The sequence below is a fragment of the Ceratotherium simum genome, chromosome 26, assembly GCF_057802395.1.
Source record: "Ceratotherium simum simum isolate JZ-2026a chromosome 26, ASM5780239v1, whole genome shotgun sequence".
In the NCBI taxonomy this organism is placed as follows: domain Eukaryota; kingdom Metazoa; phylum Chordata; class Mammalia; order Perissodactyla; family Rhinocerotidae; genus Ceratotherium; species Ceratotherium simum.
Window position 1 is genome coordinate 43021988 of NC_141925.1, and position 281886 is coordinate 43303873.

The 281886-nt window shown below is 48.7% G+C and overlaps 10 protein-coding genes, 1 long non-coding RNA gene and 1 other non-coding gene across 32 annotated transcripts; 5 read left to right on the top strand and 7 right to left on the bottom strand.

The window, feature by feature from the left end:
* Window positions 1-40048: 40048 nt before the first annotated feature.
* Window positions 40049-42742, top strand: FZD9 (frizzled class receptor 9). Its single transcript, XM_004442166.2, has one exon. The coding sequence runs from the start codon at window positions 40049-40051 to the stop codon at window positions 41822-41824; it is 1776 nt and encodes a 591-aa protein (XP_004442223.2). The 3' UTR covers window positions 41825-42742.
* A 4060-nt stretch (window positions 42743-46802) lies between these two features.
* On the bottom strand, window positions 46803-113050 carry BAZ1B (bromodomain adjacent to zinc finger domain 1B). 3 transcript variants are annotated; one of them, XM_087417727.1, is made up of 20 exons: window positions 112619-113050; window positions 104262-104378; window positions 100658-100802; window positions 95700-95901; window positions 92329-92450; window positions 89649-89846; window positions 79683-81384; window positions 74595-74733; window positions 73419-73552; window positions 70752-70857; window positions 69137-69235; window positions 66224-66401; window positions 64394-64576; window positions 56894-57041; window positions 55665-55812; window positions 53712-53827; window positions 50670-50815; window positions 49372-49475; window positions 48667-49039; window positions 46803-48139 (listed from the first exon to the last, which is right to left on the bottom strand). In XM_087417727.1, exons 1-19 carry the CDS (start codon window positions 112723-112725, stop codon window positions 48682-48684), a joined length of 4452 nt encoding a protein of 1483 aa, XP_087273853.1. In that variant the 5' UTR covers window positions 112726-113050; the 3' UTR covers window positions 46803-48139; window positions 48667-48681. The 3 variants fall into 3 exon arrangements, with proteins under 3 accessions (XP_087273853.1, XP_087273854.1, XP_087273855.1); XM_087417728.1 differs by lacking the exons at window positions 46803-48139; window positions 89649-89846 and having other exon boundaries at window positions 48626-49039; XM_087417729.1 differs by lacking the exons at window positions 46803-48139; window positions 48667-49039; window positions 49372-49475; ... (1 more) ...; window positions 53712-53827; window positions 55665-55812 and adding an exon at window positions 55830-55955.
* A 9616-nt stretch (window positions 113051-122666) lies between these two features.
* BCL7B (BAF chromatin remodeling complex subunit BCL7B) lies at window positions 122667-144176 on the bottom strand. 2 transcript variants are annotated; one of them, XM_004442120.2, is made up of 6 exons: window positions 143985-144176; window positions 140889-140964; window positions 126988-127084; window positions 124622-124792; window positions 123977-124056; window positions 122667-123716 (listed from the first exon to the last, which is right to left on the bottom strand). In XM_004442120.2, the coding sequence occupies exons 1-6, from the start codon at window positions 144074-144076 to the stop codon at window positions 123624-123626; spliced, it is 609 nt and encodes a 202-aa protein (XP_004442177.1). In that variant the 5' UTR covers window positions 144077-144176; the 3' UTR covers window positions 122667-123623. The 2 variants fall into 2 exon arrangements, with proteins under 2 accessions (XP_004442177.1, XP_087273856.1); XM_087417730.1 differs by lacking the exon at window positions 143985-144176 and adding an exon at window positions 143446-143644.
* Window positions 144177-160278: 16102 nt separating this feature from the next.
* TBL2 (transducin beta like 2) lies at window positions 160279-167659 on the bottom strand. Its single transcript, XM_004442119.3, has 7 exons — window positions 167493-167659; window positions 165884-166014; window positions 165450-165634; window positions 164601-164752; window positions 164131-164257; window positions 163613-163765; window positions 160279-163385 (listed from the first exon to the last, which is right to left on the bottom strand). The coding sequence occupies exons 1-7, from the start codon at window positions 167620-167622 to the stop codon at window positions 162923-162925; spliced, it is 1341 nt and encodes a 446-aa protein (XP_004442176.1). The 5' UTR covers window positions 167623-167659; the 3' UTR covers window positions 160279-162922.
* Window positions 167660-173458: 5799 nt separating this feature from the next.
* On the bottom strand, window positions 173459-191820 carry MLXIPL (MLX interacting protein like). Of its 6 annotated transcripts, XM_004442117.3 has the most exons (17): window positions 191528-191820; window positions 187732-187838; window positions 183360-183442; window positions 183099-183188; window positions 182784-182828; window positions 182075-182276; window positions 181870-181950; window positions 178631-178800; window positions 176708-177248; window positions 176426-176493; window positions 176200-176350; window positions 175930-176045; window positions 175715-175834; window positions 175437-175564; window positions 175238-175361; window positions 174500-174629; window positions 173459-174220 (listed from the first exon to the last, which is right to left on the bottom strand). In XM_004442117.3, exons 1-17 carry the CDS (start codon window positions 191818-191820, stop codon window positions 174102-174104), a joined length of 2568 nt encoding a protein of 855 aa, XP_004442174.2. In that variant the 3' UTR covers window positions 173459-174101. The 6 variants fall into 6 exon arrangements, with proteins under 6 accessions (XP_004442174.2, XP_087273857.1, XP_014652051.2 ...); XM_087417731.1 differs by having other exon boundaries at window positions 175437-175834; XM_014796565.2 differs by having other exon boundaries at window positions 176200-176493.
* Window positions 191821-219580: 27760 nt separating this feature from the next.
* Window positions 219581-223571, top strand: VPS37D (VPS37D subunit of ESCRT-I). Its single transcript, XM_087417740.1, has 4 exons — window positions 219581-219755; window positions 221071-221242; window positions 221743-221825; window positions 222469-223571. The coding sequence occupies exons 1-4, from the start codon at window positions 219618-219620 to the stop codon at window positions 222829-222831; spliced, it is 756 nt and encodes a 251-aa protein (XP_087273866.1). The 5' UTR covers window positions 219581-219617; the 3' UTR covers window positions 222832-223571.
* A 1788-nt stretch (window positions 223572-225359) lies between these two features.
* Window positions 225360-231109, bottom strand: DNAJC30 (DnaJ heat shock protein family (Hsp40) member C30). 2 transcript variants are annotated; one of them, XR_015548633.1, is made up of 2 exons: window positions 229792-231004; window positions 225360-225417 (listed from the first exon to the last, which is right to left on the bottom strand). XR_015548633.1 is itself a non-coding variant. In XM_004442116.3 (1 exon), exon 1 carries the CDS (start codon window positions 230967-230969, stop codon window positions 230289-230291), a length of 681 nt encoding a protein of 226 aa, XP_004442173.1. In that variant the 5' UTR covers window positions 230970-231109; the 3' UTR covers window positions 228380-230288. The 2 variants fall into 2 exon arrangements, 1 of the variants encoding a protein (XP_004442173.1); XM_004442116.3 differs by lacking the exon at window positions 225360-225417 and having other exon boundaries at window positions 228380-231109.
* Window positions 231110-231124: 15 nt separating this feature from the next.
* On the top strand, window positions 231125-242871 carry BUD23 (BUD23 rRNA methyltransferase and ribosome maturation factor). 3 transcript variants are annotated; one of them, XM_004442115.3, is made up of 12 exons: window positions 231125-231225; window positions 231325-231362; window positions 232998-233093; window positions 233184-233266; window positions 233366-233462; window positions 235464-235560; window positions 236643-236693; window positions 237767-237852; window positions 238081-238126; window positions 238277-238335; window positions 242376-242465; window positions 242610-242871. In XM_004442115.3, the coding sequence occupies exons 1-12, from the start codon at window positions 231178-231180 to the stop codon at window positions 242662-242664; spliced, it is 846 nt and encodes a 281-aa protein (XP_004442172.1). In that variant the 5' UTR covers window positions 231125-231177; the 3' UTR covers window positions 242665-242871. The 3 variants fall into 3 exon arrangements, with proteins under 3 accessions (XP_004442172.1, XP_087273862.1, XP_087273863.1); XM_087417736.1 differs by lacking the exon at window positions 242610-242871 and adding an exon at window positions 240154-240211; XM_087417737.1 differs by lacking the exons at window positions 242376-242465; window positions 242610-242871 and adding an exon at window positions 240122-240149.
* LOC147913687 (small Cajal body-specific RNA 20) lies at window positions 241808-241939 on the top strand. The gene has a single exon (XR_015548653.1).
* A 675-nt stretch (window positions 242872-243546) lies between the features above and the next one.
* STX1A (syntaxin 1A) lies at window positions 243547-260309 on the bottom strand. 3 transcript variants are annotated; one of them, XM_087417739.1, is made up of 10 exons: window positions 260262-260309; window positions 252387-252464; window positions 251964-252063; window positions 249106-249180; window positions 248307-248380; window positions 248112-248220; window positions 247915-247988; window positions 246987-247124; window positions 245369-245479; window positions 243547-244980 (listed from the first exon to the last, which is right to left on the bottom strand). In XM_087417739.1, the coding sequence occupies exons 1-10, from the start codon at window positions 260289-260291 to the stop codon at window positions 244903-244905; spliced, it is 867 nt and encodes a 288-aa protein (XP_087273865.1). In that variant the 5' UTR covers window positions 260292-260309; the 3' UTR covers window positions 243547-244902. The 3 variants fall into 3 exon arrangements, 2 of the variants coding, with proteins under 2 accessions (XP_087273865.1, XP_087273864.1); XR_015548634.1 differs by lacking the exon at window positions 260262-260309 and having other exon boundaries at window positions 245369-245562; window positions 252387-253916; XM_087417738.1 differs by lacking the exons at window positions 243547-244980; window positions 245369-245479; window positions 260262-260309 and adding an exon at window positions 246128-246315 and having other exon boundaries at window positions 252387-253931.
* A 9490-nt stretch (window positions 260310-269799) lies between these two features.
* On the bottom strand, window positions 269800-275251 carry ABHD11 (abhydrolase domain containing 11). Of its 8 annotated transcripts, XR_015548635.1 has the most exons (7): window positions 275079-275245; window positions 274778-274913; window positions 273918-274091; window positions 273575-273745; window positions 273285-273466; window positions 272288-272464; window positions 269800-270119 (listed from the first exon to the last, which is right to left on the bottom strand). XR_015548635.1 is itself a non-coding variant. In XM_087417743.1 (6 exons), exons 1-6 carry the CDS (start codon window positions 275201-275203, stop codon window positions 270068-270070), a joined length of 840 nt encoding a protein of 279 aa, XP_087273869.1. In that variant the 5' UTR covers window positions 275204-275245; the 3' UTR covers window positions 269802-270067. The 8 variants fall into 8 exon arrangements, 7 of the variants coding, with proteins under 7 accessions (XP_087273869.1, XP_087273868.1, XP_087273867.1 ...); XM_087417743.1 differs by lacking the exon at window positions 272288-272464 and having other exon boundaries at window positions 269802-270119; XM_087417742.1 differs by lacking the exon at window positions 269800-270119 and having other exon boundaries at window positions 272059-272464.
* LOC106803810 (uncharacterized) lies at window positions 272068-272823 on the top strand. Its single transcript, XR_015548636.1, has 3 exons — window positions 272068-272161; window positions 272389-272487; window positions 272600-272823. It is a non-coding gene; the product is annotated as an uncharacterized LOC106803810 (long non-coding RNA).
* Window positions 275252-281886: the final 6635 nt, after the last annotated feature.

Below are 281886 nucleotides of genomic sequence, written 5' to 3' on the forward strand. Positions count from 1 at the left end.
TCCCACTACAGGGAGTCTTGGGGCTGCTGAACAGTGATTAATCTTCCCGTGAGGGGGTGGGAGGCAACTCCTGAGGGAGGGAGAGGAGGACAGATCCGGGCAGTGGCCGGGAGTGCACGTCTCATAGAGAAAGGCCCAGCCACTCTGCAGATCCCAGGCTGCGCTTACCTCGCCACAGCCTCTTTCCTCGGCCTCACACGAGTCCTCAGATGCAGGGAAGGATGACTTAACTGTGTCCATTTTACAGGTGGGCTTGAATGGGCTTTCCCAACATTAATGGGAGTTAGAATCCCGGGTTACCAAACCATTAGGCTGCCCATCCTCCAGGGGGGGTTTCCATAGGGAGCACTCGGCATCCAGGGCGGTGGCAGGCACGGACCCTGTCTGTGCCCCACCGATACGTCGGGGGTAGGAGAGGTTCACAGTGGGTGAGGGGCTGCAGGAGGGACACAGACCTTGCTGGGGGCTCGGGCCTGACAGGGGCACGAGGAAGGCCCAGGTATGGCCTGTGGGAGTCCAGCGCAGAGATAACCCAGGCGGGCTTCACGGAGGAGGCTGCCTTGAGTCCACTGCGCGCCCACGATGCGCAGGGGCTGGATGAGGACGAGCAGCCCAGGAGCGAGGGACGGTCCCAGCGAGGGGAGGCAGGCAGTGCGGAGACGGGAGGCTCTGGGCCCCGCGCGGCTCGGGTCCCGCCCCGGCGGTCGGGGCGCGTCAGCAGAGCGGAAGCGGGGCGCGGCCCGCAGCGGGCGGCTCCGCAGGTTCTGTTCCGCCGCGTTTGTGTTGGCAGCTGCCGGCGGCGCGCGGCCCGGCGCGATGAAAAGGCCTTCTGTCTGCGCCCCAGCGGCCCCGCTCGGCTTTCATGCTGCATATAATCTTCACTTCATTTTTAACCGAGCAGAGCTTCTCCTGGAATTTTTCCCCTTCTTCCAAAAATACATGTGCGTGTGTGTGTTTGCAAAAGTCCCTTCACGGTGAAGGTCGGGATTGTCCCGGCAAGGGAAGTGCGAAACCCGAGGCGGATTCAGAGCGAGACAGAAATGCCTTTCTTCCCGTGCAGGGGCCTCCCCGGGGGCGCCGCCTCCGCTGGGATGTCCCCCATCCTGGTCCCGGGGTCTGGGGGAGAAGATGGGGGTCCTCCAACCACCGCCACACCCAACCCGGGATGGGCTGTCTGGAAATGGAGATCAGTGGGGAGGGGCGGGATGCCTTCTCGAGGGGTCTCCGCCCAGAGCTGTCGGAGAACACTGGCATCAGGTGTGGCCAGCCTGGCCTGTCCTCCCAGAAATGGATAGGAAAGGACCTCTGGGTCTGGGGTTCCGCTTGGGGAGACCATCTGTCTGTACTGATCCTTGGCCTGTGGCTTAAAACAGCCTGCAACACGGCTGGAAACCTGTCACCAGCCAGTCCTCCATTCACCTGGCTGGGCAGAGGGATGTTACACCTAGGGAAATGTTCCAGATTATACCAAAGACTGCCATTTGGAGAGACCCCCACCTCAAGCATCCAGGGCCAGGGCTTTCCATATGCGTTCCCACACAAATCTCTCTGTGGCCCTGGGAGTTATGTATGATTATCATACAGAAGGGAAAAGGAAGACTCAGAGAAGCAAAGTAACTTCTCCCAAGTCACAGAGCAGAGAGTGCTAGGGCTGGCACTGTGGAAGCAGGCAGCAGGAAGCCTGGGCTCTCCCTTCTGCATCAGTGGTTTTCAAACTGTGCTCTGCAGAGCTTCTACTTGCTTTGAGGGCCTGGAAAATTGATGATTCTGATTCTTAAGGAAAAAAAATTAGCATTTGTTTATATTTGGACTTCTGTTTTGAGCAGTATAGTAGATTGGATAACCTGAAAACCATCCTGCTCTGCACACCTAGGAAAGCTAGGTTAAAACAACAAAAACGAAAAACGTCCAAACAAACACCCACCAACAAACAAAAGGAAATACCTAAGAGCCAGAAGTGAAGAGGGTGGGGAGGGCACAGGCAGACACTGGGGCAGGTTGTCCTCCAGAGATGGTGAGGCCTTGGACCTACCCAAAGTGGGCATTGAAACAGAGACCCCAACCAAAGCTGGAGCTGTTGAGGGCTATACCCTCAGTGAAATAATGTGCTAGGAAAAAAAGAAAAGACCTCTAGGCACAGAAAGACAAAAAGGAAATTTGTCTGTCTCAACCTGGGCTGGTAGAATTTTTTTTAAATCCCTCCTGAGAGTTTGTTACCAAGAGCAAGTGCTTACACAAGTTTTAGATTCAAATTAACTCTACCATGTAACCCTAAAACTTGGAAATTAACATATATATTGGTGCCAAGCTTAGCAATATCTTTGGGGTACTTAGAAACAAACTCAAAACTTGCTCTAAAGGAACAGGTCCTCAACTGAGGCCTTGAAGGACTCCCACAGATAAGCTCTGCTGACGATAAGTTCATTGTGCATAGAAGAAAACTATCAACCATGATCAAAAGTCAGTAGATACACAAACATCAAGATTAAACACTCAAGAACAATCTGATAGAGACTGTAAAATAAGTATGTTTAAAATGGTAAAGGAAGGAGTAAAAAACATGAGAGAAAAATGGCCCTATGAAAAAAATAGGCAGATGTGAGAAAAATCAAATAGAACTCCTAGAAATGGATAATATAGTCATTTAAATTAAAAATTTGGTGGGTGGTTAAACAGAAAATTAGCCATAGTTGAAGAGAGATTTAGTGAACTAGATCATTTCTCCACAGAGAAGTACAGAGTTGAAAAACAACAACAAAAACAAAAACCAGTGACCATGACAGGGAATATTGTAGATTGCTTGCAAAAATGGTCAAAATTATTCCACTCTGATCCCAGTTGGTTCCTTGGGATAGTGGTTTATTCTCTACACCACTATCGTGTATAGGCCACAAATACAGGGGTATAATAAATGTTACTTTCTTAATTTTATAAAATTAAATTTTCCTCAATGTGGTTTTGCAGCTGCAGCTCCTCCCATCAAGAAGTAGAGCCTTTCCCCCAACCTCTTGAATCTAAGCTGCCGTTGCAACTTCGTTTGATCAATAAAATGTGGCAGAAGTGATGTTGGTTCTAAGCTTTGGCCTCAAGAGGTCTTTTGTGTTTCCAGTCACTCTCTTGAAATCCTTAGTTAATAAGCCCAGACTAGTCTGCTGGAGGATGAGAGACTATGTGAAGGAAAGAATAGCCGTAAGAACTGAAGCCATCCTAGACCAGCCAACTCCTAGCTGACCGGATATGCATGAGTAAGCTCAGCCAAGACAGAAGAACCACCCAACTGAGCCTAGCCCAAATTGGTGATATACAGAATCATGAGCTAAATAAATGGTTGTTATTTTAAGCTGTTACATTTTGGGCTGATTTGTTATGCAGCAAAAGCTTACTGATACAGAGAGAAAACATGAATAGAATGAGAAGGTGCAACTTATATCTAAAAGGAGTTCCATGGGGAAGAGAATAAGTAGACGGTGGAGAGGACATATTTAAAGAGATAATGTCTACAAAATTCCAACTTTTGTGAAAAATATAAATCCTCAGTTTCAAAAAGCACTGATTGCAGGTAAGATAAGTAATCCATGCCCATACACATCATTGCAAAACTGCCAAACACCATAAAGAAGATCTTAAAGGCAATCAGAGAGAAAAGACAGATTGCCTTCAAAGGAATGACAATTACACTGCCAATAGACTTGTCAACGGCAACATTAGAAGTCAGAGGACTATCTTGAAGAGTATCTTCAAAATGCTAAGAGAAAATAAGAGTGAACCCAGAATTCTTTATTTAGCTAAATTATTATTGAAAAGCAAGAGTAAAAAAAGGTCATTTTTGACAGACAGAGAGTTTATTACTAACAGACTGTTATAGACTGAATACATATCAATACATATCTATGTATAGATATATAGCCAATATATATTTATTCTGTATATCCTGTGACATGTATTATAACACAGGAGGACATGGTGAGAAGAAGCAATAATAAACAGAACATCCAAAGAAAAATGAGTAAACGTGAGTAAATTTAATAATAATGACAATAACCAATTTTAGAATATACAAAGATGCAAGTAAAGTATTGGACACCAATAGGAGATAAGTTCCTTTTATTAGTCAAGAGAATAGACATGTACTGTAGACACTGTTAGTTCAAGTATACAAGTTAAATTTTTAAGAGTAATCTACAAAGAGAATGAGATAGAATGTATAACCTCCAAAGCAATATATGCAGTGGGGGCTGGAGAGAAGAAAAACCAGAAAACTTAACCAATCTAAAGGAAAACAATAAAGGAGGAAAAGGAAGACACATAAAGAGCACAATCCAAAATATATAATTAATCACAATAAATGTAAATGGACAAAAGTCATAGGTTAAAGGAGAGTGTTAGATTAAATAATTAAAAGCCAAAGATATATAAATATTAGCATACAGAAATATTGGCAGTAATGGAATGGGAATTTATACTAGGCAAATTCTAACCAAGAAAAAAGAGATAGTGTAGCCATATTAATATTAATCAAAATGGACTTTAAGTTTCTGTTTCCAAATAAGATAGAGTAACATACTCTGCCCCATCTCTCCCACAAAATAAAGCTAAAACGTGGACAGATCATATTTGAAGAAATAATGGCTGGAAACTTCCAAAATTTGGCAAAGGATATAAACCTAGAAATTCAATAAGCTCAGTGAACCACAAACAGGATAAACCCAAAGAAATCCATACCCAGACACATTCTAAATAACCTGTCGAAAACAACATACAAGAAAAAAATCATGAAAGCAGCCAGAGAAAAAACATACATTGTTAGAGGAAAACAACAATTGAAATGACTGTAAATTTCTCGTTGGAAACCATGAGGGCTAGAAGGAAGTGGAATATTTTTAGAGTATGAAAAGAAAGTATGTCAACCCATTATTCTCTATCCAGTGAGAATATCCTTCAGGAATTAAGGTGAAATGAAGACATTCTCAGATGAAGGAAAACTAAAAGAATTCATTCCCAGCATACCTACTCAAAAGGAATTACTAAAGGAAGTTCTTCAGACAGAAGGGAAATAATACCAGAAGGAAACTTGGAATATCAGGATTGACGGGAAAGCAATAGAAATGGTAACTTCTGAGAAAATACAATAGACTATTCTCTTAAGTTTTAAAACTATGTTTGATGGTTGAAAGCAAAAAAATATAACATTGTTTGGTGGGATTTTCAACGTATGTTGATGTAATATATAATAACCACAGCATAAAGCAGGGAGAGTAAAGAGACCTATATGGTGATAAGGTTCCTACATTCCACTTGGAGTAGTGAAATATTGATTCTAAGTAGACTTGAAAAGTTATGTATGTATAGAGCAGCCACTAAAAAACTACACAAAGAGATATAGTCAAAAAAACAATAGATAAATTAAAACAAAACACTAAAAAGCATTCAAATAACCCAAAAGGAGACAGGAAAAGGGAAATAGAGAAACAAAAAAAACTCCAGAAAATTAATAAAATGGTAGACCTAAATCAAACAGATCAATAGTGACATTAAACGGAGATGGTCTAAACACATCAATTAAAAGAAATTGTCAGAAAGGATAAAAACAGAAACAAAACAAGACCTAACTATATGCTGTCTACCAGAAACCTACTTCAAATATAATGACATAAATTGGTTAGAAGTAGAAAAGGGAAAAGATACACCATGCGGAAAACATCCAAAAGAAAGCTGGAGTAGCTGTATTAATATCAGAAAAGCAGACTTCAGAGCAAAGAAAATTACAAGGGGCGAAGTCATTTATCAAGAAGACATTGTAATCCTAAATGTGTATGCACCTAAAAACAGAGCTCCAAAATACATAGGGCAAAAGCTGACAGAAATGAAAGGAGAAACAGACAAATTGAGAATCCTAGTTAGAAACTATAGCACTTTTCTTTCAGTTAGTAATAGTACTAGTAGACAGGAAATCAGAAAGGCCATTGTGTAACTGAACAACAGCATCAGCCAAGTGGATCTAATTGACATTTCGAAAACACTCTACCCAACGACAGCAGAATACACGTTCTTTTCAAGGGCCCACGGAACATTCACCAGGATAGACTATATCCAGGGTCATAAAACTAAACTTTACAAATATAAAAGAAGTAAAACCATGAATGTATGACCATACTGGACTTAAACTAGATATCAATAATAAAATGATAACAGGAAAATATTCAAACACTTGGAAATGAAAGAGCATACTTCTAAATAATCCTGGGTCTGAACATCCCTAACTCATTCTATGAGGCCAGTGTTATCCTGATATCAAAGCCAGACAAATACATACAAGAAAAGGAAATTATAGACTAATATCCTTTATGAATATTGGTGCAAAAATTCTCAACGAGGGCCGGCCCTGTGGCTTAGCGGTTAAGTGGTTGCGCTCCGCTACTGGCGGCCCGGGTTCGGATCCCAGGCGCGCACCGACACACTGCTTCTCCGGCCATGCTGAGGCCGCGTCCCACACACAGCAACTAGAAGGATGTGCAACTATGACATACGACTAATCTACTGGGGCTTTGGGGGGCAAAAAAAAAAGGAGGAGGATTGGCAATGGATGTTAGCTCAGAGCCAGTCTTCCTCAGCAAAAAGAGGAGGATTAGCATGGATGTTAGCTCAGGGCTGATCTTCCTCACCAAAAAAAAAAAAAAAAATTCTCAACAAAATACTAGCAAACTGAATCCTGCAGCATATAAAAAGGATCATACACCATGACCAAGTAGAATTTATCTTGGAAATAAGAGAGTGGATCAACAAACAAAAATCAGTCAAAATTAATTCAAAGTGTATCAAAGAACTAAATGTAAGAGCTAAAATGATAAAACTCTCATAAGAAAACATAAGGGTAAATCTTCATGACCTTGGATTTGGCAATGGTTTCTTAGAAATGACAACAAAGCATGGACAAACTGGACCTTGTCAAAATTAAAAACTTTGGTGCTTCAAAGAACACCATCAAGAAAGTGAAAAGACAACCCACAGAATGGGAGAAAAGATTTGCAAATGATATCTCTGGAAAGGGAGCTGTATCCAAAATGTATAAAGAACTCTAAAGACTCAACAACAAAAAGACCAACAACTCAATTAAAAAATGGGCAAAGGATCTAAATAGACATTTCTCCAAGGAAGATGTACAAATGGCCAATAAGCACATGAAAAGATGCTCAACATCATTAGTCTTTAGGGAAATGCAAATCAAAACCACAATGAGATACCACTCCATACCCACTAGGATAGCTATAATAAAAAAAAAAAAAAGAAGAAGAAGAAGAAAGAAAATAACAAACACTTGCAAGCATGTGGAGAAACTGGACCCCTCATACATGACTGATGGGAATGTAAAATGGTGCAGCCTCTGTGGTAACAGTTTGAAGGTTCCTCAAAGAGTTAAACATAGACACCACACGACCCAACAATTCTACTCCTATGTGTATCGCTAAGAGAACTGAAGAGATATGTTCACACAAAAACTTGTACATGAATATTCATAGCCGTATTATTCATAATAGCCAAAAATTGGAAGCAAAATTGATGCCTGAAAAGATAGAAAAGCTCAATAGACCTATAATTATTAAATAATTGGTAGTTTCACACCTTAAAAATAAAACACTAAGTTTAGGTGGCTTTTTAGGTGAGTTCTTCCAGATATTCGAGGAACACAAAATACTAATCTTAAAATACTCTGGTGAAGAAAAAAAAGAGGGAATGTTTACCGACTTACTTTATAAGACTGAGACAGTATTAAACTCAACACCAGGCGAGAATAGTAGGGAAAAAGGAAATTATAAATCAGTCTCTCTTAATAGCACAGAGTATGTCACAAATGCAAAAATCCTAAGTAAACCCAGAAAATTAAACGTAGCAATTACAAAAAATAGGACATTATTACTAAGTTGCAAATTATACCAGGTATGCAAGGATTGTTCAATATTAGAGAAATCTATTAATGTAATTCACCATATTACCAGATTAAGGGAGAAAAACCTTATGATCTCTCAATAAATGCAGAAAAAGCAATTGATAAAATAACATCCATTTGTGTTTTTTAAAAAAACACTCTCAATAAACTACAAACACAAGAGCATTTCCTTATTCTGAGATTGCTATATATCCTCCTAAATGAGTTCATCCCTTCTTGTTTGGTAATAGAATTTTTGGCTGGACACCTGCACCACCAGCATAAGGGCTAACTCTCCCAGCTGCCCTTGCAGGTGTGGCCTCTGTCACAATGGGATATGAGGGCAAATTTCTGGGAGCCTTCCTTAACAGACAGCTGGTCTGCATCTTTTGCCTCTTCTTCATCCCTTCCTTATCCTGTGTAGAACCCAGAGGCTGCCTTGGACCATGAGGACAAGGGCCACACCATAAAGAGAGTGGAGCAGTGAACTGGAAGAAACTGCCAACTTCTTGTAGAAGAGTTGTTATACCAGCCCCGGGCTGCTTGCATTGAACTGTTTTGTCAAAGAGAAATAAGTGTTTAAGTCACTGTTATTTGGGGGATTTCTGTTCCTTATGGCTGAAATTAATCATAAATGGACAAACCTGATAAAGTATGTCTACCAAAAGCCTGAAGAAATTGTTAAACTTGATAGTGGAATATTAGAAACATTACCTTAAAATCAGGAATTCCATTCCAATCAAGAATGATACAGGGCCAGCCCCGTGGCTTAGTGGTTGAGTGCGCGAGCTCCGTTTCTGGCGGCCCGGGTTCCATCCCGGGCGCCCAGCGACGCACCGCTTCTCCGGCCATGCTGAGGCCGCGTCCCAGATACAGCAACTAGCAGGATGTGCAACTATGACGTACAACTATCTACTGGGGCTTTGGGGGCAAAAATAAATAAATAAAATTAAAAAAAGAAAAAAAGATGTCCATTACCACAGCCTCTGTTCAGGATTATGCCGAAATTCCTGACCAGCGCAGTAAGACAAGAAAAATAAATGTGATACTGTTCCAGGACAAAAGGGAATTGTATGATTTTCCTACCTATGACCCAACAATGCCAGTTCCAGGTAAATACCCACACATGCATAAGAAGACATGTACAAGAACATTCATTACATCATTGTTTTTCGTGAAAATGTGGAATCAACCTAAGCATCCATCAATAAGCCAATGGTTAAATAAATCAAAGTATTTTCCCCATGTAATCAAATTTTATGTAACTGTTAAAATGACAGTAGAGCTACACGTACCACGTGGATAGATCTAAAATACAGTGTTGATTTTTTAAGTGTCTTTATCTTTTAGAGATACATCTTGCAATTTTTACAGAGGAAATTGCATGATGTATGTTTTGCTTTAACATAACTCAGAGGAGTAAGAATAAGGGGGTGGGTTTTAATGAAGTACATGTAGCCATAACTGGTCATTGTTAAAGCTGGGATATGGATACATGGGGCTCATATATCTCTTCTTTTGTATACATTTGGGAAAAAAAAATAGCATGAAAAGAAAGCAAGTTGAAGAACAATATATTCCAAATCGTAGTATTTACATAGCTTATAAGCATACAAAACAGTACTCTATATTGTCTAGCGATATATATATATATAGGTGGGAAAAAATAAAAACATTCATGGGAGTAATAAACACTAAATTCAGGGAGAGAGAGGGAAATGGGATGGGGAGAGGAATGCAGGAAACTTCAGCTGGTTCTGTTAGGTTTTATTTCCTTTTTTTTTTTTTTAAATAACCTTTTTTTTTTTTTTTCTGAGGAAGATCAGCCCTGAGCTAACATCCATGCTAATCCTCCTCTTTTTGCTGAGGAAGACCGGCTCTGAGCTAACATCTATTGCCAATCCTCTTCCTTTTTTTCCCCCAAAGCCCCATTAGATAGTTGTATGTCATAGTTGCACATCCTTCTAGTTGCTGTATGTGGGACACGACCTCAGCATGGCCAGAGAAGCGGTGCGTCAGTGCACACCTGGGATCTGAACCCCGGGCCGCCAGCAGCGGAGTGCACGCACTCAACTGCTAAGCCACGGAGCCGGCCAGGTTTTATTTCTTAAAAGAAAGATCTGAAGCAAATAATGCAAAGTGTGCAGATTTGACAAAACTGGATTGTATTAGCTGTTGGTTATATAATTTATTTTCTGAATCCTTTTCTGAATGCTTGACACATTTATTTAAAAAAACATTTTTAGCCATTTACAAAAGAGCAACATGCATACTCAAATGTATTTTACACCAAATGTTTACACATTTGCAATCACTATAGCAAAATTTATGACTAAGGTTAATTCAATAAATGATTGCTATTGTTATAAGTAGATAAATTTGACACTATACAAAATATACGAATAAAATACCACTTCCATCTGTTCTGTGTATTGAGAATTTTATATAAAACAACTTTTTAAAAATCTTACTAGGAATTGTTTCATAAACAACTCTGTTGAGATATAATTCACAAAACATACAATTTAAACTGTGCAATTCAATAGTTTTTAATATGTTCACAGATATGTACAATCATCACCACAGTCAACTATAGAACATTTTTAACACCTCAAAAAAAATCACAGCAACCTTATAACCTTTAGCTATTGTGCCCCAATCCCCTGTCTCTTCCAGATTTAAGCAAAAACTAACCTAATTATGTTTTCTATAGATTGGTCTATACTGGACACTTCATATAAATGGTATTATATAATAAGTGGCTTTTTGTGACTGGTTTCTTTCACTTAACATAATGTTTTCAAGGTTCATCCATGTTGTAACATGTATCTGTACTTCTTTCCTTTTTATGGCTGAATCATATTCCACTATATTCCATTTGTATAACCACATTTTGTTTATCCATTCATCAGTTGATGGACACTACATCAGTTTATGGTTTGTTTCCATCTTTTGTCTATTATGAATAATGCTGCTATAAACAATTATATATAAGTATTTCTGTGTACATACATTTTCGTTTGTCTTACGTGTATACCCAGGAGTGGAATTGTTGGATCATATGGTAACTGAATGTTTAACTGTTTTAAAAACTGCCAGATTGTTTTCCAAAGCAACTGTACCATTTTATATTCCCACCAACAGTTCATGAGGATTCTGATTTCTCCACACCTCACTAACATTAGTTATTATCTGGCTTTTTTATTATAGCCATCCTAGTTGTGTGAAGTGGTATTTAATTGTGGTTTTGATTTGCATTTTCCTGATGACTAATGATGTTGATCATCTTTTCATTAGCCACTTGTATATCTTCTTTGGAGAAATGTCTATTCAGATCCTTTGCCCATTTTTAAATGGGGTTATTTGTACTTTTATTATTAAGCTGTAAGTGTTCTTTACATATTCTAGATACAACTCCCTTTTCAGATAAATGATTTGTAAAAATGTTCTCCTATTCTGTGGGTTGTCTGTTCACTTTCTTGACAGTGACCTTTGAAGCATAAAATTTTAAAATTTTGATGAAGTCCAATTTATCTTTTTTTTCTTTTGTTGCTTGTGCTTTTGGTGTCATATCTAAGAAACTATTGCCTAATCAAGATCGTGAAGATGTATCCTTATGTTTTCTTCCAACAGGTTTATAGTTTTAGCTCTCATATCTTTGGTCCCTTTTGAGTTAATTTTTGTATATAGTGTGATGTAGGGATCCAAGTTCAATCTTTTGCATGTGGCTCTCCAGTTATTCCTGCACCATCTGTTGAAAAGACTATTCTTTCCCTATTGGATGGTGTTGGTACCCTTGTCAAAATCAGTTAACCATAGACGCATAGGTTTATTTCTGGACTCTCAGTTCTATTTTATTGATCTATACAGTTGTGTGCTGCATAATGATATTTCAGTCAATGACGGACCACATATACGACAGTGGTCTCATAAGATCACTACTATATAGCCTGAGTGTGTAGTAGGCTGTATCTAGGTTTGTGTGAGTACACTCTTTGATGTTCACACAACAACAAAACTGCCTAATGACGAATTTCTCAGAACACATCTCCATCGTTAAGTGACGCCTGACTATATGTCTATCCTTATGCTAGTACCACACGATCTTGATTACTTTGCTTTGAAGTAAGTTTTTTAATCAAGAAGTGTGAGTTCTCCAACTTTGTTCTTCTTTTTGGAGATTGTTTTAGCTATCCTGGGTCCCTTGTATTTTCATACAATTTTAGAATCAACTTGTTCATTTCTGAACAAAAAAGACAGTTGAAATTTTTATAGGGATTGCATTGAATCTTCAGATCAATTTAATAATAAGTGTTTCAATCTATGGCTTAACAATATGATTCTGAATCTCTTCATTTGTTCCTGTGGATTCGAGTTACCACCTTGAGTCATTTCCTTAGTCCAATACAGCTTTACTCCCACCCATCTCCTTTGTGCTGTTATTGGCAAAAATATTGCATTTCTGTATGTTATAGGCCCAACAATACATTATATACATATTGTTTTATACTCTTTCTTTTTAAATCATTTAAGAGAAGAAATATGCATTTATACTGTCTTTTATAATTACAAAATTACATTTATGGGTGTTCTTTGTTTTTCATGTGAATTACTGTCATTTGCTTTGGGGTCACTTGCTTTCAGCCTAAAGAACTTCCTTTAGTACTTCTTATGAGGAAGGTTTGCTAGCAACAAATTATCTCAGTTTTTGTTTATTTGGGAATGTCTTTATTTTGCCTTGATTTTTGAAAGATAGCTTTGCTGAATATGGTCTTCTTGGTTGATAGTTTTTTTCTTTGAGCATTTTGAATATGTTATCCCAGCACGTTCTTGCCTCCATCACCTCTGATGAGAAGTCAGCTGTTAATCTTATTGAGGTTTTCTTGTAAGTGATGAGCTGTTTTCCTTTTGCTGTTTTCAAGATTTTCTCTTGTATTTGGCTTTCAGTTTATACTATGAGTATCTGTTTGTGGATCTCTTTGTGTTTACCCTATTTGGAGTTTGTCGAGCTTTCTTGATGTGTACATTAATGTTTCTCAATAAATTTGGGAAGTTTTCGGCCATTGTTTCTTCAAATATTTTTTCTGTTCCTTTCTCTCTCTCCTCTCCTTCTGGTACTCCCATTACACATATGTTGGTGTGTTTAATGATGCCTCATATTTCTCTGAGGCTCTGTTCATTCCTTCATTCTTTTTTATCTGTGTTCTTTAGACTGTGCAGTCTCTATCAATCTATCTTAGAGTTTACTAATTCTTTCTTTTACCAGCTCAAATCTACTATTGTGCCTCTCTAGTGAATTTTTCATTTTGGTTATTGTACTTTTTAACTCCAGAATTCCATTTGGCTCTTTTTATAATTTATGTCTCCCTATTGTTATTCTCTATTTGATGCAACTTTGTCATCATATCTCCCTTTACTTCTTTTATCAGGGTTTCCTTTAGTTCTTTGCACATATTTATAATGGCTATCTTAAAGGCTTTGTCCATTAAATCCAACATCTGGTCACTCTCATAGGAAATTTCTGTTACTTTTTTCCTGGTGTATGAGTCATACTTTCCTATTTCTTTTCATGTCTCATATTTTTTTTGGAAACTGGACATTTTAGATAATATATTGTAGCAACTCAATATGGTTCCCCTCCCCTGGTGCTTGCTATTCTTATTTACTTGTTTATTTGTTTAGTGACTGGATGGATTATTTAGTGAAGTCTATTCCACCCTCTCCCTGTCTCAGTGTGTAGACTCTGATGTTGCTCCTCAGAGGGTGTAGGCTTTGGTATGCCCACAGTCACCCTGGAATGACAGTGATTCTGGCAAGTCTCTCTTTGACTGTCTCTTTCCATGACCACACCCATGGTCATGGAAATTAGCTCTGCTAATTTCTGGCTAATTCCTCTATTGCTTCCAACAATGTCCTATGACATAAACTGTTCTCAGACTGATCCAATCGAATTTGGGCTCATTGAAAGGATAGTTCCCAAGGTCAGTGTTTGAGATTTGTTCTGACCTCACAAGGGCTCCTTCCAGTAGTCTCTTCCCCTGGTTCTCTCTGACAAACTAACCAGCCTACAGTTTAGTCTATATCTCCAATGAACATACCAATCTCCTACCAGTTGCCTTGCACCACAACCTCCACTGTTTTTGAGAGCACCTCTAGGCTTGAACTTCTCCACACTCTGTTGCAAGTGAAGTCAGTTCCTTTGGTAAGACATTGAGAGATCTCTGCTCTACAGCCTGCCTCTTCCTCTGTGCAAAGTCTCTGTGCCATGACTCTGGAGCTGGGGCTAGGGACGACGGTGTTCTTCTCTCTGAATAATGCCTGCTTTAGGAGCTGAGTGCTCATTGGAGGGGAGAGGCAGTAGCCTCAGGTCTTCTCAGCTTGCCTTTCCCAGGATGGAACCTCTGCCTTACAAACTAGAGCAAGGAGACTGGGGCCCAGTATTCTCAGTGGCAGTGTGCCCACCGTAAAGTGGGGACTGGGCAGAAGAAGGGAGCCCCACCTCTCAGCCACACTTGCCAAGGAAAATGCCTCAGCAACAGTAGCTGGGGGCAAGCTGAGAAATGCTGATGTCCTGCCCCTTCTGGGAAGATAGCCCTCTGGCTGGGAGCTAGAGGGAAAGGGACCTCTATGTTCTGGGCTGCACCAGTCTGGAGTGGAGTTTCCATCTCACTGAGCTGGGGGTGGGGGTGGGGGTGGGGGAGGATCTTGTTAAAATACCAGACTCTCTCTGTTCTTACCACGTTTTAGCATATTTTTTTGAGTAAATATTTCTTCATTTGTTATTTGCCTTTAGGACCATTTCTAAAGGGTGCCTGAGAGCTGTGATGAGCAGAGTCCCCCTCCCACACCTGTGGACAAGCAGTGTGAGGGAGCAATGTTCTTTTGCTGCTTTAAGCCACTGAGAGTGGGGAGTGTTTGTTACCACAGCAAATCTAGCTTCACGGTTCTCAAACTTGAGCATGCATTAAAATCACCGAGAAGGGTGGTAAAATACAGATATCTGGGCCTCACCCCCTGAGTTCTAATTCAGCAGATCTGGCTTGCTGCCAGAGATTTCACATTTCTAACAAGTTCCCAGGTAAAGGTGATGCTGCTGATCCAGGGACCACACTTTGAGAACCACTGCTCCAGCCATCCTTTCTGATATTTGGGGATAAGTAATAGTACAATAGTATTTACCTCATTAGAGAGCTGTAAGGATTATTGCATTAACATCTACAAAGCATTTAGAATGCTGTGTGGCACACAAGCAGCCTCAGTATCATTATTAAGATGTCCCAAGGTTTTCTTAACATAATGATTTTCTCAGGTGTTTAAATTTCAATAGTACATGACCTTTTACTGAAATAACCCAGATGACTAAACTTGCCAGCATTTTCAGCTCTCTCTTTTTATTACTTCTAGATCCACTTATAGCTCAGACCAATTGCTAGGAAAGAGTCATCCGGCCAGGATTGTTAACTAGACACCATACTCTTACCCGCTTCCCAGTGTGATCCCCTCTCCAGACCTGCAGCTCTGTTCCTCTCCGTGCAAGAAGGTGCCTGGGCTTTGTGACTACGGTCCCTTATGTCCCCATCAGGGCTGAACTAGGGGCTCTCCTTTTCGGTGAACCAGCAGCATCTTGTACAAGACCCCGACCTGGTGCTGATGGGAAGACAGCAGCAGATAGACAAATGGGAGATTTCTTCCCTGTGAACAGATTGTATGAAGAGGAAAGACAAGACCTCGACCAAGTCAGCGAAGGGGTGTCCATGTTCTCTGCTCCTTCTTCGTGCCCTTCTTCCAGATGCATAAGGAATCAGGCCTTCCACAGTTTAGGAGGCTGTGGTCCAACAGAAAAAGGCAAGGACAGGTCTCTTTGAATCATAAGAGGACAAGAATGCTGGGAGTGGGGGCCGGCCCAGTGGCGTAGCCGTTAAGTGCTCATGCTCTGCTGTGGCGGCCCGGGGTTCCCTGGTTCAGATCCCAGGTGCACACCCATGCACCGCTTGGGAAGCCAGGCTGTGGCAGCGTCCCATATAAAGTGGAGGAAGATGGGCACGGGTGTTAGCCCGGGGCCAGTCTTCCTCAGCAAAAAGAGGAGGATAGGCATGGATGTTAGCTCAGGGCTGATCTTCCTCACAAAAAAACAAAAAAAAAATTCTGGGAGTGCCATAGCATAAATGATGATACTTCACACTTCGATGCCTAATATCTCGTCACAATCCTCCCAGGGCTCCCTGTGACCTCCTCTGGTCAGGCACTGACAGTAAGAGCACCAGCATTCTGTGTCACGGGCCATTACCTCATTCAATTCTCCCAACAGCAAAGCAGATATCCTTATTACCCTCACTTTACAGATGGGGGAACTGAAGCGCAGAGAGGTGAGGTATTTTGTCCAAGGTCACACAGCTAGTGAAGAGTCAGAGTCAGGACCTGAACCCAGATGGTTCTAGAGTCTCAGCTCTTAACCATGTCACTGTGGCACTATGATATTCCGTGGAATGGAAGTGCCATGCGGACAGGGACCTGCCCATCTTGACCCTGCCATACACCCTGCCTTGGAAGAGTGCTTTACCCAGAGGAGATACTCCATAAACACTTGTGGAGTGAATGAAGGAATTCCCAGTTTGGAGCTGGTAAGCAGAGACTGTCTGGTGGACATGTGCTCAGCAAGTACTAGTTGCACAAAGGAGGCTCAGAGAAGAGTACCTCCTCTGAGGTCTCGCAGGGCGTGGTGTGGCCAGAACCACTGCCCTAGTCTAATTAGATGAACTAAGTGCCTGCAGTCTCTGCCAGAGTGAGAGCCTCTCCCCTCAGTGCCCAGAGCATGGCCAGGTTCTGCCAGGCAGAGGCCCCTGCCCGGGAAGAAGGGCTGGGCTCTGGGGAGGCAGTGCCCAGTGAGGGTGGGGGAGGGCACCCTGCCACCCCCCAGTCTGGTTGAGGCCGTGTGCCCACATCCTGGACATCACAAGGGATGGACACTTAAGGCAGCTCTGCAACAATACTGAGCTTGCACACAAGAAAGAATCTGGGGTTTTCCACTGTGACCCAGACCGTGGGTTGTGGTCAGAGACTCAGGTTCAAATCCCAAATCCTGCTTCGTCGAGTGTACAAACAGAGATACTGCCTGCTGGCAGAGTTCATCATGCAGACTGAGGGACGTGGTTGTGAATAGTGCTGCAGGACCTTCCCTCATCGGTGTCCCCCCAGCCCTGAGCCCCGGGCCTCATCCCCAGGAGGGCTGCCTCCCCTACCCGCAGCAGGGAGTGGATTTCCCAGAGAGAGGCTGGAACACTGGTGAGGTTCCATCATGCCTCAAATAGGCCACTTTTCCAGCTGTCACTTTTTCCCGCTGTTGCTGACCCAGAGACTGCTGGAAAACTGGCTTGCCTGAGGAGGAAAAGAGGGAGGGAGGCCCGTGAGGAGAGAGCCTTGACCATTCCGCCTCCCACCTCCTGGGCCTCTGGTCTGGGGGATGTGCACCTGATGGGAAGCCTGGGCTTGCAGCAGCGACAGTGGGCCTCAGAGACTGCGGGGGGCTCGCTTAAATTGCAGTTCTGACCCCACCCTCGAGAGCCTAGGCCCTGGAATCTGCATTGTAAGGAGCTTCCCAAATTACTCTGAGGCAGGCCTCAGACTCCCTTTGGGGTGCACCGGCTGAGGGGTCTCCCGCAGCACCAACCCTGGTTCAGGGTCGCCCTAAGTTCCTCCTTCCCATTCTGCCTCAGCTTCACCTGGTGTCAGGTAATGGGAGGGCCAATGGTGCAGTAGGATGCTACTTTGGGGTTTTCTGCTGAAGTCCCCATGCCCCGACCCTTATTCCTCAGCGCCTGCCCAGGTCTGACTCTTTCCCCAACTTGACTTGGCTGAGGATTTGTCCTGTGTCCTCTGTGGCTGGCCTGAGCCAACCCGAGGTTCAGCAGTTAGTGGACAGAGCTGCAGGGGGCCCACCCAGCTGCTCCATTTGGGGGACACCCCCTCTATGGAGATGAGGGGCAGGCAGCAAGCCCGGTGCCTGGTGTGGAGGAGGAGGTGGAAACTTTGTCCTGATGGTCACAGGAGGTGTGACCAGAGGGCGGGGCGGGGCCAGAGGGGCTGGTGGGGTAGGGCGGCTCTGTTCCACGCACCGGCATGTGCAGGATGCCATGGGGCTATTTTTACTCCTGCCGAGGAAACAGCGTGATTTATGTGAGGCCTGGTCTCCTTCAAGGCTGTGTTATAAATACACCTGGCCCCACACTCTCGTTCGCCTGGAGAGGAAGCCCGGTGCTGTCCTGCGTGGCCTCTCTCCTGCCTCCCTCTCAGCCTCATTCAGCCATGTCGACGCATGTGTGGCCTTCCTGGGGTGTCCCCACACCCTGTGATGGCCCAACTCTCCTTAGTCATCAGGGCCTAGGAGTGAGTGAGTTTATCAGATGCATTCAGGAGTGACAGCTGTCTGGGACTTGCTTTGCTGAGGGGAAGAGAAGGAGAGAGGCTGAATTTGGGGTTCACACTTCCTTCAAGGGCCAGGTCTGGGTAATAGGAAGGGGAGGGGCACAGGCATGAGAGAGGCAGGCCTAAGGAAACTCTACCTCTCTCCCAAGATGCACCCATCTGACCAGAGCCCCCTCCTGGGAAGTCGCAGAGGAGAAGGAGAGGGTGCCTGTAGACCTGTGCTGGGGGGCCTCTCTGGGCCCAGGACTGGTCCCTGCCCTACTCTCCCTTACTTCAGCTGCAGAAAGGCAGGCAGCGCCCTGACATGGAAAGATCCCAGCCTCGGGAGCGTGGGCTGGGCTGTTCCACTTACCAGGTACATGGTCTTAGGCAAGCCCCTCAACTTCTCTGAGCCTCAAGTTGTTCTTCTGAAAATGGGTGCAAAGATGCACACCTTCTGGATTGACGTGTGCGAAATCAGGCTGGGCTGGCCTGACAAGGGAGATATTCAGAGCAGGCAGCCCCTGCCTGACCTCACCTTCTCCTCTGAGGAGCCCTGGTCCCGCATCCGAGAAGCAGGGGCTCAACTGTGATACTGAGCAGAGGTCCCCACTCCTGCTCCACCCGAGGGGAACGTGGGGCTGCTTCTCATGAGCTCCTGGGACGCTCAGGTCCTTTGCTCTTGGGAGGCAGAGATCGTTTATTCAGCATCCAATCCAGAGAAGTGGATGTTCAAACCTGGGTGATCAAGGGCCAAGATTGTCCCCTTGTAGGCGCTAAGAGCCACGAGGGGCTTCAGCGTTCATGTAATGGTCCAGTCAGCTGCTGCCACGATGAAGCTGCGTAAGAAACCACTCAAACACCCGGAAGCTTAAAGCCACAAGCATTTATTTCTTGCTCATGCTTCTGTTGGGCAGCTTGGCTTGGGCCCAGCCCAGTTGGGTCCAGGACTGCCCTACGTGTCTCAGCCTCCTTGGACAGATGGGCTAGCTGGGGTGTGTGTGTCCATGGCTAAGGCAGAAGCTGGGGGCAAGCCGGATGCACAAGCACTTTTCAAATCTCTGCTCACCTCATGTCTGCTTACAGCCCGTTGGCCAAAGCCATTCACATGGCCAAGCCCAACCTAAATGGGGTGGGGACCCACTCCTCTGGTGGAGGTGGGCTGGTGGGAGGGAGTGACTACTGCTGACAGATAATCCAATCACAATGACAGGGCAAGGGGAGGGGGAAGGAGCGGATTGGGCCAACGTCTCCCACCCAGCTCCATCCTTGTCTTGAAGCGGGGTGGGGGGTGGGGAGTGATGCTTAGTTATTCATGTGCTTTCCTCTTTTGCATTTCTGAGCCACATCCTGTGTCTAGTCAGCCTAGGGAAGACCAGGATTAGTTAGGGAAGGCAATGCAAAGAGAAAGAGAAGACACAAGGGGACCTCTGACGTTCAAACATACAATGCTGCCATCTTGAAAAAGAATGAACTAAACACCAGTATATCCCACTGTAACTCGCCAAGGTCCAGGCTTGGCGACCTACACTGGACCACAGACAAGAAGAAGGGAGTCCTCCACTTCCTGGACCTGGGAATTGTGGAGAGGAAGCGACTGGATTGGCTCCCTGATTTGGGCGTTCCCACCTGTGCCCTTCGTGGGGTAGTTGTGAGGGATAAATGGAGAGGGGCACCACGGACAGGGTTCCCCTGCCCCGCTACCCATTGGGACTGTGGAGGAGACCCTCGAAGGCTGCCTGTGCTGTCCTGGGCTCAGCCACATCGAAGTGGACATGTGGCCAGTGTTCAGGCCCGGCAAGCCCTCCACGCACGCTCTCCCATGCCCCTCACGGAGGGTCCTGAGGGAGGAGTCCCTGGGTTCAAGACCGGCAGGCCAGCCGCAGGGACGGCCGTGGTGGGCGAGGTGGTGCCTCGGCAGAGGGCGGGGAGGGAGCCCACGCCAGGCCTGTGTCCTGGAGACTGGCCAGCACCAGCAGGTGCCAGCACAGCACCTGGGCAAGCAGGAAGCTGGACCCCTCACCCCTCGCTCCCTCCCCACATCCTGGCCACCCTCTTTGAGAGAGGCGTGTGGAAGAGGTGGTTCTCAGAGAGACAGGGTTTGATTTAATCTATGAGACACTAAGAGCCACTTCAAAGGAACTTCACAGGTTATCCAAGACTCCCCCTACCCGTCCCCACACTAAGGCGGCCCCACACGCTGCTAATGCCGGCATCATCCTCCCCCAGAATAAGTGTGAGCAGTTCACTCTCTTGCTTCACACTTACGGCCGTCCCCTTGTCCATGGGGCTGACTCTCTAGTCCCGCACTCCCACCCCACAGCAGGCTCCAGCCACACTGAAGGGGCGGAGACCTCTGGTTGTCCCTCAATATCTTTCCTCCCCTTCGTCCATAACATTTGAACCCCTGAGTTTTAGCCGGGCATGTGGCTGCCCAGAATAATCTCTTGGCTGTCCTTGCAGCTAGGGTAATTACAAACAACTTCTGGCCAACAGATTATAAACAGTGTCACCTGCCATCTTCTGAAAGCCTCCCTTCAACACACAGACATGTACCCATTGCCCTCTTCTTCTTCACATCATCCTCCATGCCATTGCCTAGAATGTGGGTGTGATGGCTGGAACTCTGACTGCCATCTTGGGCCAAGAAGCCAAAAACCCCATCCCAGGGGTGTGTGTTGAGCTGGAAAGAGCCTGAGTCCCTGAGGAATTCATGGAGCTGAGCCACCAAGCCAGCCCTGACTGCCTACCTCTGGACTTTTGCATGAGAAAGGGAAGACAAGGGTTGGGAGAGAAGCTTCTACCTTGTTGAAGCCGCTGCTATGTCACATCTTTATAACAAACACATTGAACTTCTCAGTGTTCCCAGAATGAGCCATATTCTTCCACATCTCCAGGTCTTTGCAAATGCTCTTCTCTTTTTCTGGAATGCATTTTCCCCCGTCCCCACTACCACCCAACAGCCAGAAAATCTCCCATTTACCCTTAAAAACTCATGTCAGACGTCATCTTCCCTGTGAAGCCTTCCCAACTTGCACAGAATGAGCTGCTCCTGGTTGTGGGTCCCCGACTCGGGTTCACCCACTGTCGGCACCATTCAGAGGCCTGTCTCTCCCACCCAGCACATGCTCCTCAGCAGAGTTTGTGTCTTCACCCTCTTGGTCCTTCATGAAGTTCGATTCATCCGGGGAGTCTGGTGGGGAAGATGTGGGGTGGCGGGGGAGGGGTGGGGGAGGAGTTGTTCTGAGTCCCAAGCAAGCCTTTTTCCGTCATTCTGTCCCCCTCATGCCCATCCCAGGCTGGCAAGAGAGTGGGAAAATGGTGGGAAAAGAGCCCAGGCCAAGGGCGGGCAACACATCTGGGCTGTGTCAGAAGCAGTGTTGGGCGGTGGGACCCCAGGTGTGGGGGGCCTCCACTCTGTCCTCGGGAGGCCTCTGGGAAGAGGTTCTGGACAGAGAAGACCAAGGGCCTCAGACAAGGGCTGTGGGTGATGGGCGCAGGCGTCAGGGCTGCAGACGGGAGGAAAGGACCGCCAGGAAAGTGTGGGCTCCATTCTCGGAGCCTCCTATTGCCCAGCCCTGGCAGACGGTCCAGGCGTTGTTGCTCCGGCCATGGAAGGGCCTCTGGGCTGGCTCGTCTGCTCCTGGCTCTCCAGGGCATTGACTGACAAGGGAGCCCTCTTTGAAGCCAGTCTCCTTCCTAGCAGTGATGCCGTCAGATGCTGTCAGAGGGCTGGACCGCTCCTGGATGCTCCGCTTCCCTGCCTCTTCCTCTCTCTGTGCCCAGAGAGGAGGTGCCCCTGCTCGGAGGACTGGCACCTGTGAGGAGGGGAGAGGAGGACCTGGTGGTGGGCACCTGGCAGCAGACCTAGGAGCCACACATCTTGAGAACAGACAGAGCCCCAACTTCAGACGGAGCCCTGCTAGTCTGCATGTGTCTGCATGGGGCTGCGTTGAAGTCGATACACCAGAGAGAAAATCCACCTGTCCCTGAAATTTCTTTTCTATTGTCTGATTCTTACAGAGTAACTAGTTGGGCAAATGAACCAGGTCCAATAAGGTTGTGTGGTTGGGACGAACAGAATGGGTTCAGGATGTTCCCTGGGGGGTGGAGCCTGCAGGACTGGCAGTGGAGAGCCAAAGGTGTCCTCTGATTTCTAAACACAAACCACTGGCCAGAGGTGATGTCACCCACTGAGCGAGGACAAGAAGGGAGGTGGAGGGGCAGAGGGGTGAGGGGAGGCAGGGATTCTGCTCCAACCCCGTTACGTGTGAGGCGTCTGCGGGACATGCAGGAGAGACAGATGCAGGCACACACCTGGACGTCAGAGCCCAGGCGGGGTCGGCGGGAGAGGAGAGTTTGGTAGCCCCCCGCAGACAGCGGAGAGGCCGCTGACCAATGGCGCTGCCCTCCCAGCGCCCGGGGAAGGAACGGGGGCTGAGGCGCCCACAGAGGGCAGCAGCGCAGGGCGGACGAGGGGCAGATGTCGGCGCCTGTGGGCGGGGCCTCCCTACTCTCTGGGGAGCCTTCCAGACCCCGGAGGGAGCTGACCAGCCCCCCAAAGTACTCCACCTTGGCGTCTGCCATGCTTTGCTGTAGTGTATACTTCTTAAGGAAAAATGTTACCAGAAACCATGAAAAAACTATGCCCCAAACTCCCATGGCACCGACGTTTGGAGAACACAGACGCTTTGGAGACTTTGGAGATTAAAGCCTTCCTTTACAGAAATGTGTTGTAATTGTGAAGGATTACTGCGAGAGAGATTTTTCATTGTAACTGATAATCTTTAAAAGTTATCATTGAGATGAAAATTAAAAATGTAAATTCTCAAGGAATTTGATCTCTCCAAATACGTCCTCAGACCCCCGTTTTGAGAGACAGCACGGGGAAACATACACCCACACGGCAAGCCCCCAGGGTATATATATGTATGGTCCAGTACCGAGCAAGCTCTCAGCAGATGTTGTCCACTGAGTGAATAAGTGAAGAAAAGGAGGATTTGGGGGTGGAGGCGGTGGAGATAAATGCAAAGTATCGGTTCAGAAAGTGTCCCCCGCTGAAGGTGGTGCAGCGAGTGCAGCCAGATGGCAGGAGGGACCAGGCCTTCTCTACGGGAACGGGGTGGAGGACAGGGGCCAGGGGGTGGGGACAAGCGCCGGGGGTGTTTTGTCTGTCCCTTCACTGCCCCACACCCTTCTCACACCCACAGCCCAGGGCAGGCTCAGTGGGGGCCTGGAGGGTGGAAGGGGCCCTGGCAGAGGTGGGGTGAGGGTCTCAGTCTGAAACCTCAGCCCTGGAGGAGGCCGAGGCTCTGAGCTCGCCCACGTCCCTCACTGCACAGACCGGAGAACCAGGAGAAGAGATGGCTGGGGCAGGCCCCGAGGTTCCGACTCCCAAAGGCAGGGAGCGCACTGCGTGCCTGTGTAAAGGTGATGTCCCCATTTTAAAGTTGTGGAAACTAAGGCCCAGAGAGCTTAAGTGACTTGTGCAGGTCAGGCAGCTGGGGCGAAGGACACGCAGCCCTCCAGGCAGGTAACCCCTCCTGAGCCTTCTCTGCAGCGGGAGGCACGTTTCCTTCCCCAAGGTCACCACCCTCTGAGGTGGCACAGCTGGTATGGAGCCCAGGGAACTGCCATGCACCCCAGAGCCCTTCTGCCCGTCAGCTGTAGTCTCCCCTGCCTGGGAATCTCTGACGAGGGTCCCTGGCTCCTGGGTTTCCTCTCCAGGGGCAGCCTTTAAATGAGGGCAGGGATGGGGAACACGGTGGGGCCCAAGCCCTCAGTGGGGGGGGGCGGGGTGCAGGGGACTCAGCCTCCCTGTCCACCCCTGTGGCCACATATCAACTATGGCTATGGAGCTGGGGTGGAGGGAGGAAAACCCCAACACCCCGCTTTCCAGCCCAGGCCCCAACTTCTCTGTATTTGTTTATTTACCTTGGAAAAGGCCCCACAGCCCAGGCAGGAAATGGGCCAATTCCAGGAGGCTCGGCCGGGCTGGGGAACAAGGAGCCACATTGTGCTGGGGCAGCCGCTCCCCACCCTGGGCCTGCCGCGGGAGCCCGGACAGGAGGATCTGCGTGGGGGCCTAGCAGGAAGGGGGTGTGGGGCAGAGGGCTGCCAGCGCTCCCAGCCAGCAACACCCCCCTAAAAGGGCTTCTGTGTGGAGGCGGGATGGGGGCTGCCGTGTCCCGCCTGCCTGGGAGTGGAGGAGGCAGGGATGCGGGCAGGGGATGGCCCCTTGGCATGACCTAGGGCCCACCTGGCACTAATCTGCCAGCCCAGGGTGAGGGGAGACCCAGGACCCACCTCGCCCTAGCGCCCCCAGCTTCTCCTGAGCAGATGCCACCCCTCGGTGGGGGGACGTCCTGCCTTTGGCCTCTTCTCCACAGTCCCAACTCCTACCAGGCAGCTTGCCCGACCTCAGGCCTCCCTGCCTGGCAGGGGCTGGAGGCTGGAGAGTCCTGTGGTTAGAGCCCTGCCCTGGCTGCAGAGGCCCAGGCTGGCACGGGGCTTGATGTCGTCATGGAGGCACCTGGGGAGGGCTGACCCCTCCCCAGCCCGAGATTCTTCCTTACCGACAGGCTAGTGTGCAGGATCAGTGAGCTGATCTTTCCTTCCTTTATTCATTTATCTTTCAATGATCTTTCACTCATTCATTCATTCAACACGTGGCTCCCTGTCTTGGACTCAGATTCCCTTCCTCTCTATTCCTGTTGCCAGGATTTGTGGCAACAGCCTCCTCCAAGCCCCCCTCCCCTCGTTCCCAGAGTGCTACTTGAGAAATGCAGATCTGATTATGTCACTCCTGTCTCTAAAAGTCTTCGGAGACTTCCTACTACTTTCTGGGTAAAGACTCAGGCCCTGTGGGCTCAGCCCCACCTGCCCCTCAGGCCCCAGAACACCAATGACTGGGTGTGGGGGACATGAGGGGTGTCAGAATTGAGATGGATTTCTCCCACCCAGCACTTGGTGGGGCTTCAGGATGGACATGTCCTTCCAGCTGGAAGAGAGTCCGAGGGACCTCAGAATTGGGATGAAGACCTGGGACAAGAAATGTGCCCAGCAGTCACCTGGCTGGAGCCTCCACGTCCTTCCAGGACAGCCCATCCCAGCTGAATTACCACCTGCCACCCCCACTGGGGGCGTCACTCCTGCTGTCCCCACAGCCCAGCATCCTACTGTGTGTGTATTTATCCGGTGTTCCTCTCCTGACCGCAGGGACGGGGCCTGTCTCCTTCATTGTGTTCCCAGATGTGGCCACAGTAGGCGCTCAGTCAGTGCACAGCGATGAAGGAAGCAGGCAAAGAAGGGAGGCAGGGAAGAAGGAAAAGCCTGGAATAAGGAGAAATGATCTCTTTCCAGACGGGTAGGCTCAATATTGTCAAGATGTCAGTTCTCCCCAAATTAATCTATAACTTCAACAAATTAATCTCTAAATCCAATAGGATTATTTCTGGAACTAGATGACAAAGTTCACCTAGAAGAGAAAATGAAGAAAAAGAGCCAAGATGATGATCAAAATAAAGAACAAAGATGGGGCCGGCCCTTTGGCTTAGCGGTTAAGTGCGTGTGCTCCGCTATTGGCAGCCCGGGTTCGGATCCCAGGTGTGCACCGACGCACCGCTTCTCCAGCCATGCTGAGGCCGCGTCCCACATACAGCAACTGGAAAGATGTGCAGCTATGACATACAACTATCTACTGGGGCTTTGGGGGAAAAAAAGGAGGAGGATTGGCAATGGATGTTAGCTCAGAGCTGGTCTTCCTCACAAAAAAAAAAAAAAGAACAAAGACGGGGCAGGGAGCCTGCCCTTCCAGGTAGTAAAGTGAATCACACATTTACAATACTTAAAACCAGTTGGGGGCCCGCCCTGTAGCATAGCAGTTAAGTTCATGCGCTCTGCTTTGGCACACCTGGGTTCGCGGGTTCGGATCCCAGGCGCACACCTACACAACTATGTGGTGGTGTCCCACATACAAAATAGAGGCAGATGGGCACAGATGTTAGCTCAGGACCAATCTTCCTCATTAAAAACAAAACAAAACAAAAAGAGTGGTTCCTGCACATCTACTGCTGTTACAGCCAATATTGCTGTGCACTGTAGGGACACGCTTTCCCTGCCTTGCCCCATCTGAACCTCACGTGAATCCCATTTTACATTTCCAGAGAAGGAAACTGAGGCACAAGGCTGGCTCGAGGCTAGCTCGTGTGCCCCAGACCCATTCTAAACACTTTGCATCTAGTATCTCATTTAACCCTTGCAACAACCCCATGCAGCAGGTACTATCACTAATTCAGTCCGGCTGGAATACATTAATCCTGTGTGTCATGCTGTGCCACAGTGATCAAGAAGGCAGACTGAGCTTGAAATGGGTCCCAGACCCACCAAATAAAAAAAAGTTACAGAACAATACATATCATTGAAGGGGATCACCAGAACACGCCTATCCTGTCTACATGTGTGTATAGGGATGCACGTGCATGAGAGCCACAGTGTCACCTCTGCAGGGGGAGAGGAGTGTGGACTTTTCACTTTCTGCTTAATATACTTCATGTGTCTTTTCCTTCTTAAATAGTAAAATACACGCCACAGAAAAGTGCACAAAATACAGGTGTTCACATTAAAACTTGTTACCAAATGAACACCTGTGTGACCCCACTCAGTCAAACAGTAGAACAGTGCCCACCCCAGAAGAAGCGCCTGCCCCTCCCAGACCTGCCTCCTGCCCAGACCCTGACCACAAATCCTCCTGAACAATTGCGATGTTCACCTCTTTGCTTTTCTTTAATGTTTATCATAAACATCAAACTAGTTTAGTTTTGCCTGTTTCCAAACTCAATATGAGCAAATGGTATGGACTCTGTTGGGCCTGGCCTCTCTCACTCAACCTTGTGGTTTAAAGACTCCCCACGTTGGTGTACATAGCTTGGTTCATGCTTTTTTTTCTTGCTGAGGAAGATTCACCCTGAGCTAACATCTGTACCAGTCTTCCTCTATTTTGTATGTGGGTCACTGCCACAGCACAGCCACCAACAAGTGGTGTAGGTCCATGCCTGGGAACAGAACCCAGGCCACCAAAGCAGAGCATGCCAAACTTAACCGCTAGGCCATGGGGCCGGCCCCTGTTCATGCATTTTTATTGCTCTATAGATTCTTACTCCATGTGCTTAAAAAATTTTTTGTATAATGAAACAAGAACAGGATGATGTAAAAAAGAAAAAAAAAAATAGAGAACAAGAAAGGGCTCTTGCAGGGCCAGCCCGGTGGCATAGTGGTTAAGTTTGCGCATTCCGATGCCGCAGCCCGGGGTACGCAGGTTCGGATCCTGGGCACAGACCTCCTCACCGTGCATCAAGCCATGCTGAGGTGGTGTCCCACAGAGTGGAGCTACAACTGTACAACTATGATACATAACTATACACTGGGGCTTTAGGGGGGAAAAAGAAAAAGAGGAAGACTGGCAACAGATGTTAGCACAGGGCCAATCTCCCTCAAAAAAAAAAATGCTACTTAAAAAAGAAAAAGAAAGAAAGGACCCTTGCAAATTAAAAACATGGTAATTAAAAGTAAAAAAAGAAGAAGAAGAAGAAGAAATACAAGGTTGGAAGATAAAGACGAGGAAATTTCCCAGAAGTAACTAAAAAGATAAAGTGGTAGACCTGAGAAAGAAAAGAGAAGACTACTAGAGATCAGTCCAGGAGATCCAACATCCACCTAATAGGAGTTCCAGAAAGAGGAAGTAAAGAATCTGGGAGGGAGGGAATTATCAAAGAAACAAATCAAGAAAATCTCCTGGAACTGAAGGGCGAGGGGCCAGATTGAAAGGGCATGATGAGGGCCTGCCCCCTTGGAGGCAGAGACCCATGTCAAAGAGAAACAAAGCCAGACTCTATTTCAAGTGGTGAGGACGGAATGTAATCGGTAACACGTTATTGCAGTAGGGAAAAGAGTCCTGTGTGAACTGAACTCCACTTTGATTTGCACAGAGGAGACTGGGCGTTTTAAAAGGAGAGTGAGGGTGGGGGGGGGGGGGGGTTGGGGGGGCGGGGGGACAAGCAGGGGCTCAGTAGAGTCCGGAAAGTGAAAAATTAGAAAAAGGCGGGGGGAGGGGTGGGGGTTGGTCCATGTGAAACCCATCTGGCTTGCTAAGTGGCTCATCAAGGTTAGGCTCCTTCCCCCACAGCGGCTGGGGGACGGGCCTGTCTTCAGGTACTGGCTGGAACAGACGGTAGGTTCTCTCGGCAGCCAGGAGTTTTCTCAGGCAGGCACTTTAAGGGGGGCCGGGGTCATCCTGGGGATGCAGCCTGAGCTGTTAGAAACTCTGTTATCATTTGCTCAAGTCTTTATAGGGCAAGGTTGAGGCCTGGTTGAGAAGAGGACTCAGGGGAGCCTGGCTAGAGTTTGGTCAAGGGGAGTTTGTTACTGGCCAACTTAGAACACTGAGAACACAGACAAGAACCTGAAAGTTTCCAGAATAGAGGGGTTGAGGGGGCCGTCACATACAAAGGAGCAGGAATAGCAACATTGGAAACTAGAAGCCAGTGGGGGCAAAGCCTTCAAATTCTGAGAGAAAAAGGTTTCCATCCTAGAATTCTATTCTCTGTCAAACTATCAGTCACATGTAAGTGTGGAATGAAAATGTTACTTTCAGAAATTCAAGGACTCAAAAACTTGACCCTCGTCTACTTTCTCAGGAAGCTACTGGAGGATATACTTCTCCAAATTAAGGCAATAACCAAAAGAAAGGGAAGCTGTGGGATGCAGCACAGGAGAGAGGTGGAGGGAACCACCAGAATGGTGAGCAAGGAAAGCCCCAGAACCACAGCTCTGCCCAGGCCTGGAGGAGCAGGACAGAGGGCTTGGGAGAAGAGCCCTAAGGAAAAAGTCAGATAGATCATCGAAGGTGTCCAAGAGGGGCTCTGCTGACTTCTTGGAGCATCTGAGAAGAATTAGCAATAAATTCAAAAAAATTAAGCCAGTGGGTGAGAGGTGGGGGAGAGGAGGACATGACAATTATTTAGTTCAGAAGAAACAAAAGTTATATAGGAAAAGATGTGTAATCCTACACTGTATGCTCAGCTCAACATTGTAAAATACTAAGTATTCATTTAATCCAAGATTGTGATGCAACTACATCGGGAAGTTGGGGAAGGGGAAGCAGATGGGACGGAGCTATGAGACAGCCGCACACTCATCTCCCACCAAAAGACGAAGTCAATAGGCAATGCCCAAAACTGCTAAATCAAGCAATAGCAGTAGAAGCATATTATTTAGAAATAGCAGAAGGGCTGAAAAGTTGAAAGTGGTAACCTCTGAGGTGGGGAAGGATCAAGAACTGTTAGAACTCATAGAACTATTTGAATTGTTAAAACTCCTTGTATGTCCTATGACCCAACAATTCCACTCCTGGGTTTGTCCAACAGAAATGTCTACAAAAAGACAAGTTCAAGAAGGTTCATGGTAGCCTTATTCATGATAGCCCTGTCTCAGTCCATTGGGCTGTTATAACAGAATACCATAGACCAAGTCGCTTATAAGCAACAAACATTTATTTCTCACAGTCCTAGAGACTGGGAAGTCCAAGATCAAGGCACTAGCAGATTCAGTATCCAGTGAGAGCCCACTTCCTAGTTCACAGATGGCCATCTGCTCCCTGTGTTCTCACAAGGTGGAAGGAGCAAGGGAGCTCTCTGGAGTCCTTTTCATAAAAGGCACTAATCCCATTCAGGAGGGCTCCACCCTCATGACCTAATCACCTCCTGAAGGCCCCGCCTCCTAACACTACCACATTGGGGCTTCCATTTCAACATAGGAATATGAGAGGAACACAGACATTCGGGCTGTAAACCTCAAACTGGAAACAACCCAGATGTCCATCAACACTTGAATAAACAAACTGTGCCGTGTCCATGCAGTGGAGCACCACTCAGCCAGGGGAAGAGACAAACCACAGATACACACAGTGACACGGATGAGTCCCACAGATAACGTGTTGAGCAACATAAGCCAGACGTAAAAGAGCAAACACCATGTAATTCCATTTATACAACGGTCCAGGACAGGTGCAGCGAAGCCGAGATGGGGCAGTGAGGACAGCGGAACGTCTGGCTGGAAGGGGACAGAAGGAGCCTTCTAGGGCGATGGGCGGGTTCTAACTCCTCAAGCTGAACACTCGAGACTTGTGCATTTTAACATAAACTAGTTCTCGATAAAAAAGACAAAACTGTATGCACGTGTTACTTTAATTGCAAAATTAATCATAAGTAAATAAAAGCACCCCAATTTTATTCACTTGTAAGCAGGTGGACAAGTCCGAGTCTGTGAAGGGCTGGAGGGATATACCCCCGACTGCCAACAGGGGCCCTTCTGGGGGGTGGGGGGGGTGGCGTGAAGAGTCTGGATTTTCACATTTTATTATTTAAACTCACGTATAGTCTAAAGTTTGCACAGAGCATAATGCTTGTTATTTTAAAATATATGTGATTATAAATTATATATATTATATTTCTTTCTCTTTAAAAAGAGTAAGACATAAAGCAATGGTGGTGAGGGGTCCATAGTCAGCAGAGGGACTGTCCTGAGCAAAGGTGTGGCCCCAGCACAGGGGGGCAGGTGGTGTCTGGGACAGCGAGGGGCGTGAGTATGGGGACCCGGGGCTGCATGAGTGGGAGACGGAGCAGAAAGGCTGCACACCGAGCCCTGGGCAAGGCCTTGATCGCAGGCTGAGCCATTTGGGTCTGACCCTAGAGAAGGTGGGAGCCAGTGAAGGCTTTGGAGCAGAGCAGATGCAGTGCATCAGGAAGATCTGGCCTCTCCTGGAAGGAAGCTGCTTGGGGTCAGGAGACAGGGGAGGGCGCTGCAGCAAGATGGGCTGGAGGTGCCCCAGGGTGGCTCGGCCCATCTGGACAGGAACGAGGCCCTGAGCTGGGAATCATGGAGGTTTCTCATCTGCAGAGGATGGGGGAAGGCCTGCAGGTCTCTCCTGCGCCAACCCTCCCACTTTCACAGGAGAAAGCTTTCTTTGCCCAGGCACAAGAGAGGAGGAAGGGAATTCCAGGCTAGAAAAGAAAGACAGAAGCTCCTGTCAGTGTGCACACCCGGCCGGGGGGAGCACTGCCGTCCCGCAGGAGGAGATGAAGCTGGGCCGGACGGCCGTCGGGGCTGACTTATCCCTCAGGCTCACACACTTTTAGGGACCCACCAAAATGCTTTCCCTTAAAATCAGAGGAAAAAACACCTTTTAGGTCAAGAAGTGTTGCCATGTATAATATCAATATACTCATCTTTATACTAATGTGGTCGAAAGACACAATTTTTAATTTTTTTTTAATTTTTATTTATTTATTTTTTTCCCCCCAAAGCCCCAGTAGATAGTTGTATGTCATAGCTGCACAGCCTTCTAGTTGCTGTATGTGGGACGCGGCTTCAGCATGGCCCGAGAAGCGGTGCGTCGGTGCGCGCCCGGGATCCGAACCCGGGCCACCAGCAGGGCAGCGCGCGCACTCAACCGCTAAGCCACGGGGCCAGCCCTTTAATATTTTTTTAATAGAGGAAGGGGCTCAGGAAGGCGAAAGTACCCAAGGACCATGAAAGACCCTGACGACCACGGGGCTTTGACCAACAGCTGGAGACAAGAGCTTCCTTGGAGCCCTGGAGAGGTGCTGAATGCAGAGTGTGTGAGAGAGAGGGCGTGAGGGGGGTGAGGTGTGTGGAGGAAGGTTTGGGTGTGAACTGACAGTGAGTGTGACCTCCTGCTCGCATGCAGAGTCCTGGCCCCACACCGTGCAGGTCATCAAACCCTCCCAGCCGCCAGGGGACACTGGCACCACCACAGTAGTCCTTTAACTGCTCGGAACATTGCAGCCCAGAGAGGTTCCACAGTTGATCTAAGGTGACAGCTGCGGGGCACGCCTTGAGCCCAGGCAGCGGAATCCAGGAACCGTTCTGAACCGTCCTGTGACATCACCTCCCAGGCCCTGACGCCTCAGCGATATACTTGAGGTGTTCCTTGTGTGGGTGACTGTGGAAACAGTAACACAAACAACAAAAAAGACATGGGGGTGCTTCTGTCCTTCACATGGAATAGCTCCCCCTTGCCTCTCCCCACCACACACCTAGAACAGGCCAGGAACAGACAAGGACCAGGAGTTGCCAAGATGGATGGACCTGCTCTCTGCCCAGGGAGCTCCTGGTCAGAGCCCTCGTCAGAGAGACCAGTGAGGTTTCAGAAGCACTGACCAGGCCGTGGAGGCAGGGAAGCGAGTGGACCGGTCTGGTGGGAAGACCTAAGGTGGTGAAGTCAGGGAGGGCACAGGCCTAGTGTCAGGAGGCCTGGAGTCCAGCTCCACCTCTTGGCCTCAGTTTCCTCATCTGTAAAATGGGGGCAAATAAGGTCATCGGTATGAAAAGGCCTGGCAGGACACAGGGACTGCTGGCCGCACTGTAATCCGAAAAGGTTGACAGAGGGAAGAAGAGCTGATGTGCGGAGGAGACCTGGGAGGCCCTCCCTGGGCTGTGGCCAGGGCTGGGGGCAATGTCCACACCTTTTCCGCCACACCTCCACCCCTGGCTGAGGGAGCACATGGTCTGGAGTGGCTAAAGGTCACGCCTCCAGATCTGCCAGGCCCTGTTGGGCTGCGGCCCTCGCACCTTGCGAGGCCAGCCGGCCTAGAGCCAGGCCCCTGCGTGGGCTGCAGCGCGGGGCTGGGGCAGGCAGGAGAATGGTTCCAGAGCCCACCATGGCCCAGCCCGTCTGCTCTGGAGCCTCCCAGCAGGGGCAGGGCACAGAGATGAGGGGAGGCCCTTGGGGAGGGCCCCTTGCCCAGGAGGCAGGTGACTTTCCCTGGGGGAAGCCACAGAGGGCCCCCACGGCCACAGCCAGCAGGCTCGGAGAAGGTGGGGTCCCCAGTCCTGGGGCTGCGGCAGGCCGCCAGCCCGGCCTCCCTCTGGCGGGCCAGTGTGAGCCCCGCAGCTGCCGGGAGGGCCTGTGCGCCTCCATCGCGGCCCCTGGCTGGCCGGGCAGGGAGGGGGCAGGCGGAGGCCAGGCTGGGGCCTCCTTCCTCCCTGCCCGGCAGCTGAGGTTATTTTCTCCCCGCGGCCGCTGCTGAATTCCCCTTCGAGTTGGATAAATAAGCAGCAGGTTCCAACGTCAACGAAACAGGAGTCGAGCCGCCACACAAACGCGGCTTTCAGCAGCGCAGGCGCCTCCGGAGCCCTGTCCTGGCCGCAGGGTGGCCGCAGAGGCCGGCAGGGTTGGGGCTGGACACAGAGGGGGGTTCCCTGGAGCTGGGGTGCCCTTTCGCCCCCGCACACACAGACGCCACGCCCCTTCCCAGCAGCTCCCCCAGAGCCTGCACTGGAAGAGCCAGCTTCCTGCCACGTCCCCTGCGGTCCCTGTCCCTCTGCCTCAAATGCCGGGCCACCCTCCCTGCAAACACCTCCCTCCCCAGGACTCATGCATTTGTTACCTCTCCTGTCCCTGCCTGCCCCAGCAGAGCCCTCTCGTCCTTTGCCTCCTCAGCACTCTGCACAGACTGTCTCATGCACTCCCTCCCTTAGAACCTTCCCAGGCCCCCTATTGCCCGAGGGTAAATCCTGGCTCTCCAGCCTCCACTATGGGCCCTGGCAGGCTGCCTCCTTTTTCTCAACAATGCTTTTGCCAAGCCTGTTTCCTCTGTCTAGAACACCCTTCCTTCTCTTCTACCTGGCTCCCACCTGGCTTTGAGACTCTGCTCATGTGTCACCTTCTCTGACACCCATCCTGTTTCTGTCTCTAATCACAAGCCTCAGCTGACACCATAGTGGTTACTCTTCTGTCTGTGACTCCAGCTGACCATGAGCTGCCAGAGGGCAAGTGCCCTGTCTTGTTCATCTCGTGTCCCCTGCACCCTGCTGTGTCTGTGTTGCGCCACAGGAGGCGCAAAGGAGGTGCTTGGTTAACACTCGCTGCCAAAAATTTCCGTAAAATCAATTAACATTCCATTTAATACAAATGAAATGCAAACTAATCTATAGTGACAGCAGGTCAGTGGTTGCCTGGGAAGAGAGGGAGGGCACAAGAAAACTTCCAGGGGTGAACAAAATATTCAGTATCTTGTTTTTTAAATCCTGGTGCTATGTCTTGCCCTCAGGTGAGTTGTTTCAACTCTTTCTTAAGCCTGTTTCCTGATCTAAAAATTAGGATAAATAAGAACCACCTCATAAGGTGTAAGAGGATTAAATGAGATGTAAATTAATAATAAATGGTAGTTATTATTAAGCTCATTTCACACTATATTGACCAGTTATTATACATACGAGTTATATATGTACCAGTTATTAACATTTTAATGTGCTACTTCACAGTAAGATAGTTGCATTTTAACTGGAAGGTATTTATTATCTAAATCAAGTGTGGTGATGATTTCACAAGTATATCCATATGCCAAAACTCATCAAATTGTACACTTTAAATATGTGCATGTTTACTGTATATCAATAATGCTATAAAAAATTCACGTACCCATTGACCCAGCAAGTTCTCAGACACTGTGCAGTAGAAATAAAGGCATAAATACATCCAGGAGTCAGCAAACTTTTTCTGTAAAGGGCCCGATAGTAACTATTTTCAGCTTTGCGAGCCATATTTCACAACTACTCAACTCGGCCTTTGAAAGCAACCACAGATTCTACACAAACCGATGAGCATGGCTGTGTTCCAATAAAACTTTATTTACAAAAACAGACAGTGGGCCAGATCTGGCCTGTGGGCCACAATTTGCAAACCCTGAATATAGATACACGTGCCCATGTATCTGCATGGGTAACATAGATCATAACAGAAACAATCTAAATGTCTATCCATACAGGGTCGGCTGACTAATTTATAATAACTCCACACTGTAGAAATCAGAGTGACTATTAAAAAGAATGGGTTGGATCCTGTGTGTTGACATGAAAAGACATTCATGAGAGACTTTAGAAAATATTTTATTATGAAAATTAAAAAATATACAAAAAAATTGAACAAAATTTTAGTGAGCCCCTGAATGCCCACCACCTGGATTCCATTAACATTTTACTACACTTATTTTTATCATATATCTGCCCATCTATTCATCATAGACTTTTAGGGGAGAAAAATGAGGTGTGAAATATACAATATTAATTCCATTTTAGTAAAAGAAAGAAAAGACTGCACTTCATGTGTTGATAAAGTCTAGAAAAAGTGTCAAAGGGATGCCTGAACTCAATATTTATTGCCTGAGGGCTAGGATTGTAAGTGGAGGGAGAAATTATTATTTTATTTCTCTGCTCACCTATAATGTTGAATTAGTTGTGAAAATTGTAAAAGCTCTAATAAGGAATTTTTAAAATGCTTCTTTAGTAAGAACAGAACAGTCTAGTCCAGCCCTTGACATCCCCATAAAGGGAAACTGAGTCAGAACCAGGGCTCAAGCTTTGGGGAGGTGGGCCCATTCTCTCAGCCCCACCGGAGCACCTTACCCAGGCCTGCCCTGTGCACAGGCGCGTGTGTGCACACGCAGGAATAAGCCAGCTCCCGCATGTCCTCGTGTGTGCACACACACCTAACTTGCCCCTGACACACACACACACACACACACACACACACACGTGCCGGCGCCACCTCCATCTGCCTGGGCTGCAGTGACGTCACATCCACCTCTGCCCAGGAGCAGGTGTGTCATTGCACCTGCTGGTCCTCCATGACCACCAACAGCCCCTCCTGAGGGTGTCCCGGGCACCTGGAGGAGGTGCTGGACGGCCCTCTTTCTAGTTCCTATTTACTCACACAGACACCTCTGTCCCCCAAGGTCCAATCAACACCCCTTCCCCAACCCCAGACCCTACTTGCATTCAGCCTCTTCCAGAAGGATCTATGGCCCCCTCCTCATTACAAAATTCTTTTCATTCAACAAACATTTATGGGAAACTACTCCAGGCCAGGCGCCAAGACATCCAGGAGTATGGCCCGGACCCTGACCTCCAGAAGCTCCCAGGCTTGTGGGGAGACAAGTACAGAGGCGAGCAGCAGGGCCGTCGGGTGGGGGGTCGTCCTGGAGGAGGCAATATCAGAGCCAAGCTGGGGAAGGGAGAGGCAGCATGTGTCCAGTGGGGTGAGTGGTGGCTCCAGTCAGGGAGGACGAGATCGGAAGGGCCTCCAGGAGTGCAGGGAGACTAGAGGCACGGGGGGGAGACACAGGTCGGGAGACTGGCCCTTCCCACATGTGCAGGGCAACTCGTTGGCCCACAGCCAAGGGCCCCCAGGAAGGGAGGCATCTCCCCAGGGAGGAGGAGTTGAGAGGGTTCTGTACCCACCTTATCCCTGTCTCTGGCCCCCTCTGCCCAGTGGAGCAGGAATAGGGGTGGGCATTGATGGTAATCTCCCTCCTCCCAGTCCCCTCCGGTCCTTCTCATAGTCTCTCTTTCAATGAGGCCTTGAGCATTGTTCGCCTTTGTAAAGAGGAGGATCGAGTGACAAAGCCGGGTGGGTGGGCAGGCGGCCCAAGAGGCCTCTTCTTTCCCAGGCAGCATCTGCATGGGGGAGGGGCTGTTCCACTCTCCCCCACCTCTGGCTTCCCAGGATCAGCTGTTGCCATGGTGACAGGCCTGGCATCCCACGGCTCCTGAGGCACGCTTCTCACTAGGAATGCCAGAGGAAGGGCCCCTGGACCCCTTTCCACCCTGAAGCGGCCGGGGCCACAAAAAACCTGGCTCCCAAGCCAGTCCCAGCAGCGGGGAGCCTCCACCATTCTCAGCCTCTTAGTTGGGCTGCCAGCAGAGGGGGCAGAGAGCCGCCACCTCCTACAGAATCCGTGATGGTCCACTATCATCCATGTACCTACGCCTCCTTAGAGCAAGATACAGAAAGAAATAAAATGTCCCCATGGTCCATGAGCTGCTGCTGGTACTGGGGCAGAGGGGGGATAAAGGGAGGGATAACAGTACGTGACAGTGGGTGAATGAGGACCCTAGGCACACAGAGCAGAGCCTCCAGCCCCATCCAGGAGAGCAGGCGCCTGGCCCTAGGAAGTAATGCTGGAGGCTGGTGTGCCAAACAGAGCAGAAGAGAAGCGCCTTCTGGGCTGGGAGCTTGGAGGCATGAGGGATGTGGCAGGGTGTTTCCAAGGAGGAGTTGGGGGGTTGGCATTGGTCATGGCAGGAAAGGAAGAAGCAGGTGGGGAGCTCTGCCTAGAAGGGCTTCGGCTGCCAGCCCCAGGAGCATGAGCTTCACCCTGGGCAACGGGAAGCTGCCACTGGCATTTTAGGAACCTCCGTTATCCTTGACAAGGGGGTCAAAGCCACGTCCTTTTTCCAAAAGTACCTTACTCCTGCGCTACCTCCTTGGGAAGTTCAGGATCTCGCAGCCACACCACTTGCAGCTCAGGTGTGCCAAGTGTGTCCTAAGCGCTGGGCACAGGGCTGGCTGCACCTCCACGGATGCTCAATCTCTCGGGTCTTCTTGGAGAGCGAGAGGCTGGGTGCGTGCCCGCAACAGAGCCTTCTCCCTTTCCTTCTCCTTTCCCTGCTCCAGCACAGCTCCAAGGGGAGACGAGCACTAATTACAGCCATTACAGCCACTGCCCCGACTCCTTCCTGGGCTCCACCACGCGCCAGGCTCTACAGCAGGGCGGTGTCAGCTGAGCTGGGCCACCTGGGCAGGTGCCCGTCCTCTGGTGGTGACAGGCAGCCTCATGCAGTGGAAGAGCCTGAGTGCCAACCCTGATCTTTGTGAGCTGTGTAATCTGAGCGAATATCTTGAGTTTTCCGAGCCCCAATTTCTCATCTGTAAAATGGGCACCGAATTCCTTGCAGGACTGTTATGAGGGTTAAAAAGATCCCTGTGTAAAATGCCTGGCCAGGGCCCACCTGACTAACCCGCAGTCAGTTTCCTAGCTCCCCCACAGTGCAGATGACTCCCTCAGTCACGCATCCTCTAAGCTTCCCCAAGCAGTTGCTAGGGTACCTGGACCTGTGCTGAGCACTCAGGGGAATCGGAGTCTGAGTCCTCCAGGTAATCCTAGGCCGAGGAGTGAGGGCAGACAGGGTGGGTAGGGGGCAGGGGTGGGGGGACGGCAGGGCCCCTTGGGTGGCCTGCTGGGTGGCACTTGGGTTTCAGCAGCAGAGCTAGCTGGGAACCATGTTGGGAATCCGGCTGGGCAGAGGCGGGAGGGCTGAGGTGCTCTGGGACTCCAGGAAGCCCCCCACAACCCCAGCCCTACCTGAGTGTGTGAGGGCGGGGTGGGGTGGGCAGCTCAGCGGTCTCAGTCTCAGCCCACACTCACCAATTGTCAGCTCTCACTGGCAGGCTGAGCCGTATCCCCAGGGAGTCATGATTACTGCTCTGTGCAGTGCCTCGGTGGTCCCATCTGTACCACAGGAGGGGCAGTCCTCCCCCCGCCACTCTTTAGGAAGCAGGGGGAGCAATAATCTGGTATCCTCTTGATGGCTCTCAGGTTTACATGAGGAGGGTATGAGGTGCGCTCCGAAGGCATTGCACGGGAGGTCACTGTCCATCGTCCGGGGCTCTGTGGGCACAGGAAGGAGAACGGGGCTCTTGGGGCCCTGGCGAGGTGGGGGTGGTTCAGGCAGTGCCGGACAGCTGCAGGCTCCTGGGACAGAGAGGAATTCACAGGGAATGCTCTGTGCCACGGAGCTCAGAGGACAGGGGGCGGGGTGGGGGTGGGGGTTGAAATAGAGTCCTCCAGCTCTGTGGGAAGCAGTTTCTAAGCGGGTCCCAGAGGTGTCGAGGGGGTGCCCCAGAGAGAGCAGGCCTCCCCGGCTGACAGGGTGACAGCACCTCTCCCGAGGGGAGCTCGGCAGCCTTGTGAAATGGGTACGAGGTCCCGAGTCAGATGTCACAAACGCAACATTTAATAGCGTTATGTCCTTGGATATGTCGCCCCTCTCTGAGCCGCGGTTCCCCGACCTGGGAAAGGGGTAGCGTACCCTTCCTGGATTGCCGGGAAGAGGCAATGAGGTCAAGCGTGCAGAGTGACCAACAAGCAGCACGTGCGCAACAAATGAGTTGTGAATTTTTACCGTAGGATCATCTGCCTGTTCTACAGAAAAGGAAACTCGGGCTCAGAGAGAAGAGCCCAAAGTCACATACAACCAGTCAAGGGGCAGGGGCTGCACTTGAACTGTCACTGAGTACAAGGCCGAGGCTTCCCATGCGCGGAAGCCTTAGAAACAGTCTCCCCGCCTGGGGTAGAGAGGCGAGCCGGTGTGGGGGGACAAGGGGATCTTCCGGCTGACTGTCCTGTTGCGGGGAGAGGTTGGGCAGCAAGGGAAGGGGAAGAACCGAGTGTGAGCGGGCAGACGAGGTGGCACCCACACCAGGCCCCGCTGGACCGCGTCCGGGTGGGTGTCCCCGCGCGGCTGCGAGGCGCGGCGCCTTTAAAGCCCGGCGGGGGCGGGCCCGGCGCGCGGAGGTCCCGCCCCTGGGCGTGTCCTCCCGACGCCCCGCCCCGAGGCTGGTAGCGGCGGCCCCGGGAGGCGGCGCCGGCTCTGGCTCCGCCGCCGCTCGAGTGGCAGCGGCGGGGGCGGCTCGGCGGGCTCGTCGCCTCCTCTCCCTCCGGCGGCTTCCCCGCGCGCTGCCCAGGGCGGCCGGCTCCGCGATGGCCCGCGCCCCGCGACGTGGCGGACGGGCACGGGGGCGCTGGACGGCGCGGCCCGAGTGAGCCGAGGCCGCCCTCCCGCCCTCGGCCGGGGCCGCCCGGGATGGCCGTGCCGCCGCTCCGCCGGGCGCTGCTGCTGTGGCAGCTGCTGGCGGCGGGCGGCGCGGCGCTGGAGATCGGCCGCTTCGACCCGGAGCGCGGGCGCGGGCCAGCGCCGTGCCAGGCGGTGGAGATCCCCATGTGCCGCGGCATCGGCTACAACCTGACCCGCATGCCCAACCTGCTGGGCCACACGTCGCAGGGCGAGGCGGCCGCCGAGCTGGCCGAGTTCGCGCCGCTCGTGCAGTACGGCTGCCACGGCCACCTGCGCTTCTTCCTGTGCTCGCTCTACGCGCCCATGTGCACCGACCAGGTCTCGACGCCCATCCCGGCCTGCCGGCCCATGTGCGAGCAGGCGCGCCTGCGCTGCGCGCCCATCATGGAGCAGTTCAACTTCGGCTGGCCGGACTCGCTGGACTGCGCCAGGCTGCCCACGCGCAACGACCCGCACGCTCTCTGCATGGAGGCGCCCGAGAACGCCACGGCCGGCCCCGCCGAGCCCCACAAGGGCCTGGGCATGCTGCCTGTGGCGCCGCGGCCCGCGCGGCCCCCCGGCGACGGAGCCCCCGGCCCGGGCGGCGGCGGTACCTGCGAGAACCCCGAGAAGTTCCAGTACGTGGAGAGGAGTCGCTCGTGCGCGCCGCGCTGCGGGCCCGGCGTCGAGGTGTTCTGGTCGCGGCGCGACAAGGACTTCGCGCTCGTCTGGATGGCCGTGTGGTCGGCGCTGTGCTTCTTCTCCACCGCCTTCACCGTGCTCACCTTCCTGCTGGAGCCTCACCGCTTCCAGTACCCAGAGCGCCCCATCATCTTCCTCTCCATGTGCTACAACGTCTACTCGCTGGCCTTCCTCATCCGCGCCGTGGCGGGAGCCCAGAGCGTGGCGTGCGACCAGGAGGCGGGGGCGCTCTACGTGATCCAGGAGGGCCTGGAGAACACGGGCTGCACCCTCGTCTTCCTGCTGCTCTACTACTTCGGCATGGCCAGCTCGCTGTGGTGGGTGGTACTGACGCTCACCTGGTTCCTGGCAGCTGGCAAGAAGTGGGGCCACGAGGCCATTGAGGCCCATGGCAGCTACTTCCACATGGCGGCCTGGGGCCTGCCGGCCCTCAAGACCATCGTTATCCTGACACTGCGCAAAGTGGCGGGGGATGAGCTGACTGGGCTCTGCTACGTGGCCAGCATGGATGCGGCTGCGCTCACGGGCTTCGTGCTGGTGCCCCTCTCCTGCTACCTGGTACTGGGCACCAGCTTCCTCCTGACCGGCTTCGTGGCCCTCTTCCACATCCGCAAGATCATGAAGACAGGCGGCACTAACACGGAGAAGCTGGAAAAGCTCATGGTCAAGATTGGCGTCTTTTCTATCCTCTACACCGTGCCTGCCACCTGCGTCATTGTTTGCTATGTCTATGAACGCCTCAACATGGACTTCTGGCGTCTTCGGGCCACAGAACAGCCATGCATAGCACCCACCATGCCCGGAGGCCGGAGGGACTGCTCGCTGCAAGGGGGCTCGGTGCCCACCGTGGCTGTCTTTATGCTCAAAATCTTCATGTCGCTGGTGGTGGGCATCACCAGCGGTGTCTGGGTATGGAGCTCCAAGACTTTCCAGACCTGGCAGAGCCTGTGCCACCGCAAGATGGCAGCTGGCCGGGCCCGGGCAAAGGCCTGCCGGGCCCCCGGGGGCTATGGCCGTGGCACCCACTGCCACTATAAGGCCCCCACTGTGGTCTTGCACATGACTAAGACGGACCCCTCTCTGGAGAACCCCACACACCTCTAGGGACACAGGCCTGCAAGGGGCGGCTGTTGCCCCCTCCTAGCCCCCCCTGGAGGAGACAGCTGTCTAGCAGCTGCCCAGCTGTCAAGGTCAGGCAAGTGAGTGCAAGGGGGCTGAGGACCAGGGCGGGCTGACTCTCCTTGAGCCCTCACTTGTCAGGACCCAGTGAGGCTCAGTCCCCAGTCGCCTAGTGCAGGGAGTGGGCCTGGCTGAGTCCCCACAGGGTCCTGGGGGAGCATGTGGAGAGGAGGAGCAGCAGAGGGGGGCGTGGTCCAGCAGGGAGTTTATTTAATGATGTAATTTATTGTTGAGTTTCTCCGGAAGCTGTAACTGGAATAAACCCCCGTGTGGCACCACTGCGTCCTCTCTGGGCTGGAAAGGGGGGAAGTAGAAGAGGGAGGGCCCTGCAGGAGTCTCCCTTGTGACAGAGCTGGGAGTGGGTGCTGGGCTCATCTCTGGCTCCCCACCAATCAGGAGGACAGCCCCTGTGGAACAGCTGTATTTTGCAGGAGTCCCAGATTCTAGGTGTGTGTTTTGGCCTCTCGCCTGTCTTCGCTCCTTTTGGCAACCTGCTTGCTTATCTCTGAGTCCTGGGTTCCTGCTTCTCAAAGTGAGACTGGGCTGCCTGCCAGGACACTCAGGGAATCCCCTGGGATGACACCCCACCTCTGGCCCTGGGGAGTCTATCCTGTTTTGGGGCTACACAAATGTCCTCATTTGTGTAGAAAATGAGGGCATCAGCCTGTCTCACAGGTTCCCTCAGAGGCTCGGGACCAGCTCCCACTGTCTCCTGTAGACCCATCCTGTTGTCCCCTCCCTGGGACCTGAGGGCTGAGGCTGGAGTCTGACTGTCCTCATCGCCTTCAAAGATTGCTGGTGTGTCCACCTCACTCCTTGGGACCCTAGTCAGGGCCCCACCCCACTCCCTCACCTCTCTGGGTGGAGAGGATTTGGGGCTGGACTGGTCTGTGGGCATCTTGGTAGCACAGACAACATGGGCGTAGAGATGAGGAGCCCTTGAGTATAGTGGGAAAAGGGCCCCAGCTCCTGAAGGGCTGTGGGAAGGTTTGAGGTGCTGAGCAGCAGTGAGAAATGGGACAGGTGCAGGGAGTCTGCTGGCTCCCGAGGCCACTTGCACATTTGTGTACTGGGCGGTAGGAAAAGGTACCGTGTGTATGTGTGCTGGGGAAGCCCAGGGCTGCTGGGACCTGCACTGTCTCTGTCCACTATAACGTGTGTATGTAGCCATCCCGGAGACCCCTATCAGGTTGGGCTCAGACCCCAGAGCCCCATCTTGGCCTCTGCTTTGGCCACTGTGACTCCAGCCAGGTGAGGATCTTGGTTACTGTCCCTGGGTGCATAATACAGAGCCAGCATTCACTGTCACTGCCAGGAGGCCCCAAGGGTCCAGCTCTGCTGCCAGCCTCGCTTTAGAGCCAAGGGGAGGCCCAAGGTCGACTGTTCATAGCAGTAGTGGGGCTGAGCCCCCAAACCCAGGGCCTCTCGGCCAGAGCTCTTTGCCCTGCACCAACCGCCAATCTCACAGGTTGAAGAAAGAAGCCAGATGAAAATCAAACAGGTGGTGTCAAATCCCCAGAAGACAACTCCCTCAGTTGAGGAGGGTTAACGGCTGTCCCTCACCACAAGGAACAGTACAGACCCCAGGGGCATTTTACCATCTTTGCTTGTGCATTTCCTGCACGAGGAACGTCCTCCTCATCTAACTCCCTCCCCTCTAATAGAGCACTCAGTAGGTCCCCGTGCCTTCTTCGACCCACAAAGCTGCGTGACCCTAACACCTTGTAACGCTCCCTATGAGGGTCCTAGACTGCGAGACAGAAGGAGCTTATTTAAGGCGACTGGGGCCCACGTGGGCAGTGGCTGCATTGCCCTGGGCTCACAGGCCAGGTTTGCAGGGAGCAGAGCTGAAGCTGCTAAGGGCCTGCACCAGGACAGGGGCAGCCCCAGCTAAAGGAGAGGATTCCGGAGACTGGGGAAGGGAAGGAAAGTGCTGTGTGTATGGGCAAAGGGGGGACGGGAGGGGAGCATCAAGCGTGGCACCAGTTCACCCCTATTCCTTGCCAGTCAGTGGACGGGGGCGGGGTGGTGCTTGGCTGTGTTCTGCTCAGCGGAAACAAGACTGGCTTCCAGAACAACTGGGATAGGAGGGCGGGGGGGACGGGAAGGGGGGCAGTGTAGTCAGGATGGGCCCCAAGGGGGCTCTGCTTTGAGGCTGGGCTGGTTCACATGGGCCGGGACTTGGGAGGGGGGAGGGCGGGCCTTGCCAGCTAAGGCTTCTCAGCACTGGAAGGCACTACGGAAAAGTCCCATACCCTGGAGGAAAAGGAAAAAGTAAACATTTAGTAAAGACCTTGTACAGAAGTCCTCCATTTGATCCTCCTCTCCCCATTTTACAGACAGGGAAGTGTTTGGAGGGCTTGGCTGGCTCCAGATCACGCTGCCGGGCAGTCCGGGGCCTCCAGAGCCTTGCGACTTCCACCACACCATGGGTTCCCTCCTTGGGGGAATGGCAGGTGTTAGAACCTCTGGCGGTTCTGTCCAGAGAAACCCCTCCCACAGCAGGACCTCCCCACACCCCCAAAAAGGAAATCCCACAGCCCAAGAAAAACGCCTCAGAAACCAATATGTGCTGGCCTGCGCATTGTGCACCCCGGCCCCTGCCCTCAGTGCTCTGGTGGCCCAGCACGTGGCTCTTCGGGGCAGCATGTCTGTGTGCCCATGTCCATCCGGGCTGAGCCTGTCCATGTGGTCTGAGCTTGTGCCTGGGAGGGCCCAGGTTAAGGGAACTTCTTAGCCCTGACCTCAATATTAGTTCCAGGGAAACAATCCCAAGTTCACAGGAGTCAGCAGGCAGGATCCTGACTGAGGTCAGCCTGAGGAGAGGCCCCAGGGGTCAGTAGCTGCTCTCACCCCTGGCTCCTAGTCCCACCCTGGAGGAAGCAGCTCCAGGACTTGGGGTAGGTGGGGGCAGTCCAGGGTGTAAAAAGGCCTGAAGGCCCTAGGCAGGGGTGGTCATGGCAGCAGTAACAGAAGGGCAACCTTTTCTTCCTACCTGGCTTGAGTTTCTCCCTCCATATCCTGCTAAGGAGACCCTGGCTCCCTAGCAAGCGGGAGACATGGTTTCCTAGTGGAAGAGGGACTGCCCCTGAGTGTCCCTGGTTGCTCTGGAATCCAGACACCACCTCACTGCCACCCTGACAGCATCCCCTCCCCAGAGACAGGGTTCCAGGAGAAAGAAGAGTAGGCGGGACGAGGGAGAGACCTCAGTTGATTCCAAAAGTAATGATTCAGAACCCTGTCCTCAGGAAAGTTCTCTTGTCCTCATTTGCAGTAGTCAACCCAAATTAGGTGGCTCACCCCAAGGTCACACCCCTGGTAGGGAGGAAGGGGCTGAGATGGCTGAAAAAGACCAGGATATAGACACTAGATGAGGTGACATGGCCCCATAGGCACTATCCTAGTGTAGCCTAAGAAACCCACTTGAGGAACAGGACTTCACAGATGCGGGCTGGGAGCCCCGAGTCCAAATGTGATTGTGTAGAAACTGCTTAGAGGTAGCCCAGCTCCCTTTTCCAGAACTTAAGGGCCAGTCAAATTTGATTTGACCTTGGGGCAAACCACTTCCTCCCCTGCAGGACTGAAAATCCCCAAGTGCTCAGCACAGGCCTGGCTCGAAGCCCACACTCACCAAGGCCACAGAGCGAGTCAGTGGCAGAACCCACACCCAGGGCTTAGGTTTCTTCCCACTGACCTTCTGCTGTCCCCGATTCAGCTGGTCAGGAACTGGCAGTCTCACATCCCAGTACATGGGATTATGCAGTGGTGCTGAAACATCTTTGAATTTCATAGGCAGGTTGCCAGACAGCAGTGACTTATTCGAATCACCACTCTGACTTTATAAAAAATAAATGAAGCCATAAATAAAACAAGATTGGCTATGTGGTAGAATTGTTGAGACTGAATACCTAGTAATTCATTATAATTTTCACTCTTTTTGTGTATGTTGGAAATTTTCCTTGAAATGGGACGGTTTTTTTTTTTTTAATTTTATTTATTTATTTGCCCCCAAAGCCCCAGTAGATAGTTGTACATCATAGTTGCACATCCTTCTAGTTGTTGTATGTGGGACGCGGCCTCAGCATGGCCGGAGAAGCAGCGCGTCGGTGCGAGCCCGGGATCCAAACCCCGGGCCGCCAGCAGCAGAGCATGCACACTTAACCGCTAAGCCACGGGGCCGGCCCTGGAAGGGTTTTAAAATGTCAAGAGTTCCTCCAAAATTAAGTGCTCAAGGACTACACAAATTACCATAGTGAAGCCTTAAAAAATACTTGCCCCTAATTCCTAAAAGTTTCAAATGAAATTTTGGGGGGGTTTAGACAGAGACAAGGCTAGGAGAGGCTTGAAGGTCATGCTTCGATTACCCAGGGCATCAGAAATCTCTCCCGGAAGCAAAGAAACGCAGTAGATGGATCTGACTTGTGGTTAAAAAGATGAAGGCAGAGGGGCCGGCCCCATGGCAGTGGTTAAGTGCGCGCGCTCCGCTACTGGCTGCCCGGGTTCGGATCCCAGGCGCACACCAGTGCACTGCTTGTCCCACCATGCTGAGGCGGCGTCCCACATACAGCAACTAGAAGGATGTGCAACTATGACATACAGCTATCTACTGGGGCTTTGGGGGGAAAAAGGGGAAAAAAGGAGGAGGATTGGCAATAGATGTTAGCTCAGGGCCGGTCTTCCTCAGCAAAAAGAGGAGGATTGGCATGGATGTTAGCTCAGGGCTGATCTTCCTCACAGACACACACAGACACACAGACACACACACACACACACACACACACACACACGAAGGCAGAGATCCTCTCAAACCTGAAGAAGTGGTTCCAAGAGTCAACGGGAAACCAGCGCTTGGGACTGCCTATCCACTCCCACCACCAAGAGCACAAAGAAAGGTTCACCAGAATCATTTCTTCTTTATAAACACAAGTACATAATGTTTATTTGAAATTCCAATTTATTACAAGTTTACCCTTTAATGGGGCCCTTCCTCCTTCAAGACCATTAAAAAACAACAAACATTTCAGGTGTCACTGAAGTGGGAACACGGGTTTCTCACTGTTAACAAGAACAGACTGGCTCTAGGGTAAAAAACAGAGGAAGGTGTTGGTGGCTGGGATTATGAAATTGTAACGTCAGTGCTAACTCCAAGCCTGTGGGAGAAGGGACGGTAAACCTAGCCAGCAGCACTGGAACAAATCCCCCAAGTCCCTGGGCGAGGAGGACAGGGACCACACCTTGAATTTTGATATTATGAGGGTTTATTCTCAAGTTCTATGAGTTGCAATCCCCTTGGTGGACTTCTTTTCCCTTAATTTAAATAGGTACAGAAGAGCTTAGGTGCTCAAATTTTCCAAATTCAAAGTTGATAGAAAAGAAAATAAACCCTGTTTTGCATTTTTATCAAAATCTGCCATAAAAGGGAAAGATGACTACAAAGTTTTGCCTAAATCTAACTACTAGCGCTAGAGTCACTGTGGGAAGGGGCTATCTGAGCTTCTCCTCCCTTCCCTCCTCCCATCCCCCACTGACACTGACCACTGAAAGATTCACGTTCTCAGGGAGTTCCAAGTTTGTGGCCAGAACAGGCATGGAAGGAGGCGGAAACAGCCACTAGGGGAGGCAGAGGGACACCCCTGTCCCCACCAGGTGCCACTGCTTGCCCTGATAAGCCTCCAACCCAACTTCTCTGAAGGAGAGAAGATGGGCTGAGGGAGGAGATGAGGCAAAGTAAAGCAAACACATTATCATATAAATTGTACTGTACATGTGCCAAAGCAAGATGACAGAAATATTTTACAAGATGTTCTTTATACAATATCACTGCTGAAACAAGCAACTTTTAATAACTAGAAAAGTCAATTTAAAAAAAATTAAACATTGAAATTCTTCCTGCTTTTCTTCTGCTCCCCTAAGAGCTTGTCTGGTATGTGGGTGGGCTGGGCTCCAACACCCCTCTGGCCAGATCCATCAAAGTAAAGGTTATATGCATGATTATAAGCAGGACTCCAGTCTCTAAGTGAAGTGCCTTAGGTTTGGTTTTGTTTTCGTTTTTTTTTTTTTTTGGAGAGGCTGAAGTGGGGGTGGGAGTGGGGAGAGAGCTATCACAAAGAAGGGGAGGGGTAGTCGGGAATGACTCCAGGACATGTCCCTTTACTCTGCCAAGATCAACTCAAAAGACCACGACTGTTTCATGATGCTGGTGAATACAGAATTCTGTATGGCACTCACCGATACCGTCACCTGAGAGGGACAGGGAGGAAGAGACAGAGGGCGGGCTTAAAGAAACAAGACTGTGTATAAATATAGATTAAAAAAATCAAGACTACCTTCCCAATTGGCCTGATTACCCTTGATCCTTCTACGTAATACAATAATCCCTCCCCTGGAGACCAGAGGGCTTGGCACTGCTTGGTGGCCAAAGTGGGAGAGACCTTAGGAAAGAAGAAAGGAAAAGGAATTGGGTTCACAAGAAAAGCGGTACCCTTAGACTCTTCTTGGAAACTCTCAGAAAGAGGGGTTTAGGCCATCTTCCACCCATAACATTTCTGGGCAGAGACCACCAACCCAGTTTTAGGCTCTCCAAAGAGCTCTGCTTGATTAACGCCCTATGGAGAGTTGTGGAAACACAGCACAAGCTTGGGATGACAGGCATTTCTGGACTCCCTGTGATCTCCCTTCCACGTTCTTCTCCATCTACCTACGTCTCTGGCCTCCCTCCCACCCTCCCTTGCTCTCTCCCTCGATTCCCCTAACTTCAGCTCCCTTACCAGGGCCCTGCCTCTCTATTTCTTCTGTCTTCGTCCCCTGGACTGTCCAATGGGTTCTGGCTCACTGTCCCCTTCATCTTCAGCAAGCCGATCGGGAAACTTCTTGCGTTTCCTACGGACATATGGGTGGCCAGGAAGGTGTTTATGCAACAGAGCCACCAGACACTGTTCTGTCTTCACCACGCAGTTTAGCACATGGCTGCCTTGGCAGTTGTAAAGCTCAGCATTGGTAAACACTTGCTTCAGGTCGGTAAGAAACTCCTGCACAGAGTGGTAGCTCCCACAGGAACATTTGTTCTGCATTGTCTGGAAGTCCATGGGGTGGGTGATCACGTCATAGTAGTCCTCAGCCTCATCTCTGGTCACGGGCTCCCTGTGGAGAAGAACCAAATGGAGATATTAGCACAGCAGTTGAACACAACTGACAGAAACCTTGTTATCAAACCACCAGCCACAGAATGCCCACTCCTGCTGGGATCAGCCAAGTAGCACGCATAGAGAAGGTGTGGTCATCTTGTACTAAGAGCTGTCTCTATCAGTTTGGGAAGCTAATTCACCTGCTACTGAGACATGTCCTGAAAGGAAGGATCAGGGTTGTTCCTAGGGGTTCAGCTTACCGCCCCCTTAGCCAGCTGCCTTATTTGAATGCTCTTAGAACCTACAAGGTTGGTCCTACTTCTCTGTGCTTGAGGACACAAAGCTCACCTGAAGGGCCAGCTGAAGCGGTACTTCACAATCTTGTGGAGGATCTCTTCACACTTCTGCAACTCCAAGCTTTGCCTCCGGGAGCTCCGCTTGGTCTGAAGCACCTGGCACCAAAGAATGAAGACATGTTATTATAGGTCCGAGAGAAAAAGAAGAGTAGACAAGGCAGAAAATGTACATATCTACCTAAGAAAAAAAAAGAAAAGAAAAAAAGAGTTGAACCATTTTCTTGGAGCAGAGACGGTCAAACTCATCTGACACTCCAGTCAGGGAGCGCTCTAGGCAAGGGGCAAGCATCTTCCCATCAGCCCCGTGCCTCCTCCCTGGTGGGTGGCGGTCAAAGAAGCAGGGGGCAGGCAGCAGCTGCTGTATTACAGCAGTCCTGCTAGAGGTCAGCTAAAGAGGGCCACTGTCAACAGGGCACTAGCCCTCTGAGAGCACATGGACCTGGGGTTATGGTAACACCGCAGATGAGTAGAAACAAGCAACTGCAGAAAACCAGATGGGTTACGGGGACCACCAGCAGCCAATTTTGTGGGGGTGGGATGTCTGAAGGAAGAAAAGCAAGAGGTAAAATGCCGTTCCTGGGCTCTCTGCCGCAGGCATGTGGGAACTAAGCGGCTACAGAGAAAGGGGTGGGGCCTCCCCTGCAGGTAGCCATGACAGCCCGTGACTCACAGCGGAAGGAGAGCCCCGGAATTGAAGGAGTCAGGGCTGGGCAAGCAGGAGGACCTCTCAAGGCCCTGTGAGCTTCCTAATGGCTTGCTTTATGCCCCCAACCCACCCCTAACCCCAATTTGATTGTGTCAAAACAAGCAAGTTTAAGAGCCTCTTTTGTTCTTTAAAACTCAAGTAAAATCTAAAGCAAAACCATTACAATTACATTGGCTGAGGAGCAGAGGGGAGGGTAACGTCCCTCCCATAACAACTGTCAGCAAAAGACCCAGGAGTAAGTGAGGCTCCAAATTGCTGACATTCCCACAACAGAGACCCAACCCCTCTGAGCCACTGGAGACACATGGATACTATTTTAAAATCCTTAATAAGTCGAGGGCTGCCTGTTAAGCAGAGGAGACAACGCTTGCAGGCTACAGCAGGAGAATGCCGGACATAGCTGTTCCTGGAGGACCTGCTGCCTCCATCTGCCTACAGGCCCACCCATCTGCCTAATCAGCGTCCAAAGTTAGGGAGGAGGGAGGAGAGGGGGAGGCTCCCACCTGTCGCCTGATGAATTCCTAATGCTGGAGTGGGGGATAAGAAACAGAAACACCAGAGAGAGGACAATAAAGAATTCTTACCAGCTCATCAACCTCAGCATCGTCCACAGGTGGTGCCTTCGGCTGAGACCTCCTGGTAGGATGCGGCTTCTTACCTGGTCGTCGGCCTGGCCTTGCCACAGGGGGGATGACACCCTGCTTGCCCCGGACAGTCTTTCGAGGTCTCACTGAAATAAAAAATACGGATTCAGAGCAGAACAACTGAGGATAAAGGGAGCATGTCTATGGAATGAGGAGATCATCTGGACGAGCAAAGCGAGTGCTTCCTTTGCACCTTATCAAGTGCTCTTGCTGTTTATCTCTTGTCCTACCTAACAGCACACTTTAAAAGCAGCAGAAGTAGATGAAGAATAGATACCTTTCCTCAACTGCAAAAACCTTTTAAAAAGAGTCTCTTCAGAAGGCCAGTTCCTTCAATATGTCTATCCTCTGCCCCCACCCTGTTCAGTTACTCCCAGAATGAGGCCCTTGAAGAGTCAGTTGTAAACTGACTCACTCAGGAGAGGCCATTTGCTAATAAGTCTGCCTGGAATTCCGGCAGCCCAAGCTCAGCCTCAGAGAGTGCGTATGAGATAGAACCGTAGAAGAGATCCTGTTTCATGATTCCCAGAGTTATCCTACACTCACCATCACAATCTTTTCAGAGAAAAATCAATACTTATGTGAAGTACTTATGTGAAGTATTCGTCATTGAATCCCACTTAGGATTTAGCCCCAAGTCCTGCTTTCTTACATTTCTGAAAACCCTAGACGGTCGGCCAGGCCACTGCCCAGGATCCCCAAAGAGAATAAAGAATACAAAGGCACTTGGGGCCGGCCCCGTGGCTTAGCAGTTAAGTGCGCGCGCTCCACTACTGGCGGCCCGGGTTCAGATCCTGGGCGCGCACCGACACACTGCTTCTCCGGCCATGCTGAGGCCGCGTCCCACATGCAGCAACTAGAAGGATGTGCAACTATGACATACAACTATCTACTGGGGCTTTGGGCGGGGGCGGGGAGGATTGGCAGTGGATGTTAGCTCAGAGCCGGTCTTCCTCAGCAAAAAGAGGAGGATTAGCATGGATGTTAGCTCAGGGCTGATATTCCTCACAAAAAAAAAAAAGAATACAAAGGCACCAAAGATTACCGTGTCTCAGGTTTAGAACAGGTGCTCAATGTCAGACAAACCAACATTCCTCAATATGTCCTCAGGGAGCAGTGCTCCATAAGGATTAGCTCAAGGCTTCTCCACTAAGCAAATTTTCCTTAGAAAGTAGGGAGGTGACATTTGGACAGAGATAGGGGTATACAGAGGCAATGATATAAAGAATCAATAAACAATGTTTTATACTCTACTTCTGAACCATGATGACCCTTTATTGGCTATTTTAGGGTCTCTAAGCTCAAGACCAGATTAGGAAGAGAAAGTAAGAATCTGATGCCACAGATGAAACTCAGGATGCTAGGGACAGCCACCAACCCAGGGCCTTGAGTTACACTAAAGAACTACATCTTTGGTGGCCTAAAAAAAAGGCAGAGTAGACAAAGGGCTCTGAAGTACCAAATAATTTCTAGATCCTTTTGGCAGACAAGGCCCTAGAAACCCAGAGGGAACAATTCCTCGGAAAGAGAGCAATAACTCAGAAGTATAAAGCAAGTACTTTGAAAACAAACAAAATCAGTACATTGCTATATTTAGAATCTATTCCTAGACAACCGTGCGTCCAAATCATGACTCTCTGGCCAGCAGACAATAGTCTCTGTCATGCAGGGTTAATGGACTACTTGTCTCCTTACCCTGGATACCTGGGAAATCATGCCCAGTGAACAAACAAAAGGAGCCTTATGGGAATAAGAGAAATTAAGGTCTCCCAAATTAAAACACTGCAGGATTGGGGAGATGGGAGCAGGTGTCCAGGCCCAAAGCCCTCAGGTTTTGGCAGCACCACTGCAGTAAGACACTGGTCGTGCCAAACATCCTCTCTCCTTATACCAAGTACGATTGTTCAGAATGCTATGATCTTGGGGACTATACCATCTCTCCAAAAGTTCCCCAAAATCTTTATCTGTGGTCTCTTTTACTAACCTACAAAGACGGGTATATTTTGCAAAGAGGGAGGCTCTTAAAAGGCTAGCCTGTAGGACTTTAGGTTTAACCACCAAAATTTGACAAGACTCTCAAAGACTCACGAAAAATGAACATGAGAGTAAGAGTAAACAAGGTAAGCATAAACGATGAGGCTCTTTTTTCCCTACTGGCATCTAGTAAGAAACAAAGCTGTGGGGCCAGCACAGTGGCATAGCAGTTGAGTTCACACGTTCTGCTTCAGTGGCCCAGGGTTCGCCGGTTCGGATCCTGGGCACGGACCCACTCACGGCTCATCAAGCCATGCTGAGGCAGCGTCCCATATAGAAGAGCTACAACTCTGCAACTATGATACACAACTATGTCCTGGGGCTTTGGGGAGGAAAAAGAAAAAGACGACGACTGGCAACAGATGTTAGTGCAGGGCCAATCTTCCTCAAAAAAAAAAAAAAAAGAAAGAAAGAAAGAAAGAAACAGATCTGTACCTTCCTAGCAACTATCCTAAGCCATGGAAAAACCAGTCTTCTCCTTTCAAAGTAACAAACTGACAATCCTGCACACTACAGGGAAGAGAAAATCACTGTAACCAGAGGAGAAACTACCTACCATGAAAGGACCAGTGCACCAGAGGCCAAGAGAACTGTTAGACATGGCAGTGGGCCTAGACCTTCCTTACCCGTTGTCCCCACACAGCAAGGGGTTCAGAACCAGCAGACTTGTCATAAACATACTTGGAGCCTTGAATGCCACTAAATCTTGGACTAAGTGGATCTGCCATAGGTTGATGTTCTTGACACCAAGACACCCAACCTCCTACTAGGAAGGTGGTTAAATGGCACCTTGAAAACCCATTTAAAACCATGGCAGCGGAGTCACTCCCAGCCACAACATGTGAGAAAAGGAAGATGGCGTGATGGTAACACTGGGTATCTACTGCCAACCCAGTCTTCTCAGTTAGCTTGGAAGATGGTGAGGTCAACTATCAAGGCAATACTTACATCGCAAACCCGCCACCTCATAATCTTCTTCTTCCTCCTCTTCTTCTTCCTCTTCTTCCTCTTCATCGCTCTCATCATTTTCACTGTCCTCAGAGGCAGACTCTTCAGTATAATTCCTGTGGGGAGGAAAGAGCATGTAGGAAACACGGTTCTAGGCCAAAGTAGTCCTAGAAAGGATAAAGTCCCACAGGGGGCCCAGCAACTTTTTCCTCTTCACAGACTAAACAGATCTGATGATGAGGGGAGGGAACCTGAATCTAGGCCAGGACACAGGAAACAGAATGAAAACTTAAGCTTCTACAGCATGCCTCTTCCAGCAGGCCCCAAATGCTTTGGATAAGACACCAATGGCAACAGAAATCAAGACCAAAATGCAATCCCACCCCTCCTCACACAAAACAATACAAAACTCTATTCCTTTTATCTCACAGAAACAGCCAGATAATGTAACATTTCAGGTATTAAAAGCTGTCCCCAACTCTGGGGTGGACTGAAAGGATAAACAGCCCAGACAGGTGTTACTCCACCTTGATGGCCCCCTTCCAGGAGCTGAAACAGCTTGCAGATGACCATAACATCAAAGCAATGGTAATACCAGCTCAGAACAGCTGGTCCAAAGCCCCACCATTTCAGGGTGGCGTGCCTCATCTCTCTAAGTGTAGCTGGAATGAAGTGAGAAATAACCGAGTAATACTGTTAGGTGGGGTCAGGATCAAACAGCTCTGCCCTTTCAAAGAGAGAACAAGCCAGAGTGCCTATAAGCTGCCCTTTTACAACCTTAAATTTCAACGTGGAAAACAACGGTATTAACTTGGCAAAATGGAGGAGTCTCCTCTTTAAGAGGCCATGTGTTTGGCCTTATTCGGATTGGAGTGAAGAACAAAGCACCACCTCCACTTTCAGGGCACTAACAATCTCATGGGAAGACAGTCACGTATAAAACTAACCATAAAGGCAAGAGGCACCAAATACTGTTTTAGAGATCAAAAGCTCACTTGGAACACAGAGGAGGAACAAAAGATCTTAAGGATGTACAGATATTTCAAAAAAGCAGTGAAATTTTAGGTAGGCCATGGGCAGTCTACCCAGGTGGGAGTGCCAGGGAGAGGAAATATTCCCAGCTGGGAAGAAAGCACAAGAGGCAAGGATGCATAATGAACAGTCCGTAACAGGCACACAAATATGGGAACAAAGGCTCATAAAACATAGGCTAGTATTGCATACTAAGAGTCTCAAGAGTTAGGGTAGGGAGTCTGGACTTTATTCTAGAGGCAATGGAAAGATTAAAGTTTTTGAAGATAGTGACATGAGCAGATCTTTGCCTTATGTAAAGCATTCTGGTATCACCACAAAAGCTGGATGGACAAGAGGGGAAAAGACATGAGGTAAGGAGTTGAGAAACCACTGAAGGGATGTAGGAGGTAAGAGATGTAGGAAGGCCAAATGACAGCAGGGACCATGGAGAATGGACAGTACGAGACTGACTCATAAGACTTCTGGACACTGAATTGAAAACATCTGGCAAATCAATGAATATGGAAGATGAGGGAGAGGAAGATGTCCAAGGTGACACCAAAGTTCTAATCACGATAAGGAAAGAAAACAATAGGTATGGGTAATGAAGGTAATGAGTTTCAGGACTTTTAAGCATTGGGTGGTTGCAGAAGTAATCACAAATTAAGAAGTGGGCAAAATGGAAGCAAAAGGCAGAGGGAGATATATTGTTATTTGAGAAGAAGGTATGATCAAGGAGATACAGAACACGGCTGGTAGTAAAAACTAGAAGTGTCAACATTAAGCTAAAATTAAATCAGAGCCCTTTGAACTCCTATTATAATACCTTAAATGATCAGACTCTGTACCCAAAGATGAACTTACAACTCTTTAGAGTTTGAATAACTGAAACTTAATTATAACATTTATTCATTTGCTTTTAAAAGAAGAAATTCTCACCTGCCACGGGAGTTGCGCCTGGCAGTAGCAGGCTGGCAAGCTGGGCATTGCCACTCACCATCTGGTACTTCATAGAGGGCCGGCCTCAGACAAAACAGGTGGAAGGCTTTATTACACTCATCACACAAGATCAGTTTGTCATCCTCACCTGCAAGGAGATCAACTTGTATAGCAGTGTCGGGAGCATGGCAACAGTCAAGGAGTTGTAAGAAAGAGCTGCTCACCCTCAATTAACACCATGGAAGAACAAACATTCTAGTATACCCCTCTTTTGTTAAATGCAGTCATTTTCTGAAAAGAAATACAGCATAAACTAGACTATAAGTAATTTAGGGCTCAGGTCTTCTGACTTACAACCCCAAATCTACCCAAGGCTAGGAGAGGACAGTTAACATTTAACTAAGAGGTAGCAAAAACCAGGTGACAGCAGGAAATTTTGCTGCTCCTCTCCCACTAAGAAACGAATCCCCCATGATGTATTACATTTTCTGCTCTTCTGCCTCCCCGACCCCGCAAACTATTCACAACTCATATCTGATATGGTTCTCTTAAACCGTTCACTTTCCCTACATTTGAAAATACACCGAACCAACTTGACATAGTCATATTTCTCCTCTCCAACCTTCATTCTAAATCAGTTTTTAGAGCAACTGAATGATTTTACATATGTCTTTTCATCCTTGGGAATTAAGTCCTAACAATTCACAAAATAACTTCAGCCACTGAGAAGTCAATCACTGGCAGGACTTTCCCCATGAAGTTTCTTTTACACATATGGGCTCTGAAAGCTCTCAACATTCAACAGTCCCAAATGTCTTGCTCTGTAGGACTCAGTGCTGGAAGGCCCAACCTGAGTGTTCTTCACAATGTACAAATACTGCCCTCTGCTGGTGGCACCAGTCTTACTTCATGGATGACTAAAACTCAGAGATGATAAAAAGAGATTCAAAATTTTAGGTTAACTAATTTTGCTCCCTGTGGAAAATTTAAAGAGTAGAGAGTACAACTGCTCTTATTTCATACTCAAAACTGAGGAACAAAGGGCCTGCTTTGATTTGTTCGAATGTGATTTAAAAGACCAGCATTTTATAGACTTTCAGGAAAAGATAAAATTTGTCCCACCACATTAAAAAATGGTGTACATAGAATTCTTTAGGGGAGAAAAGATCTTAGGAATGAAAGTCCTAGTCACTAATACACTCAGATAAGCAACTTTGATCTAAATATACCTTTCTTTCGACAAACTTTGCATCTAGCATTTTCTGCTGACATATCCCACTTGATACAGGCATCAAGCATCCCAAGTAGAACATGCATTCTGGAAAAGGTCTGAGCTTCACGGATTGCTGTCTTCCATTTTTCCAGAGCAGATGCAACCTAAACAGAAACCAAACCAGGCCAGTATTACTACAATGACCTCAAAGACATGAAATGTGGATTTTTCATGTAATACCGGCAGTATACACAGAGAGGACTAGGAATAGGTAAAGATACAACAGAATTCTGAGTACATTTACCTCCTAGAGCTCCTCCAGTCTAATCCATTTATCTTACAGAAGAAATCAAGGCTCTGAAGGGTGAAAAAAACTTGCCAGAGGTCACACAAAGAATTAAAGGGGAGAAATGACTAAAGATAGGTCTTTTCTAGTGAAATCCACTTAAAGATTCCATATCATTTAAATGTAGGAACACTTGTATTGTGCAAATGCTAGGATGCAACAATGTCATGCAGCTAATAAAACTTCAGTTAATGAGATCATCAGTTTCTACACTAATATGTGCCACAATCCCAGATTACAGGGCCTAGAAATAGTAAATATCATCTATACAGCATTCTACAATCCTTAAAAGTGTTAAGTACTGATAGGAAATATTCCTCTTGACTTTATCACCAACTTCTAACTTAAGTGAAAATGTCAGAGTCCCAAGAGTTAGCCCGACTTCATTCTGGGCAGTTACTCTCAGCATAACCTGCACTGCCTCCTCTCATCATCAGAAAATGCAAATTAATTTAGAATTAGCCAAGCAAAACATAGATAGGATGGAGGAAAATATAATCAGACATTTCAATGGTAAACACAACCCTCTCTCCTATAAAATATACATTCTAAGGAGGAACAGAAATGTCATTTTAAGAAGACACATTTATTTGTATTACTGTTTTATTAGCCAAAAGGTGATTTTTTGGATGTTTTCAGACTGCTTCTTGCCTAAATAATTAGGTGAGCATCCACGTAAACAAATGCCAAAATAGAGGCTATCATTCTCAGACAGTCAGAAAATACGACAGACACGGACAAGGTAAAGCTTAGGCAACACACCAGAAGCTGAAAAGCAAGGTTATCTTATTATCATCTACCTTGTGGAGGCCATATTGCTTAACTCAGTCATGGCGGAACTAACGTTAAGGTAGCAATGACTGCTACTTTTACAACCATTACAACTTGGCTAGCTCTAGCTAACTGACAACACCACTGATGGATGCTCTGGCCTAGGCAAAGAGGTCTATTTCAAGTAATATAGTCTTCCTCCTATAGGAAGTTAGCCTGAAAGGCCACAGGCTTTAAAAGTAGAGCTGCTAAGGGCCCGAGATCATTGAGCTGCTCCTGAAGCTGCGGTGTGAGGGCTGAGGGAGGCAAACAAAGGCTGTCTTCTCTCTTTCTTATAGATAGAGAACCACAGAGAGCCTTGTATGTGTAAATTTATGAATAACAAGGCTAAGCAATAATAAACACACCAAAAAATCTATTTAAACGGCTGCTAAACGTTCTAGTGGAAACTGACTCACTCCTCACTCCAACCTCCACTGTAGGTATTTCAACAACTGCCTTCGAAATTTCCTTCCTTCCTCTTCAGAGCTCCTCTGTAAAACGTGAGGTCCACAATCACAGCTGCCTTGCTGGTCTTCTCCCCTGATGTAATGGAGAGCTGACATACAGATACCACACATTCTCTTATTGTACTAACAACCCAAATCTCTTCAATGGAATATAAATTTTAAAATTTTAGGTTCCATTCTTTAAAAAAGTGCTACTGAGAACAGGCAGCGCATGGCCAAAATGGGCTTTGCTGTCCTCTAGTGGCCAGTCAGATGCACACAAGTATTCAAGAAAAAGTCATAGCATAAAGTACTGCTTTTTACTTATTTCCTACCTATAAATTATAAAATGTGAGCACTCAACAGCTCATCTGGCCTCATTAAAATAAAACAACTGAAAGATATCTTGGAAATAAGGTTATTTAACCTCATTTTTAAAAAAGATTTATTGATATAATTTATACATTAACAAGTTTACCTTGTAAAGTGTACAGTCAACAGTTTTTCATATATTTGCAGAGTTGTGCAACTATCAACATAATCTTAATTTTATAACATTTTCATCACCCCAAAAAGAAACACTGTACCCATTTGCAGTCATTCCCCATTCCCTACCTTAACCCACTCACTTCCACTGCCCTAGGCAATCATTAATCTACTCTTGGTCTATAGATTTGCCTATTCTGGACATTTCATATAACATGTGGCCTTTTGTAACTGGCTTATTTTTTTTTTTTTTTTTAAAGATTTTATTTATTTATTTTTTCCCCCCAAAGCCCCAGTAGATAGTTGTGTGTCATAGCTGCACATCCTTCTAGTTGCTGTATGTGGGACGCGGCCTCAGCATGGCCGGAGAAGCAGTGCGTCGGTGCGAGCCCGGGATCCGAACCCGGGTCGCCAGCAGTGGAGCGCGCTCACTTAACCACCAAGCCACGGGGCCGGCCCTGGCTTCTTTTATTGAGCATAATATTTTCTAGGTTCATCCACCTTGTAGCATGTAACAGTACTTCACTCTATTTTAATTGCTGAACAATATCCATTGTATGGATATATCACATATTGTTTATCCATTCATCAGCTGAGGGACATATGGATTGTTTCCATTTTTGGCCATTTTGAATAATACTGCTATGAACATTTGCGTAACATTTGTTTATTACTTTTTGTGGAAAGAAAGTTTGCCCAAGGTCTCAGAGTAATTTAGGGCCAGGTCTCCTTCAGTTCTCCAGATCCCCAATCCAATGCTCTTGGCATTATACATACTGGATAACCATTAGCATCCTGTTGTTATCCATTGAGTTATCCATCTAGAACAACCTAGACTCCAACCAGCCTCTAATTTTCAGGGCAAAAATATTTAGCACTCAAGATATGAAAAAACATCCTGTTTTCGTCCCATTGTACAAAATTCCAAACAGTTCAGCACGTTAAAAAAAACAAAAACACAAAACCCCCACCATATTCAAGACAGTGTTTTAAAAAAAAGATAATTAGCGGCAAGATAAAGTTTTGATATTCAACACTGGTGGCATCCAGTAAATGCTCTCTGTCTTGCAATGCTGAGGTTAGGCACACTACTCTGATGTAAAGTTCAATTTCTCTAGCATGTTTAAATAAAGTTGTTCCCTAGTTAGAAGTGAAAATAATAGAATCAGCGGGGAGCCAACTTATATGCAAGTAACCATTAACTCCTTTACTTTTACTAACAGTAAAAAGGTAGTATCATATCTTGGCCAGGATATAATGAGGCATCAGACCACATTCTTCCACAAAAGAACATTTAAAACAGAAAAACAGATAATCAGGTTCTCAAAACAAATGCATCCAAAGTAAAGAGAGAGCCTAACAGAACCCAGGATTTTGCCAAATCATACTATACCTTTCTCATTTAATGCAAGAAAATGAAATAAGCATTAAATATTTTAAATCATTGACTATTACAAGATGGGATTTGAGAGATAATTTACTTTTAAAAATAAGGAAACCGAAGCCCAGATTAGAGACTGATACTAGCTCATGCAACAACTTAGCACCTGCTGAAAAACCCCTGGCCTGTGCTAAGTGGAAACCTTCAAAGCAAAGGACAGCAGAAAATTTCAGAGCCACGGCAAAGTTGACCTCTGGTGGGGAACTGCGGGGCATAATGCCATTTTAATGGAGAACACTGTTGAACTACTTAGTAGGCAACCAAATTGATTTTCCAAGAAACTCCTCCATGCTTTCGATTTGTGTACTATGTGTCTGGGCCCCAAGGTTAAACCTTCAAAGTGCTCATATTTTCCTCCCCAATTAAGCTAAGAATCAAGTCTCACATGACAAGCTAAAAAGAGGTTACTTCACTATGGGGTTGAGTTTTACTAAAAAAGAACTTAATGAGAATTCTACAGCTACTAGTTCCTAATAAGAAAATGTTACCAGTAAAGAAATGGCAAGGAAAGATCACATCAAGAGACTCTTCTGTATAGAACTGAGTTAAAAACAAAACCCATGTAGTACTCAGCAAAGCTAAAACTTACGCCTAACAAGAAGACATTTAGACCTCATCTAGAAGGTTACCTGGATGTTAGATGGCTATTTAAAAGGAACACAGAGGAAGGCGAGAACTAAATCCCAGTAAGATAACGACATATGTGCGAAGCCTCTGAGTTTACATCATGAATTAATAGTTAAATCTTTATCTAACTGAATCTTAGTTCTCTGATCTGCTTACCTCTTACCCAAAATGATCTTGCTTGTACCACGTATCACCCTTGACCTCAGGAACAAACTTGGGGGGAACATGACAACTGTGTACAAATATCCGAGGAGCTGTAGAGTATAAACTCACTCTGTAAACTCAGAGGGCAAAACAAGGATCAGCCATCAATGACTAGAAGGCCAATTTCAGCTCAAATTAACAAAGCCTATGCCCCTTTGCCATGACCTGATTAATTTCTACTTACTCTACAAAACCCAGCAGATACATTCTCCCCTCTGGGTAGTTTTCTCTATTTGCGCTAGGTATCCCTCACAGGTGAGCGAGTACTGCTCTCTCTCATCAGTACTTACCACACTATTATAACCATCTCTCACCCTCAAACTAGTTTTTTGAGGGCAAACACTTCTGGCTTCTACTCCTCACTATAACCTCCAGACTAACCACACTGACTGACAGAGGCAAGCCTTTACCAGATGCTTGTAAAAGGAAGAAAAGAGGAAGGGGGAGAGAGAAATAAAAAATACGGGAAAGTATTCCACTGGCTAATGGCTGGGACTTCTCCCTTAATGTAGTGTTTTTAAATTCTTTTCTTCACAAGTAATCTTAAGCAGAAATCTAATATACAAAACAGAAAAAAACAGAGCTGCTAATTATTCCAATAAAGAAAAGCTGGAAACAACATAATGTTCGTTAGTAAGGAATTGAGATGTTAAAAAAACAAACATAGGGGCCGGCCCAGTGGCAAACCAATTTGCACACTCCACTTCGGCGTCCTGGAGTTTGCTGGTTCCGATCCTGGTCGCGGAGTGACACATCGCTCATCAAGCCACGCTGAAGCTGCGTCCCACATAGAGCAACCAGAGCATCTAGAGGGATGTACAACTATGACATACAACTATCTACCGGGCTTTGGGGAGAAAAAAGGAAAAAAAGGAGGAAGATTGGCAACAGCTGTTAGCTCAGGGCCACTCACTCAAAAAAAACCAAACATACATAGTATCAGGTAGATCTATATGGACAGACAGGGAGAGAGGATAAATGCCCAGGATATGTTGATGAGTGAAAAATTGCACAACATTACACAGAGGATTCCATTCTGTAAAACTCCAACAAAATTATCTTCGTATGTACACAGAAAACTATTAAAGAGTGATATCCCTGGGGAGTGAAACTAGGATGGGAGTTGTTTTATATTTTACCTACGTCTCACATTTGATTTACTTACAATGAGCATGCTACTTTTAAAATTTTAAAAACAGACAACTGGATATCTATATGAAAAAAATGAAGCTGGACTCTTACTTTATCTACAAAAATTAACTCAAAATGGATTAAAGATCTAAATGTAAAAGCTAAAACAAAAAACTTGTAGAAGAAAACACAGGGGAAAAGCTTCATGATACTGGATTTGTCAATAATTTCTTGGAGATGACACCAAAAGCAGAGGCAACAAAATAAAAAACAGGTAAGCTGAACGTCATCAAAATTTAAAACTTTTATGCATCAAAAGACACTATTAATAGAATGAAAAGGCAGCTCACAGAATGGGGGAACATATTTGCAAATCATATATCTGATAAAGGATTAGTAACCAGAACATATAAAGAACCCATTCAACTCAACTAAAAAAACAACCCAATTAAAAAATAGCCAAAGGACTCGAATAGACATTTCCCCAAAAAAGATAGACAAATGGACCATTAAGAACACAAAAGGATGCTCAACATCACTAATCATTAGGGAAATGCAAATCAAAACCAAGATACCAATTCACACCCACTAGGATGAGTACTTTCTTTTTTTTTTTTTTAAAGATTTTATTTATTCAGTTTTTCCCCCCAAAGCCCCAGTAGATAGTTGTACGTCATAGGTTCACATCCTTCCAGTTGCTGTACGTGGGACTCGGCCTCGCGTTGGACGGAGAAGCGGCGCCTCGGGGCGCTCCCGGGATCCGAACCCGGGCCGCCAGCATCAGAGCGCGCGCACCTAACCGCCAAGCCACGGGGCCGGCCCTGGGATGAGTACTTTCAAAGAAACAGAACGTAAGTGTTGGCAAGGATGTGGAGAAACTGGAACCCTTGTGCATTGCTGGTGGGAATGTCAAATGGTGTAGCTACTGTGGAAAACACTATGTCAGTTCCTCAAAAAATTAAATAGAATTACTCTATGACCTAGCAATTCTACTTCTGGGTACACAGCCAAAAGAACTGAAAGTAGGGAGTGGAGCTGATATTTGTACACCCATGTTCACAGCAACATTAAATGTGAGCGCAATCTGACTGCAGCATCTGTCACCCCAGTGATCACCACAGTTGACTCGGCTGATCTAGCTGCCTAGGTAGGTATCCCCTTCCTCCCTCACCACTCTATGTGCATCCCTCCCAAAGCTGCCCACTTGGTCAAAGAGGGTAACCTTCCCCTATAGAGGAGGACTATTCTTCAGTCAAGGGTATACAAGTAGCTGTGCTCCCTTGCTAGGACCTCCGAACAAGCTCTCAAGGTCCACAGCAGCATTATGCACAACAGTCAAAAGGTAGAACTGACCCAAGTGTCCATCAACAGACGAATAAACAAAACATGGTCTATACACATAAAGGAGTATTACTCAGTCTTAAAAAGGAAGGAAATTCTGGCACATGCTACAACACAGATGAACTCTGAGGATGTTATGCTGTTAAATAAGCGAGTCACAAAGGACAAGTATTGTATGATTCCACTTATATGAGGTACCTAGAGTAGTCAAATTCACAGACACAAAAGAAAATGCTGGTTGCTGGGGGTTGAGGTGAGAGCAAAATGGGTAGTTTAGTATTTAATGGGCATAGCTCCAGTTTGGGAAGATGAAAATGTTCTGGGGATGGCTGATGGTGATAGCTGAAGAACAGTGTGAATGTACTTATCGACACAGAACTGTACACATAAACATGATTAAAACGTTAAATTGTTCTTTTCATATATCTTACCACTACCTCTTAAAAAAAGGAATCAGCTGTGGTAAAGGGAGAGTGGGCACTCTGACCCATTATCCAGCCCTAGAGGCAGGGCTGTGCTCCGCAGACCAGTCTGAAAACCACCATGTTTGGTCAAAGTGATAATAATGGAACATTGGCTCAGGGAACAGTGCTTATAGCATAAGCATAGGGTTAGACTATTTTAAAAATAGATCACACTCTTCTACACAGTCATAAAACTACATCTTCATTAACTAAATACCTTTGCTTCCTCTGCCATTTTTTTCTCTTCATCCACCTCTTCAGTCTTTGCTGAATCTTCGCTTTGGAGTTTTCTTCTCTTTTGCTTGGGAGCCATGAAGCCTTGAAGAAATTTCTTTATGACACTGCCTTGAAGGGCAATCACACATTCACCAAAATCCTTCAGTTTCTCTAGTGAGATCACCTAGAAAACATGATTTAAAAATCCGATTGAGTGAAAGGCCAAGAGAAAGATGAAAGGAGCCTATTCTCAACTAAATTCAAATCAACCTAGACCCAAATGGATCACATAACATTAATTTAAACTGGGTTCCTCAGTTCAATGCATGGCTTATGCATTTAAAAGTAGCTGACTACTTCCATTTCCCCGGTGAAGGATCCACTGGATGTTGAAACTTGCTCTACTTAAAGAAGTTACGAACTCACTGACTCACTCAATAATTGAGTACCTACTATGTGCAAATAAGACTCTCAAGGCAAAGGAAAACTGAGAAGGAAAATAAAAATTTACTGAGCTACTGGCTTACAAACTATATGCCAGGTAATATGCTTTACACACTTGATCTCATCTAAGCCTCATATTTATTTTATGGATGAGGAAACAGATGCTAAATCACTTTAATCCAAATCATGCTCTCAAATAGTGAACACTACCTTCTCAGTCACATAAAACATACCAATTAAAAGATATCATTTTATAACTACAAAGAGAAACAAAGACAACTGATGATAACCCAGTGTTAGCATGGCGTGAGCCTGGGTTTGGCACAAAGTAGGCAACTGATAAATATCTGCTAAATAAACAAAAAAGTAAATGTAATATTTGAAATTGGCACAATTCCTTGGGTTGAATAATTCTTCAAAAAATCATTATGAACAATAAAGATGTTTAAATCCTTTTTCCCAGGAAATATACCAAGAATTCACAACCAGACTAATTAAAAAGAAAAAAGTTGCATACATAATTTGCTAATTCTAACAGTCAAGAAATAGAAATACAAAAGCCTGACAGTAAAAGATTTATCGTATCAACCCCATGAGTTATGATGTAACCCAAAGTGATATAAAGACTAAAAGGAAAGCATTTCTAAATTAGCAAAAATGGAGGGAAAAGATGCAACTGCTCATAAAAATCACAAAACTACTAAGACATGCTATAATGCATATGAATAATTTGAAAAGACCCACAAATATTAATATGTTTGGAGTTACACGGACTTTGTTATTTAAAATCAGTAAAAAACATTTTACAATAACTGACAGAAAGTATTCTACAATCTTCCCTCTAGCTTTGATATCTAAACCTACCTAATGTGAGAAATGGGGTCTCTTGAATAGTTTCACCTTTATCATTTAAGGGTCCTTCTGAGCAGTAAATGACAAGACTATTAATGGGCCTTGAAATGTACCCACTGAACAGCCTGAGTGTTGCCCAATGTAAGCATAACTACTGAGCTGCTCAGGTGTAAATAAAGAATGGACAAAAGCAGGATACACAAACGTTTCATACCTTAAAGCACAGGCATCATATGAGAATAGGTATGTTAAATAATGTTATGTGACTACGACTCCAGCACCGATTTTCACTCATCTTAATAGAAAAGCTCTTTTTGAACAAAGGTTCTGAGCCAACTATTAGATTTTTCTGGATACCAGAAGATGATAAAGGAAAAATATCATATGTACATAGAGAATTTTTGGTTCCATATGTGTCTTTCAAGACACACCCAAACATGATTTCCACGGTCATCTGGGGAAGTCAAGAACAGTATCAGGGAACAATTCCATGAGTTTTCATGAGTAATAGATTTGTGTTTTCTTATGTTCTTACCCGAGCTTCAAATTCCGAAGTTTCTTCCACATAACCAAGTCCCCCCTTTTGTAACCTTGTTGCAACTTCAATGAGATCACTACGAAGGAAGTTTAAAAGCTCCTGGTTGCCATCACAGCATTTTAGACCCAAATTTGGCTTCCGGGCCAGATGAATGGAATGAATAATGTCCTGGTACCTAAAGAAGTTGGGGCAAAGGGGACGCAACATAAAGGAACTTTTGAGGATGGTCTATAAATTTCAATTACTTGAATGCCATGTTTTATTTCTAGAAGACTGACTTACATCTTTTTCATCTCCCTCTGGTGTTTTTTAATAGACTGTTTCTTGCATAAATTTTCAAATTTCTCTTATGCTTGATTCATTTTAAAAACACACTTATTTTACTCTGTATTTGATAATTCCAGTATCTGAAGCGTGTTGCGTTTCCTAGCTCTCATTCACGTTACCTGGTTTGCATATTTTTTTGACTTTTTTACCATGAATTTCTTGGAATTTTATCTGTGGAAATTCTTTGAGGCCTGGTTTGAAGCTGTGCTCCTCCAGAGAGAATGTGCATATGCTTATGTCAGGTGCCAGAAACTGCTACCAACCAGAAACAACTTTAAATCATCTGCCTGGAATTCTTCACAACACAGAAGAAACAAGAATTTGAGCTGAAAACCTACACAAGGACTTTCAAGTTCACTCTCGCACTAAACATTATTAACCCTTTGAGGTCTCAGCAATAAAGACTCCAGTAAGACTCTCTACCCTGAGTGGGCCATAAGCTACACTGTTGGCTTCTTACACCAAGATGAAAACTAAAGCTCAAGGTCAACTAAGTTGAGTACCAACTTCCCTTTTCGTTCTTAATGCGAGTTTTTAATATTATTTTCCTCTGAATACAACTTCACTGTGTCTCATTGGTTTTCTTATTTATAAAGGATTCTCCTTTTATTGCTTTCTAGATACCACATCATTTTCCTTTCATTTTCTTCTTTAAGCATCATCTAGGAATATACTACCAGTTAAGATCTTTTTGGTCATCTCTAAAGAGTTTATTTCTAATTTTATTGCAATCTGATCAGAGAATGTATCCTGAAACTCTCTACTTTTTAAATCTGTTGCAATTGCTTTTGTGGCTCAGCCTATGATTAATTTTTATAAATGTTCAATGGATATAACAAAAAACTCTGTTTCCAACTGACCTAGTATCTTTTTGCACTGTAAAAAAAATTTTTTATTGAGATACAATTGAGTGCACATCCTTTTATTTATATCCTTCATCACTTTACATATTTTCTTGTAAAGGGTATATGTATTTTTGTTTTATAAATTTGAACCTCAAATGGTTTGTGACACATTATCCTATCCCCTTGGATCCCCAGAGGAAACAACTCAAATAACCAACAAGAAAATAGATAAATAAATTGGGGTACATTCACGAATACCACACAGATTCACAGAATAGTGTATACAAAGAAAAATGATGGAGTTCAGTTATAAAAAACATGGATGTCTCTTTAGTAAAACAATGCTGAGTAAACAGCAGTTTAAATCTCAAAGACTACATACTGCTTGATAGCCTTTAAAAAGTTAAAAAACCAAGCAAAACAAGGTTTTTTAAAAAAATGTTCAACAAAACCAAAGAAAAAACTCTAAGATTTCCTTTTAATCTTGACAATCTCTAACCTTTTAATGGAAGGATTTGATCTGTTCACATTTAGTGAATGGAACAAGTCTTTTCAATTCAACGAATGTGTCTATCAAATATTTTAACCAAACAGAAGGAACATCACAGAATTATATTCCTTTGTGGTTCTGTGTATTGACACTTTCCCTTGTCTTTCTTAATTTGCCTAGTCACATCTGTATTAAGACAGCATGATACTAAATACAATTTTAACAAATTTAAGCATTGAGCAGTGGATGAAAACCAATATGATGTACCCATTATCACTCACAAAAGTTTGGCAAAGTCGCAGAGTAGGTACTGAATGGTATTTTCCTTCTCTCTTCAATCAAACCTAAATTCAACCATGAAAGCATGCAGTCAGATATTCAAGGTGGCCTTAAGCCAAAACTTTGTCCTGGCTTTGATAGAAACAATGAAGGACACTTAGCAAATCTAAATGGAGCTGATGCTAATTCTGCAGGGTTTTGTTTTGGGGTTTGTTTTTTTTTTTGAGATATAATTCACATAACATTAAACTCATCATTTTAAAGCATATACTTTCAGTGGTTTTTATGTTGTGGAACCATCAAAACTACCCAATTCCAAAACATTTTCATCACCTCATAACGAAATCCCATACGCGTTAGCAGTCACTCCCAATTCTCCCCTTCCTCCAGCCCCTGACAACTAATCTACTTTCTGTCTCTATAGATTTGCCTCTTCTGGATGTCTCATACAAATGGAATCACAATACGTGGCTTTGTCTGGCTTCTTCGACTCACCATAATGTTTTCTAGGTTCATCCACATTGTAGCATATATCAGTACTGCATCCCTTTTAATGGCTGAATTTATGGATATACCACATTTTGTTTATCTATCCATCAGTTGATGGACATTTAGGTTGTTTTCATTTTATGACCATTTTGAATACTGACAGGATACTCTTGAATACCAACTGGTGTGGAACTGCATTTGCAAGGCTGCCTGACTACAATGAGGCTTTCGGCTCGATGCATGGCATGCATTACTTAATGAATAATCCTGCTACCCTGTATATACATGATTTAAAAGCATATTTTTCCAAATAAGCATGAGGTGTCCAGAAAATACAAAGCAACAAGAACATAAAAGAGTTACACACACTTTTATAAAAATTTACTTTAATAGCTTTTATGGATAAACAAAAAAACTCTATGATATTTATAATATCTAATGCTAAAGAAGAGATGTAAGAAGCAAGACGAAAATCCTCACCTCTTCTCTAGTCTCTCTTTAAGCTGACTTTCTCTTACTCCCTGAGGGTGAAGGCAATTTAGCAACTCATCCAGTTCCTTCTGACTATCACATAAAAACCTGTAGGGGCAAAACACATCTGATTAAAAATCTGAAAAAAAATCAAAGACTAAGAAAGGGATCTAGGGTTGATGGTGGGAGTTGGGAGAACAGAATTCCAAACTTGTTCATAAGTAGAACAAATAATTTACTGTTTCCATGAGGTCTAATGTTAACTTTAACCTAGGACATTGGAGCCAATGTTTCTTTTTTTTTTTTTTGTGAGATCAGCCCTGTGCTAACATCTGCCAACCCTCCTCTTTTTTTGCTGAGGAAGACTAGCCCTGGGCTAACATCTGTACCCATCTTCCTCTACTTTATATGGGACGCCGCCACAGCACGGCCTGCCAAGCAGTGCATCAGTGCGCACCCGGGATCCGAACCGGCGAACCCCGGGCTGCTGCAGCAAAGCGTGCACACTTAACCTCTTGCGCCACCGGGCCGGCCCCTGGAGCCAATGTTTCTTACTAAAATATAGTTTAAGACAAATTTTATAAAGTTAATAGGCACGCTTGTCCATACACCTTCAAAGAGTAAACTTACATACAAAAAAAAGACAAAAGGTCATTAAACCAAGGGTGATCCCAGCTAGGGCAGTGAACGCAATCTCAAAGTAGAAGGGACCTTCTCCAAACCTAGCTCCCTGCCTAAAAGCAGAATTGAAACCAAGGAAGATTAATGGCTATAGATACAATTTTTTATTCTTAAATTAATAAAGATGAAAATCCTAAACACTTCTATTCCCAAACAGACTGAAAAGCATTTCCAATGCTATGTAAGATCTATCATATAACATACAAAGTAACAATGACAGGGGAGGATAAAGTTTCAAACCTTCAAAAGTTTCAAACCTTCAAATATATTCTTATCAAAAAATCAAGTCTAGGGGCCAGCCCTGTGGCTTAGCGGTTAAGTGCAGGCACTCCGCTACTGGTGGCCCGGGTTCGGATCCCAGGCATGCAGCAACGCACCGCTTGTCAGACCCTGCTGTGGTGGCATCCCATATAAAGTGGAGGAAGATGGGCACAGATGTGAGCCCAGGGCCAGTCTTCCTCAGCAAAAAGAGGAGGATTGGCATGATGTTAGCTCAAGGCTGATCTTCCTCACAAAAAAAAAGAAAAAAATCAAGTCTGGGGGCCAGTGGCGTAGTGGTTACGTTCACACGCTCCACTTTGGCAGCCCGGGATTCGCAGGTTTGGATCCCAGGCGTGGACCTACACGCTGCTTTATCAAGCCATGCTGTGGCAGGCGTCCCACATATAAAGTAGAGGAAGATGGGCACAGATGTTAGCACAGGGCCAGTCTTCCTCAGCAAAAAGAGGAGAATTGGGAACAGATGTTAGCTATGGCTAATCTTCCTCACCAGAAAGAAAAAAAAATCAAGTCTGCTCAGCAACAAGTTTACATATCCAAGAAATCAAAGTCACACAAAATGATCTTAATAGATAATCACTAACTCACTGGTGTTATTACATTAAATATTTTCCTAACCTTGCAAATGAAACAGAAAGAGCAGCCAGATGAATGCTCACATTACCATAGGTTCTGTCCTTGTTTGGGTATGGTGGTCTCTACAGCAATTTCTGTTGCTGGTCCATGTTGTGTGTTCATGCTTGCATTTTTGCCTAGGTTTGGTTTTTTACCTAAGAAAAATTTATACATTAGGCTGAATACAGTAAATATCCAATTCCTCGTTTTAAATCTAAGCAGTACACAGTGCCAAATCCAACAAACAGCACAGATGCTGCCTACTAAATATATCTACATGTACAACAGATGATAATTTCTCTTAAATAAATTACACACAGCACATTATCTGAGATATTTGCTCTCTATACAGTTGAATAATTGTACAGTTCAAAGTTCAAGAGTACTGCAAGTTACTATAGAGAGGGAGGACTAAATAACTCTTTATATCAAAGCAAATAAATAATTTATTCCTTGTACATGATGTTTAGCCAAAGGCATCTGTGGTGAAGTAGAGACAAGTGAAATACATAACGACTACAAACTTACCCCTGGAGGCTTCTAATGTCAAATATGATTAACCTTTTTGTAAACCAGCTCCTATATACTAATGTATGATATTAAAATAGATAGATCTTAAGCCAGTATTTGAGGCCCTACCTAATACAACTGGTTCTCTCCCCTGCTCCCATTCTCTTCCCTTTAACCTACCTACAGCATCTTCCCTGTAATAATAACACACAATCTTGTTTAGTCTCTTCAGTCAGGTAATTTTGAAGAGACCTTGCCATGCTGGAACTAGAAAACGTGAAGCAACAACACCCACCAGGATGCTCTAGAAGTGAAGAGATTTGGATGTCAATCTTCTCTCAGGTCACTGTGTGTACCTGATTTCTAACAACAATCATTAAGCTTTTGAAACACATTATAAAATCACAGTCCCTTATCCCATTGGGCTCTCTCCCAAGTCTGAAGATTTTGACTTCATATTTACTGCTCTCAAACATTAACTGCCCTCACCTGGGTATTTACAAAGTCTACCAAAACAAGATTTTTCTAAGTGCTACAACATAACACTTACTATAATTCAACATGCAAACGCCTTCAATTTGAAGTTTGGGGCTATATATTAATTTCCTTATTTAATATTTTTGTGAGTTTCAAGTTTGAGTTATGAGTTTCTCTAAAATGAAAGAAAACTACTTTTTTTAAAGAAATGGGGAGGGGCCAGCCTGGTGGCATAGTGGTGAAGTCTGCGTGCTCCGCTTTGGCGGCCCGGGGTTCGCCGGTTCGGATCCCGGGCGCACACTGACACACCGCTTATCAAGCCATGCTGTGGCAGGTGTCCTACATATAAAGTAGAGGAAGATGGGCACGGATGTTAGGCCAGGGCCAATCTTCCTCAGCAAAAAGAGGAGAATTGGCAACAGATGTTAGCTCGGGGCTAATCTTTCTCACCAAAAAAAAAAAAAAGAAAGAAAAAAGGATTTCTCAAAGAAATATAATGATCTAATATTTAAGAAGCACTTTTCATTAGGTTATAAAAAGTAGAGCTGGAAGGAAGTTTGTGAACCACCTAACCCCGTGGTTTTCAACACGGAGTCATGTTGTCTCCCAGGGGACACCTGGCAATGTCTGGAGACATATTTGGTTGTCACTAGTGGCATCTAGTGGGTAGAGGCCAGGGATGCTGCTAAATATCCTACAATGTAAAAGACAACCCCCCACTACAAAGAATTATCTGGCCCCAAACGTCTAACACTGAGGTTGAGAAAACCTGATTCAACCTAACCATCTCATTTTTTTAATTAAAAATCTTTTTCAATTTCTTTTTTGAAATATTTTATCTATATATTCAATACAGTCATGTGCCGCTTAACAACAGCGATACGTTCTGAAAACTGCCTTGTCAGGCGATTTCATCGTTGTGCAAATATCACAGGGTACACTTACACAAACCTAGATGGTATAGCTACTACACACCTAGGCTATATGGTAATAATCTTAGGGGACCACCGTTGTATATGTGGTCTGTTGCCGACTGAAACGTCGTTATGTGGCACATGACTACACACATGCTTCAAGAAAGAATATACATATACATTTAGAAAAGCATACTTTTGGATTTATTTCACAAAGTGAATACACCCATGTAACCAGAACCCAGATCAAGAAAAAGAACATTATCAGTGCCCCTTTATGACCTCTCCCATCACTATTTTTAGTCAGATAATTGCCGTGTTTCTCCTCACTAGGATTTTGGTTAAATGACACTCAGGAGACCTTATCTGTCTTGTTTGCTATCTTGTATCACAGCACATGAAAAATTGGTTGCCACATAAGAGATGCTCCATAAATACTGAATAAACGAACTTTAAAAGTGGAAGAAGACACATAACTGCCTTCTTGACCCCCTTACCTCAGTTCCAGCCGTTGAGGTACCTACGAACAGATTTCCAAGGAACAAAGTTTGAAAACTACTTGTATAAAATCTAATACCCAAACATCCTGATATTCAAGCTCTTTAACTTTTTACACTATGCCTGGACGAAGTGGGTGATCAAATGGTTAGTTTCCTTCCTTCTTCTATGCATTTCACATCCTCCTACCCTGCTCAAATACATCTACCTAAAAAGGGAATAAAGAAACTTTGCAAATGGAAAAGGTGACAGAGGAAAGACAGTCCTTAATATTGACCCTATTTGAGCAGCATAAAATAACTCATAGATGTACATACTACGGGGACAGTAATCCTCGTCAGGAGAGTCTGCATGGTCTTTGCGGTGATGGTTGAATCGGTAGTCGATGCTGTCATGAACCCAGCCTTTTTCAATGAACAATCCTGGAACTTCGTCTGAGAAAAGCCAGTATCTACAAATCACAACCACATACTAATAAGATACTGATAGATCATGAGTGCAGGATGACTTTATTGTTGGGGAAGATGATTACAGATGATCACTGAACATTCAGACAGATACAAATTATAAAATAAAGCACAGAACACCAAAATTTTTAGAATTTGAGATTTGCTTAATACCTGTAATCTTTTTTTTTTTTTTTTTTGCTGAGGAAGACTGGCTCTGAGCTAACATCTATTGCCAATCCTCCTCCTTTTTTTCCCCCAAAGCCCCAGTAGATAGTTGTATGTCACAGTTGCACATCCCTCTAGTTGCTGTATGTGGGACGTGGCCTCAGCATGGCCGGAGAAGCGGTGCGTCTGTGCGGGCCCGGGATCCGAACCCGGGCCGCCAGTAGCGGAGGCTGCACACTTAACCGCTAGGCCACGGGGCCAGCCCAATACCTGTAATCTTTATAACATCTAATATTTCTCTCCTGTAGCTTCCACACAAAGTATGCACTTAAAATATACGACCAGGGCCCGGCCCCGTGGCTGAGTGGTTCAAGTCCCATGCACTTTGCTTCAGCAGCCCAGGTTCACAGGTTTGGATCCCAGGCGCAGACCTACTCCACTCACCAGCCATGCTGTGGCAGTATCCCACATATAAAGCAGAGGAAGGTTGGCACAGATGTTAGCTCAGGGCCAATCTTCCTCAAGCAAAAAAAAAAAAAAAAGAGGAAGCTTGGCAATGGATGTTAGCTCAGGGCAAATCTTTCTCAGCAAATAAAATAAAATACCTGACCATTTTTAAAGACCTCTATCTGGATTACGTTTCACCTATCACCATAATTTAAGCTTCATATTTGTGGTATCCGCAAGGACAGGGTCCTCTCCTATTTAACTCTGTAACCCTAGCATTTGGCACAGTAAATATTCAATAAATGTGTAATGAGCAATTCTGTTTCCAAAATCCACAAACAGGGAAGCTTGTCTATTCTTAGTACTTCAGACCGTTTCATAACTATTAAGAATACAATGGCCCTTAAAGATGACAAAAGTTTAATAACTCACCTATTATGGTTTCGATCGGTACCAATAGGAGTCCTACGCATGACTAGTTTTGCCTTGGCAATTCCCTCCTGGAAAGCCTTCTCAGCAGCTGCTTTGTGCTTTCGTACTCGTTCTTCTTCAGCTTCACGTTCCAGTTTCACTATTAAAGATAAGAAGAATCAACTAGACTTTTTTCTAGTAAATTCCACTCTTACAAATTAAATAAGATATGAAGTGAAAAGTGCCTGGTATAAAGTAGATTTTCATCAAACCTTAGTTTCCTTCTCCTAATTCTAATCTATTAAAAGAAATGACATATAAGGCAGCAATTTCTATCTGGTCTTCCTATGTTCTTTGAATTTTGGTGGTGTCTCAGTCATCAACTCAATGCAAAATCTTTTCTCTCCAGAATTTAACTTAGTAATTTTAATACCTAATTTTACTTTATTGATAATTAATTTTTAAATGTAACCTTAAAACGGTCCTTAAATGGAATTAATGGAAACATTTTCTGACAGGACAAATCACATGATCTTCAAAATAATACAGATGAATAAAACCAGAATAGCTATTTCAAAATAAAACATATCTGAGTCCTGAGAAATCTGATAGTAATTCAGCTTATTAGCCTTGGTGACAAGAAAAAAGAACTAAGCAAGCAAGGGCAGGGAAGCACTTGTGGATAATAACAATTATTGCATATTAAATACTATTTTTCAAGTTATTCAGCAAGTTACTATTGTTAATGACACCAAAAAAAAGGTTTTAATCAATTTGTTTCTGATCATTAATTATACGGGTCTATTCCATCTAGATAGAAATTTCCCTCAACAACAAAAGAAGCCCATAATCTTGCCTTTTAAGTTTTTCCATAACTGTCACAAATTTTGATACTCTTAAGTACAGAGCACTGCTATTTACAATGTCAGAATTTTTAATGCTGATCCCCTACTGAGGACAACATCTACACTATCGTGAGAATCTGGAAAATGCATCAGTTTAAAGATGTTACTTTACAAAATTAAGACAAATCTCATTTATTTAAAACCAACATGATATTTGTTATCTTTAATACACAGTTTTCTAGCCTGAATGGAACTGTATGTTTGCAACAATAATTACAGCAGAGATCGTACAAAGGTAAATGATAAAAAGAGCAATGGTTAAACGGCAATAAAAAAAAAAAAAAGCTCCTTCTCCTGAGGCCACAAACAAGCAAAAAACAATCTAGGGCAAGTCATCAGAAGAAGACCAAATTTAGCTCCAGAGGTTACAGCACTGAACTAGATATCAAAAGACCTGAACTCAAACTCAAATACTGGCCTTGGCAAAATATTAATATTCTTTGTCCCCTGTTTCTCTATATCAATAACGGAATATCATACGCCTTTCCTTTCTCCTGTATTAAGATAAATATAACACAAAGAGGAACACTTCAGAAACTCAAGAAGAAAACATTACATTTCAGGTAAAACACAGCTGAAGTGTGATATATATAAAGTTAATCTACACACTGTTTTATTTGGAATGCAATTATACTGTTTTTATTTTTATTTTTTTGTTTGTTTAATTTTATTTATTTATTTTTCCCCCAAAGCCCCAGTAGATAGTTGTATGTCATAGTTGCACATCCTTCTAGTTGCTGTATGTGGGACGCAGCCTCAGCATGGCTGGAGGAGTGGGGCGTCGGTGCGCACCCGGGATCCGAACCCGGGCTGCCAGCAGCAGAGCGCGCGCACTTAACCACTAAGCCACCGGGCCGGCCCAATTATACTGTTTTTAAAATTGAAAAGTACATACATACACATACATACCCACACACACTGTGTATGCACATATATATATATAAACATTTCAATGGCCTTAAGTAGTGTAAACTAAAATGTTTTAAAAGATATATATTTCTAATGAAAGAACTACTAAAGTAACAAAGTTGTTTGACTTAACTTACAATCTCTCACACATAATTTAAGACTGTTTCTAGGTATCTATCTGTCTAATCCATAGCATCCAACTTTGACAAATAAATGGTTTTTACCATCTTCGTTTCATAAGCTGGAAACTTTCATAAGGTTGGAAACTATAACAGTGATCAAAATAGCTTAGTCTCCCCACCCCGCCACCAAGCCCCAGTAGATAGTTGTATGTCACAGCTGCACATCCTTCTAATTGCTGTATGTGGGACTCGGCCTCAGCGTGGCCAGAGAAGTGGTGCGTCGGTGCACAGACGGGATCCGAACCCGGGCCACCAGCAGCGGAGCGCGTGCACTTAACCGCTAAGCCACGGGGCCGGCCCCAAAATAGCTTAGTCTTAAAGACAAAAAAACTTAACAAACTTAGTTGGTTTATTGTGGGTAACAGCACCTCAAACTAACTTTGTGTACACTGTACGGATTCATCAAATAAGTAAATACTGATATTGATGGGTGCCAGGATTCTCAGGATGCCAAGAAGGGAGATACAAATATAGAATGAACCCTTGGGTGTTGACATTTACTTAGGAATAAATTTAATAAAAGAAATACAAAATTTATACTCTAAAAACTACAAAATATTGTTGAGAGAAATTAAAGATCTACATAAATGGAAAACAGTCATGTTCATGGATCAGAAAACAAAACACCATTAAGATGGCAATACTCAAAACTGATCTACAGATTCAACACAATCTGTATCAGAATCCCAGCTGGCTTTTTTGTAGAAGTTAAAAGCTGATTCTAAAATGACTATGGAATTGCAAGGAACCCAGAACAGCCAAAACTATCTTGAAAAAGAACAAGTTAGAGGATTCACATTTCCCCACTTCAAAACTTATTACAAAAGCAACAGCAATCAAGACACTGTGGTATTGGTATAAGGACAGACGTACAGATCACTGGAATAGAATTGAGAGTCCAGAAATAAATCGATGTGTCTATAGTCAAATGATTTTTGATAAGGGTGCCAAGATCATTCAATGGGGGAAAGAATAGTCTTTTCAACAAATGATACTGCGACATCACTGGATAGCCACATGTGAAAGAATGAGGTTGGACCCTTACCTCAGACCATACACAAATATTAACTCAAATTGAATCAAAGACCTAAATATAAGAGCTAAAACTATAAGATTTTTTAGAAGAAAACATAGTGGTAAATCTTCATGACACTGGATTTGACAACAGATTCTTAAATATGACACTAAAACCACAAGCAATCAAAGAAAAAATAGATCAATTGAACTTCATCAACATTTTTAAAATTTGTGCTTCAATGGACACTATCAAGAAAGTGAAAATACAACACACAAAATGGGCGAAAATAGTTGCAGATCGTATATCTGATAAAGGATTTGTATCTAGACTACATCAAGACCCTTTCAGGCCGGCCCCGTGGCTTAGCAGTTAAGTGCGCGTGCTCCGCTACTGGCGGCCCGGGTTCGGATCCCGGGCGCGCACCGATGCACCACTTCTCTGGCCATGCTGAGGCTGCGTCCCACATACAGCAACTAGAAGGATGTGCAACTATGAGGTACAGCTATCTACTGGGGCTTTGGGGGGCAAAAAAAAAAGGAGGAGGACTGTCAATAGATGTTAGCTCAGAGCCGGTCTTCCTCAGCAAAAAGAGGAGGATTAGCATGGATGTTAGCTCAGTGCTGATCTTTCTCACCAAAAAAAAAAGAAAGACTTGCTCACACACATAAAAAAAGGACCCTTTCAACTCAATAATAAAAAGACAAATAACCCAATTTGAAAAAGGGCAAAAGATCTGAAATAACATTCCTCCAAAAAAGATAATACAAATGACCAATGGGCACATGAGAAGATGCTTGACATCATCAGTCACCAAGGAAATGTATATTAAAACCACAATGAGATACTAATTCACAATCACTAGGATGGCTATAATCAGAGAATCATATAATAACAAGTGTTGTAAGGTCACAGATAAGTGGAGAAATCAAAACACTCATACACTACTGGTAGGAAAGTAAATTGTGCAGCCTCTTTGAAAAACAGTCTGGCAGTTCCTTAAACAGTTAAACATAGTTACTATATGACCCAGCAATTCCATTCCTAAGTATATAAGAGAAACGAAAACATACGTCCACACAAAAACTTGTATTCCAATGCTTGTAGCAGCATTGTACACAATAGCCAAAAGGTGGACACAAACCAAATGTCCATCAACTGATGAATGGATCAACAAAATGCGGTATATCCAAATAACGGAATATGATTCAGCCATAAAAAGGAATGAAGTAAGTACTGAAACATGCTACAACATGAATGAACCTTGAAAACATTAGGCTAAGCGAAAGAAGCCAATCACAGATCACATATTTATTATATGATTCCATTTATATATGTCAGAACACGCAAATCTATAGAGAGAGTAGTAGACCAGTGGCTGCTCAGGGCTAGGAAGGATGGGTAGATGGGGTGATGATATGCTAAAGGGTTCAGGGTCTCTTTCTGAGGTAATGAAAATGTTCTAAAATTGACTGTGATTAAGTTCACACAAATCTATAAATATATTTTTAAAACTGAATTATACACTATAAATGGATGAATTGTATGATGTATGAATTATTTCTTGAAGTTGTTTTTTTAAAAAGTTCAGATGTGATAATGTTATCAAAGCTCAAAATTTTTATGTTCTTACATCTTAATAAGAGAGACTAATATCTGAGTTCGCTGTGTGCTGAGGGTTTCAAATACCTTGTCATTTAATTGTTATAACAATCTTAACAAGCATATGAGGAAACTGAGGCATGGATAACTAACTTGCCCAAAGGAATACAGCTAAGTCAGAGGCAGAGTCTGAACTCATGTCAGCAATTCCCAAGTCATATGTTATTTCCACCATGCCTATTTGTGGATTTGGTCCATGACTAAACCCACAAAAGATGCCAACATCACGTTAACCCAAGTCAAACTACCATTAACTGCAGAATGCCAGGCTGAACACTCCTGCTAGAATATTACATACCTAATAGAGTCTGGGCTATTATATACAAAAATAACTAGACAGTTATGACAAAGAGAGACTCTACCCTTACCTTTGCAATTTCCTTCCTTTTACTATCTTCTAAACGCCTTCCCCTTTTCTCTCAACACAAGATTTTACCTTTCATTTCTCTCTCCTGGATTTCCCGCTCCTTCTTAGCCTGAATGGCAAGCAGCCGTCTGCTCTTCACAGCACTAATCATGTCCTCAGCTTCCGTATCTACTTGGGGCTCAAACTTCACAACTTCTTTTCTCCTATCAGTTTTGCCTAACCCATTCTCCTCTTTTCCATTTTCTTTATTTCTGGCTTCCATTTCTTTCCGTTTCTGTTTCTCTGCTCTCTTCTTATCATTTTCTTCCTTCAATACAGCAAGCCGTTCCTTCCACAACTCTGCAGACATCTGCTGTCTGGTTTCCATGTGGTCTTGCACTGAGTATGTCATGAGAATCCGGTGGCAGAGTGCTGTCAAGATCTGTAGCTTCTCTTCTGATGTTAGTTCAAAAAATTCAGAGGTCTCCAGCTTCTCTAGGAACTCATCTTGTACCTCATTGTCCTCAAATGGTGCTGAATCTTTATTATCATCTGTGTCTGAGCCCTCACTTTCTTCCTGAACATCAGATTTGCGCAAGCAGAGCCGCACCAGCTCTGAAACAGAATGCAAAGTCAGAGGGATTTCCGACAGCTTCATTCCCAATTCACCATAGTCTTCTGCTATTTCATCTTGTAATAAGGTCTGTAAGAGGATGACCAATACTCTATTCAGATATAAAAAGCCACCCTTTTCTGCACTCAAGGCTTCCATAAGGGACACAGCAGTAATAGGATACTGAGCATCTGGTAATAGCAGCCCAGAGTAACAGCTCAAGAACTCCACCACCATGGCCACATCCCCAAAGAGTGTGTTGGGCAGCCCTTCAGGAGTATCCACCAATCTAAATGCTGGAAGGTTTTTACCAGTTAACTCTTGGTCCTCGTACCGCTTCTGTTTCTCTAGTCTCTCGAGCATTTCTTTCTCTCTCCGCTCCTTGGCTTTTTCCTTCAACTTTTCTTTTAGCTCTTCTCGTTTCTTTTTCAAATATTCCTTGCGTTGTTCTTCAGACATAGAGGCCCACCTCTTTTTGTGCTCTAGAAGCTCAAAGCGTTTTTGAACAATATTCCGCAATTCTTCTGGGAGACGAGCTCTATCTTCACTAGAGAGGAGACGAGCTGTTTTGGAGATAACACAGGACAGGGCACTCTTCTTGTCCTCCCTGTCTTTGTTTTCTTTGTAGTAGGCAATAAGGTGTAGGGCAGCAGGAGGCAGATGTTTATGAGGTTTACTAGATGACCTAGGTGTACCTCCAGAATTCCGTGGGGCTCGTGTCATCTTCTGAGTGCCTTTGGCCATATCCAACAAAGTCATCTGCTTCATTTTGGTTTTAGGAGTCTTCAACCCCTTTTTGGGAGATTTGGAATTCCCTGTGGATTTCTGTCCATTCAGGATGCCTTTGCTTCTGCCCTTTGCTTTCAAAGGTTTGTCACTGTGCTTTCCTGATTTCTTGGCAGGTGGGCCTTTCTTAGGAATGTGAAAGTTAGCATGTAGTTTGTTGGGTGACATGATCTTCATCACTTCTTCCAGATGCTCTTCTGGAGACTTGGAATTCTTTGAGTTCTTCACTTTGAGTGGTGAGCCATTCAAGGATTTCTTCAAGTGGACATGACACCATAATTTAGGATTTAGTGGTGAACTCAGAGAAGAGTTGTCTGTCTTAGATTTCTTTGAGGGCTTCCTGTCTGGGGATCCAGTATTCTTCCTCTTAGTAGAAGGGTTGAGAGTCATGTACTAGAATTTAAGAACAGGAGCAAAATTAATTTTAAAAACTAATTTAAAGAAGCACTAGTTAAGCATCCTAACTTTTCCCCAGCTATTCAAGCAAAGCTATATGTTCGTTTCTCCTCATAGACACTATGTCCCTGAAAAAACAAATATGTGAATGTTAGCTAATGTTTTAGCCATATCAACACAAAATTCTCTTGATACCCAGACTTAAAAATCTATACTCTGGGGCAGGCCTGGTAGCATATAAGCTCACGCACTCCGCTTTGGCAGCCCCGGGTTCAGAGATTCAGATCCCAGGCACGGACCTATGCACCACTCATCAAACCATGCTGTGGCGGCATCCCACAGAGAAAATAGAGGAAGACTGGCAACAGATGTTAGCTCAGGGCCAATCTTCCTCACCAAAAAACAAACAAACAAGGAAAATCTAAAACTGTCACAACCAAGAGGAGGCTAAAGAAATATGATGAGTAATAAAATGCAATACATTAAAAAAAATTCTAGGGGGCCAGCCCCATCACGTAGCAGTTAAGTGTGCACGCTCCGCTGCTGGCAGCCCAGGTTCGGATCCTGGGCACGCACAGATGCACCACTTGTCAGGCCACGTTGTGGCGGCGTCCGACATAAAGTGGAGGAAGATGGGCACAGATGTTAGCCCAGGGCTAGTCTTCCTCAGCAAAAAGAGGAGGATTGGCATGGATGTTAGCTTAGGGCTGATCTTCCTCACATACACACACACAAAAAAATTCTATACTCTAATATTAGATATTTTTGCTATGCAACTAGTTTTCTCTATATATAGATTAGCAGTTCTTAAATACTTTAATGAAATCTGTGAAGCCTTTCCCCAGAAACAACATACAAAATTATGCATACAATTTCAGAGTCCATCCATGGATCCCAGATTAAGGATATCAGATCTAGACAACGGCAACATCTGAAGAATTTTAAAAAATATTGCTCGAGACAGGACTGGATTTTTATTCTTTAAACCTTTGTTTCAACTGGGGGTATTCTATGCTTTTAAGTAGAAAGTAAATTACTTATGTATTTTTGTCTAAATTCAGAAGCATATTTTCTTATTAAAAGTATCAGTGAGGGGCCGGCCCCGTGGCTTAGCGGTTAAGTGCCCGTGCTCTGCTGCTGGCGGCCCGGGGTTCGGATCCCGGGCGCCCACCGACGCACCACTTCTCCGGCCATGCTGAGGCCGCGTCCCACATACAGCAACTAGAAGGATGTGCAGCTGTGACCTACAACTATCTACTGAGGCTTTGGGGGAAAAAAATAAATAATAAAAAATTAAAAAATAATTAAAAAAAAAAAAAAAAGTATCAGTGAGTACGCTAACGACAACAAAACCGTTGCTCACAAATAAGGAGCCCTCCTGACCCTAACTCCTGGGTTCCTCAGACTCCTCTTTGTCCTTTCCCCACATCTCAAGAATTCATTCCTATGAATACATGACTAACTATAAGCCCTCTAAATTCTCAATTTCATACAATTCTCTCTTTGACCATCCCCTCACATCTTTCAAATTCACTCCCTCTAGTACCCCAACTCTGCAATCCTTCAATCCCACCAGGACTTTAAATCCATTAATTCTATCACATTTGCACCAAACTCACTTTCTTATCTTTCTTTACCCAGATTAAATTCCACAGTCCATCATTATAATCAATCCTGCATAAACCTATGGTCCCCTTGTCTCTTCTATTCTATCTAGTTACTCCTGGCCTACACATGCTCAGCTTAAGCATGACTAGAACAGAAGATACAATAACAGTGTGTGGTCTTGCTGGGAATTCATAACCAGGTCCCTCAAATGGGTCTTGAATGCCATCCAGCAATCACAGTATATTCCCTTACACCATTCACTTGCCCACTGTCCTAGACATACATCTTCTCCTCAAACCTCCACTTTATCCCCATCACGTAGAATTAGAAAATAGGTTATAACTCAGTCAACTTGTCATAATGCCACTGTTTCTATTTAAATGTGTATTTAAAAAAAAAAAAACACACTGTTGCTTTTGATGCTTTAAAGAATATAATTACAATGAAAACAGCCTGGCAGCTAAAATGCAAACTAAATGAAATAATAACCAAGCAAGGCAAAAGTATAACCAATTTCAAAAAAATTTCTTGTTTCAAGTATTAGGAGAAAGCCTAGACAACCTCTAGAATACTTGATTTCTATTACCAAAAGCAGCTTAAGCACATAGAGGGCACTCAGAGACTTGCTGAACTTAATTTCAGGTTTCTGAGTGGAAAGGGACTAACTTGATAAAAGCAACATGTAAAGAAGCAGTCTGCAGGCGGTGGGTAAGACAGGTTAGTGTGAGATGAGACTGTAGACAAGGAAACAGCTAAAGACTATCGAATACGAAATTATGAGCCCCTTTAAAAAGACCATATCGGGAAACGGCTATGGTGAAATAAATCCCAGAGATGATACAGAAGAACACCTATGCTCTTGTTAGGAGTAAACAAACAAGTACAGTATAATTTAATAAGCTGTACTTAAAATGCCAAATAAGATTTAAACAGTAAGGACGTAATCATCAGAGAAACAAATTCACAGAACCAAGGCAGCACAAGAGGTAGAAATATGATCTGCAACGAATGAGTGGGCTATACTTAACAAATTTTTTCTCTGGCTAAGTTCTCTAACTTTAAAGGCCAATCTTCCTTTTAAGAATTACAGACAACTGCAGGTTACTGTTCCTCTAGCTGGCTGTTTTTATTGCCTGACTAAAACTGGATATTCTGTTCCCCAATTAGCATCCTCTGTATGGGCTGAGAAAGAGGTTTCATGGATTACAGAACATAAACACTATCTGTGACTCAGGGGATACTTTCCCCAGAAGGAGAATATCCCAGTTCTAGTTCCCCAGAACTAAATTTTAAAATGTTAAAAAGAATAAGCAAAGATAACTTATGTAAGATTCCATTCTCTTCATGGACAGTAATAGTACCAATACTCCAAAGAGAACAATATTTCAAAGACCATACTGCAAATCATAGAGTAAGACCCAACACTACTCTGGCAGGAATTAATATCTTCCAAAAGTTAACCACCTCCCTCTTCAGATAGCTTGGAAAATCTTCAGAGTACAGACATAACTTAGAAGCACTGTATTATGCAGAAATGATGCAAGAAAGAGCTGGGATGGCTTAGCCATGAGAGGGTCCAGCAACCCACTTTTATTTATAAGGTGTGTTTTTTGCCAAGCCACACCATATAATTTTTTTTCCTTAAAAATGAAAGAAATTAACTCACCCAACCCCCTCCCAACAGGCCGGCTCCCCGCGTGAGCAGTCCTTCAGTAACTGGATCATCTCAGCAAAGGGCATACAGGGCAGTCACAGCCAAATGGGAGCCGGCATGGCTGGATTCAGGGGGATCTGAAAAAGTATAAAACCACTTATATGCTAAGGGTGTCCCCTATCCCCAATTCAGCATAAGTAATCTACTAGAGTAGTGCATAGGGAGGGAGAAAAGAATGGACATCTGGATTAATAAGATTATACAGATTTTCGGCAAAGGCCCTTCCTAACCGCTAAACAGGAAAAAAATGTTTATGAATGTCTCAGCAACATAAGAGGGTATAAGTAAAATAGTGTATACAATTCTGTACTTGTTCCCTGTCACCTGGAACAAACCACCACCAAAAACAGAGAAATCTAATAAATAAGAGAAAAATGAAGAAACTTTATTTATAGCAGCTCATTCAGATGCTAAATTTAACTTAACAGTAAACAGCAAGAACCCTAAATTAGAAAACTATGGCAATTCCGATTCTTATTTCACTCTTCTCATTCACCCAAAAAACCACGTTAGGACTTTCAGGCAACATTCACATAGTGGGGCTTGTCTCAATCTCTAGATGCCTTTATCAGCAAATTTTTGAAATGTGTTACTATAAAATATTTTTAAGTGCTTTGAAAATTAATATAATTTATTTTTCAAGTACTTCTGCTCTAGTCTCTAACTCATAAACAAACTTCAAGAGCCAAAATTTATTTAAAGAAAAATCTTAGAGCTATGAGCACTAACTTGAAACATCAGTTATTAGGAGGGATAAGAAACATCTTTTAAAATATCTAACAATTAATATCACTAGTAATGAGCCAAAATTACATCATGTGCCTTCTGATATGACTGAGAATACATTAATTCTGTGGTGTTTCCACCAAAAATTCATAGCCTGAAATTAATCACAAGGAAATAAACCCAAATTGAGGAGCATTATACAAAATAATTGGCTTATAGAGCCAATGGCCTAGTGGTTCAAGTTTGGCACTCTCACCCCTTCAACAGCCCGGGTTCGGTTCCCAGGTGCAGAACCACACCACTTGTCTATCAGTTGCCATGCTGTGACAGCAGCTCACAAAGAAGAACTAGAAGGACTTACAACTAGGATATACAACTATGCACTGAGGCTTTGGGGAGGAGAGAAAAAAAAAAAGATTGGCAACAGATGTTAGCACAGGTCGAATCTTCCCAGCAAAAATAATAATAATTGGCTTGTATTCTTAAGAAATGTTAAGGTTTTTGAAAGACAAAGAAAAGCAGAGTGACTGTTTCAGATTAGAGGAAACTAAAGAGACATAACAAGTAACTGTAATATATGATACTACATAGGATCCTATTAAAACCAAAACAAATTTTTTTTGGCTAAAAGGACATTATTGGGACAACTGGCCAAATTTCAGTAAGAACTGTAGATCAGATAATAGTATTGTTTCAATGTTAATTTCCTGATTTTAATAACTATATGCTAGAAAACATCCTTGTGTTTAGGAAACAAAATATTCAAGTATTTTGTAAAAGGGCATCCTGTCTTACAGCCAACCCTCAAATGGCTCAGAAAAAAATAATTTGTGTGTTTGTAAAGAGAGAAAATAATAAAACAAATGTGTTAAATAGTAACATTTGAGGAATCTACTTGAAGAGTACACGGAAATTCTTTAAAGTATTTTTTCAACTTTTCTGTATGAAATTATTTCAAAATAAAATGTCTTTATTTATTTATTTATTTATTTATTTATTTATTTTTGTGAGGAAGATCAGGCCTGAGCTAACATTCAATGCCAATCCTCTTTTTACCGAAGAAGATTGGCCCTGGGCTAACATCTGTGCCCATCTTCCTCACCGCCACAGCATGGCTTGACAAGCCATGTCAGTGTCGGTGCATGCCCGGGATCCGAACCTGTAAGCCCTTGGGCCGCCGAAGCGGAGTGCCCACACTTAACCACTATGTCACCGGGCCGGCCCCTAAAATGTCTTTAAAATGTAGTAAGAACTATATTAAATCAGTCCAAATTATTTCAGGATTCCAAATATCTTAAGAAGTTTTATTTTCTTGTTATGCCTCTATCCAAAAGCTTCCCTACTAGGATATACCAATCCAAAGCAAGAGTTCAAACATTACAGATGGACCAACAAAACACTAGAGCTGCAATGTATTACAAGAGGGAAATGAGCTAAGATGGCTGATTTCATTTTAGATGACGGTTATCACCCAACTGCCCTGTAAACCATTCCTCCAAGTCATTAAGGCCTACAAAAAATTGTTATCCTCAACGAACAGAACTCCTAAATGAATTTAAAAAAAAAAAAAAAAAGGAAATGAATTCCCTAGCCATGTACCTATTATACTCATGCTAAACAGCACAGGATATAAGAATAAGATAGTTCTTATTCTCAAGTAATTTATTTTCTAGAGTTTACAAGACCACAAACACCCCCTCATCATCCCACTAGGCTGTACTCAGATAACACTCCAAATTTCTATTATCTCTAAATAATTTTCCTCTCTCCCATCTAAGCTCTCCCCATTGGTCCTTTCCTAAAACTATTACTCAGACCTTGCTTCCTCTTTCCAGGCCTCATCTCTCTCTACAGCAGTTGTATTCAACAGTCTAGTAGAACATTTATTTCTATAAAAACCAAAGAGAAGACAAAGAGAAAAGGATTTTTTTTAACTCATTGCCTTCGGGACAGGCGGATCATATGTGATCAATTCTAATCCTCAATGCATTATTTAAAATTTCCTTTAGATGAGGAAAGAATCCAAAGCCATGTTTTATGGTCTACTTCTCTGTGCCTTTACTATATCCTGTCCTGGCTGAGATGCCAAAAGTTCTTTAAGAAAACTAATTTAAAAAAAAAAAGAAAGAAAAAAGAAAACTAATTTTACAAAAAGGAAAAATACAATTTTTATGCAAAACTCAGGAGACAAAAATCAGTAAAATGTCAAATAGCTAGTATTAGGGAATAAGAAATTATTGTTTAAGGTTGGGAAATTACATAAAAAGATAAGTATATGCCCTTAATTTTGTAGACTGGTATTCTACATGAGTTTCAATTTCTCTAAGTAGAATCACTGCCTTCTTACAGCAGTTGAGTCTAAAGAAGCTTGCAGTTCCTAGCCTCAATCTGAATTACAGACAAATTTCATTAATATTTTCAGCCCTCATTAGAAAATCTGAGAGAAGCCGATTTCTTCAGCAACTTCAAGATATAAGTTCCTGGAATTCTAGACTCTGACTCCTATAAAAAGTGTGGATCAGCTTTTTGTTCTAATAAACTCCAAAGACCTTTTACCCATAAATAATACTCAGTTTTTTCTTTCATATACTTGAATCACTAAACTGAAATACAAAAAAGATACATGTCAAATTTAAAAATAGGAAAATATTTAAGGACTCAAATGATCCAAGAGTCTAAAACCCATTCAGAGACGATTTTATATAGGATTCTCATACAGTAAAGATAGTGATCTCATGTTATAACCACCAAAAGCTATAATCACAGTTCCGAAACTCTACAGCAATGAAATGACAATGAATTAAAATTTCCCCTTGGTAAACAAAAATATTTAAGAAAAAATTTTGGTTTATTAGAGTTCCATGGAAAATTTAGTTCTGATTTAGAAAAAGCCAATTAATTCCTAAATTTTTCTTTTCAAGCAAATAATAAAAATCTGAAGAGCATAATGGAAGATAATGCTTAATTGTGCTGGTCTAGACTAAGAAAACATGCTAGATGCTAAACTATGGTTGGAGGGCTTTACCAATGTTTGGAAAAATAAAATTATTTCTTAATATACTTTTTCAGCAAAACGAACGTAAGACAATTGTGGTAATTTAGTGGTATGACTCAAGATATCCTTAGTTTTTCACAATTAAAAGGAAAGAGGAGAAAAAAGAAATCCTGGAACTCTGACTTGGTTTCAATAAATCAGCAACCTCTCCTGGTCCCATTCTGGCCCAGAGACCAAGAGAAAAGTATCAGTATGCAAATAAGCAAATTTACCAACAAAAGAAGCATAAATACTCTCAAAACCTACATTAAAAATCTTATTGGAGGGCCGGCCCCAGGGCGTAGTGGTTAAGTTCGGCGCACTCCGCTTTGGTGGCCCAGGTTCACGGGTTCGGATCCCGGGCACAGATCTACAGCACTGTCAGCTGTGGCAGCAACCCACATATAAAGTGGAGGAAGATTGGGACAGATGTTAACTCAGGGCTAATCTTCCTCAAGCAAAAAAAAGAGGAAAACTGGCAACATATGTCAGCTCAGGGCTAATCTTCCTCAGAAAAAAGAGAAATCTTATTGGAGAAACCCTGAGATGCAAAAGACAGTCAGAAATCCAAGGCCAACGCCTTGGCTTTGGTCATTCACTTTCCATTGGTTCTAATTAGACTAGCCTCAGTTTCCCCACCTGGAAAATAAGATACAACTTTATAAGAATGTTTTGAAGATCAAATGAGATGATTAAAGGAAAAAAAACACGTTCTCAAGAGTGAAATGCTAGATTTTCTACTAACCTGTGATAAAAACTAATACTTATTCCAAGTCTTTTTCAAGGCTGCCAGTATATTTGATCATCTTATCTGATATACAAAACCAGTTTTCATTTTTTAGAAAGCAATTTGCAAAATATTTCTTGTATTTATACCATACCTCATTCCAAGAAAGATCTGAGGCAAAAAAGCACATATATGTAGTTTGTTTGTTTTTTAATCATGCAACCATAGTAAAAAATAAATTGAACTAGGAGAGATATTCAATGCAGCCTCTCCCCTACCAACACCACATTACAACCTAGATGAAATAGCTGTATCTGAAAATTTTCTAATTCATTACCTAATGTTAGTGTTAAAAATGTGCTATAAATCTAATACTATTGGAGCCATCTGAGAAAATAAACTCATCTAATAGCGTTCTATCCTGCTGTTCAAAAAAATAACAGTGACCTTACCTTGTACGGATCAAGTAAAAAGTCACTGAACTTGCTAGGCAGGGAATATTTCTTCACCAATTCATCTTCTACCACCCAAGGTGCATTTTCACCAGTACCAGCCCGTAATGCGTTATGCCGTATAAAGTACCGAAGTATCTCCTTATTTGGTGGGCGTTCTGTACGAATCAAGCTGTCTGCTGGCACATTACTGATGATCTAGGTTAACAAATATAAATAACTCACCACTAGGATAAAAAGCAATTAACCAATGAGAACAAACATTTATGTTCTCCCCAGAAAAATCATAATTCAATCTATAAAGTTAGGCTATAAACTAGATGGAAGAAAAAGCAGAATAACTTTCAGAGACAGAATGTTAAAGATATCGCTAGGCAATTTGTCATATGTCTCAGAGTCCTAAAAATGTGTATACCTGTTGAACCAGCAATTCCTCTTGTTAAGAATTTAGAAGTAAATGCATAGTCATCAACTGCTTAGAAAAGGAAAAAAAAAAAGAAAAAAAACGGGAAAACTACATAAAGGTACATCAATAAGGGATTCATTTTTTTATTAAAACAAATCCATATAATGAACACTAAGCAGACATGAAGGGAAAATGTTTCTCAATCAGGACAAATTTATCAGAATCTAGGGTGCTATTAAAATGCAGGTGCCTGGGCATCACCACAAACTTACTGAAACAGAATCCCTGGAGGTAGAGCATGGGAATCTACATTTTTAATAAATTTCCTTGGTGACCATCATACATGCTACAACCTGAGAATATTGTTTGGAAGAAAATTTAATGACGTTACAGATGCTTACATCTGTACCATACATCTGAAATGTAAATGAAAAAAGCAAGTTACAAAATAGTATGTATAGAATATTCCTACTTTTAAAAGTCACTTTAAAGCTAACCACCATTAGGGGCCGGCCCAGTGGCGCAAGCAGTTAAGTGCGCGCGCTCCGCTGCAGCGGCCCGAGGTTCGCCAGTTCGGATCCCAGGCACACACCGACGCACTGCTTGTCAAGCCATGCTGCGGCAGCATCCCATATAAAGTGGCGGAAGATGGGCACGGACGTTAGCCCACGGCCAGTCTTCCTCAGGAAAAAAAGAGGAGGATTGGCAGATGTTAGCACAGGGCTGATCTCCTCACACAAAAAAACAAATAATAAATAAATTTTTAAAAAGCTTTTAAAAAAAAAAAAAAAAGAGCTAACCACCATTGGGGCCGGCTCAGTGGCGTAGCAGTTAAGTTCACATCTGCTGCTGCGGCGGCCCGGGGTTAGCCGGTTCAGATCCTTGGTGCGGACCTACTCACTGCTCATCAAGCCATGCTGAGGTGCGTCCCATATAGAAGAGCTACAACTCTACAACTATGATACACAACTATGTACTGGGGCTTTGGGGAGAAAAAAGAAAAAAGAGGAAGACTGGCAACAGACATTAGCACAGGGTCAATCTTCCTCAAAAAAAAAAAAAAAAAAAAAAGCTAACCACCATTAACCACATCTATAGTCACCAATTATAATCTCTGAGTAAGGGATTAAAGTTATCTTTTTTCTTATTTGTATTTCCTATCTTCCTATAAACAATATTCACTACACCTGAACAAAACAACTTCCACTCATCAATAAGAACGCACATTCCCATAATTCGGGAAGTGGTGGAGACTCCGGAGCAATAATGTTTTAATTAGCTACCTTGCTGAATGGGAAGTAAGAAACTCAGTGAAAACCTGTATTTAACATCCTACTTAACATTTGAAAATATAAAGAAATCCTAACAATCCAGCCATGTCTTCAGATCACTAACTGTAAAACAAATGAGTCAACATGGAATAAGACTTGTCAACATTCTGAGGTGGGAAAAAACCAACACTCTAAAGAGGCAAAAGATCTGGGTTATAATCCTTCCCAATCTCATTCACTAAATTAGGAACTTGGAGAGAATTATTAAATTTCTCAGGCCTTAGTTGTTTTTTCTATAAAACAGTTAAACATGAAGACAAATATGCAGCTGCCTTCCAGACCCAGACACCCATCCCGATTCTTTCTAATTATAAGATTTTACACATACAGGTATACGAGTACCTGAAAGTTAATATGCCTTATTTCATGGAATCAAAGACACTATTAACGAAAGACATTATTTAATGCACCACTAAGAAAAAAGTCCTTGCCAATTGACTTTAAGATATATCCTGATTCTGGACATGTTAAAAAATATGAAAGATGAACATCTTAGAATCAATAAAACATAGCACTAAGTTATTTTAAGGCTATTTACTGTTTTAGATTATTAGCTCCACAGATTCCTTGTAAAAGCACTGATTAGAGGTGACTCAGTTTGCGTTTAATTATATTATAAACTGCTCTACTTTTAAGTGAGAAGAGCTATTTCCTTGGGAAGTCCATAACGACTGGGAACAGATTCTTATTTTTCAAAAACCAGTCTGAAGCTCAAATGCAAATTATTCACACTCTAATAATTCCTATTAAAAATAAAAAAGCATGCTATCTCCCAGGAAAGAAAATACAATTTAACTTAAAGTCATAATTACTAAGACTCAGAATTTGTTGTAAAAACACATTTACTTACATTTTTCTTTAGCACATTTTCTCTGAGCCCAATGATATTTTCTTAAACAACATCTACTACATGTAAGAGGTTTAATATAAAGTGCCAACTAACCTTGTCTTCATTTTGTAGTTTCACATCATATTTGTGAGGCAGAAATTTTGGAGGAGCCCATTTCCTTTCTCCTTTTTTTAATGAAGTAGGGAGCTTTCGCGGGGATCTACGTGCTCTGTCATCTAGTCAAATCAATAGAAAATGAGTGGAATAAAATAATTCTTTTAATTCTATCCATTCATTCATTAACATTAATCTTACTGAACATCTATTCTGCACTAGGCACTGCGTGATGGGGCACCAAGATGAATCATAAAGTTCTTACCTGAAATAGCTAAAGTCTGTGGGAGGAGTCAACAATAATTACAATACAATGTGATAAATACTATAATATAAGTTGGTACAGAAAAATACTATGCGAGGAGAGAGAAGCAATGTCTAACTTAATCTGGAAGATAGGCAGGAAAGGCCTAGAAAGAATATGACTTGTTCAGACACTGCAAGTAATGAGGTATGGGTGAACATGATCTAGAGTACAGTCTAAAAAAAAAAAAAAAAAAATCAGACTGAAGAAGTAAGTAGGGGCCAAATTATAAACAACCTTGTATACTGTTTAAAGAGATTGGAATATGTCTTGTGGGCACTAGAGAAACAAAGGATGTTTGGTCTGATTAGATGTACATTTTAGAAAGATCATTAGTGTGAAAAAATTAAGAAAAAGAGAAGAACACTTGCAGCAGTTAGAAAATGAATAAAATGGGAAGGTGAGACTGAAGATAATGAAACCAGAAGATATGACGCTAAACATCTGAATTAATGTAACTGGAATGGAGAAGAGGTGAGGTATTTAGAAGACAGTAACCAATTAGATGTGGGAATGGTAAAGGCTTCCAAGTTTTCTGCCTTAGGGACTGAGTAAACGATGGTGTCATTAACTGAGTAAGAGAATGTTGAAAGAATAGCAGGGTTCTTGTTTACCTGCTTTGGGGAGACAACATAAAAAGTGAGATGATCAGTTTAGCTTTACATATGTTAAATTTGAATTGCCTGGGACATACAAGTGAGAATTTGGTCTAGAGTTAAGAAATTAAACTGATCTAGGCTTGGGAATCATCAGCCTATATACAGATTAAGAGTTTAAACTATGGGCATGAATGAAATACAACAGTACGTTTGTATCTAAAAAAAAAAAGAACAAAACCCTATGAAAAAAATCTAAGGAATGGCAGGAGAAAAAAGGTAAAAAAGCACCAAAGTAGTTGGAGAACTAGGAGACTGCAGTATCAAATAAGCTAAAAAGACATGAGAGCGACAGTGTTAAATGTTAAGAGAAAAGTAAAACATACACTAAAAAGAAATCAGTGGATATGGAGATTAGGGAATCACCTATAACCCTGTTAGGAACAGTTTCAGGAGTAAAGAGGCAGAAGTTAAGACTAATAGCATAAGGAATAAACTGATGGTCAGAAAGTGAAGACAATATTTTTAAGAATCTTGGTTTGAATGAATAAGACAGAAATAGAACAACTAGATCAAGAGAGGATGTTTTTGTTTATAGAAAATGGGATTTTTCGGGCCGGCCCCGTGGCTTAGCGGTTAAGCGCGCGTGCTCTGCTACTGGCGGCCCGGGTTCGGATCCCGGGCACGCACCGACGCACCGCTTCTCTGGCCATGCTGAGGCCGTGTCCCACATACAGCAACTAGAAGGATGTGCAACTATGACATACAACTATCTACTGGGGCTTTGGAGGAAAATAAATAAATAAATAAATAAATAAATTTATTTAAAAAAAAAAAGAAAATGGGATTTTGTTTATAAGCTGAGAAGAACCATTAGAGAGAGGGTTAAAAACACTGTAGAGTGGAATAATAAAACTTAATACAACCCTTGAGAAAGCAGGAGGCAATGGAATTCAAAGCACAAGTGTCTTGGCCAAGAGGAAACACAGCTCCCTTCTAAGATGGAAGAAGAATATATAAATTCATAACAGGGAGGTTAAGAACACAAAGCTGAAAAGTTCCTGTCTGACACATAATTTTTTCTTCCATAAAGTAGAAAGCAAGTCACCTGGTAAGAAAATATTTTGTATACAGTACTAGAACTTGTCGATCATATTTCTATGGAAATTGTAATCAAGTCTTCCCCTGAAAACATTCATAGTACATCATAACCACTGATTCTTTAGCCTGCCTACCACTCTTTCTACATACTCACAATAACATTGTATCCCAGTAATTAAAACCTAAACTATGGCACACAACACACTAAATACGCCCAAGTCTATAACTAGGGGTTCCTGGTACACAATGCTTAAGGCATAAAAGTAACATCTCTAACACATCTCTGGTATTCCAGTGATCTCATTTTAGAAGAAACGAAGTGTCAGACGACGTCATCAGCCAACATCTAACCAAAACATTTACTAACCTCAGGCCTTGGGAATTGTAAGCAATGCACATATAGAAAATTTCAGTATCAAAAAGAAGGAAGAGAGAAACTGAAAAACAGACATTAGCATTCATAATACAGAGTGGAAAACAAAACTGGAGTATCAACAACTGGGGTGGGCTACCCACAACAAAGTCTCAGAAGTTTCCTTGGGACTAGATAAGGACGTCCCTCTAAAACCATCTGCACATATCCAAAACATTTGGTGAAACACAAAATAAAATAAAGACAGCATAACATTCCAATTTAAACTCTAACAGTTAAATAATGAAGTAAAATTATCTGATCATCTAACAGTAATGAGGAGGGGGATCAATGTAGACAAACCCTTTGAGCATTCCCATTTTGAGACAGAAGGAACCTATTCCATTCCTTATTAATACAGGTTTTTTTTTTAAATGAAGGCCTCAGAGGCTGAATAATTTTCCCAATGGGCAATGTCTCAGTTCTTCAACTTTAAAAACATTATTGTTAGAGTCTCCATGTCCCTAAAAATTACTTTTAGACATCACAATGTTTCAGAATTCTGGCAGCTCCCATCCAAGAGGGACTTGAGTTACAGAATGCAGATAAAAGTAAGTATCTTAACATGACCACATGGCTTGCATTGTGGAGGGAAACAGAAATCAGAATTTGCCCTCCAACTCTGATCACCCCCTCTACACACATACACATATTTCCAACTTAAAGAGAAAAGGAAAGGAAACTTTGTTTGCCGTCCTGAGTAGCTAGGTATGTGCACACAGATTTCTAACTAGAGGAAATGACTTCCCAATGGTCTTAATTGTGTAGGGAGATTTAAGTCTTGATTCACTTTGCAGATGTTTTAGTTGTTTTCTGAATCATAAATGAACAAAAGCATGTCTATCTATCTACAAAATTCAATCACAAATTTAATCGCTAGAGAACCCCAAAAGATTTGTCTATAACAAAATAAACAAGAGTTGCATAACTCACTAAGGAAAGCTAGCATCATACATACTAATACTCTCTCTCCTTCCTTCATCCTCTTTTACAATGGCTTCCTTCTTCTGATGGTCCTGAGCAATGTGACTAGAATTCTCTTTGTCACTTGAGGGAGAATCACAGGCACCATCAGATTTCTTCTCAGTGGCCTCTTCATCCACTTTCTCCAAAGGATGAATCTTCACAATCCTCACCTTGAGCATTTTTTCTTTCCCAACCTATAAAGGAGATAGGAGAGAGAATCAAAGATAATAAATAAGAACTAGAAACCTAAAGATAATGTTTATTTATTTTTTTTTTTTTTAAAGATTTTATTTATTTATTTTTCCCCCAAAGCCCCAGCAGATAGTTGTCTGTCATAGCTGCACATCCCTCTAGTTGCCGCATGTGGGACGCGGCCTCAGCATGGCCAGAGGAGCGGTGCGTCGGTGCGCACCCGGGATCCGAACCCGGGCCGCCGGCAGCACAGTGCGCGCACTCAACCGCCAAGCCACGGGGCCGGCCCAAGATAATGTTTAGACTATATTATCCAATATACATTCCACCTCACCTGACAAAAACTCACTAAAACTCTAAAGTAGACAAGTACAGTGATTTTTTCCAACTTTATTTCTCAGACTTCTAGGTTGAAATGTGAATCCCAAAAAATAAAATGATCACAATCTAGCTCATAATTCATGTACAAATACACTAAGGCCAAAGGGCAATCACTGCACAAACCTGAGATGTTCAAGAATTTCCATTTTTAAATAAATCAACTATACATATGTATATCCAATTACTCTAGAACCATCTGTGGAAAAGACTATCTTTTCTTCACTTAATTACTTTTCCACCTCTATCAAAAATCAGTAGAGTGTGTGTGTGTATACATATGTAGGTGGGTCTACTCATGGATGCTATTCTGTTCCACTGATCTATTTATCTTTACACCAATTTCATGCCATCTTAACACTTTAACATAAGGCTCAAGACCAGATGGTATCAGACCTCTAACTTTGTTGTCCTTTTCCACGTTGTTTTGACTAGATTCTTTGCATTTCCAAATGAATTTTACAATCAGCTTAGCAGTTCCTACAAAAAAGCTGCCGAGATGTTATCGTAATTGTGTTGAATCTATCTATACAACTACTTGGGAAGAACTGACATATTAACCATATTTTTTCTGTCCCACAAACAAGGTATATTTCTTGATTATTTAAGGTCTTTAATTTCTCTCAGCAATGTTTTATAATTTTTAGTGTATAGGTCTTGCATATCTTTTGTCAGATTTACTACATTATTTATGGCCCAGAGTATTGTCTATCTTGGTAAACTACGCACTTGAAAGGAATGTGTACTCTCCAGTTATTAGGTGGAATGTTTTATAAATGACAATTAGGTGAAGTTGGTTGATAATGTCATTCCAGTTTTCTATATTCTTGCTGACTTTCTGTCTACTTTTTCTCTCAGTTATTCAGAAGGGGGGTGTTGGAATCTCCAACTATAATTGTGATTTGGATACTTCTTCTTGTAGTTCTGTCCATTTTTGTTTCATGTATTTTGAAGCTCTCATTACTAAATGCATAAACATTAAGAACTGCTATGTCCTCTGAATAAACTGACCCCTTTGTCATCATGAAATGCTTCATCCATGGTAATATCCTTTGCCCTGAAATCTACTTTGTCTGATACTTACATGGCCACTCCAAAATTAGTTCTTTTGACTAATGTTAGGATGGTATCTCTCTTTCTCCATCCTTTTACTATTATCCTATTTGTATCTTTCGTGTAGGTAGCAGTTTTGCTTTTTTATCCAATCTGACAATCTCTACCTTTTAACTAAAATGTTTAGACGATCTATATTAAATGTAATTATAGATGATGGTTAGGTGTATTTGCTTTCTACTCAGCTTCATCAAAACTAAAAAATTCTGCACTTCAAAAAACACTGTTAAGAGAATGAAAACACATGTCTTATATTGGGAGAAAAAGCAAAAGCATGTATTGAATAAAGGATTTGTATCCAGAATATACAAAGAACTCTCAAAACTCAAAAACAAGAACACAAACAATCCAACTTAAAAATGGACAAAGAGAGCCAGCCCTGATGGTCTAGTGGTTCAAGTTCTGTGTGCTCCAATTTGGTGGCCCAGGTTCAGTTCCCAAGAACGGAACCACACTACTCGTCTGTCAGTAGCCATGTGGCAGCAGCTCATACAGAAGAACCAGAAGAACATACAACTACACACAACTATGTAGTGGGGCTTTTGGGGAGGGGAGGAAGAAAAAAAAGGAGGAAAATTGGCAACAGATATTAGCTTAGGGCGAATCTTCCCCTGCAAAAAAAAAAAAAAAAACAAACAAGATAAAGATTTGAACACACACTTCAAAGAAAATATAAATAAAAGCACAGCAACAAGCACATGAGAAGATGCTCAACATTACAGTTATTAAAAGAGTAAATACTCAAAAATAAAATCCTTAGTCAAAGAGTATGTGCATATTCAATAGTATTCAATAATGCAAAATGTTTACCAAAATAGCAGTGAATGAGCAGTTCTACATCTGTCAAAACGTAGCATTATTCTGACTTTCTTATTTACTAATCTGACATATACAAAATGATCTCACTATGGTTTTGATTTGATTTCCTGGATTACTAATCAATTTAAACATCTTTTTATATGTTTATGGGCATACATATCTCCCTAATCTCCCCCTCCCTCAAACTCTTCCTCTTCCACCTTGCAAACGTGTACAGAGTATTTTCCTTTTGCTCCAAATCTATCTCTATTCTTCTCTACCTTGCTCTGTGCTTAAACAGGCTGACCTTTATGGACTACATCAAAGGGCTCCCTTGCCCTCGAGATTTGGGCGAGTTCAGCCCATAGGAAGTATCAGCAGAAAAGCCGATGGTAAAAGAAAAGTGACGTTGGGGTATTTATTCCCCTGACTGACTCTCCTAGCAGGTTGGTTATATGTTACTACCAAAGTATTCTTCTACAACTACATTACTCCCTCCTAGTTCCAGTATCTACACCCTCCCCTTGTTTCCTTGGGGTTTAGAAGTAGTAGAGTCTCTCCACTGTTGATAGCCATGGAGTATTTAACCTTTGCTTGTTAGTTTTCCTTGACCTAGGTCAGACTTGTCTGTTGTCTAGAGTCCCTTTATTAAACTCAATTTAATTACACCATTTGAATATGCCATCTGTTTCCTGCCAGGACAATGACTGATATAAAGTGTGTGATTAAAACCCATTGGTGACCCCACAGACGTTATGAATACAAAAAGAAGTAGCTAGGAGATACAAGGAGTCAAAGTAAATTAAGAAAAGAACAAAGACTTTGGAACCAGATAGACATAGAGACAAAAGTTTGAATCCTCATCCCATCACTTACTGGCTATTGTTGGGCTACCTCAGCCGTTCCCCTCCCTCTTTTCTCTTGTGAGCCTGCCTCTTTCGAGGCTTCAAAAAAAAAAGGCAGTATTCACTTTCTCAGCCTGCTTGCTGCTAAGGGTGGTTATATAAGCCACAGTCTAGCCAATAACACAAAGGAGGGTGGGGAGGAATATGCTTCTGGAAAAGATTTTCTCACTAGGCTCAGATAACCATTTCCTCACTCTGAATACAGTCACAATTTCACAACCAAGAGGCAACAAAGCTAAGGACAAAACCCAACACACTGAGAAGAGCAGAGCAGGATGGCAAGAAGACACAAAGTCTAGGTCCTTGACAGTACTATTCAGCCTCTATACCAAACTCGGAATTGCTTGCCTCTAAGGCTTATTATCTAAGATAATCAGATGCCTTAAAAGTGTTGTCTCCAGAGTGTTAGCGTCATCACACCCTGGAGCTTGTTAGAACCGCAAACTTCTAGGTCCTACCCTAGACCTTCTGAACCAATATGGGCCCCAAGAATGTGTATCAGTTTAAGTCCTCTACATGATTTTATTCAGGCTAAAGTCTAAGAAGTACTGGCCACTGTTAATCAGATATTTCATTACACATAGCTGAAATCCCTCAAAACTAACAAGCTATCTAAATATCTTATTCTGTTTACTACCTCAATTTTTCTGTGCAGATTCTTCAAGACATTATGTAAAGCGACTAGCCCAATACCCAATACACACAGATATTTAACAAATGTTGGTTCTCTCCCTCCTGAATCTTACTTTAAGCTTTCAAAGGATTATATAGGGATTGCTTTACTGTTAGGTATCACTTTATTTAACAGTTATCCTTGAGCTATCTGGGCTGGAAAATTAAAAAACAAATTTAAGTAGAGAGGCCAGCCCCGTGGCTTAGCGGTTGAGTGCGCGTGCTCCGCTACTGGCGACCGGGGTTCAGATCTGGGCGTGCACCGACGCACCGCTTGTCAGGCCATGCTGAGGCCGCGTCCCACATACAGCAACTAGCAGGATGTGCAACTATGACATACAACTATCTACTGGGGCTTTGGGGAAAAAAGGAGGAGGACTGGCAATAGATGTTAGCTCAGGGCTGGTCTTCCTCAGCAAAAAGAGGAGGATTGGCACGGATGTTAGCTCAGGGCTGATCTTCCTCACAAAAAAAAAACTTTAAGTAGAAAAAGAAAGAAGTCAACTCGCTCACTATTATAGTGAAACTTTTGCTTGCTGGTACCACAGATTTGGATTAAACATATCTGAAAGTCTTTTAAACAAAGTATGAAAAAAATTACCAAACAAAAAAAAAGCCAAGATAGCAGTTATCAAAAAGGGATAAAACAGGGAAAACAAGGGTACAACAGCACACAGTGTAGCAATTATCATCATATTAAACACTCACAATAACGAATATGGTTCTAAAATTTGGTCCTTATAATATGTGATATTAAATAAAGCCGTCTTCAAATACAACACCATTTCACACATGCAGAAATACATTCTGTAATCTAGGTTGGAACCTCCAATCCTGACATATGGTTAGTGAGGCAAATAACATTAAAAAGAAAAAAAAAAAAGGCGTTTACCTCAAAGTCACACTCTTCTCCTACAGCATATTTGGTCATGATCTCCAACCAAGCCGTATCTACCAACTTCTCTAGGGAAGCTGTGTTATGGTGAACCATTTCCAGAACAAGTTTCTCATACCAGGCAGGGAACTCCTCCTTCAAACTAAACAAATATGCTATTAGTTACCAAGAAAATGCAGAAAAACCTACCCAGAGATTTAACCCAAGTCAATTCAAACATTTCTCTAGTAAACATATGCAAAGTACTGAGGAATGCAAAGATTAAAAATCATGTGGTACACAGGAAAAAGAAAGAACTTTTAAATAGCTTTGTCAAACTGACCTATCCAGGTTAATTTTCTCATCTATAAAATGAAAATAACAGGCACACCATTAGTAAGGTTGAACATTTTCCCATTAGTTTGTTTTTGCAGTAGACTTCCCTTTTTAGGTATGAATTATTTATTCACATCCTTTGCCCATTTTTTGGTTAGGAGACCATAACTTGATTATACTTCTGTTATGTCTCAATCAATAATATGCTTTCATATGCATTCGTTCAATTAGTTCTCACAATACCTTGTGAGGTGTCTAGAATTTTCATTTTGTGGGTAAGGAAAATAAATTAGGAAGGGTTAACATGTTGGAACCATGACTTGAACTCCAAAGCCCTTGCAAAGTAAAAGAATGATGTACTACTTTCCACTTATTAAACTAGCAAAAAAGAATTTTAATTATCATAACCAACAGGAGCAAGTCATTAGTGCAAAGTAGCACTCACACACTGCTGGGTAGCCTGTTTCAAGTCTTTTGGAAAGCAGTCTGACAACAATTATCAAACCCGTCATATGTGCACAAAGATATTCACTGCTGGATTCTAGATGGTAGCAGAAAATGGGAAGGAACCTAAATGGAGAGTTGTTAGATATCCAATTCTAACCAGACAGTTTAATATTTGTGTTGCAGGGCAAAGGAGAGGATCAGGCACGAAAACATTCATCGAATGCAAGTATTAGGTTTATTATCATATTATAACGTTCTCAATCACTCTCTGTGGTGTTCATAACTACAAATGTTCCTCTAACTGACTGCTAGACTTACAGGCTCTTATCATACTCCCTTACAATTAATTAACCTACCGAGTTATCTGGTATTTCCCAGTCACCATCAATAAGCTTCTAGTCTCCCTGCCTTTATTAAGGCTGTTACCTTTGTCCTCTCCCCACTGTCCTCCCTCCCAGCTTAATCATTCCTCCAAGATGCCCTCAGACTTCCTTAATTCCATGAGGTCTTTCCTGGCCCCTATAAATTCACTCTCTCTTTCCATTAAGCCTCCCAGTCACTCAGGCTTAAAACTCCATTGTCTGTGGTTATTTCTGGGGAGTGAGGTTGGACAATGATGTTCGCATTCTTTTACTAACTCTGTATTGTTTACATTTTTATAACAACTATGCATTACTTTTATAATCAGAAAAAAAGATTTCTATTTTGAATAAAAATTGTAAAATTCCAGTCTTTTTCAATAATTCCTCCCATCATCTCCTATATTGTTAGCTATCAAATCACATAAAGCACTCCCCATGTGTGTTCTTCAGAACTTGCCTCCGATGTAATGGATTCTAAAGTCAAACAAGTTTGAAGGGTTTCAAGACTAAACCACGCTAAAGTTTCTTTATTACAGGTCTTCTGAAATCTTTAATATGCTAACGTGTATCATGACTTTTCAAGAAGAAAGTCTGTAGTGGTCTTCCAAAGTTATGGCCAAACATCCTCTTTTCAGGAAGGACTAGAGAATTCATCTCATTCTTTCTATTCCTAATGATGCCATGATTCCCTACCTGAATACTTTCCTAGCTAGCCTACATAGACTTCCCAGCTGCCTCTTTCCTCTCTAACTCATCCTACACACTGCTTCCAGATTAATCTTCTCAAAGTCCAACTCCAATCACCAAAACTGTCCTATGTGCCTCTCCTGTTCAAAAATTATTGCTGTCCTCACATCATTCACTGAGTTAAATACAAACGTCTCATCTTTTCTTCTACAATTTGCCACAAACTATCTTCAAGTGTCACCTTCTTCATGAAATCCCACGAAGTTTTCCCTAACAACTCCAGGTTCGTCTCTCTAGCCTCTAATTCCCACTGTACTTTACCTCTTTGTGTGCAGGAAAGCAATTTATTTTCACTTTGAAACTGAATTCTCTTATTTGTTCCTAACAGTTTTCACTTGATTCTTTCTGGGTTTTTCAGGTATATAATCATATTACATGCAACAATAACTGACCTCCTCCTTATTACTCTTTATACTCTTTATTTGTTATAGGTTAATGGTTATTATCTTTTATTTGCACAGACTTTTCACACACATAACTTTGTCCCAAAAAGACATCCAGAGAGGGTAGTATAATCTCTATTTACAAAGAACAGTTAATGCTTATATAGTGCAGAGGACTGTGCCTATGCACTGTAACCAATTCAAGAATAAGTCAAATATGAGACCTGCCCTCAAGAAGTTTATAGGCTACTATAGGGATCAGCAACAGCCCATGCACCAAATCCAGCTTGCTACCAATTTTTATAAATAAAATTTTATTGGAACACAGCCACTCCCATTCATTCATGTATTATCTAAGGCTGTTTTCACTGTACAACCTCAGAATTAAATAGTTGAGACAGAGACCACATGGCCCACAAACTGTAAAACATTTACTAACTAGCACGTTACAGAAAAGGTTGGCCAACCCCTGGTCTAGTACACTAAACAAGGCATATACATAAATAACACTAATCTAAAATGGAACAACGTAAGTGACCCAAGCAAAGAAGAAACAGACACCAGGTTAACAGTCGTGACTAATTATTAGTCAGTGATGGAGCCATTACTAGAACTTAGGTCTTAACTGAACCTAGTGCTCTGTTACACTAGTCAAAGAGCAGAATAGTAATACATTACTAAATTGTATGCTCTCTGCTTATCTGCTATCAAGAGAAGTCAATGAGAAGTCCACAGAAAAAGGTTCTATTCCAAATTCCCAAAAGAGTACTGTTTTATCATCCTTAGTTTCTATTTATCTTTTGCATGCTCCTACTGCCCAAATTCTGAATGTTTTCTTCGAGAGAATACCCAGACAAGTAAGCACTTTGAACATACACAGGATTTTTTAAGACACCTCATTCAACCACTCCACTTAGATAAACTGTCCTCAAACTGTGTATTTATTTTTGACAGCTGCTGTAAATACTGTCTTAAATTTCAAATCACCACAAAATAAAGAAAACTTTCTGCTAATTTGCTACCTCCATATTACTTCTAGATTATACCAGTTTCCTTTGCTTATAACCGCACTTCCAGAGTATTTACAAGGTAAAAGTACAGAGCAAGAACACTCAAAAGCCTGGTAAATACCTAAATAAGTGTACACACAACCATATATTCCACACACCCTGTTACTAGCAAAATACCACTAGGCAAGGGCACTCAGACACCAATACATTATACTAATATAATGTATTCCAATTTATGGCCCATAAATTTAAATACAAATTTTGCTTTATGGTTAATATTCCCCCTGTCCTAATAATGTGAAGACAGTGCTAGAAGGGTAACGCTTCTATTACTTACAGTTCAGCAACTTCCTGTTCCTCCTCCCAGGCCTCCTTGTGTGTTAGTTGACTGCTTCCGGTACTCTTACACGTCCAAATACGTTCACTGTACCTTTCCAAGCGGGCTTCATACTCTCTGTTAGCAATGGCTCAGGAAAACAATGTTCAAACAACAGAGACAACTAATCCATATCCACAAAATATTTACATATACATAAAAAAAAACCCATAGTATCCTTTCATAATGTACAGCATAAGAAGATAAAATTGAAATCAGAGTTTTCAATTGGCAAATCCAAACAAAATGATTAAGACTAAAGTACGATTAGAATGGTTCGTTATGTTTTACAAATAAAATATTACTATTTTAGTACAAATGGGATTTCTTCAATTCACTCAAGTTTCATTTCACCAGACTCACATAGTACTAAAAATCTGTAAGGAAAAATAAAGTCAAAATATAATACAAGTCATAAGGAATAAGAATTTAAGGTATGGGAAATTGTTACACAAGTCAGATGCTCAGCAAGTTTAAGAATCAGTTCCACAGTAAGATGAGATGACTAGACCACAGTCTCACAGGCAGTTTGGAATAATCTTGTGCATACGCTAGTGATCCATTTAACAGTCTTCCACTCTACCTTGGAAACATCTGTTGATTCTTAAGGTTTAAAAAACAAATTCCATAAAGTCCTAAAAATAATTTTGATATAATAATATTTATCCAGTCTTCATTATTGTCTCCAATAATACCACATTCACAAGTCATTTACTAGTCACTGTTCAGTCTTCATGAGGGAGATGGCAGAGATTACATAAGTTAGTGCCATATATATGGTAACTTTCCACACCATCTCAACTGGAATTATCTATCAGCTAGCCACATTCCAATTCAAAGGACAAGTAACTAATTTACTTTTATGCACAGTAACCGATGCTACACAAGAAAATAAACTGACACCACAACTAGAGAATTAGCTACCAATCTCTGTCCTTTCCAAGTGATACTTGTGTGTGTGTGTGTGTGTGTGAGGAAGATCGGCCCTGAGCTAACATCTGCCAATCCTCCTCTTTTTTTGCTGAGGAAGACTGGCCCTGGGCTAACGTCCATGCCCATCTTCCTCCACTTTATATGGGACACCGCCACAGCATGGCTTGACAAGTGGTATGTCGGTGCGCGCCCGGGCTCTGAACTGGCGAACCCTGGGCCACCACAGCGGAACGTGCACACTTAACCGCTTGGGCCACCAGGCCGGCCCCCCAAGTGATACTTTTTATAGTGGTTTAACTAAAAGTATCTAAACAGCTCCCTCTATAATACTACCTCACAACTAAACAAGTGATTCATTTTTAATATATGGAGATTCTGGGTCTTCCAGGGTTACCATCAGTGAAAAGACAAACGACAGGGGCAAATCCACAGGTAATCCAAAATAGCAGTTTTAGCCAATAGTATAAGTACCTTCCCCTACTATATCATTCTCCAGATCTGCCAAAAAGAAAGCAATGAGCCTATTTTCCTCATCAGGGGTGATGCTAATATAAATGATGCAACAAAATAGAGTACCAGTAAAAACCAGGAGTCAGACTTCCATATAAAGCTATGTAAATCCAATCACTGAAAATTTATAAAAATCTATAGAGAGAGAAAAGGAAATAGTATGGCTTCTATAGGGTCATTATCACAACTAACTAATCAACAACATGGATGTGTTTTCTGCTTTTGTCTATCTGCCTGCACTGGCGGAGGGGATGTAAAATAAAGACAGAAAGAATCAGTACGTGGATTTATTTAAACATTCAAAAAGCTTGATAACGTTCTAATACGTTATTTAGCTACACTAAAGAAATTCACTATGTAATCAGAGAGAATATGATATTAGCAAATACGTCCTAAAGAGAGAACATTAAGCTTTTATTATTAGTTGTTATTTTACATACCAGGAATAATGTGCCCAGTCCATTTTCCTTAGATCTAGACCCATACAGCCAACAACACACAAGATTGGAATCGCCTAGATGCCTCAGTGATACCTCAAATCCAACTTTTTCTAAACTAAGCTCTTATTATGCCTCCCCCCTCCCAAACTTGCTCCGTAACAGATATTCCCAATCTCACCGAACAGCCCCCGTGTCCCAAATCAGAAATCAGAGAATCATGCTCATCTCTTCAGTCCCTAACTGCAACCACCTATATTTTTCTCAATTCAGTTCTTTCTCTCCAATAACAGAGCCTAAATCTAGCCTCTGATCTTCATTTCTCACCTAGCCATTACATTTTAAAACATGTTAATTGGGGCCGGCCCTGTGGTTTAGCGGTTAAGTGCGCATGCTCCACTACTGGAGCCCGGGTTTGGATCCCAGGCGCACACCGAGGCACTGCTTCTCCGGCCATGCTGAGGCCGCGTCCCACATACAGCAACTAGAAGGATGTGCAGCTATGACATACAACTATCTACTGGGGCTTTGGGGGAAAAAAAAGGGAGGAGGATTGGCAATAGATGTTAGCTCAGAGCCGGTATTCATTAGCAAAAAGAGGAGGATTAGCACGGATGTTAGCTCAGGGCTGATCTTATTTACCAAAAAAAAAAAAAAAAAAAAAAATTTTAATTGGCCTCACTGGTAATCCCCTTCTTCTCTAGTCCCTTGTGCTACTCACCCTCACATCCTTTTTCCTCAATTTTGTTTGTTTTTAAACCTATTTCTCTTTCTGAGTCCGTGAAAATCTCATTTTCCCTCAGGCCCCCTGAAATGCAAATATGTTCGCACTGATAAGCAGTCCTCTGGCTCCTACAGTACTGAAAATCACCCCACCAACCAAGATTTTGTTGAGCTTCATTTTCTGTGATTTTATTATTTTAAGAAGAAAAAAGGGGGAGACATTTTTTTCCAAACCAAATATATTTAAATACCAAATTACGGTTTTTCACACAATGAAATTCCCTTCTACCCTGATACATATCTTTCCCACCCTCCTTTGAAAATCACTGCTATCAGTACAGCATTATCATTCTGGGTGACCTCATCCATTCCCACTTCAATTACTATCTATACGCTAATAATTTCTACCACCAGCTCAGTCTCTCTCTGAAGTACACTAGTAATATTGACATCTCTATTTGAATATCCACAGCAACTCAATATAAGAACGTCCAAACTAAACACTTCACTTCCCATTCCCCCCATTCCCAGTCAAACAAAAAGAAATAAACTCTTGTCCCTCTTCCAGGATTCTCTAAATCCAAGAATGACACCACTAACACCAAGTGACAACCAAAATATTATCCTTGACTTCTCCCCCAATCAATCACCAAATCCTGTCAAATCTATCTAATTTATTTCTGAAATCCATCTAAACACTGTAGCCACAACGACCTTCCTGACCTAAAAGCCTGCTTCTTTCCCATTCAAGTTTTTCAACGGCCTCCACTAAATTTAAGGCAAAGGCCACACTCCTCAGCCTATCTCACAAGGACCTACATGATGCAGCCCTTTTCTGCATCTCTCACCACAAGGCAACTCCATCTCCATTCCCACTTCTTCACTCCAGCCATTTGAAACTTCTTTCAATTTTTTAAAATCAAGAACCTTCAGGGGCCGGCCCGGTGGCGCAAGCGGTTAAGTGCGCGCGCTCCGCTGCGGCGGCCCGGGGTTCGCTGGTTCGGATCCCGGGCGCGCACCGATGCACTGCTTGGCAAGCCATGCTGTGGCGGCGTCCCATATAAAGTGGAGGAAGATGGGCACAGACGTTAGCCCAGGGCTGTCTTCCTCAGCAAAAAAAGAGGAGGATTGGCGGATGTTAGCACAGGGCTGATCTCCTCACAAAAAAAAAAAAGAACCTTCACATTTAGAAACTCTTCAAAAAACATAGCCCCCTATTCTTCATCTAACTAAATTCTAATCATCCTTTAGATCTCAACTTAAAAGTAACTTTCCCCAGGACACATTCCCTGAACTCTGAAATATGGCAGATTGTATTATTCTTTCCAAATACTCACCTCCCTTCTATAAGAGGATTCCACACCTCTACCCACTGCCATGTGGCCTGCAATGCCTCCTGTGAAGAGGAACGTACATACCCTCCCAGTGATGCTGGGCTCGGCCACATGACTTACTTTGACCAACAGATGTGAGCAGATATGATAGATGCCACCTCCAGGAAGAAGCTGAAAAAGCAATCATGGTTTCCTTCAGCTCTTGCTGTCACTAGAAAAGCACATTGCACACAGGGACTGCTCCTTCAGCCTGGGTCTTGGAATAAGAAAAATGTGTCTTTCCTTTTTTACTTTTCCTGTTTTTTCAAATGTGGACACTAGAAAAATTTTACTTACATGTGGCTCACATTATACTTCTATTGGACAGCACTATAAACCTAAGGTTTACATCTAGGAATGAATGTTTTCTGACAATAACACAAAGTGTTTGACTATTCATCTAAATTAGATTAATTTCAAAAGTCTAAAACTGAAATTCCTACAACCCCTAACATTGGTTATTTTTAAGTTTATGTAACTATGTTCTGGTTATTACTTTGACTTATCTTAAAAGAAAGCAAGAGAAAAAAATGAAAATCAAAGGAGAAAAAAAAGCCCACTAGAAGGATATTGAGTCAGCTGCCTCTAAATCCTATTTCAGATTTTAGGTTACCAAAATAAGTCACTCACTCTCAAATAACCACTCAGAGCAAACGCCAATTGAGGTTTTTATGTTCCAGCGACTGCTGCACATATAATTGCAGGCAAAATGTCAAAGTAATTCTCCAAAGGCTGTGTAAGCTATAAATGATAAGATATTTTCAAATCCTAGACTATCTCATTATGCATCTACTTTTTCATGAGTTCAAGAGCCACCTCCTTACCACAATATGCTGCTTTGTTTTCTTTAGCCTTGTTAAGGATTGTTTCTTTCAATAAAGTACTTGATAGCCTGAAAGGAAGTGGCCCAGAAAAGTATGGAGGTTTTAAATAAGTATAACTATAGCCCTAAGAGTTCTAAGTGAGGTGACAAAGTGCCAACTCAAGATTTGCTTTTAATCCTATTTTCTTCTTTGGACCAGTTATTAACTTAAAAATAACTCTAATCTGGTTTGTTACTTTAAAGAAATTAAATTATAAAAATCAACATAAGAGCTCAGTATTCCAATTGTCCAATAAAATCCTGTCTTGCAACTACAACTTAACTCCAACTCTTAAGTCACGCTCTAGCCATGTTTTTCTAGGCAAGTCAAATTATTCTTGCCTAGAGGGGTCGGTCTCGTGGCGTAGTGGTTAAGTGCGAGTGCTCTGCTGCTGTGGCCCGGGGTCCGGATCCCAGGCGCGCACTGCTTGTCAGGCCATACTGTGGCAGCGTCCCGTATAAAGTAGAGGAAGATGGGCACGGATGTTAGCCCAGGACCAATCTTCCTCAGCAGAAAGAGGAGGATTGGCAGATGTTAGCTCAGGGCCAATCATTCTCACAAAAAAGAAAAAAATTTTTCTTGCCTAGAGCCAGAATAACTGCATATTCTAACAGCCCCTCCTCATTACACCTCTAAAAGTTCTCATATATTGATGCTACAAAGGTTATGAACCAGTTGTTTCTAGGCTTTAGAAACTAGGATAATTAAAGCAATACAACAAAAATATTAATCTACAGCAGGCTACATATAGGTTCAGTTCCTCCTTAAAACCCATTTTGACTTAAAATACAATCAGTGTATCATCCTATTATCAAATAATCACATCAAGAATTCATTTTGATATAGTTAATTTTTCCGACTAAGATCTAGTGTCTTGCCTGTAGTACTACCCTAGGAAGTAATGTACCATAGAGTCAAAGCCACAGTACAATAAACATAATCATCAACGTATAACACCCAATCATTAAATGTGTGCATCATTCACAACCACCACTGTAAGCTTAATAAAGATGTATAATAATACCTTAAAGAACATACCAACGCTCACAGCTTTAAGTCAATAAAATATCATACAAATTTGCTATAGAATATACACGCAATCAAAAGGCAGGTATTAGGAGGAAATTAAAGTATCAAATCCTATTAAAAACATAATTATAAATATAAATTAAGAACTGGAGGGCCGGCCCCGTGGCTTGGTGGTTAAGTGCGCGCGCTCTGATGCTGGTGGCCCGGGTTCAGATCCCGGGCGCGCACCGAGGCACCACTTCTCCGTCCATCCTGAGGCCGAGTCCCACATACAGCAACTAGAAGGATGTGCAGCTATGACATACAACTATCTACTGGGGCTTTGGGGGGAAAAAATAAATAAATAAAATCTTTAAAAAAAAAAAAAAAAAAGAACTGGAAATAACAATACCTCAAACGCAGCCGTTACCCAACCACATACTTGTTCTCCTCTATAAAATCACTAATAGCCTAATAAAGAAATATGTCAACCTGTCAACCACACAGCACAACTGTTTAAAAACCATCCTCAAAGTGCTTCCACTTGTGGAAATTCCCAAGGGAGCAATTTCCCCCCAATATGTAATCCATTTAAGAACTCCTTTGTTAAAAGGGTTCTAAATACTGGTACGGGAAATTTTTAAAAAATGAAGGTTTTTATTAAATACATACCAGTTAAAAAGTTTCAGATTCCACTTGTCATCAAGAGAAACTGCTCATATATATCATATTTCAATGATTTTGGTAAATGATATGAAAAAGCCTGTGCTGCCAGTTCTAAATTAGCTCTCTACAGCCATTTTTTACATGGCTTAGTACCTATTACAGACTTAGAACTTGTCTCTTCTCTACCCCATGTTTCTCATACTCCACTAGAACCAGACCTGAAAAATTAACATCTGACAATATTAGCATGTGAATAACCGTCACCTGCTCAAAAGATGACATTTGAAAAGGACATGGCAGATTCCCACAACTAAGTTTTTACTCCACTGATGTTTTGGAATGCTATAAAAAATTTTTACAAGTCGGGCATCTTTAGAATAATGCTGGATTTTTTAGTAGAGCTAGAGTTCTTCTCCGGAGCAATCCAAAAGTCTCAACAAGACGAGAAAAAGAACCAGATTACGACCCCCACCCCTCCCTTTTATTTTATACCACAAACTGACACGAAAAGTGGACTAACATCATTAAAAGTGAAGGAGTAGCATTCCATGTTCCTTTTTGATTTACTTACAGGGAGAAAGGACGAAGAGCACTGGATTCTCCCCCAGACTCGCATCATTTACAGGGTCTCCTCCAGACTCGCATCATTTACAGGGTGTGACCTTTAACAAGTCAACCTCAACTTTCTGGGCCCACCTGGAAAACCAGGCAGGAGAACCTGACCATCTCCAAGATCCATTTCACCTCTGAGATGCTATAGTTCTATTTCTTCAAAAGCCTTCCCACAGCATGGACTCACTTTCCAGGTCTCTTCGTATGTAAACACCCAATATTCACAAACTGCACTCAAACAAGAATGATGTTATCCTATAAAGTATTGCATTAAAAGGAGGATCCAAGAGAAATGGAATAATATCGCTCACATGGGCACTTCTTCCTATACAGAAGCAAGTAGAAACTACTAAGAAGTCAAGTCTTTCCAAAGGGAAAAAGCTGATAAAACGAAATACTAATACATTAGCCGTCACTCTTGAAGCTTTCTGTACACTAAAGCAAGCTCGATTCAGAAAGCTACTTTTTACACTTAAGCTTCACAAAGGACTCATCTGGCATCCACAAACAAAGTAAATCAAGTCGTACCACTTTTAAGTAAAAGACTAAGCTTGTGCAAGAAATCTTAAACATTAGAAAAGAGAATGCTTATTTAAGAAAAGATGCTCCTTCCTTAAAACATCGTGCATAATTTTACTTAAAACCAAATACCAATCTCCTAAATCGTCAAAATTTCAAACCTGTGCATGCCCAGAGAAGCAAGCATCAGCTCCTCCAAGGGAACTCTTCTTCTTCCCTTTCTCTAAGCCTGGGAATTCATTCTCGGTTTTCTACCTCCCGATCCTGTCAGATCATCACCAGCCTGAAGTCCATCCGGGAGGAGAAAACACGAATGCCCCCCAGAGATCGGGGTAAACGCAGTCGAGACTGTACAAGCAGGACCACGAGGCCGCGCGGGCGCAATTTCAGCAACTTCAGGTAAAGAGGAAAGAGCGAAGGAACGCCGCTCCCCCGGCACCGAAGGCCTGAAGCCCTGAAGGCGGGGGAAGCGGGGTTCGCTCCCGGCCAGCGAGGCCCGGGGACAAAGTGCCGAGCCGCGGAAGGAGGGCGGGTGGGCCCAACCCGGGAACGGCGGGCTCGGGCTCGGGCGCAGGCCCGGCGGCGCCGGGCGCGGTGACAGCTGCCGCCGCGCGGGGCTGCCCGGACCCCCCACCCCCCGCGGGCGGTCTGGCCGGCGCGGCCGGAAAGGATACTCCCGGGTGCGGAAGGCCTCCTGGGTGTGCGCGATGGTGAAGAGCGGCTCCTCGCCGGGAAGCGGCTTCACCAGCGGGAAGGGCTTGCGGCCCAGGAGCGGCGCCATCGCGGCGGCGGCGGCCCCGATGAGCCCGCGGGCGGCACTAGGCCCCGCGGCCCGGAGCGAGCGCAGGCTCCCGGGGTGGTGGGGGAGGGGAGGGGTGAGAGGGCGGCGCGAACTCGGCTCCCTCACCGCCGGCGCGGCCGCGCGAGGGCCGTGCAACGGGACGCCAGGGCACGGAACTCCGACGCACGCCGCTGCGCCGCCGGGCAGCCTCCAGCCAACCTTCGCTCCAGGTCCCCGCGGTCTGCAATCACGACTCCTCCTCAGCTGCACCGGAGGAAATTATTGAAAAATGGCGGGAGATTCCCCTCCTCCCCCTCGCCCGGCCAGCGCACACACTAACTTGCTCCCCTGTGGCGCCGGTAGCGAATGCTCCAATAGGTGGAGAGCTGGTCACCGTTCACACTGTATTGGCTCAGAGGCGCTGCCGCTCTGCTCATGGGTCCCGCCCCCTTCCCCAGCCGCGTAGTTGGGTTGCAGCGCACTAGAGGGCAGTATGAAGAGGTGAAAGGTCACGTTATGTAAGCGCTGGTGACAGGAGTGCGGGCCTCCAGCGGCGGAGTTGAAAGTGGAGGACAGCGGGGGACCGAAAGGCCGAGAATTCAAGGAGGTCAAGCCAGAGAAGCCCCCTAACATATAGACTCTGCGCCATCTGTCACCCACGGCGACACCGACATCCGGGCACCACTGTCCGTGTGGTGCGCCGGCGGGGGAGGGGGAGCGCGCGGCCAGGGGCTTTGTCTTTCCACTTGTGCTCCGCCCCTTTCTTAAAGGCGCCGCGCTCGGCCACGCCCGGGGATGCGCGGGTGGGGCGGCTGAGAGGAGGGGTTGGCGGGAAACAACTCCAAGACCTTGCCCAAGCAAAGGTCCTACTGAAGGACAGCTGGAGCCCCAGCCTTGCTCACGCCAAAGTTAACTTCTGGACGAGAAAGTGGCTGAGATCTGGATATTAATATGATACTTGTTTCTAGGGGCTTGCTGGAAAGGATAATATAGAAGCTTCTTTGGAAAAATATATTAAAGCACTTAGTTGTTGAAGATACACCCATTCATTCTAATATGCAATGTTCAAGGCCCTGTGCTGGGTGCTATAGGGGAAAAAAATAAAACAGAGACTGCCCTGAAAAAATAAGAGACACAGATAATCACAATTCTACATGATGTGTGCTGTACAAAATGCACAGTAAGAAGTCAGCAATAACTGTGCCTGGAGAGTGGGGACACCTGAGTTGTTTCTCCAAGCAGACTACGACCCACATAGTCCAAAATCTGTTTGGCTATCCAGTACAATCAGAAACACACTCATCAATAATTCTCTACCTATTTTAATTGTCTCCCTTGGTTCAAAGATCTTCAGTGGCCCCAGAACATACCTTCCCAGCCTGTTCAACAGGGCTAGACTGCTAGGTGCCCCTGAATGCAGCATGCCAGTGCCAGATCCTTTTCTCCTTTTCTTCTCATCTTGCAGTGGAAAGTACACTCCCAGTAAAAGGTAAGTTCTAGATCAGACACCACCTCTACAGAGCCTCCTCTGATCACCTAGCAGAGAAGGCAGCTCATCTTCCTTCAGTAGCCATTTCTTCTAAGAGGATTAGAAGCAACCTTCTCAGAGGATATGGCATTTGAGTTGATTGTGAAAAGGTAAGTAGCACTTCACTAGGCAGAGAAATGAGGAACGAAATATTCTAGGCACAGGGAGCAGCAGCAGACTTGGTAAATTCAAGACAATGTACCTAAAACATAAGGGATTTGAGGCAGCAAGTATCCAGAGATGAGAGTGGCAAAGGAAGTGATCATCGTGACCACAGCATGTGATGTTTGAACTGGAGTGAGCACTTAGAAGGAATGGCAGTAGTTTGTGGCAGTGATACCAAAGGCCTCAAATAGAACAAGATCAGTGGAGAGAGGCAAACAGATTTGAGAGGCACAGACTGGGTAACTAATGGGATGGACATTTGCAGGACTAGATACCTAACAGCAGACGACACACAGTAGGAACTCCAAAAACATTGAGAAACAATTTTTTGGAAAAATCTGATATTTCCCAAAAAAGCATCTAATTGTACATGAGAATGGGCAACCATTATCATTTCAGCACTTGGGGTGGCTGTGGGCTGGAATCCAGCCTGGTGTTGGTGAAGCAGAGATCTAAAATGGGAGAATCAGTGATGAGCTGTTTCAGCCACAAGAACCATAGGTACCCTGGAGAGCCATCCAGAACACAGTTGGAAATTCTGAAGACAGAACTGGAAGCTGGATGTGGAGCTTTTCAAACACAGCCTATCAGCTGGGGCCCCACAAATAGGAGCTGATAAGGGCCTCCTCACATTCAGAGCAGGGCTCACCTAGGAGAGATGGAATTATGGTTGGTTTTATTTTATTCCTTTTTTTTTTTTTTTTGCTGAGGAAGATTAGCCCTGTACTAACATCTGTGCCACTCTTCCTCTACTTTATATGTGGGTTGCTGCTACAGTGTGACTGATGAGTGGTGTAGGTCCACGCCCAGTATCTGAACCTGTGAACTGGGGCCACCAAAGCAGATCATGCCGAACTTAACCACTACGCCATGGTACCGGCCCTATTTTATTCTTTATATTTTTCTTTCTTTCTTTTTTTTTTTTTGGTGAGGAAGATTAGTCCTGAGCTAACATCTGTTGCCAATCTTCCTCTTTTTTTTTTGGTTGAGGTAGATTGGCCCTGAGCTAACATCTGTGCCCATCTTCTTCTATTTTATATGTGGGATGAAGGCACAGTGTGGCTTGATGAGTGGTGGCTAGGTCCGTGCCCAGGATCCGAACCCTGGTCCGCCGAAGCGGAGCATGCAAACAGCCAGTATGCCACCAGGCCAGCCCCTCTATATTTTTCGATTCATTTTTCTTTTTTTTTTTTAATCTATTGCCAATCTTCCTCCTTTTTTTTTTTTCCCCTTCTTCTCCCCAAAGCCCCAGTAGATAGTTGTATGTCATAGTTGCACATCCTTCTAGTTGCTGTATGTGGGACGTGGCCTCAGCATGGCCGGACAAGCGGTGTGACGGTGCGCGCCCGGGATCTGAACCCAGGCCGCCAGTAGCGGAGCACGCACCCAACCGCCCCAACCGCCAAGCCACGGGGCCGGCCCCCTCGATTCTTTTTTCTATAGTGATTATATGTTAGTTTTACAATACAAACAAAAATAAAAACTTTAATGTGACTCTTGCTTGGTAGATTTCCTCCATTTCTATAGCTCAAATTTACAAACAATGGAACTGATTAACACAAGATTTTAACATCTTGTCCTAAAGAGGTAAAAAAAAAAAAAAGGGGAGACTAAGTTAATGCAACTCTCAGTTTCCCACTTAATACTTTCATTGACTCCTGTTGCAGGAAAAACCCTTCTGAGTTCACTCTTCCTGTCCAGTCTTCCATCTCCTAACTCCCAGCTAGCCCCAAGTGGACCACTTCTTCCTAATTCCCAGAATTCGCTATACTTATTCCTATTGACTGCCAGAAATGCACTTCTTTCTCCTCTGTGCACCTGAATCCCACACTTTCTTCCTAATGCCTTTTCCTGATTGTTCCAGCCCACATCCACTTTCACTGAACTCTCAAGTTTTTTAAATCATAATTTTAGCAAAATTCGTTGTTCAATGTGTTTTCTCTCCCAACATTTGAATAAACAAATTAATAATAAAGGGCAGAGATTAAAATGTGTAGTTTCCAGGTATCTGCACCAGACCTTCCACTGCTCAGGTCAGCTGTGGCTGCTTAGCTGCAGGAATAGCACTGTCTAGAGAAGTACAGCACATTTCCCTATGCAGAGCTCCACCAGGTAGCTTTATGACACGAGCTCGGCCAGCAGGGCCTGTTTCTGTGGTCTGTGTCATGTGGCGCCGTGCCCTGCCACACACTCATCTTTCACTGACGCAGACACAAACCCTTGCTTAGACAGTTCCAGCTTCTGGCTGTTCTTTTCCTGCCTGTCCTGTTGGTTCCTCAAAGTCAACACATCCCAAGCCCATAGTCTGTCATCTTCCTTCCCTCCATCACCTGCTCTAGCTGGGTGTTTTCACTTCTTTTGATGGCACTAGCTTCGTCACAACCTCACAGACTCAGCCTGGGGCTCTCCTGAGCTCCACAGCCCTAGGGCTGATGGGATACCATCAATTCTTCAATTCTGCCTGCCTAAACCTCGAACTTGCCCCTTCCCGCCATCCCCACAGCATCCTACTTCAGGACGTGATTTCTCGCCAAAACTACTATCATGACTTTCTTCTTTTAAAATGTTTTAAACTACATTAAAATTATGTATTTTTCGTAGTAAAATGAACACAGTTCTGAAAAGGACACATTTAAACAGCTCAAAGAACACCTCAAATAGCCCTACAAAAAGCAGCCCTGCAGCACTCACCCCTCGCCCTCCGCCTGCCCCGGCATCCGCTTCCCATTTGCCAAGCTGATTCCTCTGCTATTCACCTCCATACTGCTAAATAACATGCACACTGCTATTTTTCATTTTTTCAGTTTTAAAATTAGCTGTTGACTTTCTTCCATGGAAGATGAGGCCTTAGCCATCCTATATCCCCCGACAAACACCTGTCAACCTGCAAAAACAGAAACCAGTTTAAGAGGCAAAGCATTTATTTGGGATCAAAGAATTGCAATTCAGGGAGCATGGATTCAGGTAGAAACCCAAATAGAGTCCCACTAGGGAGTGAAAGTCAGGGGCTTTTAAAGGCCAAGAAGGGAGGTTGTATTCCAAAGAATTTTTTTTTTTTTTTGTGCTGAGGAAGATTAGCCCTGGGCTAACATCTATGCCAGTCTTCCTCTATTTTGTGTCTGGGTCGCCATCACAGCATGGCCGCCAACAAGTGGTGTAGGTCTGTGCCTGGGAACCAAACCTGGGCTGCCAAAGCAGAGTGCACGGAACTTAACACTAGGCCCCAGGGCCGGCCCCCAAAGAATTTTCATTGGCGTTGGAGGCAGAGAGCTAGTCTTGGCTAAACATTGATTGACTATTGATTCTATCTTCAGAAACTCCACAATCCTCAGTGTTTGTGATTCGGAAGTCCATTTTCCTGCTGACGTCTCAAACAGTTGCTTGTAAAACAATGGCCATTTTGGCCCAGTCCAAAGGTTTAGGACAGCAAAGCAGTTTCTTTGGAAAGGCGGCTCCAACTCCATTTTATTTTATTTCTCCAACTCCATTTTATTTTATTTATTTATTTATTTTTAAAGATTTTATTTATTTTCCCCCCAAAGCCCCAGTAGATAGTTGTATGTCTTAGCTGCACATCCTTCTAGTTGCTGTATGTGGGACGCGGCCTCAGTGTGGCCGGAGAAACGGTGCATCGGTGCGGGATCCGAACCCGGGCCGCCAGCAGCGGAGCACGCGCACTTAACCACTAAGCCACGGGGCCGGCCCTCCAACTCCATTTTAAAATGGCTCCGCTGTAGTCAATTTTGATGTACCACATACATATACAAACATATTCTCTAAATAATTATATTGTAATTGGTTAAATCAATATTCTTTGTATAACTTATGATTATATATTATTCACAAATAAGCCACATGGTGAACTGATCACATTTCCTTTCTTCTAATGTTTTCCGTGGTTTGCATCAGTCTATTTTTACTTCATTTTCTATGGACCTATCACTGCTCTGTCCCCAAACTGATAGAACTGTATCAGTTCTATCTGTCTCCCCTCCAAACATATCAGGTGGGCAATGCCCTTCCAATTTGTCCCCTGCCTCCCACCTTCCTCTCCATGGCCTCTCGCACACTGTGTCATTCCCCTGTTCTCAGCTTCCAACGGTTGGCTCCCTAAAGCCAACAGAGTAAAACCAAACTCTGGCCTGATCTTCAAGGCACTCCACAATTTGTCCTCAATCTTTCTACTACTTCCCTCAAACTCCTTACTCTTCAGCAAAACTAGTTTATCTAGATTTCCAAATATCATTCCCCACTAAAATGACCCAGGGCTCCTTGGAACAATGACTGGGGCTGGCAAAGTTCAAGGTGAATCAGGAACATCTTGTGCCTGAAAGTAAGGAAAATCATGATGGGGGCATGTCAAAAGGACACAGGAGACAGCATAAAGGGATTCTAACTGACTGAATCCAGGATAATTTGAACATTACAAAAATGACAGTGATGGATTGTAACACATTGAATATAAAGGGAATCCAAGAGGCTGGAGTAATACTCAAAGAGAAAAGAAAGTAAATGCAACTGGAGAGACAAGGGAAATCTGGCCTTTACAGACAGCTGCCAGTGAATGTAAAAAGAATGACAGATTTAGAAAAATCACTATTTTGCAACTCCAGTGAAGTAATTGATTCAGAAAGAGATCATCAACAGATGCCAAAATCACTAGGTGAAAGGTTGGGGAGTGGTCTAAAATTATCACCACCATCCCCACCCCGATTACTTATGTAAAAGCACCCTAAAGGTGGAAAAGTCGGGCAGACACCACCTTAGATCAAACTCGGCATCACCAATAATGGGACAAAATGACAATATCTGCCTCTTGACATAAGGCAATGAGATGTACACATTTCCTCTGTAGTATTCTAACCAAAACCATTTAACCTGAAACCCCTACAGGAAGAGAGACAAATCCAGATTGTGGGACATTCTACAAACAACTGACTGGACACTTCAAAAATATCAATGACACAAAAGACACCTATCTACTCACCTCCCAAAAAAGGTTCTAAAAGGAGACTAAAGAGACATGAGAACTAAATGCAATGTGTGACCCCCGATTAGATCCTGGATCTGGAGGGTGAGGGAAACTACTGTAGTAGTTACTTAGTAATTCAAATGTGCATATGCATTGGCCTACCACTACCCAAAGGGAATTTACAACTTATTTGTGAATCACCTGTGGTCATTCCTTGACTTCTCTTCTTCTTCTCATGCTCCTAAACGCTATCCCATCAAGATTCTGGGATGGCGGTGGAGATTGCTAGCCTGAATTTCTTAGAATATCAATGAAGTGGTGTTAAAGTCAATGAAAAGAAGAAAATGGTTTCTTTTTTTGTTTGTTTGTGTTTTTCTGAAGAAGATCAGCCCTGAGCTAACATCCATGCTAATCCTCCTCTTTTTGCTGAGGAAGACTGGCTCTGAGCTAACATCTACTGCCAAGCCTCCTTTTTTTTTTTCCCAAAGCCCCAGTAGATAGTTGTATGTCACAGTTGCACATCCTTCTAGTTGCTGTATGTGGGACGCGGCCTCAGCATGGCCGGAGAAGCGGTGCGTCGGTGCGCGCCCAGGATCCAAACTGGGGCTGCCAGTAGCAGAGTGCGTGCACTTAACCGCTAAGCCATGGGGCCGGCCCAAGAAAATGGTTTCTATTACACCTTTTTCATCATCCTCTATGTTCTTTCGTGCTCTCTACTCCAGCTCTTACTACTCTATGCTCTATGTAGTTCCACGTAGCGGTCTAGCTCTCTAGCCAGCCTACCGACCTCCTGAGGGATGGGATTCCTGGCCTCCCAGTCCTAGCACCTGGTCATGAAGTAATCACAAATGCCAACCGCTATCCCCCCTTGTTAGTTTTCTCTCCTGCTCACCTTTTGTAACACTTGATTTCAATAATTCTGTTTTTCATTTATAGAAACTCTATTTGGTCCTTTTCCAAATCTGCCTGGTCATTTTTGTGTGTGTGTGTGAGGAAGATCAGCCCCGAGCTAACATCCATGCTAATCCTCCTCTTTTTGCTGAGGAAGACCGGCTCTGAGCTAACATCTATTGCCAATCCTCCCCCTTTTTTCTCCCCAAAGCCCCAGTAGATACTTGTATGTCGTAGTTGCACATCCTTCTAGTTGCTGTATGTGGAACGCGGCCTCCACATGGCCGGAGAAGCGGTGCGCCGGTGCGCGCCCAGGATCTGAGATCCGAACCCAGGCCGCCAGTATCGGAGCATGCGCACTTAACCACTAAGCCACGGGGCAGGCCCCTGCCTGATCATTTTTATGGTCTCTTAGTCATTATACATTGAATAATGTTTAAAGACATTAAAACATACTTATTTTATGCACTACATACAATTGTAGTATCTGTGAAAATAATTTGACAACTTGATAGTACATGTTAAAATTTTTAAGAAAAAACAAAACGGGATGATGAAACAGGGCAGCAGAACTTGGATTCTAGCCTTATCCATGATACCTGGAGCCTCTAATAGAAATGAGAGGAATCACTTTAGGGAATACTGAAATGAAATTCTTGAATATACAGAATGTAGAATTCTTTTCAATCATGACTTGATTGTTCTCCTTAGGAATCAGGAGCCAAAAGGAACTCAGGGACAGAAAGCAGATTTGTGATTGCCAGGGCCAGGGTGTGTGTGTGTGGCGGGGGGGAATGGGGACTGACTACTTAATGGGTATGGGGTTTCTGTTTGAGGTAATAAAAAAGTTTGGAGCTGGACAGTGGTGATGATAGCACAATATCGTGAATGTACTTAGTGCCACGGAACTGTACACTTTGAAGTAGTTAAAACAGTAAATTTTATGTTGTGTGTATTTTACCACAATAAAAAAAAGTAAAAAATAAAAATGAAAAAAGAAAAGACAACTCACCAGCTGGGAGAAAATATCTGCAAATCATAAATCCAACAAGGGGTTAATCTCCATACTATATAAAGAACTCACACAACTGAACAACAAAAAAACAAACAACGTGATCAAAAAATGGGCAGATGATACGAACAGACATTTTTCCAAGGAAGATATACACATGGCCAATAGGCAGATGAAAAGAGTTCAACATCACTAATCATCACGGAAATGCAAATCAAAACTACACTAAGATATCACCTTACACCCATTAGAATGGCTATAATCACCAAGACAGAAAACAACAAATGTTGGAGAGGTTATGGAGAAAAGGGAACCCTCATACACAGCTGGTGGGAATGCAAACTGGTGCAGCCTCTATGGAAAACAGTATGGAAATTCCTCAAAAAATTAAAAATAGAAATACCTTATGATGCAGCTATCCCACTACTGGGTATCTACCCAACGAACCTGAAATCAACAATCCAGAGAGGCTCATGCACCCCTATGTTCATTGCAGCATTATTCACTATAGCCAAGAAGTGGAAGCAACCCAGTGTCCATTGACTGATGACTGGATAAAGAAGATGTGGTGTGCAGGGCCAGGCCCGTGGCGTAGCGGTTAAGTGCGTGTGCTGTGCTGCGGCAGCCCGGGTTTCGCCGGTTCTGATCCCGGGCGCACACTGACGCACTGCTTGTCAGGCCGCGCTGTGGCAGCGTCCCACATAAAGTGGAGGAAGATGGGCACGGATGTTAGCTCAGGGCCAGTCTTCCTCACACACACACAAAAAGATGTGGTGTTATATACAATGGAATAGTACTCAGCTATAAAAAGACAAAATCATCCCATTCACAACAACATGGATGGACCTGGAGGATAGTATTCTGTTAAGCGAGATACACAAGACAGAGAAAGACAAACACCATATGATTTCACTCATACGTGGAAGATAAACCAACACACAGAGAACAGTTTAGTGGTTACCAGAGGGGAAGGTGGTTGGGGGTTGGGCACAACGGGTGAAGGGACACATTTACATGGTGACTGACAAACAATAATGTACAACTAAAATCTCACAATGTTATAAACTATTATGATATCAATAAAAGATTAAATAAAGAAAGAAAGAAAGAACTCATGAATGCCTCCTAAGGACCTGGAGCTGTGGAAAACACATCCATTGGTTGCATTCAGAGTACACAGCAACAGAAGTATAGTTTGAACTACATGACAACTTCCAAGGGAGTCTCCAAATCATTTTCATCACAGTCACTCTGTGGTAGTAAGACAACTGGCAGGGCCCAGACCCCAGCGACCTCATAAACACTCAGCCACCACCACCCCCAGCCCCTGCCTCCACAACCTTCAAGAATGAAGCACTCAGATACCAACAAGACATATTTCAAATAGTTTAATTTTAAAAATATTCTATTCAGTGCTAAAATATGTCTCCACTCACTGTTGCCCATTTCCATTTTCTTAAAATTTTGAAACAAAAAATAAAATCACAAAGTTCAATTAAACATGCAGATTTCAAAGAAAAGAGAACTTTCTAGAAAGTCTGAGCTGAAGGAGTACTGTGGGAGATGGGTACTGTTGTCAGAACCTCAAATTCTTGCTGGGGCAGAGTTTGTGGCAGGAGGCAGGGGAGGCTGGAATGAAATGTGTGGGTAAAAACAGGGAAGGTTGCATGTGTGCGTGTGTGTGTGTTGGGGAAGGGGATGGTTACAGCAGGGGACAAAGAACTGTCAGCAGCTAGAGAGCCCACGAGAGGCAGGATAACCTCAGGAATGGGCAGAAGTGCCAGGACAGCAAGAAACTGATACGGACTTTTCTGCCCTCTTGTACAGAAAAGCCCTTCCCTTCCCTCCAAAGTCTCTACCCAGGAATTCTCCAACAGCAGCCTACAGGGCCCCTAGCCCTATGGGTAAGTCCATGACTCTACAATCTCCATTCAAGTTCAAGTAACCCTAGGCACTCTCTTCTCTAGAGGGTGCCTTCCACATCTCTTTCCTCTTGTAGAAGCGCCAGCAGCTCCATCCAGAGGTTCTGGAGCAGAGACTGCTACCTGGAGGTGACAGTTGAACCTTGGGATGGCTGAATCTCCAGCCTGCTTGGGGTGCAAAAAGGACATTGAGTGCTCCTCTTCCCAAGAGCAAGCAGACACAGGTGCCAGGGACGGGAAGATGATGCTACCACCCAAGTCATATGTCAGCCTTCCAGCCCAGAAGGCTCTTAACGTGCAGGCTCTGGACCACAATGCTTGCCCTTACCCCAGCAACACAGCACGGCCAGAACCAGAATGCAATAAATAGATGCAGGGGGCCGGGAGGTGAAGGGCACCAGGATGGTGCTAGCTTTCTGACACTGTCTGCGGCACTGCGGGTTGGTCCACACAGAAGCGTTTCAGGGGTGGGGCGCCTGAGTCTTCCTCGTCCTCACCGATCTAGAAGCAGCCAGAGCATGGAATTATAGGGCCATCCCTCTGAACCAAAACCTCCCCATCCACCCTAATTACAACCTAGAAGCCTAGCCCCAACCTCTCACAGATAACCAAACTTCTTTCCCTACCTTATAACCTGGAGACACCAGTTTCCCTTGCTGCCTCCCCACCCTACTATAGCATATTTGATGCCACAGATCCAATCCACATCAACAGTCCTCACTTTTTTCTTAGAAACTGGGAGACCCAAAGTGCTTCCTTACCTGTGTCTCTAGTGGAACTGGTTCTTCCTTCGTGAGGGTGGGAGGTTCATCGGCAACTTCTGAGGCAGGCAGGGAGGGCTCTGAAAAAGCAGCAAGGTCAGCAGAACTGCGGGGCCTCCTGAGGCGGGAGACTCCTGTGGAATCTCTGCCTCAGGCTGGGGAGCTTTCCTAAGAGCTATGTGGAGGCGCTTTGGGGAAGAGGCAACATTGGCCAGAGAATCAATACATATTATAAGAAGAAATTCGTAGGATCTAACGCAAAGAGCATGAACTCTGAAGTTAAAAGGAATGAAACTGGAGACAGCCAGTTCTACCAGTTACTAGCTATGTGATCCTGGACAAGCGATTTAACCTTTCTAACACTGACCCCACCTCCTCATCTGTAAAACGAGATAACAGCTGCCACTTCACAGGGTTTTTGAGAGACATATACCAGGCATCAAATATGAAGACTGCCTTATTCCTTTATTCTGTCAAAGAGGAAAATACAACCATTCCTCAAAATAGCCCAAACTGTTAACGATTGGCTTGAGGCTGCCAGACTCTGAGGAACCTTCTCTAACCTCTTACTCTAAAGAACAGAAGCATCAAGAGCAAAAGGCAAGGCCCCCCCAAGATGCTCATCCTGGGTCAACTGAGACTCACCCTCGAGGATCTCTTGGCCCAGAGTAGGGGGTTGGGAGTCATCTGTGCGGAAGTCAGAGGTGTGTGCTGGGCTCAGGGACTCGCTCTGCTGGGGGCTGGGGCTCGAGTTGGTGCTGCTGTCCACTTTGAGTTGATAGACGTCAGACACAGAACTCTGGTTGCTGTTTTCATCTGAAAACCAAACATGACAAAGGCAACAGCTGAGGTGGTCATTTTCCTTGAGGGTAACTCAGTACAGAGCCATGGGCCTGGTGTCTCCTGAGGCCACCATAGACACAACAGAGTACAATGAGCACTGAAGACGCCCCCCGAACCGAAGGCACGCACTCACGGGGCTTCTACACACTGCAAATATCAACAGACTCTCAAGTTGATTAATTTCAGCATCTTCTATTTCACGACATATCTTCTAAGCACAAGATGCAGCCAGAATCTTTAAGTTTATACAACATCTATATTTCAGGAACGCCAGGATACGCTTATTAATCCCTTCTTTATTACCTACCAATTATAGCTTGGCCCTGGTATTTTCTCACTATCCAGTGGAAGGGAGGGACATAGCTGTGCCTCCCAACCTTTCCCACAACACAAGATGCGTAGAAAATGGTAAAATCTGTCTGGTACTCTTGGCCATCTGAAGAAGCATGGTGTCTGATGGTGGCCACCCTTCAGCTGCCCAGGCTCCACCTGACTGCCTCAAGGATCAAGGGATTCCCACCTGGGAAGCTCTATCTGAAGGCTTAAAGTCACCACCTAAGTCAAAAACACAGGAGTCAACAACTCCTTCCTCTCCCTCACTTCCAGCAGCCAGTCACCAAATCTGATCCATCCTACTGCTCTGACATCACTTGTGTTCATTCCTTCCTCTCCTACTGCCTTGGTTCAGGCCTCACTATCTCCGGCCTGGCCTCCTGCAACAGCCACTAACTGCCCTTCCTCAGTCTCATGTACTCCCAACTGTACTTCACACCACTGCCAGTGATCTTTCTAAATACTTTGATGGTTCCCTGCTGCCTAAAGGATAAATTTTAAACTCCAGTGCTTCTCTGGGCAGGCATGAAATGGCCCTATCACGACCTACAAAGCCCTTTCTGATCTCCAGCCTCTGCCTGCTGTTCTTCCACACGCACCCCTGGCTCGAGCCAAGCTGGATCCCAACCTAAAAGGTGCTGCATGCACAGGTGTCTGTTACGACATGCTCTTTCCAGGCTTCCTAAAAAGCCCCTACACATGCCAACATTCAGCTCAAGCATCACTTCCTCTGCAGAGCCCTGTGTCCCAGGCTCCCTTGGGTGGAAATGACCACCCTCTCTTCTATGCTCCTGTTGTTTCCTGTGCACACCTGCATTTATTAATTTACACACCAGTTTCCTTCCATTATACTCTGCACAGGCAGGCTCTGTGGCTTACTGGTCCTTGAATCTCCCATGCAGTACACAGCACCTGGCACACAATAGGGGTTCATTAAATGTTCACTGATGAAAAGGATGAGATGGTGGCCAGACTGAGGAAATGAAGCCCCATACCTCTCCCAGAGCCTTATGATTTTGAACACTCCCCACACAGCCGGAGAATCTTTCCCTTGTATTCTCCTTCCTACATCACTCTGAGCTGAGGGTGCTGGGGGAGGTGGAGAGGAGACACCTGCATGCTCCCAGGCTAGTTCTGAAGAGAAAACTGTAAGCCCTTTCCTACAAAGACTACTACCTCCTACACTAAAGTGGAAGTAGCATTTTATTACAAAAGGAATAAAGCTCCGCCACTCACGAGCTCAGGCAAACACTTTTCTTCTCCAAGCATCACTTTCCTTAAATAGGGATGATGATAACTGCCTGGTTTATATCACAGGCTGATGTAAGGATACAAATGAGAAACTGAAGTGCAAGTGCTTCCAAAACCGCCGTGTCGGTGTGCAAGGCAGTATAAGGACTGCAGCACTGACACAGGCAGGACGTTCACCGTGGACTGGTTTAGGAGCGGAAAACTGGTGCTAAGAGTGGACAGGCAGACGTCCTAGCTTTGGGTGGCCTCCTCTAAGGCACTATATAAAATATACAGTCTAAAGAAAAGAGCTTCTGATCCAGAAAATCAGGACCTAATATAAGGTCTGTCACTCACTAGTTACACGACTTTAGATCCACAACTTCACCTCTCTGAATCTTAGTTTCCTTAGTGGAAAATGAGGATACCATCATCTATCTTGCAGGGTTATTGTGAGGGTTAAATGAAGACTTATCTGAAGTGCCTAGCAAGGTAACAGCAAAACAGGAGGCACTAAAATGATACATAGAACTATTCTTCTTATTATTAATGGGTTCTTCTAAGTTTTCATTTTCCTGCAAGGAAGACATATGGATGCAACTCACCCTGGAATTCAAGAAGGAGAGAGGAATTGGCTGAGGCATCAGAGGGAAAGCCATTAGGTTCCCGGGCTGCTGAACTGTTCGATTTTGACTTTTCTTTCTAGAAAAGGAAAAAAAGAGGAATATGACCGAGCCAAGCAGGAGACTCACAGAGAGGGAGAAGGGTGCTATCTGACACACCACAGAGGTCTGGGTTAGGACTAACGGGAATAACACTAGCAGTTTGAGAATCCAGGACCCAAGGAACAACAGAATCCTGGAAAAGGTGTCCCCAAGCCTCAGTGTCTCTATCTGTCAACCGGACCCCTCCAGCACTAATATCATGCATCAAAAGTGAGAGGCAGATACATAGCTTCCACTAGAGCTCCCTGTAGTACTCTTCTGCTTTCTGCCCTGATCAGAATGCTCTATCCAACCCTTCACTATGTCAACAGGTGAGAAACACAAAATACTCATTTGAGAAAGATTTCTGTTTCAGTGCCGCAGCAGGAAGAAAACAGTGAAAGAAGAGTGGACCTCCGATGGACAAAGGAAGGAGTCACTGTCTATGTAATGCAAGCAGTGACAGGACGAAGGGGTCCCCATCAGCTCCATGCCTGACCAATCAACCCCATCCATTCAAAATGATCACCCCATGTCCACCTTTGTCTCTAACCTTATCTCCTTCAAGCAGGATGCAGGTTACACATGTGGGGAACCAGAGTGGGAAGGTAAGCACTAGCTTGCAGCAAACAACTCCACGGGAAAGGAAATAATCTAAGCATTTGCAAATGAGAGCAACCCAACAGCCAAAAAGTTTAAATCTGGGTAATCTCAAATTTACTAATTCATACTTTAAATACATGTCTATTTATTGTACATGCATTAAACTAGTATTACAATTTAGTTTTTGTTAATAATGCTCAATCCTACCTCCGCAAAAAAAACTGTACACATTTATGCAGGTTCTTCCTTTCATTTTTTCATAAGCAGACATAATTTTAATGTAATTACACTTTACCATTTTACTACATAAACTACACCAACATGATTTTTTTTTTTGCTGAGGAAGACTCACCCTGAGCTAACATCCGTTGCCTATCTTCCTCTTTTTTCTTTTTTTTTTCACTTGAGGAGGATTCGCCCTGAGCTAACATCTGTGCCAATCTTCCTCTATTTAGTATGTGGGTCACCGCCACAGCATGGCTGATGAGAGGTGTAGGTCCCCACCCGGGATCCAAACCCATGAACCCAGCATGCTGAGCTCACATTACGCTATGGGGCAAGCCCCTAAACATGATTTTTAACAGCTGCAAAACATTCCATACACCATAAGTTAGTCAATCACTTATCAACTATTGGACATTTAGCTTTAACTTATTTAGGATTGTGCTTATTTATTGTTAATAGGAATAAAGCCACAATGCTCAACTTCCGCTTTTTCCTGGATTATTTTATTTGGATAAATTCACAAAAAAATATTCCTTCTAGATCAAAAAGTATAAACATTTCTCTTGAAATACACTGTACCTCACTACTCTCTAAAAGGATCATGGCAATATATTTGATGTACTAGTTTCACCAACATTTGGCTTTATCATTATTTTTTTTTGCTCTCTCCTTTATCTTTATTTTAATGATTCTGTGTTCATGTAAAATAGGAATGCACTACAGGAAATTGCAAAAATACAGAAAAAGAAATGAAAATCACCTACACAACCAGAGACAACCTATACAGATATTTGTATGAAAATGGATCATGATGTAGTATTATAACGTGCTACCCCTTCCCCCGTCACCACATTAAAAACATTTTCCTATGCCACTGAGTAACCTTCTACAATCTTTTATAATGGTTACAAAGCTTCACAAGATACAGATACACGATAACTTAATCAATTCTCTACAATAAGATCTTTATTTTGCTTGCAATTTATAAATACAACGAACAATACTGTAAAGTTCAACACCATAGATGTACCTTGCACACATCATGATTCTCTCCTGAAGGAAAGTCCTAGAGATAAAACTTCTAGATCAAAGGGATAAATATTTTGAAAGCTTTCCTTTCCCTCTCAGCTTTATTAAGGTATACTTGACAAATAAAACTGTAAGATACTTAAAGTGTATTAAAGTGTATATCATGGTGATTTGATATATGAATACATTGTGAAAGGATTCCCACTAGTCAATCAACACCTCTATCACTGAAAGCTTTTAAATATACATATACGATCCACTTGACTTGTATAAAGTTCGTGCCAATTTACTCTCCCATCAGCAGCGTTCCACTCTCTTGTATCCTTCACATTTTTTTCCTTATCAATTTGATTATCATTTTCCGTTTTTCCTTATCTAACAAGTCTATGCTGGTACCTTAGAAGATGGCACACTACCATAGACCACTGCAAGGTAGATAAACTGATGGACCTCAGGGCCCAGCTCAGAAATCAACACAAACATTGTGAGAAGCCCTTGGAAGAGACAAAGGGAGCTGAGTCCTGGGCAGGGAGAACTTGAAATAGGAAAGGGCCAGGAGGTTATTATATGAGAAGTAGGTTGAGGGAGACTTTCAAGCAGTGTCCTTCCCCCACATATACACACTACCCAAGAGATTTAACTGCCCGACCTTTGGCCCTTATGGGTAATGGCATCAGGGCTGCATGAAAAATAAGGGGTGCCTCTAGAGCCCCCCTAACTTTCACCTATCAGCTCCTTGGGCTTGGCAACGACAAGGAAGGGTGGCTGCTCCCAGATAAAGGTAGCACATGTAAGATTGGTACTAGGGAATTCCCTGGGAGGCAAGGGAGGATGGGAGAGGGTAAAAGGGAAAAGCTGAACCTTGAGGCTAACCTCATCCCCTAAATCATTTAAAGGAGGGAAAACCAGAGTTTAGGCTTACATCCTCCCTTCAGTTATCTATTACTAGCCAAGGCAGCTCAGAGTCCCAAGGCAATAAAAGATGAGTGCACAGAAAAAACTAACCAGACACTGGAGGAAAACTAACACCATGAAAGACAATAAACAGAACAAGCTAAATGAGAAGTAGACTAATGAGACAGAAGAATTTAAATAAGACATGCTAAGTATTCTCAGAAAGATAAAGATGATAGTGGAAAGATGTTTTGAAAGAAGAACCAAATAAGGAAATTTGGTATGAATAATATAGTTGTTCAAAACAAAAACTGAGTGAGTTTAGTAGTAGAAATAGATACAGCTGAAGAAACGATTAATGAGCAAAAACTAGGTTGAGAAATCAGAATACATGAGGAAAGGATAGAGATGAAACAAATGAGAAAAAAGTTAAGAAATAAAGAAGCTAGATGTGAACATCACAGGATACTCTTACAGAAGTTCTAGGAGATCAAAGATAGAGAAGAAATTCTAAAAGTTTCCAGGAATACAAGAGGATCACCTATAAAGAATCAAGAATTAGACTGACAGCAGATTTCTCAACAGCAACACCAGAAGTGCAACAGTTGAGTAATAGTTTCAAAATGCTGAAAGAAAATAATTTTGAACCTAGAATTTCATATACAGGTAAAATGACTAAACATGAAAGTAAAACAAAGATATTTTCAGAAATAAAAAGATATTTTCAGAAAGTTTTCTCCACAAAAGCCCTCTTTTATTTATTTATTTATTTATTTTTTCCCCCAAAGCCCCAGTAAATAGTTGTATGTCATAGCTGCACGTCCTTCTAGTTGCTGTGTGTGGGACGCGGCCTCAGCATGGCCGGAGAAGCAGTGAGTCAGTACGCGCCCGGGATCCGAACCCGGGCCGTCAGCAGCGGAGCGCGCACACTTAACCGCTAAGCCACGGGGCCAGCCCCACAAAAGCCCTCTTTGACAAAACTGTTTTTTTTTTTTTTTAAAGATTTTATTTATTCAGTTTTTTTTTCCCCCCAAAGCCCCAGCAGACAGTTGTATGTCATAGGTTCACATCCTTTTAGTTGCTGTACGTGGGACTCGGCCTCACGTTGGACGGAGAAGTGGTGCCTCGGGGCGCTCCCGGGATCCGAACCCAGGCCGCCAGCATCAGAGCGCGCGCACTTAACCGCTAAGCCACGGAGCCGGCCCTTTGACAAAACTCTTGAGGGATGTATTCAAACAAGAAGAGAAATGAATCAAAGAGAAAGCAATAATAAATAGGTACAAAGGATTAGTAAATGATTAGTAATGTTTACTTTGTCTAATTAAGCAATGACTAAAACACAATATATCTGTAACTAGCGAAACTCTTATCTAAAACTCCAGTCAAAAGTAAGGACAGTGTAAGGATGGAAGAGGGGAGGGGTGGAGACCAGAGGTAGTTAAAATGTGTTATGGGTGTTGTCAGGTTCAGAGGGAAAACACACAGATTTGGATAAGCTTTATACATTGACAGGTAAAAATAATATGTGTAAGTTTTATTAAGTTAGAGGTAGCCAATAGAAAAATAAAAATAGAATGTAGAACTTGCAAATCAACAGAAGAAAATCTGTCTAGTCATCATGAGGTGAAGAGAGAGAAAAAAAGAAAGTGTATTATGGCAGAAATCCTTGTCTACACTAATAAAATTTTTAGGTGGTCACATTTTCCCAACCTTCCTGGCCACTAGATACATGCCACAAGCTACTATAAGCACACATAGTGAGTGTGTATGTCCTGAGGTGACTTCTGGGAAACTCCTTAAATTCATGAAAATACCATTTGCCCGTCCTTCCACTCCTCCTGCTGCCTGGAACCTGAATGCGTTGAATGAATAGCTCGATCTTGGAATACAAGGTTAAAACGAAGCAGAGGGGATGGGATTCAGAAAAAAGAAAAAACGGAGCAGAAGAATGAGGACCTGTTATTTAATGAGCATAGAGTTTTAGTTTTGCAAGATGAAGAGTTCTAGAGATCGGTTGCACAACTATGTCAATGTATCTAAAACCACTGCACCGTACACTTAAAAAATGGTTAAGATGGTAAATTTTATGGTGTATTTTACCACAATTAAAAATAAAGTAAAATGGGGGCCATCCTGGTGGCACAGTGGTTAAATTCAGTGGCCGAGGGTTTGTGGTTTCGGATCCCAGGCGCGGACATAGGCACTGCTTACCAAGCCACGCTGTGGCGGCGTCCAATATAAAGTGGAGGAAGATGGGAACAGATGTTAGCCCAGGGCCAATATCCCTCAGCAAAAAGGAGGATTGGCAATGGATGTTTGCTCAGAGCTAATCTTCCTCGCTAAAAAAAAAAAGAAAGAAAAATAAAGTAAAATGAATAGAGTCATTACTCTCTAAAAAATTTTTAAAAAAGGAGCAGACAGTTGGAAGAAACCTGGGTCTCTTGGAGCAGACCCACCACACCGGCCCTGGACTGTATATTTGTGCTCCTCTAAGAAAAACAACAAAATAAACTTCTTTCTTAAACCACTGCTATTTTGAGTTTTCTGTCACCCACAGCTAAACCTAATCCTAATATGCCCAATCAGCAGAGAATGTGAAAAAAGGGGCCAAATAGAATTATAAGACATATCAGTCAAATATAAATCAAAAGACAACAAGGTAGAAATTCTAAGACCAGAAAACAGAATTTGAAGTGGAAAAGGGTTAGACATAAGGGACAAAGAGAGACATCATATACTGGTAAAAGGAATGACAGGTCAAGATGATCTAACAATCACGACAGGAACATACACACATCAAAAACAGAGTCAACGACATAAAGTGACAACTGACTCACCAGCCAGGAAGGAGCAAACAAACCAACAATTTCACACACCCCTCTCAGAAATATATAGAACAAACATACAAAAAATAAGCCAAGACATAGAAGATTTGGATAACATAATAAATGCTTCAATTGTTCCATTTCACACCTAGAGAGTACATACGTATATTTTATTTGTGAGGAAGATCAGCCCTGAGCTAACATCCATGCCAATCCTTCTCTTTTTGCTGAGGAAGACTGGCCCTGGGCTAACATCTGTGACTATCTTCCTCCACTTTATATGGGACGCCGCCACAGCATGGCCTGACAAGTGGTGCATCAGTGCCCGCCCGGGATCTGAACCCAGGCCGCCAGCAGCAGAGCGTGTGCACTTAACTTAACCGCTATGCCACGGGGCCAGCCCCGAGAGTATATTTGTTTTAATCACAAGTGAATGTTCCAAAAATCAATCATGTATCAGGTCACAAGAAAAGTCCCAATAATCCCAAAGAACTAACATCCTACCAATTCAATGAAATCAGAACACCTATTTTATAAGGATAGCTAAAAAAACCTCACATATCTAGAAACTAAAAATCATTCTATTAAATAACCTTTGGGTAAAACAGGAAACCAAAGAGGAACTTATGAAAAACTTAGAGCTGATGACATTGTCAATGACATTTTGACACTCATACTTCTCAAAATTTATGGGAGACTACTAAAGAAGTGAAAAGTATTTAAAAAAAAGAAAAACTAGAAAAAAAAGAGCTAACTGTTCAATACAAGAAGCTAGGGGGGCCCAGCCCCGTGGCTTAGCGGTTAAGTGCGCGCGCTCCGCTACTGGTGGCCCAGGTTCAGATCCCGGGCGTGCACCGACGCACCGCTTCTCTGGCCATGCTGAGGCCACATCCCACATACAGCAACTAGAAGGATGTGCAGCTATGACATACAGCTATCTACTAGGGCTCTGGGGAAAAAAAAAAAAGGAGGAGGATTGGCAATAGATGTTAGCTCAGAGCCGGTCTTCCTCAGCAAAAAGAGGAGGAGTAGCGTGGATGTTAGCTCAGGGCTGATCTTCCTCACAAAAAAAAAAAAAAAAAAAAAAAGAAGCTAGGAAAACAACAGAGTAAACCCAATAAAACAAAAAAAAAAAGGAAATAATGGTAAACACTAATGAAACAGAGAACAAACAAAAGATTAACAAAATTACAAGATGATTTTAGGAGAGGCAACAAGACGGATCATATTATGGAAAAAAACTGCAAATAACAAAGGTGAAAAAGGCAAAATAACTACCAATATAATGGGGACTTTAAAGTACAAAAGAATCTGATAAGTATCTCTACACCAGCACATGTGGAAACTCTGATCAGTGCTCTTCAGCAGGGGTGCTGCTGGCCTTTTGGACAGGCCAATTAACTCTTCACTGCACAGGCCTGAATCACGCACTAACAAAAGTTTAGCATCACTGGCCAACCAAAAAATGCCCTGCCTCACTTCTAAACACTCTTCGGGAGGTGGGGAAAGGGGCAAGACCCAGCACTGCCCTCTATTAAAGAACAAATGGCCTATTTGAAATGGATAAATTTCTGGAAAATATATAAAACAGCAAAGTAAGTACCAAAAAAGAGAAAACCTAAATACATCAATCACCATTAAAGCAACTATACCCCGGCCCCACAAAGGCCCAGAAAGTACTAAAAGTGAGTTCTATTAAACTGTCTCATTTTATTTTTTTTAAATTTTTTGTTTATTGCAGTAACACTGGTTTACAACAGTGTATAAATTTCAGGTGTACATCATTATACTTCTATTTCTGCATAGATTACATCATGTTCACCACCCAAATACTAATTACAACCCATCACCACACACGTGCCAAATTATCCCTTTTGCCCTCCTCCCTCTCCCCCACCCCTCTGGTAACCAGCAATCCAATCTCTGTCTCTATGTGTTTGTTTATTGTTGTTATTATCTACTACTTAATGAAGGAAATCATACGGTATTTGACCTTCTCCCTCTGACTTATTTCACTTGGCATTATACCCTCAATGTCCATCCATGTTGTCACAAATGCCTGGATTTCATTGTTTCTTATGGCTGAGTAGTATTCCATTGTGTATATATACCACATCTTCTTTATCCATTCGTCCCTCGATGGGCACTTAGGTTGCTTCCAAGTCTTGGCTATTGTGAATAACGCTGCAATGAACACAGGGGTGCATGTATCTTTACACATCGGTGTTTTCAAGTTCTTTGGATAAATACCCAGCAGTGGAATAGCTGGATCATATGGTAGTTCTATCCTTGATTTTTTGAGGAATCTCCATACTGTTTTCCATAGTGGCTGCACCAGTTTGCACTCCCACCAGCAGCGTATGAGAGTTCCCTTCTCTCCACACTCTCTCCAACACATTGTTTCCTGTCTTGTTAATTAGCCATTCTGACGGGCATGAGGTGATATCTCATTGTAGTTTTGATTTGCATTTCCCTCATAGTTAATGATTTTGAACATCTTTTCATGTGTCTGTTGGCCATCTGTATATCTTCTTTGGAGAAATGTCTGTTCAGGTCTTTTGCCCATTTTTTAATTGGGTTGTTAGTTTTTTTGTTGTTGAGATGCATGAGTTCTTTATATATTTTAGAGATTAACCCCTTATCAGATGTATGGTTTGCAAATATCTTCTCCCAATTGTTAGGTTGTCTTTTCGTTTTGTTGATGGTTTCCTTTGCTGTGCAGAAGCTTTTTAGTTTGATGTAGTCCCATTTGTTTATTTTTTCTATTGTTTCTCTTGCCCGGTCAGACATGGTGCTTGAAAATATGTTGCTAAGACCAATATCGAAGAGCGCACTGCCTATGTTTTCTTCTAGAAGTTTCATAGTTTCAGGTCTTACATTCAAGTCTTTAATCCATTTGGAGTTAATTTTTGTGTATGGTGTAAGGTAAGGGTCTACTTTCATTTTTTTGCCAATGACTATCCAGTTTTCCCAACACCATTTGTTGAAGAGACTTTCTTTTCTCCCTTGTATGTTCTTGGCTCCTTTGTCAAAGATTAGCTGTCCATAGATGTGTGGGTTTATTTCTGGGCTTTCGATTCTATTCCACTGATCTGTGTGTCTGTTTTTGTACCAGTACCATGCTGTTTTGGTTACTATAGCTTTGTAGTATATTTTGAAATCAGGGAGTGTGATACCTCTAGCTTTGTTCTTTTTTCTCAGGATTCCTTTAGCTATTCGGGGTCTTTTGTTGTTCCATATAAATTTTAGGATTCTTTGTTCTATTTCTGTGAAAAACGTTGTTGGAACTTTGATAGGGATTGCATTGAATCTACAGATTGCTTTAGGAAGTATGGACATCTTAACTATGTTAATTCTTCCAATCCAAGAGCATGGAATATCCTTCCATTTCTTTGTGTCTTCTTCAATTTCTTTTAGCATTCTGGTGGATTCTTTAGGGTTTTCTATATATAAAATCATGTCATCTGCAAATAGTGACAGTTTCACTTCTTCCTTTCCAATTTGGATCCCTTTTATTTCTTTCTCTTGCCTGATTGCTCTGGCTAGGACTTCCAGTACTATGTTAAAGAGGAGTGGGGACAGTGGGCATCCTTGTCTGGTTCCTGTTCTTAGAGGGATAGCTTTCAGTTTTTCACCATTGAGGATGATATTAGCTGTGGGTTTGTCATATATAAACTGTCTCATTTTAAACAAGTTGTTCTAGAAATCAAAAAAGAAGGGAAATTGTCTAATTTGTTTTAGGAGGCTGGTGTAATCTTAATACCAAAACAAGGTCAAGATAGCAGAAGAAAAGAAAATGACAGAGGCCAGCCCAGTGGCGTAGCCATTAAGTTCGAGCGTTCCGCTTCGGTGGCCCGGGGTTTGCTCATTTGGATCCTGGGTGCGGACCTACTCACCGCTCATCAAGCCAAGCTGAGGCAGCATCCCATATAGAAGAGCTACAACTCTACAACTATGATACACAACTATGTACTGGGGCTTTGGGGAAGGGAAAAAAAAAAAAAAAGAGGAAGACTGGCAACAGACGTTAGCGCAGGGCCAATCTTCCTCAAAAAAAAAAAAAAAAAGAAAAAAAGAAAATTACAGAGCAATTTTACTTAAGAACCAGATGCAAATATCTTAAATGAAATATTTGTGAATTGAATGCAACATTGTATAAAAAAGAAACCCCCCAAACCCAAGCATATCCAAGTAGAATTTGTCTTAGGAAAGAAAGAACGGTTCAACATCAGAAACTTTATTAATATAATTCACTATATTAATAAATAATAGATTAGAGGAGGAAAATCACATGAACATTTCAGTAAACACAGGAAAAACAGCTGGATAAAGTCCAACATCTATTCATAAAATTTAATAAATCTTAGAAAATAAAAAAAAGGGAACTTTTCATTTTGATAAAGGCTATCTTCCCAAAAGCCTACAGCAAGAGAGAAAACTCACCCTACTTAACATTAAGCCATACTAAGAACTGATAGTAAATAAAAGTCACTCCAGTGCAAGTACCGATAAAATAATAACAAAACAGAATAGAGAGCTCAAAAACAGATATAGATAGGAATACCAGCATATAATAGAGATGACATCACAAGTCAGTGGAGAAAGGACAGATTACATTTAATAAACAATATTAGGGGAAATGGCTCACTGTATGAAGGAAGATTAAAATTAGATCCATATTTCCACTATTGAAAAAAAAAAACAAGAAATCTAAATGGATTAAAGATCTAAATGTGAAAGTTAAAACTGAAAAGCTAACAGAAGATACAGAAGTTCTTTATGACCATGGAACGGAGAATAATTTAGAAATGAGACTCAAAAAGTAAAAACTGTAAGGAAAAAATTGATTAATCTGACACAAAAAATGAAAAGACACTATTATGACAACTTCAGATAGGTGACATGTCAGACAAAGACATCTGCCATGTACAAAACTGACCTGCCTTTTATATATCTACAACATCAATCAAAGCATCCATGCAAATCAGAAAGGTAAAGACAGGAAACACACTACAAAAATGAGCAAAATATGAGAAATCAGAGAAGAGGAAATAGGAAAAGAAATCTGAAGAGAGAAAATTATCAAGCTCACTAGTAATCAGAGAAATGCACGATAAACGAGATACCACTTCACATCCATCAGACCGGCAGGAGTTAGGAATTAGACATTAGGTAATATCAACACTGGTGAAGATGTGGGAGATGAACTCTCCAGCACTACTGGAGAAGTGTACTAACTACACGGGTGCAGCCGTCCTGGAGAGAGATCTGGCAGCATTTAGTAAAAACAATTATGTATGTATACCCTATAACAGAGCAATCCCACTCCTGGCCATCCAACTCAGAGAAAACCTCCCACAAGTCCTCAAGGAGAATGGTTTAAGGGATGTCTGTAGCAGTCACTGGTGCTAGCAAAAGCTGGAGGCAACACATAGAAACAGACCCATATATGGACACCTGAAATGTGACAAAGGTGGTTCTACAGAGCAGGGGAAAAAGAACAGTCTTTTCAATAAATGATGCTGGCACAAATGCATGTCCACGTGGAAAAAAATGAAATAGGGCCCCTTAGTTCAAAATACACAAAAATCAACTCCAGGTGTGTTATAAATAGGAAAAGAATACAAAGCTTGTAGAATATTATATGGAAGAATATCTTTGAGGCCTCAAAGAAGGAAAAGATTTCTCAAGACATTTAAAAGTACTAATTATAAAGAGGGCCGGCCCCATGGCTTAACGGTTAAGTGCTCACGCTCCGCTGCTGGCGGGCCGGGTTCGGATCCTGGGCGCGCACCGACGCACCGCTTCTCCGGCCATGCTGAGGCCGTGTCCCACATACAGCAACTAGAAGGATGTGCAACGATGACGTACAACTATCTTCTGGAGCTTTGGGGAAAAAAAGGAGGAGGATTGGCAATAGATGTTAGCTCAGAGCCGGTCTTCCTCAGCAAAAAGAGGAGGATTAGCATGGATGTTAGCTCAGGGCTGATCTTCCTCACAAAAATAAATACATAAATAAAAGTACTAATTATAAAGAAAAAGATTAATTATTTTGCCTACATTAAAATTTAAAACTTCTGTTACTCAAGGTAGCATAAAGAGAGTGCAAAGCCAAGCCACAGAATGGCAAAAGATACGGACAGTATATAATCAATACAGGATTTGTGTCCAGAACAGAGAGAATTCCTACAAGTCATAAGAAAAAGACTACAACCAAATAGACTTAAACAAGCACTTCCTAAAAGAGGAAATCCAAAAGGCTAATAAATATTGAAAACGTGCTCAATCTCATTAGTAATTATGTAATTAGCCATCAAATTAAAACCACAGTGAGGTATCTTTACAGGTAAGTCTAACAATGCCAACTGCTGATGAGGACTTGGAGCAATGAGAACTCATATTTCTGGTGGAAATATAAATTGGTACAATCACTCTTGCAAATAGTTTAGCATTAGCTAGGATAGGGCAAAATACACATACCCTAAGACCCAACAATTCCACTCCTAGGAATACATCCTGGGAAAACTCAAGCACATATTGACCTATATACTGAATAAGAATGTTCACAGGACCACTGGTCCTATTACCTCAAACTGGAAACCCCAACATCCATCTGTGCGAGAATCAGAAAGATCAATTACGGTATAGTCCTGTAATAAAATTCCATACAGCAATGAAAAGGCACAAATAGCTCCAAAGACAATCTGGATGAATTTTACAAACGTAATGTTGAGCGAAAGAAGCAAGACACACAAACATAGATACTTCATGACACTGTTTACATAAAGTTACAAGTGTTTACAAATGACCAGAGAAGTGGTAAGGAAAGCAAAAGCAGGACAGTGATTTCCTCCAGAGGGGAGGCAGGGGATGCTGAGAAGAGTTCAACAGAGGCCTCTGGGAGAGTTGGCAACGCTCAATTTTTTCACCTGGGTGGTTTCTACAAGGGTATTAGCTTTATAATTATTCATTATACTGTACCCTTATGTTTTACATACTTTTCTGTGTTTTATATTTGAGATTTTTTTAAACTGTTAAGGGAAAAAAATGGAGACAATCTGGGTGTTTATCACCCAGGGAATGTGTAGATAAATGTGGTCACTGCAGATAAAAGAATACAATGCAAGAGTCAAAGGTTAACAATTCTATTTACAATTACAGAAACATGGAGAGTTCTCAAAAACAATGTGGAACAAAAGAGAAGAAATGGAGGTTTATAGGACAAGCTATAGATAGATGTAAATTTTTTTAAAATACAATTATGAAACAATGCTACGTATTTTTCAGGAATACACAGGTGTCCAAATAAACCGACGGAAGACGAATTAGAAAGGAATATATAGGGCCGGCCCCGTGGCTTAGTGGTTAAGTGCGTGCGCTCCGCTGCTGGCGGCCCGGGTTCGGATCCCGGGCGCGCACCGACGCACCGCTTCTCCGGCCATGCTGAGGCCGCGTCCCACATACAGCAACTAGAAGGATGTGCAGCTGACATACAACTATCTACTGGGGCTTTGGTGGAAAAATAAATAAATAAATAAAATTATTAGAAAGGAATATATACTTATAAAACATATAACACACTACAGCGGGTAGCTAATTGGATAAGGGCAGGAGTCAGCAAACTTTTTCTTACAGGGCCAGATAATAAATATTTTAGGCTTTGCCGGCCATTAGATCTTACGGCAACTACTCAACTCTGCCATTATAACTCAAAAGCAGCCACAGACAATAAGGAAACCCAAGGGCATAGCTGTGTTTCATAAAACCATACTGACAATTGCAGGGAGCAGGGAGGCCTGGGCTGTAGTTTGCCAAGCCCTAGAAAAGGGGAATGGGTGAAGGAAAGGGAATAAAGGGGAAAATAATAAAGTAAGAGAGGCTTTGCGTGGGCCAATGACAGAGGGTGCCTTCAAGTAGCTTCAACTCAATTCTGGGGAAATAAATTCCGTTATAATTAAGAGGCAATGAGGGCCAGCCCCGTGGCTTAGCAGTTAAGTGCTCGCGCTCCGATGCTGGCAGCCCGGGTTCGCACTGAGGCACCGCTTCTCCGGCCATGCTGAGGCCGTGTCCCACATACAGCAACTAGAAGGATGTGTAGCTATGACATACAACTATCTACTGGGGCTTTGGGGGAAAAAATAAATAAATAAAATTATAATTAAAAGGCAATGAAAGAAAGAAAGGAAACGGTACCTTTTTGTTGTTTTGATTTTCTTCCACACTTACCTCCTTGCTGTCTGTCACAGGAACCCACTTAAATATCCTAAGGGATGTGTCACCCACAGTCACCCACTTTTTCTCCCTAAAAGAGAGACACTTCTTAGAACTGACAAACAATAAAATCGATTTTCTGTTCATAACTTGTGCTTTTCTACTTCTTAGCAGATCACTCAATCTTAAATGCCTTCTAAACTTACTCTCCATCAAATTATACCTTACCTTTCAGTACAAAATCACCCCTTCAAGAAAGACTTCTCTATCAAGTTCCTCTGGCTCTGAGCCCTCTTCTCGCCACCTTTCCTCATGGACAGTGTACCAAAGCCTTTTCCTCATAGACCACACCAAGACAGAGTAGCAGCAGTTTCAAACTCAGGTATCTACCTGGCCAGCATTTATTTCCTAAAAATTAATTCAATTCCATTGATACTTATAAAGCCCTATAATACAGGGCCCTGCAGGAGATAAAGGATGTATAAGACATGGTCCCTACCTTGGGAGTCATAAGAATGAAAAAGGTAGGTAAGGAAACCATTGTAACACACGAAGGTGGCAAGGAAGTTGAGAAGGCTGCAAGACAGAGTAAGACTAGGATATCCCATGGAAAGGAGAACTCCTATGACTCCCGTGAACTCTGGGTTGAAACACGATTCCATTTAAAAATAATCAAATTCTATTTAAAAATAATCACAGGAGCAGGACAAGACGCTTGCAGCTAACAGAACCGAGCCTTACACTGGCTTCAGGAAGAGGTGAAGGCTGGGCCATGGAAAGACTGGTTTAAGGTTTTACTTCACAGAGAAAGTTACTTTTGAGATAAGCCTTAAAAAAATGAGTAGTTTTTTCCCCCAGGCACATAACCGGGAAAAGACAAGGGAAGTAGATTATGGACAAGCAGAGTTGGGGAGCCTGAAATATGATTTCTGAAAGTTTCATGTCCAAATTTGAGGTTATAAAAAAGCAAAAAAAAAGTAACCGCTGGTACTGTTGCTATTGATGATGCTGTTCAGCAAATGATGACTTCACGGAAATGCAGAGACTGTGATGTAACACAAAGAAAAATGAACTAAAGACTCAGGAAACTGGAATTAATTCCTGGACAAGCCACCCCATTTCCCCATTTATTCAACAAATATTTAATATACAAGACCCTATGCTAGGCCCTGGGCACACAGAGAACAAGATGCGCAGTCCCTACCCTCACAGAGCCTGCATTCCAGTTGGAATCAGACATCAAACTCCTCACTTCACAGTCAGACACAGATCAAAGTGCGATTTTTGCAGGTTAAAAAGTCAAATATAGGGGCCGGCCCCGTGCCTTAGCAGTTAAGTGCGTGCGCTCCGCTACTGGTGGCCCGGGTTCGGATCCCAGGCGCGCACCAACGCACCCCTCGTCTGGCCATGCTGAGGCCGTGTCCCACATACAGCAACTAGAAGGATGTGCAACTATGACATACAACTATCTACTGGGGCTTTGGGGAGAAAAAGGGAAAACAAGGAGGAGGACTGGCAACAGATGTTAGCTCAGGGCCCATCTTCCCCAGCAAAAAGAGGAGAATTAGCATGGATGTTAGCTCAGGGCTGATCTTCCTCACAAAAAACAAACAAACAAACAGAAGTCAAATATAGGAAATGTCTTGATTCAACCTAATACAATTGTGTAAAGTTCTATGAAGGGGATCTGATTTAGACTGGGGATCTTGAAAGGTGTCCTTGAGGAAGCAACTTTTGAACAGAACTACGAGTTAACTATGCAAGGGGGAGGTGAGGGTAGAGGAAGGATGCTAGGCAGCAGAACAGTAGTGTGGCTCCCACTGAAAGATGGGAGCATCATGGCCAGCATCCTGGGAAAGAGGGCAGTTTGAGCCAGGTCAGTGAGGCAGGAAGGATTGTCTTTGGTCTTTATCCTAAGAGCAAGAAGAGGTCACTGAAGCATTATTTCCTAAGCAGAGGAGTGCTATAAGATTTACACTTGAGAAAAATGAAGTCACTCTGAGTGTGACAAGATGAATGGACTGGGGAATGAGCAAGAGCTGAAGCAGGGAGATCATCGGGAGGCTGGTACAGAGTCCCGGTGAGAGAGGATGCTCATCTGGCCTAGGCTGCTGCTGGGGGCAGAGCCGGCCAGAAGAGACAGCTGTGCTGAGTCTAAGGTTTCACAAAAAACCCAGGAGGATTAGATTTGGAGGGGAAAATCATTAATTATTTAACTAATATTTGAGTCCCAACTATAGGAAGCCCTTAGAGAGATAAGGAAGTTGGTCTTGTGGGGAAACGCACATCAAGCCTAAGGTAACGATGCCCCTAAAAGGGGTGGAGGGCTTGGGGCGGGAGGGCTTGGGGAAGGCTTCCTGGAGGGTGGTAACATCTACCCAAGGCTTTAAAATCAGTAGTAGTAATCGGCTAGACAAAGGCAGCGAAGAAGTTGGCGCAAACAGTCGGCTGTGCAAGTCTAATGTGATAACGCATCGGAGTTCCTGGTACAAAACAGGCGGACAACCGGCGCCGGCAATGAACGTTACAGGAGCCGTTTCCGAACGAAGTAGGGGTCCACTCCTCCACTCACAGCTCCATGACACCAAGAGAAGATGACTCCCAGCGCTCCGGGTGCGGGCCAGCGCCAGGGGAAGACAGGGTTGATTCCTACGACCACGCCTGCTCCGGTGGCAGGTAGGTTTACCGAAAACCTCTCCCCAAACTCAGCCCAGTTACTACGTAGAGCGCTCGGCACGGCCGACGGGAGACACTCAGAGACCATCAGCTACTACGTGGGACAGCTCAGAACGCAGACAGCTCCGGAGGCCGGCGGGCGGGCGCGCGGACGCAGCCGGCGCCGCGGCGCGCACGAGAGCCCGGAAGCCCGCAGCTCCCCCCAGCGACGCGAGCCCGCGGGCAGGTGGGCGGGCCCGAGCCGGGCGGCCCACCGATTGGTCGCGGCCAGCACGCCCTCTGACCTCACGCCGACGCGAGCTGCGCCCTCCTGCCGCCCTCTCCGGCTCCCCCTCCCCCAGCGCCGGCCGGCTGGCTCCCACCCCGCCCGCCAGGCCGGCGCTCCTCTGGGCCTGGCCTGCGCCTCCCGCAGCACCTCCGGCCCCGGCCCCTCACCATTTCCGCACTTTCTCGATGGCCGCCATCACCTTCTTGATGTCGTCCTTGGCCCGGCTGCGGGTCTCGGCCCGGACCGACCGGCCCGACATGGCGGCGGCGGAGCAGCGGGGGCCGGGGCACTGCTCCCCAGACGTGAAATCGCCCGCCTCACGCGCCGCCGCCCGCCCGCCGCAGCAGCGTCACCGCGGCCGTCGCCCCCTCCGTGCGCGCGTGCGCGAGGAAGCGCGCGCACCCTCCCGCCCCTTGGGGCTCGAGGCCTCAGCGCGCCTGCGCGCCCCGCCCGGGGCGGCCCTCCTTTGGCGCCACCGGAGTCCCCTCGGCCGGCATGCTGGCCCCGGTGCGGCGAGAGCGGGCGGCACGTGCTGTAGGCAGGGCGAGGTGCGAGGCGCTGCACGGTCCCTGGCCCTTTCCCAGGGCATTTGTAGGTCGGCACCTTCCCCCCCACCCCAGGGCAGCTGCCATAACATAGTTTATGGACTTGACCCTAATGGGACCACGGTTCTGCGCCATCCTGCCCTGCTGCCTGTCCTGTCCAACACCCTAGCTCCCCGGACAATACCGCGGTGCTCCAACCACAGGATTTCACACGTTTCTTCAATACACCTCTGGGCCTTTGCACACACCTGTTCCCCACCTGGAATTTTCTCTCTTTGCCTGATGGACTGACCACTTACTCTTCCAACATCCATTCCAACTCGGAGAAGCCTTCCCCAGATATCCTGGGGTTCTGTTTGTTCATACTTAGCACGCTACATTACTGTCTCATTTAATTCAGCAGTTGCTGCTTAAATGATGCCTGCGTTGTGCAAGGTTCCATGCTAAGTAATGAGGACAAAATCTGAGCTTTTGCTTTCAGAGAGCTTCCAGTTGAGTAGAACATGCAGACCAGAAAACAGGCATTTAAATGCCATGGTATAGATGCTAGGCTAAGGGAGGTACAAGGTGCTGTGACAGCCCTGATCTAGATGAGGGGTGTCCAGAGGCTTCTGGGAAAAAATGACCTTGACTCTGACCTCTGAAAATGAGGTAGATGCATTTGCTCCAAGGCCTGACTGTGTCCACAGACATTGAAGACGCTCAATAAGTGTCCTGGTGAATGTTGCATCTTTCAGTGCAGCTCCCTGGCTCTTTGCCCCCCCGATCCCCACAGGCATTTATTGATGCCTGCAAGATGCATGGGTCCTGTAGCAGGTGCTTCAGGAGACATAAAGGAAACAGGTGACAGTTTGCATCAGTTGGTAGTGGCTACTTCTCTCACCTCCAGAGAAACTTCCTTCTGTGTGTCCTAGAGAAATGCCTAGCTAACCCTGAACTTGACAGAGCCACTGACTATGACTGTTCAGCCTTTCGTGATCCACCAACATCATGGCTTGATAGCATATGTCATCTTGCTGGTGAGAGGCCCAGAAATAGCATCTGCCTGAGGAGTGGAAGAGCTGAACCAGCACATGGAAGGAAGGGATGATTCTAGAAATAACAGGATCAAGGACGGCACATCTGTTTCTCAAACCCAAGTGATCCAAACTAACAAGGCAAGCACTGCCTGAGCACCTGCTGTATGCCTTACAGCAGTGGCCACTGTGGGTGATGGGAAGATGACTAAGACACACTCCCTGCCCTCGAGGTGGGGATAAGGGAAGCAGTAGGAAAATAAAATGCAAGGCAGAACATGGGAAGTGTCGTGAGAGAGGCCAGCTCTCTAGACTTCTCCAGTTCTGTTCATAGGTCTAGGCACACAGCCCAAGACCTGGCAGTTATGTCTAACTTCTCTCTTACCCTTGTCCAAGTCCTGGCCAGCCTCCCCGCTGAGGTTTCTCACCTGTAGCTTCTCTCTACTCCACAGCCCACTGCTCCTCCCAGCTGCACTAGCCTCCTGCACCATCTCTCCCCCAGCCCACCCTGCCACTCAGTCACCTTCCTCAGGCTATCCCCTCCTCTGAAGACCCAGTGATTCACCTGTTTCCGGCCCACATCTGTCCACCTGGCCCTCCATTCCCCACCTTATCTCCAGTGGAGCTCTCTCTGGGTAAGAGAGGCCCAAGAAACAGTCCTGAGGAGTAAAGGAAACCTGTAGGAGGTTGTGAAGGTTGTGCCTTCTTAAGCAACAGTGAACCTTCTGGAATTCATTAAGAGAGAGGTTGTATGGCCTAAAAATGAAAATAGTTCAAGGAGGCCTTCAAAACATTCACAGGTGGGTCCCTGATGCATTGCTAATAAGAAGTGCTGGGAAGTAAGAAGCGAGAATACAGCCAGTGAGGGCCAGAGGCAGAGAGCCCAGTGCTGCCCCCAACTGTGAGGAGCTTGTTAAAATGCAGGCTTCTGGGCCCTGTGCCCAAGGTTTTGTCTCCATAGTTCTGTGGTACAGCTTGGGCATGTGTATTATATTTTCATAATTTTTATTTATTTATTTTGTGTGTGTGTGTGTGTGTGAGGAAGATCAGGCCTGAGCTAATATCTGATGCCAATCCTCTTTTTGCTGAGGAAGATTGGCCCTGGGCTAGCATCCATGCCTATCTTCCTCTACTTTATATGGGATGCCACCACAGCATGGCTTGACAAGCAGTGCGTTGGTGTGCGTCCAGGATCCGAACCTGTGAACCCGAGCTGCCGAAGCAGAGCTCACAAACTTACTGCTACACCACTGGGCCGGCCCCAGTTTTCATAATTTTTAAAATTTATCTTAGTATATAATGCATACAAGTGGTAGAAAATTAAAAGAGTACACAAATGTTAGTAATTGTTGAAGCTGAGTGATGGATATGTGGGGGTTCATTCTACTGTTCTCTCTACTTTCATACACTACTCTGAAATGTTCCATAATAAAAAGGTTTTTTTAAAGGTGAAAAAAATAAAGCAAGTCTCTCCATCTTTCCCTCCCTGGTCCTGCACTTGCCCTGTTCTCCACTGCGTAGCATTCCAGAGATGGTCTACGCCAATGGTCTCAACCTGGCTGTACCTGGGAAGGTTCAAAAGCTACTAATACCTGGGTTCTTCTCTCCCCCAACCCCACCTCCACCCCTTCCCAGAGGGTCTGATTTAAGGGTTTGCAACCTGGACATTGGGATTTGTTTTTTAAGCTTTCCAGATCCCTCTAATATATAGCCAAGGTTGAGAACTACTGGTCCATACATTTACAAACACACATACAAAAGTACACATTCTTTTGTTTTTCCACACAAATTGTAGCACACTCTATGCATTATTCTGTACTTTGATATTTTATGTAATGTATCATTTTATTCATTTTTTGTTGCTGCTGTGACAAATTAGAACAAACCTAGTGGCTTAAACAGCAGAGTGTATTACCTTGTAGATCAGAAGTCTGATGTGGATCTCACTGGGCTAAGATCAAGGTGCATTCCTTCCTAGAGGTTCTAGGGGAAAATCTATTAACTTTCCTTTTCTGGCCTCTAGAATCTGCCCACTTTCCTTGGTTCATGGCTCCTTCCTCCATCTTCAGAGCCAGCAGCGTCAGGTTGACTCCTCCTCACGCTGTCCTCTCTCTGATTCTCGCTTTTGCCTTCTTCTTCCACTTTTAAGGACGTTGTATCCCTGTGATTACATTGGGCCCACCCAGATAATCCAGGATAATCACCCTATTTTATTTTATTTAATTTATTTTTTTGGTGGGGAAGATTAACCCTGAGCTAACATCTGTTGCCAATCCTCCTCTTTTTGCTGAGGAAGATTGGCGCTGGGCTAACATCGTGCCCATCCTCCTCTACTTTATATGTGGGACGCCTGCCACAGCATGGCTTGAGAAGCGGTATTTAGGTCCATGCTGGGGATCCGAACCTATGAACCCCAGGAGCGCGCTAACTTAACCACTATGACACCGGGCTGGCCCCAATCTCCCTATTTTAAAGCCAGTTGATTACCAGCCTTAATTCCATCTGCTATCTTAATTCCTCTTTGGTATGTGCAATGGACTGAATGTTTGTGTCCTCACAAAGTTCATGTGTTGAAATCCTAACCCCTAATGTGATGGTATTACGAGGTGGGCCTTTGGGAGGTGATTAGGTCATGAGGATGGAGCCCTCATGAGTGGTATTTGTGCCCTTATAAAAGGGACCCCAGAGAGCTCTCTTGCCCTCTTTTTGCCATGTGAAGACACAACAAGATGATGACCATCTATGAACCAGCAAGCAGGCTCTCACCAGACACCAAATCTGCCAGTGCCTTGATCTTGGACTTCCCATCCTCCAGAACCGTGAGAAATAAATTTCTGTTGTTTAAACCACCCAGATATGATACTTTGTTATAGCAGCCCAAACTAAGACAGCATGTAACCTAACAAATTCACAGGTTCCAGGGATTAGGATGTGGACATCTTTTGGTGGGGGTAGGGGACATTATTCTGCTACCACGTCATAGAGATTTGTCCATACCAGGGGATAATGTGTTTAATGTATTTTTTAAAAGATGACCCTATGTGTAGCCCAGTTTAGGAGCCAATGCTGGGGCCCTGCTAGAAAGAATATGCAATGCTGAGTAGGTTTCACTATTTGTTTAAATATTCTCCTTACACAAAAAAACAAACAGGGGCCGGCCCCGTGGCATAGTGGTTAAGTGCGCGTGCCCGGGTTTGGATCCCGGGCGTGCACCGATGTACCGCTTGTCAGGCCATGCTGTGCCAGCGTCCCATATAAAGTTGGAGGAGGATGGGCACGGATGTTAGCCCAGGGCCAGTCTTCCTCAGCAAAAAAAAAAAAAAAAAAAAAAAGAGGAGGAGGGCCGGCCCCGTGGCTTGGTGGTTAAGTGAGCGCGCTCCACTGCTGGCGGCCCGGGTTCGGATCCCGGGCTCGCACCGTCGCGCTGCTTCTCCGGCCATGCTGAGGCCGCGTCCCACATACAGCAACTAGAAGGATGTGCAGCTATGACACACAACTATCTACTGGGGCTTTGGGGGGAAAAAATAAATAAATAAAATCTTTAAAAAAAAAAAAAAAAAAAAAAAAAAAGAGGAGGATTGGCATGGATGTTAGCTCAGGCTGATCTTCCTCACACACACAAAATATATATCTATTTCTTATTTGGGATTCGTAGACATGTACAGCCAGGCCTGCCTTCTCCCCACAGCCACAGGGAGGAAATTCCTTGTATACTCCACCCAGCCCATGGAAGGTGCTCAGCAACTCTTTCTGGAAGGAAGGAAGGAAAGAAAGAAAAAAGGGAGTGAGGGAGCTCTCCTTACCCACCCACCTGATACTGGGTCTGCCGGCTTTCCCATCTGCCTCTGACTGAGGCTCTTCTCTCTTCTTCCCCAGCCCTGTTGCTACTTGAAGCCCCTCTACCGGAGTGTTCTGTAGTGCTCTGTAATACCCCGGAGGCCCTCATTCCATCATTTCTGAGTGCCTGGGACCATAGCAGGCACAGGGCTGTGCCTCGCTGACGGCAGGTAACCACTTTCTGGCCCATGTTCTGGGTACAGGCATGGCTGGGAGGCTGCGTAGCAGAGCGGGTTAAGAGCTCAAGTGCTGGAGCTAAGTTCGTCTCCTAACTCTGCCACTTGGGGAAGTTCCTTACCTTTTTGTTTCTCAGTTTCACCATCTGTAAAATGAGAACAGCAACATCCACGCAACAGGGTGTGGTGAAGTTTAAGAAGCCTAATGTGTATCAACACTTAGAACCTTGCCTTCCCCAAAATCAGTATTCACAATGTTACTATTATTGTTGTATTTCCTTTTCTTTCTTTCTTCTTCTTCTTCTTCTTTTTTTTTTTTTGGTGAGGAAGATTGGCCCTGAGCTAACATCTGTTGCCAATCTTCCCCTTTTTGCATGAGGAAGATTGTCCCTGAGCTAACATCTGTGCCCATCTTCCTCTGTTTTGTATGTGGGACGCCACCACAGCATGGCTTGATGAGCAGTGCATTAAGTCTGCACCGGGGATCCGAACCTGCGAACCCCGGGCCACCAAAGCGGAGTGTGCAAACTTAACCACTATGCCACCAGGTCGGCCCCTATTGTTATATTTTCTGATGCTAGATCAGGCTCCTTCTGGATGGAAAGAATGTTATCCATCCATCTTTGCTTCCCAGTGACAAGCACTGAGTATTGGATGCAGAAACTATGCAAAAGATGGCTTTTGAATTAACATGTGTGGTGAGCCACATACTACGGGAGCATACTTCTTAAATACAGTCCACAAACTAAGTCTCTGATAATGATTATCAAGAGTCCCTATTTGTCATTTGCATGTAGGTAGCTAGGAGTTGTGGTCATCTGATGCTTTTCACTGCCCAGCATCTCTATTTCTGTACTCAAACTTCTCCCTTCTTTGTTGGAAACCCCCCCACCCCCCACCCTCAGTCCATGGGCTTCAGTGAGACTAACTCACCAAGATGGGCTCATGACCCAGGTCTGGCCAGTGAGAGCACTGAGTATCATTAGTCACAGCGTTGGCTCAGGGATGGATATGTGAACTAAGGAGGGTCCTCCTCAGGACTTTTTCTGGAAGTCTCTGGAAAGAGTCACTCTCTTTCCACCAGTGGCTAAGCTGGATGATCGTAAGACTGGAGCCTCTGAAGCCATATTGATCACCATCGGAGGAGAGCCTTTCTGACAGTGAAGTCAGCACACAGGAAAACAAGCTAACAGATAGAGATGGTCAGGTTCCTAATGGTCTCTGTTGGGCACCTAGATATAGCCATGCCTGAACTCCTAACATTTTCATTACATGAACCAGCAAACTCCATTTTTTTTGCTTAATACAAGATGAGTCAGGTATCTGACACTTGAAACTGAAGGAATCTCGATATGGTTCTGATTAATTTATCAAATCAAAACAATACTTATTGAGTGCCTCTTAGATATAAAGAACTGTGCAGGGCCAGCCCAGTGGCGTAGCAGTAAGATGTGTGCACTCCGCTGTGGCAGCCCGGGGTTTGGATCCTGGGCGCGCACAAATGCACCACTTGTCAAGCCATGCTGTGGCGGCGTCCCATATAAAGTGGAGGAAGATGGGCACAGATGTTAGTCCAGGGCCAGTCTTCCGCAGCAAAAAAAAAAGGAGGATTGGCCACAGATGTTAGCTCAGGGCTAATCTTCCTCACACACAAAAAAAATAATAAAAAAATAAAGAAAGAAAGAATTGTGCAAAGTCCTATAAGGGATGCAAGCAAGACCAATTTTTAAAAATGGAATTAATTTTTCCCCACTTTGCTTACATTATGATTCTAGAAATGCACTATGTCCTATTTTTCTGACTCCTCTAAGGACTATGGGCAAGGCTCTGTGACAGGCACTGGGGCAGGAGGGAATCCAGAAAAAATAAGACCTTGCTTATAAGGAGTAAATAAGACAGAGGGGATGTAATTTGGGCAACATCTTGGAGGGCAGTGTATTAGTTTTTTTATGTTGCATAACAAACTGCTACAAACTTAGTGGCTCAAAACAACACACGTTTATTATGTCAGTTTCCTTAGGTCAGGAGTCCAGGTGTGGCTTCCCTGTGTCCTGTGCAAGGCTACAATTGATACATCGGCTGGGGCTCAGTTCTTGTCTGCAGGCTCGATTGGTGAGGGACCCACTTCCAGGCTCACTCAGGTTGTTCGCAGAATTAACGTCCTTGCACTTGTAAGACCAAGGCGTCAGCCCTCAACTCCTAGAGGATGCCCACACGGCCCTCCACAGCCCTCTCACAATGGGCCAGCACGAGAGAAAGTGAGTCTGCTAGCAAGAAGGAATCTTATATAAGATGATGTAGTCATGAGTGACATCCCATCCTCTTTGCCATATTCTAGTGGTCATGGGTCCTGCCCACACTTAAAGGGAGGGGATTACACAAAGGCATGAACATGGGAGGTGGGGATCATGGAGACCAGCTTACAGCCATGTCTACCGCAGCAGGAGGGAGGCAGTGCGGCTGAGTTGTTGGAAGTCCCGGGCATTAGTCTCCATTCTGCGACAACTTGCTGGATGACTCTGGGTGAACAGTTCCAGCAGTCTGAGCATCTATTCTGTAAGATGAGGCCTTTGGACCCCTTGGTCCCCAAGTTCCCTTCTAGCCTAGAGAGATAGAGGGAGACACATAGATGTGCGGGGCAGGGCGGGCGTGTGTATGTGTAAGTGCCCAAAAAGCAGAAAGCAGAAGAGGCTGAGGAGTTAATAGAACTGTGGGGCACCCTTGAGAGCAAAGCAGGAGGCCCCTGGCACCCCAAGTTCCCAGGCCAGGGATTAGGGGGAGGATCTTTTACCTCAGTTACAGGCTTGGGTGGGGAGAAAATTCCTGAGGGCATATTTTCCCCCAAGTAGTGGAGGAAAGGGAGAAGGGAGAGATTCCTGTAGGCAGGTCTGATTCCAGAGGGTACCATCCAAAGCCTGGGTAAGACCCCTGGTTCATGCCTCCCATTTCTCCCCATATGGGCAGCCAGCGTTGTGCAGAGAAGTAATGGGTTTTTAATACGTTGTACGGAGTTGGCTTTCACTTCCATTTATACAATTCTGGGGAGCAACGTAGGCATGATTATAATTTCCACTTTTCAGATGAAGAAGTTGAGGCCAGAAAGGTTAAATGAGTTGTAGAAGGCTGCATATAACCTGTGCGAGGCAGAGCCAGGATAGAAGCCAAGTCTTTCCCCTACTGTAGCTGCCTGTAGAACCACAAAGGTAAGGACCCTTGAATTGGAAGAGAAGGTATAACACCACCACAATTGGGGTGGGATGGAATAAGGTGTTTAGGGGTCACGGTTCAGATTTACAGAAAGCTGGCTGCCACACTAGTTCCAGGGCCCCCAAACTCAGAGGTTGTTTAGGAAAAACACTCCTGTTTCTTCTTTTAGTACTCTCAATTCTAGTCACCAAATGTGTGGGTTTTCCCCACACCAACCAATTTTCCAACACCAGCCAGGTGTCCTACAATTCAATTCAGTTGTGACACTGTCTACCTAGAGTTAGCGTCAGACCCCACAGGTTAAGGGCTCAGTCCCACAAGCCGTCCCCCCTTCCCCCGCCTCAAAGACCAATGGAAAGTCTAGGTCATCACCTGTACTTCTAACCAACTGGCTATAAATCAGAGGTTCCCATGACTTCCTCCTTGAGTTTGACTAATTTGCTAGAGCAGCTCACAGAACTCAGGAAAACAGTTTACTTACTAGATTATTGGTTTATTATAAAAGGATGCAACTCAGGAACAGCCAGATGGAAGAGATGCACAGGGCAAGGGACGGGGGGAGGGCATGAAGCTCCCATGCCCTCTCTGGGTGTACCACCCTCCCGCCACCTCCACGTGTTCACCAAGCCAGAAGCACTCCAAACTCCTTCTTGGATTTTTATGGAGGCTTCATTAGGTAGGCATGATTAATTAAATCATTGGCCACTGGGGATTACTTGAATCTCCAGCCCCTCCCCCCTCCACCTGAGGTGGGCTAGGGTGGAGCTGAAAGGTGCAACCCTCTAATCAGGTGTGTGGTTCCCTTGGCAACCATCCCCCATCATACGGTTACCTAGAGGCTTTCCAAAAATCACCTCATTAACATGAACTCAGGTGTGGTTGAAAGTGGCTTCTTATGAATACCAAAAAACACCCATTTCACCTTTATTTTACCTCTGGAGCTATTTCTGGAGCTGCAAACAAAAACCAAATTTATAACAAAAGCTGCCCCTATTGCTCTAATCACTTAGGAAATTACAAAGAAATATGTATGGGAGCTGTGAGCCAGGAACCATGGAGGAAGAGCAAAATCTGTCCTTATAAATCACAGCACAGGGAAGGTGAAGAGATGTTCTCCACTAGTGTGTTAGTCAGGACAGGCTGGCTGCTGCAACAGCTAACTCCCTTGCAGTCCAGGGCTCTAACACAACACGGATTTACTTCTTGTTCACCGTCACAACACGATGTTGGGGGCGGGGAGGACTGCTCCACACAGCCATTCAGGGGCCCAGGTTCCCTCTACCTGGTGGCTTGTCTGTCTAGAGCCTTAGCAGTCTCTACTGACTCCTCTGCTCCCAGCTGGCAGAAAAGAGAAGCAAGCGCGTGGAGAACCACAGGAGGGTTTCTACATGCAGTCCCAGATGAAAACAGACCACTTCTGCACACAGGCCACAACTCAGCACCTGGCCTCACCTAATGGCAAGTCTAGCCTTGTGTCCAGGAGAAAGAGAAGCATGGATGTTGGGGAGCACTAGCAATCTCTGCCACGTGGGCAAGTCCCTGGCAGTCCTAGCACTCTCAATGAATGAACATGGGGTAGGGGCACTTGGGGAGCAGCACATCAAAAAGGCCACATTTGCCCTGGGCTCCAGATCACAAGAGGCTTCGAGGTATGCCGGGGAGAGGCCACCTGGTTAGGGTGAAAGCAGCACTCATGGACCCGAGGCCACCACAGTCATCAACATCGCCCCCACCATCATCAACAGCTCTTTCATTTTGGGTGTGTTGTATGGTTGCTACTCTTCCTGCCTCTGGGCTCCCAAAGCCCCTGAAACATACGTGGCTGTCAAACCTACTGGCTGCAGGGGGATGGCTTGTGTGCATGCCTGCATCTGGGCCAAAGATCATTTTACAACCTGTAAGTGCTGAGGCAGAGGACTTAGCAGTCATTTAAGACCTGATTAGCTGGATCAAAAAGACTTGAGAGGTGAGAAGGGGGACCTCTTATTGGACAGAGGGAAAAGGGATGATACTGTCGGCGAACACCAGGGTGTGGTGCTGAATCCTGCAACATCACAATGGCCTCTGGACGCTTTGTCCTGGATGAGGAACAGCCCCCCCACCACTTGCTCCCATCAGCTGACTCCCCAGCATCACCGCAGGGGTCAATGGTTCTGGGCTCCAGGGATCCCAGCGAGAGACCCAGAGAGCAAGCAGCTTGGAGGGGTCTGGGACTGCAGATACCCCAGCCCACCCCTCCTGCCCCGGCATGAAGGCTTCTTTGTAGCTGCTGCCTTTCCTTGCCCATGTGGACAGTTCAAATTGTCTGGTTGTGCTGAAGTCCTGGAAGGTGCTCCAGGGTTTGGCCTTCCAGTTCTGGAGCCTTAACGACCTCACTCAGAGCCACTAGTCCCTGGGAGGATCATGCGCCAGTGTGTAAACCCACAGGAGGTAGTGAACCCTGAGAGCGAGGGAGTGATGTCTATTGGCGGCACAACTGCACAGCGGATGGGGTAAGTGGTGGCCATAGGGAGCTCACTTACTGTCAAGCAATAAGTATATGCGTCCATCGTGTTAACAACAAATGTGCAGTGCCTGCTGTGCGCTCACTTGCGTGGGTGCACTGAGGATGAGGGAGGGGCAAGACAGACTCCTGAGACCGTCAAGTCCCTGCTCTCAAGGAACTTACCTCCGGATGCAAGGTCAGAGGCAGTGTGGGGTAAGCCACGAACAAGCTTGAACTCTAGGCTCCGTCCTAGGGTTTAATTCTTGCTTGCTACTTACCTCAACAAACCTCAGTTTTTCCAACTGCAGTATGGGGATAATAATTGCTACTTTACAAGAGCTGCTATGAAGTGAGAAAATATATGTAATGAGAGGTTATTATTAGTACTTGCAATACATCATGTGATGATCTTACAAATTTTTTGTGTGTGTGTGTGAGGAAGATTGGCCCTGAGCTAACATCTGTGCCCATCTTCCTCTATGTTGTATGTTGGACGCCTGCCATAGCATGGCTTGAGGAGTGGTGAGTAGGTCCACGCCCGGGATCCAAACCCGTGAACCCCGGGCCAAAGGGGTTCAAGAGCACAAAATTGGAGCATGCGAACTTAACCACTACACCACTGGGCAAGCCCCTCTTACTAATTTTATAAAAGAAGTATGTGTTCATTGTAGAAAACGTGGACAACACAGAAACACAACTTTCTGCACCTTTGCCCAAGATATTAGTCTCTGAAACATGACTTTACTGGAGTCATGTAAATTATAATTTATTATAATTATAAAAATATGTCCATCTGCAAGATACTATCCAGGGCTTCAAGAATTACAGCAAGATCAGCAAACGAATGAGCTAGTTTCCCTGACGCTCCTGTGGGGCTGGGTGCAGGCAGTGCGAAGATCCCACAGCCCCTGTCAAAGTGGTCAGAATGAGGCGGGGAGAAGGAAGGGAGGAGTCCCTGGGACGTAACAGCCCACTGTTAGGATGAGAAGGCCATCTTATGCTCTCCGTGTATTGTGTAGCTTACAAACCTACAAGCCAAGTCTGTTCCTGACCCTCATCTGAAAGCAGCCTCAGGTTCTGGGAGTTTAAAGGACATGCCCCAAACCACATGCGGGTTAAAGGCCGCAGTACCCTGGGGTCAGGTGATGGAAATGGGCACTTCAGAAGGGAGAGGTGCAGAATGAGCACCCAAGTGGGCGCTCAGGGATCATGAGGCCTGGGGCAATTGGGGAAGGTTCCAGGGAGGTGGAAGAACTTTTATTCGACTGACTGGCCCTGTTAGGCTGTAAGGATACTGAACTTAATCAGACATGTCACCTGCCCTCCAGACAACCAATCACAGCACAAATAAATGACAATACAATGTGGGGTAGAGATGGAGGAATGTTAAGGCTTGTGAAAGTGCTGAGGAGCCATTAAGTTAGTCTGAGGTAATAGGGGAAAGGCAGTTTCCAAAGAGGGACTCCTAAGAGAGCTGAGGTGATGGCTCATGTGACCAGCGACAAGAGCTGGGGGATTTCTTGGTGCCAAGCACAGTGTGTGCCAAGCTCCCCTGCAGTCTCTCCTCCCCTGGGTACAAGCAAGAAAACGCTCACTGTAGGAACAGGAACACACCCTCAGGCAGGGCAGCAGCGTATGCATAACATTCAAAATCAAGGCAGAATAGCTCAGTGCGGTGGTTCTCAGACTTCGGTATCAGAATCACCTGAGAGCTAATGAAGACCACAGAGGTCCGGGCCTGTAGATGCAGAACAGGACCTGGGCCCTTGTAGCAATATCCAGGTCCCAGGTGATTGTGACACCTGCCACAGCTTGAGAACCATTAAGATCATGAGCTGTGGACCCAGACTTCGTGGGTTGGAATCTCAGCTCAGCCACGCACCTCCTAAGTGACCTGGGCAAAGCTGTCGCTTCCCCATCTGTAACATGGAAATTTTAACAGTACCTGTCTCACAGAACTGTTGGGAGGATGAAATGAGTTATCTGGACAGCACTGAGAACAGTTATCTGGACAATAATGAGTGCTCCATGAATGTTAGCCATTATTATCAAATCTGTTTCAGCTGTGGGAGAAATGTGCCATTAAAGAAGAAAGTAAAGGAGATTAGAGGATAAAACAGGCTATTCAATAAGAAGTTTAACTAAGATTTTTACAAAAACAAATGCCTGCCTACTCGATTAGCTGGCATACACTACTAGCCAGTAAGCAGTTTGAGGTTGAAGTGTGAAAAAGCTGAGCTCACTTGCTGCAGGGAGAACATGTACAAGCAAAGCAGGAGGAGAAGCTCTATCGGTGTCTGAGAAAGCTGGGTGCTCAGCTCCCCACGGCTTCCTTCCTAACTTGTCAGATGCAGCCTGGGATGTGATGCAGAAATGATCAAGGTGCAAATAGTTTCTGTCCTGGTACCCTGGCTGCAGCTGGTCTGTGGGATACTTAGAGAAAGTTACAGGTAAGAACGCAGAGCCAGTAATCAGGCCAGATACCGGTTAAGAAGATATACCAGGCTGCTCCCATATATCCAGAACTTTTAGAAGAACTCGGAGACCACCTGGCTGACCTCCCAGGAACTCACAATCAAATACTCACTGTATTGAATTTCTGATGTGTTAAGAAGACCTTAGTGTACCGAACTCGAAACTGCAGGGAAAAATGAAGTGTGGTTAACAGTGCTAGACGTGGGAAGAGGACTCCTGGTGGGGACCGTCCTGGCCTCCTTCCCACAAGGCACAGTTTGCAGGACCAGGGAAACGTGACACCCAGAGCTTGTGTCCCCACCTTACTCATGAGACCACAGTCCAGGTACCTACGACCCTGGAATCCCTGTCCAGCAGACTCAGATCTGCTTCCAGGGCCTGTCGGAGCCTCTCCCATGGGTCTACTCTCACACAAGTGGAGCTGCCATGGTGTACACCCTAAGGCCCGAGTGGCGGGTGGCCAAGGGGTGGTGGTTTGCAGGGATGTGACGGCACTTGGAGGTGTGGGCTGGGGTGTCCCTCACAATGTGGGAAAGAATGAGGTGGGACGAGAAGGGGAGCCACGGGATGGCCTGCTTTGACACCATATTATGGCACAGACCCGAGTCAGAATGCTAAATTCGAACTTGGCCTTCCCGGGTGTCATATCTATCATGGTAGGAGGATAGAACATATTTGAGCTCAGCTTGATTTATAACTTTTGAATATTAAGACATGGCATGTGGGCCTCCATTTGTAGTCTTGCCTCTGGCTTTACAAATGTTGGAGCTGGGCCTGGTGGTTCAACACATGTACTTTAGTACCAGATAGGCCTAAACTTAAATATCTGGGCATGCCATTTATTAGTTATATGCCTTGGGCAATTTACTTGGACTCTCTAATAATACTGATGTTAAGGTTCTTTAGGTTGCAAGAGTATCCCAACTCAAACTGACTTCATCATAATCAGGAATTTATTGGCTCTTATAACGGACATGTCCAATAGTGGAAACCTCAGGAGTGTCTGGATCTGACAGTCTAAACAGCATCCTTAGCACGTAGTCTCTCTACATCTTTGGCCCTGCTTTCCTACGTTGGCTTCATTTTCAGGCAGGACTACACATAGTAACAAGCTTACATCCTACTTACTAAGCAATCCCAGCAGAAAACTAAAGATATTTTCACTTTTCTAAAGTTCTGGCAAAGTCCAGGGATCTGCTGGTTGGTTGAATGCCCCCCTTGGAGGGTCTGGGTCTATCCTCTATAAATCATACGGAGTAAGAGTTGGGGAAGTGGCAGTTCACCAAAGGAAAACAAAGATGTGGTTACTGGGAGAGTAGCTAAGGCAAAAACACGAGTGAGTTTGTAGGGATTAAATAAATGCTTAGCACTCAATGTTGGCTGCTTTTAATGTGATCAAGAAAATGCAAATGGACTCAAACCGGGTATGGATACTGAATAGAAAGCAAGTGAAAAGTGAACTCATTTTCCAATCACCCTGAATTCCGGAATCAGAGTTGGAAGCTCAAAGAAATGAAGACTTGGAAATGCAGTCACAATCTCAGACGACATTCACAGGTTTGTGTGTATGAATCATGCTTTCAGCTGCTGTGGCTGATTCTGCAATGCCAACCAGTGCCCATCAGTAAACCTTGGCCTTAAGAGCTATGTGCTGAAACCAAGCCACGCTCACTGGAAGGCTTACATTTCTGGAATTTTGTAGAGGAGTACATGAATCCCTAAATTATTTTCTAGATATGTGGCCAGTCTGGGGCAATGCTGGGTCTATCTAATGCTGTATGAAATAACCTACCATCACTGATAACTCATCACAGTAGTATGTGCTTCCTGCTTACCCCCTATAATCTCCCATTACAGAACAATCTTTTAGACGTGAGTATTCTTATTACCTAGACGGAACTAAACCAAGACTATCAATAGGACTTTATTTATTTATTTTTTGTGAGGAAGATCAGCCCTGAGCTAACATCCATGCCTATCTTCCTCTTTTTCCTGAGGAAGACTGGCCCTGGGCTAACATCCGTGCCCATCTTCCTCCACTTTATATGGGACGCCGCCACAGCATGGCCTGACAAGCGGTGCCTCAGTGTGTGCCCGGGATCTGAATCCAGGCCGCCAGCAGCGGAGCGTGCACACTTAACCGCTACGCCACGGGGCCGGCCCCATCAAGAGGACTTTGTGCACTTTTGTGGCTTAAGTATTTTTTCTGTTTTTGATGAGTGATAAAAATGGGCTATATACCACCATTTTTAATATTTTCCCAACTTTTATTTTGGAAAATTTCAAACCCACAGAAGTTGAAATAGTAATATTAAAATATTAACGCTGCCTTCACTGACGAGGATTTTTGATCAAAAACACACGGTGGCCTCAGCTCTACGTTAACAACCAGGTACATTCTCCATGCTGACAAGAGCGGCAGCACCGTCTTGAGCGAGAGGAACTCTGTCCTCAGCAAGTTCGTGTACTGACTTCTCTACAGTGCTTTCACTTATCTCATTAGAAACTCATAGCCCCTCAGGGCACGCAGGACAGGATTTATTCCCATTTTACAGAGGAGGACACAAACTCAGAGAGATCAAGTGATCTATCTGCTCAAGGTCTCAAGTCAGTAAGTACTCCAGCTCAAACTGAAACCGAAGACTTCTGACTCCAGTAACTCAACATTCTGTGGGGATTTCCTCTCCTGCATCTACAATGAGAGTAAAGCCAGAGCCAAGTAGGTATGCAAGGAAGTGTTTTAGTCTCATTCTCTGACAACCAGAAAGCAAATATTCACCAGGACACACGTACAGAGCACTATCAAGCAGAAGTCTGTTATTAGGAACACAAAACCCCAGTGGAAACCGGGAGTGGGAGGATACATAGGGGGTACTGAAGCTTCTGTCGGCAGTCCCTGGTTTGAGTTCACCCTTTATTGAGGGCTTACTCTGTCCCAGGTAATGTGCTTGGGATACAGAGCAAATAAGACAAGACAAGGATCCTGCCCTTACAGAGCTCACATTCCAGTGGGTTAATGAACAATCCAGAAGCCGCCAATGAGAGATGGATGGGCTACATCTGGCCCACACTAGTGTTTTGTTTGGCCCATAGAGTGTTTAATTTTTTATTTTATAACTGCCAACTTCTAGCTTCTCTGAACTGGCTACTTGTGCTGGATTCCTTAACAGTAAGTAGCAGCCAGCCCTGCCCCTCACCTAGGACGCATGCCCCCCAGAGATTGCTTCAGTCCCATTTCCTACTGTCTTACACTGGACAGCTGTGGCCCAATTCATGGATTTACATTATTCACTTGATATCTATAAGCATTTAAGCTGAAACCCCTGAAGCAAACAAATATCCAAATGATAATTTCAGATAGCATTAAGTAAACAAAATAAATAAAACAAGCTAATGTGGTGGGTGTGATATGATTGGTGGAAAGGGCTACTTCAGACTGGGTGGTCACGGAGGGCATCTGTGAAGTGTAATCGAAACTGAGAACTGAATTATGACAAGCGTGAAAAGTCTGCCAACAGAAAAGAAAAATGCTTCGAAGCAGAGGGAACAGCATGGGCACAAGTGCCCCTTGAGGCCAGAAATAACTTGGCTTGGTCAAGGAATAGCAAGGTTGGGGTGCCTGGGAGAGTGGTAACAAGATCACAGAGGAAGGAAGAAACCAGATCACAGGGCCCTTGTAGGCCATGGTGAGAATTCTGGATTTTATTCCAAGTGTGATAGGAAGCCTTTAGAGGGTTTTAATTTGGGAACACTGTGATCTGGTTTACATTTTCAAAAGATCACTCTGCTATGTAGAAAAGGGATTTAATTAGGCAAGAAAGGAAGCAGGGAGACCGATGAACAAGCTATGTTATAACAGTCCAGTAGGTGACAGTGAGTAGGACCAGGATGGTAACAGAAAAGATGGAGAGAAGTAGCAGATTCAGGATATAATCTGGAGCATAACTGAAAGAATTTTCTGACGGAGTGGATGGTAGTAGTGGCAGTGGGGGGGGGTGGGAGTAATGAAAAGGGAGTAACTAAGGAGAACTCCGAGGTTGTTGCTTGTTCAAACCACAATTTACATGAGTTGGGGCTTCCCAGGGGAGGTCCCAGTTCTAGGGAGAGGGAATAAGAATTTGATTTTGGACGAATACATTTTGCCTATACTCAATCAAATCTTCTTAGATTCCTCACTTCCTTTACCTCCTACATCCAAGTAGCCCTCAAATCCAAAAATTCAGACTTCTAAATAACTAATCTCTTATCAAACCTCTCTCTTCAACTTCAAACCCATCGCATCTGTCCTGATGCAGTCCTCTCTCTTGCCCTTTTACAACAGCCCTCCACAGCCACGAATAAACCAACAGAAAGCACTTAGCAGACACGTGTACCTCTCGTCCACCAGCCACCTGTAATGGCCAAGATCATGTCCTACTCATGTTGATCTCCTGTGCCTAGTGCACTCATGGGCACAGAACAGGCACGCAAATGTCTGATGAACTGGAAACAGAATACAACTCCCACAAGAAAGGAGTCCCATCCTGAGGTGCTACGACTGCTCCACACAACTTAAAGCAGAACCAGATAGGAAATGTATGACCAAGTTCTAGAAACCTCACCTTCTCAAGGCACGTGTTTCTTTCTTTCTAATTTAGTTTCAAACTATGCTGTTTGAGACCCACTTTCACCCATCATTAATAAATGATATTGGACAACAGATAACATATATTACTACTCTTGTCCACTTTTTTGTTTCCAAATCTGGGACTTTATACTCTCACACCCTGACAACATCTTTGTAAGGAGGTCAGGAGAGGACTATTCTCCATTTTACACGTAAGAAAACCGAGGCACAGAATGAAATCCCTTATTACTTTTTGATGGAGTTAGCAGCTCGACCTGGATTAAGTCTAGCCTTTCCCTGACGCCATCCCACAGTTGTGTAATTGGAAGATATCCCATCTCTCACCCCTGCAAAACTGCTGTCTAATACTCAGGTGTTTCCTGGCTTTTGCCTCCACAATTACAAACTTCTTTGGGTACCAGAGTGTGTTGCCACAAGGTCAAAGACCACGTTCTCTCTCTTCTATTTACCACTCTTCTCAGTGCCTGGTGAAGACCAATTCCACCTCTTGGGCCCAGGAAACAGAGAAGCACCTTGGTCATTAGCCTGGGAGGTCAAGTAAGGCCAGGAGTCACAACCAGCAAGAAGACAGATCTAAGCAGGTAAGAACAGTTTCAATGGGAAAAAGAAGAGAGGGGCCACCATTAAGAAAATCAGGATATTCCTTTCAAATGATTTCCAGCTGGGGAGCACCTGGGAAGAAAAGTGGCAGCAGTGGTGGCAGCAGACCAGACCCTTCCTGCCACACCCTCCAGAAGTCATTTCTTCAAGACACCCAGGCTCTTCAGGGCCTCTTGGGCCTGAGTCAGCTGCTGCTGCAGCCTCTGACGGGTACTCTCGTTGGACGCACGCTTCAGGAGGCCCTGCATTTCCTCCACCACTGCCCGGTGGCCAGGGGTGTTGTGGAAGAGCCGCACTGCCCGGTCCCCACAGGAGGCCAGAAGCCGACCAGTGATGTCAAAGGACAAGTCAGTGATACACTCCCCATGGACCTGCTCAAAGGACTCCTCCTTCTCACCCCGCCGGGTATTGTAGAGATGAATACTGCTGCCACTGGCCAGGGCCAAGACCTGGGCATCAGGGGAGAGTGCCAGGCGGCACGGCACAGTGCTTGCCTCTTCAAAGCAGCCTGTCCTCAGCAAGTAGGGATCCTGCTGTTTCTTGTATTCCACATCTGTGTCCCACAGTTTCCACGTGCCATCCTTGGAGACAGAGGCCATCCTGTAGCATGGAAAATCACGGCCCTAGCCCCAAAACACCCTGGAGGGGAGGGCACTGGGACAGCACTAGGGGCTCCAGCTAGGAAGCTAACTCCACTGCTGTGTCTACTTTCTGCTGAGGGCCAGCCACCCCACCCACTTCAGAGCTGCTGCCAAGACAGGCAGGACGACCCAGTTACCAAGAGGGACTCAGAGCCACTGGTAAGAAATCAGAGAGGATTCACTCACCTCCGGGAGTCATTGGAGAAAGCGAAGAAGTGGACGGCTGCAGAGTGGCCCTTTAGTTCAAAAGCTCGCACAACCTCCTGGAAGTCCCCCTTTTTCCCAAAGCAGACTTCCCAAACTTTTACATCCGGAGTGAAGCCACATGAGGCCACAAACCTGCCATACAACCCAACTTCCTTTGAAACTTAATTGTAATGGCATCTTGTTTCTGAAAACCCACTAAACCTCTTTCCTGAGAAAGTTAATCATCTTCTAACTAAATGACACTGTATCTTGTGCTTTTATACACGTGACTCAGTTCATCCTCACAGCCATGCTATAAGATATGCAGTACCCCTAAATCCCCACCCCAACCTTCTAAAAATAACAGATGAGGAAATAAAGACTAAGGACTTGAACCTAGGAGTCCTGATTCCACACTGGATGCTCTTTCCACTATTTGAAGCTGGCTCTCTGCTCTGTCCCTGGCCCCCAGCCCCAACCTCTGCCCATCCCAGATGCCAAAGTCCCCTCTTTCTCACCTGCTACAAGGGGATATAGCAGCATGTATATTGTTCATCTGATTGGTGTTGATGGTTGACAGCACCTGACCTTTCAGATTCCAGATGAGGATAGTGGTGTCACTGGAAGCAGTCATGATGAACTTCCCTGAGGGGTGAGGAGAGTGACAGGAGTTGAGGTCAATGACCTGAGCAACTGTCATTCTCCAAGGAGACACTTATGAAGGTTTTTGCTGTCCAAAGTATCCATGCTCCCCTCCCAGGCCAAGGGTCACCACAGATGAGGACTTTGCTAAAGACTGTGGCTCTTACCTGCCTCCCCTGGGGACTTGCCGTGGCTCCTAGGATTCCAGGGGAACCCAGAGCCAGAGCCCCTTTGTCACATTTTGAGGCTGAGCATAACTCTCAGGCAGCATTAACTGATTCAGCAAACATAACTGGGGCCATTCTCTCTTACCTTAAGCAAGCTCCACCCTCTGAATGCCTCTTACCTGTGTCAGCAATGCCAATGTTGATGATGGGTGCCTTGTGCTTTTTAGGAAAGTCCTCTGGGGTGGCCGTGAAGGTATAGCCCCCATCTTCTCGCTTGGTCATCTTGAAGACACGGAGGGTCTCTCCATTGGCCAGCCAGATGATGAAGGCTCTAGAGACAGGGAGTGGACAACTTACTCACTCATTTGGACATGGAGGCCTGTGTGTGCCAGGGCCTATTCTAGGCTCTGAGGAAAACCAAGATCTCCCTTCATGCCCTACAGTCTTGCATTACAACTTAACCTCTTGGTTCAAAATCTCTTAAAACTATCAAAAGATAGGACTCTCGGGGCCCAGGCTGGTGGCTGAGTGGTTCAAGTTTTGTGCACTCTGCTTCAGCAGCCCAGGTTCACGGGTTCGGATCCAGGGCACGGACATACTCCACTCACCAGCCACGCTGTGGAGGTGTCCCACATATGAAAAAAATAGAAGAAGATTGGCACAGATGTTAGCTCAGGGTGAATCTTCCTCAAAAAAAAAAAAAAAAAAAAGATAGGACTCTCATAGCTTTGGCTCCTTTGGTTTCTCTTTAGGGTTTAGAAACCCAGTACAGCTCCCAAGACTAATCTGGAAGCCAGGCTTTGGTGCTTCCCAAGTGGGAACAGATCTGTGCCTCTCTGCTTCCTTGCCGTGTAGCTGCATAGCTCTCCAGGGAGCCCTGGGCAGTGCTCAGGCTGTCTGGATGCTCTCTTTCTGCGGCCCCAAGGGAGACCCTGGGTCCCCCCTCACTATCCCAAACCAGGAATGGGAAGGACATAAGTCTGGAGCTGAGCTTCTGCAGGCAAACCTGAGGCTCCATCCTGTCCCACCTGCAGTCAGGGCTGAAGCGCACCAAGGTGGCATGGTCCAGCTCCACGTTGGCTCTCATGCTGCGGTGCTCCCGCTGCAGGAAGTCCTTGGTGCTCCAGATGCGGACGGTGCGATCGTCTGCGCAGGTCGCCAGGTACTTGCCATTGCTGCTAAAGTCCATGCAAGATATGTTCCCACTGTGGCTCTAGGGGAAGGGTTGCAGGAAGTGTGAACAGGGACCCCTTGGGTAGATGGGGAAGCCCAATCTGCAGCCATGACTCCGGGGCCCTGCTGCCTGGTTTAACAGCAAGCTGCTGATGGGACGTGATGAGAAGAGATAGGATGGGGCATCCCTACCAATTTTGGTTAGAGGCAGAGGGGTCTGTAACATGCAAAGATTACCGCAAAGGAAAAGTCAGCAGGGGTGTGAGTCTGTGCATGGGTATCCATGTACCTTTAGTGCTGCAGCCAAAAGGCGGTGGGTGAAGTTGTGCTGTTGAGGCTTCTCCTTGCGAATCCGCTGATGTTGTTTCTGCTTCTTGGATCTCAAGGACTTGTCAAGTGGAAATCCATTTGCTTTTTGGCCTATAAGGAAAGACCATGTCATCCATCCACTCACTCCATAAGCATTACTGACCACTTATGATTGGCCAGGCAGAGTGGAACAGCAAGAGATGACAAGACATGGCCTGTCCTCAAGAAGAGAGTTATGTGGGCAAAAACAGAGGCTTTGGAATTAGATCTGGGTTTGGATTGTGTCTCTACCACTGAGTGATCTTGAGGAGGCTGCTTGCTGTTAGTGCACATGGCACCACCATCTTTGGGCTGGCATAGCTCAGTGGGTACACAGCACGGCCAGTGGAGTAGAGATCCTTGGCCAGTTATCCCTACGTAGGGAATAATGTGCACAACCCAATCTGGTGACCCTGGCCTTGGGTAAGTTACTTAATTGCTCTAGGCCTTGGCTTCCTTAAAGTTGTGACAATTGGATGAGATAATATATACAAAATGACAAGCAGAGTACCCAACACAAGCATTAAAGGCTCCAAGGAATCCCAGAGGGAATCCAGGGAGGAGAGGTGGTCAGCATATGTTGAGCACCTACCCCGTGCAGGGAATGGCGCCTGTCAGTTTTGCACAAAATAGCTAATTTAATTGAGAATCAGGCCAGGCACAAAGTTGGCATGCGACAGCTCACTACAGATGCTCCTCAATTCCTACAGGAAAAAAACTCCTGAGGCCCACACACAAAGATGGCCACAATCTGCCCTCTGCTCACCTCTCCAGCCTTGTCTAACAAGCCTCCCCACAAGCCTCCCCTCTACTCTCACACTAGTCATACCACGTGCTGTCTCAGGAGTCCTTGCCTTCACTGCCAGCAACCTTCTTCCTCCCTCCTCGGCCTCCTGGCAAACTCGCACACACCTATCCTTCAAGACCCGCCGCACGTGTTCCCCACTCTCAGTGAAGATTTCCTTGACCCTCTACCGAAAAAGCAGGGCTGGCCACTCCCACCCTTGGGTTTCCCGTCTCAAGTACTGACCTCTTCTATGAAACCTCTTAGGCTTTATTTTTCACTTACATTTTCAGATGTTCCTCTCCCTTACCCACAGTGGACTCCCTAAAGGAAAAGACTCAAAGCCCACACAGGTGGTAGGTACTCCATAAACGTGGCTGCACGTCGGGGAACTAGTCCGAATGCTCGCGAATGAATGCCCCCCCTCCATGAAATAACGACCGAGCAGCGCGCCCGCGAGTTCACGGCGCTCTCGCAGCGACCCGGGGAGGGGCTGCGGCGCAGGGCAAGCGGCCGGGCCTCGACCACCGAGGGCGGCAGCGCGGGACCCGGTTCTCACTATCCTCCCGGAGGGGCGCGACCAGCCCGGAGGGGCGCGACCAGCCCGGCGAGGCGGCCCCTCGTCCCGGGGGCGAAGCTCATTTCACAAGAGGAGAACCTGAGCGGGTCCCCGACACCCACGCAGGCCCGAACCGCAGGTCGGACCAGAGAGAGGCCGGCAGCAGGGTCCCCGTGGGTCGCCCCTACCGGCTCGTGGCCCACTAACCCGCGGACCGGCCGCCCGTCTCGTCCTCCGCGCGCAGCCACCCCCGCGCTACCGCCGCCGTCGCCATCAGGGCCAGCAGCCCGAGCAACAGCGACAGCCCCATCAGCTCCGGAATCTGCGGCAGCTCCATGTTGGCAAGGCCGCTGCCACCTCAGACTCCGGCCACGCGGGCGCCCGCACGTCTCCGCGGAGCCGCGCACGCACGCGGGGCGCGGCCTAGCCGATGGAGCGACCCGAGGGGCGGGGCCTGGCCCGTGGGGGGTCTCGAGGGGCGGGGCCTGGCCGGTGGAGGGTCCCGGGGGCGGAGCCTGGCCGTCGGAGCGCCTCCGAGGGGCGGGGCCTGGCCTTTAGAGGGGCCTAGCGGTTGAGGGTGTGTTGTCGGGGAGGCTGGGGGCAAGATCTGCAGGCCTTGGTCCGGCCTCCCCTTGAATAATTTACTGATAATCATTTATTAAAGGCGTTGTTCCACCCATCACACACTGGATCCTTTCAGGGAGGCGAAAGGGGTTATTGCTCCCTTTTAATAGGTGGGAAACTCTTCTTAGCATCAGGGGAAACTCAGGGGGGCTTTTACGGTTAATGGAGAGGGAAAGGGTAGTCCTGGAATGGAGTGTGGGACAGCCTCTACAAAGACCCCAGATGGAGGGACACCGTGGGGAGGCAGGGCACAGCAAAATAAAAAGCGGCAGATAAGGTTGGAAAGGTCTGGAGGTCTTGAGCACCTGCTCAGCCCAGCAAGCCGAGAGCAGCCTCCCCTGGCTATTACAGGGTGAGACAGGGCAAAATCCGAGGTTCTCTGGGTGGAGAGTGTGTGCCAAGACCAAACACAGGAGGAAAACCAGGGGGTGGTTGCAAGGATCCAAGAGGGAAGTGATAAGGGGTGGCCTGGGGAGTGGGAAGGAAGTTGAAAAGGAGATTTTTAACAGGACGTTTTTTATTTCGAAATAATTATAGATTCACAGGGAATTGAAAAATATGAACAGGAAGGTTCCATGTACCCTTCACCGAGTTTCCCCCAGTGGTAACATCTTACATAACTATAATGCAACATCCAAACCAGGAAATTGGCATTGACACAATTATTCGGATTTCACCAAAAAGGAGATATTCTGAAATATCTGATATTCTGAAATAATCGATAGAATTTGGATTAGACCCGCTTGGGTGGAGAGGGAATGTTCCCAGAACAGGCGTGCTCTGTGGGCCTCCCAGCCTCGCAGGCGAGTGGAAGTACTGGGGTCAGGGATCTCAGATTCAAACGTTTCCACGCCCACCAGGGCGCCTCTCCTGATGGTGCAGGACCCTCTGAGGCTGCTGCAGAGACTAGATGACAGACAGACACACAGCAACCCCCCGTGAGGAAACAGATCCAGTCAGAGAGCAAATGGAGTGGCCTCATTTCCTTCCCTTTTGTCTTTAGGGGAGAGGGGTTGCATTGACTCAGCCATGGGCAGTGAGGTGGGGAGGGCTCGGACAGGGTGTCCAGAGCATCCTGGGGTTTTTCCTCCTTGTTTTTTTTTTTTTTTTTTTTGAGGAAGACTGGCCCGTGCTAACATCTGTTGCCAATCTTCCTCTTTTTCCTTTTTTCTCCCCAAAGCCCTGGTACATAGTTGTGTATCATAGTTGTAGAGTTGTAGCTCTTCTATATGGGACGCACCTCAGCATGGCTGCTTCATGAGCAGTGAGTAGGTCCACTCCCAGGATCCGAACCGGCGAAGCCCGGCCTGCCAAAGCGGAAGGCACAAACTTAACCACTATGCCAACACGGGGCTGGCCCTCGGTTTTTCCTCCTTAATTGGCTATTTAGAACTGGAGGCCCAGCCATGAACCACTTTCTTTACCACCTAGAGACAAAGCTGTACTTTGAAGAAGAATTTCATTCATTCACCAAGCATTTTGCATGTGACATTTATTGATCTGGGAGCTTTGCATTTCATTGCATCTTCTCACATTCCCATCCTGCAGATTAGGAGAGTGATGCTCTAGGAGGTGCTTATTAAGTGACTTTCTGGAGGTCACGCAGGTGAAGAGTGAACCTGGGGAAACGTACAGGTCTGTGACTCCAGTCTATTGATGTGGGGACAGGGAGAAGCAAGAGTGGGGCTCAGCTCAGTCAAGGCTGCAAGATTCTTTGACATCCATGAGTTCAGCTGATCTTTTTTAATTTTTTTTAAATTTTGTTTATTTATTTTTCCCCCAAAGCCCCAGTAGACAGTTGTAGGTCATAGCTGCACATCCTTCTAGTTGCTGTATGTGGGACGCCGCCTCAGCATGGCCGGAGAAGCAGTGCGTCGGTATGCACCCGGGATCCGAACCCGGGCCGCCAGTAGCGGAGTGCGCGCACCTAACTGCTAAGCCACGGGGCCGACCCTCAGCTGATCTTTATAGTGGCCTTAAGACAGGTGCTGCTATGAAATAACTTTAAACAGATGAAAAAAAACTAGACTCAAGTCAAGTAACTTACCCAAGGTCAACAAGGAAGCCAGGGAGAGAACCCCAAGTCAAACCAGGGTCTGCTACACTCCAAGATCCATGCGCCGTCCCCCTCGCCACAGGGCTGCGGTAAGGCCTTGCTCTCACCCTAAAGTGTCCTACAGCCCAGCTGGAAGCCAAGGCCAACATTCGGAAGGACAGCTAATGACACAAAGCAGGATTTGGGAAAGTTGGGCAGATCAGGGAGAGAGATCTGCTCGTGGATCCTGAGGGGCAGTGAGATTTGACTGTACCTTCAGGGGTCAGTATTTAGACAGGTGAATTCTAGGTGGGAAGCAAGGCATGAGTCAAGGTGTGGAGGCAGAAGTAACTGATTGTTGTGCAGAAAGGAGTGACCGTGCCAGCCTGTCTGGGTCAGTGTTGCAGATGGTGCCAGAGGAAAGGATGCGGTGGGAGGGGGCATGTGCAGGAGACAGAAAAGCCTACGCCTGCCTCCCTCATGGGGCTGATCATGCCTTGCTAAGGCAAAGCAGAATGATGCATCCCAGGAACCCCTGGAGATTCAGGGCTCCTTGGATTGTGAATGGAGGGAGGCTGTGCAAAGAAATGAGGCCTGGAGGGGTAGCAGGGCCCAGTTGCAAAGCACCTTGAACATCTGCTCAGAAACCTGGCCTCACTGGAGGGAAGCAGGAGCCAAAGAATCAATGGAAGCACAACTTCAATTTGCAGTTGAAGCTCCACCTTGCATTGCCTGGAACCCTCCCTGCCTCTGGCCTCTGTGTTAGGTGAAATGATAAATTTCCTCATTGTTTAAGCAGTGGTTCTCAAAGTGTGGGCCCTGGACAAGCATCATTAGAAATGCAAATTCGTTTTTTTTTTCCCCCAAAGCCCCAGTAGATAGTTGTATGTCATAGTTGCACACCCTTCTAGTTGCTGTATGTGGGACGTGGCCTCAGCATGGCCGGAGAAGCGGTACGTCGGTGCGCACCCGGGATGTGAACCCGGGCCGCCAGTAGCGGAGCACACGCACTTAACCGCTAAGCCACAGGGCCGGCCCTGAAATACAAATTCTTAGACTCCATCCCAGACCTGCGGACTCAAAAACTCTGGAGGTGGGGGCCCAGCAATCTGTATTTTAACAAGCTTGCTAAGTGATTCTGATGCACGCTAAGTGATTCTGACGCACGCTAAAGTTTAAGAACCACTTGAGCCCCAGACGTACATTATTTGCAGCTCAAAGCCTCTATTACAGTGGTTCTTAACCTTAGGTGCATATTGGAATCACCCTAAAAAATGCTGATGTCTAAACCCCACATCCAGGAATTCTGTTTTAATTGGTCTAGGCTGGACCTGGTCATGAAGATTTTTTAAAGCCCCACCACCCCCAAGTTATTCAAATGCACATTTAAGTTTGAGAAGCAGCGGTAAGGGATACAGGAGACTAATGCCAGAGGCTGTATAAAAGGTGATGCTCTGTTGGACCAGGGCAGTGACCATGGGGATGGATCTTCCAAGGTCAACCGGCCAGGCCTCGGTAACAGATACCACAGGACAGTGGGGTGTGGGGAGGAGCCCAAGATGACGGTTTCCAGCTTGCACAAGTGTCTGGATGGTGGTGCCTTTCCTGGGGATGGGGAGCATGAGGATCAGATTGGAGGGGAAAGACTGTGGGCTACAGTCTCAGAAATGATCAGTTCTGTTTTGGCTCCTTCAAAGTTAAGGGAGCTGTGGATCATTCAGAGGGAGGGGTCAGTTGGCAGTCAGATATGTGGTTGTGTAGCTCTAGGGGGAAAGCAGGGCAGATACGGAATAGAGGGTCCTCAGCAGAGGCTGAAGGGGATGGCATTGCTCAGGGCTTGCCACAGAGTAGAAGGGCAGCGGGCCACGGAGGGACCCGTGGAGGAAGACTCCCACAGCAGGACCTGGGAGGGCACTGGCGGGGAGGAGGAAGGAGAGCCTGGTGAGCTCCTTCCTGGATTCCTGTGATCCAGAATTCTGGATCCACAGGGAAAGAGTGCTTCAAGAAGGAGTTCTGAGGGCCCGGGGGAAGGCAAGAAGAGAAGTGGAGAGCGGTTGTTGGATTTGGCAACAAGGGAGTCACGTGACCTGCATGAGAGCAGAGTTCGTGAAGGGGTGAGGCTGGGGTGGCAAGGGGAAGGAGGAGCCCAAAGGCAGGGGCTGGAGGTAAATGGCAGGGGGAGAGGGACAGAGAGCAAGTATAGACAACTCTCTCAAGGGAAGGTGGCATCTAGAGGGGAACAGAGGGTCAGGGAGGTGTCTTATGGGGACCTTCCTGCAGGGTGTGAGTGGGTGAAGCCAGCAGAGCACAAACTGCCAGGATCTCACCTTTCAGAGAGCCACTTCAGTCTGTGTCTGCAGCAGCAAAGGGCACTTAGAGGCTGGGTGAACTTGTCACCCGCACAGTGAAAAGTAGCTAAGAGCAGAGACTCTGGAGTCAGACAGTCTGGGGGGCCACGTCACCAACCATGCATCTTTGAGCTAGGTAACCTCTCTGTGCCTCAATTTTTCACTGTAAAATGGGGATGATGATAACATTGTGATAGCTCTTCCACAGTGCTATATGCCAGGCACTGTTGTAAGTGCTTTATGTATGTGTGCTCTTAAGTCCTCACAACAGGCCTGCAGAGGTAGGTGCTGTGGGAGCAAGTGAGTTAATACACATAAAGTGCTTAGAATTGTGCTTGGCATGTAGTAAACACTACATAACTGTGCAGTTCTTGTTATTATTATTATTATTATTCTACATGAATGAGGGAAAGTCAAAGCCTCCAGAAGACTGCCTGCTGTTTATATCCTGCAAACATCCTGCAAAGTTCTGAGAAGATGTGAGAGGATCAGCCTCGCCAGGCTTGAATGTCAGCTCCATGAGGACAGGGGTACAGCAGTGAAGAATCTCCAGAGCCAAGACCAGCACCTGGCCCGTAGTGGGCCGTCAGGAAATATTTGTTAAATGGATCAATGGAAGGATCAATGAAGTCTTGGGGCCATTTACCCTAACTCCCCATCTGAAGTATCAGTTCCTTCTAAGACATCCCAGCCAGTGGCCATCCACCCTCTGCCTGCACATCTCACGTAGTGGGGAGGTCACTGAGGCAGCATGTTCTCCTTCTGGATGGTTCCGATGGAAGGCCCTGTCACTTCCACTCCCTGGTCCTGCTCTGCCCTCTTCCAACTTGGAAGGTGGTAAGCGTCTCTGAACCTTCTCTTGGCCACGGAGGGAGGATTTCCAGGACAAGTGTCTGTCATCTCTCACCTGGATGACAGCAGCAGCCTACAACTGTTCTCCCTGCTTCTGCCCCTGCCCCACTGTGGCCTATTTTCAACTCAGCATCCAGAGGGATCCTGTTAAGAAGTTACATCTGATCGTGTCCCACCTCTACTCAAAACCCTCCAGTGACTTCCAGTTCAGAGGACAAGCTAAGGCCCTTTCATGGCCCACAAGGCCCTCTATAAGACCACCTCCTACTGCCAACCAGCTCTCCATCTGAGTGAGACACGCCAACAGTCCCCGACAGTTTTTGTTTTTATTGGTTAAAAATTCTTTACAAAATCCACACACACATACCCACACACACAAGATGCCTGCCCTGGTTTGGCCACCCCCTGCCTGGGTCTCTCCTGGGCTCAGACCTCCCTGGCCTCACCCACGGACACCATCCTGCAGCCCCTCCAGGCTACCAGTGAAGGCACAGAGAGAGGGAACCTCCTCATCTGCTTGTCTGCTCAGAAACAGGGGCCTGTGCTCCACCTGTGGGGGAGCAGGGGGAAGTGACAGGGAAACAGGATTGTCTGCTTCCCTCCTTCAAGCTCCCAGAGTTGCGAATTTAGGCCTCCAGGTGTCACAGCTGCTAAGGCCTCAAGATCATCTTCTGGTTGAAGCTTCCCCATCCCCATTTTGCAGACTGGAAAACGGAGGTCCAAAGAGGGAGTATGAGTCCCTTAGGTCACAGTGTTAGTCACTAGCAGAGCAGGGACTGGAACTCAGTTCTTCCCAGCTTCCAGGAGGTTGGAAGAGACTTGGGCCCTGCTCGACCCTTGGGAAAGGAGAAAGCCAAGGCCTGGGGCAGGAGGGAGTGCCCAGAAGTTGTCCCTGGAGCCCATGCCCAGGGAAAGCAGCCCCAGGGTGGCTGAGTGAGTGGCAGGGTCTGGCCAGCACTATAAAGGGTTGCCGAGGGTGCCCTCTGTGACTGCCCGTGCGGCTTGCTCGGGTATACAGCCTGGGTCCGTCAGGATGCTGGTAGATGTGCTCAGCTGGCGTAGGGAGTTTAGGACAGCTGGGGAAAGAGAGAGAAAGAGAGAGACACCTCCCGGGGTCAGGGCCCTACCTTTGGATGCTGAAGATAAAGGAATGGGGGAGGTACTAGTTGGCAAGACCATCAGCACCTCCTAGGACCTCTGTCTGCAGGTGTCCTGGTGGCTGGAGGACCATCCAAGGGGCATGGTGGGATGGCCAAAACCCCAGGCTGTTCAAGACAGGCTGGACCTGTGTCTGAGTGAGTGGAACCCCTGCTCTGAGGCCTGGACCCCGGTGGGTAGGCAGGTGGCTCACGTACTTGGTCGGAGAGCAGGCAGGGAGCAGTACTGGTCTAGCCAGGCCAGCGAGGTCTGGCGGAGGCTCTGCAAGCTTGCCGTGGACACCATCCCATTGAAGGACTCAAACAGAGGCCGGATGAGGATGCTGAACTGGGCCCAGGTCAAGGAGCAGGCCTGTCATCCAGCCAGTGCCCTCACACACCTTACATGTAGCCCTGACATCTGGCCCAAACCAGGGGAAGGGCCTGCCCAGTGTGGAGCCTTGAACCCTGAGGACCCCTACTGCAGTCACCCTCCCATACTGCCAAGGCCTGCCAGCCCTCTGGCTCTCAGGCCCCTCCCCCAGCTCCTCCACAGCCCTTCTTCTGGGCTGGACTATCCCCCATCCCTGGGCTTCCCACCCCAGCTCAGTTAAGAGCTTGACCAGGTAAGGGAGGGAGAGATTCCACATCCTCCCTAGGGCCCGCCTCACTCATGCCACTGAGTTTAGGTTCTTGCAAACTGGCCCTGGGACTTTCTGAGGGCAGGGCTGTGGTCTCCTCACCCAGGGGCTTCCCCCTCGGTTTCCTTCTGCTCCCAGCCCGGCACTGGGCAATCCTGCTGGCCAAGATGCCAAGAGCCTGGAAGGAGGGGGTGTAACCAGAGCCCCTTCCCCTGGGAGCAGCTGAGACCCGCCTGGCCTGTGGAGCTGAGCCTGCAGTCAGGCACAGCCTGGTCCGGCTGCAGAGCTCACCCCGCCGCTAGCCAGGTGAGGATACCACCCAGAACTTCCAGTTGTGCAGGGTGCGGGTCCGGACGTAGTCGTCAAACATATCTCGCATCTGGTCGAAACGCTGGTGTGTGATGGGCACCCCGGTAGCAGGCAGCTGCTGCTGGCACAGGCTGGGGGTATGGGGGGTGGGGCTGGGAGTCAGGCAGCATGCCCTCTGGCCCAGCGCCCGCAGGTCCTCCACCTACTTAATGGCAGCGTTGAGCTCCTCGATCTGGTCCCGCAGCTGCTGGGCCTCCTCCTGCATGGCCGCCCGCTCCTGCTGCAGCATGGCGATGTACTCGGCCGTCTTCTGCAGCGTGGTGGCTTTGCTCATCTGCGGCATCACCAGGGGGCTGAGGAGCTGGAGGCGCCCCCACCCCAGGACCCGCTGAGGCACTGAGGCGGGAGGAGGCAACAGGGTGTCTGGAGGGCCCTGGGGCTTTGGTCCTGGTTCTGGCGGTGCCATTCTGGGCTGGGGGCTCACCTTGAGGCTGGGCTGGGCGCTGAGTGTGCTCACCAGCCCGTGCAGGGTGTCGAAGCCCAGCTTGATATTGAAGCGCCGCTTCTGCTCCGCAGAGATGTGTGTGATGCGTCGGTTCTCAGTCTTGGGGGGCAGACAGCGAGTGGGGTGAGCCTAGCAGGGAGTGTGGGAGGGCCTGGGGGTAGCAAACAGATCTTGGGGTGGGGGGATGGTGCCACCTTGGTGCTGTCTGGACGGCCCCGGCTTAGGATGGGCTGAGGGGGAGAGACGCGGACGCCCAGGGTCCCCGGGTCTGGCATGGAGCTGAGTTCCCCAGACAGCCGCCGCTCACCTCCTGTGGCAGGGACAGACAGACCCCAGACAGACCAACACAGAGGAGAGGGTCCCACTGCCTGTCCCTTTCATCCTGGCCCCAGACATGGTCCCCCCTTCTTCTTTCTCCTCCCTCCACTCCTGGGAGCCCCCCAATCCCTGCAACCCCTCTTTACCGCTGGGTGCTGGGGGTGAGAGCCGCTCCACTTTGGGGACAATCAGGGCCCTGGGAGGGGCCAGTGTGGCTGGGCCGGGAGGTGGCCGGGGCGGTGTGGGGGCCGGGTTTGGGGGAAAGAAGGTGCAGGGGAACTCAGGGACCGTCTCCTGCTGGAGTGGAGAAGGGCGGAGAGTTGGAGTGAAGCCCCGGGGCTCACCCCCACCTCCCAGTGCCTGCCATCTTACCGGGGACCCTGGGGGCCGGAGGAGCGTGCCAGACACAAGTGGTGGTTCCAGGGCTTGCTCAGGCTTGGCTGTGCACAGGCAGAACTGTGAGGGCCACTGGGGCTGGCCCCAACCCCGTCATCGCCCAGCCCTTACGGATTCAGGGCCCATGTCCCTAATTCCTCGCCACCCTGCCCTCCAGTGGAGCGTGGCCCTCAACCTTCTCCTCTGCTCCCACAGGCTCCCCACTTCTGCATTAGGTCCCCATCTCCCCCTCTGTCAACCCTGCACCTCGCATCTCACCTGCTGTGAGCAGCTGGGTGAGGCAGGGGTTGTTGCCCCCAGCAGTGGCAGCGGGGCTGGCAGCAGCAGGGGCCAAGGTGCAGGGGCTGGGCCTCTGCCCCCTAGGGGATGGGGTGGGGGGCTTGCCTCTGGGCCGCAGGCTGTGGGACACTGTGAAGTGAGGCCCAAATGGGGGCTCCGGATACCCGGAAGGGAGAAGGGGGAAGGAGGAGGGGGCAGGGCCTGGGCCAGGCTGTGGGGTGGGTGGGAAGGCAGTGGGAGCAGGTAGTGGGGACACTCCCGGGGCAGGAGGGACAGTAGGGAAGGAGAATCTGGGAGAGAAGAGAGACTCTTCCTGCAGCACAGCAGGGGGCGGAGCCATGGGAGGGAAGTGGGGTGGGGGACGGGGCTCCAGGCCAGGCCCCTTGGCAGGGACAGGGTATTGGAGGAGCCGTGGGGGTGTGGGAGGCGGTGGGAGCTTGGGCTTGGGGTCTTCAGGAAGGAGGAAATCAGAGCTCAGGAAGGCACCGGAATCCAGGGGGCCAGGGCAGCTGCTCCGAGCCTGGGTGGGAGGACAGATAGAGAGCAGGGGAGAAAGCTGGCCTTTGTGGCCACCCGGGCAGCCTCCTGCCTTGGCTGAGCGCTGGACTGAGCACTGGGAGAGACAGAAGAAATGATCCCTGCCCCTCAACACATACACCAGGGAAATTATAATTTAATGAGGAAAGGGAGTGGAACACATTGATGCACAAATTAGGCATAAGAAAGAGCATCAATCTTCCTGCCCACCCATTCATTCACCAAATAATTTATCCATCCATCCACCAATCCATCCACTAATCCATCCATCCATCCATCCTTCCATCCCTCCATCCCTCCATCCCTCCTCTATCCATTCACCTACGTATTTATTCTCTCATCTGTGAGCTAGCTCATCTATCTTTCCACCAGCCCAATGGGTACTGTCCCATTCACCAATCCATCTAGCCATCTACACTTCCTTCATTCATCCACCAACCCATCCACAATCCGTCTATCCACCATCTATACATTCACCAGCCATGTATCCACCCACCAGCTGATTCATTGATCCACCAAACTCATTTATGAATTCATCTACCAGCCCATCCATCCAACCAACCACTCACCCCTATATTTACACCAACCCACGTAAGTATCTACCCCCATCTACAACCCTTCTATCTATTCACCAACACACCCAGACATACACTCATTCATTCACTCACTTGCTCAATCATTGGGCAACCATTTACCCAGTGCTGTTGATGTGCTTGAACTGTGCTAGGCATGGAAGATGCAGTGGTGAGCAAAACACAGCCCTTCCAGCAAGGAGCTCACTCTCTAGTCGAGGAGAGAGACCCCTCAGTGATGAACTACAATAGTGCGGGAAAGTCTAATGATGGAGGGAAAGGCATCTAACCTAGCAGCAGGGAGGCAACATGTGAATTGGGCCTGGTAGATTCACTGTTCCCTAAGCACACAGGCTCAGCTTCCTGCCTCCATGCTCCCGTTCATGCTTCTCCTCCCTTCTGGCTCCTGCCTCCATGCTCCCGTTCATGCTTCTCCTCCCTTCTGGCTTGCCTTCTGCTGGTCTCTTCTGTCCAAACCTGACCCGTTCACTAAGGCCCAGAACTCCCCCTCCTCCAGGAGGCCTTCCATAAGCAAGCCGGCCCTCGGCAGTGCCCTGCTCCATGCTCTCCTGCCCTCAGCCTCCCTCCCACAACCATCTCGTCAGCTCTGCTTCACAAGGGTCTTTCCTCCCCAGCTGAACTGTGCCCTCCTGGAGGGCAGAGATGGGGACTTTCTCCTCCTCCAGCCCCTTGGTTGACCAAGCACAGGACCAGCACTCGAGAAGTACCCTGAAAAGCTCCCAGCCGTGGACAGGTGGGCTGGGCAGGGCTGGGCGGGCTGTGATGAGCTCACCTGCAGCAGGTTATGCCCCGAGAGGTGGGTCATGCCCGAGGAGGCAGGGGGCACCTCTGAGCCCAGGATCCCACTGCTGAAGGAGGAGGTGGCCACGGGGCTGAAGCTGGGGGGCTCTGGGAAGTTCGAAGGCATGGGCGTCTGTGGGGGGCGGTAGCTGGTGAAGAAATCTGTAATTCAGACACACAGGGAGGCAGCAGTTAGGGCTAAGGCTGCGTCTGGAAGCAGTGGGAGGAGAGTGGGCCTCGTGCCCTGTCCCCAGGCTGGGCTGGTGGTGGGGTGGGGGCCGGCGGGGGAGGGGGGGCTTCCACAGGAGATTGTGAAACTGGGAGAGTTTCTGTCTCACTCAGGGGAAGCAGCAACAGAGGCGCGGGTGGGATGGGCCTGAGTGGGAGACAGCAGGGGACTGTGGGGGTGTGCACAGGACCCCTGGGAGCAGCCCTCCCACCGAGCCCCACACTTGGATCATAAGGCCGCCTTCCCCATCCCCAGGCCTGGGCACTCCCATGTCTGCTCCGGTTAGCAGCCCTGCTGGGGACATAGAAAGGGGGGTAATAGAGAGTGCCAGGGAGGGAAAGGGGTGGGGTCCAAGGGAGGAGGTCTGGGATGGGGAGGAGCTGCAGGGTGACAGGAGTTCAAGGGGTAAGATAGGGGTGAGAGGGCTCAGGCGGTCAGTGGGTCTGGGACAAGTTGGTTTGAGGAAGGTCGACAGATGGGGCAACAAGCATAGAGCCCAGGAGTGGAGTGAAAGGGCTAAGGGGGTGACAGCAGGGGTCAGAGGGTGGGCTCAGAGTGGGGGCAGGAGTCAGGGGGGCTGGAAAGCCTGGAAGGGCTGGCGGGGAGGGGGCAGCCAGATTGTTTGGGGTGCGGGTTGTGTAAGCCCTGGGCTATTCTGGTTTTGGGAAGCAGCTGCCTGCGGCTTGACCACATCCCGGGCCTGGGCGCCGCCCGCCCACCCGCTCCCTTCCGGGCACCTTTCTCTGACCCTGACCAGCCTTCAGTCTGCACCAGCTCCCCAGGCCTCCTGGTCTGGTCGGATCTGACCCCACTGGCCTTGGATGGCCCAGGCCCCCCAGCCAAGAGAGCTGGGTAGGCCTCTCTCCCAGGGGCCACCTTGAAGGAGACCTAGCAGTGGGACAGATAAGACCACACCAAACCTCCAGCCTGACGGGGTTAAACCTGTGTGTGCATCCCATGTGACTCTGGGGCCTAGGTGTCGCTGGGCAGCCAGCTCTGCCTGTGTCAGTGTGAGGTCTCCTGCCTCCCTGTGTGTCTGTCCCCCTGTCTATAGCTCTGTCTCTGTGCACTTGCCCTGATGTGAGGTGCTCGGCGTATGCCTGTGTGCTCTGCGCCCACGTCGCTATGTCTGAGTGTGTGTGTGTGTGTGCGCATGTGTGTCTTTCTTGGCCACATGGTCAGAAGGGAGGGATTGTCTTGCTGTCCTGCTGCCTCCCTTTAACAGAGGGACTGGGTGGCAGAGGGTGAGCGGTCACTAATCCTCCACTCCCCGAGGACTATAAGCCTTGTTACTAGGCCCCTTGAGGCCTGGGCTCTAGAACCAGCTGCCTACTAGGCCTGGCCCCTGGATGCTGAGGGCCACAGAGCGGCTCCCTGCTCACTGCTGCTACCCACTCCCCAGGCCTCGAGGGCTTCATGGAGCAGCAAGCCCAGCTCATTACTGAGTCAGCACCATCTCCTTACCACAGATTGCCCACTTGTCCCTGCCCGGCCTTGAGAGAGCCGCCCATTGAGCCTGAGTCCCTCCCCAGCCTCTGTTTACCCACTGACCTGCCATCTCCTCTCTGAGTCCTCTCTCGTCCCAAGCTCCCCTCCTCTTCCCTCAGCGCCCCTCACCCAGGCCTCCTGCCCCTCACTGAGGTCTCCCCTCACCGAACCCCCTCCCTCCCTCGAGTTCTGGCCCCTCACGGTGTTTCCTCTCAAGTGAGGTGCTCTTGGGGACAATCAGAGGCAGCCCTGGTGGCCCTGGTGCTCCCTGCCCTCCCGGTGGACAAAGCTCTTGAAGGGGCCACACTAGCCACCTCCTCTGCGTGGCATCCCCTACCACGGGTTGCCCACACTCACCCCCACCCCAGCAGCCACCCTAGATTGAGAGAAGTCACTTCCTAGCCCCAGGTTTGCCCAGAGCCCGGGGTGAGGGCGGGTGGGCTCCTACCTGTGGCAGGGGTCTGTGTGCCCAGACAGGGCCGCTGCCCTCCCAGGCTGGTCTGCTCCCAGGGCACTGCCATCAACGCCTCTGCCCCCACAGCCCCCACTCCCGCCCAGGGCTGAGGCAGGGGTGGGGGTGGTTCCTCATTCCCTAGTCCCCGCCCCACGGGCCTCCACATCTTGACCGATGGGCCCAGGACCCTGTGGGGGAGGAGTGGAGGGGTCACGAAACTACGCCTTTATGCCAGGGACCCCCTTTCTGTCCCCTGGGTCTTGGCTGAGATAGGGCGAGCCCCGATGTCTCTGTGACCCCCAGAATGGCTCCAGAGTCCCCTAACTGTATGAACATCGGGAACAGTCTCCAAGACCTACAGCCGAGTAAAGAAAGTGACGTGGGAGAGGCTGTTGCGAAAGCAGAAAGAGACACATGTGCTATTACCGACGTGAGGACCTCTGGAAGGGCAGAAGAAGCCAGTGAGTGACCTGGTGCCCTGGGGGTCAGAAGAGGGAGGCAGGGAAACACACTGCTTTAGAAAGTGCCTTACAAGATATGATACCTGGGATTTTCTTAAAAATAACATCGGAGGGGACAAGTGAGTGAGGTCGAGATGAAACAAGACTGGCCAAGAGCAGTAAATGTTGAAGCTGGTGATGGTCACAGGAGCGCCCATTGAAGTACTCTCTCTCTACTTGTGTGTATGTTTGAAATATTCTTTAACAAACAGTTTTCAAAATGAATGATGTAAATAATAAATTGACCCAAACAAATCCAAATCCCTGAAAGAGTCCTAGCGTGCACCGCTCTCCTGGGAGCTCCCAGAGCCTGCAGCACCAATGCTCCTCGTCCCCTGTTCCCTGCCTGGGTACCCTGAAGGGCCCTGCTCTCACCTGAGGCCACACCAGCTGCATCCCAAAGCCAGAAAAGGGAGACCAGGAAGATCCCTCAGAAGTCACCCAGACCGTCCATCCTCTGAGAGGGCCCCGGGACTGGCCCGAGGTCTCATAATCATACTGGGGCTTTCCTCGCACTGACCCTGCCCATCCACCCCACCCTGGGGGAGGGGCCTGCCCACCTGAGATCTCCATGAAGTCATCCAGGCTGGGCTGTAGAGGTGTCAGGTCCGGCTGGATCATATCAGCATTGCCAACGTAGGCTGGAGGGGGGCAGTGGTGCCGTCAGGAGCAGCAGGCAGGCTGGAATGGGGGCACTGTCCCCAGCTGTCCCCTCTTGGCTGCCTGGATTCCCACAGGCCTCCCTTCCCAGGTGCACGCCCTCACCGTCCTCGGGGGGCAGCTGCAGGGGCTTGGGGCTGGGCTGAGTCATGGTGAAGAGTGTGTCGGAGATGTCGGACAAAAAGCAATCGAGGTCCAGAAGCTGCCGCCCGCCGGGCTCCTCCTCTGGGCCCCCCAGTAGCACGGGCACCACGCTGGAGAAGAGCTGCTCGCACCATCGCTCCGGTGACTGCCACCCACCTTCCGCCTAGGGAGACAGAGCTGTCAGCAGCCCCACTCCTCCCCAGGCTGGGGACACAGGGTTGCCCACTGCCCCCGGCCTGGGGGACAAAGTGATTAGCCGGCCACAAGGCCTCTCTCTGCACAGCCCCTCCCCACCTTTCTCTGGTGGACCCAGTTTGCTACCTGAAAGGCTAGTGTCACCCCACTGGCCTCTGAACAACTCCCCCCAGGAGACAGACCAGGATGGCCTGTTGAAGACATAAGGGTCCCCTTCCTGCCCCTGTACTTCTTCCTATCTGGACACCAGTTCTTAGGGCCCTCTGTTCCCCCATGCCTCCCCACCACTTGCTCAACCAGAAGCCTTGGGGTTTTCCCACCACTGTGCCCTCCAAGGCTTCCCTTCCCAAGGGGAGAAGGGCTCAGTTAACCAGAGGAGATAAGCCCACTCCCTCACTTCCCACCCTCACCCGCAGCCACTGTCCTGTCCGCCCAGAGGGAAGCTGTCAATTCTCTGGGTCCAGGGAGCACCCACCTGCTTTGGGGCCAGGAGATCCCCTTCTCTGCTGGACTTACGGAGCTGCAGGAACATACAGACGTGGACACCAGGTCCCTTGCCCCCTCCTCCATCGTTCCCACCAAGGCCTCCCCTACTCACAAGTGCTCCCAGATCAACGGGATCCCTCATTTCCCCTCAGGAGCTCCTCCGCCCTGGGAGGTAAGGTGGCTGCAAGGAGCCCCCGTGGCCACACGGTGGCGCTGTCAGCCTGGGTCTTAATGGAGGGCGGAGTCGGGGGGAGCCAGCAGCCGCAGGGGGAAGGTCTGGGGTCTCCCCCGGGCCCCCACTGACCCGCTTCTTGTAGTAGATGCGCCACTTGTGGTACTCGCGCATCACCACCTCGATGCGCCGCTTCCAGTAATTCCCCTCCAGGACCACGGCCTGGGGAGTGTCGGGGAGGGGCTCAGTGCGAGAGGTAGCACCGCCCCCCACCCCCATCCCTCACCCAATCCCCATCCGGGCCAGCCCCTCCCGCCCTGCACGAGGAGCGACGGAAGGGAGGGGCCAGGCTTGGTGGGGAGGCAGGTGGGTGGTGGTCCCAGTCTCAGCTACCTTTGGTTTCCGGTGCTCGTCAGCCTCAGGCCCCTGCAGGGGGGTCACGAAGCCACACACGGGGCTCTTCCTCCGCTCCACATCTGAGAGATGGGGGCCAGGTCACGGTTGCCCAGCTCCCTCATCTCGCACCCAAAGGGGACTGGGACCCAAGTGCCACACTACCAAACCCTGGCCTTTGATGCTCAGATTAAGTGCCACCTCTTCCAGGAAGACTTCCTGCCTGCTCTAGCCCTCCCACATCTCCTATTTCTATGCCCCACTGTGAAACCGACCTCCCACACCTCCTCTGCCTCCCTTGGAAGCCTAGTAGGTGTGCCAGCAATGCTTGCTGAATGGGATTGTGGGGCAGGCGACAGGGAGTGAGCCGCCCCAAGAAGGTCCTGGTCAGACTGGCAGGCCAGGGGTCCCCTGCCTCAGGCTCCTTGGCACTGCCCTCGCTCACCTCAGAGAACCACCACTTGTCCTTCAGGCCACCTACCTGAGCCCTTTTCCACCTCCTCCACTCCCCTCCCTGTCTCCAATCCTGATCTCTCTCCAGGCTCCTCCCTTTTGACCTATAAACACATTCTAGGCTCTCTGTCACCTCCCAAACCTTTCCCTAACCTTGTTCCCCCAACAAGCTAGCCTTCTTCCCCTTACCTCTCTGCTCCCCCAGACTCTGGAGGAGTCGTCACTCACCACCTGCACTTGCACTCCTCCAGGCTCATCCTCACCTCCGTGACTCAGACTCAGCGCCTGCCCCACACCCGCCCCACCGGCCCAGCTCCTGAAGGCAAGGCCCTGGTCCTCCCCAGGGCCATCCTCCTAGCCCTCGGCCCCTCCTCCCTCGGCCCCTGGAAACTTCCCTCTGTCCTCCTGCCTCCCTGACCCCTTTTCCCTGGCTTCTCTGCAAGGCCCGCCCCCAATCTCTCCATCCTGCCCTTTTCCAGCTTCATACCCTTTTCCCAGCTGCCTGGAGAACCTCCACTAGGATGTCCCAACACTTTGTCCCTTTCAGATGTCTGGGAGTGTCCCTCCCAAGCCTCTGTCTCCCTGGACTGCCAACACTGCCTCCCAATCACAGAAACGCCCCTGGACTCCTGGCCTTCCTGTCTAATCCCTGGACTAACCGTCTCAGTTCCAAGGATCTGGGACATTTCCTCCGCCATAGTCTTCCCTCCACATTCTCCCTGTCGCCCCCTGGTCTGGTGTCATTTGTCACCTGACCTCCCCAATGCCAGCCTCACACCCTCCAGTCCGTCTTCCTGCTGTGGCCAGGCCATTTCCTCCTGAAGCACACTTCAGGCCTGAAACCCTCCACGCCCGTGAAACCTCCAGGATGAAGTCCACATCCCTTCGCTGGGCTTCCAAGCCCTCTGTGACTGGCCCCCACCTGCTCCTCCCCCTATCCGTGTCCCTCATATGTGCCACCTTGAAGCCAAACAGTCTTGCCGTTTCCCCACACAACCCACTCTCTGGTCTTATTCTACACGGCACAGCCCTTCCTTCCCTCCTCTGCCTCGTCCACCTCTGCCCACCTGTCAGGAGAGCCCAGGGTAGCCCCCCTTCCAGGAAGCCTTCCCTCCTCTGAAACCCCATGGTCCCATCTGCCTCACTCTCCACCCTGCCTCGCCATTTCTCTGCATGCTGGCCTCCTCGCTGGGAGGGAAAGCAGGAGCTGTGTCCTTTGGCCCTGAATCCCTGCATCTGGCACAGAGCTCGGCACATAGCAGGCCTTCGAAACCCTGGACCCCCATGCAGTGACTTTTTTTGGCAGTCCTGACAAAGAGGATGATCGCTCACCCTTCAGGGGCGTCGACGGGGCCCGTCCTGCCTCAGCCCTGGGCAAACTTCCTCTGGGACAAATGAGGACACAGAGGAGGGGGACCACCTGAACATGAAGTTTATTGGGACCTTCAGCATCATTTACAAAGTTCTGTTCTAAAGAACATCCTCCAAAACGACCCCCATGGGATTAAGGGAGGGGGCCTGTCCTGGTGGCTGAGTGTGGCTTGGACAGAAAACAAAGAATGGGCCCTTGGGTGTGTGGACTACCAGGAGGTTAGAGCAAGGAGGGTCTCCAAGAGTATCTGCCCCTGGCTTCCCAGGGAATGAGCCCCAGGAAATAGTAAGTTTGCCCAGGGCCCCCAGAGAGTCAGGGCTGAGCAGGCCTGGCTGGGCTCTCCCCTCCCCCACCCAGGGACCCTGCCCTCTGGACGGAAGGGCAGTGACCATGTGGCTTCCTGGAGCTGGGGCGGGTTTTATTGATAAGTTCATCACTGATAAGTTCATCCATTCATGCAGCCATCTAACCCACGCTGGGGCAGGGAATCCACAGGAAATCAGGACGCTCAGGGCTTAGTGGGAGAGCTAAGGAAAGCACACACATAACACGAGCCAGTGCATGGGGGAGAGACTGTCCGTAAGAGGTGCACAGTGCTCCGGGAGCTCAGAGGACACCCAGACGATTGGGGGTGTGGGCAAAGAGGGGATCTTGGAGGCCCGGAGCCTGCAGAGGGGTGGCAGGCGTGAGGGGGTGGGGCCAGCCAGCCTTCCAGCGGTCCCCACCCTCCCCTTTTCCTGAAGCCCACCCTCAGACCTTGGGTGCTCAGGGAGGAGGCGTGCTGACGTTTGTCATGGGCCTGCGTTTGCTGCCCCTACGACCACAGTAATAATAACAAATGCCTGCAGCTCTCCTTCCGGGAGCCCCTGTGTGTGTCAGGGCCTGGGCTGAGATAGGGATGCTCCCACTGCAAACCCACAACAAACCTCAGCAGCAGGACTGTTATTACCCCACTTTACAGATGAGCAGGCTTCGGCTAGCAGAGGCTAGGGATGTTCCCAAGGTCACACAGCTAGGGCATGCTAGAACTTGACTCAAACCCACCTCTGTCTGTCTCAGAACCTGGGGTCCTTCCAGCAACTTGTGCTGCAGACCAGAGTCTGTCTGTCTGGGCGAGGACCCCAGGTGGCATCAGAAATTTATTCTGCAGAGAGAAGCACTTGTGTCCCATCCAGCTTGGGGGGGCAGGGTGAAGGGTGAAACCTTGTGGGGGGACATTGACTCCCCCTGGCCTAAAAGCCTTATGGTTCAGCCAGGGCCATCCTGCAAGTTCCTAGAAATGGCAGAGACCCAAGGAGACATTCAAAAGGCATGTAGCTCCCACTGCCCCACTGGGCGACCTGCGTGTTGTCAGGCGAGGACTGGAAGGCCGCCAGCAGGCAGCAGTGGAAGGAGTGCTGGGCTCAGAGCTGGAGAGCCCTGGACTTCCAGCCGGCCACAGCTCTGCTTCCTTTATGCTCTGTGACCCTGAACAAGTCATTCGCCTTTTTCGCCTTTGGGGCCTCAGTTGCTCATCCATAAAATGGGGGTAATAATACCTCTCTCCCGGGGTTGCTAGGAAGACTTAAATAAGATGATCTGTGAAAGTGCCAGTCACATAGATGAACAGAGACCAGAAAACGCTCCCTCTCTCTGCTTGGGTGCAATCCAGCGGGGCCAGTACAAAGAATACCGTGTGCTCCCTCCTGGGCTGTGTGTCCCAGCTCAGCGCAGCCTTTGATTCTGCAGCAGGACCTAACTGAGCTGGACAAGGTCCCAATACAGGGCCGACTGTCCAAGCCCTCTCAGCCTCTGCTACCCTGCCATAGGGGGTAGGTGAGTCTTGTATCCCCAAATAAATGACCATGACCTCCTCAAGGGTACATCAGATTCAACCATCATTTATTGAGCACCAACTTTGTGCCAGGCCCATTCCTACGCATTATCCCCGTGCCAACCATGCAAGGTAGGACTACTGGCCTCATGTTATAGATGAAGAAATAGGTTCAGAGAGGTTAGACAACTTGCCTGCAGTCACACAGCCAGCAAGAGGCAGAGGCAGGGTGGGAAACCAGCTCTGGGTAACTCCAAGTCCAGAGTCCCTTCTACTATACCACACAGCCTCTCTGGGCCCCTTCCCCAAAATCTCCATGGGGGTTTCCTGCTGGGTATTCAGTAAAGACTTCACTGAAAGGCTGGTGGAGGCCCATGGAAGATTCCTGTTTTCCCCTTTGCACAGTGAGGCAGTTGGTCCAGATAGTGTCTAATGCCTCTCTCTACCCCACCATTTGAGGCACTTGACTACACTAGTGGGATATAGAACGGGCCTTGAACTGTCCCCCAAATCTCAGCCCACCTTAGGACTTCCAAGGGCTGATCCCTACTGTGCCCAACTTCACATCCAAGACCCTCTGGGGGTGAGAAGCTGTTCAGGGGTCCTGGTGCTGGGGGCCTGGTCTCCCCAAAAGACCGGTGGCACTCTGCTGGTGCTGGCCCTGAGGGCCCTGGGGTTTCCTGGGCAGTCCCCGGTGCAGCCCCCCTGCGGGGAGGCCCATGGTGCCCACTCACACTGGATATACCAGGCCCTCCAGATGGCGTTGTTGAGACGGATCTTGTCGCGGCAGAGCAGCTTCAGGCCTTTGAAATTCTTCCACTTGGGGGAGACCAGCTTGCCACTGTCAGAGGGAGAGGGCTGGGTCAGAGGACGCTGGAGAAAGGGAAAGGCGGGAGGGCGCTTCTGCAGGGGCTGGCTCCACACTCTTCCCCTGCACCAGGCACTCATCTAGGCTGGGCAATTTGAGGGATCCCCCCCAAATCTTGCCCCTAGCTCTAACCCACCTGAAATTCCTACCTCGAGAGTCAGACCTTTAAAATATCCCCCAGGTCCCCACTAGGGGCCCTTGTGTTCTCTGGCGAGACCTGCTTGTTAATCTACTACCAGAACTAAAGCCAGGGCCGAAACCTGTTTATCAGCTCAGTCCTTGTAACGACAATGCCCAGCGGCCTCATAGGCATCTGTCTTGCAGGCTGGCTGAGAAGGGTTCTCGGACCCATTTCTTACTGAAGGAAACTGAGGGTCAGGAAGGGAAAGGGACATGCCCAAGGTCACGTGGCCAAACTCACTCAGGCCTGTGGCTTTTTCTCCATCAGTCTTGCTGGCCCCCTCTAGCCCAGGGGATGGATAAGGTTTGTCTGGGTGGAGAGGGAGCCTTTTCACTTCCCTTCTGGTGTCTGCCCAGTCCAGAACCCCAAGATGGCAATCTAGACTGAGCTGGAAGGTGTGCCCCTTCTCAGGGGTGTGCATAAGACAACAGCCTTCAGGGCCCAAAGGAAGGAACAAGGATGGTGGAGTGGTGGCAGTGGGGAGACAGCACCCTGACCCTGAGCCTGACCCTAAGCCTAGCAGTCAATCAAATCCACAAGGTGGAAGGGCTCTACACAGGCGAGGGGCTTGCTAGGCACAGGCCAAGTGTGCCACCCCCAGGGAGGTGACCTAAGAGGTCAGGATCTTCAGGGTCTTAGACCCCTGCTGGTCCCTCTGTCCCTCCCTCCCTCCTCATGGTCCACAAGCAGGGTATACACAAGTCTCCTCTAGCCCACTTTCTCCAACCCCTGCTCACATGGAAGGCTGAGGCCCCAAGGCTTAGTCTGCAGAAAGCCAGGCCTGCTCTCTCCAGAGGCCTCCCCCTCATCCTGGGGGTGAGGGGTGACTGGGTGGCAGTGTGATTCCGCAACCCCCTGGGAACATGGGTCACTGGGTCCCCTCTCCTCTCTGGTCTCCAGGATCCTGTGTTTGCTTTGGGGATGGGGGGGGACTGCCACCCAGGACACAACAGGCCTCATTACCCAAATCAAGTACATAGCCCTAGCACCCAGGCCTGCTGGCTGGCCCCGCCCTCTTGGATGAGATAAACACCATCTGTCCAGCAGGCAGACATGGGGGAGGGGCACTCAGACACCTCCTGGGACAGCTTCTTTTGTGGCACTGGGGGGACTCCTGAGTTTGTTGCCCCTGCCCGTATCCCAGCAACCCCCGGCACTCTGATCAGTCAGTGCCCCACCCCCAGCCTGTCTGCCGTCTCTCCTCCATTTGCCTGCTGAGGTTATGGCCCTTGCGGCCAGGCAGGGCTGGGAGAGATGAGACAGTGACAACGTCCCAGCCCAGGAGGAAAGGATTTGGTCTGAGCTGGGCCGGGGAGGGGAGCGGAGTGGAGCAGAAGCCTGGGGCCAGGGTTCAAGGGCTTCTTAGACCAATAGAAAATCTGGGACTCTTGGGGATGGAATGGGGAAAACTCAGAATTCCTAGTTCAGCTCGCCCCACACATATCTACCTAAGGAATTTCCTGAGAGTCTCCCTGACAGGTCCTGCTTGCTCCCCCACATCCCTAGGCCATTCTCTCCATAACTAGACAGCTCTGGCCATGAATAAGTGTTTTCTTGGAGGTTCCAGAATCTGCCTCCCTGGGGCTTCTACCCACAGAACTGTGGAACACAGGCCTGCTTCTAGAGAAGTCCTCTGATGGCCCACACTGCGCTGCTGAGGGAAAAGCTGACCAGTCTGCCAGCACCTCGCTTGCTGTCTCCTGCCCATCCAGTCACTCGTTTGGGACACCCTGGCTTCCGCAATCCTCTCCCCTCCCGGGAACCCCTATAATTGGGGGTCTTTAAGAGCTAAAACACTGTTCCAGTCTGAGCCTGTTTTTTTCCCTATGAAATGGGGGAATGCTAAAGTTCCTCTGGTGCTGAGTCACCTCCATCCCCCACGCTTAGGCCCCCACACAGGGCAGGCCAGAGAGATGGAATATTCTGGGTGTTTAGGGAAAAAGCACAGCCCCCCTGCACCCCAGCTGCCCCTGACTGGGGTCACCTCAGCCTCCAGTCAGCCTCTTAGTGGGGGCGTTTCTTGCAGTGTGCTCCCTCCCATACCTTGCCACCTCCCCCGAACCTCCCCTTTTGGTCACCCCGGGTATGGAGTGGGGTGGGCGTCGGCCAGTGCGGGGAGAGCCCTGTGTAGTATAAAGCAGGAAGCTGAAGTTGGGAGTGGGTGGGAAATGGGGGACCCTGGGGGAGCCTGGGGAGGAGAGGCGCCCGCATCCGGGGTACCAGAACCTTGGATGCCCTGTCCCAAGCGGTCCCGTGATGTCCGAGTGGGGGAGGGAGGAAAGGGACGGGAATCTGAACTTTCCACATCGTCCAGCGCCCTGGACGATCAGGTTGCAACATGACCTGGGCTGGGGCCAGAGCATGTGGGCCAAGGTTACACCGCCTCCAGCCAATGGGGTCGCGGCTGGGTGGCCGCGGGTGGGGGTGGGCCACACACACTCCCCCCGCAATCTCCACCCGGGCTCCCTGTCAGAGCTGCAAGTGGAGTCTGTATCCAGCAGTTCTCAGAAAGGGAGGAGGCGCGGCGGAGGAAGAGGAATATTTGCACAGAGAAAAGATCAAGGCTGCCCGATCCCCCTTTCTCTCCTACGGTTTTCGTTGATAATTTATCCTGGGCCCTCCGCTCCGGGGAACTTTGCTCCAGGGCACTAGGCCAGGACCCGGTTCGCGCCCTCCCCTGGGACGTGGGCGTGGAGCTCGGGCCGGGTGCGGCCCGAGCGCTCTGCAACGCGTCAAGCAGGGGTCCCAGGCAGCGTTAGGCGCTCAGCCTCGGGCGGCGACCCGGGTAGGCGAACCCAGGCCTCTCGGGTACCAGCCCCGCGCGGCCTGCAGCACCTCCTGCCGGGCCGCGGCTGGGAATCTCTGCAAGCTGGGCCCCCCAGGGTCCGCCCGGTGCACCCTCCTCCCGCCACCCTCGACCTAGCAGGTCAAGAACAGGTGTCCCGGCAATTGGGGGTTGCGGTCTGGACGAGAGACTGGGTTTCAGTCAACGTTGCTTTGAATTAGGACAACCATGGGCACGAGGAGTATCGCGAGGATGCAAGAATAGTGGGTCTGGGCCGGGGCTGCAGGGGAGGGAGCGGAGGGCTGCAGGTGGTTGGGTGGAGTGTCCCCGGGGTGGAGGGTGGGGATAGCAGGATGGCCTAAGGTCCTGGGAGCGCGAGGGATGCCCTGGCATTTCTTTGAGGGCAAAGGAGTTGGGACCGGGGAGAGGGGCCCGCGGTGGGCCTGCAGGGTCGAGGTGGAGGGAGGCTGTCCGCGCCCTGAGGAGGAATAATGGTGGTGAGGAATGGGAACCAGGAGGTATGCATGCCGGTCAGGGGCTGGTGGGCTGGGCCGGGGTCAGAGGCCGTCCGGGATGTGGCTGGAGTATCGGAGCGCAGCAGGGACCAAGGCTCGGGGCCGGGTGGGGTGTCCGGAGCTCCAGCGCGCGGTCCCACCAAGGAGGGCCGAGGCCGTCGGGCCCCGGAGCCGCCCTCACCTGTAGGCCAGGCTCATGCACTCGAAGAGGCGGGTGAGTGTGGGGTCGATGCTGCGCGGGTCGAAGTCGGCGAGCCCTACGGGCCCCTCCTGGTCGCGCCGCCGGGTCAGCGAGTCGCTGTGCGGCGACGACACCATGAAGTGACCGCTGTGGATGACCTGCGAGCGGGGCAGCCCGCTCGCGCTGCGCCGGATACTCGGGTCCTCCGAGTCTGTGTCGGAGTCCGAGTCCGGGCAGGGGACGACCCGCTGGCCCTGCAAGCCCGCGGCCAGACCTGCCAGAGCGCCAGCCATGGCCACCGCTGCCGCCGCCGCCTCGCCCGCGCGCGCTGGAGCCGCCGGCGCCGCTCCTGTGGCCAGACCCGCCGGGTCAGCACAGCCCCGCCCCGCGGCCCCCATAGGCCGTCCCGGACGGGGCGGGGCTTGTCTTAGCACCTGCGGGGCGCCGCGGGCGCGCCGGCCGGGTTTACGCGGGGAGGCGGGCGCCATCTCCCCTCCCGGCTTTCCTTCCGCCGTGACCGCTTGGAGTCCCGGTGGATCTGCCCGTACTTCGCCAAAAGGGGTCTCAAGAAGAGTCAACTATCAGTCGTTCACACCCAGCCTGAAAGCCCCTCAGTGCCTGGGGTTCCTGCTTCCAGGGGCGCCCTCCCGTGAGGCCCTTCACCTAATTACTATCCCCCTGCCCTCCCAGATCTCCCGGCTCACATTCACCCCCCCTGAGTCCTCCACACAGCTGGAAGCACCCCTCTCTCAGGAGTCTTGTTGGCCAGGCCCACAGGACGGTCGGCATCCCCAGTTACCATTATGAGCATCACTGTACGTGCACAGAGGCCCCAGAGGGTTACATGAATCCTGCGAGGCTGCGCAGTCGGTACCAGTGGTGATGGGTGACGCTGGCGAGGTGGAGCCTTGGTCACCCTCCCCTGGACATCCCCAGGCAGGCCATTGCTCAGGAGCTCTCCCCCCTCTCCCCGACCCTGAGGTCCAGCTTATGCTCCTGTTCTGAAGGCCCTCCACTCACCCCGAGGACACCAATCAGGCTGCTGGGTCTGAGGCATTCACACCTGTCACCTCACTGGCACCTTTAACAATCCTTAGAGGTGGGGTTCTTGCCGGACTTCACCGGGGCACTGGATTCCACCGGAGTAAACATGCTCAAGTATCTACAGAGAGACAGCAACAAAGCCCGATCCAGAAGAGTTGGAGACTTCCCACCCAGGGCTATCCCTGGTCAGGACAAGGGAGGACTGGAGGCAAATGCTAACCTCCCTTGGCTTTTGGAGGGTGTGGCCCATGTGTAGTTACAGGAGGGAAAGGGGAGGAGGTGGTCAGTGGGGGGCTAGAGGCTTGGAAAAGCATTTTCTTCCATAGGAGGGTCACACAGCTCCCACAATCAGACGACAGTGCCCAGGAACTCCTGAGGTACTGAAACGATTACCAGAGGCTGCTCATAGGCGAGCCCTTCCACCCACCCATGTCCCTTGGCCAGGTATCCTCTGTCCCTGCTAAACAGTTACCTCATGTTCCCAGGAGCCCCAGCTTCTCTCCTCCCTTTGCTCCCTGCGGCTCTCTGCAGGGGGTGCATCCTTCCTGCTCATCTCTGCCGAATTCTGGGGGGCCTCGGGTGCCCACCTCAGCCTGCCTCCTCTGGAGAGAGAGCCATCCCTAAGTGGCCCTTTTGGGAGCCTTGGCACAGAGACCAACAGGGTAATTACTTATCCCTTAGGTGCCTGTCTGGCTTCTCCCCTGGCCTGTGGCCCTGAGGCAGGACTGTGTCCTAGGGTCTCTGAACCCCCACACTGGGCACCAGGGACTTGGGGATGCTTGGAGAAGGGTATGACACCAAGAGGAACTGGTGGCCACTGTGGGGGGGCGGGGATAGGAAGCAGGGGCCCTTGGAGCCTCCTAGCTAGCAGAAACCTGAATCAATCCTTGCTCTGGCACTAATTCCATGAATAATCCTGGGCAAATCTCTGTCTTCCTGGGCTCTGTCTCTCCGCCTGTAAAATGGGGAAGTTGAATTCAGTGATTTCTTAGAGTCCTGCAACTCTCACCACCCTTGGTTTAAATCTCTGCTCTCAGCGTCCCCAGCTCACCCTACCATGCTCCTCCAGGCCTCCTGTCCCCCGGAGAAACTCTCAAGAGTTTCCCCCCGAGGTTCAAGAGACTCTCCCCTGAGCCGGGCCGCAGTCAGGTAGATTATCTCCCTCACTCCACGCGGCTCCCTTTCCCCAGCCGTCACCTGGCCTCAACAGGCATCTGCACCCCATTTCTGCCCTCCTCAGGGCCTGGTGACAACTTTGGAGGCCTAAACACTGAAAAGACAATCCCTCCATGCATAATTCAAAACAAAACAACACTACCTTGTATAATAAATGCAAGGAAGTCCACAAATTCTGGTTTCTCCCATGATGACATCTTCAATTAAAAAAATATATATCAATTACTAAATTCTTTTTCTAAAAAAATGTTTTAACACCCCAGCCTTGCTGGGACCTTGAACGCATGCTTCATCTGCCTTGTCTAGCCTCCCCAATGCATCTATATGGCCATGTAAGGAAGCATGCATTCCTCGTTCCAGGCTCTGTGTCCAGCACTTTGGAACCCTTATCTGTAAGCCTACTGAAGTAAGTAACACTACTTCCATCTTACAGAGGAAGAAACAGGCTCAGAGAGGTGAACACTTGCTCAAGGTCCCCAGCTAAGAAAGGGCAGAGTCAGCTCTGACTCTGAAGTCCAGGCTCCTTCACCTCTGAGACTGCCACCCTTTCCTCTTAAATATGATGCTAGCCACAGTCAAACCAGCTTGGGTGGGGCGGCGCAGCATGCCTGGCCGTGAGCACAGCCTGTTCGGGGTATCCTTGCCCAGATGGCAGTGCAGGCTTGTGTGAGCTGACCCGGCTCACCCTCTCCCTCCCTTTCCCATTTGGCCTCTGTCACTCCCTGCCCGGTGTTTATAGCTTCTTTACAGACATGTCTTGTTCACGCCCGTGGAGGTGCAGGACAAGGTCCTGATGGGGTGTGAAGACCTGGGTGTCCCGGCAATCCCCCTCACACAACACCCTCCCTGACTCCCAGCCTCAGTTCTCAGACTCCTCCCCTAGCCTCCCCTCCACGTCAGGAAAGCTCACGCATCCTAGAAGTGCCACCTCCACCTTGACATCTTCCCCGAGTTCCCACACCCTGATTCAGACCCAACTCGAATTTCATTCGGCTTTGCATTCGTGTGAGTGGTGCACGTGCCTCTCTCCCACTAGATGGCGAGTTCTGTGAAAGCAAGAGTCATATCTTATTTCTCTCTATAGACCATTTTCCTTTCAAGTGCAAATGGGTATTTGTTAAATGAATCTACTAAGTGTGCTCATTCTTTCCATCTATCTATCCACCTATCTTTCCACCTATCCATTTATACACACACACACACACACACACACACACACACACAGATGATATTTATTAAGTGCATATTATGTGTCTGTCCCAGTGCGAGGTATTTCACTTTTGCAAAAGTTAAAAATTATAGAAAAGCAAAGATTCAGCACTTTTAATATCCATAGAGATAGAAAGTAGACTAGCACTTGCCAGGCTCTGGGAGTAGTTGGGTATGGGGAAATGGTGAGTGACTGCTAACGAATACAGGGTTTCTCTTTGCGGGGATGAAAATGTTCTGGAATTAGATAACGGTGATGGTTGTACAACTTTGTGAATATACTAAGAGCCACTGAAAAAGGGTGAATGTTATAATATGTGTATTATATCTCACATTAGGCACTTTAATATATTTTCCCATTTATGGTTAATCCCGTCAACTGTGTGTGTATGTGGGTGTGTAAGTATTTTTATTGCCATTTTACAGAAGGGGAAACTGAAGCTCTGAAAGGTGAAGCGATTCAGAGGGTTATTGTGAGAATTAACTACAAACAGCAAATGTTTATGGAGCCTAATCTAACCAGTCTATGGAATCTTCATTACAGCCCCATGATCTTCAACCCATTTTGTAGACAAGGAAACAGGCTTTGCCGAGGGTCACAAGGTAGGAAGAGAACTGAGGTTCAAATGCAGGCATTCTGATGCCTGCCTGCCCCACAAGCACCCACCTTCTCAATTAAAAGTACTAGCAATCATTCACGAGGATGTGGTGCGAGTGGAACCTCACCCACTGCTGCTGCCAGTGTCACTTGGCACAATATCTTTGGAAAACTATTTGTCAGTATCTACCAGAGCTGAACATCCACATAGCTTATGACCCAGCAGTTCCACAGAAATGTGCGCATATGTGCACCAAAGACGTGTACAAGACTATTCATAGCAGCATTATTCTTATTAGCTCAATATTGGAAACAATCCAGATGTCTATCAACAGGCAAACGGATAAATACATTGCAGTACAGTCACACTATGGAATATTAACACAGCAATGAGAATGAACACTCTACGACCAAATGCAACCATATGGATGAATCTCACCAACAACATGTTGAGCAAAAGAAGCCTGACAGGGAAGTGTGTATGCTGTGGGACTGCATTTACATGAGCCTCCAAAACGGGCTGGTCTGTGGTGTTGGGAGTCAGGGTTGTGTTTAGTCTCGGGGTGACTAGAAGGGATAGAGAAGAGTTTTCTGGGGTGGTCCAAACATTCTGTTTCTTTATCTGATTTCACATTACATGAGTGTGTTCACTGTGAATATTCACTGAGCTGGATACTTATGACGTGTGCACTTTTTATATGTATGTTAGACTTAAAAGTTTTTTAAAAGAGAAACTGAGTTTGCACACGCATACACACACAAAATCTGCCACTCCACCTCTGGAGTCACCTCAGATCCTGTTACCAGGCTGGATACTCAGGAAGCCCCACTGAAGCCTGCCTTGGATCCGGCATCTAGGTGAGGGGAGGAGGGAGATGGTGCATCAGGCCCAGAGGTGGTGGGGGTGGGGGGGGGCAGATCGGTGAGTGAGTTGAGGATGCAGAGGATGGAGAGGTGGACAAGAGTGAGAAAGAGGAGTCTTAGCTGTGTCTCTAACTGGCAGCAAGTTGGAAAGTCATTTCCCCTGTCTGGGTCTCAGTTTCTGCATCTGTAAAATGGGTGAACAAAATTATGAAGGAAAAACAAAAAATATGACTACATTAAAGTGAGGAAGTTGGACCGGATTAGTTTTCATATCAGAAGCACCCAATTGTTCTATCAACAAATATGGGTCTCTCTTAGGAATGAAGAAAATCACTTCCCTTTGCAAGAAGCACACATCATGTTTATAGATTTTCTGCTTCTCTAAGTTTAGTGATACTAGAAGTAGCAGTCATATTGTTCATACATTTTTAAATTATGAAAATACCAAGTCAAAAATAATTCCTATGTAAACTGCCTCTGGTCCCGATTGAAAACCATCAATCTTTGTGCTCTGAGACTGTGAGCGTGGAGGAGGAGGTGAAGGAGGAGGAGAGGCAGAGGAGAAAGCACAACAGAGTAGAGACCAAGTGAGTATTCGGCTATCTGTCCACCCAACCGTTCCTCTGTGCATCTAGTCTTTACCTATCCATCCATCCATCCCCTAATAGTCAACCTGTCCACCTATTCGTCCATTCATCTCCCTGTCTGTCCCTTCATAATCTGTCAATCCATCCATCCCTCTCTTTTACCATCCATCCAGTTCCTATCAGTCAATCTGTCCACCTGTCCTTCCATCTATACATCCACCTAAACTTCCATTTCTTCATCCATCCATCCACCTAGATACCCACTCATCTGCCCATGCAACACACGTATTAACTGCCTGCTGGTGCCAGGCCCTTGGTTATGCTAGGGATGGGGAGTGGAGGGATGCTCAGACACTCATAACCTGCCTTCTGCCTCCAAGCAACTCAGCATGGAGAATGAAGCGTACCCACCAGCAACTCAGACAGGGGCAGAAATAGTGTCTAGCACTGTGGAAGTTCAGTGGAGGGAGGGCTGACTTGCAGCCTGGGGATCAGGGAAGGCTCTCTACAAGAGGGTGTGCTTGAGGTGGGCCTCGAAAGACAAACCCGGTATTAGACATGCAGAGAAGGGAGAAGGTGTTCTGGAGGGAACAGCAGGGGCAAAGCCCGCATAACTGCAATGCTCCCTGGCTCCCTTGGGGCAGGACACAGGCAGCCCCCCAGCCGTGCCCCTCAGCCTGGCTCCAGTGGGCACTGAGGCATCTACACCAGTGCCACTCAAAATGTGGCCCACGGACCACCGCCAGGCTGTGGATTCCCTTACTAGTTAGTGACAAGATAAATAAATTGAGAGTAAGTGTTTAGAAATATTTATATCAATTTAATAGAGTAATCTCATCTATTGAAGATAAAAAAAACTGGGCTTATAGTTTGTATATTTTTTCAATTTAATTTTTCTAATAATTCATTTTTTATTGTATTTCGCATACTCATGGCAGATTGAAGATGAAAATGGGCCCCTTGCCCATTTTGCTTGGGCTGCAGGTAGTTTGAGAAGCTCTAGTGGACAACACAGCTTACGCTCACATCCGCTTTGCCAAAGTGGCTTCACGATCATCTCAGTTCCCGGAAGGCGGGGCAGGGTGAGGACTATCGTCGCCACTACAGCACGACTGGCCCAAGTCCTCACGGATGGTGGATGGCAGGGCTGACTCCATATCAGGCGCCTCCCCTGAGCTCCTGCCCCAGGCTAGGCTGAGCTGGGGGGTGGGGGAGGGCCCAGGAGAAGAAGAGAGAACAGCAGACAATGTGGGGCAAGGTGACTGTCCTAGAGTGTGCGTGGGCACTGAGGGGGACAGACTTCTGGAGAACACCAACCCGAGGGCCAGCCTGGGCTTCCCCAGATGGTCCTGGAAGAGCCAGGCCAGGTCCCTGGGACCTCTGGGAACACGCAGTGAGGCGAATTCCAGACCCAGCCCACTTCCACACCGTGCCATCTTCTTCCCTCCTCTTCTCCTCCTGCTCCCCCTCCCCCCACCAGCCAGCCTGGAGTTCCCCAAGGCCAGGGCCTTGGCCCATCCACCTGTGTTCCCAAAGCCTGCCCTAAGTTTAGCCAACAAAACCACTGGTCTCTGCTGGCCCTTGGCAGGAACCACAGCCCTTCTGGACACATTGTTTCATCTTGTCCCTTGGGGAGATTAGATGAACAGTGATTACGATTGTTCCTTGTCACCTATGAGGTTACAGACTCAGAGAAGTTAAGTCACTTGCTTGAGGTCACAGAGTGAGTAATCTAAGGCTCTAATTCCCGACCCTATACTTTTTGACTAGTAGGGTTAAATAGTAAAGAGGATGGGGTTGGCCTGGGGACATAGAGGTTAAGTTCGTGCGCTCTGCTTCAGAGGCCAGGGGTTCGCTGGTTCAGATCCTGGACGCTGACCTACTCACCGCTCATCAAGGCATACTGAGGTAGCATCACACATAGCGGAACTAGAAGGACCTACAACTAGGATGTACAACTATGTACTGGGGCTTTGGGGAAAAAAAAGAAAAAGAGAGGAAGATTGGCGCAGATGTTAGCTCTGGGCCAATCTTCCTCAAAAAAAAAAAAATACTAGAGAGGAGAGGGAAGCCATTTGCATATGGCCCTGGGGTGAAGCCCATGGTGGGGCGGGGGGCGGGGTGGGTGGTGTGCAGGGCCAGCTGCCCAAGAAGAAAACAGTGGTGTGTGGCATGACCAGCGGGATTTCTGCCCAGAAACTTCCCCTTCTCCAGCACTTTGGCTGTCTCCTGGGCAGCCTTAGCACCCCATCCCAGGACAGGAAGAGGCAGGAATGGCAGGGGCAACAGGCATTTTCCCTACTCTGCTGGTAGACAGGTAACATGGGATTATATTTTTGGAAGAGTATGTGGCAAAATCTGTCACACCAAAAATGTTGGTACTCTTTGACTCATCAAGTTCAATTGCAGGAATTTGTCCTATAAATATTTCCATAAGTGTGCAAAGATGTACAAGGATATTCCTGGCAGCACTATTGATAACACTGAGAAACAGGAGAATGGTTGAATAAATTTTGATAAATCCCTGCAGGGGAATACTATGGAGCTGTTAACAACCTCATCTGTAAAATGGGGATAATAAGTACCCACCTCTCACAGTTTTTATGAGGATTAAGTGAATTAATACCTGCAAAGTGCTTAGATAGTAAATGCTAGCTATCATTATCATTATAGGTGTAGAAATAGGGAAAGTTAGCTAAGATGTAATGCCAATCAAAAAAGAAAGTTACAGAACGATATGTGAAGTGTGATCCCATTTGAGTAAAAATTGATAATAGTAAACATTCACATATGAAAAAAGAAGAAAAGTTTGGACATATAGGCACCAAATTATGACTTTGGTGGTCTTTGGGGGGGTGGGATAACAGAGACATTCACTTTGTAAATTTCTATAAATTTTGAAGTTGTATAATACCAGTGCATTGCTTATGAAACCAGAAAAAAAAAATCCTCCAAAAAGGTAAAGAAAATAAGAGGAGAGAGTGGAGTAGATGATGCCCTGGGAACCCTCTTCCCTCTTCTTCGGGACCCCAAAGTCCAGAGATCAAAGCTGTCCAAACAACAGGAAAGGCTCCCTGACTGGCTGACCAGACACAGGGAAGGTGGAGGTGCAGCCTCCCACTGCAGCTTCTCTGGACACTCACTCTCCTTCTGCAGGGCCCAAGGACCCCACAGGGGACACCTTCTCTTTAGGGCACAAGGCCCAGGAGGCTGGCTCATCAGGGACCTGTGGGTCATCTCAGGCAAGCCACTCACCCTCTCTGGGCCTCAGCTGCCTTTCCTGTAACATGGACAGAAGCAGCCCAGCCTATTGGTAAGTTATGAACAGCCAGGGGAGGAGAAAAAATGTGTACCAGCGTCACAGCAAGGCAAGGGATGGGGTCAGCCTGGAGTTGGTATTTCACCAAGAAGACCCGTTATGCCAAGAATCTGTCTGTAAAAATGTCAATGGCCACCACTTACCAGTGGACAGTTTTTACTCAAAACACTTGTGACACCAAACGCATGATGTTTTTTCCAACACCACTTCTCCAATTCTCCAACACCAGCCGGGTGTCCTACAATTCAATTCAGTTCTGACACTATCTATCTGGAGATAGTGTCAGATCCCACAGCTTAAGGGCTTAGTCCTACAAGACTGCCCCCACTTCAGACACCAATCACAAGTCCAGGTTGTCACCTGCACTTCTGACCGACTGGTATAAATCTGGGGATCCCATGACCCCTGCCTCAATTGCGATAATTTGCTAGAAAGGCTCACAGAACTCAGGAAAACACTTATTTACATTTACCAGCTTATCATAAAGGATACAACTCAGGGAATCCAAATGGCAGAGATGCACAGGGCAAGGGCAGGAGCTTGGAGCTTCTGTGCCCTTTCCGGGTGCACCACTCTCCAGCACCTCGAAGTGTGCACCAACCCAGAAGCCGTCCCAACTCCTTCACTGAGTTTTTATGGAGGTTTCATTATGTAGCACGGTTGATTAAATCATTGACCAGTGCAGATTGCATTCAATGTCCAGCCCCCTCCCCTCCCCAGAGATGGGGGTGGGGCTGAAAGTTCCAACTCTCTAACCAGGCCGAGATCTTCCTGGTGACCAGCTCCCATCCTGAAGCTGTTAGGGGCCCCCAGCCACCAGTCATCTCATTCACACAGGAAAGACACTCTTATCACTCTGGAGATTCCGCGGATTTTAGGAGCTGTGTGCCAGAAACCAGGGATAAAGACCAAATATATGTATTTCCCACTGCACTGCAACCGAGTGTCCCGGCGGGCTGCCAGGCCCTGCGTGTTGGTTGTCATGTCTAACCAGTCCGCCCCACCACCTGTCATGTAGGGCTGACGCCCCCCAGTTTACAGAGCACACCAAGGGTCAGAGAGTTTGTTTGTTTGTTTCTCCCACACAGTACACATATGTTAGAGAGTGCAGCACAATCATCCAGGTTGTACAGTTTACGAGAGGTGGAGTCCGGATTTGCACCCAGTTATGTTTGATGGCAGAGCCCAAGTCGGTTCTCCCACTGGGCTGCTCGGAGGAACTGAAGGCTGACCTGCCCCTTATACCTCCTCCCCCAAATATCGCATGTCAGGTGAGCCCACCAAGGACTGGGCTAAAGGGCAGTACTAGAGTAGGGGGCCGCTGGCGCATGGTAGGCTCTTGGTGAATACTTGCTGAGTCAGCGAAGGACTGGCAAGTCCATCTCTCTATGCTCTCCAGGAAGGGGTGTGAAGACTAGGGTCTCGCCAGCTGCTCGGGGCTCACATCCACTCCCCAGGATGTCTGGCATGTCGGAACCGGAATGAGCTGTGGGACTCAGCAGGGACAGCGGGCCTTGTGTCACCCAGATGGCAAACTGGGCTCAGTTTGAATCAGGAGCTTGTCTCAGACCACCCGGCATGTCATGTCATGACCATGCCAAGTCTCCTGCCTCCCGGCTCTGGGCCCTCCACACTGCACCACTGGAGTCTCACGAGAGAGAGCCAGAAGAGGCAGAACAGGTACCATTGCGTCAGTCTACCCATACTACAGATAAGGAAACAGAGGGCTGGACAGCAGGTGTTCCGGGCAGCGCAGCCCCCTTCTTTGTCCCTGGATGGCATTTCTGGCCACCTCAGTGCGCCAGGATGGGGTCTGTGCTTGGTTGTTCAGTCAGTCCCGGGAGACCAGATGCCACTCAGGGCGTCAGGCCCCTGGACTGACATGGAAGGGGGGTCCCAGGGAGGCACATCTCTCACCCAGAGTCACACAGCTGATGGAGCTGTGTGTGGGAGCTGGGATGACCCTCAGCGCTGCCCAGCACCAGGGGGCCCAGGGACTCTGGGCAGGGCAGAGCTGACTGTCACCTCCCACCTACACGCTGGCCAGCCTGTCCCGTATCTCAGGGCCAGACAGGGGGATGCATCGCCTATTTATCATTGCCAGGCCTGCCCTGGGAATGTTCTGTTCCTTTCTGCCCTGCTGGGAGCCCCTACGCAAGGTCAGCTTAGCCCACCTCAAGGAGGAAAGGCAAAGGTGAGCTGCCTTGCCCCTGAAGCGCAGGAGCAGGAAAGGCAGGTGGGGAGGTGGGTGCAGGCCATATGGACACCCATGGGCCGACCTGGGAGGCCAACCGGCAGCCAACGCAGCCCACTCTTCTGTGCTGCTCCCCAAATGCAGAACACACCCTCACCCACAGCTCCTGCCCTACAGTCCAGGCAGCCTGCTTGGCCCCAGGTTACAGATGACCAGAGTGAGGTCCGGAAGAGGACGGTCACCTGGGGGGGTGAGTCAGAGGCAGCAGTGGGAGCAGAAACCAGAGCTTTGGAATCAGGCTGCATGGGTTTGAATCCCAGCCCTGCCATTTCCAGGCTGTGTGACCTCGAGCCAGTGCCTTGAGTTCTCTGGGCCTCTGTTTCTTCATCTGTAAGGTGGAAAGAATATCCTTTCCCTCTCAGGTTATTAGGAAGAAGGAAACAGTGACAGAAAAGCTGCGCACAGTGCTGGCACGCAGTAGGTGCACAGTAAATTTCAGTTTCTCCCTCTCCCTTTCCAGCTACCCTGAGCCTGAGGGAGCCCTCTCTCCCCTCCCTCCTCTGCCTCATATTTGAGCCAAAACCCCTTCTTTGGCCCTGACCAGGGAGTGAGAGCTGGGCTAAGGAGCGCCTCTCCCAGCCTGACAGCTCCAACACAGGTCCCTACCTGCCTTTGCCCACCACAGGGCCAGTGGCAGGGTCAAGGAAGCCTGAGGAGGGCCCCAGGGAGGGCGTCTGCCTGGAGGGAGTGTGAGCATCTGGGCAGGTGTGGTCCGTGGGAGCCTCAAAGCGTGCCCCACCCCCACTTCCATTCCACTCAGCAGTTTGTCCACGCTCATTCTGCCCTCCACCTCTACAAATGTCACTCCCACCGTGCCGCCCATTCACAGTGTCTTTAGGGGGTATGGGGGTGGGGTGCAGTCAGAAGGACACCCTCTCAAGAGAGGGGACATCCTGGCTGCCACAGCTCAGAGCTCCTCAGCTGGAATCTCCCTGCTCCTCCAGAGGCTGCTCCTACCCTGGGGCTGAGGAGCTGAATGCCCTGGGATACGCCTGAGCCTGCTGCTCCGGTTCCTAGGCCTGAGATTCACAGGCTCCTATTCTTTATTTTTTTTGTGAGGAAGATCAGCCCTGTGCTAACATCTGCCAATCCTCCTCTTTTTTTTTTTTTTGCTGAGGAAGACTGGCCCTGGGCTAACATCTGTGCCCATCTTCCTCCACTTTATATGGGACGCCGCCACAGCATGGCTTGCCAAGCAGTGTGTCAGTGCACGCCCGGGATCCGAACCGGCAAACCCCGGGCCACCACAGGGGAGCGTGCCCACTCAACCGCTTGCACCACCAGGCCTATTCCCCACAGGCTCCTATTTTGAGCCTTCCCCTAGATCCGGAGGCCTGGGCAGGAGGTGAGGCAGCCAGATGCTGAGACTAAAAGGAGAACTTGGGCAAGATGGAGGCCTGGGCTAGATCCCTGCCCCACCTACCAGCTGATTCAGCCGACCCTGTCACATCATCCCCTTGTGAAGGACCAGAGGGACCTTGTTAGGAGTGGGCTGCCCTGTCCTCCAAAGCATCTCGGTGTCCCACCTAATTCTGTCCCTATCTCCATACCAGTGGCCCAGGCACAAGCCTCCTATGTCACAGAGGGAGAGCCAGGCCCAGAGGAAGGAAGTGATGTGCCCGAGGTCACACAGCCAGACACAGACAAAAGCCCAAAGCTCCTAAACCCGGCCCAGGCCTGACCATGGCCTCCTCCCAGCGAGGTGGCCTCAGGAGACACAGGGCTGGGGGCAGGGTGGCTGGGAGCAGAAGGAAGTGTTGGTCTTTCCGGCCAGACTGGTGGGAGTGTCCTTCGCCACTTCTCTTTCCCCTACCTGTTGGCCAGAAGGCTGGTGGCCGTGAATCCACAGGGCTTCCCTGCCCCACTGTGACGTCTGGCTTCTCCCTGCCCAGCCAGGGGGAGCTTTGGTCCTTGCCCCTGATCCCAGGGCCCATCTGGAATCAGCTTCTCTGCTGGCACCACACCCCAGGGCAGGGAGTGGGGGTGGGGGGTGGCTGACAGGGAGGAAGGCCCTCCCTTGGCCCACACTCAGCTCCATGGAGAGTCCCCCAGATCTCGATTCAATCCTGCCAGCCAGTGGGCCCCAGGACACAGCAGGAACCTGTGTGCACCTCACCCTCTGCTCCTGGAAGGGCAGGCAGAATGAACTCTTGGTTTCTCAATCCTGAGCCCTCTCTGGGGTATGAGCTTGGCTCTTTCTCCCTGGCAGCTGAGCCTGAGGGAGGGGGACCGGGACATGAGAATATTCACCATCAGCCCAGCAGAGCCACAGAAGTACACCTCTCATTCCACAGGTGGGAGACTGAGGTCCAGCCTATGAGAGGCTCTGACTCCCCTCCGGCTAGGCACCTGCACCCACTTGATCCCCTCCACGTCCCTCACCTGGATTTGGCGCGGTCTGCGGGTAAGGCAGTCCCCAGCCAAGGCCACTGGGTCTCCCCGTGCGGCGGCCCGGCCCGGCCCGGCCGCGGGGTGCACGCGGGATGCTCGGCCGCGGAGGCGCTCGCGTCTTCTCTGCGCCGGCGGCAGAGGGCTCTGTGCACTGCGCTACGCCCGCGGGCCCGGCTTTTAGCAGCGGGTGTGGACGCGGGCACTGCCTGGCCCCTGCCCGCCCAGCCGCCGGCTCGGGGTGTCCTTTGCCCCTTGATCCGGTGCCTCCTTCTCTCCTTAGCACGTGGGTGGCAGCCGCTCACCCGGCTGGCGACCTGTGGGGCAGCCATGGCCAGGGCCATGGGCCCAGCCAATCCTCGTCTGGGGCCAGTTCGTGCCCGCTCACCTTTAACCCCCTCTCCCAGGGGGCTTGGTGCCCGGCTCCCAAACCGCGGGCTGGGTTTGAGAGGGGAGGAGCCACAGGTGTGGGGCCAGACCCAGGTGGGCAGAGACGGAGCCTGGGGCCGCCTCAGTTACCTCCCTGAGCCCAGCTCCTCTTCAGCCTCATCCTAGTCCCCCAGTTCTCTCTCTCTCAAGCTTCCATCTGGCTTACTGAACCCCATACATTCCCTGGGCGCCAGCTCCATCCAGTGCCGCCTCCTGAGCCCTCTCCCCCCTCTAAGCCCCCTCCCTCTCTGACTTTCCATCACCTTCACGGAATCCCACTCCTATTCCCTGAGCAGCCCTCTCCTTCCCTTACTGCACCCTCCCTCTCCACAGCCTCTACCTTCCCTGGGCTCCCATTCCCTCCTGGAACCCCTCTTTCTGACCTCCTTTCTTCCCCGGAGTCCTTGTCTCCTCCTGTGCCTCCCCCCTCTCCCTGACCACCCCCTTCTGCCCTGCACTCCCATCCTTGAGCCTCTGTCCCCCTCCCTGAACCCACTGCTTTCCTGAACCTCCCTCACTCCTTCCCTCCTGCCACCTGGAGCCTGCTGATCTCCCCTCACGGGTCCTCACATTCCTCCTGACTCTTACATTCCTTCCACAAACACCCTGGACACCCAAAGGGTAGAGCCAGAGAGGATGGGGCCAGGCCAACGGTGGCTAAGCATCCAATTCTCAGAGTCCAGCAATGACACATGCAAGGCCTGGGAGGCCCTGCTGAGGGGGCTCCACCTGGGAAGGAGGGATTCCGAGCCCTAGCTCACCTGCCAGCTCCAAGGGGCTGCGTGGGGTTGAGGGAGCAGGGCCCCATGGCAACGCTTAGCCAGGAGCAAGCAGTCTGGGGTAAACAGAAGAAAGAATGGGTTGATGGCTGATGTTCCAAGTGATGAATAGGTTCCCACTCGTCCCATGAGCTTCCTTCCTTCTTTCTGCTGCTGGAGGTGAGCAGCAGAGTTTGAGGGAGCCCTGCCAAAGACGACGCCCAGAGTCCCCTGCTGATGGCAGGAAGTGGAGCACAGGGGCTGTGACACGGGGGATTGGAGGATTGGGCTGGGCCCAGAAGAGGCCCTGAGTTGTTCAGGATCCTGCTCACCCCACAGCCTAAATTCACACTGCCCTAGGGTGGGCATCTTGAGGAGGGGAGCAGATGAGGATGCCCCCCTACTCCTTCCAAACTCCTCATCCTCGGTGAGTGTTCCTGGTGGGTGAGTCCGGCCTTTCTCTGCCCCCTCTTCTCTCTTCTCCATGAGCTTCATTTCACATGGTCTCTCACTGTTGGGCCTCAGTCCTGCTACCCTGGACAGACACCCGTTCACAGTCAGAGCTAGGACCCAGAGAATGAGATCAAAGGCATGTGCGTGTGTGTGTGTGTGTGAGTGTGTGTGTGTGTAAGGAGAGTGGGGCTTGAGCCAGGGCAGGGGCAGCCCCAAGGTACAGCCCTGGTCCTGCCACTGACTGGCTCTGCAGCTGGGCAAGGTACTTACTTTATCTCCCAGGGCCTCAGTTTCTCTATACATATGGTTGCCAGATTTAGCATAAAAAATCAAGAATGCCCAGTTAAATTTGAATTTCAGATAAACAATGAATATTCTTTAAGTATAAGTATGTCTCATGCAATATTTGAGGCATACTTATACTAAAAGATTATTCCTAATGTTTATCTAAAATTCAAATTTAATGAGCATCCTGGATTTACCCTACCCATATGTGAAACAGGGGAGGCAGGGAAGTTTGGACAAGATGTTTTTTCTCCAGCTTTCTCCTCTTAACTCCAGCTATACCCTGTGAAAAACCTCAGGTTGACCTGGAAGTGGTCCAGGGGTATTTGCATCTCTTGCAGAATAAGGGGAGAGCCAGGTAAGATGGGAAGCAGCATGGAGGGGATGGATGTCGTCATAGGGCCCTCAAATGAGAGAGAAGAGGCAGAGGGAAGGAGAAGGTCCTCAAAGCAATGCAATCCTGGAAGACTTTCTGAAGGAGAAAGATTTTCATGGTTGCTTTGATGCTGGAAAAGAAGGGAAGGAGGTTGGATGGCCTCTGGTGATTGTCCCCCCTCCCTTAACGGAAGCTGAGGAGGCCTGGGAGCAGGGTCCCCTCATGTAAGGAGGTCTCCTGAAGACCAACAGACAGTACTTCCCCTTCACATGCAGAGTCTCTAGAGCGAGGACAGGGTCTCACTTCAACTCCACAAGTCACTACCACTTCTAGCTAATGTTGGCCAACCATTTAGTACTGGCCACGGTCCTGCCTACATCTTCTAAGCCCTTTATGTGGGTGAATCCCTTCAACAATCAGATGGGGTAGGTGTTTTTCCCCATTTTACAGATGAGGACACAGAGGCACAGAGAGGGTGAGTGATTTGTCTGAGGTTCATACAGGTGGTAGGTGGCAGCGCTGGAACTTGAGCCCAGGTGTCATGGCCCTGCACCTGCTGTGTAACAGATTCTGTGCTGGGGGCTGGGACAGGAAAGATGACGTAAATGCCATCCCTGCTCTCAAGGGACCTCTAGTCTAACGGGGGATGAGTGAGTCTTTAATGACTCCAGTCCAGGTCAGGCTGGGATCAGGGCTGTGACAGAGTGTGCGGGAAGGAAGGACTGGAGGAGGAGGTGTGTGCTAGGCCCGTAAGTTCTTCAGCAGCTTTAGGAGAAGGCATTGGGAGCAAGGGCATTCCAGATGGAGGGATATCCTGCGCAGAAGCAGCGGGTGTGGAAATGCAGCAGAAGACTGGGGAGCAGTCAGGAGTCTGACCTGACTGGAAGGGGGGGTCTAGAGGTCCAGTATGAGATTGGGGAAAAGAAAAAAGGGAGAGAATCATGTCGGAACACAGACGTCAGACAAAGAAAGGGTGACTCCATCCAGGGAGAGGAGGGAGCCATGGAGGAGCGTCCAGCAGGGGCAGGGCCGGCTGGATTGGCTGGAGTTGCTGCAAGAGGGAAGCACTGAGGGAGAGCTCAGGGGTGCATGGGGTGGGGGCCTCAGCCCTGGAGTAGGAGGTGGGGAGGGGGAAGGGGGTCTTGCTGAGATGAAGGGTCTGATTGTTGCTGTGATTTCTGCGTGTGCTTCTCCAAAGGGCTCGGGTCTCCATCAACTGGGGATCCAGCCCCAGAACAGGACCTGGAACAAGATAACATGCTTGTAAATGTCAGCAGAATTGTGTGAAGAGAATCTTGGGACAGATGGGAGGTTTAGGGGTAAGAAAGGGGTGAGAAAGGCTTTCCTGGGCTGAGTATAAGTGCCTGGCAGGATGCTGACCCCCTAAACCAAATAAGGGGTTACAGCGGAGACTGATTGTGGGCAGAGGTGGGAGGTACTGCATTGAAGGGTCATCATGGGGTGACGTTCAGCAGGCTGTTGTCCTCGGATGGCAGATAATGTCTGAGCCTCTGATGAGGCAGATGCCGGAGCTCTGAGGCAGCTGGGGGTGTCAGGCTGCTGGTTTCTTCAGCCTGGATTGATGCCCGTGGTGTGCCTCGCCCTGCGCTGTGGGGACATGATTATAATGTGGTAGGAGGGTGTCCTCTTCAGCAGAAAGACAAGATGGCTGACGTCAAAGCCTTCACTTTTCACAACGTTCAAAACAGCTACAAATAATGTATTGTTTAGATGCATGTGTCTATATAATAAAACTATTTTTAACAAAACAAAGGAACCACACACCTGTTAGAATGGCTAAAATGAAAAGACTGACCATATAAAGTGTTGGTAAGGATGTGGAGTAACTGGAATTCATATATCGCTGGTGGGGATGTTAAACCTGTTTGGAAAACTGTTTGGCGGTTTCTTAATGTGTTAAACATATACCCACTGTCTGACCCAGCCCTTTCACTTCTAGGTATTCAGTCAAGAGAAAAGAAAGGATACATCCTCACAAAGACTTATATGCAAATGTTCACAGCAGCTTTATTTGTAAAAGCACAAAACTGGAAACAATCCAAATGTCCAGCAGCAGGTGAATGGATAAACAAGTTGTGGTATATCCATACAGTGAAAGACAATACTGTGAAAAAAGGGACAAACTGTTGATAAATGCAATAGTATGGATGAATATCAAAATAATTATTCTGAGTGAAAGAAGCCAAACAAAAAAATAGTATACACTGTATGATTACATTTATATAAAGTTCTAGAAAATGCAGTCTAACCTGTAGTGACAGAAAGCAGATCAGAGGTTATCTGAGGATGGGCTTGAGGGGTGCGGGAGAGACTGGAGGGAGGGATTACAAAAGAGCATAAAGGAACTTTTGGGGGTGATGGATACGTTCTTTGTCTTGATTTTGGTGATGGTTTCATAGGCATATACCTATGCCAAAACTCATGAAATTGTACACTTTAAATATGTGCAGTTTATTGTGCACCAATTATACCTCAATAAAGTTATTTTTTAAAAAGCAAGGGAGTGATAAACCCCAAATTCAGGAGTGTGGTACTTTGGGTGTGGGCAGGCAGGGGCACAGGCTTGGGCAGAAGCACCCAGATGTAAGGTATTGGTGAGGTTCCAGTTCTGGGATTGGGTGATGGGTTCATTTGTGTTCATTATAAATTAATAAATCCACAAATAAATGAAATAAAAGCAGGTCAGGTATGGACCAGAGACAAGAGTGTATTAAAAAAAATTAGGACTAATCTATTTCTGTGTACCTGAGGTCCAGATTTTAAAGGGGGGTGTGTGTGCACTGGGATAACTGGATCTCCACACGCAAAAATGTGAAGCTGGATCTCTACCTCACACCATATACAAAGATTAACTCAAAATGGATTAACGACCTAAATGGAAGAGCTAAAACTATAAAACTCTTAGAAGAAAACATAAAGGTAAATCTTCATGATCTTGAGATAGGAAATGGTTTCTTAGGCATGATACCAAAGTACAAGCAACAAAAGAAAAAATAGATAAACTGGACTTCACCAAAATAAAAACTTTTGTGCTTCAAAGGACACCATCAATAAAATGAAAAGACAACCTATAGCATGAGAGAAAATTACAAACCATATATCTGATAAAGGACTAGTTTCCAGAATATATGAAGAACTCTTACAACTCAACGATAAAAAGACAAATACCCGGGCCGGCCCCGTGGCTTAGCGGTTAAGTGCACGCGCTCCGCTGCTGGCAGCCCAGGTTCGGATCCCGGGCGCGCACCGCTTCTCCGGCTATGCTGGGGCCGCGTCCCACATACAGCAACTGGAAGGATGTGCAGCTATGACATACAACTATCTACTGGGGCTTTGGGGGGAAAAAAAAAATAAAATCTTTAAAAAAAAAAAAAAAGACAAACACCCAATTGAAAAATGAGCAAAGGATCTGAATAGACATTTCTCCAAAGAAGATATAAAAATGACCAAGAGCAATTACAACGGATACCACGGAAATACAGAGGATTATAAGGGAATACTATGAGAAATTATATGCCAACAAATTGGACAATCTAGAAGAAATGGATAAATTCTTAGACTCATACAACCTCCCAAAACTGAACCAAGAAGAAATGGAGAGTCTGAATAGACCAATCACAAGTAAAGAGATTGAAATAGTAATCAAAAACCTCCCCAAAAATAAAAGTCCAGGACCAGATGGCTTCTCTGGTGAATATTACCAAACATTCAAAGAAGATTTAATACCCATCCTTCTCAAACTATTCCAAAAAATAGAGGAATATGGAACACCTCCTAAATCATTCTACGAGGCCAACATCACCCTGATACCAAAGCCAGACAAAGACAATACAAAGAAAGAAAATTACAGGCCAATATCGCTGATGAACATTGATGCAAAAATCCTCAACAAAATATTGGCAAACCGAATACAATAATACATTAAAAAGATCATACACCATGATCAAGTGGGATTTATACCAGGAACGGTTCAACATCTGCAAATCAATCAACATGATACATCACATGAACAAAACAAAGAAGAAAAACCACATGATCATCTCAATAGACGCAGAGAAGGCATTTGACAAGATACAACATCCATTTATGATAAAAACTCTCAACAAAATGGGAATAGAAGGAAAGTACCTCAACATAATAAAGGCTATTTATGACAAACCCACAGCCAACATCATACTCAATGGGGAAAGACTGAAAGCCGTTCCTCTGAGAACAGGAACGAGGCAGGGCTGCCCACTCTCACCACTCCTGTTCAACATAGTACTGGAGGTTTTGGCCAGAGCAATTAGGCAAGAAAAAAGAATAAAAGGAATCCAAATAGGTAACGAAGAAGTGAAACTCTCACTATTTGCAGATGACATGATTGTATATATAGAAAACCCTAAAGAATCTGTTGGAAAACTATTAGAAACAATCAACAACTACAGCAAAGTTGCAGGGTACAAAATCAATCTACAAGTTGCATTTCTGTATGCTAATAATGAACTAACAGAAAGAGAGCTCAAAAAGATAATACCATTTACAATTGCATCAAAAAGAATAAAATACCTAGGAATAAATCTTACCAAGGAGGTGAAGGACCTATACAATGAGAACTAGAAGACATTATTGAAAGAAATCCATGATGACATAAGGAAATGGAAAGATATCCCATGCACGTGGATTGGAAGAATAAACATAGTTAAAATGTCTATATTACCTAAAGCAATCTACAGATTCAATGCAATCCCAATCAGAATTCCAATGACATTTTTCACAGAAATAGAAAAAAGAATACTAAAATTTATATGGGGCAACAAAAGACCCCGAATAGCTAAAGAAATCCTAAGAAAAAAGAACAAAGCAGGAGGCATCATAATCCCTGACTTCAAAACATACTACAAAGCAATAGTAATCAAAACAGCATGGTAATGGTACAAAAACAGACACACAGATCAATGGAACAGAATTGAAAGCGCAGAAATAAAACCCCACATATACAGACAGCTAATTTTCAACAAAGGTGCTAAGAACATACAATGGAGAAAGGAAAGTCTCTTCAATAAATGGTGTTGGGAAAACTGGAGAGCCACATGCAAAAGAATGAAAGTGGACCATCTGCTATCGCCATTCACAAAAATTAACTCAAAATGGATCAAAGACCTGAAGGTGAGACCTGAAACTATAAAACTCATAGAAGAAAATATAGGCAACACACTATTTGACACTGGTCATAAAGGAAACTTTTTGGATGACATGCCTACCCAGACTAGGGAAACTAAAGAAAAAATAAACAAGTGGGACTTTATCAGATTAAAGAGCGTCTATAAGACAAACGAAACCAGAATCAAGATGAACAGACAACCCGCCAGCTGGGAGAGAATATTTGCAAAACATACATCTGACAAGGGGTTGATCTCCATAATATATAAAGAACTCACACAACTGAACAACAAAAAAACAAACAACCCGATCAAAAAATGGGCAGAGGAAATGAACAGACACTTCTCCAAAGAAGATATACAGATGGCCAATAGGCACATGAAAAGATGTTCAATATCACTAATCATCAGGGAAATGCAAATCAAAACAACACTAAGATACCACCTCACGCCCGTTAGAATGGCTATAATCACCAAGACAAAAAACAACAAGTGTTGGAGAGGATGTGGAGAAACAGGAACCCTAAACCACTGCTGGTGGGAATGCAAACTGGTGCAGCCTCTATGGAAAACGTTATGGAGATTCCTAAAAGACTTAAAAATAGAGATGCCCTATGACCCAGCCATCTCATTACTGGGAATCTATCCAACTAACCTGAAATCAACAATCCAAAGAGGCTTATGCACCCCTATGTTCACTGCAGCATTATTCACCGTAGCCAAGAAGTGGAAGCAACCTAAGTGTCCCTCGACTGACGATTGGATTAAGAAAATGTGGTATATATACACAATGGAATACTACTCAGCCATAAAAAAAGACAAAATCATCCCATTTGCAACAACATGGATGGGCCTGGAACGTATTATGTTAAGTGAAATAAGCCAGAAAGAGAAAGACAAACACTGTGTGATCTCACTCATAAGTGGAAGATAAACCAACACTTGGACAGAGAAAACTGTACTGTGGTTACCAGGGACAGTGGGGGTGGGGGGTGGGCACAAGGGGTGAAGGGAGTCATATATATGGTGATGGACAAACAAAAATGCACAACCCAAAATTTCACAATGTTAAAAACCATTAAAACATCAATAAAAAAAAAATGACCAAGAGCACATGAAAAGATGCTCAACCTCATTAGCCATCAGAGAAATGCAAATCAAAATTGCAAGATACCACTTCACACCCACTAGGATAGTTATAATTAAAAAGTTAGACAATAACAAGTGTTGGCAAAGAAATTGGAACCCTCATACATCGCTAGTGCGAGCGTCACATGGTGCAGCTGCTTTGGAAAACAGTGTGGCCTTTCCTCAAAGAGGTTAAACATAGAATCACCATATACCCCCTCACTGGTATACAACCAAGATAAAAAAGCACACGTCACATGAAAACTTGTATGCGAATGTTCATAGCAGCATTATTCCTAACAGCCAAAAAGTGGAACAACCCCGAAGTTCATCAGCTGAAGAATGGATAAACAAGTCATGGTCTATACATTCAATGGAATATATTTCAGCCTTATATTTCTTTCTTTCTTTTCTTTCTCTCTCTCCCTCCCTCCCTCCCTCCCTCTCCTTCCTTCCCTTCCTTCCTCCCTTCCCTCCTTCCTTCCCTCCTTCCTTTCATTTTTTTTTGTGTGTGAGGAAGATCAGCCCTAACCTAACATCCGTGCTAATCTTCCTCTTTTTGCTGAGGAAGACCGGCTCTGAGCTAACATCTATTGCCAATCCTCCTCCTTTTTTTCCCCCAAAGCCCCAGTTGATAGTTGTGTGTCACAGTTGCACATCCTTCTAGTTGCTGTATGTGGGACGCGGCCTCAGCATGGCCGGAGAAGTGGTGCGTTGGTGCGCGCCCGGGATCCGAACCCGGGCCGCCAGTAGCGGAGCACGGGCACTTAACCGCTAAGCCACGGGGCCGGCCCTATTTCAGCCTTAAAAAGGAAGGAAATTCTGATACATGCTACAACATGGATAAACCTTGAAGACATTAAGCTAAGTGATATAAACTAGTCACAAAAGGACAAATACTGTATGACTCCACTTATATGAGGTACCTAGGGTGGTCAAATTCATAGACAGAAAGTAGAATGGTGAGTGTCAGGGGCTGGGGTGAGGGGGGAATGGGGAGTTAGTGTTTAATGGGCACAGGGTTTCAGTTTGGGAAGATGAAACAGCTCTGGAGTTGGATGGCAGTGATGGTTGCAGAACAATACCAATGTACTTAGTGTCACAGAACTGTACGGTTTACAACGATTAAAATGATAAATTTTGTGACGTATATTTTACTGCAAAAAAAGGAATCATGTGCTAATAAATGCTACAACACGAATGAATCTTGAAAACACTATGTTAAATGAAAGAATCCAGTCACAAAAGACCACATCTAGGATTCCATTCACATGAAACGTCCAGAACAGGTAAATCTATAGAGACAGGAAGCAGATTAGTGGTTGCCTGGAGCTGGGGGTGGGAGTGGTATTGGGGGAAATGGGGAATGACTGCTAATGGGTACAGACTTTCTTTTGGGGGTGATGTAAATGTTCTAAAATTGTGCCAGTGGTTGCATAACTCTGCAAATACAGCAAAAACCACTGAATTGTACCATTTAAATTGTTGAATTGTATGGCATGCGAATTATATCTCAATAAAGCTTTTTTTTCTTTTTAAAGGGGGTGGCGATTGGATCCTTGGAGAATAATGAATTTAAAGCTGAACCGGGGAGCAGAACCCCAAAGTTGAAGTGTCCTCTTTGCATGGTCAGCTTCTGGAAGTCCCTAGCAGATAGCAGGTGTTCCATAAATTAAAACCAAGGGAGTGTTTCCAGAAAGAGAAACCCATTGCAGCTGCTGTTTTTGGAGCATCGACTAAGTGCCAGGCATCATGCTAGACACTTCTATCAAGTCACCCAACCCTTCAACTACCCATTTTACAGAAGATATCATTGAGGCTCAGGGAACTAAGGAATTTGCTCTTGGTCACATAGGAAGTGGCAGAGCTCAGAATGTCTGACTCCAAAGATAAGGTTTAAAAATAGACCCTAAAAATTATTAATTTTATATAAAAGTCTTCAGACTCACGAAAAAGTATAAAGAATAACAGAGTGCACACCTGTGTACCCCCAAGCAGCTTAAGAAATCGAACTATCAATGCCGTTGAAGTCCCTCTGTCTCCTCCCTGACTCCATCCCCGCCTGCCAGACAGCCGTGCTCCTAATGGGTATTGAATTGCTATTTATTGTTCCATACTTTTACTTTGAACATATCTCCAAGCAATATGAAGTGTAGTTTTGCATTTTTCTAAACTTTATATAAACAGTATAATAATGTACTCTTCTGAGGCCGCCTTTTTTCACTCAGTGGTGTTTGTGAGATTCATCCAAATTGACATGTGTAGCTGTAATTTGCCCATTTCTGTTGCTGTGTAGTATGAGGTATTCTACTCTCTGAAGGCTCATCAGTTCCTCTCCATTCTCCTGGGGTTGGACTTTTGGGTTGTTTCCAGTTTGTTGTTACTACAAGTAGAGCTGCTGTGAACATTCCTGTTCTTGTCTTCTAGTCCAAGGGAGTGAAAATTCCTTACAGTCTGTATTAGTTTCCTATTGCTGCTGTAACAAATTACCAAATTAGTGCCTTAACACAACACAAATTTATTATCTTACAGTTTTGGGTGTTAGAAGTCCGAAATGGGTATGACTGGGCTCAAATCAAGGTATTGGCAGGGTCATGCTCCCTTTGGAGTCTCAGGGGAGAATCCATTTCCTGGCCTTTTCCAGCTTCTAGAGGCTGCCTGCAGTCTTTGGCTCGTGGCTTTTCCTCCATCTTCAAAGCCACAACGTAGCGTCTTCAAATTTCTCTCTGACTCCGACCCTCTGCTTCCATTGTCACATCTCTTCTGATTCTGACCCTCCTGCCTCCCTCCAGGATAATCTCTCCATCTCGAGGTCCTTAATCACATCTGCAAAGTCCTTTTTGCCATGTAAGGTAACACATTCACAGATTCCAGGGATTAGGATGTGGACATCTTTGGGAGCCATTATTCTGTCCACCACAAAGGGGAACAGCTGGGTGGTGTGATATGAGCATCTTTGAATCATGAGTTTGTCAAAGTGCTCTCCAGAGTGAGTTGATTCTTTCTCCCACTAGCAGTGCCTAAAGATTCTTGTGCTTCCCATCCTCACCAACACTTGAAATTATCTGAATTTTTAATTTTCACCAACCTGATGGCTATGAAATTATCTGGGCTCTGACTGCTTTGTGGTCAATGGAGTTGAATGTGAAAAAGAAGGGCCTTGGCAGTAAGCAGGTGGTCATGCCCTTGCCTAGAGCAATGCCCCTGAAGTGGTGAGATGGGGTGACATCAGACTGGGTACAGGAATAAGGGGGTGAGAAAATGGACACAGGGAGTGCAGAGTGTCGAGGGGATGGCTTAGTCAGCTCGGCTGCCGTAACAAAATACCCCAGACCGGGTGACTTTATTTATTTATTTATTTATTTTTTAATGACTCATTATCTTTTTTTTTTTTTTCTTGTGAGGAGGACTAGCCCTGAGCTAACATCTGATGCCAATCCTCCCCTTCTTTCTTGAGGAAGACTGGCCCTGAGCTAACATCCAAGGCCATCTTCTTCTACTTTATATGGGACGCCGCCACAGCATGGCTTAACAAGCGGTGCGTCAGTGCACGCCCGGGATCCGAACCTGCGAACCCCGGGCCGCCGCAGCGGAGCGCACGCACTTAACCGCTTGCGCCCCGGGGCTGGCCCCCGCCCCGGGTGACTTTAAACAACATTTATTTCTCACAATTCTGGAGGCTGGGAAGTCCAGGATCAAGGTGCCAGCAGACTTGGTTTCTGGGGAGAGCTCTCTCCTTGGCTTGTAGACAGCCGCCTTCTCGCTGCGTCCTCACATGGTGGAGAGAGAAAGAACTCAGCTCTCTTTCTCTTCTTATAAGGACACTAATCCCATCACGGGGGTCCCACTCTCATGACCTCACCCAAATCTGATTACCTCCCAAAGGCCTCACTTCCAAATGCCATCACATTGGGGGTTAGGACTTCAACATATGAATTTTGGGGGCACATAAGCATTCAGTCTATAACAGGCTACTTTCAAAATACTGGGGGAGGGGGTGAGAAGGAGGTATCAGTCTAAAGGCAGAAATTAAAGGTGAAAGAGACAGAGGAAGAGAGACAGAACAACTAGAGGGGGGCAAGGCATCTTGGAGGAGGCAGGTGAAGGTGAGACCCATAGCAAGGGTACCTGGGTTGGCTCTGGAATGAGGAGAGGCTGCCCTTCCTGGAGGCAGAAGAAAGGAAGGACGCTGGGGCAGATGCAGAGAAAATCCAAAGAGGTGGGGCAGGAAGTGACAGAAGCTTCTCCATGTGATGGGCAGTGGAGGTATCTACTGAGATGGTTGGGAGTAAGTGTGGGGTCTGAGGAGTGTGGGGAAGGTTTACAGGGGACATTGTTGTGGGGCATTCAAAAGGAGGCCCACTGGGCTGAACAAAGAGGGGCTGGTGAGAAAGAGGGGATAAACTGAGGCAGGAGCCTCCCATCAGATCTCACCAGGGCCTCTTAGAGTGAAGAAGGCCTGTGGCTTAGAGTAGGAAGGGCCAAAGGAGGGCCCGGGACGGGGAGTGTCTAGGAGGCCCCTGGAAGCTTGGTGGAAATAGTGGGTCCTGAGGAGGCAGAGCAGAACCAGGGAGATCATAGCCAGGAAACTGGGGAGTGTGGTGGGGCTCTTGATAGTGCCCAGGATCATGGTGGAGGGACAGCAGGGACTGTCCAGGGGAGAGGAGCGCACAACCTAGTCTGGGGAGGTGGAGAGGGCTTCCTGGAGGTGGTGATGTTCCAGCTGAGTCTTGAAGGGGAAAACCAAATTTCAGTTATCATAAAAATGTGGAAGAAGTGTTGCCTTCCCAGTCTGTCAACAAACCTGTCCTGCCCCCCTCCATCAGCTCTGTCTCTTTCTCAGACTTCTCTACCATGCCCGGTGTGCTCTGACTGGATTGATAGAGTCCTTGTTGGGCTCTGTAGCTCCCACGCCTTGGCTTATAGACTTCTCTTTGGTTTCATTATTTTCTCCTTTAATTTCAGAATTCCTATTCATTCCTCAAAACCCAGCTCAAATGTCAGCCTGTCTGGGGAGCCTTTCTGGTTGCCCGGGTCCCCTCTCGGTGCTTTCTTAGTAGTGTGAAGTAGAACAAGCTCACTCACCACTGTTTGATTTTAGACTAGTGACTTCATCTCCGAGTGCCTGTTTCCTGACAACGGCACCGGCCAAGCCTAGTTGTGAAGACAAGGTGCATGACATCTTCTGGCCTCACACAGGAATCACACAGGACAACATCCTGTGGCGGCACCTGCCATTCTGTCTTGTACTAAAGAAGCTGAGTGAGCCTGTGACTCTGCCTTACTCCATGTGCTCTCTGCGGGCAGGTACGACGCCCCACAGGGCCCAGCCCATGCCCAGCACAGAGAGGCATCGTGTGCTCTGTGGACACTGCACAGACAGCAAGAACTGAGACTGTCATTGACCTGTAATGTGATTTTGGGGAGGTGACATCATCTCTGTGAATCTGTTTTCTGATCTCTGAAATAGCAATAACTCGTGTGAGGTATTCACTTACTACAGGTGAGGCCCTCAACGTTCCCTCTCTCTGATCCTCACAGTATGTATCGTCATCCCATTTTGCAGAAGACGAAACTGAGGCTTGGGGAGGTGAATGCCTTGTCCAAGTTAGCAGGGCAAGGGCTCCCGGCGCCCAGCCAGCCTCAGAAAACTGTTGTGCGAGTCCGAGAGGAAATGTGCAGCAGCCCTGCAAACTGGGAACGCCCAGGGTGGGCGAGTGCGACCCGGGGGCGTGGTGAACGACGGCCGGGAGAAGGGATGCGGAGAGAGGTGGTCTCGGACACCTGGAAGGCGGCAGGAGGCTGAGTTTGCGCCGCAGTCCGCGGGTGCGGGACGCGCGGCGCGGCGGCTGCGCCGGGGTGGGCAGGGTGCGGCCCGCCTTTCCGCGCCCCACCCGCAGCCCTCGCGCCGCGGCCCCTTTAAGAGGGGGCGGGGCGCCCCCTGGCGGCGGAGAGGCGCGCGGCCCGAGCCGGAGCCGGATCCCGGAGCCGGAGCGGAGCGGAGCGGAGCGGGCCGAGCGGGCCGAGCCAGCAGCCGAGCTGGGGGCGCGGGCGGGCGGCATGTACCGGGCCCGGGCGGCGCGGGCGGGGCCGGAGCCCGGCAGCCCGGGGCGCTTTGGGATCCTCAGCACCGGGCAGCTCCGGGACCTGCTTCAGGATGAGCCCAAGCTGGACCGGATCGTGCGGCTCAGCAGGAAGGTAGCGCGGGGGGTGCGGGCGGGGGGCGCGGGGGACGGGCCGCGGCCTGCTGGACCTGCCGACCGACCCAAGGACCGCGCGGGCCGGGCCGCCAGGCCGCTGGTGGGCGCGGGAGCCTGGCACGTACGAGTGGGCCCCGCGGAGCCGCCCCCGGGGAGGGGGCGCCCGGAGCCGACCTGGGGCGGGTGGGGCGCCGGAGACCCAAGGAGGCGCCCGCGCGCACCCCCGGATGGCCGCGACGCGTGTCCTACAGCGGATGCTCCGGGGAGGTGTGTTTCGGGGGGGCCCTGGCTCGCACACCCACGTTCTGTAGGGCCAGAAAGGGGAGGCGCCTTCCACAGGGAGAACTAGGGGCCTGTTTGACACCTGGGGGGACCACCGGGGGCGCGTCCGCATTCTGGGGGTGCAAGAGGAGGCTTTGTGTCTTCCGTTGGGGAGGGTTACTGAAAGCCGAGGTGTGTATTGCAGAGGCCACCATAAGAGAAAGTTGTATATTGCACAGGAGCTAGGCCTGGGCTGGTTGTCTGTGGGGAGGGAAAGTGTATATTGGAGGGAGGCAGAGGAGGGGCATGTGCATCCTACAGGGGACAGAGGGAGGGTAGTGCGTTCTCCAGGGACAGGGAGGGGAGCGTTGGCCCTCCTAGAAACACAAGGAAAAAGCATTCTCCAGAGCAGGAAAGAAAGGGGGTCTGCTTTCTGCAAGAGAAGGAAAGCTCGGAGCAGGTGCTAGGGATCAGGAAGGAAAAGGGGGTGTGTATTCCTTGGGGTGTGGGATTCCACTGGAGGGCAGAAGGAGGGGGTATAAAGGGAAGAGAGGGTGGCTTGAGGGGGTACTATGCAGGGACAGGGTGAAGACATCACTCTGGAGAGTAGGAGTAGGGGTGGGAGTGTTTTCAGCACAAACACCTGAGGAGGAAGCAGACAAAGGCCTAGAATGAGAGGGAAGCTGCCCGTGCGTGGGAAATGGGACAGAGGAGGGAGGGGGACTCCTCAGGGACCAGAGCAGACAGAGTAATTGAAAAATTAAAAATTAACTAACATTTGTAGAGGCCTTCATAGTTTTCCTCACTCCAGTCTCACAACGACCCTACAAGGTAGGTGTTTTCGGCTGACTTTGGAGAAGAGGAAACTGAGGCCCAGAGAGGGAGCTCAAGGCAAAGCCTGGTCCAGGCCTCGTGTAGTCCCTCCACCTGTTGGCTCACCATCCTGAAGGGTGGGGTGCTTTGGCTTGGCCTGTGGGCACTGTTGCCCAGGGTGGCAGGAGGTGGACGTGGGCAGGCTCCGAGTGGGCCTCTTGGCTCTTCTCTGCCGGCAGTTCCAAGGCCTGCAGCTGGAGCGTGAAGCATGCCTGGCCTCCAACTACGCGCTAGCCAAGGAGAACCTGGCATTGCGGCCCCGCCTGGAGATGGGCCGGGCTGCCCTGGCCATCAAGTACCAGGAGCTTCGAGAGGTGGCTGAGAGCTGTGCAGACAAGCTGCAGCGACTGGGTGAGGGCACAGCTGGGAGAACCGCCTGGGGTGGGGGCAGTGGCCATACGGCTGGTTGGCCTGGGGAAGTGCCAGGCTCTGAAGGGTGGGACTTGGGCAGACCTATTTCCTGGGCAAGTCTGAGGGGAGCTACTCGTGGAAAACTGAGTTGGGGAAGTGAGCATTCGGTGAGCAGAGCTGGGTTGGAGAGGCCAGATGGGGGCCCTGGGCAGTGGGAGAAAAGGGGGAACAATACCCAAGGGCCTGGGGTGCTGTAGGAGACAAAGCCCCTGCTTCCTCTTTTGCACTAGGACTGGGGACAGAACCTTGGGGGGAGGTGCACAACCTGATCCCGTGGGCATTGTACAGAGGAGGAAACTGAGGATCCAGAGAGGGGCCAGGAAGCATAGAATCACATACAGGGCGAGGGTCGGGAGTGGGCCCTGGGGCTCTGGCTTGTCTGTCCTGGGTGCCGGGCCTGAGGGCAGGGGCTCTTCACTCTGTCCCTCCGTGGCCCTCAGAGGAAAGCATGCATCGCTGGAGCCCCCACTGCGCGCTGGGCTGGCTGCAGGCTGAGCTGGAAGAAGCTGAGCAGGAGGCTGAGGTGAGGGGAGGGGTGGCTGGGCCTGGGGACAGGGAGGGAGACCCATCGTATGATCATCCCCCGCCTTCATTCTTACATTGCAGGCTTGAGAACCCCTCCTCCAGGAAGCCTACCCTGAGGGCCTGGCCCCCAGGAGAGCCCACTGCATTGCTGTCCAGCTGTCCACATGGACAGCAGGGCTCGCTGTCCCCCCGTGACACCACCCCACCCTGGCTCCCTGTGAATGCCTCAGGGCAGTGCAGGACGGGTGAACAGAGGAGCTGGACGGACTTCTTGGTGCTGGGGTGGGGGCAGGGTGCTCAGTGAGCAGAAGGAGGCTGGGGAGGTGGGCCCTGGCCCTGGCCCTGGCCCTGGCCCTGGCCCTGGCCTTGATGAGACACCCTAGGCTACTTCAAGCGCGTCCCCATCTCTGATCCTCTTATCTCTGACCCAGCAAGTCTGGTGACAGTAAGGAAATCAAAGGCTTGAGAGTAGAGGACATTTGTCCGCAGTCACTCAGCATGTTAGAGGCAAGCCCAGGCTGGAACTCAGGTGCCCCGTCCCCTAGTTGTGGGGTGGTCGCCAACTGGAAGGGATTCAGGGTGGGAGGCTGAGAGGTCTTTGGCCATGCTCCTCCCAAACTGTCCCTTTCTCCCTGTCCCAGGAGCAGATGGAGCAGCTGCTGCTGGGGGAGCAGAGCCTGGAAGCTTTCCTGCCCGCCTTCCAGCGCGGCCGGGCCCTGGCCCACCTGAGGAGGACCCAGGCGGAGAAGCTGCAGGAGCTGCTGCGGCGCCGGGAGCGGTCTGCTCAGCCAGCCCCCACTGCTGCTGCGGATCCCCCCAAACCCATCCCTGCTGCAGCCGTCCTGCCCACCGGGGCCGCCCGGGTGCCACCAGCAGTGCCCCGGAGCCTGCCCCCCTTGGACTCCCGCCCAGTGCCCCCACTGAAGGGCTCCCCCGGGTGCCCCCTTGGCCCAGCCCCTCTGCTGAGCCCTCGGCCCTCGCAGCCAGAGCCCCCCCACCGGTAGGATCCAGGGTATGGCCCCCCAATGGGGGGCCCAGACAAACTTGATGCGTGGCTCCTCCTCCTCCCCCATTGCCTGGGTGGGGGGAGGGGCAGGCCCCTCCCCCTGGCCTCAGGCAGGCCCTGGCCCTGGAGGCTGAGCTGGGGAGGAGGGTCACCTGGAAGATGCCCAGAGAGAGGGCCAGGGTGGGGTGGGCAGGCTATTATGCCTCTGGCGCTGAGGAAGCTCTGCCTTTTTTTCTCCCTGGCTGGAGCCTCTTTGGTGATGGGCCAGCCCCAATGAAAGAACTTGACTCATGGGGGCCTGGGAAGGTATCCGCTTCCCCCAAGGGACCCTGCCTAGGGGCCTATCGCACCCCACCACTCCACTGGGCTCGCACAGTGCCAAGGCCGACAGGAGTGTTTTCCATCAAGTCCTGAGCCTATCTTTCCCCCAGTTCTGGGGCCCACCGCCTAGGAGCCAGGTGGTCAGGCCCCAGCTGTGGGGCCAGGGTCACCATGGCCCTGGGGCTACTATGTGCCCCACTCATGCTCCAGACCCTGGGGCAAGGTAGGCCAGGGCCTTCTGACCCGCACAGGTGAGAGTGGGCCATCCCCAGGAAAGACCATTCTGTATTTTTCTGTCCCCGTCTCCTTAGAATGGAACCTTTTTGAGGGCAGGTCCTTGTCTTTGTATGTTCTGTCCCCAGCCCCGCCTCCCAGGGGCCGTCAATAAATGTGATGATGAGGATGCTGCTGCTGCCTGACTCCTCTCTGCCCCCTCCACCAGCTACTCTGCTGTTGCAGCCTCCACATCTCAGCTTCTGCACTTCCTTCTCCTGAGATGACCTCCCTTCCTCTCTGCCCATCCAAAGCCCAGCTGTCCTTCGGGTCCAGCACTGCTCTTGCCTCTTCCATGAAGCCGTCTCTGATCACCAACCCATGGGAGTCTTTCCTAACTCTTAACTTCCCAGCACCTCTGGCCAGAAGCACACTCTGCTCCATCACTGTTCTCCAATGGCATCACCTGTATGCACCTTCTTTTCCTGGGTTGCCTGTAAGCCCGATCAAGATGGTACCTGCTCCTTCTCTGGCCTGCCAAATGACCACCCCCACTGAGTGATGGAAGAGGGCTGAAGGGATCTGTCTTCAGCTAGGATAAATACTAGGTGGCCAGCTTGGCCCATGAGTGTGGGACAAGAAGTTGGGAGAGCGGGAACATGCCCTGGATCAGCTTAGGTCAAGTCTAATGAGATACAGTTTGGCAGGGAGGCATGGAAGGTCCTACAAATAAGAGGGGAGAGTCAGTGCTGTAGAAGCTAGTGTGATCTTGGTCCTTGTTAATAGGGATATAACCATCTAGAAAGAGGGAAGTATTGGGTTGGCTCTACTTTTCACTGAAGTTTTGCACTGTTAGAGGGACCCCCAAAATAGTACCTTTGCAGTAATAATGATGAGAAAGAGGATTGGGACCAAGTCGCAGGAGGAAGAGTCGAGGGATCTGTTTGAGACGTGTGTGTCTAATGTTTAGTCTTTGAATCTCCAAAGGCTAGAGAGGTAGAGCCCGAGATCATGTAGAGCTTGACTCACATGGGAGTCAAGACCAAAAAGGGGAAACCACAGGGAGCCAGATTTTGGTTCAGTGTGAGGCTCTTAAGTCAGGGCGGCTACTGGAGGTAGATGGTCCCCATTCCTAAAGACGTGCAAGCAGTGCCTGAGGGACCGCCTGATGGGATCTTTAGAGATTTAGGCAAGGGTTGGAGGGACTGGCCCATTGGAGCTTTCAAGAGCCCTTCAAGTCCAGCTGGATTTCCCCCTAGTAGGGTGCAGTCAAGAGTACTGACAGCGCCCACTTGAGAACCTCCATCCACACTGGCCTTGGCTCTCCTACTCTCCTCACTGCTAGCACTTGAGCTGCTGGAGGCAGAGGGACACTGGAACCACAGGGTGCCTGCCTGAGATGGCAGGAGACTGAACAGCTCTGGAAGACCTCCCGCATTCTCAGCACAGCCTGGGGCAGGCTGGCCCCTCTTGCCCTGGCTTACCATTCCTGGTCCATGCTTCTAGGGAGTTTTTCGTTTGTAACCAAAAGGAGAAAAGGGGCTAAGGCTAGGTGTGTCTGAGCCTTCCTCCACTATTATGAATTAGGGAGCAGCCTCTAGAAGGCAGAGCCTAATGTCCACAGCCTAGTTCAGCCTCCCCTCCCTAGGAAAGGTAAGAAGAGAAAGCAATGACCCAAGCAAGGGAAGGACTGGGAGGGGAAAAGATGGGGTCCTTCAAAGGGCCTTCCACACCCCTCACTTTCCTCAAAGAGCTCAGACTCAGTTTTAGATGGAGTAGGGAGCAAGGCCCCTCAGTGTTCAGCTCTAGCATGAAAAAGACCTGAGGCAGGTGGATACAGTACCACCAGAGTGGAGTGGGCCCAGCTATGGGCCATGGGAAAGGCTTGGAGTTGGAGAGTTAACAAACTTCATTAACCCACCTGCTTGAAGGTACATGGAATGTTCTGGAAGGTTCCAGGCAATCTGGGCTCTCTCTCCTGCCTGATAACTTCTGGAATTTTCTGTTTCCTGGTTCTGGGGCCCCAGGGAATGTTCCTGGCTGTAATCTTCTGTGAGAGAGAACAAACTTGAGGGTCTACACCAAGGGAACCATGAGAAAGGTCCCACCTATTACAGACCACCAGTGTTTTTACAAACCAAAACCAAAAAATTGCCCAAGTAACAAAACTCCCACTCATTTTTGATAAAAACAAAGAGTTCCTGCCCCTCAAGAAAATCTGTTATGTATAACTTCTTATTTGGGAATGATTAGCTTCTGAGTATTTTCCTAAGCTTCCCTCGTTTTCCAAATACAAAATATAATAACATTAAATGTGTGTTTTGTTTTTGCCAATCAAGGCTTACTGAGCTAAGCAGGCCCTGAACCAGAGTGGGCTCAAATCTTTACCACTGAATTGTGTGGTCACTGTAAAGCCATGACTAAGAACTTGCCCCTGACCTCCAAGGCTAGAGTCAATCAAATGGTTTCCAAGAGACCAAGTTGGACTAGCTGTGGTTTTACCCCAATTTATACAAGGATTTTACACAAAAGATTGAGCGCAGGAATTGGCGTTACTGTACCAAGGGACCTCTGGCTTTGTCTAGGACCTTGCCACTACCGGAGACTTCTCAAAAAGATTCTTCCTGTCCCACAAAGAAAATAAGATTTACATTCTGCCTCCCTGCATACAGTGTGAGCTCTTATAACAACACACGATGTAGCCTAGGGATCTGCAAACTCCAATGCCTGCAGGGGCCAGGAAGGTCACAGAGGTGCAAAGCAGTCCATTTCCACAAAGAAATACACCCTCCCCCATTTTTCTGGAAATGCATCATCCTTTTGTTTCCCCTTTTGATAGACATGGGATACAGAAAGATACTTCTCTATTGTGTGCAAAATGGTGCAAGTGTGTGGATCAAGGCCGTTGGTGTGAGTGTAGTGAACTGGGGAGCGATATCTAAAAGGCAGATGTTACAGCATCTCCCAGCTGGTAATGCAGGTATGTGAGCTCAGCGGCGGCACATTTTCTCATTTTTTGAGAGAAGTCAGAAATCTAGATTTTTTTTTTTTTTGTGAGGAAGACTAGCCCTGAGCTAACATCCGTTGCCAATCCTCCTCTTTTTTGCTGAGGAAGATTGTCCCTGGGCTAACATCCGTGCCCATCTTCCTCTACCTTATATGGGACGCCACCACAGCATGGCTTGACAAGCGGTGCGTCGGTGCACACCCGGGATCTGAACCCGCGAACCCCAGGCTGCTGAAGGGGAGCGCACGAACTTCACCACTATGCCACCAGGCCGGGCCCGGAAATCTAGCTTTTTATGCAAAGTCTCCCAAGTTTTGAATGTTGGCTCAAGTTATTTTAAGGCACCACGCCAGCCACAGCCAAACACTGTGTGCGGGTTGGCTGTGGCCCGTGAACCATGAATCTTGGTCTGTTCTTGGTCCTCCTGAAACAGGCCTTCTTTTCTCTAGCAGCAGTCCCCTCCCAGGACTGAGTCTGAACGCCGAAGGGGCAAAGGCAGGATGGCAGGGCCAACCCACCTCAGGACCCCAGGTTCTGACAGCCTTAAGAGACAGTAGTGAGATGGCTAGATCCAGAGTGACACCATGACCTCATGACAGATGGTGGAGATGAACTCTCTGCACTGGCTTCTTGGGGATGAGCACACTGAGTTCTTGGCATATTCAAGTTCACAAGGTCCAGACTCAGGTCTCACTATCATCCTAACACACTAACAGAGGGACCCTCAGCTGCTTTGCACAAACCCTATGGCTATCAGGGCTACAAGCAGGCCTGAGAGCCAAGCTGCTGAGGGCAGGCAAGGCAGGCCTTCTATGATCCGGCTCATAGGCAGGTGGCAGCCTGTGACCTCATTATAAGGCTGAGGATCTGAGAGGAGGGAAAGGCCAGGATAGAGCTCACTTTTCTAGTGCACTGAATTCAAGAGATAGTGGATTGAAGTAACACCACCACTTACCAGCTGTCCCTTCTCTGAGCCTCTCTTCAGGGGATCTGGTGACCTTCTAGGAAGCCCAAAGATCTGAGGCACAAGCACCCCACCCCCTCAGCCATTCCCCCAAAACAGAGTGTGGTGGCCACTTACTTTGGCTCCACCCTTGGTGCCTCAGCCTCAGGCTGTGGCTATAAAGACCGCATATATATATAAGGAGTCAATAATGACCAAATGGACAACCCATTGGCCTAAGGTAGACTATCCTTATTCATCTTGGCTCAAGCTGGGGCGATTACAGAGAACAGGTGCACTCAGCGAATGAAATGCCAGAGCCTCAGATGGAAACAAGAACTCCTACTCCCTCAGAACCGGGATCTGTATTTCACTATTAAAAAAAGGGCAACAGAGGGAAAAGCAGTTTGACTCAAGAGGAATAAAATCAAGTCCTGATCAAGTCCAAAGACAATATCACAATTGCCAAGACATGTACACCTTTGATTCCTGTGTTGTTGTCCATGTCTCCCCACTTAGGACCTGTGTGTGCTGCTCACTCAGCCACATACTGTACTTGCACCCCCATCCCCACCCCCACCCCAATGAGCACCGCCTGGGGCAGGCTGGGCCCCTCCTGTCCATCTCCGTCCTAGGTCCAACCTTCTAGGGAGTTTTGGTTTAGTTTGTGACCAAAAGGAGAAAATGGACTAAAGTTGAGCATGTCTGAGCCTTCCTCCACTATCAGGAATTGGGGAACAGTCCCTAGAAGGCAGGGGCTAATGTCCACAGCCTGGTTCCGCCTCTCCTTCCCAGGGCAGGTAAGAAGCTGAGAAAGGAATGACCTAGGACAACTGCAGGGAGCGGGTGTGTGTGTGTGATACTATGGGAACCAGTTGGGGGATCCTTCAAAAAGCCTCCCACACATCTCCCCCTTCCATGAAGAGCCCAGACTCAGTTTTAGGGAGGGCAGAAAGTGGGGTCTCTCAGAGTTCAGCTCTGGTCTAAAAAAACCTGAGGCAGGCAGTACGGCACTATAAGAGTACAGTGGGCCTAATTCTAGGCCTAAGGAGAGGCTCAAAGTTGGATGGTTAATAAACTTTATTGACTACCCTGCTTGGAGCTGCATGGAATGTTCTGGAATGTTCCAGAAGTTTCACATTCTGGATGCCCCAACCCCCAAAACCCTCTGGAACCTTTATCTATCTCCATGTTCTTCACGGACAGAGAACAAACTTGAGGAGTCTATGTCAAGCAGCCCATGAGAAAGGTCCCAGCTATTACAGACCACCAGTATTTTTACAAATAAAATCCAAAAGAATCCCAACCCCTTTTGATAGAAACTTTGATAGAATCTTGCCCCAAGGACACTTTGTTATACCCCAACTCCTTGGTTGAGAATCACTAGTTTCTGTACATTTTACTAAGCTTCATTTCCTGTAGTTGGCATTTCAAAAAAAAACCCAGATCTTTCCTCTTGTTTTCCAAATATGAAACATAATAACATTAAATGTTCTTTTTCAAAGTACATTTGCCCCTCCCCCGAAATCAAGGCTCACTGAGCCCAGCAAGTCTGAACCAGACTGGGCTCACAGCTTTACCCCTTAATTGTAGGGTCACTGCAAAGCCATGACTAAGAGCTTGCGCCAACCCTCCAAAGCTAGAGAGAATTGAATGGATTTCAAGAGACCAAGTTGAACTAGCTGTGAGTTTATCCCAATTTATACAAGGATTTCACACAAAAGATTGAGTGTGGGAATTGGTATTAAGATACCAAAGCACCTCTGACTTCGTTTAGAACCTAGACTTAGGCCCTCACCCTTGTGGGAGATCTCTTGCACAGGTTTCCTATCCCCACAGCTTTACACTCAGTCCCAGTGCATAAACGTTTGAGCACCTACAATCTCACAGCCAACCCACACCCCCCATGGTTAAGAGAGCCTGACTGTTACAGCTCCAGCCAAGTGATGACCGCTGCTTAGCACGAATTAGACAAAAAAAGCAGCCATGTTTCAAGTACTTGTTTTGTGGGGCCTGCGATAAGCATTGCAAGCTAAGCAGGAGGATGGGCCACATTCAGACGACTCAAACTCCCAGTTTGTTGCTCTATTTCTGGCAGGGTATGAGTTGCACAGTTAGCCATGGGGCTGGCTGGTAAAGGGATGACCTGGTGACAGGTACACTATCCCAAGGATAAATCTGACTTGACCGGCATCAGGTTTTAATCACTGAGCCCACCAGAACAATGGATAATAAAGTGTGACAGACCTCAGGAGAGCAGGTGATTTGCTCCTTTGCTGTCATGCCCACAGAGTAACTTCTCCAAGGTCATCCATTAGATAGATAACTATGAGCACAGGAACGCTCATTCCTTACTCGATGACCTTGCTTTCCCACTCTCACATGCCAACAGAAGGGGGAGTGGGGTCTGGGGCTGACCACACAAGAATGGCAAGGTTCCAAATACCACATTCTTACCCTACACCAGGTCTCACCTGTGGCTTGGGGAACTCACAGAAAGACAAGGTTCGTACAACCCCAGAATTTTTCTTTTGGCAGCCAACAATTGGTCACAGTGCACGTTTCAAGGTTACAGAGGAGCCCCACGGTAGACACGCAGGGCAGGAGCAGCCAGTGCTTGCTCAGAGCTTTACAACAAAGCCAGAGCAAGTGTTCCAGAAGTGGACAACATCAGGAAGGCAACCTCTGGAAGCAGGCACCCAAGGGACTCCAGAAAACCCTTCACTATTGGGCTTTCGGGACTCTCCATCTTGGGGCCTCTTTCTCGGGCATCGAAAAGCCACCTTTTCTGGACCGTGGGGGGAGGGATGTGCAGGTCCACGGCTAGGCTGGGCGGGCGGGGAAGAGGAGGGGAGAGCAGTCCTTCGGACCCCAGCAGAGGCAGACTATGGAAGGCAAAGGGCTCGAGAAGACGGGAAACCCCATCTTCGTGGGGCTGGCTGGGGCTGCTCCCCCGCCCTCCTCTCTCCGATTAAAAACGAAAGCCCACGATGATGAAGATGGCGAGGAGCAGGAAGACGAAAGCCGTGTCGCGGGTCTCGTCCCAGCGGAAGCCCCTCTCGGCGCGGTCCTCCTGCTGCTTGCGGAGGGCCTCACGCCGGGCCCTCTGGCGCCGCTCCCGCTCCAGCTGCTCTCCGTAGTGCGCCTGGTAGAAGGCGTCAAAGTCGAACATGGTGCGGGTGGCGCCCGGCGCGGCCTGACCACGGCCGGGGGCCCGAGAGGCAGGCGGCGGGGCGCGGGGCGCGCCGGGGTCGGCCGCCGGCGTCCTGGAGGGCCGGCCGCCGGGTCCGCGCAGGTCCTCGTCGCTGAGCAGGCCGCGGTCATACTTGCGGCGCAGGGTGGCGCTGCCCAGCACCACGTAGGCCTGGGAGATGCGCGAGAAGCGCTCGGCAGCCTCGGCGCTCCCCGAGTTGCGGTCCGGGTGGTAGAGGAGGCACTGCCGGTAGTAGGCCGCCTTGATTTGCGCCTGCGTGGCTGTGGAGGGGACGCCGAGCAGCTCATAGAGCGCCGTGCGCGAGTATGAGCCGTCGCCCGGGGAATAAGCCCTCACTTCCAGGCGCAGGCCGGCTCCCGGATTTTGTGGCGCTCCCCCGGCCTGCCACAACCTCCACATTAACAGCCCCGGGTACCTCAGAGAGCGCTTGGCTGCCATCTTGCGTGGGTCGGGAGGACGGTGCAAGATGAACTAGCAAATGGGAGGCGCGCGTTGTTCGCGACGCGTAGGCCCTGTAGCCAATCGGGTGAAAGAGAAGGCGGGGACAGGCGTGGAGCATGCGTAGTACGAGGCGGTCGCGGGGCCGATGACATAAAAGCCGGGTTCCGTGAGCCGCCGGCACCAGCTGTGCTGACGAGCGGTGGGGATGGCGTGCCGCGGGCGGAGACCAGAGCACGGCGGGCCCCCGGAGCTGGTGAGGCCTGTGACCTGCGGGCACCCCTCTCTCCTTCTCTAGGGCCTCCGTGTCTTGATTCCTCCCTCTACTCCCCTTTTCTTTTTCTCTTTCCCGCAGTTTTACGACAAGAATGAAGCCCGGAAATACGTGCGCAAGTAAGGGGAGCCTGGATGTTGCGCGGCGTCGGGGGTCGGGAGCCGGCGGGTTGCCCTGATTGCGGAAGTTGCTTGGAAATCACGCAGAGTTTCGGGGGGTAGGGGAGGGAAGGGACCCTGGTTGGTCCGATTTTTCCCACTGGCAAAGTCAGCTTTAAGTAAACCTCCGAACCCTCTGGGCCTTAGTAACCAACCTCAACACTAGAATGGGAGTGATTACACCTACTTTCTCTAGGTTGTTTTCAAAGTTTAATGTGACAACGTGTTTTAAGTATGTGGTAAAATAGGAGGCAGCGGATGCTTGTGGGGGGGTCATTGGTATCGGGGGGAAGGAAATAATATTCATAGAATGCTTATTCTAGAATATCTTTAGAAGGTCTGCCTTTATTTAGTTATTTAGCTGACTCCTCATGAGAACTTTTGGTGTGGTATCTGAATTTCATGGAGGGTGCTTATTTGTATAATTATGAAGTTGTTTAACAGGTGAGGGCTAGAGAGGGTACTTCCAAGGCTAGCCTTTCTGATAGATTCCTCTAGAAGATACTACAGATACCTGTTCTCTCCTTTCTGTTCAAATCGGAGTCCAAGACCAAGATGGTCAGCAAAAATCTCTGGCCCAGTTGTCATTATGTAGCAAACAAACTTTTTTCCAGCTGCAGAGCCATCTGTTTGGCATTCTGAAAACCATTATGTGTGATTCTTTCTCTTGATCCTGGGAAAACCAGGTACACTATAGACCTGTTTGTTCAATATGGTAACTAATAGCCATCAGCCATCTATTCAAATGTGTCTAGTCGAAATTACTTAGTATGAAGAAAAAGTAAATATTTTGTTGATCATTTTGTGTGTTGATCTGTTGAAATGATATTTTGAGCATATTGGGTTAAGTAAAATATATTATTAGGTATATTGGGTTGGGTAAACAGCTATTCATTAATTTCACGTATTTCGTTTTAACTATGGCTGCTAGAAAGTCATACGTGGCTTGTGTTATATATCTCATTTTATTCTTATTTGTTTATTTTTTTGTGAGGAAGATCAGCCCTGAGGTAACATCCATGAAAATCCTACTCTTTTTGCTGAGGAAGACTGGCCCTGGGCTAACATCCGTGCCCATCTTCCTCCACTTTATATGGGACGCCGCCACAGCGTGGCCTGACAAGCGGTGCGTCGGTGCGCGCCCGGGATCTGAACCCCGGGCCGCCAGCCGCGGAGCGCACGCACTTAACCACTGCGCCATGGGGCCGGCCCTATTTCTTATTTTATATCTCAGCACTGCTATAGATTTTTGTTGTGCATTGTTGATCTTTATACAGTAATTTTTCCAGAGAACACGTTCTTAAGTAATACAACATCAAAGCCTGATTGAGCTGAAAATAGCTGATAGTTGGTCATTAGCTAATCTCTTCACATTAGCTTTACAGCTGGTACAGTTAGAATTTGTGTCACAAAATAACTTGTTGCTGTATTATGTGGACTTCTGGGGTCGCTTTTAAATAGTTGTGGTTGAGTTTGGTGACCGGTAGAGTACCTCAGGGTGATTGTTTCTTTTTCTCTTTCTCTGGCTTTTTTTGCTCTGGGTGAGGTTTTAGCTCAGAACTCCTTTATCACTTGCTTGTGTTTCTGCCTTCCCAGCTCACGGATGATTGACGTCCAGACCAAGATGGCTGGACGAGCATTGGAGCTCCTTTATCTGCCCGAAGATCGGCCCTGTTACCTCTTGGATATTGGGTGAGAACCTGGGCCCGGTTCCCACTGTCCAGGTAGTGGAGTGCCTTTGCTACTCACACTGCTGAGTCCCTGTTTGATGGTGTCTTCCAGCTGCGGCTCTGGGCTGAGTGGAGATTATCTCTCGGATGAAGGGCACTACTGGGTGGGCATTGACATCAGCCCTGCCATGCTGGGTAAGTACGTCCTGTTTAGCACTGGGGTGGGCTACCCTCATGAGTGTGGAGCAGCTATGCGTAGGGTCTGTTTCCCTGACTTACTCTTGTCCGATGTAGATGCGGCCTTGGACCGAGACACGGAGGGAGACCTGCTTCTAGGGGACATGGGCCAGGGCCTCCCCTTCAAACCGGGCACCTTTGATGGTTGTATCAGGTAAGAGTCTTCATGTCCTGCTTTTAGTCCTTCAGGCCATTGCTTCCCAAACCTGTCTGTGCAGCAGAGTCACACAGGATGCTTAAAAATATACATTCCCCAGGATTTTCAGATTTATAAGGTTGGAGCGAGGCTCCACGTGTTTTTTGTATTTGGAAACGATCTACTCCTTTGATTATTTTGCACTGCCAGGGTCAAGCACCAGCGGTAGAGATTCTTTGCCTTGTGTGGGGGGGGGCGGGGGAAGGGTGGTGGTCTGAGCCCGTGGGAGCCATTTTGTGGCCTCAGCAGCCATCTTGTTCTCTTCTTTCTGGACTCTGTAGTGGAGAGTGGCCCAGACTGCTCCAGCCTCTTTAAGTGGCTCGGGAGTCCTTTCTGGGTCAGTTTTGAGCAGATACATAGAACTTTGATAACAGAACTTAGAGCACTGAAATTACTGTTAGAAACACGAAGTTGTTCTTTGTTTTCTGTGCTAAGTTCTGTTGAGTATTTGGTGTCGTGTTTTGTGGGTGGAGGTAGGGAATAAGGGAGAAAGTCATAGTTTAGTCATTACCTGGGGGAAGACCTCCTCCTGTGATTGTAGACTGAACAGTAGGGATCTGGGTAAGTAGTAAAAATTTGGATTTGAAGATTTTCTTCTAGGGTAAGGGCTTAGCTTAACATTTGGGAACAAGATTGGGGGTGGGGGGGAGCAAAACATTTCAAGGATAACAGTTGCTTATTAGTAATGATTGGGTGAGATGTTCTAAGCTGCAGAAAATCAAAGGCTAACGATGTGGTCTGTATGTTTTAGGGGTAAATAGTCATTTTTTGTTTGTCTTTAAGAGGAGACGTGGTATGGCAAGCTTTTTCTTTTTTTTTTTTTAACATTTGGTATATATATAAGACATTGTACAAGGTGCTGTGGAGTTTGTGGAACTAAAACACAGTCCCTGTTCTTAAGACTCTCCATGGTTTATTAGGTACTGTAAGACTTGGGCCAGACAGCTAAACGTGGAGCTGAGTATAGAGTGTCACTAGGGAGTCGTGGGACCCACCAGAGTTGTGAGGAGAAGCAAGAGAGCACAGGAAAGCCTTGACGAGGGAGGAGAGGCTGGGGTTGGGCCTTGAAGGTGGGGAGGAATCTGAAGTCAGAGAGAGGGTTTCTGAGTGAAGGAATGGTGTGAGCAAAGGCACAGAAGCAGGTGGGGAAGGGAGTCTGATAGATGACAGGGATGAATGAGAGATTTCATGGAAGGTGAGATTGTGTGGGGCTGGTTCCTAGAAGGCTTTTAACTCCGTCCTAAGAAATTTGGGATTTATTCAGTAGTTGATGGGGAGCTGGGGAGTGACAAGATCAGGTCTGTGTTTTAGGAAGGTCATGTAAGAGAAGAGAGAGGAGAGCTAAGTTCAGTGGTTGAAGCAATCGAGACAGTAATGCGTGCTGAGCCAGGAGAGTGGCAGAGGGAGGTAAAAACTGGGAGAGGCAGTCAGACAAAGCAGCAGGGTTTGGAGTTCCGTGGATGTGTGTGCACAGCAGTGAGGAGGGGAATGCCAGAAAGGAAGACATAGCTCCTTGAGGTTTTAAATCTGGGACTTGTGGAGACACTTGGGCAGGTACCATTGAAGGAACTGATTTAGGAGGAGGGTGAATGAATGGCTTTGTGTAAGTATAGTAAGGCACATTCCCCTTGATTGGAAGAAGGGAATGAAGGGGTAGGTGGCAGAGGCAGCCTTGACATGCTTAGTAATTTTAAACTTGAGATGCATGTAGAAACAAGGTTGAAGAAATGTTTCCTTGGACTGGCTGCAAGGAAGTTAATGCTTACCTTCTGTACACCCTGTTTGGGTCAGTGTTGTAGACTAGTGACCTGGAGTGGACCTGCACATGGCAAGAAAGAGAGTTATGAGCAGGAGGGTTTCACCTGGAGACCAAGGATGTACGATGTTAGAGTCTAGAAGAGGCAGGGGGGAGCGATGTGTATTGGTCCCTTTCCTGACTAGGGTCCTTTCCTGTTTTAGCATTTCTGCTGTGCAGTGGCTCTGTAATGCTAACAAGAAGTCTGACATCCCTGCTAAGCGCCTGTACTGCTTTTTTTCTTCTCTTTATTCTGTGCTGGTGAGTATGAGATGGCCTCCGCCTCTGGGCTGGCTGCCTGTCTCTCCCTTGCCCTGCAGGTAGAGTGATGAAGTAGAGGTGTCCAATGGGAAGGCCATTCGGATGGGACTGCATGGGGTGGCAGGAACTTATTGTGGGTACTTCTGTCCAGGTCCTCAGCCTAAACAGAAAACTCAGTGGGTTGAAACTCGCTGATGAAATGCAGAAGACACTGATGTCACAATCTGAGACCGATCACAACTCCTGTGTCCACTACGCTGAATTTTAATCAGAAGTTGGTTTGGGGCATGGACTCCACAGAGTGAGGGCAGGGACATTGTGTCCAGGCCACACAGAGGATGCCTTCTAGAGTGCTCACATCCTCAGCCTCGCCCCTCCCCTACTGCCGATGCTCAGATGGGGAGCAGGGTGGTTATTTACCACTGAGAGAGCCTTTGTTAGCTTTATTTTGTGTTTATAACTGATGATGTTTTCTGTTGTTTACTAAGATTAGATGATAGTTTGAGATTCTAAGTCCTAAAAATGAATTCTTTGACTTTTTTGAAGGATCCAGGTGTTTCTTGGTCTCCTTAGTCTTCCCCACCTCACTCCTGGTTTTCCTAGGGTGGGTTGTGCTGCAGATGGCTGGCTGGTCTGGCCCATTGCGTGGTTTCTCTCCCTTTCATGCACTGGGGTTAATCCTGAACTTTTGAGGGCCTTTGTATTGGTCTTTCTCTTCTGCTGAAATGCTCTTCCCTCATTCATTTAAATAGCCAGCTCTCCACTGCATTCAGGTCTCTGCTCAAGTGTCCCTCTGAGAGGCCTTCCGTGAAGCAGAAGTAAACTCAGCACTCTCTGTCACTGGCCATCCCTTTGTCCTAGTTTATTTTTCTTTTTGGCACTTGATCACTGCTGTAAATTAGCTGCCTCCCTCGCTGAAATGTGAGCTCCAAAAGCTCAGGGGCTATCTCTTGTTCGTGGCTGTGTCCCTGGCCCTAAGCACAGTGCTGTGCACGTAATGGGAACTCAGTAAATACTTAGTGAATAAGGGGTCCTGAACCCATGCGATGTTTATAAGATAGCAATGTTTCTGTGGCTTGCAGGTCCGTGGATCCCGAGCTGTCCTGCAGCTGTACCCTGAGAACTCAGAACAGGTGAGCCCCTTGGCTGCTGGAGGTACAGGGAAGGGGGAGGGACCTGGAACAGGTCATCTGTCCTACTCACTCACCTGCCCTCCTACTGTTGGAAGGGGACAGAACAAGGAACCTCAGAACAAGGAACCTCATGCTGATTGGGGGGAAAAGGAGGGAGTGAGCACTTGAGAGTGGTCCCTGTGGCCCCTGATGGTACATTTTATGACCTAATGTCCTAAGGAAGAGGGGTGGTATCTATCTGTAGGGGTTGGGTAGGACCGTTGTCTTCTCTTGACAGATAAGGTGGTATTACAGGTAATATGATATCACTGATTTCCATAACCAAATGAGTAAATAAGGCAGTGGCTGAGAGCATTATCAGTTGTCTGTTCTGTGGAGTGTAATGCAGTAGGAATGAGGAACGAGGGGGTAGGAAGTACAGACTGAAAGAAAAGTGGTGAGCTGTCTCTGACTAAATAATATGAATGAGTCTGCCTCCTTATTTTTTTTGTTTTATTTTGGTGAGGAAGACCAGCTCTGAGCTAACATCTGATGCCAATCCTCCTCTTTTTGCTGAGGAAGACTGGCCCTGGGCTAACATCTATTGCCCATCTTCCTCTACTTTATATGGGACCCCGCCACAGCATGGCTTGACAAGCGGTGCGTCAGTGCGTGCCTGGGATCCGAACCTGCAAACCCTGGGCTGATTAAGCAGAGCACGCACGTTTAACCGCTGGCATGTTAACGCTTAACGTGCCACCGGGCTGGCCCCCAAGTCTGCCTCCTCATTGATGGCCATTCATTTCCTGAGATTTGAGTGGGGAAGATGGGTCCCTGGGCTAGAAAGTGAGAATTAGGGGGATTGCTTGTTCTGTAATTCCCCCAAGGGAGGTGTATACCATGGCTGCTTCTAGCCTGCACTTTCCTCTGTGTGGCTTTTGGGGACTCAGAATTGGGAAGAGTCTGATAAAGAAGACCTTCACTTGTCCCAGGCAGGGTCCATCCTGGGACCAGACTGGTTTCTTAAGGTGAGTGGAGGGGAAGCTGCTGCTGCTCCAGCCTCCCTACCTGACTCACCACTGTTCTCTCATCAGTTGGAGCTGATCACGACCCAGGCCACCAAGGCCGGCTTCACTGGAGGTGTGGTGGTGGACTACCCCAACAGTGCTAAAGCAAAGAAGTGAGTGCTGGGGGCCAGCGTGAGCCTGTGCTGCAGGAGAGGGGGACACTGTGGCCCTTGCAGGCCGCTGATGAGTGTGGACCAGAGTAGTGCTGGTTGGGTCACCGGGGCCCAGGCAGGCAGGAGGCCCTCACTTTCTGTACCTGTTTATGGGAGGGAAGGTGAGGACTTGTCTTGTGCTGCAAAACTTGATGAACTCAGCCCTCACTCTGTACTTTCTTGTTTCAGGTTCTACCTCTGTTTGTTTTCTGGACCTTCGACCTTTGTGCCAAAGGTGAGGGACCCTGAGTTTGCAGGCCCAGGTCTTTTGGGTTCTCTTGTGGTGCTGGGCCAAGTACCTATTGGAAGGGCTCAGGCCTTCTCAGGTGGGGCGGACGGGTTGAGAGATCTCCAGGGTGATCTGATAGCACTTTGGTTCCTTTAGGGCCTGAATGGAAATCTGGAGGAAGAGGCGGCCAGGGAGTCCACGTTCACAAATGAGAGGTAACGCCGAAGGGGCAGGGAGCTGCTGCCACCAGCTTGTTAGACATGACAGAAGCAAGGTGGCGGCAGCAAGACTACTCCATTTCTCTCTGCTTTCACCAGATCTTTCAGGTTCAGATGCGGCAGTGACACCAGGGTGGTAATAGAACCAGGGAACAGTTTGGGACTGTACTTGCACTTGCCTCGGGCTGAGTGGCTGGGGCCCTTCTGGATGTCTGTGGGCAGCCATACACCTTATTCTCTTCCTCTCTGCCTTCCCCCTTGCCACACCTGGCAGGCTGTCCTCTCTGTCCGTGAGGCTGCATCTTCCACCTGCATCCTGGACCCCCTCCCCTCTTGGCTCCTGTGGTTCTCCCTTCCCTCACCTGCATCCTCATCTTTACTCTCCTGGGTCATTCCCATCAGCATCCAAATGTGCTGCACCGTTTCTCCTATCTTCAAAAAGATCCTCCCTTAACCCCATAACAACAATGAGCTACCACCCTGTTGATCAGCTTCCCTTTATAACAAAAGTCCTCATGCTTGCCTCTCCTTGCTGTCTCCCCTACCATTCTCTCAATCCTCTTCTCTGGCTCATCACAAATTGCTCTTGTCGAGGCCATCACCAACCTGTCTTGCCAAATCTTGGGTTGCTTCTCAGTCTTTTTTCCTTCTCCGTCCTCATTGTAACTTGCCTGCTCAGGAGGAGCTGACAGCCGATCACTCCCTTAACACTTTGCTCACTTGGCGTCCCACCCCCTCCTGGTTTTCTCTTAACCTCACTGGCTGTTCCTTTGCAGTCTCCTGTGCTGGCCCTCCCTCCTCTGGAGCACTCTGGGGCCCAGCCTGGACTCCTGCTGTTTCTGCACTGCCTTAAACATCAACTCTGGGTTTGTAACTCCAGGTTGATATCCTTGGTCTCAACCCTACCTCTGATTTCCGAACCACCTCCTAAGTGTCCATACCTGGACTGCCCACAGGTGTCTCAAACAGAACAGAGCTCTTGGTTTTCACCCCCAAACTTTTGGGCTCCATTCTTAACATTCTCAGCCATTCCCGTCCTCCTCACATCTCCCATGCCGTCGATCCATTGGCAAATGCTACTGCCCCCAGCCTCCGTGTACATCCCAGTTCCAGCCCTTCCCCCCTCCCACCTGGTCTGCGTGCCCGCTGCCGCTGCCTGGATTACGGAAAGCTGTCTCGCTTGTCTCCCTGCTTCACTCTTTGCCTATTTCCATTTGTTTTCTGTGCAGCAGCAAGACTGATCTTTTCCTTTTTCCTTTTAAAAAACGTAAATCATATCTTGCCATTTCTCTGTTCAGTGTCTTTGGTTGAGTTCTCCTTCCCTTAACACCTTTAACTGCACTAAATCATATATTTGCTTACTTGGTTGTTATTTGAATCCCTAACTAGAATGAAAACTTGGTGGGGACTGGTATTAATTATATCCTTGACATCAGAAGAGTATCTTGTTAGTAAAAGGTATTCAATATTTTTTGAATGAATAATTGATTACAAGGTAGTAAAGAGTGAGGTTATTTCTTAGTTTTGGTTGATATGAGTGAAAAGTCTTAAGAGGTAAAATGGGCAGAGAAGGAGTTTGGAAGGCCCACGGTGGTGAAAATCATGAGTGTGTTCCTCGTGCCTACTATAGATTTGTGCCGTCTGACCCCCTGGCCCTCCATGGTCATCCTCTTAGCTTCCTCAGCCCATTCCTGATGGGAATTTGGGGGCTCTTCTAGGTGTTTTCTGCTCTAAGGTGCCCACCACTTGCTCCAAGCGAGTGCACCCCTCTCCTACTTCACAGAGGCAAGACTTAACTCCCTCCATCCATCTTAGGATCCCTCTTGTCCTCACACTGGTGTCTACAGACGGCACGTCCTAACTGTAAATTTGGGTAAGTTGCGTGATCTGAGCATCCATTTTGCATCTGTTGTAAAAGGGGGGCCATGCCGCCCTTGTGGACGGTGTGTTGAGGAGAACGTGTTTGTGCAGGACTCAGCATGGTGCCTGGCACGGACCTGGTCTCTCCAGGTCTGTAGGCTCCTGCTCTTCGAGTGCTCAGGCTTGGGGAGTGTAGGGGAGGAGGCTGTTGTGTACTGGAAGGATCCTCAGGGCTTCTCCTGTTACTGTCACTTCTGTCTAATTACCTTCAGGCTACTTACCACATATAAGTAGGTGAAGAAAAAGCTTTTTAAACCTTTACCTAGGGGGGGCCGGCCCAGTGGCGCAAGTGGTTAAGTGCATGTGCTCCGCGGCGGCGGCCTGGGGTTCGCAGGTTCGGATCCTGGGCGCGCACCCATGCACCACTTGTCAAGCCACGCTGTGGCGGCGTCCCATATAAAGTGGAGGAAGACGGGCACGGATGTTAGCCCAGGGCTAGTCTTCCTCAGCAAAAAGAGGAGGATTGGCAGATGTTAGCACAGGGCTGGTCTTCCTCACACACACACAAAAAAACAAAACCTTTACCTAATTTATCTCTAATCTTCAGTTTTTTTTGCATCAGCTTCATTTCACCTATGCATTCCTTAATCCTTGCCCCCTGCCTCCACCCTGCCATTCCTGAACGGCTCCTGGAGGGCTCAGCCCCTCTGGCATTTGCCGCTGCTTGACCACTTCCTTCTCAGCGCCTGTGGTCTGGGGCGCTCGCCATCTTCACCTGCTCCCTTTATCGCCCCTGATGGCTCTTTCCCCTTGTTCCTTCTGTGGCTCACATCTTGCCCCCGTTCACTGCCCCACAGCTTGTCCTTCCTCATAGACTCCTGGGGGTCAGTCCTGCATCTGCAGCCCCCAGTTCACAGCTGCCTCCTGCTTTGCACCTGGCCCGTCACTCTCCTGCCCCTTTAGTTCTAGGCCCTCTTAAGGTTCTTCCATGAACCGCTGCTTCTGTACACCCTACAGTCGAGGAATCTTGTGTCATTCCTTCGATAGAAAACGTCCCTGGTTCCCCACTGCTTACTGAAGGGAGAACACATTCCTTGCTGGCGTTCACACCTCTGTAAACTGGCCCAGCTTGCGCTTCCCCCTCTTATACCCCTGACTCCAGGCACACAGGACTCTCTTCTCTTCCCCTCTTCCCTCACCTTCCCCTTCAGTCCTTTCACACTACCTCGTTTTCACATATTGCTTTTTGTCTGGAACGCTGCCCCCTCCTTCTGCCTGTAGAAATACCAGCTTCTCTCTGTGGCCTCCTTGCTTTTCCCAGACCCTGTGCTTCTCCTTCCCCATCACTCCCTTAGCAGCTCCTGGGCCTCCCTGCCCTCGCTGTGCCTAGTGTGGATGGTCTCTGCCACAACCCTGTTGTGGGCTCTTCAAGGGCAAGGCCGGTTCATACCCACTAGAACATACATGGGCCACACATGCAGGTGTTCAGGGAATGTCTGTTACTCAAATGGCAAGCAGCCCTCCATGGTGTGAGTTATGCTGGAAACAGTTTGATCCCAACTGCCAGGTGGGGATGTGGTTTGGGGGCCCAGGCTCCCCCTGTTCTTAGGGCCTCTCTCCCATGGGGCTGTAGGGGGTCCCTTTTCTCCACAGCCAGGATTGGAGGCCAAAATCAGCCCCTGAGGATCATCGTCAGGGCCGCCATGAGCTGGGCAGCCTTGTTTTCTGACCTCAGACATGTATGGCTGTTGGGAGACCCTACCTGGTCTGTGTCAGGCTAGGGCCTTCAGTGGCAGCAGTGGGCATGGGGCCTCTGGCCTTCTTGGGATACTGCCAGGCTCTCATGAGCCAGTCGTGGCCTAGGTTGCCCCAAAAGTAGCTTGGCCTCCTGCCTGCTCCACAGGAAGGGCGTATGCACACTCAGCAAGTGGGCACTTACCACAGAGATGCCTGTGAGTGAGGGGGCCTCTCACCTCCTGCCTTCCTGCTAGACGGCTGCTCTGCCCCAGTAGATGTTCCCAGGAAGAGGGGTGTGCAGGAGTGGGGACTTCTGTTGTAGAAGGGGCATTGGAGGCCACCTAACTTGGAGGGAAGCTCACCACTTTCCCTGCCTGGATTAACATGGGAGGCAGCCAGGCCGTTGCATCCATCGGCTCACAGCCATGTCTCCTGCCCAGGGTCCCGTACAGGATTGCGCGGCGGGGGGTGGTGAGGAAGAGCCGGGAGTGGGTGCTGGAGAAGAAGGAGCGCCGCAGGCGTCAGGGCAAGTGAGTACTGGGCGGGCACAGCTTGGGGGCGGGGGTGTCTTCGCCACTGAGTATTCGCCTGCATCTGAAGGGGTCCCAGGGGTTTTTTGTTATCTCTTCTGAGACTGTTCTGTTCTTCCCACCCCTGTTCTTTCTTTGGCACAGGGAGGTCAGACCTGACACCCAGTACACCGGCCGCAAGCGCAAGCCCCGTTTTTGAGCGGCCAGCTGGGGTGCACACAGCCTCGCGCTGTGCCATCCAGCCCAGGCACTCGCCCCTGCGAAGTTTTCTGTACTGAAGTGCCTACTTCAGCTTACAATGTAGTGTTTTAGAAAAGTTCTAAAGTTCTAAAAGTATTTTTTCACTAAAAAACGTTCTGAGAGCACCTTATTTTGTTCTAAAAGCAATAAACCACTTTCTGTGGAACTCTGGCATTTTCCAGCGCTGTGGTCCTCAACAAATTCCTTAAGTTCCTCTGTTGGTGGGGACTACTACTTCATTCCCCAGGTACAAGTTAGGTTTAAAGGATTTAAATGTACAAAAGCACTCTTTTAACCTACAGAGGGCACAGGTAGTTTCCTTTAATTTAGGGCTGCTTATATATAACTATATTATATACTACTACACTAGGCACAGTTGGGAAGGATGGGCAGGATGAAATGTATCTGTGATCCCAGTGGCCTGGGCTGACCTTTGGCCCTGAGCCATCATCAGCTGCTGACCTGACCAGCCCAACGCTTGGTTGCCTCAGGGGCCTGTCTCCTGTCTGATCACTAGTGGTCAGAAGGGCAGGACCTGCACTGGGTGCGTTAGGGGGACTGTCTAGCAGGCTGATAAGAGAGGGGATCCAGTAGTTGCTGTGACTTCTGGAAGTGGGAAGAGGGGGTGGTTCTGGGCCCGCGGTACAGAACAGGCATCAGGTGTTAAGTAGGAACTGAGACTGGGTGGGGTGGAGGGGCCAGAGGGTCTGGACACTGAAAGCTGGGGGAGGAGGTTGGGATCCTTCACCCCTGAGCCCCTTTCCATTAGTGCCACATACATTCACCCCCAAGTTGAAGGCCATGACATGGTGACAGTAAGAAATCTAGGGCAGAGGCACAGTACAGATACAAATGTTTAATCTACATAAAAATTTCACAAACTGGGCAGCTGGTTGTACCATGACCTTTGGTGAAGGGGGTGAAGGAGGGGAGGGAAGTCGCTGTTCAAGAAAGCAACACGGACAGTGGTCACAGTCACTGGGCAGGAGCAAAGCTGAGGGAAGGTGGGGCACAGACGTGGCCCCATCCCCTACTGCATGCAGTCGCATGCACAATCCCTGCCTGTCAACGAGGAAGAGGGGTCTTGGGGTGGGGGCACATTTCTGACTTGAGAAGCCCCAAGATGGGGAGGGGGAGGTACCCCTCCCTGGCCGGCTGCTGAATACTGCATCCAAGACACCTGACACCCATGTGGCACATCAATGGGGGACAGCAAGGGCAGGACATGATTGCAGGCCTGAAGTGACATCTGACTTGCCAGAGCACAAGAGAGCAGGGACTAGTGTCCCAAACATGCGACACAATGGCTTGAGGACCTGACTAAGGCCTGCTGGGGAGAGTGGCTGGCCCATTCTGTGGGCTTCAGCCAGGGCAGAGGCCTGACACTGGGGCTTGCCCTGCCTCCCTAGCTACAAGGGGGGCTGGAGAGCAGGCACCAGCCAACCTCTTCCAGAATGTTACCTGGGGTTAGGCATAGCCCAAAGGGGTTGCTCCTGGGGCTGTGGGTATGTAGGAAGGAAGGCTAAGGCAGCCAAAGACCTGTTGGACTCTGCCCCCAGGTAGGGGAGGGATCCTGGTCTTGACACAGCTGGAAGCCACCTGGCCATGGCACCCTGAGCCTCCCTGGCAGTGATTGGCTGGCTATTAGAGGCTTAGAGCTGGGCTGTCTCTCAGGGCCACCCCTCCCCTAACCTGAAAAGCAGCACCATGTGGCCAGCTGGTCCCCACCCCTTAGGGGGACAGCTGGAGAGGACAGAGGACGGGGAAGATGGGCCGGTCAGTAGGAGGTAAGGTTGGGGTCCAGAGAAAGCCTTGATCCCAGGAGAGGGGAGACCCCAGGTCGGAGTGGGATTACTGGGATTACAGTAGGGGAAGGGCAATATGGCTACCCTAGGCAGCCCTGCCTGGTGAGGGCGAGGTGGCCTGGGCCAGGGCCTGAGTCTATCCCTTGCTGACCCATCGCCACCTCACTGGCTGTTTCCCAGCCTGCCTCCCCTCTGCCCCTTCTGTACAGACGCACACCGTTACAAAGATCATGCACATGACGGCTCAGGGCAGGGTGGGTACGGAGGGCCCTGTGGCAGAGAAAGGAGCAGGATGGGGTGGGAAGGACGGAGCTCTGAGCCAGAAGGCGGCAGCAGCCAGGGGGCCTCTTGCGCGTGGACCATCCAGAGTGGAGTGGCAGCTGGGGTGGTTTCTATCCAAAGATGCCTCCAAAGGTGGAGGCGATGACAATGCCCAGGACCACACAGCAGATGATGATCATGATCTTCTTCTGCACCAGGGAGGCAGGAAGCAACGGCCTCAGACAGTGCCTGGGAGAGGCTGGGGCTGGGAGGGAGGCTGAGTGCTCTGGGCGGAGCTTCGAGGGGTGTGGGACAAAAGGAGAGGGAAGGGGCTTGGGGCCAGTGGGGAGGGGGCTATGATGAGGGTTGAAGGCTGGAGAGTCTGGGGGATGGAATGGGGGAAAGGTGATGGCCTAGAACGTGTCTGGGCCGGGGGCTATGATGGGGTGCTGAAGGCCTGAGCGAGTTGAGTGAAGGCAGGCTCTGGTCAGAGCTGAGAGGTGGGGTAAAGGCAGAAGGGGGAGGGATTTGTGATGGTCCAGGGGCTCTGATGGGTGCACGTGGGATGCGGGCTCAGGCAGGGTTGGGGCTACTAACCCGGCGTGCCTTGCTCTGGTACTTGACAGCCTTCTTGGTGTCAGACACGGCCCTCTCCACATAGTCCACCGAGTGCTCCACATTGTACTCGATCCTGTCAATCATCTCCCCCTGCAGGGTCGGGGGCACCTGAGCTCCAGAGGGCCCCCCTCAGGGTCCGGAGGGGGCTCATGGCAGGACTTTGGGAAAGCACCCTGAGATGAAGAGAGAAAAGTGGGGTGGTGAGGACAATAAGAGTACAGCTTCTCGCCTGTGCCCTTTGGGCCAGGCACCCTGGGCAGCTCCCGCCTCTCCCCGCAGAGCACCCATCCTGGGGAGGGAACTGACCATGCAGTCTCAGCCAAGGCGGTGGGGACCATGCAGAGAACTCAGCTGGGGCCCTCACCCCAGTGCCTGGAGCTGGATGGAGGGCAGGGGCAGGAGTGGGTGGGCTGGAGTCTGGCCGTAGCTCACAAGGTGACCACAGTGAGCCCCACAACCCTTTTGGGCCCTGCAGTCTGGTCCCATGCTGCCCCCAAAGGCCACTCCGACCGTGATGCTGCCCCACAGGACTCCCAGCAGTGGCGTGCCCGCCTCCTCTCTAAGTCCACTGCCCCCACTGGCGTCCACATCGCCATATTCTCTCACCCGGATGGCAGCGGCAGCCTCCTGATGGCCTCCCTGCTTCCTAACTTGGATCACACCACTCCCACACTTAAGACCCTCCGGTCTAGAAGAGAAGCCAGACCCCCAGCACCGCGTGCCAAGGCCCCCGCCTACCTCATCTCCAACTACCCCTGTGCTCCAGCCGCATGGACCTCCTTTCTGCTTCTCAAATATGTCAGGCTCTTGCTAGTCTCAGGCCATGGTACTGCTGGTCTCTCTGCCTGGGCCAGCTCTTCACTCTTCCCGAGAAGTCTTCTGAGCTCAAATGCCACCTCTCCTCAGAGAGGCCTTCCCTGACCACCCTGTCCAAAATGGCCACCGCAGTGACTCTATCAGAGTCACTCCAGATGTGGCCCTTGGACTAGTAGCATGGGCAGCACTCTTGAGCTCGTCAGGAATGCAAATTCATGGGTCCCCACTCTGACCTACTGATCTCTAGGAATGGGGACCAGAAAACTTACAAGCCTTCCAAGTGTTTCTTGGGTACTTTCAAGTTTGAGAACCACTACTCTTATCACATTGCCTCCTCCTAACATCTCCTGAGCACCTGGCATGACTGGAGAATATTCCGTTTGTTGTTTACTTATGTTACCCGTTCGCCCAAAAGACATTAGCTCCAGGAAGCAGGCCCTCAGCTGTCCTGGTCACCGCTATGCCTCCCAGGGCCCACATGACAAACAGCTGGTGAAGAAGACAGGACAAGGCTGGGTGTAGGTGGGAAGGGCCATGCAGGGCCTGGGGTCCTGGAGGGCCAAGCAGAGCCATGCAGCGCCTGGGGCCTGGTGGCCGAGCCATGCAAGGGTCCTTCGGGTGGCAGGGCTCTGGAGGCAGTTTCAACAGTGGGTGGTTAGTTACCTGCAGATTTGGTCCCTCCCGGGCAGGGCAGCGTGTCGGGCAGAAAGGATGGGGTTAGTTCAGCCATGGGTGCTGCTGGGGGCTGGGGGTGGAGGGCAGTGGGCCCCCGGGTACTCACCTGGCTCTCCACGAGCATGGCCATGTCCCTGAACATGTCATGCAGCTCACGGATGCTGTTCTCCAGCTTGATGATCTCACTGTGCCGTGTCTCAATCTCACTCAGGGCCTGCTTCGAGATGCTGGAGTCCATGATGATCTAGGAGGTAGGAGCAGGGAGCTGGGACCCAGGCGCCTGCTGAAGGGGTCAGGGGTGGGGACCAGGACAGCAGGAGGCCAAGGGTGAAGGCGACTGGGATGGGCAGGGCTTGAGTAAAGCATGCGTTCTGGAAGCAGGACTGAGGCTTCCTCCTTAGCCACAGTCCTCCGCCCACTTCCTGCCTGGCCCTTACTTGTTGTTACCTGATTTCTCTGAGGTCTGACTTCCTACCTGTAATACGCGTCTGATACCACCCCCCCGGCCCCATGCTTGCAGAGTACCTGCTAAGTGGTAGTGCTCATTACCAGTGTTGCACAGAGCCAGAGGTGACTGCCCCAAGGACCAGGCCTTGAACTGCCTGCCTCCCACACTAACTGCCCCTCCCCTCTCTCCTCCTGGGACCCACATCCCTAAGCTGCCTCCCACCCTGTGTGGCACCTCCTTCAAGAAGCCCCCCTGCTCAAGCTTCACTTGAATATAGAGATGGCCAAGGGCACCAAGTCCTCTAGGAGGAGTAAAAGGCCTTGAGGGTGGTGGAAGGAGGCCCTGGCTGGTGACAAATGGGCAGCGGTAGCAAGAACGGGGACCCACCTGGGAGGAGCCAGGGGTCTTAATTGCACCTTTGACACTAACATTTATGTGACCTTGGCCTGGTTCCCTCCCCTCTCTGGGACTCAGCCTTCTTTAAAACCTGCCTCACAAGGTGCCTGTGACCAAAAACTGTCCAGATCCAGCAGCGCTTTGCACACAGACCGGGGGTCCCAGTGGGCGGGGTGAGGTCCACACTCACCCCGGAAGCAAAGATGGCCGGGTTCCCACTTTCCAGCATGTCCTCCAGCTCCTCACTGGTCGTAGTCCGGCCGGCTGCGAACAGGGGCCACACTGAGTCCCGCCCTCTCCAGGGAGCACAGCAGCGGCCCCGCCGCTCAGCCTAGGCCCCGCCCTCCAGCTTTGGGCCGCCCCAGCCGGGCCCCGCCCTCAGCGTACTGATCTCCAGCTGCCTCTGGATGCGGCCCTTGCAGCGCTCGCGGTAGTCAGACTGCGTCGCGTTGTACTCGGACATGACCTCCACAAACTTCCGGGACAGCGTGGAGTGCTGGGGGTCCGAGATAGGGGTGCAGGGGTCAGGCCCAGCCCCACGGGGCCCCAGAGCCTCAGCACCCCCCAGCCTCTGGCCTGCACCTGTGTCTTGCGGATCCTCAGGTCGGCTGAGGAGCGGTTCAGGCCTTCCTCCTGCTCGATACTCTGCTCAATGCCTGGGGGACAAATGGCTACTTAGCCACAACCTGCCCCATTCACCGCTGCCCCCGCACACCCCGGATCTCGCTCAGGACCACCCCTGGGGGGTCTTGTGTGGTCTGTGAGTGAGGTCACATGGGAAGCAGAGGAAGAGAGGGCATCAGGCACTGATGGAAGAGGCTCTTCCAAGTGTGAAGCTTGTGTAGGTGTGTGTACATACGCACACCCACCTGTGAGGCCTCAGACACATATGAAGATGTGTGTGTGTGAGCACTTATGTGCTGGGCCTGATGGCTCAGGCCCACCCCATCTCTCTCCTGCTCAGGGGAAGGCTGTGCACCCAACATGGTGCCATGCCCAGAGTGGGGAGGGCCAGGTGGCCATGGCCTGCAGGACATGGGCCCCTAGGCCTGTGTGTTCGTGTGGCATGCACGTCTGTGCTCACACAAGTGCATGGGGGCTTCTGTGTGGGACCAGGGAGTGCTGGCCACTCGTTTAACCCTCTTTAGCTGAAACGGGGGACAGCCCGGAGTGGAGCATGCCCTCAATGAAGCCTCAGGCATCTGTCCTGAGGCCCAGCCCAGAGCCAGGCATGAACAGGCCTTGCCAGTGGCTGTTGAGTGGAGGGCACCTGACAGCGCCCTCATAAAGGAAAGCAAGACCCAAAGTACCCTCAGAGTTAGTGAAACCCCAGGGCTGTGTGTGCCCAATCCCCCAGACAAGGCCTGGAGCCCAGACTCACCCTTGAGCTTAGAGCGCACTTTGTTTGCTGTCTTCTTTATGTCGGACATGAGCTCCTCCAGCTCCTCCTTCGTCTCTGGGGAGGGAGAAGAGGTGGGGCTCCGCACCCTGGGCTCCTCGTGCCCCACGTTCAGCCTCAGGCTGACTGGGGGCTCTGGGCAGACCCTGGGTCCTGGGTTTCCCCTCTTGCCCTGGCTGAGGCTTGGCCTGCCCCTCCAACCCTGGGCCAGGGCCGCACCAGGTGCAGCTGCACCCCGCCTCGTGTTGCCTTCCAAGGAGCCTCCCTTCCTCCTTCACTGGCTCCCCCAACCCCTGCAGATAACAGATGGGTCTAAATTTAAGGCAGAAATAATTGTGGAGCAGCTGGTGATGCTGGAGTTGGCACTAGGGAATGTTTACTTGATGCTTGAGGCGAAGGTGGGAGGTGCAGGCTCACCTAGCATTACCTGGTGGCTCAGGGGGGTAAGCATCCAGCCAACAGGCTGATGAGGCCAGGAGGAAGCCAGCCCCCCATCAAGCACCCGGGGTGGGGCAGACCTTGTTCTACTCATAAAGCCCTCCTCCCCAGGTGCTGAAGAGTGGAGGCCAACTGCTAAGTGCCCAGTGGGGGCAGGAGGCGCCTGGCCTGGGTGGGTGCTGACGGAGAACAGCTTCAAAGAGGCGGGCCTCCTGGGGCACAGTTGGCTCTGGAGGTTGCAGGCACCTAGGCCTATGAGGGTGAAGTGGGGGGAGGGCAGCAGTATGGTGTTTCTGACCCTGGTGCCAACTGGAACCATCTCCCTGAAGCTGGCAGAGGCCATAGGGTGCCCAGCTCACTCCACTCCTTGAGAGGGGTTGGCTGGCAAAGTGGCACAAGATGGCTGCTTCCCTCTGGAGTATGGGATGGAACAGTGGGTCCCAGCAATGCCTCAGCCTCAGGGCAGCCCTCAGGACTTCACTCTCTGGAGAAACCAGGACTGAGCTCCTGGCTGCAGTCTTTCTCAGCACCCTCTGATTGCCTCTGGGGCTGGGCTTCTCCTCTAGGGGATTGGGGAAGGGCATTTACAGTGGTCCATCAGGTGGGGGCCACCTCCCAAGTGGAATATGAGTGAGATGGAGCGGGGGGCTTTGAGGCGCGGAGGAGGGCGCCTGATTTGTACAAACAAAGGAAAACTTGGTTACCAGCTGCTCTGACGTCTCAGCCTCTTTTGCTCAGATCCAAAATAGCCCAGCCCGGATGGCAGCCCCCAGGGAAGGCAGAGCAAGCCTTGGCCCAGGAAGGCCCGCCACTCATTGCCATCTTTCCTGTGCCTGCTTGTTAACTCTGTTCTGCCTCTGCCCTAGAACCCTTCACAGGGAGCCCCTTCCCCTTGGGGAGTGCCCATTAGCACCGACAGCTGAGTCCTGACTGCTCAGCTCATGGGTGGCGATTCTGAACTGGTGGCAACTGACTATGACAAGGGGAGAAGTACTGAAGGTGGCACAAGGAAGCTGAGGGGGAGCTGGGCAGCTCCATTGCCCCACGCCCACCCGCCTTCCAGCAAATGAGAGGCCAACTGTGCAGCACATTATATCCTCTGTTCCCACAGGCAGCCCCCTCTGACCCTCACTGGGAGTCACCCACCAGGGACACACACTGACCCAGATACACATGGGCCCACAGACAAGCCATGTCACATGCTGCCCCCAGACAAACCTCTGGGGAGAGGGAAGCATGATGGCTGCCTTGGATGCATGCTCTGCTTTGGGTGCCCCCTCTCTCCTCTCCACCCCTTCTTGGCACAGTCTCCCGGCTCCCAGATCACTCATTTTGCCTTCCAAGGGCCTGGCACTAGGCTTAGTTGGTTTGGCACTGGCCTCGGGTTCAAGCACAAACTGGGTCTGTGGAAAGATTTTTTCTGGGTGCTTGTGGATGCCAGTGGCCCTGGGGTCAGGGGCCATGGATAGGGAGGCAGTGCTGGAAACGAGCCTGAAATCAAGCCCTGGGTGCTGGTCCTTGACCACCTGAGAGCAGCCAGGGCAGGAAGCGGCCCCCATGCTTTCCCATGGGGCTCCACAGGCAGTGCCTTCCGGAGGAGCTGGTGGAGCAACAGAGGAAGTGAGCAAGCCTTGGGAAGCAGCTGCACATGCTCCCAGCCCTGTCTCTGGCCCCCTGGGGCTGAGGGTGAGCCCCCTCAAGAGGAGGGGACCTGGCGCCTGCATGCTGCCAGCCTGGTACATAATCACGTAGTAATCAACACCTCAACAGGAATTGTGACTGTTGGGTCAGGGGACCTGTCTGGGGACAGAGTGCAATGCAGACACACACAGGCTCCCTGTGAGGAGGGAGAGGTGACTTCCTGAGCCCTGACGATGCCCAGCTCCGGGGTACCAGTGGCCAGGTGCCAGGGCTGCCAGCTCTTTCCGGAAGCTCTGCCTGTTTGGCCGGCTTGCCCTCCCACAGTGCTGACGCCTCAGAGCTGCCATCTGCTCCCCCGGGAGACAAGGGAAAAGGAGGGGCTGGGCTGAGAGGCCTCCTATTTATCAGAGGCAGCTCCCTCCCAGCATCCCAGGGCTGCAGCCAGCCCAGCTGCCTTAGGAAATAGCCAGCTCATCTGGGGAGGGCAGGGCTGGCCACTTGACCCCACCCCTCCTACCCCGCAAGTCTTCGCGTAGGCCCCTGGTTCAGCCGTGATACGGAGCACTGACCCCCAACCCCGGGCCTGGGACAGCTGTTTCCTGAGGTTTCCCACGGAGCCCTCCCCAACCTGGCTGGGCCCAGGTGCCCCTCAGCTCACCAACAGTGAAGGGTGCTGGGGTTCCAGGAGCCCCTCCCTGGCAGCAGCACCTTCCTGGAGGGCTTTGGGGCCTGAAACCTGGCCCTCACACCTACACACTCACGCTCGTCAGGGTTGGGGGAGGCCAGGATGGCGCTGTGCTTCCGCTTCACCTCCTCCACGTTCCCCGAGATCTTGTCAATGAAGCCGCGGATCTCCTCCACCTGTGGACCAAGGCCAGGGGGCCAGGGGGAGAGAATCCAGGCAGGGCCTCTTGGGCCAGGGCTCGCCCAGAGTGGGGCTGGAGATCAGGGTTCAGGGAGAGGCTGGGAGCGGTGTGAGGTGAGGCTGGCTGCTCTGAGTATCCTTCTAAACCAGGGAGGGGAGGAGTGGGCAGTTCCAATCGCAAAGTTGGCTCTCCTCTGAGCTTCAGTCTATTTACCCTCAAAATGGGTTCATTAACTGGTGCCTATGGACTGCTGAGCCAGGCACAGGTGTGTAAGAGCCCTGCCCGTGTCTGGGGAGAGGTGGGGTGTGCTGCTCCCACCTGTTCGAAGAACTCATCCATGAAGCGGTCTCGGTCCACGGTGACAGTGACATCATCATCATCATCGCTGTCCTTGGCCTGCAGAGGGGTATGTGCATGTGAGTGGACCTGTGGTAGGACCACTGGGTCCCGCTGGACCTGGGACCCCAAACTGCCCAGCATCCATATATAGCAGACTCGCAGGCTGCAGCTCCAGGGCCCTGACTATCCCCCTCAGTCCTTTTGGTGGGGACAAGACCTGGCCGTGCCCTCAGCTCCCAGCCACAGTGAGACTGGAGGATCCCTGGGGACCCTGTCAAGTTGGCAGCAGGACCACGTCTCCACCTCCAGGCCAGGACTCCTGCCCCTTCCCCACAGGACGGGGGTCCTCCCAGCTGCACCCCTCACCCTAGGGTGCAGCTGGGAGGCCCTGCCACAGGTGGGCAAGCAAACCTCAGGGCTTGGTCCCCTGGCCAGTGGCCCCAACTCACAGACCTTGCCTGAGACAGGCTGCCTGGAAGCATTCTCTCTGGCCCGATGGTTTTAATTAAGATGGCGCCCTGAGTTCCCAAGCTTCCTTTCTGGGGAGGGCCCTGGAGGGGGAGGCCTGGGTGCTCTCCCAGGCCTGGGTACCACCAACACCTCCCCCGCAAAACGTAGGATGGCTCAGACACGGGCCATGACAGACATTGCCTGTGTGAGGCTCTGCGAGGTGCCAGCGTTGCCACTCAGCCATCTTGGGGATACTCTCTCCTTGTCAGTGTTGACATTGGACCTTGATTCTCTTTCCTTCCAGGCCCAGAGCTGAGCCTGGCAGGCACAAGAGGCCAGTCACATTGTCACTTGGCTGGGGGGCCTGCCTTAGGCCTCAGGTGCAGCTGCAGGCCCTACTCCGCTGCCCCAAGAGCAGCTGTACCAAAGCCAGCCCAGCGTGGGGTGGGGTAATTACACCTCTGACTTCCCCGCGTGCTGGCCATGCTCATTGCTCATTACTGTCCGCCTAATACGCCCCGAGTCCCTGGGCTCAGGCCACTCCACTGGCAAGGCCAAGGTCCCTCTCCACAGGCGTGGCCGGGACACCCAGGGCAGGACCAGCTCCCCTGGACTGGGGTTCTTGGGCTCTGTCACGCCGCCTCATGGCTCAGCACCCCGGCCCTCACCTCGCTGCTCTCTCACGTCAGGCCGAGGACAGGGGCAGGCCGAGATCAGGGGGATGGGGAAACTAAGGGACCTGGCAGTCTGGGCCCTGCTAGCCTGCTGGGGCAGGGCCAGGTTCTGGGCCCAGCACAGACACTGACTGGCCGAGGGACTTGCCTCCGGGTCTGTTTTCTCCTCTATGAAATGGGGACAGTGACCCGGCTGCAGGGAGCGGGGCTGGGGAAGGGCAGACACACAGCATGTTCCGTAAAGGCTGTGCCCTTGGGCTCTGGGGTCCCGCTACCCCACCAGAGTGGGGACCGACCAAGAGAGGGGGTTGGTTGGGAGCTATGTGGAGGCGGCTTGGGGGGGCCCCCCTCTCATCAAGAGATCACACCTCCTCCCCCAGCAGCTAAAATAAACCCTCGCTCCCACAAGTGCCTGTGGCTGCTACCAGGTGGCCCCCCTCCCTCCACCAAGCCCACCCATAGATGCAGAAAGTCTAGGAGCCATTCCCACACTTTTAGACCACTTTTAGGCCAGGCCTAGGAGTTGAGCCAGAGTACAGCCTGGAGGAGCCCACTTCCTCCTCCTGGGCAGCCTGCCAGCTTGGGAGGTGGCCCTAGGAGTTCCTGCCATTCGGCGCCCTGCCTTCTCTGGCCTTCTGTTGCCCAGAGAAGGACAGGGGTGGACGAGAAGGGGTAGGAGAATTTTCCAGCTCCCTTCCCAGAAAGAGTAATGACCAGCTAGGGCCCAAAACACCTAAGTTACCAGAGATGAGCGTCACTGCCACAGACCCCTGGGATCCCTCTCTGGCCTCAGCTTGCCCATCTGTAAAATGGGGACATATCTTCTCCAGGCGTCCAGCCAGCTCTGACCTGCTACTTCCACAGCATTCCCAGAGGACTGAAGGTTGGACTCGAGGGTTGGCAGGAGAGATGCCCATACCCTCCTCCAGGCTCTCCATCTATGAGGGTAGAGCTGGGGAAAGGGAGACCTGAGGCCAGGGGCTGACTGGAGTGTCCAGCTTGGCATCCACCCTGGAAGTGGCATTCAGACTGGCCCCAAAGCCAATTGGAGGGTTCAGGGCCTGACCTTACAGCCTTGGTCAAACCAGCCTTGGCTCCCAGTGAACCCTTGAGGGGGTGCTCCAGGGGACCCTTCCTGGCCAAGTCCTACTTCTTCCTCCTCAGGACTTCTCACCACACCCCCTTCATCACCTCACTGCCCCACCCCACCTAGAACCACCTTCCTGCCCCGACAGTCCATCCACTTTCCCCACGCAGTTCCCTCTGCCTGGACTGTGATCCCATGAAGCTGACATTCCCCTCATCCTTAGATGCCACCTCCTCCCGGAAGCCTTTCTCAGCTCCCCCAGGTCAGCATCTTGCTCCTCTGGCTCCCCTCACCCTATTCACATGCCTGCTGGAGCCACAGCCACAGCCTCTTGGGCTCTAAGGGACCTGAAAAGTCACCTTAGCCACAGCTTCCAGCCTCAGCTTGCATGCCTCCTGTGATGGAGAGCTCACCAGCTCTCCCAGGCAGCTCTGCCTATCCGGGGCAGCCCCAATTGTGAGCAAGTTCTTCTCTTTCCTGTGGTCTGGCTCCCGGCCATAAAGAACCTGTGGTGCCCTCTCCCTGGGCTGGCCCTGCCAGAGGTCTGAAGCCACATCCATATCCTCCCTGCATTTTTCTTCTGAAGTTACCATTCCCTCTCCTTCAGATCCTTCCCAGGGGCTCCAAATTACAGACCCTGCCCCAGACTTGTTCCACTTGGCCTGTCTTCTCCTGCAGTGCAGGGATACAAACTGAATCTGCCTGCTGATTGTGGTCTGAGCAGTGCCAAAGAGCTGACCCATCCCCTCCCTCTTTCTACAGGGTCTACCTCTGTTAATGCAGCCAGAGATCATGTAAGTGATCATATAGCACTTCTTGCCAAGGAAAGCCCCAAGCCCTTCCCCACCACTGTCTACTCAGTTGGATTTAGGGCTCAAGTGAGCCTCAAATTTCCTGTTTCATTTCTTTATTTGTTCTGATCCTTGTTCCAGGTTGTGAGAATCTGATGGCTGGTGACTCTGTTGCCCCCTGCAACCTCATCCACACTAGGCCAGAGCTCTGTGGCACCTTTCTAGAGACATCCACCAGATTAACTCAGACCTCTAATCAGTTCTCATCGGACACTAAATAAATGATAAGGATGTAGGATGTCAGTCCCCACCTCCCCTGCCCCCAACCCAGACACACTTCTAACCAAAAAAGAACTAGGAATAGGCTGGCATGCCACCTTCCTAGTGTCCTGCGCTGTCCAGGGCAGACATCATGTGTGAGGTGGGCACCCAGATGTTGTTCAGTGATCAGAGCCCCAGCTCTCTTGGGAACCTGCCAACCCTCTCCAAGTGGCGGTCACAGCTCCGGAGGCAGGGAGCTGGAGGCGGGGTCTTGGGCGGCTTTAGCAGGGAGGTGGCAAGGGGAGCTGGGGGCAGTTACAAGCTGGAAGATTCAAACATCTAGACGGAGCCACTGAGACAGCACATGGGCACCCCGCCTGGCACCTGGTCCAAACTGGCTCCACTTCTTTCTCCTGAGCCCCCTCCTCTGAACCCCTGTTCCCAAGGGCCCTGCAAGTCAGAAACTGGGGGGCATCCACACTCTCCTCCTCTCACGTCCAGCTGACATCCAATGTGTCCTGATGTTTTTGTTCATCTTTCAGTGGTTCTCAGCCCTGGTCCAGCACCAGAATCCTTTGGGGGGATTTGAAAAAACAGCTTCCAGGGTTCTACCCCAGAGAGACGGAATCAGAATGTATGTGGGTGAGGCTGGTGAGGCTAAGTTTTTAAAAAGCGCCCCAGGACTGCGAACTGCCGGTCTGGTCTCACTCCTCTCTGACCAGGTCCCTGTCTCAGCTCTGCCCCATCACCTCCAGCCTGAGCAATCAGGAGTGAAGGTCGGTGGGTGGGAGAGAGTGCTGCCCCCAACACAGCGACCTTCAGGAAGAGCAGATCACCAGGCGGGACACCCTGAGCTTCCCCTAGTGGAGGCTGAACAGCCCTGGCGGTCTCTCCTGGCAGAGGCTCCAGGATTCCAGGACACCTTCCTGGAAACAAGAGTGTGATTCCTCCAAGAGGCGTGGGGGACAGGCGGATTCATTCCTGCTGAGCAGGAGCTGCTGTCATCTGCCTCGAGGGCTACTTTTTTTCCCTTCTTTTAATGCCTAATCCAAGTCACATCTCTAGAGCTGAGAGGCTGGAGCTGAGTCAAGGGTGTGTGAGAGGCCAAGCTGGGTCTCCAGGGACGACGGTCCCTTCACCCTCTCCCCACCCTGAGCACTCCCTCCTCACAGCAGGGTCTACCCCTTAGCAGGGCCCCAGAGCAGGTCCGGGAGGCAGCTTTAGGCCGTGGAAAGGAACTGGGCTCTGCCCCCAGGCGCTGTGTGACATTGGATAAACCCCTGGCCCTTTCTGGACCTCAGTTTTCCAAATTGTAAGATAGGAGGTTGGACCAGATAGTTCCTGCAGGCCATTCCAGCTGCACCTCAGATGAAAATATGCCCAAGTCCTATTCTTACACCCCGTTCCTTCCTCTCTGCAAGGCGGATGCTGCCGGCTCCCCGGCACAGACAAAATTAGCAGAGAAAGGTTAAGGCACCAAGCTGCCTGGTGTTGCCCCGGGGCCCCCGTCTCTTCCCAGCCATGAGAGAGAAAAGGGAACTGGGGGGCAAAAGGGGGCCTTGGGCTTGCCCACCCAGGCCTGGCCCTGCTGCTCCAGTGAGCAGGCCCTGTTTTCTGGGTTGGGCATTCCAACCTCTCTGCCTGTCCTGCCCCTCCTTTTGGACGCCCCCTCCCATTCAGATCCAGCTCCTCCTTGTGCCGTCTGAAGTTCTCGTCTTCCTGGAAGGCTGCTGCCAGGGTCTGGCTGCCCCGACTCTCCCTCCTGTCTGTCCCCTGGCTCTTGCAGCAGGGTCCATGTGCCCCACACGCCCCACATGTAGATCAGCACTGTTCTGGGCCCAGGGAGGGGTGGGCCCGCTCCAAGAAGTCCCCAGAGAGAAAACCAGGGAGGCCTCCACACTGGGGGAACGGGCAGCTGCATGCCCGGCGGGACTGCCTGGGGACACCTCGTCCCAAAGTCTCCCGGCTGTGTGAGCCTGGACCAGTCTTTGCCCCTCTTAGCCTCTGGGTTGCCCTTCTGAACTCTGAGGGCTGCCTACAGCGTTGAGGTCCCCATGTTGGCCCCCGATGACCCCTTCACTGTTCCTCTGCACAACAGGATGAGCCCCATGAGAGATGGGGGCTGGAGAAGGCTGGAGGGCTGGAGAGCGCGGAGGAGACGCGCCAGTTCCTTCCCCAAGTGTGACTTTTATAAATAAGCTTCCTTCCAAATGTGGTGGCACTGGGTGGGAAAGGAGGAGGAGGGGGAGAGGGAGGGAGTGTTGGGGTGGTACAAGTTGCTGTCCCAAGCACCATCTCTGTCCAGCCCAGCCAGTACTGGCCTCTTGGTTCCTGAGGATTCTGGCCTGAAAATTCTGACTCCTGGGGGTCAAGGTCTCCCACAAATATGGAGTCAGAGCCAGGAGACCTGTGACCACCCCTCTTGCCCTGAGAAGCTGGGTTGCACGTATTCCTATCTCCACATCATTGACAGGAACCCAAGGCCCAGAGGGAAAGAGCCTTGTGGGAGTGGAAGCCCCCTAGACTAACCGTTCCACTCACCCAGTGTGGGCTCCTGCCAGCCCAGCCTCGAGGCTGCTAGAAACCCCAGTGGGCAGGGCCACCCTGCATGGGCTCCAGATGCCTGGGGTGGGGTCTGGAGACGAAGCCTCAGTCAGTTCAGAGAAGCCAGGCCTCACGGTCTAAGGGACCATGCTGGCGCGCGTGCGTGCATGTATGCGTGTGTGCGTGTGTGTGTAGGGGGGAGAGGTCACAGAAAGACATACCAGAGCAAAAGACCTGGGTTCAGTCCCCTACAACCCAAGTTCTCCTGAGGGTCCCCCAGTCCCAGCCAGGCCTAAGTCTGACCGTCTTTAGGACCAGGCAAAGCCCCTTTCTACCATCCCGCTTGATCTAGCAGGCAAGCCACTGCTCACCTGTGCCTCAGTTTCCCTTTCAGCAGAGGAGATGGAGGCAGATGAGCCAGAGGCCCTGTCAGATGTAAAGGACTGTGTTCCCCTGACCACGTGGTGCCCACATACACTCTCATCTGACCACTAGGCGCCCAAACATCAGCAAACGCACCACACAGCCATTCATCGCCAACCTTCTTTCTGACTCACCCGAGCACAGGAACCTGAGGGCAGCCGCAAGGGCTGGTGAGGGAAGTGTTTAGACACCACATAAGACCAGAGGGACCATCTTCTCCCTCTGAAACCTTGTGAGGTTTACCCAGGGGCTGGGCACTCAGCCAGGAATCACACAGGTCTGATGAGACGGTGGGGGCTGGCAGCAGGGCAGGGGACGACGGAGGCAGGAGAGCACAGTTCCCAGCTCCAGGATGCCCAGGAGACAGGGCTGGAATAATGGGGGAGACGCAGGCACGAATGCAGGGAGCCCCTGGGCAGAGAGGACAGCCATGGGATCAAAAGCCCAAAGGACAGTTGAAACTCTCCATAGGAGGGAACCTAGGTCTCTGGCTATAAGCTGGGCAGCAGGGGGAGGATTCTGGGGAGCCACCAAGCTCTAGTCCCCCCAGAGATAAGCAGGCCGGGCCTGGCAGCAGGGTGGTCAATCAGGGGATCAGATGAGACGAGCTGGTCTAGAGCCCTGATGCCCCCCTCTCCACAGACAGGCTTCATCTCCTTCACTGGCCCCCCAGGCACCCCAGGATTGCCATCCCTAACGGCAGAGGTGCGAATATCCTGGTAAACAGCAGAGGCCAGGGGAAGGGGGACCTGTTGATGAAGAGCAGGCTGCAGGGGTCTCTGTCAGGGCTGGGAGATGGTGGGCTCTGACATAGAACCTCTGCGCATCCCCCAAACCCCGCCCCTGGAGCCACACCCAGGGGCCTCAAAGACACAGGTGGGAAAATAGGTTCAGGTCGGAATCAGACCAGGGAACCTCGGAAGGGTCTGGAAAAGCCGGCCCGGACTGCCCAGAAGCCAGGAAGGTGGACTGAGGGCAGGTCTGACCTTCCCGGACCCGGGCGGGCGGCAAATCCTGATCGCAACCGGATGGGGAGCTACAGGTGATGGGAGCTACAGGTGACGGGAGGTGATGGGGGCGGGGGGCGTCCCTCGAGACAGCGCCCGCCGGAGGAGCCCGGCCCCACCCGCCCGCCCGCCAGGTTTCCGCAGCGCGCCCGCAGCGGGGCTCCGGGCAGGGGGCCGCCCCGGCCCGCTCCCACCGCGGTCCTGCCTCTGTCTAGACCACAGCGGGGACAGGAGGGTCAGTGATGAGACACAGTGCGGGGACAGAGATGGGACCTGCTCCGCGGGGCGAGGGAGCGGTCAGGCTTCTGTCCCGCCACCAATACCCGATGATACCCCTCCGACCCCCCAAAACAAGGGGGCGCCGAAAAGTTTATCCAGGACCCCAGGCTCCAGCCTCCAGCCCGCAGGACAACGGGTCCGAGCTCACGCGAGCCCGTGCCCCCGAGTGGGTGCGAGGGGCGGGACCCGGAGGGGGGCCGGGGTCCCTGGCCCCGCACCGCTCCCTCCCGTGCGGCCCGGGGCGCAGGGGCTGCCGCCCGGTGGGCCCGGAGCCCGGCGAGGAGCGGCCGGCGCGCTGGGCGCGGGCGGCGAGCGGCAGCGCGCGGGGCCGGACTCACTGTGCGGAGCTCCTGGGTTCGGTCCTTCATGCTCCCGGGAGTGGCCGCGGCGCCGGCTGCAGCCTGCTGAGCCCCGCATGCGCGGAGGCCGCCCCGCGGCTGCGCAGCGCCCGCCCGGCCCCGCCCCGGCCCCCGGGACCCCGGCCCAGCCCCCAGCCCGGCCCCGCCCAGCGCCGTCCGGGTCCCGCCAGGCCCCAGCCTAGCGCCGGTGTGGGCCCCGCCCCACGCCTCGCAGGGTGTCCCTGTTGGAGTTGAAGCCTGGGACCTCGTCTTCCTGCGTTCTCGACGCGTGATCTCTGCTTGGGATCGCGTCCCAGAGCCCCTGCTCCCTCCCCTGCCTCAGCCTTCCCTGCCTCAGCCGCTCAGCATCCCTCGTTCTGGACCCTGGATCTTTACCTCCAGAGCCCCTCACATCCCTAGGACTTGATAAAGGCTGGACCCCGCCCCTATTTGATTTTATTGCCTTTGAACTTCCAGCACCCCCCTCCAAAAATCTCCAGAGTTCCAACCTCGGAGCCCCTACTTTTCCCACTGTCCCCATCATCTCATCCAGCCTCAGGCTCTGGCCCCCCCCTTTCCCCAAGATTTCTCGGTTCACAGGTCTGATGCTGGGTGACCACTCTTTTCCTTTAGTTTCCACTCCCAGCAGGATGTAGGAACCCTTCCATCTTTGGGGAAGGGCATCTAAGTTATAGCCCCTCACCTTCCCCTTTCCTTCATCCCAACCCTGAGTCCCAGCCCCAGGCCCGAGATCCTATTTCCTGCCTAGAAGCTGGAGGCAGCCAAGCCTGGGGCCAAGCTCCCTCTGGCGCTAATGGGAAGATCTTAGCAGTACCCTAGAGGGGTGGTGGGTGGGGGTAGTCAGTAGCAGATGTTCCTTTTCTGGTCCCTGCCAGTCTCTTGTTCAGACAGCAGTGACACACACCTCAGCTGTCCCCTCTGTGTCCTGGCCCAGACCCTCTTGACCTCAAGCCAAGCACTGCCCCTCCCCTTCCCCAGGGCTGCCAAGGTGTTGCTCTGGCGCTGGGCCAGCCCCATGCTGCCCAGTGTGTCCGGGCCTGGCACTTCTCCCAGACTGTGGGCACAGTTTAGCTGGCTGGCAGACGGGCTGGAGACACTGTTCCAGCCATCCCTCCTTCCCTGGAAAATCTGGCCTAAGACTAGCTCAGATGTGGCCTGGCATGAGAGACAGCCACATCCTCACCAGTTGTCCAGACCTCACCTTTGAGTGTCCCACAGAACAAGCATTGGTGGTGCCCCATTTGACAGAACCCAGGATTCACCTGCTACAGGGACGTGCCCAGGGTTCCAGGGGACAGGGGCAGGGAAAGTGCTCCCTGACTCCTGGTCCAAAGTGCTCTCCTGTGTGCAAGCTGAGTCAGGGGGGTGGGTCATGGGTGCACCCCCAGAGCCCAGTGTCTGGCCCTGTGGGGAGAGGGCAGGAGGCGGGGGATACAGCTCCTGCTCTTAGAGAGCCCCAGTGTCATGCCAACCATCACTTACTGAGACGCATATTAAATGGTAGCGTGAAAAATGAATAGAGTTGGGCCGGCCCTGTGGCTTAGTGGTTAAGTGCGGGCCCTCCGCTGCTGGCAGCCCGGGTTCGGATCCCGGGCGCGCACCGACGTACCGCTTCTCTGGCCATGCTGAGGCCGCGTCCCACACACAGCAACTAGAAGGATGTGAAACTATGACATACAACTATCTACTGGGGCTTTGGGGGAAAAAAAAAGAAAGTAAGAGGATTGGTGATAGATGTTAGCTCAGAGCCGGTCTTCTTCAGCAAAAAGGGGAGGATTAGCATGGATGTTAGCTCAGGGCTGATCTTCCTCACACACACACAAAAAAAAGAATAGAGTTAATGTGCCCTTCACCTTAACCTCTGCCTTTCTGATTGAATGAGGTCTTACCCTCATTCACTCATTTATTCATTCATCAAACATTACCTGGGAAACCATGCTCTGGGGCCACTGTTTTGCACTTAAGATTCTCCTAGTGTGTGGGGGAGACAGATATGGTTTCAATATGTAAGGGATCCTGGGGGGCCTCCCAGAGGCAGTGTTGGAGGAGTGGGGTTGCAGCACGCAGTGGTGCAGGCGTTCTGGACAGAGAAGGAGTGTGCCCAAAGACACCTGGGTGGGAGTGGGGGAGCATTTGGAGAAGTCAGGAGCCTGCAGTGGCGCGCAGATGTGAGGGTGAGCTTGGGTGGGAGATGAGGCCAGGGAGGGAGGCCTTGAATGTTCAGCTTTATTGTGCAGACCTGGGGGAGGCAATCAAGGGTCAGACTTTCATCAAAAAGTGTTAATTGAAAATCAGCAGGGTACTGGCACAAAAACACACACACAGATCAATGGAATACAATCGAGAGCCCAGAAATAAACCCACACATCTATGGACAGCTAATCTTCGACAAAGGAGCCAGGAATGTACAATGGAGAAAGGAAGTCTCTTCAAGAAATAGTGGTGGGAAAACTGGACAGCCACTTGCAAAAGAATGAAAGTAGACCATTATCTTACACCATACACAAAAATTAACTCAAAATGGATTAAAGAGTGGAATGTAAGACCCGAAACCATGAAACTTCTAGAAGAAAACATAGGCAGTACACTCTTTTTTTTCTTTTTTTGTGAGGAAGATCAGCCTTGAGCTAACATCCATGCCAATCCTCCTCTTTTTGCTGTGGAAGACTGGCCCTGAGCTAACATCTATTGCCAGTCCTCCTCTTTTTTCTCCCCAAAGCCCCAGTAGATAGGTGTATGTCACAGTTGCACATCCTTCTAGTTGCCGTATGTGGGACGCCACCTCAGCATGGCCAGACGAGCGGTGTGTTGGTGCACGCCCGGGATCCGAACCCGGGCCGCCAGTAGCGGAGCGCGCACACTTAACCGCTAAGCCAGCCACGGGGCCGGCCCCGGCACTATGCTCTTTGACATCAGTCTTAGCAACATATTTTCAAGCACCATGTCTGACTGGGCAAGAGAAACAATAGAAAAAATAAACAAATGGGACTACATCAAACTAAAAAGCTTCTGCACAGCAAAGGAAACCATCAACAAAATGAAAAGACAACCTAACAATTGGGAGAAGATATTTGCAAACCATACATTTGATAATGGCTTAATCTCCAAAATATATAAAGAATTCATACATCTCAACAACAAAAGAACTAACAACCCAATTAAAAAATGGGCAAAAGACCTGAACAGACATTTCTCCAAAGAAGATATACAGATGGCCAACAGGCACATGAAAAAATGTTCAACATCATTAACTATGAGGGAAATGCAAATCAAAACTACAATGAGATATCACCTCATGCCCGTCAGAATGGCTATAATTAACAAGACAGGAAACAAGTGTTGGAGAGAGTGTGGAGAGAAGAGAACTCTCATACGCTGCTGGTGGGAGTGCAAACTGGTGCAGCCACTATGGAAAACAGTATGGAGATTCCTCAAAAAATCAAGGATAGAACTACCATACGATCCAGCTATTCCACTGCTGGGTATTTGTCCAAAGAACTTGAAAACACCAATGTGTAAAGATACATGCACCCCTGTGTTCATTGCAGCGTTATTCACAATAGCCAAGACTTGGAAGCAACCTAAGTGCCCATCAAAGGACGAATGGATAAAGAAGATGTGGTATATACACACAATGGAATACTACTCCGCCATAAGAAACGATGAAATCCAGGCATTTGTGACAACATGGATGGACATTGAGGGTATTATGCTAAGTGAAATAAGTCAGAGGGAGAAGGTCAAATACCGTATTATCTCACTCATTAAGTAGCAGATAAAAACAACAACAAACACATAGAGACAGAGATTGGATTGGTGGTTACCAGAGGGGAAGGGGGGAGGCAGGAGGGTGAAAGGGATAATTAGGCACATGTGTGTGGTGATGGATTGTAATTAGTATTTGGGTGGTGAACATGATGTAATCTACGCAGAAATAGAAGTATAATGATGTACACCTTAAATTTATACACTGTCATAAACCAATGTTACCACAATAAAAAAAAAAAAGTGTTAATTGAGGGGGCTGGCCCTGTGACGTAGTGGTTAACTTCGGCAGGCTCCACTTTGGCGGTCTGGGTCTGTGGGTTGGGTTCCTGCGTGCAGATCTACACCGCTCGTCAGCCCTGCTGTGGCAGTGACCCACATACAAAATAGAGGGAGATTGGCATCATAAATTTTAGCTCAGGGCTACTTTTCCTCAAGCAAAAAACAAGATTGGCAACAGATGTTAGCTCAGGGCAAATCTTCCTCAGCAAAAAAAAAAAAAAAAGTGTTATTTGAACATCTACTATGTGCTGACTGTTCTAGATCTTGGGGCTGTGACAGGAAACAAGACAGACAAAAATCCTTGCCCTCATGGAGTCCACATTCTAGTAAAGAGATGATAAACCAAAAAACAATAACATCTATAATGGTGAGAGTATGCTGTGGAGAAGATAAAGTAGGAAAGAAGGGATGGGGTGCTGGGGTTAAGGGGGGATTCCAATTTTAAATTCTAAAGGCACGGAGGGCCTTGCTGGGAAGGTGACATCTGAGTAAACATCTGAAAGAGGTGAGGGCGTGAGCCTCGTAGGTCTCTAGAGGAAGAGCATTCTGGGTGGAGAGAACTTCAAGCGCAATGACCATGAGCAGGGAGCATGCCCAGCATGTCGGAGAAGCAGCAGGGAGGTGAGGGCGCCTGAGCATGGCGGGCGGGGTAGAGCTCAGAGGAGGTGAGGTCAGAGAAGTCGAGGGAGGGGCCTTGTAAGTGACTGTAGGGCCTTTGGCTTTTACTCTGAGTGGGATGGGAGCCCCGGGAGGTTGTCGAGCAGAGGAGGGCCCTGGTCCCCCCTGGGCTCTAACAGGACTGCTCTGATTGCTGGAAGTGACTGCAGTAATGTGGGTGGCTGGGACCAAGGTGACGGTGGTGGTGAGGAGTGGTCCTATTCTGGGTGCGTTCTGGAGATAGAGCCAACTGAGACAGAGAGGACACAAGCATGACCGAGTCAAGGTTTTTGACCTGAACACCTGGGAAGATGCTGTTGCTGTTTGCAAAGGCGGGGGAAGACTGGAGGAGGAGCAGCTTGGGGGCGTAAATCAGGATTTGGGGTTGGACCTACTGAGTTGCCCAGCAGATATCCCAATCGAGAGGGAAAGCAGGCCACTGCCCACGTGAGTCTGGAATTCATGGGAGAGGTCCAGCTGGAAGTGGCCAGCATAGGTGGTTCTTACAGCAGGGGAAGAGGCCCCTGTCGCAGCGTGGAGGACAGTGGGAAGGCTGCTGCGGTCTCCAGGAGAGACCGTGACTGTCTGAACAAGAGCAGGACCCATGGGCTGGAGAGAAAGGTCAAAGGCATTCAAGATTTATTTAATCATACTATACTTTATTTCAATCATGAAAAGAATATGTTTGCTGTACAACATTAAAACGAGGACAGATATTATGAACTGGAAGCAACAGGCCCTGGTGACCGACCATGTGCAGATAGGAGCGGAACTGGCTCCCGGGGAGGAGCAGAGCCAGGGCAGGGGAGGAGTTCAGACCAGGACACGTAGCACCTAAGGGGCCTGACCCGACATCCGGGGAGACACGCAGATGATCAGTGAGCAGTTGATGTGGCACACCGGCCAGAGACTGAGGAGGCGGGAGTCATCCAGCTTGGGAAGGAGAGGGAAGTTGTGGGCCACAGTGCAGGGCGTGTGTGCATCTGTGTGCGCGTGCGTGCATGTGTCTATGGCAGAAGACACAAGGGCTGAAGACCGAGCTGGATGCTCCCTGACAGGCCAGGGACAGGCCGAGGTGGAGGAGCCAGAAACCTGGCAAGGGCTAAAACAGAAACTGCTGCACAAGAGGCCATGGGTCCCCAGGGCATCCACCTCCCTGGGATCAGGGACCACTTCGCAGAGGCGGGGCATTTGAATTGGGGCTTAAAGGATGGGTAGGAGGTGGCCAGGTGGAGAATGGGGGAGAGGCATTCTGCACCAGGGGCGTGAACAAGGACAACGACACGGAGAGAGCGGCGCTTCTTCCCCAGGGGCACCAGGCAGTCTCCATAGCAGAAGTCACCCTCACCAGATTCTTCACTGTGGACAAGCGATGCATATTCAGTAGAGACCAATGCTCTGTAAAGTCCTGTCCCCACTCTAGTCACAGGGGCATCTCTAAGCCCCAAAATTGGCATTCTGCACCCCCCACGCTTGTTCAGGGCAGTGAGGTTCCCTATGGCTCTGGGGGGAAATCCTGATACTCCAGTGTGGCTTTCCATGTCCTCTGTGGTCTGGCCCTGCCTCAGCTCTTGGAGGCTACCTTGCCCCCATGAGCAGCCATAATGCCCAATCCACACCCTCCTCTCAGGCCTTTGCACAGGCCTTACTTCCAGGCCTGGCACACTCTCCTCCCTGCATCCCTCTTCCTCCTCAGGCACCTGGCCAATGACTTCTAGTCCTTCCCTCCTAGATATCACCTCCTCTGAGAAGTCCTCCCTGACTGCCCAAGAATGAGTTTTGGGCTGCTTCTGTGTGGTCCCACAGACACACATCTATCCCGATTGTAGCACTATTGTGGATATACTCTATGTTAGGCATCTGTCCCCCCATTAGATGGCCACATCTAAAGAAAAGGATCTGGGTGACATTCTTGTTGATTTCCCAAGGCTGGCACAGAAAGTGTTGTGGAGTGAGGGGTAAATCTGTGCACGCTTGAGTGAGCAGTGTCCTATAGAGGAGGACTGAGGGAAAGGCTGGGCATCTGGGGGCTCCCACAGCCCCTGGACACAGTTTGGGGTTTCCACCCACAGGCGGCGCTGGTGGGCTGGCCCACTGGCCTGATATTGGGCACTGCTGCCACCTGCTGGGCAAGGCCAGTATTGCCTCCCGGATGCCCTCATTGCTGAGCCCCTGTGTGCCCAGGTTGGGATGACAGTCACCGCCTGTTCTCCAGAAGCTCTCGGGCTGGTGGGGGAGACGTCTTGACGGTGAAAAGACCATGATGGGGAAGTACAGGGGCTGTAGAGGTCTGGAGAAGGAAGAGGAGGCAGTTTGTGTAGGATTCAGGAATAGAACTGTCCCTGGGGCAGAGTTGTGGGAGGTGCAGAGGAGGAAAGGCAGCTGACCCAAGCGCCATGGCTGGGGAGTGTGAGTGTGAGTGTGTGTATGTGTGACCTTCTCCGGTTGTTGCTCTCTCTGGTCTGGCAGGCTTACTCTCCTTCTCTCAGAAGTCTGCCCCGGCCCGTTATTGTACCAAGTGCTGGCCATTGTGTGAGGGGCCTCAATTCACCCCTACTGTGACGGTCAGGGAGGCCCTGCGTTGGTTCCACTTGAAAGACGAGGATGATGAGGCTCTGGGAGATAAACACAAACAAGGGCACGAGGGTGGGTGACACAAGTTGTAAGCTGCCCAGCCCTGCAAACCCCAGCTGTTCTGACCACAAAGCCTAGCCCCCTGCTGCTGGTAGCTCTGCTTCCCCCTCTGGCCTCCCCCACCATCAGCCTGTACCCACCTTCCAGCTCAACCCTGATGCCGGGCTCAGCCACCCCGGGGGAGCAGGGGAGGAGGGAGATGTGGGCAGTGGGCAGCTGCAGAATGAATCCTACTGCTCAGCGTGTGGTATTTGAGGCAAGGCTCTGTGATGGAATTCACTATATGCCTGAATATAAGGTTATTTCCTCCTTTTTCCAGTGAGAAGATTAAAAGAAAATAAATTTGGCCCCAAATTCTAATTTAAACTTTTAGGGATACAAGTGAGTTCATCGACTCCCTACTTACAACATTTAGTTACAACATTTAGAATTTAAATATCTAAAATCACATACTTTTTAAAATAACTGTATTTCAAAACAATTCTTTTCCACTCTCATGGTGCGTGAAAGTGTATTCCAACCGTTCACTTGTGTTTCTGCCTCTCATTGTCATGCGTCCTGTGTCATCCCTAGCACCTCCTGTGGGTTCCCTAATACAGTTTTCTCAAACACATCATCTTCATTTGTGCTTGGAAATACAGAACTTTCTGAATCCACGAATGACACTGTTGCTGGAAATGTTATTCCAAGTCATAATGGCTGTTTTTCGTCTACGTGGTCAGTTAATATCTGTGATCTCCTTAGGGCAGCACAGAGCTAACTGAAACAGCAATCCCCGTCCTCTTGCTCTTTCCTCCCTCCGTCCCTTTCCCTGCTCTCTCGTCCTCCACAGCACCTCCTACCATCTGGTCTACTCTCCCATCTCTCTATTGTCTCTCTCCCTTCACTAGAAGGTGAGCTCTGTGAGGTTGGGAGGTTTTGTCTGCCTTCCTGTTTAATGTCACTCACCTGGAAACAGGCCTGGGACACAGCAGGTGCCCAATAAATATTTATGAAATGAAGGACTGTGAGGCTCTTAGGAATGTTCTGTAGCCCAGTGGCAGCCAGGGCCGTGCAGGAGCATGGCATTGGAGGGGGGTGGGAAGGCAGCCCTGCAGGAGCCGAGCCCATATAAGGAGGGCATCTAAGTCAGGGGGAGCCCCACGGTTTCTGGGTTTAGCTACATACAGGGAGACTGAACACTTTATGAAATACACTGAAGACGTTAGGGAGAGGGGGTAAAATATGGAATGGAGGAAGGCTAGGATAAAGCCCCTCCGTTGGACTGGAATTTAGGGCTAAATGTAAACTTTTTTTCAATATGTGTAAATTCTATCAGTTAGGATTCTCCAGAGAACCAGAACCAATAGGACAAAGGCTGAGAAGAGATTTATTATGAGGAATTGAGTCACATGACTGTAGAGGCAGAGAAGTCCCACAACCTGCTGTCTGAAAGCTGGCGACTTGGAGAGCTGATGGTGTGGTTCCAGTCCAAGCCCAAAGGCCTGAGACCCAGGAGCGCTCACGGCGCAAGTCCCAGCTGGAGGGCAGGAGAAGACCCATATCCCAGTTCAAGCTGTTAGGAAGAGAAAAGAATTCACCCCTCCTCTGCCTGTTTGTTCTACTTGGGCCCTTAATGGATTGGATGATGCCCACCCACACCAGGGAGGGCCATCTGCTTTACTCAGGTCACCAAGTCAAATGCTAATCTCTTCCAGAAACACCCAGAAATAATGTTTAACCAGTATGTGGGCATCCCGTGGCCCCGTTGAGAAATAAAATTAACCATCACCTAGAAAAAGAAACAAACATAGATGAAATGTGTATTTGTGTGTGTGTATAAACACGTGTGTGAGTGGGCCCGGGAGTAGAGATTACCCTAATTGCAATGAGCACAACTGACACCCAGATCTTGGTTTCTGAATACTATTCTCTACCAAAAAGAACCAGGTATTCTTGCAGAAATGGCTAAGTCCAGGGCTGGGTCAGGGAAAAACAAGAGCCTGGAATATCTTGTTGAGCCAGAAACAAAGAAAGTGCTCCAAGAATGATGGCACATATCAAAACGAGAGACCAGGGAGGGGCCGCTCTGGTCAGACCTGGACAACATGAGCATCAACACAAACGACAGGAGTGGCTTATGAGCCACTGAGTAAAATAGGAAACCACAAGTCCATCTGATATAAATGAATAAATAAATGAGGACGAAGAGAAGGTTCTTTATTTTTTTATTTTATTTTATTTTTGTGAGGAAGACCGGCCCTGAGCTAACATCTATTGCCAATCCTCCTCCTTTTTTTTTTTTTTTTCCCTTTTTCTCCCCACAGCCCCAGTAGATAGTTGTACGTCATAGTTAAACATCCTTCTAGTTGCTGTATGTGGGACGCGGCCTCAGCATGGCCGGAGAAGCGGTGCGCACCCGGGATCCAAATCCAGGCCGCCAGTAGCGGAGCACGCGCACTCAACCGCTAAGCCATGGGGTTGGCCCCAAGAAGGTTCTTCTTTAAAATAGAATGCCATCTAATAAATGTAGAAGGAATGAGGAAGTTAGAAAATCACCATTTGCAAACCATTATAGTAACAATTAATTCGGGCAAGGAAACATCCATGGATGCTGTAACTTGTGGGTGAAAGTGGGGTGAAGAAAACGATGTTTCATAGTCTCAAAATACCTCCCTTCCCCAGTACTTATTAATCATAATCAAGTGATCAACATTAATACCACCAGTCATGGTTCCAAAGGATACTGGATACAAGACACAGCCCCATTTCTGTGGTATTTCTGCCCAAAATGTATAATAGAGGTCTAATCATGAGGAAGGATTAGACAAACCCAAATTGAAGGATGGTCTACAAAGTCTACAAAGTAACTTCACTGTAATCTTCAAAAATGTCAAGGTCACGAAATTCAAAGAAATACTGCAAAAATTTGTTCTAGATTGAGGGAGACCAGAGAGATGTGACAACTGGGTACAGTATTGGGTACCATATTAGATTTTTTTTACCCTAAAAGGATACTTTTTTTTTGACATTTAAGAGCAGTGTGAAATTGTTTCTAAATAAAAAGTGAAATACAAGAAATGCCTAGCTTCTCCTGGCTGACTCCTGCCGGCCTGCAGGATTCATTTGGGACGAGCTCCTGTGGAACCCCGACTGCCTGGGCGTGGGGAGCCTCCTCTGCGCTCCCACTGCCCCTGGACCTCCAGCAAGCTTTTCTGACTATATCTATGCTTTATCTCTGCTCACCCTGGGGGGTCACGGCCCAGAGCAGCCTCTCGAAACACACTGCATCTCCTCAACAAAAGGGGTGTATTTGGGGGCACAGCTCAACCCCACCTCTTCGCCTGGGGTTCAACCAAAGAAATTGTGGAGTCTGGCTGTGGGAGGCACACCTGGCTGAGTGGGACCCAGAGACAAGTGGGAGTCATGTCTGCAGGGCGTTTCCTGGGGGTCTTGGAGGAAGTATTTACTGTTTAGGGCTCAGTTGAGCACCTAATCCTCAAGAAGTAACCTTGCTGAAGAGGCCTCTCAATGGGGAAAAATTCCCTTTTACACCTTAGATGTCACTGGTGTGCTCAATGGTCACCTTGAGGGAGGCGAGGGATACCAAGGCCACCTCCCTGGAGCACAGCGGACCCACCCACGCTCAAGGATCAGAATGTTGGGAATGTTGGAGGAATAATGAGCCATATTGCTAGGAAGGATGGACATTCAAGATGTTAGGAAGAAGTTGCCAGGAATGATGAAACGTTTTTCCTTTAGTTTTCTGCTGAGCTAAGGTTGTAGTTATACGTGTGAATGATGCCATTCAGGGTTCCTTGATGCCAGCTCTTCAGGACAGGGGTCCAGAGCACCTGTCTCCATCCCTCCTTTCTCATCTCCTGATGTGGGGCGAGTGCCCCCTTGGGGTGAGGGACGAGTACGACTGGGCAGGAAGGGGCTGAGGAAGCTCTGGCCCTGGCCAGAGGATTCCAGGATCCAGGATAGAAGGCAGGGGCCTGGTCAGCCTGCTGGGGGCGGGGCCTGGCAGGGAGCGCCTTACCCGGAAGGGAGGGCAAAGGGCCATGTCCTCTGCCTGCCCCACCCCACTGACAAGAGTCCCAGTCACCAGGCCAACCTGTCTGGGGCCCTTGAGAGGTAAGTGTCCTTTTGAACCCACCTTGTCTCTTCTCTGGGGATCGGGTGAGAACTCCTTCCCTCCTTGGGGGGTCCAAACTCCCTACCCCCTCTGCTTACCCTTAAGCCAGGCAGGAGCCACACCTGCCACCCCCTCAGCATGGAAGTCCCCCTGCTCTACTCCCAGAGGTCCAGGAGACTGGGCACTGGGGGGGAGGGGCAGAACATCTCAGAGTCCTCCCCTCCTGACATCAACATCAGGGCCAAGCCCAGGGCGGAAGGGCCCAGAGCGGGGCACCTCATCCAGGCAAGCCCCAGATCACTGACACTTCCTCTGTCACCCTACAACAGACCCCAGAAGACCAAGCGGCTGGAGCACTGGGGGACACCCAGACAGAGCCCTCGCTGGACCAAGTCCTCCAAGAGCGGGATGAAGCCATTGCCAAGTGAGTGACAGCTGCTTGCACGGGCTGGGAGGACAGTGGGTGGCTCACCCTCAGGGATCAGTCCTGCTAGAGGAGGGGAAGGGGGACGTCAGGTCTTCCAGGAAGGAAAGCCACATGAACACCTACCCTGTCACAAGGTAGGGGCTGTGGCCACACTTGCCCACCCCCAGGGCCCAGCACCAGATGGGCGGGCCTGAGCCTCAGGCTGCTCTCCTTGCCATCTGCAGGAAGCAGGCAGTGGAGGCTGAGCTGGACACATGCAGAGCCAGGCTGCGAGCTGTGGAGGCCCAGCTGCTGGAGGTCCTGGAGGAGAAACTGAGACTGAGGCAGGAAGTGGAGGCCTGGGAGGTAGGGTGGGAATGCTGGTCGGGCCTGGGAGGAACGGCCCTGGGGAGAAGGGCACACGGTCTGCCCCTGAACCTGCTCTCCTGCCCTCAGGAGGACATGCAGCATCTGGTGAGACAGCGGGTCGAGAGTCAGCTGCAGAGAGAGTCCAGGGGCACTCTGGGAGTCCCTGTGGCCCCCGGAACAGCTAGGACCCCCCGGGGCCGATTCCCCCTGGGTCAGTGGGGACGTTGGCGGTGAGCGAGCTCAGCCCAGGACCTTGGGAGCAGTGTCTTTATTCATTAAAGCTTGAGGTCTGACCACCTCTGTACCCTCATGCCCTCTGTGCCCGCCTGAGTCCTTCTGTGCAGAAACGTGGAGCAGGCAACAGGGCCTTGAAGCCTGCGGTTTTGTGTCCCCTCTGGCCAGCAACCCTCAGGCCAGGAAGCCTCGAATGGCAGCCAGGAAGTCCTGCGGGCGGTCGGCGTGGATCCAGTGCCCAGCGTTAGGCACGGTCTGCATCTGGGCCCGAGGGAAGAGCCGCCTAATCTCAGAGTGGTGGCTGGGCCTGTCCACCGAAGAGAACACCGCCCAGCATGGGTGAAAGGGGAAGTGGGATAGAAAGAGAGAAGGAGGCAGAGCAGGGAGAGATGGAGAGCCACGTGAGGCCACGTGGCCAGTGGCGTTTCTGGACTCTCAGGCGCCCCCTGCCCCATATCCAAGCCCTCCCGGAGGCAGGCTCCCCAGGCTGGGAACTGAGAAGGAAGGCATGCCCCTCCCGCCACCCAGCCTGACTTACGGCACAAATTGAGAATTTCCACCAAGGAGGAAGAGGGTTGGCCCAGAATAGGATTCTTGTTGTGGTGGGAAGGCCATGATCTTGTCCACATGCTGGGCCAAGGCATCCAAGTTCACCCTCCACACGAAGCGCCCGTCCACCTCCACCAGGTTGGTCAGCAGGAACTGTCGCACAGCCATGTCCTGTGGGAGTCCGGCAGTTGGGGGCAGCTGCCTGTGAGGCGTGGGGCTGCCACTCTTCCCTTGATGGGTCCCAGCCCACAACACTATCCAGGGGCTTGGGTGCATCACCTGGATGACAGTGCTGAGCTGCTCACTGGCCAGTTTGCGGGCACAGGAGCGGGACACCTCATCCGGGATGTCTATGGCCCTCATGGCTGCCATGTAGGTTGGGAAGTCTGAGCTAGATGTGGTCTCCACTGGGCTGATGTCCACGGCAATCAGGCGTTCCACCAGCTCTGGCTGTGGGAGAGAACCAGACTGGGGACCAGACTTAGGGCAGGCACAATGGGTCTCAGGCATAGTTCCTGGATCCTGAACTTGGCCATCCAAGGCTTGTTTGAGTCCCAGGTTGTCTGCTGGGTACTCAGGGTTTACAGTGAGTGGACGGAAGTCCCGGATAGGGACGGCTCACCCTCTGTAGTGCCAGCAGCATGGCTGTCTTGCCTCCCATGCTGTGACCAATGAGGACGCAGGGCACTAAGTCCAGCTGGGGAAGGAGGTCCTGCAGGTCCTGGCTCATGGCCTCATAGCTCATGTCTGAGCTGTGGGGGCTATCACCATGGTTCCGAGCATCCACTGTCAGCACCTGAGGAGTAGGGTGAGAGGGGGCAGCACAGGCATCCATATTCCGGGCGTAGACAGCCAAAGGCCTGGCAGACCGGCAGGCTGAGGAGGATGGAGAGCCTGGGGAGAGATCCTGAGTGCGAAAGGGCCAGGATGGTGAGAGGGCCCAATTCCCAGGCCTAAGCGGCCCGGAGGAAGAACCCAGGGCCACTCTGCCAGAGAGGAGAAGGCCCGAGGAGTGTGACCACGTCTCTGAAGGTCTGGCCTGGTTGGGTGGCAACCCCAGAAAGAGCAGATGCCAAGAATTACAACAGTTGGAGCAAAAAAGGATGGGCTACTGTAAGAGGTGGAAGACCCTTGCCGTCCCCGGTTAACGAGCAGGGGCTAGCCCCCTTAGCAGGGAGGGTGCTGGCGCTTAGGCATCGGACAGCTGAGCCTAGCTCAGCGTGGACCACACAGCCGGAGAGCTGTAACACGAACGAAGGACTGGATGAATGTAAGCATGAGGGAATGAATAGGGTCCATCTAGGGCCTGGGTCTGCCCTTTGGCCTCCATCCTTAGAAGGTCAACCTCTCCTTTCATTTCTGCCCAGAGAGACCGGCCACTCCTCAGCGGGGTCCCAGCAGCGAGGGCAGAGAAGCTGGCCCCGCCTCGGCCTCCTTCCTGGCCCCGCCCTCCCCGGGACCCCGCCTCTCCCGGAAGCTCACCCTTCGGCCTGTCTGCTGGGCCAGGGCCTTGGCGACAGAGTTGAAGTTGGTTTTGCAGCCGAAGAGCCCGTGCAGAAAGACGAGGGCCGGGCGGGCCGCCTCCCCGTCCAGAAGCTTGTAGGAAAGCGGCACCGGCCTGGCGGGAGGAGCAAGGAGCGGGGGAGGGTCTGAGCCGGCGGGCGAAGGGGTTTGGGCGGGAGGCCTGGGGGGGCGGGCCCAAGCGGAGGAGGTGGGGCCGTCGGGGGCCGGACAAGAGGGCGAGGAGTGAAGGACGGCCTCCCACCATGCGCCCTTGACTGACCTCGGCTCGGCGCCGCCTCGGCCGCTGCTGCTGCTGCTGGGCGCGACGGGCACCCCAGAGAAGCTGAGACTGGGGGGACCGAGCCCCCTGTGGGGGAGCCCCCAGGCGCGGACCCAGCGGAGCATGCTCGGGAACCGCCGCACAGCGCGCACCTCGTCCAGTCCGCTCGCTCCGCCTCCCGCCCCGTTCCGACTGCAGCTCCGCCCTCTCCCCGCCCCTACCGCGGAATTCCCGCCTTCGCTCACGTTTTCTCACGTAGTCCCAGAGACGAGTCTGTTCCGCCGCTAGCTCCGCCCCTCGCGGTATGACGTAACCCCCGCCGCCCCTGCGCCCGCAGGCGGGAGCACCGCCCCGGCCTCGCCCCGCGCGGAGCCAGACGGTCACCGGGCCCCGCCCCGCGAAGCTCCGCCCAGCCCCTGCCGCGCGACGTCCTCGCGGGCGGTCAGGCCCTGCGGGATGGGAGCCGGGCCTGCGCTGCGCCAGATGCTCTGGGTTTGGGGCTGCGGAAGTGGGCGGCCGCGAGGCCGTGCCTTGTCCCGCGCCGGCCCGCACCTGGCCTGCTCCTGTGCCCTGGCGCGCCGCCGTGGGTGGGCGCCGTACTTTCTGTGCGGCCGGCGGGCGCGGGCGAGAGGCGCCAGGAGTGGCTCTTCTCGCCAGGGCGCCAGCTTGGAGGCCCCGTGCCCCACAGCCCAGGGCCCAGGAAGGCCTGATGGAGCCCGTTTTACCCGTCCTGAAATTGTGGCCTCTAGAAAGACCCAAAAAGGGGGTTGGTCTGCCCGCCGCAAGACATGCCAATAGGCAAGAGGCACGGTGGTAGGAGAAAAAGGACTTTTTATTACAGCTTGCTAGCAAGAGGGAAGATGGCGGCCTCATGTCCAAAAGAACCATCTTTGGGGGCACAGAATCTTACAGCAGTTATATAGGCTGATGGATTATTGGGGAGGGGGTTAGGAATGTTGACCTTCTGTTACAGGCTGGGAGTGCCACCCAGATCTTTCAGTTTTCAATGATGATGGCTATCAGCATAGACTCTCTGTTCGGGGGTCATCACATTCCTAAGGAATGCAAAAGAACAAAGTTATCATCTTACCACAGCTGGGAGGTACATGCGCAAGCAGGGGTCATAAAATCTACAGAGCAGTTAGATCCCCTGGAGGGTGCATATCCGGCTGGCTTTGTTTGTCAGAGGTCATTCAAAGTTACAGTCGAGTTTCTATTCTACAATGACTTCCCTCTTGTCAACCTTGTCTTGAACCCGTATCAATTTGAAGGTGTCTGGAGCTCATCTCTAAATACCCTTCACTCCCCCCCTGTATAGATGGGGAAACTGAGGCAAATGACTTGTACAAGAGGCGGAACCAGAACCGCTGTCTGGTCTGTCATTCTTGCTGTGAGTCAGGTGGGAGGCCAGGTATTTGTCCTGGAGAGGTCATTTGTTGCATTGAGCTGAAATAGCTCAGATATGCTCCCATCGCCCACCCCCATCCCCATTTACCAGCAGAGAAGTAAACAATCCTCCCACCCCCAGAACTCAGCACATTCTGCAGGGAAATCACTTCCCTTTGGAACCTTGACCTGCTGCCATCTACTCTCCCCTGTCTGGAGTAGAGGTGGCAGTGGCGGCATTATCTCAGGTCTCGGCTGACTTCCACGGCAGTCCATCCTTCAGCAGTTGCAAGAGTAGCTGCTCTTTCTACAGCATTCTTTCGCTCAGAAATCTTCAGGGACTCCCCATCTGTAAAGTTGAGAGTTGAAATTTCATAGCATCCCAAGCTTTCCCCAGTCTGATCCTACCTGCCTTTCTATGCATGCTCCACATTCTCTTACTCCCCAACCAGGCACCCTGAGGACCACACTGCACACCTCCCTTTAGATCTTTGCCCCACCACTCCCCCTGCTGGGATGCTGTGCCCCTCAGATAGCCAGCTGTCCCAAGTCCTATACATCTTTTAAGGTCCAGGACAACCGCCACCTCCTCCTCAAGGCTTCCCAGATTTCCCTAGTTGAAACTAATCTCTTCCACCCCATGTTCTCAAAGCATTTTTCAGAGTCTACTGTACAGTATTGTAGAACTGGCCTTCTCTGTGTCCACCGTAGGCTGGGGGCTCCTGCAGGACTGGAGTCATTTGGTTCATCTGTTGCAAAGTGCAATAGTAATTTTACGGAATGGTCATGGAGAGATTCAGGGCATCAGCGGAGGCTTAGGTGAAGGTTCAGCTGGTGGCTGGCTCAGTGCCCCCTCCAGGAGATGACACCTGGGCTAGCTAGGGTTACATCGGTCTCTCCCCCACCTCTTTAGGGCGGGCCTGATGGAGTAAGGACCGGTAGGATGCATCCTAACTCTAAGGCCTAATAAATGCCTTGCCTAATAAAATGATCTCCATCTTTAGTCAGCCTGGGGACTGGCAGGTGTTTTCTTCTCATCTGAGGAGGGCTTTGAGGTCACTGGGGACTCTCAACGCACCAGGTGGTGTGATCATTTGTTGCCAGCATAGTCTTGAGGGGAATGATGAGGACATCTGAGCCCTGAGTGGGGGCTGGTCCGAGGCCTGGGAGGGGTCCTTGGAGGAGATGATCAAGGATGGTGTTTTTCTAGAGTTTGTGGCTGAAGGGGAAGGGGGTTGACGTAAGGTTGGTGATTCAGAAGAGTAGTATTTCAAAGGTGATTTCCAACCATCCTCCACCCCCACCGCAGCCAGCCGACAGTCTGGCCGGGAAACCTGAGCCTCGCCCAGGACCCTTGACCCTCTGCTGGGAGCCGGTGCAGAAGCTGCTTCGAGACATTCCGAGTCCTGGGCCCCAGCCCTGTCACGTGCCTGGTCAGGGCTGGGCTGGCGAGCAGAATAACCAGTCGGCTTGAGGTTTCCACTTGAACACTCCAAAGAAAGCAGTGGGGCCAGGAGGGGGTTGTGGCTACCTGGGAAGGCCGCTGGCGATGGTGTGTTGGGGAGGGGTCAACCTGGGGGCTGCCCACCCCTCCTCAGCTTGTTACGGACAGGCCAGTGGACTCGCTGTTGGTTGGTGAGGGTTCACTCTTGGGGGGTGTCAAGCCGCTGGAGGGGAGGCCTCCTGGAGCCCCTGATAGGCTGAGGTGATGTGGGGGGAGAAACCGGGTGCAGAATGAGAACGCTCGAGGAGGTCGAGTCTACACTTGCGCGTCCTTGTTCCCAGCAGTCCTGACCTCCCTGTGAGTGGGAGGGTGTCATCCTCATTTTACTGCTGAGAAAACGGGGGCTCAGGAGGGGAAGTAAGCTAGCTCCAAATCACTCAGCCAGTGCGTGGCCCCGTCCCCACACCTTCCCGGGCGGTGTGACTCCTAGGGCAGTGTTCAGTGTATTTCGTCCCTGCCCTTCTGGCTGGGGACCGAGGGCCCAAGGGGTGCAGCCTGCAGTGGCAGGGACACAGTGGCCTGGGTGGTGGCGGCGTGCAATGGGTTAAGGTGGGGAGGCGGTGGCTGTTCCGTAACTGCACCTGGCCCAGTATCGGTCACGTGGCCGGGGTTTCACCTGCCCCGCTGAGCAGGGACAATCAGGCTGCTTGTTCCGCTGTTGGTCGCCATGGTGACAAGAGTGCGCCTGGGGAGGTCACCGGGGCAAATTCCTGCCGGCTGGCTGGGTGGGGCAGGGGTGTCAATGGTGCTGGGGCCGACTGGCTCCCAGAAGACCCCTGGAGGTTTCCCGTGGGGCTCTCCAGGGCCCCTGTGGGACTCCTGCTGGCTGCCTCCCATCACATCCCCCTAAGCCCCAGCCCACCTTCTTTCTCTCTCTCAGATTCTGACCCTGAGTTTATGAAGCTGCCAGGACTTTCATATACATTATCTTCTTTAATCCGAGCAGCAGCCTTTCCCACAGGGGAATAGTAATCCCCTTTGCCTCGCAGGACTCCCTGAGCACTTGGAGAACATTCGCTTTTTCCTTCAAAAATCAACACTTTTTGGAGCCCCTACTATGTGCCTTTCTATACATAGCCATGAACAAAACAACAAACTCGTGAACCATACATGCAACAGTGGATTGTGTGGAGTGTTTATTTTTCTCAGAGCAGGTTGGGGAGGCCCCTGGGGACCATGGATAGAAGGAGGGACTGCATGACTATCCCATAGCTATGGTGTCAAGAACACCTCTGGGGGCCTCTCCGCCACCTCCAGGCCCCACTTGTACCGCCTCCCCTCCAAGCTTCCCACCAGGCCCACAGATCCTCCATCTCCTGCTTTCATGCCCCACTCCTGTGCTCCAGAACCCCCCACAGACCCTGCTAACAGCAACTCTGGTCAACTTTTTTTCTGCTTTCAGACTCATGTGCACAGTCACTGCACCCCCAGTAACAGTCTCATCGTGCACTGATTCGTAAAGTAGGAAGGGTGAGGACACCTTCTCTTTTGGAATGGAGGTGGTGGAAAGAGTCTATGTATTTTGAAACCCAGCAACCTCCACTCCCCTTGAGAAACACCAGCCTGCAGGATACACTCCAGCCTCCTCTGCTTGCTTTTAGGAGCCTTCATTTATTGAGGACCTACTGTGTGCCAGGCACTGGGGATGCAAGGGTGAGCCCAGATCAGCTGGAGCCCTGACAGTCTGGTGGGCACGGTACTAACGGATGTGTGCTCACACACCCAGAAAACGTGCAAAGGAGAGTGAGAGCATAAAACGCAGGAATCCCCCCACCCTGGGGTCAGGCAAGCTGGCTCTGCAGGAGCAATGCTTGAACGGAGATCTGAAGGATGAGTAGGAGTCGGCCAGGTGGAGTGCTTACAGCAGAGGAGGGTGTTCCAGAAGTGGGAACACTGTGTGCAGTGGCAGAGCCATCCCGTCTCCCAAGGCAGACTCTTAGGAGTCATTCCTGAGGCCTCCTTCTTCCTTACCTCCCCCACCCCATCCAATTCTTCAATCCCTCACCGAGTTCTGTTGATTGTCTCCCAAAGAGCTTTGATACCCATCCACTTCTCCCCATCTCCACTGTCCCGTCTCTCCCTTGCATGGCTGCCCCCTCCCTGGACTTCTCCATTTTGGCCCCTCTGGTCATTTCCCTGCATGGTATTCAGCATGATCTTTTCCAAACATATAATGTATTTCTTTTTCTTTCTTTCTTTTTTTTTTTTTGAGGAAGATTAGCTCTGAGCTAACATCTGTTCCCAATCCTCCCCCTTTTGCTGAGGAAGTTAACGCCCAGGGCCAGTCTTCCTCTACTTTATACGTGGGATGCCCGCCACAGCATGGCTTGATAAGTGGTGCGTAGGTCCACGCCCGGGATCTGAACCTGCGAACCCTGGGCCACCGAAGCCGAGCGCGGGAACTTAACCACTACGCCACGGAGGGGGCGGCCCTATAATATATTTGAATGTTAATCTAGTTTGTTCCTTCCTGCATTTGCCTATTTTTCTGTGCTCTGGGTTCTGTGCTCATTGCCTTTGGGGATGTATGTGGCAGACCTAAGAGCAGAAGAGCTGGTTTATGTGTTTCAAAAGCCAAAGCCCTGAGGGGAAGGGAATGCCTCATCAGAGACAAGCATTTTGGCCAAGAATGGGAGGGAGGTCTGCCACCTGCTTCTTGGCAGAGTCCTCAGAGAGGAATGGCTCATGGGTCTACTATGCAGGTAGGACCATAGGCAGCTTGCAAAATATTCCCCGGTCCCAAGCCCAGAGCAGATACAGTGCAAGCCACAGGACGGAAGGGGCCGTTGGGATGGGATGGTGATGTCCCGGCAGTGAATACTGTTGCCTGAGGGCTGGATGCTGTCCAACCTCTCCCTCCCCTCAGCCTCCTCCTTCACACCCTCCCCCCACACACAGCAAATGTGGTCCTGCTGAATATCCTGGAGTTGTAGCCCAGCCTCAGGAGGATTGAAGTTCAACTTGTTTCCAGTTGCCTCAGCAGAATGGAGCATCGAGGAAACAATGTCATTGCACATCTAAGTTTGTGGACTGACTTTCAGATTTGCCACAATGCCATACACATTCGTCCACAACAGACTTTCTTTTCAAATCAACAATCCAATAATTCATTCAACAAGTATTTACTGAGCACCCGCTAATGCCAAGTATGAATTTTAGAGCTAGGGATGTGGCAATTACGTGACCCCGTCCCTCAAGGAATGCGAAAAACCAAAACCAAAAAATCCCCGGCTTTTCTACTCTCCAGTGGGGGAGACAGGTCATAAACAAATAAACAAGAAATAAATATGTAAGTACAAATTGTGACAAGTTCAGTGAGCAGGGTGCTGCGTTTGCTAATAATTGGGGTGGGAAACATTAAGTAGGGCCGTAAGGGAAGGCCTTAGGTAAGGTGAAATCTGAAGGATAAGAAGGAGGTAGTCATATGAACACCAGGGAGAAAAGTGTTCTAGGCTGAGGGAATAGCGTGTGCAAAGGCCCTGAGGTGCGCAAGACCTTGCCTTGTTAGAGGAACAGAGAGGAAGGCACAGGAAGCTGGAGCAGCGAAAGCAAGGGGAAAAAGGCACATGTGGGCTGGGGTTGGTTCAAGCAGGGGCCAGTAGGGGATTTGGTCTTTATTCTAAGAGAAATGAGAGCCAGTGAAGGGTTTAAGCAGGGAAAGACAGGATTTACATTTTTATAGGCCTGTTTGGCTGCCCAGGAGAAGGTGGGGGCTCAGATTAGAGGGGAAGTGAAGGAGAGGAGGGAGACTATTGCAGTTGTCCAGTTGGGACATGATGGCAACCGTTGACTGGGAGGTGGCTGTGGAGGCAGAGAGAGGTAATGGATCTCAAATATATTTTGAGTTAGAATCAATAGGATTTGATGAAGAATTGGATGAGTAGAGAGGAAGATGGTGAGGGAAAGCAAGGAATCAGG

Excerpts from the sequence above, each read along its gene's own strand:
- FZD9 (XM_004442166.2), top strand. The coding sequence starts at position 40,049 with ATGGCCGTGCCGCCGCTCCGCCGGGCGCTGCTGCTGTGGCAGCTGCTG.
- BCL7B (XM_004442120.2), bottom strand. The coding sequence starts at position 144,076 with ATGTCGGGCCGGTCGGTCCGGGCCGAGACCCGCAGCCGGGCCAAGGAC. Across the intron at positions 124,057-124,621 it reads GGGCCAAGAGATCCTCGAGG|AGCCCTCCCTGCCTGCCTCA; the intron begins GTGAGTCTCAGT and ends CTGCTTTTTCAG. Across the intron at positions 123,717-123,976 it reads CAGTTCCACTAGAGACACAG|ATCGGTGAGGACGAGGAAGA; the intron begins GTAAGGAAGCAC and ends GGCTGCTTCTAG.
- BAZ1B (XM_087417727.1), bottom strand. The coding sequence starts at position 112,725 with ATGGCGCCGCTCCTGGGCCGCAAGCCCTTCCCGCTGGTGAAGCCGCTT. Across the intron at positions 104,379-112,618 it reads GAGGCCTTCCGCACCCGGGA|AGAGTATGAAGCCCGCTTGG; the intron begins GTATCCTTTCCG and ends CATTGCTAACAG. Across the intron at positions 49,476-50,669 it reads ATGCTGAGGTTGATGAGCTG|GTGCTTCAGACCAAGCGGAG; the intron begins GTAAGAATTCTT and ends CTTTGGTGCCAG.
- DNAJC30 (XM_004442116.3), bottom strand. The coding sequence starts at position 230,969 with ATGGCAGCCAAGCGCTCTCTGAGGTACCCGGGGCTGTTAATGTGGAGG.
- ABHD11 (XM_087417741.1), bottom strand. The coding sequence starts at position 275,203 with ATGCTCCGCTGGGTCCGCGCCTGGGGGCTCCCCCACAGGGGGCTCGGT. Across the intron at positions 273,746-273,917 it reads TGCTGCTGGCACTACAGAGG|CCAGAGCTGGTGGAACGCCT; the intron begins GTGAGCCGTCCC and ends TCTCTCCCACAG. Across the intron at positions 273,008-273,284 it reads GGAAATTCTCAATTTGTGCC|ATGCAGACCGTGCCTAACGC; the intron begins GTAAGTCAGGCT and ends CCTCGGGCCCAG.
- STX1A (XM_087417739.1), bottom strand. The coding sequence starts at position 260,291 with ATGAAGGACCGAACCCAGGAGCTCCGCACA. Across the intron at positions 249,181-251,963 it reads CTCCCCCAACCCTGACGAGC|AGACGAAGGAGGAGCTGGAG; the intron begins GTGAGTGTGTAG and ends CTCCCTCCCCAG. Across the intron at positions 248,381-249,105 it reads AGTGCGCTCTAAGCTCAAGG|GCATTGAGCAGAGTATCGAG; the intron begins GTGAGTCTGGGC and ends TTTGTCCCCCAG.
- BUD23 (XM_004442115.3), top strand. The coding sequence starts at position 231,178 with ATGGCGTGCCGCGGGCGGAGACCAGAGCACGGCGGGCCCCCGGAGCTG. Across the intron at positions 233,463-235,463 it reads ACCTTTGATGGTTGTATCAG|CATTTCTGCTGTGCAGTGGC; the intron begins GTAAGAGTCTTC and ends TTCCTGTTTTAG. Across the intron at positions 238,336-242,375 it reads TCCACGTTCACAAATGAGAG|GGTCCCGTACAGGATTGCGC; the intron begins GTAACGCCGAAG and ends TCTCCTGCCCAG.
- TBL2 (XM_004442119.3), bottom strand. The coding sequence starts at position 167,622 with ATGGAGCTGCCGCAGATTCCGGAGCTGATGGGGCTGTCGCTGTTGCTC. Across the intron at positions 166,015-167,492 it reads GACGGGCGGCCGGTCCGCGG|GCCAAAAAGCAAATGGATTT; the intron begins GTTAGTGGGCCA and ends CTTTCCTTATAG. Across the intron at positions 164,753-165,449 it reads CGCTTCAGCCCTGACTGCAG|AGCCTTCATCATCTGGCTGG; the intron begins GTGGGACAGGAT and ends CCCTGTCTCTAG.
- VPS37D (XM_087417740.1), top strand. The coding sequence starts at position 219,618 with ATGTACCGGGCCCGGGCGGCGCGGGCGGGGCCGGAGCCCGGCAGCCCG. Across the intron at positions 219,756-221,070 it reads TCGTGCGGCTCAGCAGGAAG|TTCCAAGGCCTGCAGCTGGA; the intron begins GTAGCGCGGGGG and ends CTCTGCCGGCAG. Across the intron at positions 221,243-221,742 it reads AGACAAGCTGCAGCGACTGG|AGGAAAGCATGCATCGCTGG; the intron begins GTGAGGGCACAG and ends CGTGGCCCTCAG.
- MLXIPL (XM_087417731.1), bottom strand. The coding sequence starts at position 191,820 with ATGGCTGGCGCTCTGGCAGGTCTGGCCGCGGGCTTGCAGGGCCAGCGG. Across the intron at positions 182,829-183,098 it reads GCATCTACTACAAGAAGCGG|CTCCGTAAGTCCAGCAGAGA; the intron begins GTCAGTGGGGGC and ends ATGTTCCTGCAG. Across the intron at positions 174,630-175,237 it reads ACAACTGGAAGTTCTGGGTG|TTCAGCATCCTCATCCGGCC; the intron begins GTATCCTCACCT and ends ACCTGGGCCCAG.